Raw genomic sequence first — 243,793 nt, forward strand, 5'->3', positions numbered from 1 at the left:
TATATAATTTATATTTATTTTTTTTTAATTTATATTGAATTTATATTAATATTTTATTTATTTTATATTGTAATTTGAGTATATATTTTTTTTATATAATTTAGTTGTATTTATTGAACTTTGATATTGTATAAAAAATTTATTCAAATAAATACATAACTTATAGCAGCATTACATATATACGTATTCAATTTTTTATGATTTAGAATATATTTAAGTATAATAATATTAATAATATTAATAATATTATATTACAATTTTTATTAATTTTATGCGAAAACTTTATATAAATTAAATAAAAAATCTTAATATTTTGTTGTGTAGTATTTCTCGTTTATTGTAATTATAAATTTTCACACAATAACATTGATTAAACAATTAATTTATTAATTATAAATAATATTTAATGTAATATATGTTATAATTATATAACTGACATATATATTTTTATATAATTTTATATATAATTTTTTTAATCTTTATATAATATAAAATAAATAATATTATTTTATTTACTGGAAAATTGATTAAATTTTAAAAATTAAACGGTCATAGAAAAAAAATTATGTTTTGATCTATAGGAAATATAATATTAAAATTGTAAAAAGAACAGTTAAATAATAAATTCAAAATTAATTAATACAGATCATTTTAAACCGCTGCATTTATGATTTCAATGATCCAATTTTAGTTCTCAGACTCTGCATCATAGTTTGGTGGTTAAAAGTCCATCCCAACTTTTCAGCATAAGAAGTCACATACGCTATATTAAAAATTTTTTTTTTTATATTTCGTCTGGTATGTTAAAATTATATTTTAATTTTTTCAAAGTGTTCATAAAGTGTTGAACTAATTATTATTAAAATAATTACGTTCAAACTTAATTACCAATGAGGGTTTGTCTTCCACTCAAACTCAAAGCAGGACTTTTCTCCTTGCTTCCTTTCCCTTTTCCATTCACAGGACCACCATTTCACGTGCATTCTTTTAATGCATCTTTGTTGAAAATTAATTCTAATAAGGCTCGAGCGAATACATTCGTTGATGTTGCAGATTTTTTTGCACATTCCAATGCCACTTTATCGACGTAAATATTGCTGTCCTTTATTAGTTCCACAGTCTATTATTCAAATATTATAATCGATTATAATTTTGATTAAATTCAAAAATTGATTAAATTGATTAAATTAAAATCTTATCAAAAATATATAAAATATATACCTTTTCATTTTTATTATTGTATTTTAAAGTCCAGTTTTCGTCCATATCTTTATCATTTTTCTTGATGCTGTTGAATGGGGAAGATGGTCCTGCATCATCCATAATTCTCTTTTTATCAATTTTATTTTTCATGATTAAGGTTGAAGATCTATGACTAATGTTGTTTGATTTTAATTTTTTATCAGTAACATAATCAGTATCATCTTCGCTTTCATCCTCATCTTTATCTTTATCTTCATCCTCATCATCAATAAAGTACGAATTATCATTGTTATCAATGTCATCATAATCAACGAGTTTTGTAGAAATTTTCATTATTTTGGAATTATTTTCTTCATTTTCTTCTTCGAAATTTCTTTTTAAATTTTTAAAAGGGACTTCAATTTTTTTCTCAACCTCAGCCTTCTTTTTAATTTTTTCATTTTTATTTGCAAATAATTGCTCTAACTCCTTTTTAAAAATTAAATTTAATATAAATTTTGTAAAACAGAAATTTTGTTAATTAAATTAATTAATTGCGATTTTTAATTAATTATACTTTTTAAAATTACCATTCGAATATTAATTAAATATATAAATTAAGAACAATTTTTAGTTAATCAATTAATTAATTATAATGTATATATTTCAGTTTAATTGAAGTTTTATTTTTTCAAACTTACAATACTAGCTTGAATTAATTCATCCAAATGTTTCTGTCCTTCAATCGTTAATAATTTAAATTTTTCCAATAACTTTGTTTCTTCAGTTATTGTAACGTTGGGAATGATAGAAACATTTTGTTGTAATTTATTAATAAATTTGATTTCCGACGCAATGTGTTTTTCCTCCATTTTCGCAGCTCTTTTTCTTGCTTCCTGCAATATTATTTATTGTTTTTTATTTTATTTTTTATCATTAAAAATGTATTTAGCCTATTACCATCTTTTTATTTACAAGTGTAAAAATAATTCATTAAAAGTCAATATAGAGAAAATGTGCAATAAATGTTCTTTTTACCTTCTTTGCATGAATTGATTCTTTGTCTTTATCGGTGGACATTTTATTCTTTATCTTAATATTTTGCATCTCTGGTTTTTTTGTCGAATTTATTTTTGAAGTTTCTCCAGTTTTGCTTTTATATTCGCGAGCTGAAGTAAAATTTTTCGCTAACGAAAGAAGCATCTCTTCATCATCTTCAATTATGAAATTCATTATAATATTACTTTTAATATACTATTAATTTTATGATAAAGTTAATTTATAAATTTAATTTAAATTTGTAAAATATACCATAAAGAGTTTAAAAAAAGATTTTTTAAAAAAAACATCTCTTAACATAAAGAGTTTAAAGTTTTTGCTTTAAAAATAATTTGGAGTAATAAATGTATAAACATAACATTTGATATTTAAATGTTTAAAATAACGATATTTTACAAAATTTTAATTTTCTTTAACTTTATATTATGATTGATTTATTTATGAAAAATTTAACTTGAATTAAATTAAAATATGTTTGAATTTATTTTTTTTAAGAAAAAAATTCTATTATATTGTTTAAATCATTATACCAGAAATTTCTATAATCTTTCCTCTGTAGGGTTTTTCCGATCCTTGAATTTTATACATAAACCAAACTGTGGAACCACATTCCAATTTGACTTTTCCGTTGTATACTATATCTTCTTCATATACTACACAGAACGAATTATCTTCTTCACATTTTATTAAATATTGGTTTTCTTCTTTCTCCATTTTAATTGAATTTGATGAATTTGATCCGTTTGATTTTTTTAAAAGTGCAACTATAACTGTTTAAAACGGTTGCTATGTAAATATAGATCAATGACTATTTTTTATAGTTTGAAGTTTGAAAGAATGACTTTCACGATTATCTTTTGTTTCTCAGCAGAAAAATAAAATCAGAACTAGAAATTTGGTTATGATTTTGTTGTGATATTTATATATACAATGTCCAAGAACATTATAATTAATAATAATTCGCAACGTGGTTTACGGGGAAGATACAAACGCTACTTACGAGATACTGATGATGAGGATGAGGTAAAGATTATATTATTCAAACATTTATTATTAAAATAATCTTATTAAAAAATACGTTTTTATTACTTTAGATGATTTTTATTTTTATGTAAAATGCTATAAAAGAACAGTTTTATTAATATTATAATAATATTATTATAGTATTTAATATAATAATATATTATAATATTATACATTAAGAAAAACTTAACATAAATTAAAAGAACAAATCAATTGATAATTATGTATTATTTTATTTATTCAAGTTGTCTGCCTTGACAATTTTTTTTACTTAAAATGTAATATTTTTTTGTTCAAATGAATATTAAAGAATAAAACGCTAAACCTAAAAATTTAATAAATTAATTTTAGGACAGAGTAGTCCCTTATTCTACGCAAATGCGGTGGAAACGTAGGGTATTAAATAAAAATTCTGAATCTGAGGAAGAGATTCTTATCTCAGCTAATACAGGATATAATAATGAAACGAATGAAGCTTATGAAAACAATGAAATAATTAATGAAAAATCTGATTCTGAAGAAGAAAAAAATATTGATTATTCAAAAAGTACTAACGAGGAAAATAGAGACTCTACTATTGAAACGGAAGACATTTTAGAAAACGTTGTAGTAAATATATTTTGCTAAATAAGTAGTTTTTTATAGTTTCAATATAATATTTAAATTTATTATTATATTAAATTATTTTCTAAATTCTAAACTCTTTATTACCATTTGAAATAATTATATAAATATATAATAATTAATAATAATTTATTATATATAAATAAACAAATAATTATTTTATGTGTCATAATTTTTACAATATACAATAATATAAATATAAATATATAAAATACAATAATTTTATAATTTATTTACTAGGTTGATTTATCAGAAGAATCTAGTCATAATTTATTATACAATGAATGTGAAAAATATTTAACGGATGAAGAATCGTGTTATGAATATGACTCAGAAGGAAGTATAGTTCATACTCCAAGAAATCAATGTGAAAGTAACTTTTCCTGGTTAAATAGAATTTTAAATGAAGGGTCCAAATTGTCATCTGGTATTGCCGTTTGCAAAACTCTTGAGCTTTTTGTAGAAAACAAGTTTACTAAAAAAGGATTAGAAGAATTGTTAAAATTTGTGAATTTTATATTACCTCAGCCTAACAATTTTCCTAAAAACATGTTCATCTTGGATAAGTTTTTGAGTGAAGTCATTCCATCTCATAAAAGGCCTATAATTAAGCATAGGTATTGCGAATATTGTTGGTTTTATATAGGTGAATGGATGACTTCACGTGACATTAATCAGTGTCCAAACTGTGATAGCATTGACATTAATGGTTTATATCACATTGATTACGATTTAAAGTCAATGCTTCTAGATGCATTTGAAAGGCGTCAATTGTATTTATTAATAGACGAACATGATAAAAAATTAGCCGATAATAATGGTTGTATATATGACATTAGTTTAGGTACACAATTTCAAAAACTAAAATTTAATGCAATTCCCAATAAATATGATGTTTGTTTATTATGGAATACGGATGGTGTGCCAATTTCAAAAAGTTCTAAAAGTCAAATATGGCCAATTCAAGTTCAAATTGTAAATATTCCGCATAAATACAGGCGTAGTTTTCAATTTGTTTGTTCAATGTACTATAGCACTGAAACCAAACCAGTGAATATGAATACATTTTTAATGCCATTTGCTAATTACCTAAAAAACTTATATCAAACAGGAATAGATTGGTATAAAACTTCAAGTAGTGAGATGATTAACAGTAAAGTAATCGCTCCCATAGGAACATTAGATGCTCCTGCTCGAGCAGCAGCAGCTAATCATATGCAATACAATGGGAGATTCGGTTGTCTTTACTGCAATCATCCAGGAGAATCTTGTACAATTGGAAAAGGTCACAACTTTGTCTTCCCTCCACTTGGTATTACATTACCAGTCAAAAGTAAACAAAATATGTTATTTGAAGCTGCTAAAGCTACATTCAATAATTTAGAGCATGAAAATGGAGTTAAGGGATTTTCTATTCTTTCAACATTACCACATTTTAACATGGCTTTAGGACTCCCACCAGACTATATGCATTGTCTTTATGGAGTTATTGATATGCAGTTAGATTTATTTTTTGACTCCGCGAATAGTAAAGAGCAGTATTTTATTAACAAAGAAAATCAAAAAGAAATTAGTAAGTTTTTATTGAATATAAATCCTCCTGATTATATAAAGCGAATTCCTCGATCATTAGAACATAGAAAATATTGGAAAGCGACAGAAAAAATAGACTTTTTATTATTTTACTCTCCAATTGTACTGAAGGATAAATTACGTAAAAAGTATTATGAACATTATTTGACATTCGTTTTTGCTATTCATATTTTATTATCACATAAAATAAGTAAAAATCAATTGAATTTAGCAGAAAAATTACTTGTATTTTTTGCTTCTAAAGTTGAAGAACTATATGGTACACGCAAGTGTTCATTTAACATACACCAATTACTTCATTTGGTGTATTTTGTAAACTGTTGGGGCCCTATGAGTGATTGGTCTACTTTTCCTTTTGAAGATGGTAACCGATACATTAAAAATTTAATTCATGGGACAAACAAAATAGACATGGAAATTGCAAATTCGATTAAATACGTTAATGCCTATGAAATTTTAAAAAGCACATTAGAGCTTCAAACAAAAGATTGTCAAGTTATTACTCCTCTTGGAGCTCCAAATAATCATCTTTTATGTGAAAACGATATTCTGATCTTAAATAATTTTGATATTGATATTAACAATGTTACAATATATGCTAGAATTCTATTTATTGGCGAAATTTTTACTTCTGAAATTTACGAAAGACAAGTCAGACGTAATAATTTTAATATTATAACAAAAAATAAAGTAATGTGTATAATAAAATTTTTCATTTCCATAGAAAATAAATTATTTGTTGTTTTGAGGCAGTTTGTTAGAAACGAGTCAAACAACGAGAAAATCATTCACAAAAGTTTGAATTTAGATTTCTCTAATTATATTACTCCGATTAGGGAAACATATTGCATCAAAATAATAGATTGTAATGATATTGACAAAAAGATTCTAAGGGTAGAAAATTATATATGCTTCATGTCAAAAGGTACAGATCGACGATAAATAATTTTTAACATTTATGTACATATTTGTATTGTAAAATATAAAAATATTGTTAATATATTAATTAATATATTAATATATTATAAGAGAATATATCAGACCTAAATTAAAATTAAAAAAATATATACATATATATGTAATGCTGATAACTTTTATTTGAATACATTTTTTATACAATTTCCAAGTTAAATAAATAGGAACAATATTATATAAAAAATATATATACTCAAATTACAATATAAAATAAATAAAGTATTAATATAAATTTAATATAAATTTAATAAAAAATAAATATAAATTATATATAAAAAACATATTTAAATTATATATAAATTTTATTTAATATTACCACATGGGATTCTAAAGCAAAAAGTGAGTCACAAATTTAAATTAGTAAACATTTTTACTAATTCAGATTTAGAGAGAAAATTCAATTACTTTTAAAAAATTTTATCTAAAATTAGTTGATAAATTATTTTCAATTCTGTAAAATTTAATTATTGTCTGAAAATTAACAAAATCATTTGAAATTTAATTATTTCTAAAAATTTCAACTTTAACTATTCAAAATTATTATTATTTTTAAAAAAATTTTATTTAAAAATCTGTAAAACTTTTTTTTTTTAAAAAAAATCGACTTTTTTTAAATATAAATCGACTAAAAGGACTTTTTTTTGCTTTTAAGTCGATCCGAGGTCTGTAAAATAAAAATTCAACGTTTTAAGAATTTAATCAAAATAAAAATTCGTCTAGAAAAGAATTCGTTCTAATGTTCTTTAACTGTAAAATAAAAATTCTATTAAATGACTTTTCTGTTTATAATGAAAATTCGAGCAAATAATAATTTTGACAAATTCAAATTCGATGAAATAACAAGTCTGTAAAATTTAAATTCAATTAAGTAACATTTCTGTAAAACTGAATTTCTGTTAAATAATAATTCAAAGAAATGAAAATTCAATTTAATGTAAATTCTAGGTAATGAAATTTTGTCAAATAAAAATTGGTAACAAATTAATTTTAGACAAAAACAATTAATTGAATTTTTTATCATAAAATTTGTATGTTAAGGGGAGGGACCGGTTTTTTTCACGATTCTGAATAATCAATTGTATGAATTTTGAAAAATTTCAAATTTTTTCAAAAGAATGAAATTTTTGAAAAATAGGAATAAATTGTAAAATAGTTAAAAATTACTTTGTTTAATTTTTCATATTGGAATATAATTTCAGGTTCTGAAAAAATGTAAAAAAAAAAATTGTTAACCCTTAAACAATGTCAATTTTTATGAGTCTAAATTTTGATAGAATGAAATTTCACTTGTTCCTCACTTTAATATTCAATAAGAGAAAGTTGAAAAATCTTTTTAAAACATTTTGAAAAAAATTAAAAATTTATTTAATTAGAAATTGTAAAATTTTTTTTCTTAAGGTCACATATCCATTGTGTATCGAGGAGAAGACACGAGAAAATTTATCAAAAACCCTAAATGAATTGGGTTTAAATGAAGGCGATGAAATATATGTAGCCGATGTTACAACTCCCAATACAGTTGTTTTTAAATTAAAATTTTTCACCACCGACATTGAAATGACCTAGCGATTAATAATTTATCATTAAGATTTTGTAAAAAAAAAAAAAGAATTACAATTAAGTTTTGAGATTAAAATTTACATTAATGATGATAATAATAGTATTTAAATATAATGGTAAAATTAATAATTTAAATATTAATAACCTAATATTGTGTAGAAAGTAATTTAAAAAAAAAATTAAATAAAATTAATATTTAAATATGAGGCAAAATTTCTGAAGTAATCCTCTAATGTTCATTTTTTCCAAAATGTCGAAAACTTTTATTTATATATAAAATAATGTTACGAATAACAATAAAAATAAAAGAGAACGTGAATATTTTAAGAAGCGTTTAATTAAATTACATGAATTATTAAATAATTTCATTATATTTATTGAGAAATTTGTTTAATAAATAAATTGGAAATTTTTTTTTTAAGTACTAAGACTTGAAATTAACAAAACAATTTCACATCTCTCTGTTCTTTTATGAGAATAGTGAAAGATGTAAAAAATATTTTTAAATCTAATATTTCAGAAACCAAGCAAAATATCTTCGCTAAATTTTAATAGCAAATAAATTATGTTAATAAAAAATATCTCACAAAATCTCCAATTTTTTTTTATTATCCTGAAAAAAGTTTGCAACCCTCAAAAGATTGGAAAATTTTTTATATTCAATATTTTTAAACTGATAATAAAATGTTTTTTCAATTTATCATATCTCTGTTAAGAGTTTCTTCGAAAGTCATTATTACTTTAAAAACAATTCTAATTGAAATGTGCGATAATACTTTTGATATTTATGTTGTGTTTAGAGTTTTGTTAATGTGAAACGAGACTTTTGTCACTTACGTGACGAAATAAATAAATGAAATAAGTATTTACAAAAGTAATTACTTATTTCACTTGTATTAAAATCTCATTTTCAAATGATATCCCATTAAAATGCCTTCCTTGTTTGTGGTATTACCCCCGCTAATTATTCAAATACTATATTTGTCTACGCCCAATATTTTTGATTTCTCCCACTTTCTGAATTTTCGACAATATAAAATCGATTTTCGAAAGTATCTTCCAAAACAGTCTAAGTTTAACTGTCGCTTAGAATACTTGACAAAGAAAAATCGTTCTGCAAACATTTAATTAGTGACAACAATTGTATTTCAACATTTACAAGTCTTCATCAATATGTCTCCAATCTTTACTATTTCATTACTTTTGGCCATTGCTGCAGTTCGTAAGTATTTTTTGTTACACTATGATTATTTTTATATTCATAAAAAATTGTTAAATTTTTTTTTAAACATGTATAATACAATTTTTTTCATTAAATAATTTATTAAACTATCTTTTGCTGATAAATAAATTTTCTTTGAAATATCGTTTCTATCTATTAGTAGAAGAAGAAATAATTTAAATAATTATAAGTGAGAAATGTAAAAGAAAAAAATATTTATTTGTTTTTTTTTTTAATATTGTATAGATAATTAAAATGAAATTTAATTTTAATTATAGATTCTATTCCGTGTGGACCCAATGAAATTTATAATAACTGTGGATCTATATGTCGCAAAACATGTCTCAGTATAAATGATAATCGGAAGTGTCTGCATGACAAGGTAAATTCTTTAAATATAAAAACAATAATTATTGAACAGTAATTATATATAATTAAATTTCCATTTTTCAAATTTCAGTCCTCTTTTGGACTACGGGGATGTATTTCAATAAATAAATAAATTCAATTTCAATTTCTAGCAATACTAAAATACATTGTACTTTAATGGATTTATTTATTTATTTTTTTTTTGAAAATTATGTTTAAACCTTACATTTGATTTTATTTACAGATGTGTCATCCTGGCTGTGAATGCAAAGCAGGATATGTAAGGGACCTTAAGTTCAACAGATGTGTTTTACCTCATCAATGCCCAAGAACAGGTAAATTACAAAATATAAGTAAAAAACATAATAAATATAAATAATTACACAGCCACACAAAAAAAAAATATTTTGATCTGAGGGTCTGACTATGCCTACTTTATGTTTTTTGGGTCGCTGAATCTGAATTCGAGGTCCGTTTTACCCCATCAGATCAGGATTTTGAGATAACCTCAAAAAACCAATATGGCGGACACTTTTTCGAAAAATTCATCGGAATCGCCTGAAACTCTTTATTCGGGGGTTTTTGGGGTCGCTGATAACGAATCTGATGTCCATGGCAGATACATTTAAGGAATTTGTTAAGATGCCATCTTGAATTTTTGAAAACTGACACCCGAGTAACGAGTTTCAGGCGATTCCGATGAATTTTTCGAAAAAGTGTCCGCCATATTGGTTTTTTGAGGTTATCTCAAAATCCTGATCTGATGGGGTAAAACGAACCTCGAATTCGGATTCAGCGACCCAAAAAACATAAAGTAGGTATAGCACGGTTGGCCTGAACTAAATTTTATTCAAACTTTCAGTAACTCTAAATTTTTTTGTTGATTCTGAATTTATATTTTTTTAGCATTATTTTAAGACAAAAAAGAAAAAATCGGCGGAGGGCTTTTTGAAATATACCATTTTAAAAAAAAAAATTTTTTTACTAAAAACTAAGTTACAGATTTATTTGAGTTGACTCGTTTTGTTTGTATTTTTTTTAAGCAGTCTAATAAATGTTAAGGTATTTAAAGGATAAGTAGGATTTCATATCTGCAAAAGGTTTTTAATTTGGCAAACAATGTACCGTTGACAAAAAAATATTTTATCGAACTAAATATTTGAAATATAATTTGTAATAAATCTGTAATAAAAATTACAATATTTTTTATACACATTTTAACGATTTATAAATGAAGTTAAATTTTAAAAATGTTTATGCAAAATATATAAACATGTAGCTTCAGATGTGCAGTGTGTCAGTATAATAGTTCGCACATCTAAAGCTACATGTTTATATATTTTGCATAAACATTTTTAAAATTTAACTTCATTTATAAATCTTTAAAATGTGTATAAAAAATATTGTAATTTTTATTACAGATTTATTACAAATTATATTTCAAATATTTAGTTCGATAAAATATTTTTTGTCAACGGTACATTGTTTGTCAAATTAAAAACCTTTTGCAGCTATGAAATCCTACTTATCCTTTAAATACCTTAACATTTATTAGACTGCTTAAAAAAAATACAAACAAAACGAGTCAACTCAAATAAATCTGTAACTTAGTTTTTAGTAAAAAATTTTTTTTTTTAAAATGGTATATTTCAAAAAGCCCTCCGCCGAATTTTTTCTTTTTTGTCTTAAAATAATGCTAAAAAAATATAAATTCAGAATCAACAAAAAAATTTAGAGTTACTGAAAGTTTGAATAAAATTTAGTTCAGGCCAACCGTGATAGACACACAGAAAAAAACTGAACTCAGAATGATGCGTGTAGGCGGCTCATTTTGATGTGCAACAAAAATGAACCAGGTTGGTGGCGCCACTGTCTATGTCGTTTAGCATTGGCTCATTTTGATTTGCATCAAAAATGAGACAAGGTTTTTTCTGTGCAGACCCCCAGATCAAAACTTTTTTTTTGTGTGGCTGTATAGATATTTAAAATGAAATTTAATTTTAATTACAGCACCCCAACAGCTATTTAATCAATTTCAATGTGGACCCAAGGAAATTTTTACACAGTGTGGATCTTCAAGTGCTTGTCGCAAAACATGTCTCAATATAAATGATAATCGGCCCTGTCCGAGTGTCATGGTAAATTCTTTAAATATAAAAACAATCATTATTGAACAGTAATTAAATATAATTAAATTTCCATTTTTCAAATTTCAGTCCTCTTTTGGACTACGGGGATATATTTCAATAAATAAATAAATTCAATTTCAATTATTTCTAGCAATACTAAAATACATTGTACTTTAATGGATTTATTTATTTTTTTTTTTGAAAATTATGTTTAAACCTTACATTTGATTTTATTTACAGTCATGTCGTCCTACCTGTGAATGCATAAATGGATATATAATGGACCTTGAGTCCAACAGATGTATTTTACCTCAGCAATGCCCAAGAAGAGTAATGCCAGTATATCGCAGTTAAAAAAATTATTTAGGAAATAATAAAGTAGGGCAATAATAAAATTTAAAAAAATATGCATAGAATGTTTAATTTTTAACTCGCCACCTCACCCCACCAATACACTTTTCAAAAAAACGTAAATATGTTCATGAAAACTTAATAAATTTCCAAAATCTAATGATATTCGCTTTTAGCAATGAATTCCACGTCAGATTATACTCACAATAAACTATTTTCAAAAAAAAAAAATTGAAATTTAATTATTATTCAGCTTAAACAGCAGTTACTTTTCAAATAAACGAAACTCTAAACACAACATAAATAGAAAAATTTATCATATATATTTCAATAATTAGAATTGTTTTTAAAGTTTGTCAATATTTTGAAATTAATATTGACTTTCGAAGAAATTATAATTGACATAATGATAAATTTCCCTATTTGATAGAAACAGAGAGGAATAATTGAGAGTAAGCACGTAAGGGGCCATTCATAAATTACGTTGCGCTTGAAGGGGAGGGGGGGGGTCAAGAATTTGCAACATTCAATAGAACAAATGGCGCTAATGTATGCAAAATCTGCAACATGATGGAAGAGGGGAGTCGAAAAGGGGCGATGTCCAAGTTAGCCCCGTGAGGGGAAGCACTATACCCCCACTCTACCGGCCGGGCCATAAACACGGAGCTCGAGGGACGCATGCACCGCGGGGGGCCTAAGCAGTGTTCTCGGGCCTAATGAAATTTTCTATTTATGGCCCCTAATGAGTTTTTCATGAAAATTATAAAATTTTTTAATATTAACAATTTTTAATTTTTTTTAACATATTCACATTCCTCATAATTTCACGATTACGAGCATATGTTGTCCCAATTAAAAATGTTAATATTTAAAATGTTTATAATTTTTATTGAATTATGTCGCTTGAATCCCCCAGTATCGATCTAGTCATGATACCGAATAAATTTTTTAATAAAAATTAAATCTTTTCAAATATCAACATTTTTACCTCTCATTTTTTTGCGATTCAGACATAATTTTTTTTTTAAATGTTGAAATTTAAAAAGTCCTAAGCCTGGAAAAATTGTGATTAAAAAAAAATTAAAACTTTTTAAATTTCAACATTTAAAAAAAAAAATATGTCTGAATCGCAAAAAAATGAGGGGTAAAAATGTTGATATTTGAAAAGATTTAATTTTTATTAAAAAATTTATTCGGTATCATGACTAGATCGATACTGGGGGATTCAAGCGACATAATTCAATAAAAATTATAAACATTTTAAATATTAACATTTTTAATTGGGACAACATATGCTCGTAATCGTGAAATTATGAGGAATGTGAATATGTTAAAAAAAATTAAAAATTGTTAATATTAAAAAATTTTATAATTTTCATGAAAAACTCATTAGGGGCCATAAATAGAAAATTTCATTAGGCCCGAGAACGGGCGATGTCCAAGTTAGCCCCCTGAGGGGAAGCACTATACCCCCACTCTACCGGCCGGGCCATAAACACGGGGGCGATCATCTATTGCGTCCTGTAAGGGGAAGTTGCATACCCCCACTCTACGTGCCGGGCCGGGCCATAAACACGGAGCTCGAGGGACGCATGCACCGCGGGGGGCCTGAGCGACGTTCTCGGGCCTAATGACATTTTCTATTTATGACCCTTAATGAGTTTTTCCAAAAAAATAAAAAATTTTAAATATTAACAATTTTTAATTTTTTTTAACATATTCTTATTCCTCGTAATTTCACGATTACGAGCATATGTTGTTCGAATTAAAAATGTTAATATTTATAATGTTTATAATTTTTATTGAATTTTCTTAAGAGTACATTTAGTTCAGATTCATAACCGGCAAAACCCAAAGAACAGGCAATTCGCGAATTTCATGGTCTTCGGATTTTGCCGGTAAAAATATCGGCTTGCAAGTCAAGTATTTATCAAAAACCGATACAATATACACTGAGAAAAAAGGTTTGAGCTGACAACCAAATATTTCATTCAATATATGTGCAACTAAAATTTTTTGGTTGACACAACTAAACTTTAGTTGACAACAACCAAAGTTTGGTTGAGACTACCAAATTCTTTTTCATTTTCTTATTTAGTCGTTTGAAACAAACTTTGGTTGTTGTCAACTAAAGTTTAGTTGTGTCAACCAAAAAATTTTAGTTGCACATATATTGAATGAAATATTTGGTTGTCAGCTCAAACCTTTTTTCTCAGTGTATATTGTATCGGTTTTTGATAAATACTTGACTTGCAAGCCGATATTTTTACCGGCAAAATCCGAAGACCATGAAATTCGCGAATTGCCTGTTCTTTGGGTTTTGCCGGTTATGAATCTGAACTAAATGTACTCTTAAGAAAATTCAATAAAAATTATAAACATTATAAATATTAACATTTTTAATTCGAACAACATATGCTCGTAATCGTGAAATTACGAGGAATAAGAATATGTTAAAAAAAATTAAAAATTGTTAATATTTAAAAATTTTTTATTTTTTTGGAAAAACTCATTAAGGGCCATAAATAGAAAATGTCATTAGGCCCGAGAACGTCGCTCAGGCCCCCCGCGGTGCATGCGTCCCTCGAGCTCCGTGTTTGTGGCCCGGCCCGGCACGTAGAGTGGGGGTATGCAACTTCCCCTTACAGGACGCAATCGATGATCGCCCACACTGCCACCGTGTTTAGGGCCCGGCAGGTAGAGTGGGGGTATGCAACTTCCCCTTAGAGGACGCAATCGATGACAAAACGAATATATAAAGGTCTTGAAAGAACTGAGAACTTCAGTGTCTTTTGGCTCTTTAAGACGACAATTGCCCATTTTTAGAAAAGTAAAACAGCAACTCTTTTTTGGAAAAATTGTGATTTTTGATCATGGCATCTGTTAAATGTTTTGTGCTTTTCTTCACCCTTCTACTTGTTGCTCACTCTTTTGCTCGTCCAGGTAATTTACATGTGTAATACAATGTTTTCCTATAGTGTAAAACACACTCTAGAAAATGATCATAATTTTATTTTTTCTTATATTTTATATAATATATATGATGAAGACAAAATCAATTTACAGAATTAACAAATTCAGATTTAATTTATGAAATGATTATTTTGTTTGAATATTACAATTTGATTATAAAGAAAAATTTTATTATTTCGATATTAAAAATTAATTGTTCTTTAATTAGGTAGTCGCAGAAACGGGTGTACCTCAAGACTATGTTGCATTGGATGCGAAACGGAGAGTGAAGGTAATCATTTTTTTTAAATATCACATGTACCATTTTCCTCAAAACCTTCATTAAAATTTCAAATCATCATATTTGATGATCAAACATTTTTTCCCTAGATATATTTTCTTTACAATTTTATTCGAATTGCAATTTTTTTGTACGTTTAAAAAAAGACTCTATTCAACATTTCAACTCAAACTAAAATATTTTAACCCGATTAAATTTCCGTTATTTACAGACAACAATTTTATTTTGTCAATATCTGAGATTAATTAAAATTCGAAAAATTTGAAACTTATATCGTTTATAATTATTTACTTAAGTATTTTATCAGAAAAATTTGCTTTGAACAATATAAATTATAATTGATGCAAAGTTGAATCATTTGAAATTTTAATTAAATTTTACAATGAATTTTAGTTTGGATCTATTAAATTTTGAATTGATTAAGATTTAATTAAATTGAAATGTGTCCTAAAAATTTGAAGAGATTTAAATTTGTGTAAATTGGATTTTGGATTGATTGAATTGATAGCTGATCGATTACAATGTTAATAGCAATAAATGCCTTAACTAATTTAAATATAGATTTATTGAAATTTGGTTTAAATAATTTATAAATTAATGAAAAATTTTGAATAATGCAAGCATTGGTGAATTGAATCATTTATAGAAAACAAAAAAATCTGTCAATTTTCTGCTCTCCAAAGTAATAATTATATTTTTAAGGAATGTCAAGGAATATTAACATTTTTTTAACATTCCTGAGCTTAAAACAATGTTCTTAAATTGTACATTTTATTATTTTTTAAATATTGCATCCGTGAATTAACCAAAGCCTGAGAAAGGTGAAAAAATTAAGAAATTATCAAAATAGGTGACAAAATTTTAATGATTAAAAAAAGGTGAATAGATGATAAAGTATTATTCCTTTTAGAATCAAAAATTGTTAAAAAATTTTACGTTTTCAAAAAGTATATTGCCTTTTTCTGTAAATATAAATGTTCAATTTATCAAGTTTCCTTGACAACAAAAATTTTCCCTGTCTTACGGCTATCTTGATTTTCTTGATATAGTGTTTTTTTTGAAAACGAACGCAAACGTCAGAATTCATTTCGAAATCAATATTCAATATTCTTGGTGTTACTTATGATCTTATTTTATTTCAATGTAGGTGGAAACACTGGAGGAAATGGAAGCAATGGAGGAAGTGGAAACAATGTGGGAAATGGAAACAACATAAACTATATAAACAAAGGAGGAAGTAGTAACAATGTTGACAATGGAAATGTTGGAGGAAATAAAAACCAAATTGGAGGACATATTGTTTCGAATATCCAAGGAAGAAAAGGAAATGGAGAAAATGGAATATATGGAAGTGAAAGCAATAATAATTGTTAAAGTCGATCATTTTGGGAATTCAATATTAATAAAATTTGATAGCATTTTATGATATTATATTATTTTTGTTTTGCTTATAAGTTTTTCCTTACTAATAATAGAGAAAAATGTTGAGAATGTTTTTTACGCAAAATATGCAAATATTGCTCTAATTTGTTATTGTAAATATCTCGAAAAATATTAATAATTTCAAATTCAAAATTTGTACACTTATTTAGCACCACTATCATTAAAATTTACTGAATTTTAAGAAAAATCCGAGACATGACAACGTATTCTCATATGAAATGCCTCACCTCTTATCGTTTTGCTTCTTCGTGGAGGAAGCTTTGTAGTCCTTTCGTTTATAAAAATTTTCAAAGTGGCGGAAACAAATTTTTTTTATATAGAAACATGTTATATGAGATCCTGATCAATTGTCCGGATGTATGTGTGTGTGTGTGTGTGGGTCCCTTTTTTGTTTTGACGATAACTTTAACAGGTTTTAATGGATTTAGATAAAATTTGGTAGGCTCATTTATCATATTAATATCTCAAATCTGACCAAAGGATTTTAAAAAATACAAAAAAAAAAATTTTTATCGTCTTTTTTTCAAAATTTTTTTTTTAATCGAAAAAATTTTTAAATAGAAAAATTTAAGGTAATATATAATAAAATTGTATTCCTTACGTCAAGACAAATCGATTGTTATATATAAAGTATAGTTTTAATTTAAATTTAAAGAATTAATGAATATTAAAAAATCAAAAATTCACATTTTGGCTATAAAATTTTGTGATTATTTAAATTTAAGTTTATAGATGAAATAATTTTATTCCTTAAATGAAAACGAATAGATTGGTATATATAAAATTTACATTTGAGGTAAATTTAATAAATTAATGAATGTTAAAAAATACACATTTTAGCTGAAAATTTTTATATTTATTTAAATTCTAGTTTAAATATAAAAAATAATTGTGTTCCTTGCATTAAAACGAATCGATATAATTGTAAATAATTATAAATTATATATTATTTTTCATTAATATTTAGAAATTTCGGTTAAAATATGAATTTTTGATTTTTTAACTTCTATTAATTTTTTAAATTTAACTCAATTGTATACTCAAATGTTTATATTATTATATTATTTTTGTATGTATATTTCAATGTTAATGCTTTCTCCACGAGAAAGCAAAATTTTTTTGCTGATCGTAAAGAGGAAGCAAAATGTTCATATAATGAACATCTGAATTTACATCTTTTTTTAAATAATTTTATTGTAAAATTACAGTACAAGACTTATTTCGTTAAGTTTTATATTGTTTAAACTTTAAATAATATTTTTAATTAATTTCACTCTTCCGCTAAGTAACCCCGGTCTCCCCTAATAATCGATTAATTGATTATTATCAAATAAATATTTATTTGAATCAAATAATTTTTATTTGTGATGATTAAATTTTATTGGTTTTAAATACAAAATTAATGGTTCAAATAAAGTTTATTTAATTCAAATAAAAATTATTTGGTTTTCAGTGTAATCTTTAGCATAGGCATCATAGAAAAAATAATCTTTTCATTATCAATAAATTTTTACATATAAAAGTTGTGATTTCGTATTTCTACTGTTCAAAAAATGTAAGTCATTGTGAGATATAGAAGTGTTAACGATGACGTTACAGGATTGCAGTATTATGAAACACTGTTGCATTTTTAGAACTATTTAATTGCAACTAGGTGTATAAAGACCTGTTACAGACAGCGTATTTTCCAGTCTGCAGTTAACTATCAAACAAGATGGATCGTTGGATTAATAAAGTTGCAGTAATAACTGGTGTCAGTTCAGGAATTGGTGAAGCTCTAGTTAAAGATTTGGTGAAAAAAAATGTCAACGTTGTGGGATTGGCAAGAAGAGTTGATAAAATGGAAAAAATTAAAAATCATTTAAAAAACGAAAAAGGTGCTTTCTATCCAATAAAATGTGATGTCACCAAGGAGGATGATATTCTTAAAGTTTTTCAGTGGATTGAAAAAAATTTTAAATCTGTCGATATTCTCATTAATAATGCTGGCATAATGTTTCCAGATTTATGCATTGGTAAATAGTAAAATTTGATTTGCTTAAAAATTAAAAATAATAATTTTTTTCTTAAAATTTTTTAAATTAAAAATTGTAATATTTATTAAAAATAAAAAACCTTTGAATTTTTTTTTTAAATAAATAAATGTTAGTTTCTTCACAAGCATAAAAAGGAAAATTTTTTGTATAAGTAACAAATATTAAAATATGAATGATTACAAAGTTTATGATCAACGATTAAATAAATGAAAAATATAATAAAATTTTTTGTCTATACGAATTATTTTCATTTAAAAATTGTTAATTGAGAAACGTTACTTTAAAAAAAAAAAAAAATTATAAAAATTTGCATAGAAAAATTTTTTTGTCTTTAAATTGTTGATTGTGAACTTCACTGACATGATAAAGTTGGTAATGAAATAAATAAGAAAATGAATAATTTTCATGCAAGTAAAATTACTATTTTCAGAAAATTCAACGGAAAATTTGACAAAAGTTATGGATGTTAATTTAATTGGTCCTACTATTTTCATAAGGGAAGCTGTGAGAATTATGAGAGCAAATAACACAGCCGGTCATATTATTAATATTAACAGGTAATATTTATTGTTAATATTACAAATTCTTCACAACACTGACACACATACACAATTTTATAATTGTAATTAATAAAACAATTATTAAGTCTTATTCAAGTGTAGTGAATATTTAATCCAATAAAATATATAAATAATTTAATAATTATTCGTTAATTAATTATTATTTGTTATTTAATAATTATTTGATTAAATAAATCATTTTTAGTACGGTAAATAAAAAATTGTAGAAAATTGATTTTTTACATCAAATAAAAGAAAATTTTATTATATTTTAGTGTTATGGGACAAAATGTTGGATTCTATGAAAATACATCAGGAGCTATGTACAGTCCGAGTAAATTTGCCTTCAAGGCCTTGAGTCAAGTCGTTGAATTAGAACTTCAACACGTGAAAAGTCCCACAAAAGTCACTGTAAGTTTATTGTAAAAAATTTACAATAAAAATATTTTTGCAATTTTATAAACAAATTTTAATTATAATGTGAATTAGTTAAAATATTAATTGTTAATTTTTTTTTGGTAAGACTATTTTCCCTGGCTTGGTAAAAACGGAAATGGCACCAGAAGCAGCACTGCAAATTATGCCTTACGTTGATGCTGAAGATATTTGCGATGGCATTATTTATGCTTTATCCACACCTCCACATGTTCAGGTAAAACAAATTATTTAATTGCTACAATTGTTTTTAAGTTATTTTTCTTTTTGTAATTATAAATTGTAATTATGAATTACATAATAATAATAACAATTAAAAATCATAATTTTTTGAACAATAATAAATTATCTTTTTCAGATCAAAGAAATTACTATTACTCCACTTCCTGGTTATCAACGTAAATAAATTTTAAAATTACTTTCAATGCTTATTTTTTTGTATTTATAGATTTAATGATATAATGGAAATGAGTCGTCATAATCCATGATATGTATATAGTCACGAATAAAGTGATTTAAGATCTTAATTTTAAAATACAAAATACTTGTTATTTTTATATATAAAATCGTGAATAGCATAAACATTTGTCCAGAATTATTTAAGATGCAACATTTTTGAGTAATTTCTGAAACGTGACACTGAAAACTGAAAAAATTTATTTTTTTGTTAGACTTTATATTAAAACAAAAATTATCCAAAACATATTCACAATTTTATTGTGAGTCAGTCCATAAAAAACTTTTACTTTCCACGTACAAGCTTAGCGATTTTGAAATGACTTGCTTTAAATTTCAATCTATAGAGAACAAAAATTTCAGCAAAAAACATTAAAATTGAAAATGAATAGCCAACAAGAAGAATGATAAACATTTGTCTCAATATTTGTTGTGATTCTTTGCTTTTATCAAAACAGCGAAAATTTTCTTCGTCACTTTTGCCTAATGTCTTCTCGTAGGGAGATTTCCATTTTTTAGTAATGCCAGACTGAATCAATCTTTGTAGTACAGTGTTAATTCTGTTGACATAAGGAGATCTTGGAGCCAACACTGTTTGACTTATACCTCGATAAAGATAATCATTCTCCAAAATTTTTACTTTAGGAACATGACACTTGTCATTGATATTTCCTAATAAAAATTTAGCATGAAACGAAGGTGCTAAACAGACAATATTTTTCTTCTTTACTAATTGTTGTAAACATTTTGCATATGGTCTATGAACTTTTATAGCTTTATGTAATAAATTCATTATACTGGGTGAGCTAACCTTTCTCAATACATTAATAAAATTAATATGTATTTCAGTGTCTAGATCTGATGATAATACATCGTCGAGTGTTTCTAAGGAATAGATTGTTTTCCTCTGTAAACCAACATCAGTAAACGCTGTATAAATCATTGAAGAATATAAAGTGCATGTGACTATCAGGAAAATGAAAATAGTTTTTTCTGGTAACTTATGCGGTTCACGCGGTATTGACGATCCTAGAATGATTTGAATCAAATATGTTATCTTTAGATCCTCAGTTTCAATATGTGCGATTCGCAACCACATCCAAATCACTATTGGTAAGCTGATAACGCCAAATAAATTCAAAATTTTCCAATAATCGCTCAATATATAGAACTCTTTTTTGAAAATAGGTACAACTAGACATACATCGGGTTTTGTAATTCCTATACTCCATTCAAATATCTTGTCACCACAACTTGACAATCTCTGAACCTCTATTGAAGTAAAATCCGATTCTTTACTTATCAAGCTGTGATATGCACCAGAGCTTTTGTATTTATTTTCACAATTCAAATAGCCCCAATTGTCATAATATTTAGTTACTAGTCGAAAATTCATTAATTCTGATAAAGTTTTAAATTTTGTCCATCCCAATCCTGAAAATTCTCGATGACCTGTTTGATTTATTGTTACAAAAATTTCAGGATGATAAACAGTAACAATTGCTGTCAGATTGTAGCTGTGAAGATTTTGAGTTTTATCAGGAAACCATTTAACTTTTAATGAAAATTTTTTTGACCATGTAGAATTCGTATGTGGATTGTGATAATAAAGACGAATTCGTTGAGATTCTTTAGCGAGTTTTAAATTTCTCTGTCGAGTGTACGTTGAAACTATTGTAGCATCCAAAAAGTCATGAGACCACATTTCACGAAGTAAGCTGTCGTAATTTATCAAAGTTGTTTGTGACGAGAAAATTATTAGAATTTTTGGACGAGATCGATTTGTATTTAGATTATTTACAAGGCTGAATGGTTTTTTGAGTGAAGTAAAATTTTTACCATCAGCAATTATAATAAAAAGTACTTCTTGAGGATCGTTGATAATCAATTTTGAAAACAAATCATCTGCTACCAATTGTAAATTGATAATTATATTTGGAAATCGAGATGTTATTTCAAACAAATCGTCATGAATGGAAAGTTCATTGGTTTTATTATTGTCACTTAGGATAATCACTTGATTAACTTTGGCATCTTTTTGGATATAATTTGTCAAATGTTGCAACCAATTGATACCATAACACAATTCGTTATGAAGTAAGAGATAAATTAGTATTTTAGCAATCATTGTTGTGATGTACATGATAATAATTTTTTGAAAATTTTTATTGTAATGGAAACTTATATGTTTCAGTGAAAAAACAACATCAACAACTAAAAGACCAAATTCAGACTAACTCGAAAAATTATAAGGAATGTTTTTTATTCTTTCTGAATCATATTTTTACACTAATTTACTGTAATTATTTTCCTTTCTATTTTGCATTTTATCAACATACAGATCTTTTGACTTGATTTCAAAAGAATATTCAACAATATTACTTTCCTATTTTTTCTAAAACATTTTTGTTTTATGCTAAGTAACTGAAAGTAATTTTCTTTTTTTTTCTTATTTATTTTATCCATATGAATATGAGGCATTTTCTGTGTAATGTACTGAGTTAAAAAAATTTATTTCTCGAAAAAAAGTGAAACTTGGGGAAATTGTTGTCCTACCTGATAGTAAAATATCCCCAAAAACATTTTTGACTTTTTTTTGAAACTTTGGGTAAGATAGAGGGGGGGTCAATTTTATCCCTCACTGTAAAAAAAGTCAGTGTTATTTTACATCGTATTACGATGGAAATTTTGTGCACACGTTAAACCTGTGGATTTACATGTAGCGTGTTAAGGGAATTTATATGCAGCGTGTAATCTAACACAACCTATATGTTTTTTCACATTTTCAAATATAAACATCGGCAAACCATTAGTTGAATTACACACTGCATGTTTATTCCATGTGGCGTGTTATTCTCCCTTGGCCATGTAATTAAGGTTTTTCATATTCATATTCACTTCGGCCATTCACACTAAGTATGTTATCTCTGGCGTTCGTTTGTTTTTCAAGTGGTTTTTCTGATTTTGTTTTGCCAGACTCAAACACAAAAGTACTGCAGAGACTATTAAGTTTAGCTTTAAATGTTTAATTATATTGTATTGTAATATTTTTATAAAAAAAGTTCTGTATGAAAATTTTTAAAGAAAAGTTGCGAGAATTACGAATTTCAATATTTAAAAACATTTTAAATAATAATTTAGTTCAAAAGAAAAAAATATTCGATCGATTTATCAGATTTTGTTTCCTTTAATTATAATATAATTATTGTTAAGAAAAAAGAGAAAAAAAAATTACAAGCAAATGCTATAAATACATTTGCAGGTTTATATTACATGCATAAGTTGAATTACATGCTGCATGTTTTTCCAAAAATATATATTCACCTTGAAAAACATGCAGTGTGTAATTCGACAGATGGTATTCTGATGGTTATATTTGAGGGATGTGAAAAAACATATAGGTTGTGTTAGATTACACGCTGCATGTCAATCCACAGGTTTAACGTGTGCACAAAATTTCCATCGTAATACGATGTAAAATAACACTGACTTTTTTTACAGTGCTGACTCCAGATTAAACGACAGTTACTTGGTTATGCCATGTTTGCAATATAACCTAGAAAACTATACATATCAAGGCAGTGGAAAGGTCCTTGCCAGTTTGTCCACAAGTATGGCATTCCTTAGAGCAACTCGGTCTTGCCATTATTTTATGACAGAACCTCAAAATAAAAAATCATTTTTAACACCAAATAAAACTATAATAAAATTAAATTTCCATGCAAAATATTTTATCAAGTAATAATTATTTAATAATAATATTATTACACATTCAAAATTTAAATATTTTAATACGCAGACAAAAAAGTAAACAATCATATGAATTACCCTGAATTATCTAAAGTATTATTATCATGAATTATTTTGATGTAATATGAAGACACCAAATTTTTTAGTTGTTTCCCCCTCGATAATTTTAATGGTTTAAGAAAAAGTAAAATTAATTTCAAAAAATTTTAAAATAATTTTACAAAAGCTTTTATGAGGTTGTTTTAATTAATATTAGATTTAATAACTGTGGGAAAAATTTCCTCAGCAATGAAAATATGAAATAAATTTTTAAATTTAATAGATTGGAATGACTTGTTGAAGGATGCTTCACAATGAAGTATACAAGATATTATCCTATTTATATTGTTAGTTACATTTTTTTTTGGAAATGAATCCTGGGAATATAACAAGAAAGTAATTACTTTGATGGATTGATAAAGTACTTTTTTGCGTTGATGATTTTAATTCTAAAATATAATTTTAAAAACTTTAAATGAAGTATTAAATATTGAAGAATTTTTTTAATAAATCAAATAAATTTCAACTTCATTACTTGGAAGCTTTTAAGGTCATTGGGAAGGAAAATGATATCAAATTTTCAAAATATAAAATGACAAGGTAGAATTTTTAAAAATTAATATAATATAAAAAATATGTACCTACCAATTTTAATGAAAAACACGAAGAAGTTGCTGGTACGTACAGGTAAAATTCCAGAACAAAAATATATTTAAAACAGAAGTTTAAGCTCGAGCTTAAGAAATAAAGACATTTTAGTAGAGCCCTAAAAATATTATTAGGGTTCTAGTAAGTTACTTTGATACTCCCCTCCTATATTGAATGTCTAGTGCTTAATTTTTATTCGGGTTCTCCGACCGTAGTACGGCTATCGTCTAGTTTCAATTTTCACACAGAAATCAAATCACTAAAATTTTAAGAATAAATTAAAATTTTTATTTTGTAAATAAGAATCAAAAAATTTTAATGTCGCAATTAATATTAAAATAAATATAATTTTATTGTAGAATATCTTATTGTTTCTCCCTCAAAGAGACAATGAAGACTGAACAATATTGGTCTTGATGGGAATGAGTTAAAATCATTTAATATGCAAATTAAGGGTTTTTTTACTGTACATACATTGAAAGTTCTTTGAGACGATTGAATTTTTCATAAGTTATGTGTAAAGTTTTATCCAAGTAAGCCTGCGCAATTTCTTCTATGGTAAAAGACACATTTCTTTTAACTTCTACTTTCTGTAATCATATCTTTAAAAACAATTATAAAATGTCTAAAATACCGGGTAATATTTTATAAAATATCTTATTATTACTATTATTATTATAAATAATAAATTAATTGACTCAGTCAGTACTTCTGTAATAAATTATAATAGAAATTTTGTAGTAAAATTTTATTCAAAATTATTCACAAAAATAGTAAAAATAAATAATTGATAAAATATTTATACATGTTTCTTTATAATTTTCCAGTTGTTAATGAGGCTTTTATAGTTTGGTGGAATCGAGTGAATTTGAGAATAGTCGGTGCATGGCCAGAACCTAACGATAAATATGAACGTTTATCGAAATTTTTATCAATATTAACTGGAATTAATATGATTTTTTTTAATATAATACCACAAACTGCATTTCTTTTTGAAATTTGGCCCAATTTTGAATTAATAAATGAAAGTTTGACATTAGCTAATTTTCCAATAATAATGGTATTCATAAAATTAATTGTAATTTGTAATAGAAGAAAAGGTATTTTTTTTACAAATTATTTCATATGTTAAGCAAAAAATTGTTAAAAATTAAAAAAATTGTTTTTTTTTCATTTAGATTTGGAAAATTTAATAGCTTCCATTTATGAAGATTGGAATCGTGCTAAAAATGAATTTGAATGGAGATTGATGAGAAATGATGCACATATTGCAAAAATTATTACTTTGTATTGTTTTACTGTGACAATGTCAGCAACTGCATTACAATTACTTGGACAATTAATTATAAATTGTCGACGTCAAAAAGAAAATAGAGAATTATTTTATCTCGCATATTTTCCATATGACGTTTTAAAAAGTCCTGCATATGAATTAACATGTTTTTTTCAATGTTGTGGAGTTTGTTTCTCCTCATGTCTCTATAGTGGACTTATAAGTTTTTGTGCCATGCTCATTTTACATGTACATAGCCAATTTTCAATTTTAGAGCATAATCTTGAATCGCTAATTAATTCAAATAATTTTCATAGTCCGAATGATTTTTTATTGAAATTAAAAATAATTGTCATAGAACATGAACATCTTAATAGGTAAATAAGTAAATATATACATTATAGTAGTTCCTTGTGGGCACAGCAATGTTTAAAAGATGTCTTTTTTGTCCGCAGACTTTATTGAATGATTTTTTATCAACGTTTTTAATTTCATTCGTGAAATTTGTTTAATTCATAAAAGAGGAGTACATAACACATTTTTTTGTCAGACGTTTGTCATTATTTTACACATGTTATTAATAATCCATTATAATTTGATAAACTACACAGTTTTACACATCAATTTTCTATAATTTTAATGGTTTAAAAAAAAATTAAAATTAATTTTAATGAATTATGAAATTTTTTTTATGACATTGTTTTAATAAATATTCAATAACTATAGCAACAATTTAATCAACAATAAAAATATGAAATAAGTTTTGAAATTTAATAGATTGAAGTGGCTTGTTGAAGGATGTTTCACGCTCCCCTATTATTTATAAACGTTCGTTAAGGCCAGGTCCAAGTGAGGCAGCGCCATCTACATTGATACTAAAATTTTGGAAAATTTTCAACAGCCTTTTCTTGAAAACAAGATGGTAAAATGCTTTTTTCTTTATGGATAATTGATTATTGGCAAGATATACACCAGCTAAAACTTTTTTTGAGTTAAAATAATAAAAAAAATTTCATGTCAATAAATTAAATATGAGCACTTTTTTCACAAAAACTGTAACAGTACTTTCTCAGAAATTACAATCAAAAATGCAATTTCCATTTGGAAAATTAATAAACGCTAAAAAATACACGACCTAAGATTTACCAATCACGAAAATAAGAAAAAAAAATTTTATTAAATATTTAACATATTGATACTGCTTTACTGATTGTGACAGCCCTTTGGTAGATTATGTATTTCAGGTGGTTAGCAACAGCGCCAATCTCCTCCTTTCGGCAAAACTGCGAAACGTCTGGTGACATATATAACCTGCCAAACGGCTGTCATAATGAGTAAAATATGTTATGTTAAAATACTTTTTTTTGTTATTTTCGTGATTGGCAAATCTTAGGTCGTGTATTTTTTAGCGTTTATTAATTTTCCAAATGGAAATTGAATTTTTGATTGTAATTTCTGAGAAAGTACTGTTACAGTTTTTGTGAAAAAAGTGCTCATATTTAATTTATTGACATGAAATTTTTTTTATTATTTTAACTCAAAAAAAGTTTTAGCTGGTGTATATCTTGCCAATAATCAATTATCCATAAAGGAAAAAGCATTTTACCATCTTGTTTTCAAGAAAAGGCTGTTGAAAATTTTCCAAAATTTTAGTTTCAATGTAGATGACGCTGCCTCACTTGGACCTGGCCTTAATTTCATTTTATGAATAATTGTCTGTTTGTCAAAAAGACGTCTTTTACTAATATCCAAAGGACGTCCACAAAAAGACATCTTCTGAACGTTTTTTTGAACAAGTGTGCCTACAGAGAATTAACTTTTTTTTTTATTTTTATTGAAGCTTAAAAAACGGGTTTTTAAAGGTTTGCTTCAGTAATTGAGGATATTTTTAATCAAGTGCTTCTTGTGGAAATGATAATGTATTCATTGCAATTATCAATGCAATTTTATCATGTAATGGTTAGTAACATACGATAGAGGATCCTTTTTTTTAATTCTACGGTCTAATTTAATTTTTAATGACTGATGCAATATTTATTTATTTTTTGGTGATTTATTTATTAATTAAGTCAATTTAAATAAGTTCACCAATAAATAAATAAGTTCCCTACCGATTTTTCTAATTTTAGAGTTTCTTAAAAATGAAATTTCTAAAATACGAATTTCTAATCAAAATTTCCTAATACAACATTTCTAAAGTTATTAAATTTTCCTAATTTCCTAATCTTGTTTATCGGATTGCCTTAAATTGTTATATTGTTATAAATTATTATATTTTTAGATTATCAACCAAACAAGAAGTATTACACCCTATGAAATATTCTTCTGGCTGGCTTATGTCTTTACTATTTTAGCAAATCTCTATGTTATATGCTATCTGGGAGAAAAGATGAAAATTGCAGTAAGTTTTATTAATAAAATGTTATAATAAAATAATTATTTTACATATTGTTGATCGAGAATATAAACATTTTTCATCTCAAAAATAGCTATATATAGTTAATTTTAATTTTTAGGCATTAAAATTGCAATTTAGTGTTTATAGGAGTAAATGGTATAATTTATCGACATTGGAAGCTAAAAATTTAATAATGCTATTTTTAAGAACGGAAATTCCTTTACAAATAACAGCTGGAAAATTTTGGGTATTCTCTTATGAGACATTTGCAATGGTTTGTATTGAATTTAATAATAGTGGATTAAAATAATATTAAATAATTTAACAATTACAGAGGGCAGTAATTTTTTTCAGATAATTAAGAAATCAGTGGCTTTTCTGTCAGTATTATTAACAATGCAACAAAAAATTGGAGCATAGAGTAATTAAACCATATACATATAATGTGCATTTTTATAAGGACTGCATAATTTGTTTATACACACAACACATGAGGAATAAAATCATATAAATAATTTATTACAGAAGAAATAATATAAATATAATATATAATATATGTAACATAAATAAATAATTAATATTAATTAATAAAATTATTATGAAATATATTTACGGCAATTAATTATTTTAACTAATTTTTTTTGCAAAAACTTTGTTATAGTATTTATTAGTATATATTTGAAAAATTTTACAAAATTTTTTTAAGGAAAAATAATTACAATACAATGTTAAAACCCTACACGTAAAATTATACACCGTCAAACTCTTCACAATTTATTTTTTAAATTGTATAATGTTAAACTCTATACAAATTTATTTTATAATGAAAAATTAATTATGTTAAGTTCAACACAGTTAAATTCCATATCGTTAAACTCTACGTAAATTTATTTTGTAATAAATAATTAATTGTATTAAATTCTACATAGTTAAATTCCACACCGTTAAAATCTACACAAAATTATTTTGTAATAAAAAATTAATTTTATTGAATTTTATACATTTAAATTGTACACCGTTAAACTCTTCCCTGACATATTTTATATGAATAAAATTTTTGTTTAACAAAATGAAGAATTTAACGGTATGCAATTTAACTGTGTAGAATTTAATAAAAAAATTTTTTTATTATAAATTTAGATTGTCAGAGTTTAATTGCGTGCAATTTAATTTTGTAGAGTTTAAGAAATTTTATTTTCAATTATGAAATAATTTTTTGAATAGTTTAACGGCGTGCAATTTAGCTGTGTCAAATTTAATAAAAATAAATTTATATTATAATTATAAGAATCGTCAAATTGATCAAGGATTAATTGATTCATATAAGAATTTTTTGATGTGACAACGTCTTATTCCGAGGTCTAGGGAGCCAGTTAGAAAAATTGGCGTTTATATCGCCGGCCAGAATTCGAAAACTGTAAGTCATATTTTCAAGATTTTTGAGTTATTCGATTACTTTCGATCTAATCTCGATGCCAAACTTATTTTTGGCAAATTTGGAAATTAAATTTTTTATAGTTTTCTATGTGACCGACCGGTTAAAGATTTAACATGTTAGTATACAGCGCCACTGCTGACAGTATCCACTATACCATAATTATAGTATATGTGGCTCATTTCATTTAAATTGTCATATTCAGCTTCCAGAAAAGTTGAGTTGGAAAATTTTGATTTTAAGGTTGAAACTAATTTTTTATACAGTTTAACACGTTAAATTAACAAAATAAATAGTGGTCACAAAATTAAAGTCATATATTTCTTATGGCAGACGGTTTTTTTTTTGTTAGAAATCGTCATATCTTATAAAAATTTTTTTCTGTCAATTTTTGATAAAATAATAATACTAAATATAATTTCACTTGACTGGTGATAAATATACCGAAGTTTTTGTGGTCGCTGAATTCGAATTTGATGACAGATGAACCCAAAAATCTTAAATACGATGAAATCAAATTTTTTTGAAAGCTCTGTTTGGAACTTTATTAGGCCTATAAGTGATTTTTAACTGGACTGCGAAGGGGTTAGTCTCATTCGAAAGAGAATCCAAAAATACATTAAATTCCATACCGATATAAAATTCAAAAAATTTTCTAACCATTTTCAAGGCGTTACACTGTTGACAGAAATTCAATTACGAAAGTGTTTCGGCTTTTTCTGCCTCCATGACAAACGAGCAGATTTATACTTACATCGTTTTCGTTTTTTTCACACACTTCCTTATTGTGTTCTGCTGCTTATGCGATGGGAAAGAAATTTTTTTGCTTATAAGGTAATTTAAATAGCAGGTAAAAGTAGGAAATTCTGCCGGCAAAACGTAAAAATACAAAAGTGAGGGACACGTGATTTTCATTTTCTGGAAATTGTATAAAATAAAGTTTAATTACCAACACTTAATTTTCCTTAAATATAGAACTAATACTTCAAGAAACATTTTTTTAATCTGGATTAAACACTATATTTTCGACATTTCATTCATTTGAACATTTTGAAAATGTCTCCGGGGACGCATTACACTTATGACATTTTGCCTGCTTTTTGTTCTGCCAATATTATGAAAATTACTTTTATGTCCTTGTAAGTAGAAAAATTATTGAAAATTATTGCTTTTTACTATATAAAGAAATTAATTTCAAGTAAGGTTATATCAAATATTTTATTTTGGCAAGGGACACGAATATGACAATTTAAATGAAATGAGCCATGTATAATAGTCAAAATAAACATGGCTGCCGAAGCTGTCACTTTGTTTTGTTTTCGTATCATTATTCGACGAAAAAAATGTGGAGCGATCCGCGATGTAGTGTGGTGTTGGCCTGTGTACATAGTATAGTCACAGTATTGCCAATTGCTGAAATTTTGCACCGGAATAATATCAAAACATAACCTCAATCATGGATGTATTCTGTTCAAGAATTGTTATAATTAACTGATCCACAACAATTCTTGAACAGAGTAAATCCCTAATTGAGGTTATGTTTTGATATTATTCCGTTGCAAAATTTCAATAATTGGTAATAATGTGGCATTACGTTTTGAATATTTATAAATTTAATTGTTTGGAAATTATTGTCAATTTATTCTAATTTTATGAACTGAAAAAAAATTTATTTGATTCAAATAATCGGTTACTTGATCATTATCGAATAAATATTTATTTGTATCAAATAATTATTATTTGAGTCAATGAAATGGTATTTATTTCAAATACAAAAATTATTAGTTCAAGTACAATTTATTTAATTCAAATAAAAATTATTTGGTTCAAGTAAATATTTATTTGATAATAGTCAAGCAACCGATTATTTGAATCAAATTAATTTTTTTTCAGTGTGTTCATGTACAAAATAAATACTAAATAATAATCTTATAAAATATATTTTAATTAATTAAAAAAGTCGTTGTCACGATCAAAATTCTCCGTCCGTGTTTTTGAACCAACAATAATCTATAGAAAAGATATTATAAGTTATTTAGGTTTAGGTAATATTTTTAATCAAAAATTAAAATGAATTATTATTTATATTTATTTAAAAACGTAATTTTGGACATAATAGTATACAGACGTGAAACTTTCTGAAACTAGTCAATTTCGTTCAATTGGTAAATTGATGAATTATTAAAGGACTACAATAAGAAGGTGGAGTGCTTGTTTGAAAAGAGCATGCGTCGAACATCGATAAAGAAATCTTCCCTCGTGAAAGGGTTTAAACGATTCCAGTAGTTAATGATACTCTTAGATTGTAATAACACCAATGGACGGTGATGAAGGTACATTAGATACATTTTTTTAAAAAAAAATGATAATTTTTATTTAGATAATTAAAATAAATAAGTTTTCAATTAATTTTTTTTTTTTTTGCGAAAATTGGTTACAATCAATCAATAATTTATTTAATAAATTTTCTTCATTATAATTTATTGTATAATAATTAATTTAATTTGAATATAAACAAGCTGCGAATCATTGCACGAGTATTTGTAAGATTAGTTTGAAAATTATTGGAATATGGCCCGACGAAAAATCAGAAGGATTTTTAACATTTTGCCGTGTTGTTATTATTTTTATATGTATAACTTTTTTTATAATTTTATCGCAAACAATGAAATTAATTATGATTTGGGGAGACATTGAAATAATGTCTGAAATCCTTTGTAAAGTTGAGCTTCCATCTATAATTATTCTTCTCATGATTTATGTCATCCAGAAAAATAAATCAGGTAAGAGAATTTTTAATTCTTTGTAAATGAAAAATTTATTTTCACTTTCTTAGTAGTTTTTAAAAAGATTTATTATTATTTTTTTTTTAATCATTGAAGAATTACAGCCTATTGTGGCATCAATAAATGAAGATTGGAATAATTCCAAGTCAAAAGAAGAAAGAATGATAATGTTAAAAATGTCATATTCAGCGAGAAAAATATCTTTAATTTGTCTACTATTGTCGCAGGGTACATTTAATTTTCATACGGCCGGTGAAATTTATTATAATATTATTGATAAATCCAATATTTTTAATGATAATTATACTCGTCGCTTATATATTCTTTCTCATTTTCCTTATGAAACAAATTTTACACCAATTTTTGAAATAACATGGTTTACGCAATGTTTAACAACTTTTCTTGCAACTGTTACTTATGCTGGGGTTCACGGATTTTTTGGAATTTTAATAATTCACTTATGTGGACAATTTGCCGTATTAAAATATCGTTTGATTAATGTTGTTGACGAAATTGTCAGTGGAAATTGTAAGAAACAATTTCAAGATGAATTTGCAATAATTGTTAAAAGACATCAGCAATTGAACAGGTATGAGGATATATTTATGATGACAAATAATTGTGACATTATAACTCCAAGGTATTATTTTTAGTTATAAAATATTTTCTTAGTAAACCAATATAAATAGTTTTAAATATATTATTTTTTTTATAACATTTTGAATTACATCAATTTTTCATATTATTTGCAATATTGTAGATTTGTCGTTATAATTGAGGACACATTTAATATGTTACTTTTAGTTGAAATTCTTATTAGCACTATTGAATTTTGCCTGCAAGCATTTCAACTTAGTCTCGTACGTATTAATTTTTTTTGTTTTATTTTTTTCATGTAACTGTTAGAAAAAATACTATTTTTTAACAATTGTAAGATATTTTTTCTCTTAAAAATTATTTCTCTTCTTTTCCTGTCGTGACTAAAGTTTCGGATTGATGTTAAAAAAATGGTTTATATTTACTTAAAATAATGTCACACACTTTTAATATTTTTTAATTATTTAATAGATAATTGGGAAAAGTAAAGCAGAATTTCCTCTAATTCCATTAGCAGTTATGATCATATATATTGCTTACATGTTGGCAGTATTTTATGTTTATTGTTCTGTTGGCGAACAACTAAAACATCATGTAAATATATATAGGCATCCTTTAATTATGATATATGGGTAAAATATTTAAATAAAATTAAATTAGCATTTCATATGATTCTTATGAAAAAATTATCTAAAAAATTTGATATACAAAAATTAAAGTATTTGCAAATTAAATAATTAATAAAATTCATTTTTTTTTTAAAGTAATTATTTTTTATAAATAATAGAGTTCCGAAATGGCATATGCAGTTTATAGCTGTAAATGGTATTATTTGCAATCGTCGGATGGAAAAAATTTATTATTTTTAATGCAGAGAGCCCAGAAACCATGTTTCTTAACTGCAGGAAAATTTTTTTCTATTTCTTTAGAAACTTTTAACAAGGTTTGTATGTTTTTTTTTCCACAAATCACATTTCTTTAATATCATATACTTAATAAAATAAATTTTTACTTTTGAAAATATAGTTGTTTGTATTATTCAGCTCATAGCTCATCCTGAATTTATCAGATAATTTTTGTTTTAGAATATGATTGAAACTTAAAATTCACTTTTTAAAATAAGATAATTATTTTACAATTTATATTAAAAAAAGGTAGAAATTTATATATATCATTAGATTTATTTTAATTATTTATCAAATAACGTAGCTTAAACTTATTTCAGATTCTAAAGACTTCACTTGGTTATTTATCTGTACTGTTAACATTATAATAAAAGTAAAAAGATTTTATTCTTATATATATGTAACCATACACTGTTTTTTAAACATGATTTATAAATTATTTAGTTACCTTAAGAGTATGTAGGAACCTCCCACGTGACCTAGTATGGGAAAATGTGTTTTGGTAGTATACATTTCACTCTAAAATAAGAAAAGATTTTTGTCTAAAATTTTGAGGGATGATAGATTAGGGTACCTACAAAGAATCTTGCTGTTCTCCGAAAAATACATAATTTTGAGTTAAATTATTAAAAAATGGAGTTTAAAAAGTGGCATTTTTAAACGAAAATGAAACAAAGATGACTAATTTTTGAACCCATTGAATTGATGATTACGATAGTAACGTGCAGGAACTGTTTATCCCAGATGATTTTGAAAAACTCTCCGTAACTTGTTAGTTCCTTGGAAAGAAGAACGAAGCATTTCGGTCTACGTTTCACTTCGGATAGTTGATATAGAAAATCAAATTGGAAATCAATTTCAGGATTCGTGAGAATGAATAGCGAAATCCTAGGATTGTAAATCCTGAAATCCAATTTTGTAGGCTTTTTCCTAGCAGATTTTTCAAAATTTATCCCTCGAACTGGAATGTTGTTTGTTAGTTTCAAAATTAATTCGTTAATTGTTGGATCAGATGTTACTTCTTTGTTGTCAATTAAAAAAATTACCTGGTTAATGTTCAGATCGGATTTCATAGTTCTAACAAAACCGTTTATCCATTTAGTATTTCCATTTCCAGTTTTTACATAGTTGAGAATTATTAATCCTACACTGAACAGCAATTTTGTTAACATCGAAGACGTCAGTATTAAATTTATCATTTTCGCACGGCTTTTTTAAAATTTTTATTTAAAACATTCAACATTTTGCTTTAGCATTCGGAAATAGAGTGACAAAAAAAATGCTATGTCGACAACAATATATTTCTGACAGCAAGATAATGATATTTTTTGTTCGTAGTTCGGAAATTTATTGAAAATCACATACAAGGTAGGGTCAGTCGGGGTAAATCCGAACGGGGGGTAAATCCGAACGCTAATTATTTCAGCTTAATTAAAATTTTTAAAAATAAGTTCGATATGAGAATTTTTACCTCAGATCCTCTTGTTATCCCATTTTTTGTTTGTTAATTAGCAACAGCATAAACAAAGATAACAAGTATTGCAAAAAAGATTGAAAATCAAAGATGACACTCTTTCAGTATTTTGTCTCGTATTTGAAGAAAAAGAAGCTAAAAATTCATTTTATTATTTATAATTGTTTGTTATGAATACTAGAACAGAAACTATATTTGATTTTTGCCTTCTGTAAAATTTTATTAATAATATCAGACCGTTCGTATTTACCCAAGAAAATTGGAAAACTGGGGTAAATCCGAACGGTATTTTTAATAAATTTTTTTTACATCAGAGCCACACAAAATTGTTTTTATTTCATTACACTATTATTTTAACATTATAAAAGTACATAGAAAAAAGTTTTTCTTTCTATACGTATCCTCGTTAGTAATTAATGAGCAGAAACTTAATCTCTGTTCTCTCGAAGGAGTGTTTCAATTTTTTTGCCAAATGGTTTGTTGAAAAAAGTTTTTCAGGATCTTAATAAAATTTGGTATTCTATGGTTTTTGGGGTCGCTAATACCCAATTTGAAGTCAGTTTTTCAAAATTCAAAATGGCGGACGAGAATTAAAAAATTCATTGGATTCGCTCGAAAATTGTTACTCGGGGGGTTTCAGGGTTAGCAAATTTGGTCATTTTTAAAAATAAGTTTTAGGAAAGTTCGCCATTTTGAATTTAAAAAATTTCCCTTTTATTTTTGTATTTACATTCAATCACTCCAAAATACTTTCTGTACCAAGTTTTGCAAAAATCCGTTATGATTTGATAAAGTTATTGAAGGTTTTAATTGTGTAATGCATTTTAATTTTTAACCTGTTTGATTTTTGTATTTATATATGATGCATTATTACATAATAGGTTTATTATCGTATTTTTTTTGAGTTTTTATATAAGTTTAACAATTGCAATACTTTAAATTTATTTTCCCTAAGATTTTTCTGAAATACAGTGGCGTTCGTATTTACCCCCATATTTTAGGAAAGTTGCAAAGTATCGAGGTAAATACGAACGCTAAGTTTCCTGCGATTGTAATTTATCAAAAATTTTTTCTACCCCATAAAATTGTTCTATGCAAGTAAAGTAACAACTTCATGCACCAGAATACCGGAAGTATTTTTTTTTTAAAGAAAAAACTTATGTTATTGTTTAAACTTACTAAAAGCGTTCGGATTTACCCCGGTTGACCCTACAAATTTTTTTTTTTTTTTTTTTAGAAAATTAGAACTCCCCAGCACAAAGTTAAAAGAAAAAAAATAATTGAGTAAGTATATACAGAAAATTCTTCAAAGTAATAATATCGAGTGAACATTTTGAATTATATTGATTTGAAATTATTTATCGGCCTTGACATTTACCTGGTATGTACAATTTTGAAGCCATCGTTTATTAAAATTGAAAGAATGGATGATTTCCACTGTCTTTGGTATATACGTTTTTAAAATGAAAACCCTAAGCCCATCTTTCGTTCGATTATTTATCTTAATTTTTGTTCAAGCTCCAATGTAGTATTAATTCAACAATAAAAGCAAAAACGGAGCAAATGTATCCGATGATAGGAAAAAGTAGTATTTGATATATCACTAAGTTAAATTTAGGTGCTTCAGAATCGCAAGATTCACCAATTTGAGTAAAAGCAACATTGTGTGCTGTATAAGATTTCATCCACTTTATTGGAATACCAAAATCAATTAATCTCTGAATTATTTGATCAAAGCGTTTCTTGTAAGGAGTACCTGCTCCAAGTAACATACCTGATGAAGACGATAAAAATTCCTTCAGAATGTATTTTGTAACTGGTTGTCCGCATTTATCTCTTTTGTTTTGTAGAATCGATTCCACAGCGCCAATATCTACAATGCACGCCACATTTTTATATTTCAACATTTGTTCAACGCATTCAACATCTGTATAAAAGTCCACAGATTTTTGCAGAATTTTTTGTAAAACAACATCATCAATATCCTTATGCTGGTGAAAAGTGAAACGATGACATTTAACGTTTAAGTCAGAATTAAGAACGTCTTCTAAATTTTCATATCTAAAAGAGGATGTTGTTTTCAATTGAACGTCTGTCATAAATGAAACAATTTCCGAGGAGAACGTGAAGCAACCGAACAAAAACACAGCAAAGATTATTCTTTCTGCTGTTCTTGTTGGCTCTTGTGGAACCGTGGATCCAAATACTACTCGTAAAAGATAATCGATTTTCCATTTTTCTGATTGAAAGCCCAAAATTCTTGAAACAATCCAAACGAAGAGGGGCAAAAGTATCACCATCAATGCTTTTGTCACTTGCCTATGAATTTCTACAATCCCCTCATCTTTTTTTACAACAGGGACAACCATACCATATTGTTGCTTTTTTAAACCTTTACTAAATTCAATATTTTTTCCATCGCAAAATCCGATAGTTGTTTCGGCTCCTATGAATTGAATTTTGTTCCTAAATAGTGCCAGAAAAGTTCCTGAGCTTTCTGTCATTGAACAAGATACATTTCCCCAATTCGATACAGATGATTTCACAAGTGAGAAATTCATTATTTCTTCCAAAGTTTTCAGTTTCTTAATTCCTAATCCATAATAGGATATTTCTCCATGTGGACCTTTTAGTTCAAATATATCCGGTGGATATTTTATTAAGCTTACGACCAATGGATAGCCGTATAGATTTTGAGTTTTGTCAGGAAACCAAATAGTTTTAGAAGATGCGAATTCTTTGGATATTATTCCCGAGAAAGGATTGTAACGAATGACCGTTTGTTTGAGATTTTTGGAACCAATTTTTGAACCCATTGAATTGATGGTTAAAATAGTAACATCCAGGAACTGTTTAGCCCAGAGGATTTTGAAAAACTCTCTATAACTTGTTAGTTCCTTGGAATGAAGAACCAAGCATTTTGGTCGACGTTTCGCTTCGGATAGTTGATTTAGAAAATCAAATTGGAAATCAATTTCAGGATTCGTGATAATGAATAGCGAAATCCTAGGATTGTAAATCTTGAAATCCAATTTTGTAGGCTTTTTCCTAGCAGATTTTTCAAAATTTATCCCTCGAACTGGAATGTTGTTTGTTAGTTTCAAAATTAATTCGTTAATTATTGGATCAGATGTGATTTCTTTATTGTCAATTAAAAAAATTACCTGATTAATGTTTAGATCGGATTTAACATTCTTGACAAAACTTTCTATCCATTTCGTATTTCCGCATCCGGTTTCCATAATGTTTAGGATTATTAATCCTACACTGACGATCAACTTTGTTAACATTTTTATATATTGATGATCTGGTATTGATGAAATTAATTCCAATGGCTAACTTTTTTAAACTGAATGATCTATTTTATAATAAATGTACATTTTACGATTTCTAAAGAGTGGATTTTTTTCCGATTCAGTACTACTCCCGACCGATTCAAAACAAGTGAATAGATTTTTATTTCCTAGTTGACACTAGTCTGCGGAAAAACGAAATAAATTTTTCTACACTGAGAGAAGTCCGGGAACTAAGACGGACTAAGAACGCCTGTGCCAGTCTTGACTGGGACTTTTCGTTGTTCCTATGCAACGTCCCGAAGCGCGGGACTACTTCCAGTTTTTGCCACCAGTTTATCATAACAAAAAAACTAATTTTAGCAAAGTTTAAATTTTATTTAATTAATTCTATTTATTTTAATTTTATTTCTATTCTATTTCTATTAATTTTTATTGGTTAAGGGTACTTATCCCCTTAACATAACCTCAAACTAAAAAATAATTTCTAAAAGAACTAAAAATATATTTAAATTTGATTTTACCCAATTTTGAAAGGTTTAGTTGTACAATTTTCAGAAAAAATTATTTTAAGTTAAAATTTGTTACTAAATAATAATTAATTAACTTTTTGTGTTTTTTCTTAAAAGTTTACCTACGAATCGTAATTTTTATCCAACTTTAATAAACAAAAGCTTATTTTACTCTCTGAAAGAATCTCTCCAACTTTGTTCGTTGAATTTAATTGAAAATATTTTGTTCAAAAGTTATTAAAAAAATAAAGAATTGTTTATTTATAAATTTTGAACAAAATTTTGTTACCTAAATTTAACGAACAGAATTGTAAAGAATCTTTCAATGTAAAATGAGCTATTTTTTATAAAAATTGGTTAAAAATTGCAATTTGTAGGTAATTTTTAAGAAAATCCACAAAAAGTGAATTAACTATTATTATTTAATAACAAATTTTAACTAAAAATAATTTTTTTCTGAAAATTGTACAACTGGATCCTCTAAAATTGAGCAAAATTAATTTTTAATATATTTTTAATTTAAAGAAAAACTATTTTTAATTTTGAGGTTATGTTGCGGGGATAAGCATCCCTAATAAGTTATTCCTAATCCCTACTCGAAAAAGAATCCGCTTTTTATTTATTTTTAGTATTATTTTAAGACGTAATTGATATCCGCAATTCGGAACACATCTTTTCCCGCAAATGCGGGAGCAATGTTCAACAGCACAGTCGGGGCGTCTCAGCACCCGATTACGAAACAACTCTAGCGCGACAACCAGAGTAGCTCAGAACGACGTCTAGCGGAAGATCTTAGTTCCCGGACTTCTCTCAGTGTATCTTCGGAACTATTTAATTTCAAAAATTCTTTTTGAAAAAGTACAAAAGATTTACATATTCGTTATTTAAATTATAATTTAAAAAATCAACATTTTGCTTTAACTTTGTTAAAGGTAGAGTGAATAAAATAATGCTATGTCAACTGTATGTATGAGAATTTCAAGGCATCGATATATGTTTGTTTGTAGTTTAAAAATTGTGTACAAATTGCACGATTGTCAGAAAATTATAAACTCTGTCTTGTGAAAAAAAAAAATAATAATTGAGAAAATATATGCTGAAAGTTTTTTTCAAAATAAAAATGAATTTGATTCTACATATTAAATAATAGTAATTTTAAAGTATTGATTGTCCTTGACATTTACTTTGGTTTATAAAAACTAAAAGTAAGGATATTTCGTTCTTTGAATTTTTTATTGAAACACATTTTTTTTCATTAAAATATACGATTACTGTTAAAGACAGAAGTTAATTATTAATAAAAGAAAATAAAATAGACAATTTGACGAGACAATAATAAAGTTAGAAATAATACTAATTTTTATTATTAACAATTCCGTTTATTTGGAAAGCGTAAATTGCTCTTCGCTAACAAAGTTAGATTAAGGTAGTGGACTGTCACTTAGAATATTATTTATTCAATAAACCCGGATAGACGGTATTTAAGTGAAAATGATCAAAAAGCGAGATATAATATAGACATCAAAAAGGTGATTGAGTAAATAGAAACGTAATTATCACAACAAAAGAAATCTGTTTTATTCATTCAACCCCCAAAGTATTTACATTTAATTCCCCAATTGGTTTTTAATAAATTGATTACAATTAAAGCAACATTTACTTTAAACTATACTTGATTGAAAATCAAGTCTCACAAAAATCACTTATTACAAGCAAAACAAAGAGATCAAATAAAAGGCAATTTTCATCAATAAGAAAATAATTTATGTGTTTGAACTAAGTGTAATAGTGTTGGTTTTTCGTTTATAGATTCTGTGTGTTACAATTAATACTTGAAGATTAAAAACAACTCACCAAAGAATGATAAAATAAATGTTACAGAAAAGTATCAAATTACTTTTCCAACGATTGGGAATTTGACATTCGTATTTTATATGTGATTCCCCGGACAGCACCGAAACTTCCTTGAACCTTGACTGAACCTCGCTTGACGAGGTTCGTGAACTTAAGTCGCGAGGTCCAAACATAAATACAGTTATATTTATTAGTAGTTACATAAAAATTAAATTTTTAAAGGTTTTTTTGAGAGTCTGCAGGCACATTTCATGTGCTAATAAAAAATTAAAATTAAATGCAAATTTTATTAAAACGAGTTTTCAGAATTTTTTTTGGCAGAAATCCTAGTAAATATTCTCAACAATAATTTTATTGAGCCAAAAAAAATTCATTCAAAAGAATTTTCTGAGTAAATCATTACGAAAATGCATTTTTTTTGTCTATAGTACAAATTTTGCAATAAACAAAATTTTCTTTTTAAGTAGGTAAATCGTTCATTTATTTGAGTTTTTGTTTCACCACACATTGTAGACAACATTTCTATTTGAAAATATTTCTTGTCAAAAGAGTTAAACACTATTTGTAATTTAATGTAATAATAATTTATTACTAATAAATATAACTGTATTTATGATTGTCTATTAATTTCTGTTTTATTTACGCTTTCCCATGTCATAGAAAATGCAATTATCAATAGTTTTTTTTAAATTCATTTGCTTTCTTTTTATTTTTCCGTATTTATGCTCCTTCTAAATTTCCAGAATATTTAACGATTACATTTAACAAATCTTGAATTTTTAATTTCCTTAAATATCCCCTCACAATATGCCAAGAATCTTTAATTTTAATATTTAACAGAAATTCAAATCCAATATTCAGCCAACCTCTGTGACTGACCTTTATTATGCGCGGACATTAAAACATCAACTCAACCTCGTTTGGACCTTGCGACTCAAGTTCCCGAACCTCGTCAAGCGAGGTTCAGTCAAGGTTCAGGGAAGTTTCGGTGCTGTCCGGGTGGTATAATTTATGGACATTGGAAGCTAAAAATTTAATAATGCTATTTTTAAGAACGGAAATTCCTTTACAAATAACAGCTGGAAAATTTTGGGTATTCTCTTATGAGACATTTGCAATGGTTTGTATTGAATTTAATAATAGTGGATTAAAATTATATTAAATAATTTAACAATTACAGAGGGCAGTAATTTTTTTCAGATAATTAAGAAATTAGTGGCTTTTCTGTCAGTATTATTAAAAATGCAACAAAAAATTGGAGCGTAGAGTAATTAAACCATATACATATAATGTGCATTTTTATAAGTACTGCATAATTTGTTTATACACACAACATATGAGGAATAAAATCATATAAATAATTTATTATAGAAGAAATAATATAAATATAATATATAATATATGTAACATAAATAAATAATAAATATTAATTAATAAAATTATTATGAAATATATTTACGCCAATTAATTATTTTAACTAATTAGAATTATTTATGAGTGAGTAATTAACGTGGGTGCGGTGCAAATACTACACATTTAAGGGGAGGTTCAAGCAACGTCAGTGTATGCGCCGCCATGTTTGTTTTCATTTACGTTTAAAAATGCCACTTTTTAAACTTCATTTTTTAATAATTTAACTCAAAATTATGTATTTTTCGAAGAACAGCGAGATTCTTTGTACCCTAATATGTATCATCCCTCAAAATTTTAGACAAAAATCTTTTCTCATTTTAGAGAGAAATGTATACTACCAAAACACATTTTTCTATACTTCCATACCCTTAATGCATACACAAAGCAGATTAGAATTTAAATTAAAAAAATTTGTTAAACAATTGTTAAATTATAAACACAAAATTATCTGTTTTCAATTAAATAAATAAGAAGAAAATAATTACCTCCATAAAACCGCTACTCTAATTTAATATATTGTAACAAATTATCAATAGAAATAATAATTCACAAAAGAAATACTAATGTTGGACATTAAATTAGTAAATTAAATAATAATTTATTTATTTTGATTTAATAAATTAAATAATTTAATTTAAATATAATTAAACTAATTATATTAATTAATACAATACATATAAAGCGGTAGGTTAACTTGGGCAGTCAATTCAGGCAGAATTCAGAGTAATTAATTATTAAATTGTAATTAATTTATTTTGATTAATTGGTAAACTAATTAATATATGTAATTAAAATGTAATTATTGTCAATAAATTGAATTAATTATTTAACGTGTTAATTGAATTTAATCATTGTCCAACTATTGGATACGTCATATATATTTATAAGCCTTGGACGACAATTTTAAAGGAATCGTTTTATATATTTTTACTCGTACAATTAATAAATTTTATTCTGCCTAAAAGATAACTATCTAAAGAGTATCTGAAATTTTTTTTTGTTTAATTTGAGGGCTATTTTAATTTCTTTTCGCTACTGTCCATCTACTGGTTCCAATTTTTTGCTTTGTTCAGGTACTAGTGCTTTTACCTTAATAAATTACTTTTTAAAAAACAATATCGAACTTTAATGTCGGTACAAAAGTAAAGATATTTGCTTTTGAATGATTTTCACTTTTCAACATTTTTAAGAAAAATGCAGTCATCTTATCTACGTTATTAGAAAAATACAAATATGAGACAAAGACCAGATTATGTGGAATATGAAACTGATAATGAAGCGTGAAAAAAAACTTGCAAAAAATTTTTTTACTGAATTATTTACAAAAATTTTTGTAGTTTTTTTTGTTTTTTTGCTCCATTAGCAGTCAGGTACTGATCGTCATAAGCTATTTTGTCAGAGGCTGCCAATTGAGTACTACTTACTTTTTTTTGTAATTTTTTTCGACGGAGGAAAATATTTTATGATAATAATTAAAGCATTGTTTTAAATAACTTTTGGATAATAATAGCTTTGTAGATCTAAATAACTCTCAGAATAATTGTACAGCTGGGTTCCAGGATAGCTTTATTTCCCCAAAATCTAGATGAACTTTCATAATAATTTGATGTATCCTTTAACGCTGCCACAAATTAGGCTGTTGCTGTAAAAAAAATAAACATTTTTTTTTGTCAAGTTAAAATCTATTTTCTCACGTGACAAGAATGTAAGAAATTAGATTTTATCACATACACTTTCAACGTTTAAAGTTGTGAATTTCTTACAAGAAATAAAATTGTTATAAAATTTTCTTACTGATATCAAATTCTTCGTGAACAATTTTCCTATAGTTCCCGCGGAAGCAATTACTGTCTTTAAAAGTCAGGCACAAACATACGATAAAGTTTGCGAAGACTATACAGAAAAAGTTACAATGTATGTAGCATTTGGACAGTTCGGTCTTCATCAAGTCGATATATACATTCTTGGCGAATAAAGTATATAAAGACAGATTTAAAAATTAACAAATCCTTAAGCCATAAATTGGAAAGATTAAATGCAGAAGAAAAATTAAAACTTAAATGTTTTATATCACTTAAGAAATATTTAACATATACATATATTTTTCACTATTATGAAATTTAAGTAAAATGAATATAAAATTGTCTCAAAGAATATAAAAATATAATTTTGCAGAATAGTGCGTATTTCTGCTTCAAGGGGATAATGAAGACTGAAGAATATTGGTCTCAATGGGAACGAGTTAAAATCATTTAATATGCAAATTAAGAGTTTTTTCCTGTACATACATCGGAAGTTCTCTGAGACGATTGAATTTTTCATAAGTTATGTGAAAAGTTTTATCCGAGTAAGCCTGCGCAATTTTTTTTTTCTATTTTAAAGTAGACGCATTTCTTCCAACTTCTACTTTCAGCAATCACATCTTTATAAACTTTAAAATGACTAACAAGTCGGGTAATATTTCATAAACTACATTATTATTATTATAATATATAATAAATTCTCTAAATACTAATTTAATGGAAATTTTTAAGTATATACCAAAATATTTTATTTAAACGAAACAAAATTTATTTCAATTCAAAAAATATTTATTTAGCCCTAAGAAAAATAAGCAAAATTGGATTAAAATAATAAGCGTTGCAGCTTATTTTAATACCTTATAATTTTTTGTGCAATTATTTTTAAAACTTTTCCAGTTAATGATGAGGCTTTTATAGTTTGGTGGAATCGAATGAATTTGAGAATAGTCGGTGCATGGCCAGAACCTAACGACAAATATGAACGTTTATCAAAATTTTTATCAATAATAACTGGAATTAATTTAATATTTTTTATTATAATACCACAAACTGTATTTCTTTATGAAATATGGCCCAATTTTGAATTAATAAACGAAAGTTTGACATTGGCTAATTTTCCTGTAACAATGGTATTACTAAAGTTAATTGTAGTTCGCAATAGAAGAAAAGGTATATACTTTAAAAATTATATAATAAAAGATAAAAAAAAAAATTGATCAAAGTAAAAAAATAAATTTTTATTTAAAAATTTTCCTAATTCTTATTTAGATTTGAAAATATTAATAGCGTCAATTTATGAAGATTGGAATCGCGCTAAAAGTGAATTTGAATGGAAATTAATGAGAAATGATGCTCAAATTGCAAAAATTATTGCTCTATATTGCTTTACTGTGACAATGTCAGCAACTGCATTACGTTTTCTTGGGAAAATAATTGTAAACAGTCGACGAGAAGTAGAAAATCGAGAATTATTTTACCTTGCACATTTTCCCTATGACGTTTTAAAAAGTCCTGCATATGAATTAACTTGTTTTTTTCAATCATCTGCAGTTACTTTATCATCATGCCTTTTCTGCGCAATGATTAGTTTTTGTTCTATGCTCATTTTACATGTACATAGTCAATTTTCCATTTTGGAGTATAATCTTGAATCGCTTATTAATTCAAATAATTTTTCTAATTCTAAAGATTTTTTATTAAAATTGAAAATAATTGTCATAGAACATGATCATCTTAACAGGTAAATAAAGGCCATTTTAATAAAAAAATTCCGCCATATTGGATCCGACATTTTGAATTTTAAAGAAATAAATTTAAAAAAAAATTATGTTTAAGGTTTGCATCAGTAATTGAAGATATTTTTAATCAAGTTCTTCTTGTGGAGATGATAATGTATTCGTTGCAATTATCAATGCAATTTTATCACTTAATGGTATAATATAATATTGATATTTAATTCTTGTTAGAATAATATTAATAATTAATTTCTTTAGATTCTCAACAAAACAGGAAATATTACTCCTTTTGAAGCCTTCTTTTGGATGTCTTATGTATTTGTCATTTTAGCAAACCTATACGTTGTATGCTATCTTGGAGAAAAGCTCAAATTTGCAGTAAGTATTGTAATGAATTAATATATTTTACTTATAATATTTTTATATTAATTAAATTAAAATCTAACATTGAAAATTAAAATAATTTTTAATATTTGTTGTTGATCGAAAATCTTTCTTTATTCTTCTAAAAAATGAATGTAATTATATCTCTTTTTAATTGCAGGCTTTAAAATTGCAATTTAGTGTTTATAGAAGTAAATGGTATAATTTAACAACATTGGAAGCTAAAAATTTATTAATGCTATTTTTAAGAACAGAAATTCCATTACAAATAACTGCTGGAAAATTTTGTATATTCTCTTACGAAACATTTGCTATGGTTCATATTTTTTTATAACAATGAAGTAAAAAAAATTAAATTTAACATTTAAAAAAATTGATAATTTTTTTTCAGGTAATTAAAAAATCAGTGGCTATTATGTCAGTATTTTTAACAATGCAACAAAAAATAGACACATAGTTTTTTTTAAATATTGTGCATTTTTATAAGGTAAAACTCCCTATTGTTTGACCAATTTCACTTATTATGGGACAATAAGCTTGGAAAAAAATATATTGTAATACAAGTAAATTAGAAAATATTTTATTTGTTAAAAGACACATTTTAATTCACACATATAAATTTAGTTAGTTTTGAATTTATTGAAATTGAAAAAAAAATTTAATTACGCTTAGTATCAATTGTTATTTTGTATTGTATTCGAATTTTAATTACTTTAATACAATTAAATTTACCTAGCAATCACATATTGTTAAAGAGAAAAAAAAAATAAATAAAAAGTAAATTCCCATGAATATTAAGTTTTTTTTGATAATTCACCATAATAATTAATTTCATTAAATTGATATTGTGACATTTTCCGGGAGATGTCTCTCATTGGTGGTCATATGTCGAAACCATGAAGTAGTATAAGGAGTACTCACTGCTGTTAAGAGTATGTGGGAACCTCCCACGTGACCTAGTATGGGAAAATGTGTTTTGGTAATATACATTTCACTCTAAAATGAAAAAAGATTTTTGTCTAAAATTTTGAGGGATAATAAATTTGGGTTCAAGGAATCTCGCTGTTCTCCGAAAAATACATAATTTTGTGTTAAATTATTAAAAAATGAAGTTTAAAAAGTGGCATTTTTAAACGAAAATAAAAACAAAGATGGCGGCGCATACACAAATGTTGCTTGAGTGTGTCAGTGCACCAGTAAACAGCGCCAATTCAAGCGAGGGGCCGCTGAATGAACTATGATATAATACATTATTTTACTATTTATTGCTTTATTTTTATTATTTTTGCGTTAAGTTATGGTAAATGGGTAGAACAGCAAGATTCCTTGTACCAAACAAAATCATTTCGCCAAAATTTTAACCCGAAATCATTTTTTATTTCAGAGAAAGTTTCAAACCACAAAAAAACGTCCTTTGCCCACATACCCTTAAGCATATAGCTCCCCTGTAGAAGAATTAAATCCGAAATTACATATCTCCGATTATGACGCCTCTATTGGAAAAGCGGTGTACTTAGGAGTTTTTACAATATGGCTGCGCCTAGTGACAGCTGTTCTCATATAGTAAACAGTGTAAAGTGATATATTATAATAATTTTAGAAAAAGTGTAAAGAAAGAAAAAAGTTATACACAAAAAGTGTAAATAAAACAGAAATTATTTGAAAAAAAATTTGGTGAAAATATAAAGAAAATTTTCTATAGAAAATAATAATAATAGACATATAAATAATTTTTTTTAATTGTAGTCGTATATATTTCATACGAAATTTCTTAAATTTTGTTTGTCATTTATAGGTTATATTTCACATACCCCTTTGAGGTACACCCTTTTACAAACCAGTGGCTTATTTTTTCACTTTTTTTTATTTCGAATTATGCGAAATGAACCGGCATCAAGAACATTTTAAAGATTTCAAAAACGACGCTAACTGACAGTTACACACAGACACTTATATATCAATCTACCACGTGACCTGTAATTCCTCGCTTTCCCGCTAGGGTTGTTAGTATCGTCGATATGTAAATGCTTTCATTAAATCCGGCAAAGCTAGGGCAGAATTTTCAGAAACGGCCAATAGAGTGAGTGCTCCTTATACTACTTCATGGTCGAAATTTATATTTATCAGGATTTTTTTTAACCTCAAAAAACATGTTTTTGGATTTTATGTAGCATATTAATTTTTTTTTAACTATAAGATTAATGGATTTACGTATAGTTTAATATCTAGATGTTTTTAGGTTTGAAGAACAGGAATATGAAGTTAATAATTAACATAATAAATTAATTATATGTAAATTAAAATCCATAAAGTTTTACCATAATTATAAGAATTTAAATATGACAATGTAATTTAAAACGTTTTACCAAAGTGACAAGCCAATCAAATAATTTTAATTTTTTTACTGAGACAGCTCATGAATAATACCCCGTAGAAGTGTTAAAGTACTCAGCATATCATTAAAATAATTTTCAATACAAATTTGTGTTTCTTGTCTGGAAAAACACCTGATAACATTGTGTATAGATAAATTGTATTAATATTTTTCTAGATAAGTTTTAAATATTCTCTTGTAATTATATATTTATTAATCTAAAAATTTTAAGATATTTAAGAGGCAATACAAAAAATATTCTACTTTTTAACTCATTCTTTGAATCAGAACATTTTCATGAATATAATTTTTAACGTAAATGACATTTCATTTTAAACATCAGGTATGTTATAATAATATATTAAAATAAAAATATTTTCAAATAATATAATAAATGATTAATAATAATGCTAAATCTTTTTTATAATTTATTTTACTAACAGATTTTTAACAGCAGTATTAAAATAAAATACTGTATTTGATTATCAAAAACGAAAGATACAAATTTCCAAAATGGAGAATGCATTTTTTCCATCAGATCCGTTAGCAACTGTACAGTTTATATCAGTAATCAATTACTTAAATATATTAAGTGATTTTTTATATACTGAAAATTATTTGACAGAAGTTCATCAAAATAAACAAATACCCATTGTTAATGCACTTTATGAATATTTAGAAGAGAATCGTGATAATGTTTCTGAAAAAGTGAAATTAATTCGAAAACTGCTACAAGGTAGTGATTTATATGGAGAACGAGATAATGAAAATTTTGATATAATTTTTGTTAATACAATGTTTGATTATATCATAAGTTCCCTTGTATTTGCCAAATATGGAAATAGTTATGGATTTTTGGCAGAAATAATTCGCAAAACGGAAAATTTAAAATTTGATTATGTATTAACGATGATTAGAGAAACACTTGAAAATACAACATTTAAAAATGAATATGGTTCTAATTCGAAACTTACTCCTTTATCAGTAAATAGAATATATAACGATATAATAATGCCTCTTTTTCCTCAACCTAATACCAATATCAGTATATTGTCTTTGGATTATATTTTTGCACAAGCTGGTTCAATATATCTTCGTCTTGGAAAAATAAGTGATGTTTATTATCCCGATAATGAAAATTATACTTATAAATATTTTCAGCAGAATAATTATTATTTATTTGATGAATATTTAGCAGTAGGGCACATTATAAAATATTTATTATATCAAAAGAAAATTGATTCTTTTACTTTACATGCATTTGCACTTCCAGCATTGCTCTATTATATATCAACTGAAAAAAAAGTAGTTACTGATGATAAAACTATAACAAATGTGATATTTCAACCACAACATTGGGAAAAGGCTTGCTCTAATCTTTTTCAATATTTAGACAATTCTTTTGACAAAATCAAAAATCAATTAACAATGGACTATACATTAAAAATTCATTTAGCATTCTCGAATTTTCAAAATTTTGCTGCAATGGCAGAATTAATATTAGATTCAGAATGCCAATTTTTGAGTAAGGAATATCGCGAAACAAGAATTTCTGTTTATATTCAAAATGCTGAAAATTTTGAATGTCAACGTGGCTTTGTGCTACGAAACTTAAATGATTTATATGAGGAACAAATTTATAATATTAGCGAGATATATGGAAAATATGATTTAGAAATAACTCAACAATCTTTTAGAGATTCTTTAATAGATGATCTTCATGGTGTAGTAGTAACACTATTATTTACCAACGATCAAATAGTATTAGATGATCATTTAAATAATAGTTCACAGCAATTATCCTACGATTTACTTGAATTTTATTCTCCTCAGAATGAAACATTTGACTATTATGCTTTAATACGAGAAAATTACACTGTTACAATAATTAAAGAATCTGATAATCCTGAAATTTTTCGACAGAAAATTAATTTTTCTATAAAAAAATTAATACATTCCGGACATCGTATAATTTTAAAGTATGCAAATGAAAGTACCAATAAACTTACTGAAGAACTAATGAAATATAAGAAAAAACGATTTAAATCCCATTTAGTTTCTTTGAATGATAAAAGTCATTGGTGGAAAGAATTTGGTTTATCATTGATGCCATTCTATTCTTGTTTAAACAACATCACAGAACATCAGTTTATCAAAAATAATACATGTGAAAAAAATATTATTAAATTTATCAATAAATTTTCAAATGTATCATTACATTTAATACAAAAAAATACACAATCTCTTCTTTCATCATTGGGTACAACTATTAAAACAATATTCTTAAAAGAAACAATTAGTAAAATAGTAGATGTAAACAACGATTCTAATCTATTGCCACAAAATGATACACCTATGGATGAAGTTTATGATAAATTTTCCCTAAACATGGAGGAACCATCATTTAAATCTTTTTGTCGTACACAAAATGGTATGATACTAGTGGTAAGAATTATTAATGATTTAGAAAAGAATATAAATTACAATTTTACATCTGTCAAGGATATATTGAATAAAATGCAATTATTAAAATTTACTTATACTAAACAAATTCAAATGATGGTTAATGGAAAGAAAGAACAGTTTTTAGTAAATAGTTTAAATGATAACACTGGTTATGGTTACAAGTTTATAATTATTCGTACATCTAATAATACACAAGAAATTGCACAATTAAGAACTGGATATGAATTTAAAGATGAAATATTAATAATACCAATAATGCAAAATTTATCATTAAATAATGTTAAAACGTATATGAAATTAAATAACACAATTGAATCTAAACCTTATTTCATCTATGAAATTAATAATCAACTTCGACGGAAATCAACACGAGTACTATTTTCTGGTATACCGATATATTATATTGATAATGATAAATGTAATACTGAGGAATATTTAGAAAAAACAGAACACTTTGGTGATTGTCTGAGAGAATGGCGTTTTAAAATTAAAATTATTAATTACGAAGAGGAAACAGTAAAGTCATTAAGAAAACAGGGAATTCTTAAAAGAAGACATTTTTCATTTGAAGCAAAGATACGCGTTATATTGAAATATTATACATTTTTAAATGATTCATCAATATACTACTTTATCGAAAATTTGTCTAAAGATTTAAGTTTTGAAAAAAATGATTGGAGTATTAAGAATATAATTGATAAATCAGGTTATTTAAAAAAATTAATGTACGATATACGTTTGGAAAAGAGTAATAAGGTGTTATTGTATGATGGTGAAAGAAGAATTAATTCCATTTACACTTACAGAGAGAGATGTAAAATTGAAAAAGGAACATCTTTAGAAAATATAATTAATGATTACAATGATCAGAAGGCGTGTTATTCGGTGACATTTGAAGATTACTATGCAATAAGAAATTTTGCCACAACAGGTGATAGAAGAATTACTGCTGACATAAGTGAAGCAAAACAGATGAAAATTGCCCTCTATAATTTGGCAGTAAGACAATTTGAAGATTTAAGCGAGGAATTTGAATTTAGATTATTTCGTGTCGATACTAAACATCTAGAATTTATCGCCAAAGAATTGTACGTAGGTAAACGAATTGTTTTGCAAAAATTTACTTCAACATCAGCTAGAGAAGAATCTGTAATGAGATTTTACTCATATCCATCGTCTGGATTTAAAAATATTTTGTATGAATACAATTTTATAGGACCTTATTTTAGAGCAGAAATCGAGATGAAGGTCGAACAATTTGAAGTTCTTTGGGAAAAAAAGAATATTCTTTTACCTGGCAGTGTATTTACAATAAGTCAAATTAAAAATGTGACAATTAGTGGAATGGGTAATGTTTTAAAAGTACTACTAACATCTACATTTGATAGTATTAATGAAAAGTATGAATGGTATAAAAATATCATGAACGAAATTAAACGAATTAAAACTATAAATTAAGAGTTTATTATTAATAATAATTGATTAATCAGATATTAATAATTTTTTTACGTGAATGTTATAAAAGTATCATAAGAAAAATAACACGTGTCATGTTATTATATAAATAAAAAAAAAAATTAAACTTGGTAAATTTGTATAAATAAATATAAACACAAGTTGATAAATTATGTTAATTTCATTTCATGTTGTGTATTTTTTTTTTTTTTTTATTAATATTCAGGTGTGTAAATATATGCCTTATATATGAAGTATTCTCTAAGAAAAAAGCCAACTAAACTTTGAAATTGAAAAACAAAAAATTCTATTTTAACTTTACTGACTATTTTATTAGTTAATTTTTTATTTTTAAATTAAATTTGTCCTTTTTTTGAAAGTGGATAAAATTATTTAATACAATAATACTAATTATCGTCTCTTAGAGAAATGAATCTCAAAAACTACCCTTTCATAATTGGGTTTTTTACCTTATAAGGACAATGATTTAATGATAAAATGCTATTCCTTTAAATTTATATCAATTCATTGACTTCTACTTCATCTGCGTTTAGCCAAAAAAAAAAATTTTTTTTATACACATTCAATGCTATAAGAGCTGCAATTTTTTTTCTAATACAAAGCTTAATGATACGTAAAAGAAGTTAATCGAATATCGTTTTTACAAGAAAAAAGTTCTAAACTTTTTTTTCACTAGTCAATATGCTATAATTAGGATAATTTTTTTTATCTCCACTAATATCGATGTTCTGTATAAGTAAATTTTTATTTCATGAGAACATTAATTTTCAAACTTAATAATATTCTTTATAATATTTACTAGATATATTGTATATGTGTGTGTGTAAAAATTATAAAATTTCAAAATAAATTAACTAATAGATTATTATTATTATTAAATTCAATACTTTCATAATTATATTTGAAAATATGTCTACGTTGATAAAAAAATTCTTTTTCAAAATTTATATCTCAAAAATTTTGACACTTATAAAAAAAATTAATATAAATGCACATATTAATATTTGTGGACAACTTAATTTATTTATTTATTTAATTACAGACAATTAAATTATGAAAATAGAAAATTAAAAATCAAAATTTCTTAATTTTTTAATAACTAAAATTTATAATATTTTTTAAAATTTTCTATAGTAAAAATTATAATGATTTCTTAAAGGCTTAAGAAATTTGTTGAATTTTAAATGTGTTAAAAAAAAATTTTGAAAAAATAGAATCACTTAGGTATGTTTCCTTTTATATTTACGTAAGAAATGATCTGTAAGAAAACAATTTTATTATTCTATTTCATGAATTATTGTTAGAAAAAATAATATTTTTCTTACAAATCTAAAAATTTTTCTTTAAGATTATTTTTCTTTCATCTACAATGAATCGTGATTTTTTAAAAATATTTATTCTTTTTCTGGAGTACTATTTAACAGCATTTAGGTCCACAATGTTAAATTTGCCGGCAATTTTACTTTTAGAAAATTAAATGGACTCTACAATCACATTATGTTAATATTTTTTGATGAAAACGAAAGTTTGGAGAATTCATATATAAAAATTGTTCTTGCTCCTTGACTGGATACAACAATGATCCTCACAAAAATTTAAAAATAATGTCACAATGTTTTTAATATTTTTCAAATTGTTTGTAGATCGCTGAAAAAAAAGAAAGAAGTGTTTTTTTAAATTTGTCCATTTCAAATCACTTTTTACCATAGAGTTGTCAAAAAATCTGCAAAAGAATATAAAATTGTTGTAAATATTTTTTTAATTATTATTTTTGTTATATGAGAAAAAATTCTGATTCTATAATGTAATTTTTTGTGAAATAAAAAAAAATTGTTTTTATAAAATACCAAACGCTTAAATTAATAATTTTGATTAAAAATTAAAATAGTGACTTTTATACGTCTGAAATCAAATATTGATTGATTTTTGAAAATAAACAAAAAAAAAGAAACAAATAAAAATATCAAAAAAAAAAAAATTTTTGCAAAAAAAAAAATTACAAAATTGTAAAAAATTAATTTTTTCATATACAATTATAAGTGAGTATAAAATTTCAATATGAAGTAACTCTGTAGATAATTTATTATAAAAAGAAGGCAAAAACTAATAGATTATAAAATTTTGACATTTCCGACGAATTTTGTGGTTTATTACGTCGCTAACTTAATATACAATGTGAATATTTTTTTTTCATTTAAAGTTTTAATAAAATTACACCATTGTTAAGTATATTTTACGTCAATAATTTTAATTAAAAACTAAATCTTAAAAATGGAAAAAAGAGACTATTCTCTTATGAAGAACAGTTGCAGACTGATTATATTGACCAATGTAAAGAAAAAGGAGTTTAACTTATTTAATATGCTGAGTAAGTTTTTTTTTTTTTATAAATGTTCATTAGGTTTTTTTTGCCCAGAACTTATAAGAACAGAACTTTTATAAAATTAAATTTTTAATAACTAAAGAGAATCGTTTTATCCCACCATTATAAGCCTGCGCAATTTTCTCAAATACTGTTAAGGATAAAGACGTACATTGTAATAATATCGAAATGACCTCTAAAAATGGTAAATTAACTATAAATTTTATTTTAAATTAATATTAATTATCCAATTTTGTTGAATATTAAAAAAAAAATTTCTATAATAAAAATAAAGCAAAAAAATTATTAGAAATAAAACAATTTTTTTTTTCAAAATTTTTTCTAGTTAATGAGGAAAATTTCTCGATCACTTGGAATCGAATTCAATTAAGCATAATTGGAGCTTGGCCACGAATTGATGACAAAGATGGAAGAATTTCAAATTTTATTTCATTTTTAGCTGCAATGAATGTTTTATTATTTATTACATTGCCACAGACTGCATTTGTATTTGAAATTTGGCCAGATCTTAATCTAATTTCTGAAAGTTTGTCATTAGCAAATTTTCCCGTCACTATTGGAGTTTTGAAATTATTTGCAATTTGCAATAATAGACAAGGTATTTTCAGCAATATTGTAATATAATTATTTTCAAGTTATGTAATTTTTATCCATATTTAGTTTATTTTTTTTTTTAAATTTAATTTACAATTCAACTGTATAAAGAAAAACTTTTCAAATAAAAAATAATGTTAATAAAATAAATTTTTGAAAATTAAAAAAAAAAATTATTTAAATTTTGTTTTTATTGTTCAATTACAGCATTGAGGGAATTAATTGTATCAATTTATGATGACTGGAACTGTGAAAAAAGTGAATTTAATAGAAAAATAATGAAGTCGAATGCTAATGTTTCCTTAATTATTACATTATATTGTGTACTTGGCACGATGTCTGCGGTTCTATTATTTTTAATTTCAGAAGTTTATTTTAATTTAAGTGGAATATATCCAGTTCGACAATGGCTCTATCTTTCATATTTTCCTTTTCATACAACAGAAAGTCCAACTTATGAACTTATTATTTTATTTCAATTTACTGGTGGTTTTTGTTCAGGCCTTATTTACGGTGGAATAATTAGCTTTTGTGGAATGCTCATTTTACATTTACATGGTCAATTTGAAATATTACAATTTACCATTGAAGAATTCATTAATACTCATGAATTTCAAACTCTCGCCGAATATCGATCTAAACTTAAAATTTTTGTCATTCAACATGAACATCTTAACAGGTTAGAAAAAGTGATTTTTATTTTTACAATAAAAGAAAAAAATTTTTTTTTATTTTACTCAAATTATTCAAAAGGAAATTTATAAAAAAAAATAATACTGTCAACCGAGGATATTATGGTAGGAAAATTAGTTAAAATATTAATATATTATTTAAATAACTATTTAAATGAAATAAATTTTTTAATTTTCTATATAAAATAGTTAATTTATAAAAAGAGCCTGTCACTAGAGAAATATGTTTCTTAAGGCCAGGTCCAAGTGAGGCAGCGCCATCTACATAGAAACTAAAATTTTGGAAAATTTTCAACAGTCTTTTCTTGAAAACAAGATGGTAAAATGCTTTTTCATTAGATGAACTTTTTATGTGGTTTAATTTTGTAATTAAAGAATTTTAGGCCATTTCCATCACCACAAATATTTAGTTTATTTTATACATAAACAACGTTTCGGCAGCTGCCGCTACCCTCATCAGGTTTACAAAATTTTTTTTTTTTTTATATTACACTGAAAATTAATTTTTAATAATTTAGTTTTGTATAAAGTGTTTGTATTGTATCTAGAAAAAGTTAGTACTTACGTAATTGAATTTTTTTAAAATGTAAATGAGAAAAAAGAGGTTAATTTTGACATCTCTCTATTCATTATTTTTATGTCGAATTTCTATTGAGAATAGTATTTTATTTTTAAAAGAAAAGTTTTATAAAAGTAAAAAGTATTTTTTTTCCTTTCTTGAGTCATTTTTTAATAAAAAGAATTAAAATTATAAAAGATAAATGAGGATGGTTATTACCATCTTTATATAGCAGACACTTGCTGCATTACATTTTTAGATTTGAAAACTATAGAGTGTTTAGATGCTTATATTGTAGGATACTGTATTAATTCACGTTATTTAAAAAACCTTGATAGATATTGCCTAATTTTTCTATATCTGTTTTGAAATTTATTGAATTTTTTTCTTTTGCTATATATATCATCCTCTAGGAATTTTCTTTTATGATAGTTTGGTTCTGTGTTCAAAATTGTTACTTTATTAAAGTCAAAATTATGTTTATTTTCGGAAGCGTGTGTAGCTAAGGCTGTATTTGTTTTTTTTATTTTTAACATCTCTAGTGTGTTCTCTTATTCTAGTTTGCAAATATCTTAATGATTCTCCAATGTATATATTATTACAGTTAAGACAGGGTATTTTATATATGGTGTTAATTTGTTGTTTTTTTCTACTTTATCTTTTGTTGAATATAAAATATTTTTTTGTATTGTATTTTCAATTGATTGGACTATTCTTATATTAAATTTATTGAAAATGTTATAAAAGACATTCTCAAGATCTTTAATATATGGTAGTGAAATAGTTGTGATATTTTCTTTGTTAGGTGGAGTATAATTTTTATTATTATTTATTAAATAATTGTATCTTTCTTTAATTTTTTGCTGTAATATGTTAATTGGAGAACCATTTTTTAAAAGTATGTTAACATAACATATTTTACTCATTATGACAGCCGTTTGGCAGGTTATATATGTCACCAGACGTTTCGCAGATTTGCCAAAAGGAGGAGATTGGCGCTGTTGCTAACCACCTGAAATACATAATCTACCAAAGGGCTGTCACAATGAGAAAAGCAGTATCAATATGTTAAATATTTAAAAAAAATTTTTTTTGTTATTTTCGTGATTGGTAAATCTTAGGTCGTGTATTTTTTAGCGTTTATTAATTTTCCAAATGGAAATTGCATTTTTGATTGTAATTTCTGAGAAAGTACTGTTACAGTTTTTGTGAAAAAAGTGCTCATATTTAATTTATTGACATGAAATTTTTTTTATTATTTTAACTCAAAAAAAGTTTTAGCTGGTGTATATCTTGCCAATAATCAATTATCCATAAAGGAAAAAGCATTTTACCTTCTTGTTTTCAAGAAAAGGTTGTTGAAAATTTTCCAAAATTTTAGTTTCAATGTAGATGGCGCTGCCACCTCACTTGGACCTGGCCTTAAAGTATTTAGTCTACTCGTGTTGTGGACATACTTCTAGATTTTGTGTAACTTTTATTAGAAAATTTTTTTCTATTTTTTTATTAATTATGTGTGCAATCAAAGTTTGTACCATTTTAATGAAACAAAATTTTTTCTTCTTTATAACTTTTTTTTTTATTTCTCAAAGCGAATTTACTAATAACATTTCCTTCAAATTTATAAATAATAATTTAATAACAAAAGAAGAAATTAATTTACGAATTGATTATTGAAAATAAATAATTTTTTTCAGATTTGCAATTACAATCGAGGAGACGTTCAACAAAGTATTGCTGCTAGAATTGCTTGTTTTCACTGCTCAATTATGTCTACAAGGTTATTTATTCTTGGTGGGGAATTGAAAAAAATAAATTTCAATACAAAATTTAACTAGTTTTTCTTATTTTTTAATCATAATTATTAAAGTCAAATTATCGATTTCAGACGATATTTAGAAGCAGAAGAATAAGTTGTTTTGAATATATTTTTTGGTTGGCATTTGTTTTTACAATTTTGTCAAATTTGTTTGTAATATGTTTTTTGGGAGAGAAGTTAGAAAATACCGTAAGTATTTTAATATAATTTAAGCAAGTTTAAATTTTTATTTTGCAAATTTTCCTATGAGAAAAGTTTTTTTCTAAACCAAAAAAAATTAAATTTACTTTTGATTTTCATTTCTTTTTGGTTAAAAATAATTTAAACTCGAATTCAATTTTTAGCATTGCATGGGATTCTGAAACTTACACTAATTTCTCTATAATTTTGAAAAAATTAAAAAAACAACAGTAAAGAAATAAAATTTTACAAAAGCAATAAAAATTTGTTTTCATTTATATTTAATTTATAATAATTTTGATTTTAGAGCGTTAAATTGCAAGGATCAATTCAAAAGAGCAAATGGTATAACTTAACAGCAACTGAATCTATTGATTTAATGATGTTGGTATTTAGAACAAATAATCCACTAAAAATCACAGCTGGAAAATTTTGTTCTTTTTCTTTTGAAACTTTCATGGCTGTACGTAATAAATTGAGTTTAAATAGGTAACGAGATAATAATAATTAATTTTTTTTTATATCAATAATATATTTTTTACTATTTTTCAGATAATAAAAAAATCGTTCGCATTCATGTCAGTCTTATTAACCACGAATCAAAATGTAGCATAAAAAAAACATAGTAACATGTTTTTACTTAAATATAATTACAGTTTTGTAATTTAATTTTTAACAAATTATTATTCAACTTTTTTATATTGAAAAGTATAAATAGATATTTATTTATTTCTTATATAAAATATAGAGATATTTTGTTTCTGTTAAGATAATTTTAAAAAAATTTTAAAACAATTTATATTTTTATAGATTTCTTGCATTAACTTTTTCTTTAAATTTCTAATGTAATTTTTTTTATTCTGTAATTTATATGTTTCTTCGTATTAAACAAATTTTTAAAATCTTTTTCATCAAATTTTAAAAATTAATTTACACCATTTTTTTGTGTTTCAAATAATTATTTGAGAGATTTAACAATTTAATTAAAAGTATCACAAAATCGTCCAAAATACCAAGGATCCTTATCTTAAAAATTTTCTAAATTTAAAAGATTGTGTGAATCCATATAAAAACGAGATTGAAAAACAAATAGTAGGAAAGTAATATAATAACAGTCACGACTTTGTGCTCTCTGCATGCTTTCGCCATCTGACGGCAGCAGGGCGTAATAAACCTGTCATTATATTACTTTCCTACTTTTCGTTTTGTAATCACGTTTTTGTATAAATTCGCACAATTTTTTTGGATTTAGGAAATTTATAAAATAAGGTATTTTAAAATCAATATTTATCATTTTCGTGTTCAGTGCCATTTTTATAGGGCAATAATTAAATGTCTCTCTTTGGCAAAGAATTTCAGAGACTGTTAGACAATCTTAATTATATTTTAAAGAAAATTAAAAACAAAAAAGAAAATACAAAAAATAATATAAAATACGAATCTAATTTAAGAAACACATATATACTTAGACATAATATAGTTGAAAGTAATATTTTATTAATTAATTTCTAATGGATAATAAATCACATTTTCAATAAAGTTGAATTAGCGAGAAAATGAGATGAAATTATTCATATAGAGGAGAAAAACAGACTGTTATTTTTTGCAAAAAAAAAATATTGAAGACTGATATTATTATCAAGTTTTATGCAAAAAAAAAAACTAAATGTTTTAAAAAAATACAAAAATAAGATAAAGCATTTTTTTAAATTCTATAATCATTAATTATTTTTTATTTAATTATTCACTGCCTATAGTCTATTTAAATTTTGATGTACAACTTAAAAATGTTTTTTGTATTGGGATGTCCGCTAGGGGCGTGGCTTAGCATTTTATCCTACGTTCAGTAGTACCATTTTTCACCACTATGTCTGAAAGTTACTCTGATTGGTTTAAACTGGACAAAAATTGCCAAACTTCCTACTTTCAAGGGTTAAAAATTTTTCCAACAGAGAGCGCTTCACAGTAACGGACATCCCAATATTTCTTAATAAAACTTTGAAGATAGCATTTTTTATTAATTTTATTTGAATATTTTATGTTTCTATCAATAAGGTTGTAAATTATTTACTTATTTATTTAACGTCTACAGACACAAAAATAATTTGTGCCATTAATGTGTATGACCGCTTTAGCAGCATTAAAAAAAATGACTGTAATAGAATTGGGATCTGACATGGGGGCGGGGCCTAAAGCAATATGGCGTAAATTGGGTAACACTTTTAGTGAATTTACATGGGAATAACATGGGATGCATGTTTAAAAATCGTTTTTAAAATCGTTTAAAAAATATTGCTTAATTTAATAAATGTATAAGTGAATTTTTTTAATACAAAATTACTATTTACATTCCTATTTACAAACATGAATAAAAATATAAAAGAAATCTTATTTTTATACAAATTATTTTCTCAAATCCAGCGATACTTGTGCAAGAAAAGTATTGTATTTTCCTTTATATTTCATGTAATTATATGAAAATTTATAAATGTATGTATTTCATTTTTCATTGTAAAAGTCTGTTAACAAGAATTGAAAAAAAAATTTATTTATCCGTTTTTACAGTGATAAATTAACTTTCAAAATGTTCACATGCACGGGTAATATGAAAGATTATATAACCTCCAAATTTTAAAATCTTAAACTTACATGGCAAAATGTAATCACTTCTTTTGAAATGCAGAGAACATACTCTCATAGAAGGCTTTATACTGTTTATTTTTAAAGCATTTTTCCAGGCCTTTAATTGATCGACTTTTTCAAAATTATCGAACGTATTTTTCACATCCACTACTCGTTGTTTTGGTTTCGGAAATTTATGGAAAATTACGCTTAAATTTTCCGCTACAGTACTGCCACAGCCTCTCACAGAACACTTAATTCTGCAGGAAGATTTCTCACGCGGTAAAAATGTAGCTTCATTCATAATGATAAAATAATTAACAATGATAGCGGAACTACAATTGCAAGTGACACAAACAGTTATCCAAAACTAGTTACATTTTTCAACACCAGATGGCATGTGTACGAATGTCAGATCCCAATATGTCACAATGACTATTCTAAAGTTTTTGGGGTCGCTAAATCTGTATTATTGATCAAAATTCAAAAATTCAAATTGGCGACCGAAAAAAATTTAATTTTAATGGCGGCTTCAGAATTCCTTAAAGGACAAATAAGACAAGTTTTATTTCCTTAAATAAATATGTAGCATTAATAACTTTCGCTTTTCATTGATATTGTCTGATAATTTCTATCAGTGAAACGCGATAGTTACGCACAATGAAATATATAATATCATCAACAAGTGATTACTTTGATGGATTGATAAAGTATCTCAAGGAGGATTTCAAATTGCATCAGGTAGTGTTAATTTTTGACGATCAACAAATCAAAAAAGATCCAATCATCGCTTGAGGGAAAGATTCAGCCGATTCAGCTTAACTTTGAAAAAAATGCCTTTTCGTGCAAGCGGTGAGAAAATAATAAAAGATTTCAAAATAATTAATGTTTACAATTAATGCTTTTATTTACATCAAGGGGACATTACAATAATTTTTTTTCGAAAAATCGAAATTTTTTTTTTCATTTTTAGCTAGTATAACTATTTAATAACACGGAAAAATTAGTCTAAAGTATTTCCAAGATCTAGAACTGATATAAATTGAGTAGCAACATGCAACAATTCACCAAGCGCGCGAACGCACACGTTTATACCGGTCGGCTACTTGACTTGCATTAGATTAATTGAAAATGCACGGAGAGAAAAATTAGGTGAAAACTGCTTTGTTTCAAGTCGTTGGTCCAATTTTATTAAACAAGGCATTTGTAACTGGAGAGCACGGTAGATTTGACTTGGCGATCAAGTTAGGGCTATAATGTTCTCAAATAATACCGACAGACGGTTTGACCAATCAGTTTTGCTTGGCAGCGTGGCGCTATTCACACACGCGCTTGTGAAGTAACTTTTTCCTGCATTGGAAGTTACTGTTGATTTTATATTGTTTTTTTTTCGTATTGTTCATATTATTCAAAAGTTATTTTATTGACAAAAGTATTAAAATGGATGAGTTCGTCCAAAATATTTTAAGAGAGTAGAAATTGGAAACTTTCATGGAAAGATTTAATCGTAAGTATTGCACACTTAAACCTAACCTATAAATTAAAAAAAATTAATATTTTTCTTTCGACCATTTTTTGCGTACATATAAATATGTAATATTAATTGTTTAATTATTTAAGGAAGCGTTTATATATTTTTATTATCCGAAATAGTTTTTCATAAATATGTCTTTTTATAGAAGCAGGTATAGATGAAGATGTTTTTAGACATATGATTAACGACAATTTAATCGACGAACTTTTTGAAAAATTAGAGTGTGGTTTTAAAAAAAAATTTAAAAAGAAATTTGAAGAATGGCGAAATTCGGTCGTTGGAGAAGAAAATGACAATACAAAAGTTGTACAGCAGAAAGTTACAAATAATGAAAACTTTTCTGCTGAATCTAATAATTCGCAAAGTTCAAATCAAGTTCAAATATCACTTTCTAATTCGATTTCGTTTGATGCATTGGGATTAAGTGAAGAATTAGATTTTAATAACGATTTAATCAGTTATATGCGTAGGTTTTTTGGAATTCATTTTTATTTTTATTTTAAGGGTACTTAAAATATTTAATTTTATTATTATTTTATATTTTATTTTTAATGTGATTATCATTTATTTTATTTGCTTTATTTTCTAAAAATTTATATTAATTTTTATTTTAAGGATACTCAACATAACTTCAAACTAAAAAGTTTTTTTTACAACAAAATAAAACTAAAGAAAATTGATGTTATCAAACTTTGCAATATTCATTTGTACAATTTAAAAAAAATTGTCAACAAAAATTTGTCGTTAAATGATAATTATTCTACATTTTATACCTTGTATTTCAAGTTGATGTAAAATTTCAATTTTTATCCAGTTTTTAGAAAAATAGCTTATTTTGCAAAAATTTTGAAAAAATTGATAAACTAATAAAATTGTTATATTTTTTAAACAAAAAATTATTCAACAAAAACTCAAAATCAGAATTGTGGGAAAACTTTAAAAAATGATCTACTGTTTAAAAACATTGAATAAAAATTACAATTCTTACATAACTTTTAAGAAAAAACACAAAATGTTCTATAATTATTATTTGACTATTTAGAATCAAAACATTTTATTTCAAAATTGTATAACTAAATCATTTAAAATTTAGTGAAGTGAATATCAAATATATTTTTAGTTTTGTGACAAATTATTTTTTAGTTTGAGGTTACATTACGGGACTAAGCATCCTTGAGAGACAGTTATGTAATTCTCATGTTCATTTCATTATACATGATTTTTTTATTTCATTTCGTGTTTGAATTCTTTGTTTAAATTATGACAGCTGAACTGAGAAAAAGCGTTAAAGATTTATTAAGCTGTACGACCCAAGGCAAGCTTATTACTCAAATTTTCGAAAAGGATACTATCATCGATACTCGATTAATATGTAATTTAATAATAAATTACGAATTTGATTTCACTCGGTCTTATAGGTAAATATCAACAGATTGTTCGAAGGTGTAACAAAATAATTTTATAAAATATTCAATATAGTGAAATAAAAAGGGCCATTTAGAAATTTTAGGGATCCTCTTATAAGATTTTTAATTTATTGCATACAAATTATTTTCAAAAATAAAATTTTATTTTAACAGAATAACCAAGGAAAGGTTTGTGCAGCTATCAAATGAATTAGGTGCAATCTTTACAAGTGAAAATCGGAAAGCTGACGAAATAGCTCAAATCTTTTATTACCCGTTCACAAGAAGTACAAAAACTCGAAAAGCAATAAATTGTGGTGGGGCTTTATATGATAAATATCTCAATTATAGACAAAAATTAATTGCGTATGGCCTTGCAAAGAAGAACGATTGTGACCAAGGAAGTGTGTATACATGATTATAACTTCAATTCATAATGTTTTGATCGCTTATTGCCACAATTTACTGCAGATCTTAATTTGAGATCTGCAGTAAACTGTGTGTATAACATTTATTGATATTTTATTTATTATATTAATAATTTTTTAAGCAATTTCACCCTTATCTGAAGAAGAAATTATAATTAAATGGTTACAAGAAAATGATGAACCACAAGATGAAGTAATTAAAAAATGGAGAGAGTCATTTCCGTACAGAGATCGATGCAAGAATGTTCTAAATTACTTTGCCGCTTTCAAATGTTTATGTTCTTCTTTTGGATACATATTAGTAAAGTTTTTTTTAACCTTTATTTTTTATTACAAATATCTTTGTTTAATTCTTTCTATTAAAAATTAACTTATTGCAGCTGGAGCAAGACTTTGATGCAACATATCCGACGTCAATTGATAATTTGGAAAAAGAATGGGAAACCTTAGCTCCACTGATAGTTTCTATTACTAAAGAAAAAAAAGGCTAAATGCCATCGACAAACAATTAATTGAAGCAGGTAATATTAATTTTTGACTAGTATATGTATTGAAGAATCAATTTGGACATTGTATTATTTCAGGGAAAACAAATGTTGTTGCTCTTCTCTGTCTTCCTAGACTTTTGGGAATTCTAGTTCGAAAAAGAAAAAATTGTGATTCATATTTTGGTAACTCGATACAAGACGTGACAGACTCTTTTCTTCTTATCACCAAGGTAATTTATGACTTATATGTTCTTATTGAATATTTAAATTTCTTTAAATGAAAGTGTTTTTTTGAAAATAATTTTAGACCCATAATTTCATCGAAATTTTTAATATATGTGATTATTTCGAGTTACAATTATTTAACAACTTTTATAGTCAAAAGAAGAACTAATTGATTTCAAAAATAAACGAGAGGAACTTAGCACAGCGACGGGAAATAAAATTTTGCCTTACTTAGCTTTTGTCGGAGATATAGAAAAAGAAGGAGAAGTGGAATCCGAAAATGAGATTGCACAAAATTCTAGTACCGAAATTTTCGTTGTCATTAACAATATTGATTACAAGATGAAATCAAACCAAATTATTAAAGCTGTTTCTGCTTGCTTCAAATGTATGCTTTCATTAAATTTGGAATTTCCATGTGAATGCAAACATATCTGGACATTTTTTCAGAAATATATATACCAAGTGGAATTGAATAATTTAAAGCCATATACTTCTGTTAACAAACTGATTGAAGATATAAATGCATTAAAAGAAAAAAATAATTCTACAAATCTTGTAAATTAAGAAAAATTTGATCATTTGAAATTCTAAAAGTATAAAGTTTTCATTTTTGTTATAAAAATCGGTTTCAAGTTATAATCTGCGATATTAAAAAGGAAGCATAAAATGTTAACAAATACGTGTATTATGTCAAGTTATTTTGCAATGTAAGCAATCCTAATAAAATATTTGTTTTGTAATTTTTAATAAAGTATTTTTAAACCTATTTCAAATTAATTTCAAAAACGTGTTTATAAACAAATTTATTTTTTTTAACAGTTAAAGTACTCTTTGTTTCAATGAATTCAAGTAAATAATTTATTTAAATTTTTTAATGAAATTAATAAACTGCGTATATTTAACACATATGCACTACTTTTTCAAAAGCAACATATATTATATGATACGTACATCGTAATTAAACGTTTTTATCTTTTTTATTGTTATTGTTTTTTTATTATTCAAGCAATGAACCATAAAAAAATAATTTCTCATTTACTCTGAGTATATATAACAAACAAATTTATTTACGAAAAATATGAATTTGCACTAAAACAAATTAGAGTCTATGTACTGTCATATGACCGCTTGTATTCTTTTGGTTTCAGATATTTATTTTTCTTGATACATCTGTAAAAATTGGACGTCATTTTCTACATCGTATTAGCAATCTTGAGTCTGCCTTATAATCGATTTTTATTTTATAATTTTATGCTGAATTCAAAATGTCTTTAATCGTCGATTTAGAATTTGAAATGTTACTATTAACATTAAAACTGTATAATAATCCCGCTTTACCACGAAACGTTGTTCAAATTTTTGTCGATAGCATAATAAATTTTACAAACGTTACGTTTAGAAGATATGTTAATCAACAAATGAATTTAGCTTCAAGTAAAATTGATAAACAAATTCTTTATCAAATTCAATCTACTTTCGACACTTCAAAAGAAATTTTTGATAAATTTGCAACAGAGCATCATCGATTTTCAATGTATCAAGAAAAGGGACTTATGATACAACCTATAGAATGCGAAATAGCGTCTCGATTCACTAATAAAGTTGTAAATAACGTACTCACAATGGAAAAAGAAAAAGTTGTTATGCAATATATTCCATTAAAATGGACTTTAAAATTACTTTTAGAATTACCAGGGATGTTTCATCTGTTAAAAAGTTACATGAAGGATTTAGAAGACGACTCGGAGATCACTTGTAACTTTATACAAGGAAAACTTTGGAAAAAAATGAGTAAAAAATTCGAAAAGGGTAAATTTTTCATACCTCTCTTTTTCTACTACGATGAATTTGAAACAGGAAACCCACTCGGTTCTCATGCTGGAAATCAAAAATTAGGAGGAGCATATTGTCAAATACCATGCCTTCCACCCCATATTACAGCAAAATTGAAGAGCATTTTATTAACATCTTTGTTTCATGCAAGCGATCGAAAAACATATGGGAATAAAGTATTTGATAAACCTATTTCTGAATTAAATGAATTGAATGATAAAGGTCTCGAAATAATTGTCAACAATGAAAAAATCAAAGTTTTTTTTCAATTGTGTCTGGTTCTCGGTGATAATCAAGGATTGAATGACATATTAGGTCATGTTTGTGGTTTTAATTCAGGACATCCCTGCCGCATATGTCATGCCCCCATTGAAAAAATTCAAACTTTAACTGCACAAGATGAAAAATTATTAAGAACAATTAAATCTTATGACGAAGACTGTGCTTTGAAAAATCCATCTATTACTGGAATTGTTGAACCCTGTACATTTAATCGAGTAATAGGTTTTCACAATGTCCTTTGTATGATTTTAGACATAATGCACGATATCCTTGAAGGCACTGCTAATTACACAATGGTGAATATTCTCAATGATTTAATTTACAAGGAAAAATGTTTTTCATTGGATACTTTAAATAAAAGAATAGAATGCTTTGAGTACAGTACTCTCGAAATGTCGAATAAAATACCGATTATTAAAAAAGAACATATTCAAATAAAGAAGAAATTAAAAATGTCAGCCTCCGAAATGCTTTGTTTTGTGAGATATTTTTCTTTAATTGTTGGAGACAGGGTAAAGGGAACTAATCCTGTTTGGAATTTATACATTTTGCTTCGTAAAATTGTAGCCATAGTCACTTCACCGCGGTTTGTAAAAGGACATATATGTCAATTAGATATATTAATTCCACAGTTTCTTTCTTCGTATAAATCGCTGTACGGTCTGTTAAAATACAAATTTCACAACATGACTCATCTTTCACCCGTATTGATTAATAATGGACCTGCAGTTCATTATTGGGCTATGAGGTTCGAATCCAAACACAGGCAACATAAACTAACGGCAGTCAACACAAGCAGCAAAATAAATATTTTAAAAACTATATGTCTTAAAAGCCAATTGCAACTGGCGTATTTAAAAGCATCGGGTAAAAGTTTGATAGATGATGAAGCAGGTTATCAGAAACAGGAAAATCTTGACGAACGAAGTAGAAGAATGTATTTTCCAAGTAGTAATTCTAATGAAAAAATCTTTACAACAAAACATGCGCAAACAAAAGGTGTAAATTACCAAGTACATATGGTTTTTGTTATCGAAATGGGAGAAAATGATTTGCTGGAGTTCGGAAAAGTTGAAGAAATATTTATAAAGGAAGATGGCATTTATTTACTTATTCTTCCTTTAATTTCTGTAGCTTTCGATCAACATTTTTATGCATATAATGTTGAAGCACGTAATATATTAAGATTAAAGAAAGCTTCTGAATTACCAGATATTCATCCTTGTTTATTAGTCTAAAATGATAATCGTTTATTTGTAGCGACGAGGTACATTTTATAAAAATTAGAATTTTATTGATCGGAAAAATGTTTATGTTAACATTTCACTAATGTAATTTGACAATAAATTATTAAAAAATTGTGCATTTTTTATTGATTTAAAAATCGCCTATTCCATTTTTTTATTTATATCACACTAGTTTACTTACTAATAAAAACAATTTAACTGTATAAATGCATTGAATATTGATAAAAAAGAAACTGCCAACTGGAGCTATTATGGTAAAAAACCAGCAATTTTTCTATTCTATGCCTCACTAAAATTTTAAAATTTATCGAATGATTGATTCAACTATATTAAGTTATATTGTGAACATCTTCCACAAGATATTGTGCAAGTTTTATTATAAAAAAAAATATTTTTCACTTAAGTTCTTTAAACTATGAGTTCAAATAACAAACTTTTCGCGCTTGGGGCTATTATGGTATATTCATTTTTCATTCATAAAATAGAAAAAACATTTTTTTCTTAGAATAAAAAAATAAATAAATAAAAAATACATTTTTCTAAATTGATAAATAATAATTATTATATTAATAGAATATTATATTTATTAATTTTTTCTAGGTTAGGTTTGATTTTTAAAAAAATTTCAAATATTAACATTTTTTTGATGATTTAAAGGAAATAATAAGGTCCACAATATAGTTTTTAAGCAATTATGAATCCAAAGGTTTTTTAAATTAACTGAAAAATTATGTAAAAATAAAAAGAAACACTTTTTGAAGTTATGTTGTGTGTTAAATATTTAAATATTTTACAAATAAATAAATTGGTATAATTTTTTTCTTGAATTCGCTATTGATATTAACATATTGATATTACTTGTTACACATATAACCTCAACTGTTTAAATGAATGGAAATATCACTTTTTAATGGCACATTAATACTATTTGGGACCGCACGGTCAAAACTACCGTGCGACCAACGTTGCTTTAACTGTAGGCATCGTTACTTGAGTCACTCAAGTAGTTTCAACTTAAGTCTACAGTCCACACAACCTAATTTTTCTCTCCGTGTGATCTTTTAGAACCCAAAGAAGGATCTATGTATGGAGCCGGTAAGAATCACTTTTTTGTTTAATTTCTACTTAAAATAAATAAATATTTCTCATTCTCGTTTACACGATAGCCAAAATAGTAGGGGAATAGTGTCAGGGTTGGACACTTGACTTTTTTTAAATAAGAAAACTAGCGCCACCTGTGTGCGTACGTGACGAATCTTCTAGTAGTGTAACCTTACTTTTTGTGGCATTACATTTTTGGAGAATCAAAAGTAGCGTCTCCTGTGACTTCGGTGCAATCGAAGAGACAAAAAAAGTTTTGTTTGACTTGTGAATAAACCTAAAAAATGTGTAAAAAAGCAAGAATTCGGCAAGGTAAGCTTATTGAATGTATTGTGAGGTACATAATTTAAGAAGAAAAAAAGTGAAAAATCGATTCGCGACACATGTCTGGTTATGGTTAGCACAATTCGAAAATGATGCTTCTAGTTAGGGTTGAAAACCCATATTAATTATGAATTTGACACAATTTATAAATAAATTTTATTTTATTGATATTTCAGTGCAAAATTGTGCCAAAGATATTAGAAAAATAATACTTAAATTGTATAAATTTTGTTCATCATTTCATTGAGTTATTTGGAACAATAAAGCGTTATTTTTTGTAATTTGAGTTCATTCCTTTTTTAAACCCATGAAGCTTTACAATTTGTAAACAATAAGTAAAGATAAACATGAAAAAATAAGAATAAAAAACATTACAAATGTTATTTTATGTTTTTACCAATAATGCGTTTCGATTTTCAAAAAGTGTCCAACCCTGACTGAAAAGTCCAACCCTGACTAGATTTTTTTTTAATGTTTATAACTTTTTTAATTTTGGACCAATCAATTTACGGTCCACAGCAAAAATGTTCCTCTTTTGTAGATCTTTCCATCCATATACCACAATTGACTGAATTTATCTAAACAAAATATTTATAAACAAAAAACCAAAACTGTGTCCAACCCTGACACTATTCCCCTATGGATTAAGAAAAATGTTGGTTTTTTCATTTTAGATTAACTGTTCCAGAGAAAAAGTGTAACAAACTTTTAAAATGTACCACTTTCGGCAGCCATTTTTTATTAGATTGTTTTAAAAGAAATTGTTTTCGACTCTTTAAAATGTATATTTTATCATAAAATAATTGTAACTAATAAATATTTTTTTTTACTATAAAAAAAAACTTTGAAAAAAACTTCAAAATCACCGTAATCTCCCCTTTAAAATACCTTAAATAAAAGAAACTTTAAGTCACATATAAAAAGATTACCAAATTCGTTAAAAAATTATTTTAATAATATTTTTTTAACAAATTTAGTAATATTTTAATTTATGATTTAAAGTTTCTTTTATTTAAGGTATTTTTAATGTGAATAAACGCATTAATTTGAAGATTATATAATTGTTGTGGATTCATATATAAATATTCTTCGCAGGTTTTCTAGAAAAATAATTTATAGATTGAGCTAAAATTTTATGGAGAACTCAAAAATAATATAAGGATTCGTTTTTATGTACTAGAGTATGTTATTATTTTATCAAAAAATTTAAACTTAAAAAATTGCACGTTTGTGGCAATGATTAAGGGAATGTGCAAATTAAAGAAATTGTCACTTAGATATATGTTTCCTTTTATATTCACGTGAGCAATGATCTGTAACAAAACAATTATTAACAATTTTATTATTTTATTTCATGAATTATTGTTGTCCTACGTGAAAAAGTTCCCATGGGAGTCACTCCCGGGAGAAAATTCCGGATAATTTGTATTTATTATCAAAAAAGGTCTATAAGTATTTCCTGGTGTCTAGGTCAATTTTGGTCAATTTCTATGAGGAAATTAACCTAAGTGTTAACAAAGATGGAAAACCATCCATTTCCATTTCCACATTTTTATATTCATTGCCACTTTCACTTCCAATTTTTCTAATTCTCATTCCCACTTCTTCTAATTTTCATTTCTACTTCCATTAGAATGAGAATCCGGAATTTTCTCCCTGACGACTCCCGGGAACTTTTTCACGTGGGGTTATAAAAAATAATATTTTTCAATTACATTTTACCATAGAATTGTCAAAAAAAATCTGCAAAAACGTATAATTTTATTGTAAATTTTTTTTATATCTTATTTTTGTTATATGAAAAAAATTCTGATTCTAATGTAATTTTTTTGTAAAATGAAGAAAAATTGTTTATATTTAATATACTGAGCGATCAATTTAATGATTTTGAATATCGATCGATTTTTGAAAATAAACAAAAAAGCAATAAAAAAATGAAATTTTCACACAAAAAAAAAACACAAAAAACTGTAGAAATGGTAAAAAATAAATTTTTTCATTTAAAATTATATGGAATATAAAATTTCAATATGAAGTAATTTTGTATGTAATTTGTTTGTAAAAGAATGTAAAAACTGTGTTAAAAAATATTATAAAATTTTGACATTTCCGATGAATTTTGTGATTTATTACGTCGCTAACTTAATGTACAATGTGAATTTTTTTTGCAATTAAATATTTAATAAAATTACACATATATTATTAAGTATATTTTACGTCAATAATTTCAATTAAAAACTAAATCTTGAAAATGGAAAAAAGAGACTATTCTCTTAGGAAGAACAGTTACAGACTGATTTTATTGACCAATGTAAAGAAAAAAAGAGTTCAACTTATTTAATATGCTGAGAAAGCTTTTTTTATAATTGTTTATTAATTTTTTTTTTTTTGCCGAGAACTTATAAGGACAGAACTTTTATAAGATTAAACTTTTAATAACTGAAGTGAATCGTTTCATCACACTATATTAAGCATGCGCTATTTCCTCAAATACTGTAAAGGATAAAGACGTACATCAAAATAATATCAAAATGACATCTGAAAATGGTAAATTAACTATAAAGTTTATTTTAAATTAATATTAATTACCTAACAACTAAGAGAAAATAAAATGTTTTGTTGATTAATTGAAAACATTTTTTTTTAAATAAAAATAAAGCAAAAAAAAAAAAAATTATTAGAAATTTTCAATTTTTTTCTACTTTTTTCAAAAATTATTCTAGATAATAAGAAAAGTATTGCGATCACTTGGAATCGAATTCAATTGAGTATAATTAGAGTTTGGCTACGACCTAATGACAAAGATAAAAGAGTTTTAAATTCTATTTCATTATTTGTAGCTGTATTATTATTTATTTTATTGCCATAGATTGAATTTGTATTTCAAGTTGATATTAATCTTATTTCGAAAAGTTAGCAAATTTTCTTGTCACTGTTGGAGTACTGAAATTTATAAAATTAACAATTTAAAATACAATTTGTTTAAACAAATTGCATTTTTTATTAATATTTTATATAATATATATATCAAAAGTACATAGGGTAAGTGTACTAATTACGGCGAGTGCACCAATTACGGCGCGTTCATAAAAAATAACTATTATTACTATTATATTTAATATAACTGTTGCCAAATGATTAAAAAAATTATTTCAATCTTTTTTTGATACAAATACTTATAAAGATGTACATTTAAACAATTATTAATTTAATTATTTGAGATCAAATTTTTTTCCGCGCCGCAATTGAAACATTTTTAAGATTTCCATTGGCTTCAATTTCGGCGGGCAAAGTATCTTCAAAATACACGTAATTTTGGTCATTGAAACTGATACAAACTCGCCGCAATAGAAAATTACGGTATTAGTTTTAATTTCTCATATTTGTTTAAATAATCGATTTTTATAGAGTTAAAATTTTTTTTTAATATCTAAATAACATAAGCTTTAAGTTTAATAAGTCTTAAATTGAGTATATACAATAGAAATGTCGAATTTTCTATTTTAAAGGTGTTTTGACTCGAATCTCGCCGCAATTAGTGCATTTACCCTATTCTAATCTTTGTTCAATTTTAAATTTTATTAAAATCGGTTCAGACAATTTCAAGATATTAAATTATTTCTAAAGCGTTGGAAAAAAGTTTAATTGTTTATAACTTTTAAAAAAATTAGAATTTCGACAAATTGTTTGCAGGTTATATTATTGAAATCATGGACTATCAAAAAATATAGGTATCACTTTTTTTCTAACTCAGAAAATTATCTACATCTTTAAGGAAACACCCTCCCTGCATAGTTAGTCAAAACAACAACCATTTAAGTTTTCATTCAAACCCTTCAGTACTAACGCAATGCTTTCCCTACTGAAAATCCCTGTATAAGATCTTGTACAATTTCCTGTACAGGATCAGCAACTGAACTTGTACAAGTTCTGACCAGTTCCTGTACAGGAAAATGTATACGAATTTGGAACAAGTTCATGTGTGAGATCTTGTACAAGATCTGGTGCAAGATCTTGTACAAGAAAGATACTTGTACAAGAAAATGTACATGATCTTGTACAATTTCATGTATAAGTACTTGTACATGAACACGTTTATGTTCTTGCACATGTATAGTTGTAAATTTTTTTTTTTAATAAAATTTGAGATTTTGATAATTTTTAACCTCTAAGATTCGTAACTCATGCATGCTAAAAACTATTGCGCAGCTGTAAAGGTTAAAGTAAACTATTGCGCAGCCTTTGAAGTTTTTAATTTTTAGTAAAGAAAAACACGAATTAACATGTGCAAGAACGTGTACATTTTCTTGTACAAGTATCTTTCTTGTACAAGATCTGGTGCAAGATCTTGTACAAGATCTCACACATGAACTTGTTCCAAATTCGTATGCATTTTCCTGTACAGGAACTGGTCAGAACTTGTACAAGTTCAGTTGCTGAACCTGTACAGGAAATTGTACAAGATCTTGTACAGGGATTTTTAGTTGGGTTGGCAACATTGTATTTGTTTTTCCCCCGTTTTGCTTCGTGTCGTCTGCAAATGTTTTGATTATCATGTAAGAATTAAATTTATTGGAAGAGAATTCTGTGAAATCATCAAAAAATTATTATATTGGAAGGGTAAAAAAGTTATCCAAAAAGTTTATAAGAACCGCTGTAGGCTTCAGGAGGAGCGGAGGGAAAAAACCTTTGTGGTGTTTATGGAATTAGGAATAATGAAGAATCTAACCTCAAAAATGACAACAGTGGACAGAGTGTAGGCAAATACTCTTGCAAATAATATATAAAAAAATATATAAATAAATACTCAAAATACTCTTGCAGTGAAACCTCGAAAACATCCTCTGAATCCTGGTTATTGAATTAATTTTTCTAAAGCACAATTATTTTTGCTGTGTACCCGAATTGAAATGAAATAAAAATAATAAATTTAACTTTGTACGACAATACGGGGAAAAAAAAGAAACAACCACTGTTCAAGCAAATTCAAATACATTTCTTGCACTACAGATAATATGACTGCTGACATAGTGAAAGGCAACAATATAATATAACTTTGGAAATATAAGCCTTATCTTTCATAGTTCTTCATTTAAAGTAACTTTTCTTACGACTTCAATCTTTAGAAATTGATGCTCTTGTGTCAGTGCTAAAAAAAATAGTTTTCATATAGTAATTAAAATTAAATATTAAAATTAATTTAATTCATTAAAATTATTAATACCTTGTCTATTTCTACATAGTGTAAAAAATACAAGTACTGCATTTGTAGTTTCGAAAATTGTATAATATAATAAACGTTCAATCTGGACAAATTTTATATAGAAAACTGGTTTCATGGTTGTTGATATAAATTTTAGGACATTTGATCCAACTAAGAATGATAAAAAATTGGAAATCCTTGTATCCTGATCATCAGCATGTGACCATGTTTCAATTATTCTTTTGTTAATTTGGTTCCAAATCAGTATAAAATTTTTCTTTCGATCATCAAAATGTATGTTAGGAATTCAATTTATGAAACAGAAAAATAGTTATTTATAAAAATGACAAATTAATAAAAAACTATTTTAAAAAATAGTACCTACGAGGCTGTTTTCATTGCAGAGAATAAACGAAGCTGCATAAAATCGCGTCTGCACAGAACACACGAAAAAGAAGATATTATAGGTCGGTATTCATAGTCGATACTCATTTCTTAAGCAGCGACTTAAGCTGACACCTAGATTCATAGTCGTGCATTGTGGATTGACTTAAGTCGCAACTTAAGCATTTGCTTAAAGAAGTAAATGCTTTGATTTTGAGATGCATAGTCCCATCTTAAGAGCATTTGAACCTTCGTGACGTCACAAATCATGGCGCATGACACGCAAACTTTTCAGGTATGTGAAAAGCACAATTTTGAATATTTTTTAAAAAAACCTTTTGGAAAATGTTCAGAATAACATAGACTCTGTCTGTCATGTGCGGAAAATTCAAAATTTTGCGTTTAAAACGTTTTTTAAACAATGTTAAGGTCACAAATCATGGCGCATGACACGCAAACTTCTCAGGTATGTGAAAAACACAATTTTGAATATTTTTTAAAAAAACCTTTTGGAAAATGTTCAGAGAAACATAGACTATGTCTGTTATGTGAGAAAAATTCAAAATTTTGCGTATAAAACGTTTTTTAAACAATGTTTAAGTTAGTTGTCACAAGTAAGGAAAAATACACGAATTGCTTATATGTAGGCATTGTTTAAAAAACGTTTTAAACGCAAAATTTTGAATTTTTCGCACATAACAGATAGAGTCTATGTTATTCTGAATATTTTCCAAAAGGTTTTTTTAAAAAATATTCAAAATTGTGTTTTTCACATACCTGAGAAGTTTGCGTGTCATGCGCCATGATTTGTGACCTTAACATTGTTTAAAAAACGTTTTAAACGCAAAATTTTGAATTTTCCGCACATAACAGACAGAGTCTATGTTATTCTGAACATTTTCCAAAAGGTTTTTTTAAAAAATATTCAAAATTGTGCTTTTCACATACCTGAGAAGTTTGCGTGTCATGCGCCATGATTTGTGACGTCACGAAGGTTCAAATGCTCTTAAGAATGCCAAGTATTCATAGTCAAATAGGATTTTCTTATTTGACATTACCGGTGAACTTATTTGAACGAATTGAGGTTATGATTTAAAGTCAACGTTTTAGTTGACTTAAGCAATAACTTATTAGTGTATTTATAGTGAAAAAAGTGTTAACAATGGATATAATGCATTATTTAAGAGACATTGAGGATGATATTGATAATGAAGATGGTCCAAACAATATAAGACGTGCAAAATGATACATTCGAGATGCGGAAAATCCTTTTGAAATAGATGAGTGAGAGTTTCAGAGACGTTATCGTTTTCACTCTACGCAGCCTCCTTAGCTTTCAAGGAACAATCGCTTTTGCGATTTTCAATAACATGGGAAAACCTTTTGATAGTTTGCAGGAAAAGTTTTCTTTCCGTATTGGTGTAATGCTTTTTAGACATTTTATTACTACAAAAAGTTTCATTAATTAGTATTAAAATTTAGTATTATTTATAATAATTTAATTATTTATTGTTTACAAATTTTATATTCCATTATATTTTTATTTTAATATATAATTTAAGGGTGTGAGAGTAGCAGATTTATTTCTACAAGAAAAAAGAATTTATGTATGAAAGTAGTTATTTTATGTTTATAAACAATTAAAATTTTTTAGCGTACAGCACTTTTTTAAAAACGAGAGTATATAAGATAAGATATAAAAAAAATTACCAGTCTTTTTAATTTGAAAAAGAAAAAATAAATTGTGTTCTACAAATTGTACGCCTAATTTTAAAAATATTAATGTTAATATATTAATCATTATTTTGAATATTTCACTATTATGTATCATTATTTATCAAATTTTAAATATATTTCATTTGTTGATTATTAAAAATTTTTACTTTTAAACAACATTAAATATATTCACAGGTTCATATTTTTGAATTTTGTTTTATTACTGTTTTTTATTACAAACATTTAATAAGAAAAATATTTTACAAATTTACTTTTTTCAAATGATTAAACAAAAAAATTTTATAAATAACATTAAAAACGCTGAAACGAAAAACTCAAATTGAATACAACGCAAGTATAAATATTCCTTGGCGCATTGAGGCGAATTTTCAAAACCATTTCTTATTGGTGGATTCAAGAGAATACTGACGGAAAAAGCCGATCGTTCAATAAGATCATCATAAGCATTTGCTTGGTCAAGAAATTCTTAAGCTGCATTTCCTTAACCAAGCAATTGCTTATTTTTGACTATGAATATATATGGTCTTAAGCTCGACTCATTCGAATAAGACCGTCTTGATCAAGCAACTCTTAAGTCCTTGCTTAATTCGGAACTATGAATACCGCCCATAAAACGCATTTTTGAGTATTCTGTGCATATGCGAATTTAACCTACAAATTTATCCAGCTTAATTTATACATTCCCTACTTTACCCATGGAGAATAGACTACAGGAGACCAATGAAGTGTATAAAAAAACGGTTAATTTTCGTCGAAAGTTGTTAGCTCATCCGAAACTTCTCTCGCGCCGCGTTGAAAACAGATAGATACCATAAGTTCTAAAATTCACATGTGCTTCTTGGTTAACAGCATACATCGTGATATATATGGTTTTCCGGCAGAAGCACATTTTTTCTGTGAAATATATAAAATAAAATAAATAAATAATGTATGAGGTAAGTTTAAAATTCACCAAAGTGGAAATTTTTTAGTTCAAAATAAGGAATTTAAAATTTTTTTATATATTATGATCTAACACCACAATATTTTATTGTAATGCAGTTTTTCTCATTCATATAAAATTGATTAAAAATTTTAAAGAAACAAAAAAAAATTTATTTTTTAAAAATAATGTGCTTCCACATACATCAATACTTATAAACTATGTTACAAGGTAAGATCATACTAAGTTTTAATGTCTTTAATTTATGAAACCATTTAAAAATAAACTAATTTATATAAAAAATAAAAAAAAACATCTTGTTTCTTATAATTAAAAAAAATATATCACAAACAAATGATAGAATTATGTTCCTTACTGTTAAAAACTATGTAATTTACAGAAAATAAAATAGTATTAAAGAGGACCCAAACCAAGGGTCGAAACGTCTAACAAAAAAACATCTAGTTTCATTTGTATTACATTAAGGACCCTAAAAAACCACAAAACATTCCATTCAGCAATAATGAAATATATTTTATTATTTAAAATTTAATATAAGTTACCGTTATTATTTAAATTATGATTAAAATTTTTGCGAGTTTATAAGGTTCGTTAATTTTTGAAATATTATTTAATATTGTATTTATTATATTATTCAATTTAATTAATTATTTAATTAAAGTTGTGTCAAAAATCTTTTTTTTTAACTAAATTTATTCTGAGAAATAAAAAACAAAAATGTGTATTACATTACGATAATTTCTTACGTAACTTTAATATTAATAAAACTTTAATTTAATATTTATTAGTTCCTTAAATGCTTAGGCGAAATATGTTTTCTACAAAGAAACATAAGTACACATACATTTCACGTAAGTCAAATATCAATTACTTTAAAGTTGAATAAAAATATACCTAAATTCAGGTTATGTTTTCCAAAACAATATGATAGCAACAGATCAAAACAGATATTTCTTGACATGCGTACGTTGATGGTATCTATCTTTTTTTTCGCCACCTATGGGCAAGCTGAGTACTTGTCTTACCTTACGACGAATCTTGGCATCATTTTAGTGAAATAAATGCATGGGAGATTGGTCTCCTGTAATCTATTCTCCATGACTTTACCCTTCGTAATGCAAACAACCTCTCACGGTGAGCTTCGTTTAGGTTCAACCTAAACTGCATGACCCTTCTCAGGTTTTTCTTTATATCAGTTCGGTGATGCCTCACGATCATTTTAAGACGAAAATTAAAATAATCGTTGGAGGGAAACTCAAATTATATTGATTTTTAAATTTTTTTCCTAGGTTATTGAAGATATTTTCACTAAAATACCGTTTGGTAAAATACTTATTGCTTCAAAAGCTACAATTTAACATAAAAATAGATTATATATAATAATTATACCATTTTGATACATAGAATTAAGAAAATGTTTAAAAATAGTCGAAAAAACTGAAATTTTTCTAATTTTTTAAACTTTACTCCTTTATTTAACGTTATTTCAATAAAGTCATGTAGAAGTGAATTAAAGTACATAAAATTTCCTGTAAATTAAAAAAAAACTCTTCTATCTATTACCGTTACAAAAATATGGTCATTTGAATTTTAAATTTAATGGATAAATAGTTAAAATTTAACATTAGGTCTAGATTATTTGGTAAAATTGTTTTCGCAGAACTTCATCTCAATTCCATATTATAATACGTATAAGAAGGTTTAATCTTGAACAGTTTCAAATTGAAAAAACTGATTTATCTCACTTACATCGAAAGTTACATTGGTTTAAAGAATGTCTATTTCTATAAGAGAGATTTGAGTAGTTTTTAAAAATTCCTTTATTTTGAAAAATTACTTTTTTTTGAAAATATTTACTTTTTAAAAAAGTAAATATTTTAAATATGATTATGTTGCATTTTTCAAAATAAACGGATTTTTAAAAACTACTCAAATCTCTCTTATAGAAATAGACATTCTTTAAACCAATGTAACTTTCGATGTAAGTGAGATAAATCAGTTTTTTCAATTTGAAACTGTTCAAGATTAAACCTTCTTATACGTATTATATTATGGAATTGAGATGAAGTTCTGCGAAAACAATTTTACCAAATAATCTAGACCTAATGTTAAATTTTAACTATTTATCAATTAAATTTAAAATTCAAATGACCATATTTTTGTAACGGTAATAGATAAAAGAGTTTTTTTTAATGTACAGGAAAATTTATGTACTTTAATTTACTTCTACATGACTTTATTGAAATAACGTTAAATAAAGGAGTAAAGTTTAAAAAATTAGAAAAATTTCAGTTAAAAAAAAAATTTTTAAATCAATATAATTTGAGTTTCCCTCCAACGATTATTTTAATTTTCGTCTTAAAATGATCGTGAGGCATCACCGAACTGATATAAAAAAAAACCTGAGAAGGGTCATGCAGTTTAGGTTGAACCTAAACGAAGCTCACCGTGCTCTACATTGATAAAGATTTGTTTTATAAATTCCACTTTGATATCGCTAAAACTCGGCGGTATTGAATAAGCCAAGCTAGAGCATAATTCAATTCTTTGAAAAACTATTCATGCTCATTATCATTTTTGTTTACAAAATTTAAAAAAATTTCTTTTTGATGCTTCTCATACGCGCGTTTGGCAGTATGAGCACCCAAGAATTTTTCAGTTTAGTTAAAACGGCTTCATATTGCTACGAGGCTGTTGTCAAATTCAAAGTGTGGAATTTGTCAACTCAAATTTTTTTTCCGCCATCGTTGCCATTTTTGTAGCGTTTAACAAATGGAATTTCCCACTAATCACATTAGTGATTACAAGTTTTAATTTAAAAAGAACTATTTGCAAATAGCTCCCACAAAGCACCGATAATTCCCTAAAGCTTCATTGAATAATTTTAGGTTACCTTGGGAAAGTTCCATCTCCACGTTCAGAAAAGATGGTATAAATCTTAAAATGTCCGCATGTGAGCAAATGTTTAAGGCGAAACTTGGCTGAATATGTAAATTATATTTTCGTTGAAGGTTCAAAATGAAAGTAGACTGAATATGTAAATTACATTTTCGTTGAAGGTTCAAAACATTTATATAAAATATACATTTTTATTTTATTATTTTTATTTATTTTATCCCTTTTTATATGTAAAGACTATTATTTAAACAGTAATTAAATTTATTTAAAAAAAATACACCAGCTAAAACTTTTTTTGAGTTAAAATAATAAAAAAAAATTCATGTCAATAAATTAAATATGAGCACTTTTTTCACAAAAACTGTAACAGTACTTTCTCAGAAATTACAATCAAAAATGCAATTTCCATTTGGAAAATTAATAAACGCTAAAAAATATACGACCTAAGATTTACCAATCACGAAAAAAACAAAAAAAAAATTTTATTAAATATTTAACATATTGATACTGCTTTACTGATTGTGACAGCCCTTTGGTAGATTATGTATTTCAGGTGGTTAGCAACAGCGCCAATCTCCTCCTTTCGGCAAATCTGCGAAACGTCTGGTGACATATATAACCTGCCAAACGGCTGTCATAATGAGTAAAATATGTTATGTTAAAATACTTTTTTTTCTTATTTTCGTGATTGGTAAATCTTAGGTCGTATATTTTTTAGCGTTTATTAATTTTCCAAATGGAAATTGCATTTTTGATTGTAATTTCTGAGAAAGTACTGTTACAGTTTTTGTGAAAAAAGTGCTCATATTTAATTTATTGACATGAAATTTTTTTAATTATTTTAACTGAAAAAAAGTTTTAGCTGGTGTATATCTTGCCAATAATCAATTATCCATAAAGGAAAAAGCATTTTACCATCTTGTTTTTAAGAAAAGGCTGTTGAAAATTTTCCAAAATTTTAGTATCAATGTAGATGGCGCTGCCTCACTTGAACCTGGCACATGCGAACATTTTAAGATTTAAACCATCTTTTCTGATATAGGGTTGTGAGTCGTGAAACGTTTCATTGAAAGATTGAAACTTTCATTTGAAAGTTTCAGTCTTTCATGGACGAAAATTTCATTAGTTTCATGAAACATTGGAGAACCAATAGTAAGCCTTCATGTGCACATGCGCAATAACGTAATAAATATTTTAGGTTAGGTAAAAAAATAAACTTGTGAAAAATTAATTATAATAATAAAATGTTTTACATTTTATTATTATATCATAATTTTGCCTATGTTTCGAACTGAAACCAGTTCATCTTCTGGGCTAAAAATTTAAACAAAATATCACATTAAATAATTTTTCAATCAAAACAATTTAAATGTAATAAATATCTGTTTTAATTTTCGAGTAATCGTTTGTATGCTATTTTTATGTATTATGATTATCGAGAGAGATATTTATTATATTTATTTAAACTGTTTTGATTGAAAAATTATTTAATGTCGTATTTTGTATGAAATGTTTATAGCTTTGAAAATGAACAGATTCCAGTTCGAAACGGAGACAAAATTCTAATATAGGGTAAATGCACTAATTGCGGCGAGATTCGAGTCAAAACACCTTTGAAATAGAAAATTCGACATTTCTATTGTATAAACTCAATTTAAGACTTATTAAACTTAAAGCTTATGTTATTAAGATATTAAAAAAAAATTTTAACTCTATAAAAATCGATTATTTAAACAAATATGAGGAATTAAAACTAATACCGTAATTTTCTATTGCGGCGAGTTTGTATCAGTTTCGGTGTATCAATTTCGGTGACCAAAATTGCGTGTATTTTGAAGATACTTTGCCCGCCGAAATTGAAGCCAATGGAAATCTTAAAAATGTTTCAATTGCGGCGCGGAAAAAAATTTGATCTCAAATAATTAAATTAATAATTGTTTAAATGTGCATCTTTATAAGTATTTGTATTAAAAAAAGATTGAAATAATTTTTTTTAATCATTTGGCAACAGTTATATTAAATAGAATAGTAATAATAGTTATTTTTTATGAACGCGCCGTTATTGGTGCACTCGCCGTAATTAGTACACTTACCCTAGTAATAAATCAAATATGACCAAAAAATCCGTTTTAAAACATTATTATTTCCAGTCGTTAAATTAATTAATATTATTATTAATGATTTATTATATATAATTTAAATATTCCCGCCTCTTTCTTTGAAACTTTGAAACGTTTCATGAAGCATTGAAACTTTCATGAAACTTTCATTCAACGAAAATTTCATGAAACTTTACAACCCTATTTCTGAACGCGGAGATGGAACTTTCCCAAGGTAACCTAAAAACATTCAGTGAAGCTTCAGGGAATTATCAGTGCTGTGTGGGAGTATTACTTAAATGAAAAAATGAATCTACATAGATTTAATTATATTTGGTAACCAGAACAAGTACGCCATTAACATTTTTTTAATAAAAATGAATAAAAATCGCTATAGTTCGTTCTTAGTAGAAAAGAATTTTTAATTTAATTTATTTAGTTTTGTTTAAATTTCCGATATAAAAATGTTTTTAAGAAATTTTAAATTATTTAAATACTTACAGTATTTGCTGATTTCTCATCCAAAAAACATAGTAGTAACATCTTTGACATTATAGTAGAAACAAAATTCAACCACCAAAGATATTCATATATACTAATTTTTGTATTTTTAAAAGACATCTGAAATCGATAATTTGTTTATCACAATTATAATTAGAGCAACTAGTAATAATATTACAAATTTTTATTAAATTTCTCACCAAAAATAGAAAAAATTGAACACATAATTCATAAGATAATTGAAGCACTTTTTGATGAAATACATTGTTGAACGTCTTCTGAATTAAAATTGCATATCTGTTAAAAAATTTTTTTACTTCAGTCTAAATAAATAATTAAAAATTAATTTCTTCTTTCGTTATATTTTTTAACACACATCCATACCATAAATGAAAATTTTGATTGGATATGTCTTATCGCAAATATTCAGATTTCAAACCTTTTAAGATTTTCATGTTGAACGACAAATATTTTAAGTTCAGGCTGATATTCTACGTGAGATTGAAATTGATGACTATTTATTAAATCTTGAATGTTATATTGTAAAAAATTAATCAATCCACTGTAAATAATTTGAGAGATAACACGTTTTGTAAATTGAAATAAAATAATAAATTTATAACTTGAAGTTTCTGATGTATTATAAGGAATAGTTGAATGATAGAAAAATTGTCGAAGTTCATCAAGAAAAGTACAATATAGTATGATGATTATGGAAAGTTGAGCATTAGACGTCGTAATATTTTTATTAAATTCACTTATTTTATGATTCCAGTTTTCATAAATTGATACAATTAATTCCTTCAATGCTGTAATTAAATATATAAAAAAAGACTTTTTTTCGTAGAATTTGTTATATTTACGCATTTTATTAAAATATGAAATAATTAAATAATAATTTTCTTTAAATAAATTAAAAATTCTCTTTATTTTCATTTTAATTTTCCAAAAGTTATCTTTAATAATTAGCAACTATTATATTGGACAATAAATTTAAAAAATTTCTGAAATAGGGAATTGTCACGTTTATTTTTTGAAAATAAAATAATATTTTCAAAATTAAAATTTTAATTCTTTCACAGCCAGGATTATGATGTCAGTGTTTCAAAAATCAAAATGGCGGATCCAATATGGTGCTCGAAGAAATTTTAAATCCGTTTATATTTGCTTTAAACTTGTTACTCTTAGGGTTTTCATTGTTGTGGATTACAAATCTGATATTAAAGTTGTAATTAATGATCCCGAAAACTCCCGAATAACAACTTTTAAACAATTTGGAACGATTAAAAAAAAGCCGCCATATTGGATCCGACATTTTGAATTTTTAAAAATTAACTAACTAAACTAATAAAATCGTGAGCAGGGATTCATAAACTGCAAGTAACTTCTTTAACCTGAATAAAAATTTCTTCAGAACTACTTTAAATTAAAGGTTAATTACTTTTTTAAAAGTATTTTAAGTGATTTCAATAAATATTTAGATTTTGTTTCTAAACAATAGTAAGTTTTGGACAGAATCTAATATTGATATATTTGCAAACAAAGTTTAATATTGTAAATTATTCTTACAGGAATTATCTTTGTCTATTTTTGCAAAGTGCAAATATTTTCCACACTCTAAAAGATGTGGGAAAATTTATTAATACTAAATTTTCGGCAGCAGCATTAACATCTGGCAAACTTTGAAATAAAAATTTTGCCTCTGTCAGTGTAAAAATTAAGAAAAAATTTATTTTTGCTAAAAATAAGATAAAATTTCAAATTTTTTTTTTTTTTATTGAACTAGAAGAAAATTGAAAAATAGATATGGGCAAATCCACGAATTTTTTAACTTTTGTGATTCTCGAATCGAACACTTAAGAGCATTTGAACCTTCGTGACGTCACAAATCATGGCGCATGACACGCAAACTTCTCAGGTATGTGAAAAGCACAATTTTGAATATTTTTTAAAAAAACCTTTTGGAAAATGTTCAGAATAACATAGACTCTGTCTGTTATGTGCGGAAAATTCAAAATTTTGCGTTTAAAACGTTTTTTAAACAATGTTAAGGTCACAAATCATGGCGCATTACACGCAAACTTCTCAGGTATGTGAAAAACACAATTTTGAATATTTTTTAAAAAAACCTTTTGGAAAATGTTCAGAGAAACATAGACTATGTCTGTTATGTGCGAAAAATTCAAAATTTTGCGTATAAAACGTTTTTTAAACAATGTTTAAGTTGGTTGTCACAAGTAAGGAAAAATACACGAATTGCTTATATGTAGGCATTGTTTAAAAAACGTTTTAAACGCAAAATTTTGAATTTTTCGCACATAACAGACAGAGTCTGTGTTATTCGGAATATTTTCCAAAAGGTTTTTTTTAAAAAATATTCAAAATTGTGTTTTTCACATACCTGAGAAGTTTGCGTGTCATGCGCCATGATTTGTGACCTTAACCCTTTAAGGACCAAATGTACAAAAATTTTACCTGAATTTTGGCAATTTTTTTAACTAACAAAACGCATTAAGAAAAAATTCGCAATATACATTTCTTATGGTCCATGAACCGCTCTTTCAGATGGTGCATCTGAAAAAACCGTAAATTGAAAATTAAACAAATTACAGATAATTGTTTATAAAAAAACACGAATTTTCAAGGTTTTTTTTTTACTTTAGAATTTTTTTGGACCATGTACCATTTTAGAATATCTTCGCCAGGTACAAATAACGCGTCAAAAATGTTCGCCCTTTGACATGGTGGCATAGATTTTAATAAAAAACTAAATGTCAAAAAAATATTGTTAATTAAAGTTGACATTTTAATAACAAAAAGGCAGCTATTGTCAAACAATTTAAAAACTCATCGGATCCTCTCGAAAATTGTTACTCGGGGGTTTTCGGGCTCGCTGATTACGAATCTGAAGTCGATTTTCAAAAATTCAAAATGGCGGATCCAATATGGCGGACGTCAAAATGAAAAACTCATCGGATTCACTCGAAAATTGTTACTCAGGGGTTTTCGGGGTCGCTGATTACGAATCTGAAGTCGATTTTCAAAAATTCAAAATGGCGGATCCAATATGGCGGACGTCAAAATGAAAAACTCATCGGATTCACTCGAAAATTGTTACACGGGGGTTTTCGGTGTCGCTGATTACGAATCTGAAGTCGTTTTTCGAAAATTCAAAATGGCGGATCCAATATGGCGGATGTCAAAACAAAAAACTCATCGGATTCACTCGAAAATCGTTACTCGGGGGTTTTCGGGGTCGCTGAGTACGAATTTGAAGTCAGATTTTCAAAATTTTTATAATTCAAAATGGCGGATCAAATATGGTGGACGAAAAATTAAAAATTCATTGGATTCACTCGAAAATCGTTACTCGGGGGTTTTTGGGGTCGCTGATTACGAATCTGAAGTCGTTTTTCGAAAATTCAAAATGGCGGATCCAATGTGGCTGTAAAATGTTCAAGAATTCATCGCAGACGATTGAATTATTTGTATTTAGTTATTTTTTATTATTTTTTATTTAGTTAATTTTTTTTTAATTTTTTGATTCCCAAAGGGTGTGCTGCAGTTTTCTGAAAAGATTGACTATATTTTTATAAGTTTAAAGAATATTTACTACGTTCTTCAGCCGTCAAATTGTCTAAACGTTATCCGACTCTCACCGCGTGGAGGTAAACGTAGATTGGAGAGCCTTTTTTTAATTTTTTTTTAGATTTTTTAATTTTTTAGATTTTTTTTAGATTTTTTATTTTAAAAATTTTTTTTTATATTTTTTGATTTTTTAGATTTTTTTTAGATATTTTAATTTTTTAAAAATTTTTAAAAATTGTTTTTTATATATTATTGTCTTTTTTCATTGCAGTCTTTCATTGCTTAGTCTTTGACATTTATTTATTATGCGTTGAAGAAAAGCATTCTTTGCAAAAGTAACCTGTGCACAATTTGCAATATAGAAATGTTCTGATCTCGCAGGTGTCTTGAGAACAATACTTTCTTTTTTGAGTTGTTTCCAGCGAATGGTTTTTGAAATCATCTGATTTTTTTGTTGACAAATAATGTTTGGCAATACTTAGTGCGAAATCTTTCACTGACATTTTTTTTTCTTCTTTGACAACAGCATTCCTTAATAATATAGCATTTGTAAGAGAAGATTGAATCATTCTCAAAAACACTGGCCAGGTCCACCTCTTACTTCGAAAAGTTGGTAACGCTTTACTACAATATTGGTCTTGTAGGTCAACACCTCCCATATATTTATTGTAGTCTTTAAAGGCCTTGGGCATTTTGAAATTGTCCCTAGCTTTTTTTTCTTTAGAATAGCGTTCCACGTCTTTCATTGGTTGAACTCCAGCTGCTGTTGAAAGCAAAGAAACTTCTTTGGAATCCATGATAGCGATGTAGTTTAAACCACTATTTTCTTCGTGCTTAACTATAAATTCACCTCTGGAAGCATTTTTATTTAAAGAAAATTTTTCTTTCACTCGATCTTTTCTAACAACTCCAGTTGCTTTCAAACCGCATTTTTTTAAATGGACAAGCAAATCGGGATTTGTGAAGTAATTATCAAAATAAATGTGATATTCACCTAGCTTCTTTCTGGTAGTTGTTAAAAGCAATTTTTCAGTCATGTTTAAAATCACGCGACTTCCCAAAGCACATTTCGATAATATACCTTCATTGTTTTTCGAATTTTTTCCACAATAAATATCAGATTCGAACAGAAACCCATCGGCACCACACAGTGCCCACATTTTGACGCCGAAACGCACTGGCTTATTACGAATGAATTGCTTAAATTTCAAACGACCATAAAACTTGATCATCATTTCGTCTGCTGAAATCGCTGTTTGAAAAAAACCAAAGCGCTTTATATTAGTTTTAAACAATTCAAAAATTTTTCGTACTCTCCATGCTGGGTCACTTGAATTTTCATCATCCTTTTTCGAGAATTTTAAATTAGTTTTGATTTTTAAAAATCGATTTCGGCTCATAGCTGACTTGACAACGGTACATTCTAAAAAAGGATCCGTTGACCAATAATCTTTTTCAGCTGTTCGTTTATTAAATATTGTTAAAATAATTATGGCGATGAAAGTTTCTAACTCTTGTAATGAAATCTCTAAACCATTTTCGAAAGATGCTTCTATAATATATTCCTTCATTGAAAGTGAAAAAAACATGTCGAAAATTTCAACAGGCGTACTGTTACGAATTGTATTTTTATCTTTATCAGTCAAAAGATATTCATTCAATAACTTATCATTGTATCGCTTTTCGCCGTCAACCCAACTATACTCATGATCTTTTTCTAAATACTTCTGATTTTCAGTATAATTTTCAAAAACTTCTCTGTATGCCTTGTTATTGGTACAGAAAATTTCTTCACCTTCATAATCATCATTTTGACTTTTATAATCATCATTTTCATATTCAGAATCATCTTCAGCATCTGAGGTGTTTGAATTAGGCAGTATAGCGATATCAATTGTTTCGTCATTTTCAAATAATTCTGTACGTGCCACTTCAGATGCTGAATAAGTAGATTGAGCCGATTTTCGACGAGGCATGCTACTCACTTCCAAGGAGAAAAAAGTATTTATATTGTAAAAGTTATACAAACCTGCTGTGACGGTCGAAAATAAATTTCGTAATACAAAAAATTTACACTACTACAAGGTACTTATAATATTTGATGTCCGTGTTTCTTGTGAGAAAGTCATCCATCTATCGGAGCTTTTGGGAATTAATTTTGGCGGGTTATTTCAAATGCAGTTGTACACTTTCATATAATTTCTTTGATTTTCGGCTGCTAATAATAATAAAGCTAAAATATTATATATCAAAAATAGAGAAAAAATATAAAAAATTATAAAATTTAGAAAATTTTTATCGGATATTCTGAAAATCGACATCAGATTCGTAATCAGCGACCCCGAAAACCCCCGAGTAACAATTTTCGAGTGAATCCGATGAGTTTTTCATTTTGACGTCCGCCATATTGGATCCGCCATTTTGAATTTTTGAAAATCGACTTCAGATTCGTAATCAGCGAGCCCGAAAACCCCCGAGTAACAATTTTCGAGAGGATCCGATGAGTTTTTAAATTGTTTGACAATAGCTGCCTTTTTGTTATTAAAATGTCAACTTTAATTAACAATATTTTTTTGACATTTAGTTTTTTATTAAAATCTATGCCACCATGTCAAAGGGCGAACATTTTTGACGCGTTATTTGTACCTGGCGAAGATATTCTAAAATGGTACATGGTCCAAAAAAATTCTAAAGTAAAAAAAAACCTTGAAAATTCGTGTTTTTTTATAAACAATTATCTGTAATTTGTTTAATTTTCAATTTACGGTTTTTTCAGATGCACCATCTGAAAGAGCGGTTCATGGACCATAAGAAATGTATATTGCGAATTTTTTCTTAATGCGTTTTGTTAGTTAAAAAAATTGCCAAAATTCAGGTAAAATTTTTGTACATTTGGTCCTTAAAGGGTTAACATTGTTTAAAAAACGTTTTAAACGCAAAATTTTCAATTTTCCGCACATAACAGACAGAGTCTATGTTATTCTGAACATTTTCCAAAAGGTTTTTTTAAAAAATATTCAAAATTGTGCTTTTCACATACCTGAGAAGTTTGCGTGTCATGCGCCATGATTTGTGACGTCACGAAGGTTCAAATGCTCTTAAAACTTTGGGTATCATTTTTTTTTTGCTAAATTATATACAAAGGAACATTTATGTATAGTATTAGAACAAAATATTTATTTGACAATTAGTTTTATAAGTTAAAAAGTGAAAAAATGCTTAAATTTCATTTGAATTTCTTGAAAAAGTTTATATTCTTAACGTTTTTATTTTTTCGGCGTGTAAAATATCACTTCTACTATGGAAATATCAAACAGACATATTTTGTCAAAAAATTTTCATTATGCCATTAGTGTGCCACCACTAAAACTAAAAATACGAAGGTTTGATTGAGTGATAGCACTTTTTAAAAAAATTCAATTGAACGTCTTCTTATGAAAATATCTATTACGGCGTTGGAAAATAATAAAAGTTCAATGCATTTCTTAAAAGGTGATGAAAAAACATAACTTTTAAGACCTTCTTCAATGATGTGCCTCTAATTGTATTCCTGTGGCAACAATTTAAAGAAGATAATAAAAATCGTGATTTCATTTAAATTTATACATTTTTGAAAGGCACAACTGCATTTTTGCTTTAAACAGGTCAATCTATGGTGTAATCGAAACATTTTCATACATATATTTGAACACAAAAACGCCGCTTAAGGATTTTGAGTGAAATAAATTTTATTAAGTTAAGAATATGCTCAAAACACTTTTTTGGAGTCTTTACCACCTCTTTTTTCAAAATCCTGACGTGCTAAGCAAATTTGGGTGCCAGAATCGTGTTCAGAGGACGAAAATACATTGGAAAGCACTCCGATATCAAAAATAAAAAAAGTTGAATTTTTCAATTTTATATGTAATTTATTAACATTAAAGAGTTTAAAGAGTTAAACATTGACCGCGTGAGCTAAAAATGAATCACGCATATGAATTTGTAGTGCTAAAATGTACTTAAACATTGTATACAAAGTGACATCAATGTGCCTGCAAATGAAAAAAAGAAAATTTTTTTTCTTGAAAGTTAAAAGTTTCGTGGATTTGCCAATATAGAGTTATAAATTTATTTTCAACAAACGTTTTTCTCTTTATTTTTACATTTTTAAAATAATAAAAAAAAATGTTAATTCTCTTAGTTGTTAATTAATTTACAATAATAATTTTAGAATAATTACCATTTTCAGATGTCATTTCGATATTATAATGATGAACTGCTTTATCCATTACAGCATTTAAGGAAATTGCGCAGGCTTCTATGGTGGGATGAAACTCTTCACTTTAGTATTTAAAATCTTAATTTTATAAAAGTTTAAAAAGTTTGAAGTTTAAGTTTAGTTAAAGTTTAAGTTCTAGACAAAAAGAACTAATAGCCATTTATGAAAAAAAAATTTTTACTCAGAATAAGAACTAATAGTCATTTATGAAAAAAAAACTTTTACTCAGAATATTAAATAAGTTGAACTCTTTTTCATTATTGAGAAAGAAAAAAAGTTTTCAATTTTGTTGAGTCACGTTTAAAAAACTTTTTTCTCTTTTTCATTATATTGGTCAATAATCAGTCATCAACTGCTTGTCATTAGGGAGAGTAGTCTTTCTTTTTAATTATCTTCCACAAGATTCAGTTTTTAAATTGCAATCAGTGTCGTCAAATATTTTTTAAAATTAAATGTAAAATTGTCAAATATGTTTTAAAAAAAAATAATTTTCTTTGACTATATTTCGTCGATATAACAATAAAAAATTTATATTAATTAACATTTTTTTCTTTAGTGAAAAAAAAAATTTTTTAAATAAAGTCAAAATTTTTTAAACAGATCACCTAAAATTTAGAAATAAAATAATTAATTTTTAACGAAAAATTATTTTTTTGATTCTTAATAATCAAAATAAGTTTTTTTGAAATTATAAGATAAAAAAAATTTGTTGTTAAATCGTTTAATTTGTTATTAATAGTAGTCAAAAATGATTAATGTTAATTCTTTTTAAATTAATTAACATTAAATCCTGTAAAAAATTTTAAAAATTGTATTTTCTACTGCACTTATATTTTTTAATATTAAATATAGATCATCTGTTTAAGAAATTATGAGTCAATAATATTTATTCATGTTTTAAAAAACGATTCTTTGATTACAATTTTTTTATTATACAAAAACCTTCTAATACAAAAAACTTTTTTTGAATCCAAAATAATACAAAAAAAAAATTTCAAATTTGTAAATCAAGTCAGAGAAAATAAGCTTTTCTCAACAAAAAAGTTTTTTTCAATGAAATTTGTAATAAGCTTATTTTTTTTTTGCAGATATTTGGATAATTCTGTGGTAAAAAGTGATTTAAAAATTAATAAACTTGCATAAAATTTTGGAATTCACTTGAAAATCTTTACAATTTAAAGCAGTAAGTTTAAAATTATAAAACAAATGCTTTTTATTTATACTGTAAGTGATTGCATAAAAAATAGAAAATGGTTTGTTGTACAAAAATGATTAAATAGTGAACGGAAAATTAGTCACTAATTTTCTTCAAATTAGATAGAGATTAGGAAAATATTTCAATAAAAATATTAGGATTTAAGGTATTTCATATATTTCGTACGATTTTAAAATTAATCAAAATAGACAAATTTTAAGTTATTAATTTGAATAAAAAACCACTAGACAATTTTAACGAAACTTGTCGTAATATAAAACAAAAATTACTGTCAAGTACAATATAAAGTTAGTGGATTGAAAGTTTGAAGATTGTGAAAATAATAGATTTTGGAAATAGTTTACTTTGGAAAAATAATAGGTTAAGAAAAGTATACTATGGGAAAATAATATAGAATGTGGATTTTAACGATTGAGAAATATGTACCCTAACAATTCATATCGTTACAAAAAATTGTAATATTAAAGACAAATTCATTGAGATTATTCCGTGAGTTTCATATTTTCCTGTCGAGTATACGTTAAAACTACCGTAGCATTCAAAAAGTCATACAACCACATTACACGAAATAAATTGTCGTAATTTTTGAAAGTTGTTTGTTTCAAGAAAAATATTAGAATTTTCGGATGAAATCGATTTTGTTTTAAATTTCTTACATGGCTGAATGATTTCTTAAGCGAAGTAAAATTCTGATCGTCAGCAATTATAATAAAAATCACTTCTTGAAGATCGTTGATGATTAATTTTGAATACAGATCATCAGCATCAAATTGAAAATTGATAATTGTATTTGGAAATCGAGATGTTATTTCAAACAAATCGTCATGTATGGAAATTTCTTTGGGTTTATTATTGTCTCTTGTGATTATAACTTGATTAACTTTAGCATCTTTTTGAATATAATTTGTCAAATTTTGCAACCAATTGATACCATAACAAAACTCGTTTTGAACTAAGAGATAAATTAGAGTTTTAAAAATCATTGTTTTCGTGTACATAAAAACAATTTTTTGAAAAGTTTTATTGTAATGGAAACTTGTTTTAGAGAAAGAATAACATAACAACAAAAAAATCTAATTCATACTAACATGAAACTTTCTGATTTGATTTTAAAAAAATATTTACCAATAAGTTTTTTTATTTTTTCTATAATATATATTGCACTTTATGCCAAGTAACTGAAAGTAATTTTCTATCACTTTTTTCTTCATTTTAAACATAGATATAAATCTTTTTTTTAAAAAAAGAATATTGATTATACTGCCGACCTGATTTTTAAAACATACTTTCTACCTTTTTGCATCATTTCGAGAAATTTGACAAAACGCGTTTGCATCTGTACTTAATTATATTTTTAAAAATATAACAATGCCTCTTGATTAATTTAAGTATATAGGTAAAATTTTATTATTTAAAAAAAAAGTTGCAATCTTTAATTGCAAATATGCAAAACTGTTAATATAATTTTTAATTAAGTGCAAAATCGATGTGAATCATTATTAAAAACCATTTCCACGTACCCAAGCAAAAATTTACAACCGGCACAGTGTTGCGCCAGTTCTGACAATTACTGGCAAAATACTGACCTCCAATATTGAACCAATACTGGTATATGTTTGGGATGATAACGTTTATTAGTGTCAGGGTTGGACACAGTTTTGGTTTTTTGTTTATAAATATTTTGTTTAGATAAATTCAGTCAATTGTGTTATATGGGTGGAAAGATCTACAAAAGAGGAACACCTTTGCTGTGGACCGTAAATTGATTGGTCAAAAATTAAAAAAGGTATAAACATTTAAAAAAAAAATCTAGTCAGGGTTGGACACTTTTTGAAAATCGAAACGCATTATTGGTAAAAACGTAAAATAACATTTGTAATGTTTTTTATTCTTATTTTTTCATGTTTATCTTTACTTATTGTTAATAAATTGTAAAGCTTCATGGGTTTAAAAAAGGAATGAACTCAAATTATAAAAAATAACGCTTTATTGTTCCAAATAACTCAATGAAATGATGAACAAAATTTATACAATTTAAGTATTATTTTTCTAATATCTTTGGCACAATTTTGCACTGAAATATCAATAAAAAAAAATTTATTTATAAATTGTGTCAAATTCATAATTAATATGGGTGTCCAACCCTAACTAGAAGCATCATTTTCGAATTGTGCTAACCATAACTAGACATGTGTCGCGATTCGATTTTTCACTTTTTTTCTTCTTAAATTATGTACCCCACAATACATTCAATAAGCTTACCTTGCCGAATTCTTGCTTTCTTTACACATTTTTTAGGTTTATTCACAAGTCAAACAAAACTTTTTTTGTCTCTTCGATTGCACCGAAGTCACAGGAGACGCTACTTTTGATTCTCCAAAAATGTAATGCCACAAAAAGTTAGGTTACACTACTAGAAGATTCGTCACGTACGCACACAGGTGGCGCTAGTGTTCTTATTAAAAAAAAGCCAAGTGTCCAACCCTGACACTATTCCCCTATTTATTTGTATTTCTTTAAATTACCGAAATTGAATGAAATTATTGGTTAAAATAGAGTTTATTTGATTCAAATATATTTTTTCAGTGTAAGAAAAATAATTTGAGAACTTTATTAATTATGTATTTTTTTTAATAAAAAGTTTTAATATTAAATTTAAATTTCATAATTTTATTAACGAACGCGTTGCAGTAATCGAAAAGAAGTATTAAAATAATTTAAAAAATATATGTATGTAAATTTAATTTCTAACCAACAAAAAAATACACAATTTTCACGTCTATGAAGTTGGCGTCAACGCTCAACGTCGAAAATTATTTTTCACGGGATTAAAAATAACAAATCATTTTTAAAAAAGTTTTGGGTTCACATAATACCTTAAAAAGTATTTCCTAAGGCATTACATATGTGACAGTCCCCGAGAGAAGGGACCTTAGCTCACCAAAACGAATTTCACAGGGCAAGCGTTTGAAGAAGAAGCAGAAACGCGGAAATCGAAGAGTGGGGCGGAACTTCTGAAAAGTTCCCCCACCACACTAACACAACGTTGTGTTTCTGTATACGTGAGCTTCGTCTACTTCGTGTATCTTCGGGTCTCAGTCAGCACGAACCGAGCGAAGCTCACGTACGCGAGAGTATAGTTGTGTAAGTAAAGTAGTGGGGCTGATTTCTTGAGTGCCACAATCCGCCTCGAAATGCGCTTGACATACCCATCTTCAAAATGTTATTGTGTCAAAAGCAATTATCCTAATCAGTTTTTGACTTTTGCATGTGAAAAAGCAATTCAAAATCTATCATTTACCATATAAAACTCAATATTGACCTCTGGTGAGCTAAGGTCCCTTCTCTCGGGGACTGTCACATATTTGGACCGAAAATCTTTTAAAAAAACAATAATTTGACATTTTTGGTCATGTGAAAAATAATTTTTGGCGCTGAACGTCAACGCCAACTTCATGGAGGTCAATTTTTATAATTTTTCTGGATACTGGGATTCGGTATTGAATTAATACTGACCAAATAGGTGGTTTGCCATTACTGTCTCAATAATACTGGCACAGTATTGGAAAATACTGGCATGCCTGTATTGGCACAGTACAGAATTTAATCCATATCAGTACTGAACCCATACTGGTAAGCCAACTGTCGGCAAGCCAGTATTGGTGCATGATTGCGCCTATTGTCAATATCGGCGTTTGACAGACATTTTTGCTTGGGTAAATGTGTTTTTCTGTTAGGTTTACAGCTCATTTATGCTAGACTGCCCTAATAAAAAATTCACTATCTATACGAACATTTACAATTAGAAAATTTATGCTTAAATTTTTAAAACTTTCTATTCTATGTAATACTAAAAATTTTATTAAATCGTATATGAAATTCTTGTTATGCAATTGATGACATGACGCTCACACACATTAAGGCCAGGTCCAAGTGAGGCAGCGCCATCTACATTGATACTAAAAATTTGGAAAATTTTCAACACCCTGGCGGATTGGAAAAACCGAGTTGTAACCGAATTGGGTTACAATTCGATTACGTTTCGGTTCATTGTGAAATATTATCGTTAATCGACGAAATATGTAGTAAATAACTATTAGGAATGATTAATATACATTAAGAGAGCTTATTTATGCAATAATAATAATAAATTAAGATATAATTAATTAATAATAAGTGTTTTAAGTGTACAGTGCATACAGTTGTTGAATTACCATATATATGTATATTACCAACAGCGGCAGCTGTGATACGCGCATTAAACCCTAGATGGCGTTAAGGATGACTTTGTGAATGAATTTCTAAAATTAAGCCCTTGAGTGTCAAATGTATAAGTAAATATATAAGTTTTAAAAAAATAGATCAATTTATTAAAACAACTTTTTTGATTTGTACAAATATAAAAAAAAAATTTTATAACGAACAAAAATTTTTTTAATGAGAAAAAGTTTTTTTTGTGTCAAAGGAACAGCTGACTCGACTTGGACCTGGCCTTAAGGGCTTAATTTTAGAAATTTATTCACAAAGTCATCCTTAACGCCATCTAGGGTTTAATGCGCGTATCACAGCTGCCGCTGATGGTAATATACATATATATGGTAATTCAACAACTGTATGCACTGTACACTTAAAACACTTCTTATTAATTAATTATATCTTAATTTATTATTATTATTGCATAAATAAGCTCTCTAAATGTATATTAACCATTCCTAATAGTTATTTACTACATATTTCGTCAATTAACGGTAATATTTTACAATGAACCGAAACGTAACCGAATCGTAACCCAATTCAGTTACAACTCGGTTTTTCCAATCCGCCAGGGCAGCCTTTTCCTGAAAACAAGAAGGTAAAATGTTTTTTCATTTATGGATAATTGATTATTGGCAAGATATACACCAGCTAAAACTTTTTCTGAGTTAAAATAATAAAAAAAATTTCATGTCAATAAATTAAATATGAGCACTTTTTTCACAAAAACTGTAATAGTACTTTCTCAGAAATTACAATCAAAAATGCAATTTCCATTTGGAAAATTAATAAACGCTAAAAAATACACGACCTAAGATTTACCAATCACGAAAATAACAAAAAAAAAGTATTTTAACATAACATATTTTACTCATTATGACAGCCGTTTGGCAGGTTATATATGTCACCAGACGTTTCGCAGACTTGCCGAAAAGAGGAGATTGGCGCTGTTGCTAACCACATGAAATACATAATCTACCAAAGGGCTGTCACAATCAGTAAAGCAGTATCAATATGTTAAATATTTAATAACATTTTTTTTGTTATTTTCGTGATTGGTAAATCTTAGGTCGTGTATTTTTTAGCGTTTATTAATTTTCCAAATGGAAATTGCATTTTTGAATGTGATTTCTGAGAAAGTACTGTTACAGTTTTTGTGAAAAATGTGCTCATATTTAATTTATTGACATGAAATTTTTTTTATTATTTTAACTCAGAAAAAGTTATAGCTGGTGTATATATTGCCAATAATCAATTATCTATAAAGGAAAAAACATTTTACCTTCTTGTTTTCAAGAAAAGGCTGTTGAAAATTTTCCAAAATTTTAGTTTCAATGTAGATGACGCTGCCTCACTTGGACCTGGCCTTAACTGAATTATTAAATTATTAACTGTATTTTATTAAATTTCTTCTTCTTTCTTCTTATTAAATTTGTTATTTATTAATAATTACATAAAATTCAAAATAAGACTGCATTTATAGAAATTTTTATTTTTTTTTTTGCAAATTTTTTTATGAAAATGGAAATTAATGTCACCGATTTTTTGTCTTTTTGGTAATAAATAGTTATTTGTGTGTTATAAGTAAATTCTAAAAATTCACAAAAAATTTTGTATTGAATTAAAGTGGTATTCATCAGCTCTCAAATCATCATCAATAATCAGAAGGTTAAAAAAATCTTTGACATCAACTTCCGTATTCGGATATAATATAGACATTTACAATATTGCAAAAATTTTATATAATTACAATCAATTAAATGCAATTTATTTTAGCTAATACTGCCGCAGCACATCAACACTATAGTAGATTGAAAAAAATTTTATTTTGACTTCAGAGAGAAGAAAATTGAATGAAATAAAATTCATGATAAAACCATCACGTGCGCAGGTTTCACATTTAACTTTAACAAAGCTGGTAACTCTAATGACTTGTCATTAAGGTCTGATATATTTTTCTTTATTCTTTTTCATTTACACAGAAATAGAATCGCTCAATATTTCTTTGTTTAGAACATTGTTTATTACAATCTTTCTGTAACTTTATATTCAAAAAATTTAAATTTAACTAAAACACTGTATTACATATTGTCTCTTGATATATTTCTTTATTCGATTATTATTGTTATTTTTAATAATATTATTTATTTTTAATCAATAAAAATAGGCTCCAAATTATTCTAAGTGCATATGTAATAAACTGAAAAGAATGATAATTAAGAAATAAATAGAAGAATCAACTGATTATTTATTGTTTTCATTAAGAAAAAAAAAATGGAAGGTGGTAAAAAAGGTATGTATACCAAAAATGAAAATGGAGTTGCATTTTACCATGATTTTTTTTTAGAATAGTATAATAATATGTGTTATTATACATCCAGAAAAAAGATTTCTTTGAAAGAAAGAAATTGTTTTTTACGATAAACAAATTTTGAAGTGTTTTGAATCAAAGAAATTTTTTCTATGAATAATTTTTTTAACCTAAAGATAAATTTCTTTGAATGAAAGAAATATTTCTTTGCACCAACAAAAAATAAGTAAAGAAATAATTTCTTTAAATCAAAGAAATTTATCTTTGACCCTATAAAAATACACATATTTCTTTGCTTCAAAGAAACGTTCTTTGAAACAAAGAACCTTTTTTCTGGGTGTAGATTTTAAAACTTTGTTGTCTTACTGATTTTTATTCCAAAGATAACAATCATAACCTAAAATTTGTTGTTTCTTATCTACCATTCTTTATAGCGCGTCATAAATAAATAATAAATTGAAAATAATTCAAACACTTGAAATTTATTATTATACTTTGTCCTACTGGAAGGACACTTGTCAAGCTTTAAAAATTTCTGACTGTTTTTAATGTTAAATTGTATTTTTTTTTTTTTGTAGAGTTCGATTTTTTGTTTAGATTCTGTCGTTATAGTCTGTCATGGTTTGGGGCGTGGCCAGAGCAAAAAAATAAACTAAAATCAACAATCTCGATTATGATTCCTAATATATTTATGTCAAGTGTTATTATTATACCACAAGGAATTAGGATGTATCAAGTTCGACATGATATCGATCTATTGAGTCAAATTATTTCTACTGTAGAATTACCAGTTGCCCTCGCTATGTCAAAAATGAACGTATTTTATTTTAATAGAAAAAGTTTGTACCGTTTAAATAAAAATCAATGATATTATGAGAAAATATAGTCTCAATATTTTGACTATGCATCGTAATATTGAGACAATATTACCTCAAAAAAAAATAAAAATTTTCCATAATATATATGGTCAATTTCACATGAAATTTACCTATGATTTTCTAAATTCAGATAAATATATATTTTTCTATTCGTTACAGAAAAAATGTTTTACATAATTTTTACATTTTTTTACACCAGATTTCTAAAAAACCATATAACTCAAAATTTGTAGAAAATATTTTTCTGTAAAGAACGAAAAAAAAATATTAATCTAAATTTAAAAGGTCATATAGGTAAATATCACGTGGAATCTCCCATTATATATGAGAACTCACAGGTGAAATAATCAAAGGGTAAATAATAGTATATATTGTGGACCAAGTACCGAAAGAAGCTATTTTCCGACAAGTGCAAAATTTGCTGCTCCGAGCAAAGCGAGGGCAGCAATTTACACGAAGTCGGAAAATGTTCTTATAGTGCACACAGTACTTTGTGCAACACCAATTTAAAGAAAATGCTTTTTATTAAGTGAATAACAAGCTACAATTAATGTTTATATTTATAATAAAAAATATTTATTAAAATTCATAAAATATGTAATAATTTCTATATATATATAATTAGTTTTGTACACAAATTCAACTGCCAATAGCGAGTAAAAGTCAAAGTTCCACAAAAATAAAGTCATTACGCTCGATGCTGCCAGCTTACATACTTGTAAGCATCCTTCAACGTACTTTTCTGCACTAGTGCGGCAAAGTAATGTTTTGCGCCTAATTTACAAGCATGTAAAGTAATGCTTTTCTTTAAGGTGTTGCACAAAAATTCTTTTCAATCGCGCTAAAAGTTGGATAATAATTTGTAGTCATATTAGTTGATAATATGTCGTAAATTTTGTTTTAAATTTGAACCAATATTTACAGTACAGGAGGGAGTGGAAGTTTAAGAGTAGCGTTTTCCTTAATAATTTTTTCTTCTCAAATATTAAAAAATTTTTTACTAATATCAGTTTTTACAGCTTTTTTGATGCTGTACAGGGTTAAGACAATTTAACTAAAAAATTTAACTACAAAATTTTAGAAGCATTATCTAGTAGTAGGGGAGAGTGGGGCAAAACCGGGTACCTTTTTGGAATTCTCGGTTTACAAAGAATCTATCAAATAAATTAGTTCAAATCTCGTTGAAAATTCTTCCTTGAACACTAGAGAATGAGAAAATAAGGTCGATTACATGAAAAAAATTTTTTGATCAATTTAAACCAGGTTTTTCAAAAAAAAATGCAAAGTACCCGGTTTTGCCCCGATGGTGGGACAAAACCGGGTACTATCAAGAAAATATATAAATCATCCCAACCGAAAATTTCAGTATTATACCAGAGTTGACTACTCACAGTAAACTTGGTTGTATCTTTTTCTATTGCAACGTTTTGATGCACAAAAGTTATATCAAAAAGAAATCGTTTTGTGTATCATTTTTAGAAATGATACACGAAACGGTCTCATTTTTTTATGCAAAAAATTTAATAAATTTATATCAATCATGGCCAAATTGAATCCACTCAAAATTAAACGAATTTTTTTCAGATATTTTGGTAATAGTAAAATTGCGGAGACCATTTCACTATTTAATTTGAAAATGAAAATAACAGAAAATCAAAGACAATGTGCAATTCGATAATTTAAAAGTGACAGCTTATAAACATAACCTAAAATGCATGAGAAAAAAATTGTCGATAAAATCAATATAGCCGAGCTTTTTAGAAGGTAGATGGCAGTTTTGCTTTTTATAAAAACGATTCAGAAAAAATTTAAAGCAAGAAAATAGATAAGTGCTGCCATCTACCTTCTAAAAAGCTCGGCTATATTGATTTTATCGACAAATTTTTTCTCATGCATTTTAGGTTATGTTTATAAGCTGTCACTTTTTAATTATCGAATTGCACATTGTCTTTGATTTTCTGTTATTTTCATTTTCAAATTAAATAGTGAAATGGTCTCCGCAATTGTACTATTACCAAAATATCTGAAAAAAATTCGTTTAATTTTAAGTCGATTCAATTCGGCCATGATTGATATAAATTGATTAAATTTTTTGCATCAAAAAATGAGACCGTTTCGTGTATCATTTCTAAAAATGATACACAAAACGATCTCTTTTTGATATAACTTATGTGCATCAAAACGTTGCAAAGATTTGATGCAATTTTTGGTCTCAATTTGATACTTTTAGGAAAACTGTGAGTTGACTACTGGCGTAGTACTGGTTCACTATTGGCTGCCGAGGCTGGGATGTCTATACTGAACCAGTACTGGTATTTTCATTGTATCCGTACTGGTGCAGTACCACCCTCCCAGTACTGGCAAACCAGTACTGAGCCGATATTGAGCCAGTACTGGCTCAAATAGATTTTCATTTTGATTAATACTAGTTTACAAAAAGTTCTAGAGTGAACTCGATGAATATTTTTGTTTAAATATTTTGTTCATTAAAATTTTTTCAACTTGATTTTATTTTTCAAAATTAAAATGTACCTTATTTTGCTTTTCTGTGGGTAAAATTATTTAAACAAAAAGTTTCCTGAGACCAAGTTAATTTGTAAACTAATTTTGTTTTATGTAATTAAATTGAATTCAAAATGTTAATTTATTTACATTTGTTATAATAATTAATAAATTAAAGTGAATAATAAAATAATTAAATAGTTAATTGCATAATTATATACATTATAATTATTTTATAAACATTTTTTATTTTTACTGAACTGTTTTTATATATTATAAAAACTTTGGTTTTATAATAAACATATTTTTATATTTATTTTTTGATTTTTTAAAATAATAATTTGCAATATATATTACACCGTCCGACACGATTTTTTACACACGAAAAAATCAATGATTTTCAGAAACTAGGACCAAAAAAAAGATACCCGTGTCTGGTCGTTTTGCTAGATCAGGTCATTTTTTGCTTTTAGGGGTAAAAACAACCCTTAAATGAAAGGTGATAGGAAATCTTGTACAAATTAATAATTTTTTATGAAACCTGGTATCTCGGGGTTTTCCGGGTCGCTGATTACGAATCTGATGTTATATTTTCAAAATTCAAAATGGCGGATACAATATGGCGGTCGAAATTTATAAAAATTCACCAATTTATTTAAAAGTTGTTACTTAGGGGTTTTTGGGGTCGCTGATAACGAATATGATAAATTTCGACCGCCATATTGGATCCGCCATTTTGAATTTTCAAAATCTGACATCATATTTGTCATCAGCGACCCCAAAAACCTTCAAGTAAAAAGTTTCAAGTGAATTCGATGAACTTTTATAAATTTCGACCGCCATATTGGATCCGCCATTTTGAATTTTGAAAATCTGACATCAGATCCGTAATCAGCGACCCGGAAAACCCCGAGATACCAGACACGGTTATCTTTTTTTTTTATCCTAGTTTCTGAAAATCATTGATTTTTTCGTGTGTGAAAAAAAAGTTGAATTTTGTCGGACGGTGTTATAAGAAAGAATAAAAATTCTTAATGTTTTCGATTTTATATAATAAAATATTAATTAGTTAGTTGACTAATTTAATTAATGTTTAATTTGTGTTGGGTTACTAAAAATTTCAGACACTTTTTCCTAAGTATACCAAAAAATTATTACCTGGAGTGAAACTTATCTCTGTTACAGTTAAAGCTTTATTTTCGTATACAATAAATTACAAAATTACCAGTACTCGGCGAGTGCTGAATCAATAGTGGTTATCAATACTGGTTCCAACTCTGGTAGCCAATACTGGTAAAATGTTATCATCCCAAAGTTACGCCAACTCTGACGCCAATACTACGGGTGTCAGTACTGCGCCAGTACTGTGCCATTAGTAAATTTTTGATTGGGATGGAATATTCTTTAACTTTTTGTTCAATTATTATTATATATCACTTAAATTATAGAAAATAATTAATATTCAATAAATTTAATCAAAATATATTATATTAATAATGAATAACAGCAGTTAAATCTTTTAAAACGAAATTTTTCATATTTTTATTAATTTTTTATCGTTTATTTATCGATATGGTAAATAATTAATATATCGAAAGTTGAACATCGATTTCGAAACATATTACATGTCGTTTCTTTTGAGATAAAATTAAAATATTTATAGTGTAATGCATTTAAATATATCCGATTTTGACCCACCGTTTGGTACCCGGTTTTGCCCCGCACTGCATTTTTTAACAAAATGTAAAATTCTCAGCTTATTGTTAATAATTTAACAATTACTTTTAATGAAAATTACTCGTAAATAAATGCTGAAAAAAATGTTATACTTCCCGAAACGAATGTATCGACGCAAAAAGTATTATAAGTGATTTACTTTCGATAAAAAATGGATTTTCTTTTGACCTAAAATTTTAAAGTTGCATAAAATATATATAATAAATAAATTTTTATATAGTGCTTATATAATTAAAATGATGTTAGTTGTAATATAAAAGATATATGTAATGGGTGACACAAATGGAAATACCTATCATGGAAAACAGGGGGTACCCGGTTTGACCCGCCTACCAGGTTTTGCCCCACTCTTCCCAACATCAAGTTTTATCAAAATCTGTTTGTTTATTCGATTATCGATAGAACCTTCTTAAACCTGTAGCGCGATTGAAAAAAATTTTTTTCCCCTTTGATCACTTCACCTGAGATTCCCCGTATATGTTCTAATTTTTATAACAATTTACTTTTCCTTTTTTTTTTAGACATTACGCTTCTCTATGACCACATGGCTAAATATTGGGAAAACCATAAAAGTAATATAGAATTAGAAATAATGAGAAAAAAAGGTGTCATGGGTTTAAGAATGGCATATATATGTTTGGGCATGGGACATGCAACCATGGTCGCTCGTTTCACTCAATGTGTATTTGAAAATTTATCTAGTTGGAGTAGTCCAGAGCGCTACTGTAATTATTCATTATTTGTTGACGCCTATTATCCATTTACTTGGAATTATACTCCGCGTTTTGAATCAGTAGCCTGGACTCAAATAACGGCTATATATTTTGCAATGGTTGCCTATTCTGGTAGTGACAGTTATTATAGTCAAACTGTTTTTCATCTTTGTGCAGAATATAATATTCTACGCGTAAAACTCACGGATCTTGTCAATAATTATAAAGTTTCAAATATTAGTAATAATGAATTCTATAAAACACTTGGCTACATCGTTGAAAATCACGTAGAAATAAATATGTAGGTTCTTATATTATATTTTTACATTATTCTACATTGATAGTGCTGTGTGGCAGAATATTTTTAATCACATTTATAAAAGCATAAGACACACTCTGAAGCTTACAAAAAAAAAAAAATATATATATATTCTTTGTTTAAGAGAATTCCTCTTATTTTGTTGCAAATCGTAATCTCGATGTTGGCGACTGAGAACATAATTGTGACATCAGTTTTCATACGTGTGATTACACAGAAAATTAAAAGGTATTAAAATAAGCTGCAACGCTTATTATTTTAATCCAATTTTGCTTATTTTAATTCCAAAATGGATTGAAATAAGCAAAATTGGATTAAAATAATAAGCGTTGCAGCTTATTTTAATGCCTTTTAATTTTCTGTGTATGTTCATAATGTTAATTTTGTCGGGAACTTTACTCTCAAAATATTAAATGCATTGATCTTAAATTTTATGGAGTTGTCTCACATATCCCAGTGAACAAAAAACCATGTTCGTTCCAAAAAAGTTTTTAGAACGTTTTATGTCATCCAAAATATGTTCTAGAATATTATTCGAACATCCATGTTCTTAAAATTTTTAAGAACATTATTTGTCGGACATCAAACGTTTTTAAAACGAACATCGTTTTTAGCACACAGGGAGTCAAATTGCTATCAAAAAATAAATTTGAATGCGACTTTAAATTGAAATAAAAAATTAAATTTTAATTTAACGTCTATGTTAAATAAAACAATGAATTTGTTGAATTAAATTTGACATTGAAGTTAAAATGAATTTGATTTTGACGTCAAATCAAATTACATAATCGACATCCTGGGATATGATGAGGAAAGGCTGCTATCAGCGAAAATTATATATATTGTTGAATTAATTATTATAATATACTTTGGATATTTTTAGAAAATTCGAGATTAAGTTTAACGTCATATTGTTATGTATTTTATAATAATTTATAATAAAAATATCTTATTTTATGGATATAACATCCTTTTTTTTATCATATGTTGAATATTTTAACAAAATTTAAAAAAAAAATTTAAATCAATTCAAGTGTTTAAAAGTAAAGTTCCCGAAAAAATTAACATTGTTTACCTAATAATCAGAAGCTGTTAATATGTATATCCTTTTTAAAAGGAGAGAAATATTCTTTAACCAAGAATATTATTTTAATAAGAGGCAACTTTCTTTAGATGAAGCTAAGGGCACGAGACTGTTAGGTCACGTGATCAAAAATAATAATGTTTATGGGGCATTCCACAGGAGATTTTCATTGAAAATTTTTTTTTCCCCGAAACATTTTTTTTTTCGAAATCTATATGAAAAATAAGGATATACGTATTTTTTTATTTTTTATTTAATAAAAATGAAGGAAGTTATGATTTTTTGAAATTTAACGTCCACGATGGAAGTGTGTTTTTGGGACATTTTTTAATCTATTGTACTAATAAATTAAAAATTGTGCTATATTTTGTTCATTTTTTCTTAAATTTTTCAAATATCTGCTCAAAAATAACGTACGTATAAGAGAAGCAACAAAAAAGTTGAAATTAAACTTAAAAAGTGAGTTTTCTCAAAAGAGACACTTTCGATTTTTAATTTTTTTTTTTTTTGCATTACAATCTCTGGTGACTGAAGAATTTTTTCCCCTATCATCGAAAGTGGTACTTTTAGTTTTTAAATTACTACTTTTAATATTCTTAGTACGGCTCACAGAATTTAAGCAATTATTTTACAAATATAACCTTTTTCTATTATTATTCATTTGTTTTTTTTTTTTAATTTTCATAAAAACATACTAAAAATCGTTGCCTCGAGCTTAAAAATTGTAAATAGTAACTTAAAAACTAAAAGTACCATTTTTGCAGATAGGGGAAAAAATTCTTCAGCCACCAGAGATTGTAATGCAAAAAAACAATTAAAAATCGAAAGTGTCTCTTTTGAGAAAACTCACTTTTTAAGTTTAATTTCAACTTTTTTGTTGTTTCTCTTATAGGTACGTTATTTTTGAGCAGATATTTGAAAAATTTAAGAAAAAATGAACAAAATATAGCATAATTTTTAATTTATTAGTACAATAGATTAAAAAATGTCCCAAAAACACACTTCCATCGTTGACGTTAAATTTCAAAAAATCATAACTTCCTTCATTTTTATTAAATAAAAAAATTAAAAAATACGTATATCCTTATTTTTCATATAGATTTCGAAAAAAAAATGTTTCGGGGAAAAAAAAATTTTCAATGAAAATCTCCCGTGGAATGCCCCTTATACTATTTTAAACTTCATAAAGTAATTTCAGCTTAATCGATTAAGTATTTTGTAGGAAAATTAGAACAACGAAGAATATAGAGAGTACATTTACATGTTGAATCATGTGACCATATAACAGAAACATGCCCTTAAGTCTGATAAGGACGTATACTGTTCTGCGTCAAATCGCACCATTTATAATTTACTTGTGATTATTAAAATGCCATTAGGTCTACTATTTATAAACCACTTTAATTTTTTAAGCTTTTAAAATATTGTGAAATAACAAATAATAATTATTATTATTACCAGACATAAATAACTAATGCTAGACTTATTATATTTGATTCAAAATTGCTTGTGATTTTTGTGTCTTTATCACATCATATTTCCGTTTCTATTTATCAAAAAAAGCTTGAGTATAAAAATTGACGCCATTTCCCTAGTATTTTCCTGGTAAGACGGTTTTCTTTAAAAAAGTATTGGAATTATTCAATTTCTATCAATTTCTCTTCTGTATACAATTTTTTTAATTCCTCAACAAAGGTATGGAAAAAATAAAATTTTAATTCCTCTCTATAACACCTATAACTGAAACATAACTTTGATTTCGCCTTGATTAATATAATTTAATTGTTCTTAACAATAAACTATGTGGAAAAAAAAGGAAATTCAAAAGGATTTAATTCTTAAGTTGATATGATGGTGCAATGAAATTTTCTAATACTTTTTAATACAAGTCTTCTTACCGGGTGCTCCGGCACTATCTCAAAATTATCTAGGTAGAAATATTGTCGTACTGGACTCTGTAAAAAAATTTTTTTTGCAATTTTTCATTTCTTGAAATGGTAGTAAAGATAAATTATCATCAATGTATTGTGGCTAATAAGTGGTAACGTAAATACCATGCGTCTGCAAGATCCTGGGTACAAATTCTTGATGCGTATAAAAATTTTCAGTCTCAGATTTGAGTGTTTTATGTACAGTAATTGCTAATTAATCATACATAAGTATTAAAAATGCAGTAGTAAAAATACAAATGAATTACTCAAAGCGCGTTATATTTTTAATCAGTAACTTTTCAGATTTTTTGATCAGTCAATGTCTAGCATCTAGAAAAACTGTTAAGTGACTGTCCAGTACCGAGTTGAAATTTCTACCTGGGTAGTTCTGTACAATAGATAACATTTAATTAATAATTTTATTATATTATACCAATACTAATGAAAAATATTTAGTTGTATCGAACACTTAGAAAGCGCTTTCTGTGCGGTGTTTCTAATCCAATTGGTTTCTTTAACTGTTCAATTTTGTTTGCAGGGATTTATGCTTGTTTTGATAAGTATATATTTTTTTTTGTCAGGGTCATCATCAGAAATATAATAATTAATTGCAAATGGTTTTCAAATTAATTGACAACTCGGCGAAATTAAAGTATTTTTAAAGAGAAATTAAAGTATCAATGAATTTTGAAAATTATCAAAATTACCCGTGTGGAAAAGTCGACTGGGCCCCAATCTGGGCCAGACTGGGTTTCCCAATGTCCAAAGTGGGCAACCCAGACAACGCCCAAACTGGGCGCGTAACGCTGATCCCAAAGATTTCCCAAGGTTGGGAAATCCCAGCTGGGGTCAGATTGAGTTATTCCATTTTTATTTATAATTGTTAATTAATCATTATATAAATAATTTAACAACAAAAGAGTAAATTAAATGAATAAATATAATTTCCTTTAAAATGAAATTGTATTAAAGATGACGACTAACAAACAATGTATATAGTAAAAAAAGTAAAAAAAATATTTATATAATTTAAAAATTAAATAATAGTGTATATATTAGATTTTCAAGTTTTGGTACAACTTATAAATGAAAATCTAGAAATAACGCAAACCTATGAAATAAAGAAAACTGCACACGAGGGGAATCGAACCTACGACCTACGGACTTATAGATTAACGCTCTAACCACTATGCTAATGACGCGTATACCTGCAGACAAGTTTTAATTTCTCAATATCAAAGATGTGAAAAATATGATTTGGTTAGACAATAAATTAAAATATAATCACTTACTTAATTTCATTTATTTTAATTTAACATTTTTACAAGTAATAATTTGGATTAATAAGTACCAAAGTATAGTTGTCGTTGAAGTCAAAATTTTGTTTAAATAATTTATTAAATTAGAAAATTATGTTCAATTGAGGACCCCGATTCTATAAGGAGACTTACGCTTAGGGCAGCTGCTTTGCGACCAGTCAGGTGGTTCAAGAATGGAAAGAAATAAAATTCAAATTTTTTAAAAACGCTATCCTGTAGGAAATGAAAATCCGCACCTATTTTCCCTTTGAGATTTTTTTATAAAACGAATATTAAAATTAATAGAGGTAAAAAAGTAGAAAATTTTTTTACGATAATTTAATGAACTTTTAAAACATAACTCGTCGTAATTTTGCCAAATATTAATGGATTTTTTTGAAATTTGATTTTTTTATTCAGTTTATACTACTAAAGACAACAATCATAAAAAAAATCAAGAAAATTGTTATTATTTAATATGAAATAATAATAAAGTTTTAATTTTGAAAATATGTGTTTTTCAACCTTCTACTGAAAATGTTATCGAGGGAATTTTCATTCTGGAAAAACTTCTCGCGACAAAGTTTTTTCTTACATATTAAAGAAGTTTTTCCAAAAGTTTGGAATTAATTCTATAAAAAATAAAGAAGTTACAAGAAAAATAGTGAAAAACTATTTTTCCTTATACTGCAGCAGTAACCATGACACCTCACGGCTTAGTTTCTTCAGGGGCGTTCTAATTATATAATTCGCCCTACACTCGAACATCAAAAAATAATTATTTATTTGTTATAAAAAATATATTTTTTAAATTAAATAATAAATTATTATTTCATGTTGTATAAGAAAATTATTATTTTTCCTATTCAAAATGTATAAATACTGATTTCAAATATAATTATAATTCTTTATATGTATTTTGGATATATTTTTGTTTATTTAACAGAAATAGAATACAAAAATATTTCATTATTAGTAAAATCAAAAATTTGTATGCCAAATTATTTAGCATGATCAAGTGTAGGGCGAATTATATAATAAGAACGCCCCTGAAGAAACTAAGCCGTGAGGTATCATGGCTACTGCTGCAGTATAAGGAAAAATAGTTTTTCACTATTTTCCTTATAACTTCTTTATTTTTTATAGAATTAATTTCAAACTTTTAGAAAAACTTCTTTACTATGTAAGGAAAAACTTTGTCGCGACAAGTTTTTCAAAAATGAAAATTCCCTCGATAACATTTTCAGTAGAAGGTTGAAAAACACATATTTTCAAAATTAAAACTTTATTATTATTTCATATTAAATAATAACAATTTTCTTGATTTTTTGTATGATTGTCGTCTTTAGTAGTATAAACTGAATAAAAAAAATCAAATTTCAAAAAAATCCATTAATATTTGGCAAAATTACGACGAGTAATGTTTTAAAAGTTCATTAAATTATCGTAAAAAAATTTTCTACTTTTTTACCTCTATTAATTTTAATATTTGTTTTATAAAAAAAATCTCAAAGGAAAAAAGGTGCGGATTTTCATTTCCTACAGGATAGCGTTTTTAAAAAATTTGAATTTTATTTTTTTCCATTTTTGAACCACCTGACTGGTTGCAAAGCAGCTGCCTCAAGCGTAAGTCTCCTTATAGAATCGGGATCCTCAATTATTATTAATAAATTGAATAAAAATAGGAAATAAATGATTGAGAGTGGGAAAGCCCAAACTCAAAAAACGACTAAGTTATTATTATTAATTAGCTTAGTTCAATAAATTAAAAACTAAGAACTTGACATGCATTTTATTTATTCAGGGAATGTATTATTTAAGCATTAATATAATTAACTAAAGTTTTCAATTTCCTTATTTTTCCTTAAATGTGAATTTTGCCCATATTGGCTTTTGGAAAAATCTCCAAACGGGCCTATAAATTAAATATAAATATAATTAACTAGTTTTATTATTTCTCATTTTTTCTCAAGTTTTTTATTTATTTATAACAGAATATTAAATAAAATTTCAGTTTGGGAATACTTTGGGAAATCCCAGTTGGGGCCAGGTTGGGTTGACCCAAACTTTGCCCAAGTACAATGAAAGACAAACATTTTTTTCAGCTTTTCACAGTTGCGCTTTTTTGTATATTTCTTCAGCATATTATTTAAATAATAATTTAATTAACTTAATTCTTTTATTTCTTCATTTTTCAAACTTTGGGAAGCCAAGTTGGGCCCAGATTGGCGCCCAGTCTCACTTTGGGCGACTTTGGGAAGATTTCCACACGGGTATAAAAGTAAAGCCATATTAATTTCTTTTTTAAAGAAAGGTGTGCATATAATTTTGTCAAGTTGCAGATTAATATCAAAAATCACTTGCAAATTATGGTATTTCTTTATGTATTCGTAATCATTTTTAAAAAATACAGCTCTTATTTTTAATATATATTATTCTAAAATTAATTCAAATTTGATTAATTTAAAAAATAAAATTTGAATTTTATAGTTGTTTCATTTGTATTTTTAGTATTTAACGGAGGGGCATAATTCGATAATAATAGATGTCATGTTTATAATATGTTTTCTTATATATATGGTTGGCAATTTTTATATTTACTGTTATTTGGGTGAACAGCTTCAAATGGAAGTAAGTAATTTTAATATAATTATATTCCCTCATATAGAGGAATTATTTTAGTTTATTTTTCTCATTATAATTTTGATATATGAAAATGTGGAAAAGAGTGAGAGCATATAAGTGATAAGAATATGCAGGGTGGTCGCAAAATTTTATTTTCAAAATTCCAAATACTAAAAATAAGTCAATTGGTATTATTTTTTAAAATAATATTAAAATATTTTGAACACTTTTCCTTTTCGTGCAACGTGGGTGAAATTGGATGTGAAAAATTTAAAAGAAAAATAATAGCAGCATCTTAATCAGCAATTTATTTGCAACAATATACATTTCCTACAATTATAAATTGTTAATTATAAATGAACATTTTCTTCAGAGTTTTGCTTTTGCACAAACGGCTTTTGATTGTGAGTGGTACAATTTGCCACCTTCAAAAATGAGATCTATGGTTTTCTTAATAATGAGTGGTCGTAAACCAACGGAACTGACAGCTGGTAAATTTTGTGTTCTCAATTTGATTCTGTTTGCCAGCGTAAGTTTTCTATTATTTTCTCATACTATAAAAATAATAAATTTAGTTAATTTTACTTAACATTTCTATGGATTAGCCGACAAAGTCATTTGTAAAATTGAATTCTGTAAAATTTAGTTACTATTAGAGGAGAGACTCTAGAAATGTTTTCAATTTAAAGATATATTAATATCATATGACAAATTTTGAAATATATTAAATATTTCTAGCCTCAGTCCCATGACGGCGCGAATGCAGAATGCAAAGCAAAAAATCATGAGAGTGAAAAGGATAGCGATATCTTTCTATCTCTTCTGCACTCATGGTTTTTTACTTTGCATTTTGCATTTGCGCCGTCATGGGACTGCACCCATACACGGAAAAGTTTTTGGTAGTTCCTCTCTATCAACAATGGTGGCGCCAAGCTCCTAGGCATGAAATATAGAGCCAGCACCATTTTGGATCTACTGCTTTCCTTCGAGGGTGTTCTGAACTCCCACAGGTAAAAAATATTTTCTTCTGATAGGATAGAAATTTAGGTACAGATACGTCAGCTCTCCCAAATCTTTTCCGTGTAATAACGACATTTTACAGAATACAGTTTTATAAATGGCTGTATTAGCTCTAGTCCAGAAAAGTTTTATAATGTTATATTTTTATTTGGTATGTTTTATAATCGAAAAAAATATTTATCTTTTTTTGTTATTTCAGATTATAAAAACATCTATGGGATATCTGTCTTTTTTGGTAACTATGAGAGCAGCATAATTAGAAAAATGTTTGGTATTATCAATAAAAATTTTGTTGTTCTACTAAAATTTGTACTTGATATAGAAGCAACAAAACCGTTTAGTTGACCCGAAGAAAGTTTTCATTAACCTTTAAACTGCTAGGTGCTAAAAAAAATTTACGCTTAGTGCTTTTAGTTTAGTTACTTTTTTGTTTTTCTGATGATCTTAAGGTGGTATTACAGTTTTTAAGCAGTAAAAAATGCGTTCAAACTAAATTTTTTTTCTCGTTAATTACTTTATTTTAAGGGTTCATACCACTTTGTCAACTTCAAAAAATCGATTTTTTTTACGGATTTCGAAAGAAGGACATTCCAGGAATGTTGTGTAAAAATTGCAGAAAGATCTGAGCAGTGTAAATATATTTTTTACGATTTTATTTGAGAGCGTACATTGGCGCGCCTGTTACTCATACGAAACTTTAAATTCGTTTTTCTCAAAACAACATTTTTCCATACCGCGGGATGTTTTTCTCGGAAACTACTGGACCGATTCTCAAAATTTTTTTTACGAAAATCTTCGTCACATAAGTGGGTATCGCCGGAACTAGAATTATGAAAAAATATTCATTTTTACTATTTTTTTAAACCCTAAAACTGCCAAAAAAAACCTTAATTTTCGAAAAAAAAATTTTAAATTGCCGCCATTTTGTTATTTTTGCATGAAAATAAAAAATTCTAGTTCGGGCGATAGGTGCAGTCCTACTGAAGATAAATCAACTTGAATTTTGTGTTTTAGATTTTTCTAACCTGAGAAATCAATCCCGCAGCTGGCATCGGTATTTTTAGCAGGTCTAAAATTATTGTTAAATTATATATAAACAAATAATATTTTTTGAATAAAATGAGGTTTTTTATAAAGTTAAAGAGTGTATTTATTAAACTAAAAAAAAATGTAGATCAATATAATCCTTAGGAATCGTAAAAAAAATTATAGAAATTAGCTTCATTTTCAAGCGTGTAAAGTGGTATGAACCCTTAAGGAAAGAAACCTTTTGTAAAATATTAAAAACGAATAGTTCTTCAAGAAAAAATAAAAAAAATTTTTTATTGGATCTCTCTGGTCACCCGAGGGCACTGAAAACATGGTCAAAAAAAAAAAAATTTGGTCAATCGGCGGACAAGCTGCAGCCTCTCAGGGGCATCGGATTTAAAAAAAAAGTATTTTGAACCTGAGACATGTGGTTAAAAAAAAATTAAAAATCATCGTTTCGAGAAAAACGCGTTTAAACTTTTAACTCCCAAATGTACAAATTTTCATCAAAGTTTGGCGCAATATTTTCGCAATTAAACTACGTATGTAAAAAAAATTCTACAATTGACATTTCTTATGTGCCGAAAATCGCTCTTTCGAATGGCACATAAGAAAATTTTGTAAATTTTTATCTAAACAAATTGTACTTGTTTTTTAAAATAAAAAACGCAAAACTAGCGCTGTGCGCATAAATATTACATTTTGTTATGTATAACTTTTTTATTTTGTCGAATTTTGATTTAATATTTTGAGATTATATTTCCAAGATGATTTTGAACAGGAAAATGCAAAAAAAAAAAAAAACGATCTTTTTGACGGTATAAACTGCAATACTACCTTAAATGATGTAATGACAACTGTCGTTTATATTTTTTATTTTTTTTACATTAAAAAGTCTATTTCATTATTTTATTTATAAATAATTGAAGTATTTACATGATGTTTACATGTTGACAGAATCACGAAAACGTTAAAACAAAAATTATAGGTTATGATGACTGACAAAACTAGTTGCGCACGAAGATGCGCAGAAGTTACTAATACAAGAATTTATTACGGCTAATGTTGGTATCACAGACCACTATATACAACATTTTCATTGATATTATATGTCATAAAATATGAATAGCTACTGAAAAGCTGAAGTTTCTATTGTTATTTAAAAAAAAAAGTAATAAACGAAAAATGTTTAGATAGCGGTCTGAGAGACCGCCATGGCAGTCTAAAGGTTAAATCAGTTTTATCTTTCAAATCAATTTTTTTGATTAGCAAAATTTTTTTGTTTTTTAATAACCTAATTGTTTGGATGTCTGCACAAATAGTGCTTAAAAAAATAATTTTATCATTACATATTAATTATGAGTAAGAATTTAATTTGTTTTTAGTACAATTTTCAAGTTTTGTTTTGATTGTTGTTTTATTCAATATTATACCATATTATAATTTTATAATTCGATAAAATGTACAACAATACTATATTTAATTTATCATTATAAATAACTACCTACATGTAGGGGGGAAGCGAGTAAAACGGCTATGATAAAAAAAATTGGAAATTTTAATGTAAAGATAAATTTTTATGGGGCGTTAAAGAGAGTGAGTCACTTTTTGATTTTTGAGGTTATGAGAGAGATTTACAAGAGAATGCAATTCTTATGTATACACAAAGGTATAGTTGTTAATGTTGAACTGCTTAATGATTTCTTTTTTTTCGACAAGAATAAATAACATTGCTATTTTTATAATAATGAAACATTTTCAAAAAGTTGCGCCGTTTTACTCGCCTCTCCCCTAATTGAAAATCAGCGTGTTAAAATCAAAGATTTTTTTTTATTATATATAGTGTGTGAAAAAATTTGTAACGCTACACTTTTTTTGAAAGCTTATGTTATTTTTCTTGTTATCTCAATGCATTGACAATTTTTATTGTCTTGTCAATCTTTTAATTCACTTTTCTAATATTTTCTTATAATTTTTATTTTTTTCATTGTAATATAAAAATAATGTATTAATATCTATAACTTTCTTTATAGCTTTCTCGGAGATTTTAATAGTTCTAAAAAAGTTTAATTGTATTAGACAAATAAATTAGCAAATTAAACAATTGTCTTTTTAATAATAATAATTATTATTTTATTTTATTAATTATTATTTCTTGAAAATAAAAAAATGTATAGCTTATGATTTTCTAATAAATATTTTTTTCATATTTTTTATACTGAATATACGTTTTTCATAATTTCGGGATAAATTAAATTTCCCACAAATGAAAAAATTTGTTTATATAACAAATTTGCTAAATCGTTACTCTAAATTTAAAAAAAAAACTTTACACAATTAATATTTATAATTAATGTTTTCTTCATTCGATTTGACAAAAATCATTAAAAAAATTCATTCAAAACAGATAAAATATTCACGAGAAATTAATAGTAGTGGAAATAAATTGTTTGCTATTTTTGTATCTACATGCTTCAGCTTTTCCAAATAATGATTATAATTATCAAAATGTATTTAAAATAGATTATTAGCATATAAATTTTTTTTTTAATAATTACTATTATTAATATTGAAAGAATTTTGCATAATTAATTTACCTTTTCAATTTTAACTTCAAATCTATAATATTATAATTATTTGAAAAAATATAATTTATTTAATGATAAACAATATAAATATATATCACAATAAGGAAGACTGATATTCACTGAAATGCAATCAGCTACTGTTGTTAGGAACGTAAAATTTTCTCTGATTTATTATATATTCAAAAGAGCATGCGTCTCACGATTCCCGAATCTTTTTCTATATGATCGTTTTTGTCATTGCTGGTGATAGCTAGCTTTGCGTGTGTTCGAAATGGATAGTATAGAAGGTAAATTAATTATGCATATGTTAAAAGATATTTAAAAAATTCAAGTACAATAATAATAATAATAATAATAATAATAATAATGTAAAAATTAATATCAATATTTCATAAATTAATATTTAAATTTAATTATTTTATAATATTGGGTCAGAATTTCTCAAACGGATCAACTAAAATTTTGATGTGCTTTTTTTTAAATGTATATTAGTTTTACAGGGATTAATTTTTTTTAAGTTAGTTAAAAAAAAATTATGAAAAAAAAACAAAAAAATTGCGTGTTTTGTACTTAAAAATTATTCATTATAGTTATTTAAATTTTAATATTATGACTTAAAAATTTAAGGTTATACTCTTGATGTGCCAGGTCCAAGTGAGGCAGCGCCATCTACATTGATACTAAAATTTTGGAAAATTTTCAACAGCCTTTTCTTGAAAACAAGATGGTAAAATGCTTTTCCTTTATGGATAATTGATTATTGGCAAGATATACACCAGCTAAAACTTTTTTTGAGTTAAAATAATAAAAAAAATTTCATGTCAATAAATTAAATATGAGCACTTTTTTCACAAAAACTGTAACAGTACTTTCTCAGAAATTACAATCAAAAATGCAATTTCCATTTGGAAAATTAATAAACGCTAAAAAATACACGACCTAAGATTTACCAATCACGAAAATAACAAAAAAAAAATTTATTAAATATTTAACATATTGATACTGCTTTACTGATTGTGACAGCCCTTTGGTAGATTATGTATTTCAGGTGGTTAGCAACAGCGCCAATCTCCTCCTTTCGGCAAAACTGCGAAACGTCTGGTGACATATATAACCTGCCAAACGGCTGTCATAATGAGTAAAATATGTTATGTTAAAATACTTTTTTTTGTTATTTTCGTGATTGGTAAATCTTAGGTCGTGTATTTTTTAGCGTTTATTAATTTTCCAAATGGAAATTGCATTTTTGATTGTAATTTCTGAGAAAGTACTGTTACAGTTTTTGTGAAAAAAGTGCTCATATTTAATTTATTGATATGAAATTTTTTTTATTATTTTAACTGAAAAAAAGTTTTAGCTGGTGTATATCTTTCCAATAATCAATTATCCATAAAGGAAAAAGCATTTTACCTTCTTGTTTTCAAGAAAAGGCTGTTGAAAATTTTCCAAAATTTTAGTTTCAATGTAGATGGCGCTGCCTCACTTGGACCTGGCTTTAAGGAAAAAATTATACATAATCTTATTTTAATCAAAGTATGAGTAAAGAAAACAATTTAAACTTCAAAATTAAATTTTTTTGAACTTATGTTATCCATTTGAGAAATTCTCAACTTATTAATATTTCAATTTTAAATAAATTACTTTTAAAAAGGAAACATGTATTTTAATGGTTGATAAATCTTTAATAAAAAATTGTTTTTGCTAGAAAATAATTACAACATTGTACATTATGTATACCGTTAACCGGGATTTTTATGGTGCAAAAATTGAAAACTAACATTGTACCATAATAATTTCGGTATGACGATAGTTAAAAAGACTCGATGATTAAAATTCAAAAACAAAGAGTTGTAAAAATCTAGGAAATTTTTCTTTTTTTATAAATTTGGTTACTAAAATTATTTTAAATTATAAATGTTATTTAATCATACCATTATAATTAACAGCTTTCAATCATATTATTAAAATTAGTAAAATAAATCTTCAATTGCTTGGTATCTGGCCAAATCCATATAAGTCGGAGAATTTACTGACATATTGCCATGTAGTTCTTGTTATTATTCTCATTTTCATCTTTGTAAATATTCCTCAGACGACAAAATTATTAATGGTACGCAACGATTTGGACAAAATGATTGAAATTCTTTGTACTGCTGATATTTCTGTTGCTGTTGCAATAATGATGATTTTTGTTCTATGGCGAAATAAAGAAAGTATGTTTTATTAAAAATTATTTTTAGTTTAATTATAGTAAAATATCTATTTTTATAGATTTCAAATTTAATTTTAATCAGTTGAATGTGATTTTAGATTAGATTTTAAAAAATTCATAATTGATAAATCTAATATTTTAAATATTATTATATAACAATCTGTATACAGAAATTGATCCATTTTGTTTTTTTTTTCAAATGGGACTTTAGTCAGGGTCTAGACAGTTTTTCCTGTTTGAAAAAAAAATGTAAATAAAGTCTCAACATTCGAGAAGCAGTGTTAGGTAAAAGATTTGTAAGTTGGCTATGTGGTCAGAGTACACGGTTCTCGTCCCAAGGGTCCTGGGTTCGATCCCCCGTACGTGGGAGATTTTTAAAAATTATTCTTAAGTGTTTTATATATACTATATATGTAATAATCTTATGTAGAATATAAATTAGAAATAAAACCCTGTAAAAACTATCATTTATTTAAAATAAAAGTAATCTCTCAAAATAGGTCCATTTAAAGGAAAACTGACAAGGCCCTGATAAGTTTTTCTCTAAAGTAGGGTATTGATCTGGATCAACATAATAGGATCCGCCATTTTGAATTTTGATAATCTGTTATTAAATTTGTATTTAGACACTTATTTCTTACATAATAAATATATTATAGTATTAAGAGTGCCGAACGGTTTCTGAAATTATTTGTCAAGGAGATCGCCCTATAAAAATGGCACTGAACGTAAAAATGATAAACATTGATTTTAAAATACCTTTTTCTCGAAACACGGACATTTTTTAAAAAAATTTGCTAAAACACCAAGGATGCTTATCTTATAAATTTCCTAAATTCGAAAGATTGTGCTAATCAATACAAAAACGCGATTGAAAAACGAAAAGTAGGAAAGTAATATAATGACAGCTGCGACTTTGTACTATCTGCATGCTTCTGCCATCTGACGGCGGCAAGACGTAATGAACCTCTCATTACACTACTTTCCTACTTTTCGTTTTGCAATCGCATTTTTGTATGGATTCGCACAATTTTTCGGATTTAGAAAATTTATAAGATAAGGATCCTTGGTGTTTTTACAGATTTTGTAAAAAGTGTTCGTGATTCGAGAAAAAAAATATTTTAAAATCAATGTTTATCATTTTCACGTTCAGTGTCGTTTTTATAGAGCGATAATAAATGGTTTCTCTCCTTTTCAAAGAATTTCAAAGACCGTTTGACACACTTAAACTGTTTTTTTTTTACTAATTTTTTTATAATCAAATCTAGAATTAAATCAATCGAATATTTCTAACGATATATGTGAAATTTTTAATATAATTTAGCATTGAGACCTCTAGTTACTGTAATAATACAAGATTGGATGAAACCAAAATCAAAAGAAGAACACAATATAATGGTGAAAATGGCACAAACATCAAGGAGAATATCAATTATTTGTCTTTTATTATCACAAGGAACTTTTCATGTTAAATTAATACAAGAATTATTTTCAAATATCAACCATAAATTAAATGGCAATCATAATGAAACTCGATTATTAGTTGAATCATATTTCCCCTATAATATGATAAATACACCAAATTTTGAAATTACATGGTGTATACAATGGTTCGCGTTATTTTTAGCAACATGTGCTTATTCAGGAATAGATTCATTTTTTGCTGTACTTGTAATGCATATTTCTGGTCAATTTGCAGCTTTACAATTGCGAATAATTAATTCTGTAAATGTTAAAAATTTTAAAGTAAATTTTAAAAATATTATTCACAAACATGTGACATTATATAGGTAAATATTTATTTTGATTATTTTTTTAATTACATACTAAATTACTAATTACATGAAATTTTATTAAATTTAAAATTATATTATAGTTCTTTTTTAGTTTTACAATAAGAATTGTTTTTTTTTTGTTCTTATTGAGTATATAATAATTAAATATCTCAAACAGCATATATGTATAATATTTCTATTTACTGTTAAAGACATATCGAGATAATCGAAGATTCTTTTAATATAATGTTTCTTGCTCAAATGCTCGCTTGCTCTATTCAGTTTTGTCTTCAAGGATATCAATTGATTAGTGTATGTGAAAAAAATTAATTAATTTTTAATTATTATTATAGTCTCTCTTTAAAAATTTAAAAAAAAATTAAAATTTTTTATAAATGAATACAAAAAATGTAACACGTGACATTAAAATTTACATTATATTTATAAAAAAAATTAATATCTTTATCGAAATGAAAAATTGTATTTATATTTATTACCCTCACAGCACTGGATATTTAAGGATATCCCTGGGATATCATATGGATATCCATTTGCTTTCGGCGATTTGGATATCCTAGGACATCTCCAGGATATCCAAACCGCCGGAATCATATAGATATCCCTAGAATGTCCCAGGGATATCCTTAAATATCCGGTGCTGTCAGGGTTATTACTAAATAAAATTTTAGATTGTAAATGACTCGAAACATGAACGACCAATCGCTAATCTTTTATTCATGGCAATATTTTTAATTTATATGATGGGACATTTTTATATTTACTGTTATCTTGCTGAGCAATTACGGTTTCAAGTAAGAGAAATCTTTTATTATAAAAATCTACTATTAAACTAAAAAAAATAAAACATTTAAAATAAAATAATTAAATATTTCATTCTAACAATATTCCCTAACAGCAACGGACATGTCAGAATATCCTATGGACGTCCTATCTATATCATATGGTTATCCTTGAAACATCCTACGGATATCCTACTTTCTAGATACGGATAGGACATCCGTAGGATATCTTGAATATCCGGATGATGTTAACACGATAAATTTATAAAAGAAAAAATTAAATTAATTTCGTAGACTACCGAAGTTGCAAATTCAGCTTATAAATGTGAGTGGTTTAGCTTAGAATCAATTCAAGCCAAAAACATTTTATTCCTAATGAAACGAGCTAAAAAACCTGGAGTTATTTCAGCAGGAAAATTTTGCTTTCTTTCATTAGAAATTTTCAATAAGGTAAATTTTCCGAAAAATTTTAATATATCTACTTTTTTACTTTTTATATAATAATAATAATAATAAAAGTTGTTTGAATTTTGTTTGTCCTAATGGCTTAACAAAATTAGGCCAAAAAAAAAATTCAAATATCTTTTAATAATACCTAATAATAATGTTTTTTGATATTTATAGATAATGAAAAACTCAATGGGATATTTATCAGTACTTTTGGCTATGAAAAGAAAACAAAATGTATAAAAATAAAGATTCTTTACTTAAATAATTTTATTTTAAAACTTGATTTAATTTTTTATCTCTTCTTCAAAATATATAAAAAACTACTTTCTATCTAAATAGAAATTGTTAGTCGATCTTAACTATCGACGAGTTTTTAAAATTTGTGTACATATTATATAAAGAGGGATGCAATTGAGGATCTTAATTAAGTAACTCGACCGACGCTCAGACGAACGCTCTAATGTCAGTTGGGTAGCAGTGAGCCGCCTATAAGCTGTCACTACTACTTGACTGGTTTTTTGAGCGTTCGTCCGAGCGTCGGTCGAGTTATTTGATCAGGACTCTCAATTGTGTATAATTTTATTTTGACTTCAACTTAGATATTCATTTAAATTTTTCCATAAAAAAACATTTAGTGAAAATAAAATTACGTAATAGCATGCATAACAGTTTTTTTACAAGAATCTCTACTAAGTATCCAACATTTAATGACATAATATGCTGCAAATGGAGTCATTAAACATATTATCTATCAAATTGACATGATAATCGACTGCGTGTATGATTAATTTTTATAATGTGCTCTACTAATAAATAAAAAGTTTATTTAACTGCCAGTTCGTTGTCTATTTAACTTTTTCCAAATTCCTATATCTCCATATCAAACATCAGGTGCAAGCTAATTTAAAGTTTATCAAGACTACAGACATGAAGCAAGTAAAAAAGAGATTGATACTTCAAATTGTTAAAATTACAATTTCATATTTAATCATTATCTGCCAGTATAAAATTAATTTAATCAAGAACACTAATTTTGGTCAGTAATCTAGATCACTAATCTAGATCACTAATCTAAATCACTAATCTAAATCACTAATCTAAATCACTAAACTAAATCACTAAACTAAATCACTAAACTAAATCACTAAACTAAATCACTAATCTAAATCACTAATCTAAATCACTAATCTAAATCACTAATCTAAATCACTAATCTAAATCACTAATCTAATAGTAGGAGATCCCACTGCAAGATTTCTACACTCATCTCTTTCATGGATGAAATTGATTTGAAATGAAAGATTTTTTTATCCTGTTTCCGAAACGCATAGGGTGCCTAACCTTTTATGGTCCATTTTTTTGATACAATAAAAATTTCTGTGAAAATTTGTTGAAATGTTTCACTCATAAGTTTTATGGATGAAACTTGTATTAATGGAAAGAACATGAAAAAAATAAGAAATAAATGATAGGTTGCCTCATTTCCAATGATCTCGTTTCCTGGCAGCCACTTGAAAATTTCCCACTTTCTGTTGAAATATTTCATTCATAACTTTTATGAAAAAATTTACCACCAATGTAAAGATTGATCATTTTTCTACACGATAAGAGTAGGTTGCCTAAAAGAATATGGTCCAGAAAATTAGTTGCCACATATTAAAATTGAAAAATTTATTCGAAAGTTGAGAAGAAATTGCGCAAAATATATACGTAAAACAGGTGACAAAAGACGAACGTATCATAAATTGTTGATACGTAGAGGTTATTTGATATTAAAAATTTGTCAGAAGATAATGAATAATGCAAAATGAACGTATATAATACTCAAATAAAAAACAAATTGTTTTTCAATAATAAAAAAGCAAAACTGTTTATAATTAAAGAATCATATTAAATTGCGATAATAAAATCCATATATTGTCGTTTGTAATTATTTTAAAAAGTCTTGCATATTACTAAATGCAAAGACATATTAAATTTATAATTATTAAATTTTATTTAAAAGTGGTAATTGCTGATTAATATTTTCGGTAATCATTTCATGAATTGTCAACGAATTATTTTATTATTTATATACGTCAAAGAAACAAAACAACAGCGTTCGTGTCATCTAGTTGCGCGGTTTTTCTCACCTTTCAAATAAATTTTTTAATTTTTAATATGTGGCAACTAATTTTCTGGACCATATTCTTTTAGGCAACCTACTCTTATCGTGTAGAAAAATGATCAATCTTTACATTGGTGGTGGATTTTTTTATAAAAGTTATAAATGAAATATTTCAACAGAAAGTGGGAAATTTTTAAGTGGCTGCCAGGAAACGAGACCATTGGAAATGAGGCAACCTATCATTTATTTCTTATTTTTTTCATGTTCTTTCCATTAATACAAGTTTCATCCATAAAACTTATGAGTGAAACATTTCAACAAATTTTCACAGAAATTTTTATTGTATCAAAAAAATGGACCATAAAAGGTTAGGCACCCTATGCGTTTCGGAAACAGGATAAAAAAATCTTTCATTTCAAATCAATTTCATCCATAAAAGAGATGAGTGTAGAAATCTTGCAGTGGGATCTTAGACTATAAATCACTAATCTAAATCACTAAAAAAGTTTCAACTTAGAAATTGCGAACAAAAAATGTATGGAAAACTTTTTGCTTGGCACGACTACTCACTTGTTAAGTAACGTGCATGAAATGAACTGTCATCTCTACAGCTTTGTTTATAATTTATTTAAATATACATTAACCTCTTATAATTTAATAATAATATCGCATTTGTATTGTTAGTAATATTTTCAATTTTTATATTCATTTTTTTCCAAGATTTTGTTATATATGGTTATCATGGTGCAAATCGTCAAAAAAATTTTTATAAAAATTACGGATTGGTAGGTTAAAAATATTAAATATTAATATAAAAAAGTATTTTTATATAATACTTTAGGAGAATGAAAAGCTTACAAAATATATTATCGGTACTTTTTTCAAATATCTAATCCAAAATTACACGAACTTTTGTAAATTATTATAAAATTACTTTCAAACGCTTTGGCGTATCTGTCGAGCTCACAACGATTTAACAGTTGTTGAACCTACATCGTATCGCACATGTCAAAACCGATTGCAAGGTTAAAATAAATTTTAGATTTTTTGAAAAATTTCTTAAATTTAAATTTACTTAATCGTTGTAGCAAATTTATCTCGTTGCGTTAATTTTTTGAGTTATTTTATTTATGGGAAGTTGACAAGTTTAATTAAAAAAATCTGGACGATTTTAAGTCTTTTATTCTATATAGTATATACATAAAAAAGAAAATATTGAAATCCGCAAGGTAGGATCTGGTCTTCCATGTATATAAAAATCTTCGATTTAGCGAACGTTAATTAAAATTAATTAAGGAAAATAATTATTATTTAAAGAATTTTTGAGCCTAAGACAGATAAAACATTTTCTGTTATGGTATAATTTTTATAGCAGTAGTAAAATTTAGGTTCAGTCAGACAGTAAGTGATGTAAAATAGAACAGAGCATTTCTGGATTGTTCAAATTCTGGTACCAGTGGTAAAAAAATAATTCTTGAATAAACTAGATATTTTCAAATTCTTGTAATTTATAGGTATTATTAGTAAAAGTGAGTTTGGGGAGATAATGAATAAAAATTATTTAGTTTAATTCTAAATGAATTTAAGTTTTATAATTGGGTCAGAATTCGTGAAATCAGCAGAGAAAATAAAAAATATTTTTTTTTAAATCGAAATATAGAAAAAACAGTTCTATTAGACCACAGAAATGTTTCTACCAAGCGAAATTTTTTTTTTTACAGAAGTTATTGCAAATCAATTTTTTTTTTGTCATTTTTTAAACAAATGTTTGTTTCTCGTAAACGAATGGACCGATTTCAATAAATCAAACGGCTACACAAAGGAGAGAAAGTAGACTTTCGTTTAAAATTATAAATTTAAAAAAACAAAATAATTTTTTCATAATTTATTAATAAATTATTTATAAACAATTAAATTTTTTTTATGTTCTGCGCCTTTTAAAAATTCGAAAAAAATCCTAAAATACTCTTAAAACTCTAAGGATTCGAAATCCGTTGAGAAAATTTATGTGCAGTTATTATTTTAATAGTAATGATAAAAATTGTGTTGCGCGGCATAGCGAGACAGATTGGATTTGATGGCTACGAGCTAGAATAATCACGTGACATTGCAACCAATCATGCGCAGTTGCTTCCAGTTCCGGGTCCGCCGGTCAGGTGTTGTCGAATTTTAAGTATAGGTTGCATTTTCGCTAAGCATGGTCGAAAAATTTGTTGAATTTTTTCTTCAAAATATTTAGTATTTTCCAAAAAAAATAATGTAAGTATTCATTATTTGATTTATATTAGAATATGTATCTTTATTTTACCTTTTTAACCTAATTTAATATTTTACTTGAACTTGAAATTGTAATTATTATGATCCTTTCTGACTTAACCTCAATTTTCGTTTATAAACAGCGTGGTCAAATAGTATTTAATGATTAATTTTAAATAGGTATATATTTATTTTGGCTATAATTTTTTGAAATTTACTTTTTTAAAAGAAACTAAAAATTAGAAAAAAATACTGCTGTTGTTTTCTTGTATGTTTTTTGATATTAGGAAAATATGTATGTTTTTCAAAGAAAATTTCTTTGATTCAAACAAATTTTCTTTGAATGAAAGAAATTTGTGCATTAAGTAAAAAAAAAAAAATTCTAACATTGATATAGGGTCAAAGAAAAATTTATTTGAATTAAATAACTTTATTTGAAACGATTTTTTTTGCATCCAAGATAATTTCTTTGAAACAAATAAATTTTCTTTGTATAAAAGAAAAATTTGTCAAAGGAACTGATTGCATTGAATCAAAGAACTCTTTTTCTCGGTGTAGGAGATGATTTTTTTATATTTAATTTTTTTTTAATTCACTACACAGTAAACTTGGTTGTATCTTTTTCTATTGCAACGTTTTGATGCACATAAGTTATATCAAAAAGAGATCGTTTTGTGTATCATTTTTAGAAATGATACACGAAACGGTCTCATTTTTTGATGCAAAAAATTTAATCAATTTATATGAATCATGGCCGAATTGAATCGACTCAAAATTGAACGAATTTTTTTCAGATATTTTGGTAATAGTACAATTGCGGAGACCATTTCACTATTTAATTTGAAAATGAAAATAACAGAAAATCAAAGACAATGTGCAATTCGATAATTAAAAAGTGACAGCTTATAAACATAACCTAAAATGCATGAGAAAAAATTTGTCGATAAAATCAATATAGCCGAGCTTTTTAGAAGGTAGATGGCAGTTTTGCTTTTTATAAAAACGATTCAGAAAAAATTTAAAGAAAGAAAATAGATGAGTGCTGCCATCTACCTTCTAAAAAGCTCGGCTATATTGATTTTATCGACAAATTTTTTCTCATGCATTTTAGGTTATGTTTATAATCTGTCACTTTTTAATTATCGAATTGCACATTGTCTTTGATTTTCTGTTATTTTCATTTTCAAATTAAATAGTGAAATAGTCTCCGCAATTAAACTATTACGAAAATAACTGAAAAAAATTCGTTTAATTTTGAGTCGATTCAATTCCGCCATGATTGATATAAATTGATTAAATTTTTTGCATCAAAAAATGAGACCGTTTCGAGTATCATTTCTAAAAATGATACACAAAACGATCTCTTTTTGATATAAATTATGTGCATCAAAACGTTGCAATAGAAAAAGATACAACCAAGTTTACTGTGTATAGCATGAACAATAACAAAACGAAAAATCGGAAAATAAAATCTGGATACGCTGATAAAGAAGTAAATAATTAAATTTTTATTAAATTATTTATTAATATTTTTATTAAATTAAAGTAGTAAATTCAATTAGACTTATTGAAATTGCGCGCGCCAAAAGATACGAGTGAGCATCTCGACAACGCTCTATGCCGCGCAACACAATTTTTATCATTACTATTAAAATAATAACTGCACATAAATTTTCTCAACGGATTTCGAATCCTTAGAGTTTTAAGAGTATTTTAGGATTTTTTTCGAATTTTTAAAAGGCGCAGAACATAAAAAAAATTTAATTGTTTATAAATAATTTATAAAAAAATTATGAAAATTTTTTTTTTTAATATTTATAATTTTAAACGGAAGTCTATTTCCTCCCCTTTGTGTAGCCGTTTGATTTATTGAAATCAGTCCATTCGTTTACGAGAAACAAGCATTTGTTTAAAAAATGACAAAAAAAATCATTTTGCAATAACTTCTGTAAAAAAAATAATTTTTTTTTCACTTGGTAGAAACATTTCTGTGGTCTAATAGAACTGTTTTTTCTATATTTCAATTTAAAAAAAATATTTTTTTTTTTCTCTGCTGATTTCACGAATTCTGACCCAATTATTATTTTCCACTTTAATTGTAAGATATTTTTCAATATTTATTATTATAAATTAAATTAGGAATTATTCAATTATAAGTGATTATTATTATACTAATTATGATTGTGAAGATGCTTACGTTTTTAAATTTAATAACGATCATGCGAAATGTCTGGCATATTTCAATGATTCCATTTGGAAACAATACTTAAACGCTTTATATTTTGTTTTAAAAATTAACATCTTTTTATGTTAGTAATATTTTTCTTTTCGAAAAAGATTTCTCAAGTTTTTTTTCAAATGAAATGAAATAAATTAAAATAAATAAATAAAAAAAAAAATTTTACTTGTTTCTTTCAATATCTTCCTCAAAGAAACAATTGTTAGTAAGTAAGAGCTTAAATCTCTGAGAATGCACCTTTTGACAAAAGAGCATGCGTAGTAGGACAAAAAGTCTATCGATAGGGTTACATTTAGGCAGCTCAGTTATTGTTATAAAAAAAAAACGTTACATCGCGTGTACCTTCAATGGATGGCAAAAAAGGTGCGCAAAAAAATTAAGCCTTCACAAAATATTCGCAAGAGAATAAAGCAAAAATTCTAGTGATTTATTACGGTCAAGTTCTAATCGTTTTATAATAAAAATATTTATAAATGTTTTTAAATAATTTATTTTTTATATTTAAATTTTTTTAATTTATATTTTTATTTATTTATGTAATTTATGTTTAGATGTAAAAGTTTTTTTATTTATTTTCAAGAAACATTTTTATAATTTTCTTATAAATTCAGCAAGTTAAATTAAAATTTAAAAAAACACAAGGCAAAACAAATTTAATTAATTATTATTTAATTTTTAAATGTCAGCTGAATATTATTCGATGCGAATTTGTAAATTAAGTTTACGAATCATTGGAATTTGGCCAGAAGAATGTGATCACAATAAAGATTATATCGACAAATATCGGGCAATTGGAATTTTTATTCTTGTAATTCTGTTCATAAATGTGTCTCAAACATTAAAACTTTTTATGGTATTGAACGAAATAGCATTGTTTTCTGAAGTTCTTTGTAAAATTAATCTTCCAGTTCTTGTCGTTCTTCTTATGATTGTTATTTTCATAAGAAAAAAAGAAGGTATAGAATTTTTAATTTTAAATAAAATTATAATTTAAAACAAAAATTTTACCAATTAAAACAATGTAATTGCACTGTATTTATATAAAACTATATAAAATTTTAATTTTTGAATTTGACAATTTAATTTTATTACTCGAATATTTAAAAACAAAAATTATAAAATGTGTAAATAATTTTAAAAAATCAAAATAAATAAAAATTTATAAATAAAATAATTTTTGTATAATTAATTCTAATTTTATGAAAGAGTTAAAGTCTCTTGTAGTCGCGATAAGTGATGATTGGAATAATAAAAAAACAGAAGAAGAAAGATTAATAATGTGGAATATGGCACGATTGGCTAGAAAAATATCGATATTTTGTACATTTTTGTCACAAGGCACAGTTGTTGGTCATACATTGTCGGAGATTTCAATTTTAATAAACGATAGATTTCAATCACCATCAGGCAATTTTACTTATCGTTCATATTTAATTTCTTATTTTCCATATGATACAAAAAGTAGTCCTATATTCGAATTAACATGGCTTAGTCAATTTTTAGCAACATTTCTTTCAACAATCACTTATTCTGGTGTTCATAGTTTTTTTGCTGTACTTGTTATGCATCTTTGTGGACAATTTAATATTTTAAAAATTCAAATAACAGCGACTATTAACAAAATTACTCATGAAAGAAGAATAAATGACTTTCAAAAAATTTATCGTCAAATTATTCAGAGACATCAATTTTTAAATAGGTATTGTTTTTAATTTATTTAACGTTAAATTTTTAACTAACTGACATATGAAAAAAATTATTAATAAAATATTATAAAAATTACAAAAATAATTATATTAATTTTATTCTCAATTTAAATTTATTTATATTATTTTTATAAATCTATTTATTTAATATTCTGTAGGTATTGTCGTCGAGTAATCATAAATTAAAATAAAAAATTTTGTTATGTTTCGTTTATTTTTTAAGAAAAAATTTTTGTCTATTAAAAATATTTCAAATTGTTGAACACGAATATGACGTCACATTTGTTTCATCAAGTGAGGATTTTTTTCTAACCTCAAAAAAACATTTCAGATTTTATGTAACATAATTTTTTTTTGAAAAATTGGTTGGATTCATTTAAAACTTGTTCCTTGGCGGTTTTTAGGGTCGCTGATTACGAATATAAAGTCAAATTTTCAAAATTCAAAATGGCGGATCCAATATGGCGGACAAATTAAAAATTTTTTTTTTACTTTCACGTAACTTGGTATCTAGGGGTTTTTGGAGTCGCTGATTACAAATCTAAAGTCAGATTTTGAAAATTCAAAAAAAAAATTTTGCCATATTGGGTCTGCCATTTTGAATTTTTAAAATCTGACTTCAGATTTGTAATCAGCGACTCCGAAAATCCTTAGATACCAAGTTACATGTTTTTTGAGGTTAGAAAAAAATCCTCACCTAATGGAGCAAATTTGTCCTCAGATTCGTGTTCATCGCACCAAAATACATGCGGAGGTAGGGTACTCGGGTTAGTCGCACGTATACTTTATTTTTTTTATGGGACTGTGTAATTTTTGACAATTATCTAAAATTATTCTTTATTAAAGGTGTGTCGATATAACCGAGGATTCATTTAATGTGTTATTTTTAGCAGAAATTTTTGCATGCTGCATTCAATTTTGTCTTCAGGGTTTTCAACTAGTTATTGTATGTTTTAATAATTGGACATCTTTTAAAATAAATATATTATTGTATGGCTTAAAATAAAAATATTTTTTCTATAAATTTATTTTTTAACTTTTATGTAAAAGATTACAATTTTTATATTCTAATTTTGTAATGAAAAGTTTTAAAATATAAATATTTTTATATTTGATCATTTAAAGAACTAAAAATTATAACTATTACTCTTATAGATGACAAGAGGAAATGATGAAAAATTACCAATTGATTCGATGATTGTGATGATAATGTTTCTTATATATTTATTGACATTTTTATTTATATATTGCTATTTGGCTGAACAACTTCGACGGCAGGTGATTCATTGAAACAATTTTTTCTGTTGAATATAAGAAAATCATTAGGTTTTTGTATATTGACGCAAAGTGATAAATTATTTATTCAAACTTTAATTTAAATAAAAAAATATTTTTTCTAACACACGCACCGAAAGTACACCATATTTCTTACCTGTAAAGGGGGAGAAAAGTATGTCTTTCCCGGCGAGCGGGAGGGAAAGTTACTTTCCCGTCACTGACAGGGAGGAATAGTATATTGTGCATCAAGGGAAGAAAGTTGTTCTGTTACGAGTGAAGTTAGCTGCCCGAGGCCTCGGCGCGCGCCGAGGCCAAGGGCGGCATAATTTCACGAGTCAAACAGAACAATTCTTCCCGTGATACACACGATATTTTTCATCACAGATGAGTGAATATGCTTACTTTCCGAAGGTGTAGAGTAAGAAGAAAGGGCTGTTAGCAAGGGGTGGTAAATAAATATCAACAAATATAATCCACAAATATGAAAAGATACGCAGATCGTCACAGAACTACTGACAAGCAGACAAACAGAATGAATGACGGGGGGGTTCGGGGGGGCTTGCCCCCCCGACGGGGTCTAGGGGCGAAGCCCCGGTCGGGGGTCCGGAGGGCGAAGCCCCCTGACCACAACGAAACGGAGCTCAAAAGATTAATTACTTTGCTAATTATAAATAAACTTTCTTACAATTTAAAAAACACGCTGTTGCGAATAGCCAAGCGTGCGAATTTTTTGGGGGGCGAAGCCCCCCTGAACGAAATCGCGTACATGACGGGAAATAATTTATTATAGATTTTAACATTTTCTGAGAATGAACAAAATTTTTCTTAGTTATAATTTATTAATTTTACATATTTATTATAATTTGAATTAAAAATGATATATTTGAACCTGAATATTTAAACATTAATTTTTGGATAAGTTTAAAATTTAATTCTTTTTTTGGACATCGGGAATCGTAAAAGTGCCAACCGATCCAATATTAATGTTGTAAATCGTTTGGTTTACAAATTTTTTTGTTGGGGAATTGAGATTCTCTTCTGGCTTTGAATCCTTCGATGTTGATGCGTTACCATCATCGCTTGCGGAAGATTTGCAATTCCTCTGCTTGGAATTGGAATTTATGCCTTGCATAATTTCTCGTGATCGCTTTCTCTTGTTACCGATGGAATCATCGATATAACCTTGAGCAACTTGATCCGACTTCTAACCACCGTGATTTTTTATGGAGAGCATATCGGCTCCACGTTCGGCAAGCATTGTCGTTGACGATCTTCGGAAACTGTGCCCAGTGTACGACTCAGGTTCTTCTAAACCTAAGTAACGAGCAATTTTTTGCGGCATATGGCCAATCTTATTTTTGCCAATAACCTGCTGAGTACACCGGCCTTTCTGATAATTTAGAAAGAATCTAGAGGTTTTCACATCCTTTGGTCGCAGATCCATATATTTTTTTACGAGCTGATAATCCTCAGATTCAATAACAAATGATCTTGGACGATGTGTTTTCGTATCCGGTATTTTTATTAAAAATGAAGATCCAATGTCTTTTACGTCATCTACGATAAGATTGCAAAGCTCTCCACCTCTGCATGCTCCATATACACCAATGATCAAAACGACCTAAATGCAAAAAAGATAATTAATTTCTTAATTTACGCATTTTCAACCCGTTGACATAACAAGTTACAGAAACAAGTATTTCAAATCAAAATTATGTTTATTGGATTAATAAAAATCAGTACTTCATTTAAAAGTTAAACAAAAAAATAAAAAATTTTTTCACATATTTTTTAAACAAAATATTATTGAACAAAAACCAAGAAACATAATATTAAAGATTATACTTGTACTATGTAATAAAACGAGATTTTAGTTTGAGATTATGTTATGGTGTTAAATCTCCTTAATTATATATTTATAGATTTTATTTATATACAATTAATGTAATGTAAGTTTACTTACTTTTATGTCTAAATATTCTGTGTCATCAGCTTCCTTCAAAAATTGTTCAATTTGATCAGACGTCAAAACTTCACTTTTTTTGGGATTGTAACCTGTATTTTTTTTCTTCAAAAATGCTAATAGTTGTTTGTAGTTTTTGATGTCAATATTTTTTTTGTTATTAATCGTCGTTTTAAGCATTGAGTAAATTGACCGAAGTGTGCTAGGCTTGTATTTCTCTCCCAATTGGTGAAAATATGAGAGTAAATCTGCTTCCGCAAATGATTGCGTTCCTTGTTTTTCTTGCCACGTTACAAATGTGTCATAGGTCGCTTCATATTTTACTCGCGACTTGTCAGGAAGCGATTCTTGAATCGCAAGATTCGATTCTTCAATCAAGTGAATCGGAATTTCACCGTCCGTCATAATTGCACTCTTTTGTTTACATACACGACATATGAAAATGAAATGGCTGATTGTACTGATCATACCACCCTGAACGTAGCTGCATTTAACAAGTTGATGAGAGGTTAAGTAATGTATTCTGTTAGATGGCGCCACTTATTACTAACAATCACCTGTTTTATAGGGAAGAAAGTTTTTTCTTCCCTGTCCCTAGGGAGAAAAGTGAAATAAAACGATCTGTGCGCATGCGCGAAAATTGTTTTCTGCCTCTTGGGTTGCTAAAAGACACTTTCTTCTTGCTCTACAGCTTCAGAAAGTAAGCCAATTCATACATGTGTGATGAAAAAGTACTTTCCCTCCATGTGACGTCACTAGCAGGGAGGGAATGTAACTTTCCCTCCCTGTGACGTCACTAGCAGGGAGGGAATGTTACTAATTGCTCAAATTTTTCATTAAATATTAATAAGTAAATTAAACAAAGGTATTGATCAGATTTTAATTAATTCAATGTAATTATTTAAATTAATAGTTATAATTTAAACCAAAAACATAATTTAATCTCAATGTAGTCGACTTACTATAAAAGTTATATTTTTCGCTAAAATTTAATAATAAAATTCCGTTTTTAGAAAAATTAACATTCTTTATTTTTAATCTATGTACTTTCGGTATGTGTGTTAGAAAAAATAGTATGTGAAACTCGGGAGGAAAATGATTTCCATTTTCATTTTTCTCCCTAGATGCACAATATACTATTTCAATCTAAATTGAAGCTAAATAAGAGCTTTTTTCAAGAACACATTTTGTTTGACACAAATAAAAATTTTATTTTCGCAACAGTCAATGGATCCCGCACTTTTTTCTTCAATGAAATAAAATTTATTTGAAAAAAATTATATTTATTAAACTCTGAGAAAAATATTTTTATTCTTTTGATACAAGTTATAATTTATATAGAACGCGCTCTGAAGAAAGGTATCTTAGAAACATCAAATTTTAGGTTATGTTTATGATAGTTTTACTTTATTTAAAAGTTCCTTTATATAATAACATGTAAAATCAGTTCAATGAGTTTTTTTGTGAATTTCTAAAGAGTCTGTATCAGTAAATTGGTCCCTTTCTTTAAAACGCTTTCAATATATTAATAAAATTAAATAATTTAGAGTGCAGAAATAGCATACGCAGCTTACAGTAGCAAATGGTATGATTTATCATCAAAGGAAGCTAATAATTTGTTACTATTAATGCAAAGAGGTGGAATACCAAGTACTTTAACAGCAGGGAAATTTTGCACTCTTTCATTGCAACTCTTCAATAGGGTACTTTTCTTACTAAAACATAATTTTTCGACAAATTAAAAATAAACGATTAAAACTACATTAATAATTCTATTTATATGAATTATATATTTATCAATTTATAATAATTAATTATAATTAAAAAATTTAATTTTATTCAAACATTTTTTTTTTAGATTTTAAAAACTTCAGCAGGATATTTTTCAATGCTTTTAACAATAACAAGAGACAATGTAAGCAAATAAAAAAAAATCTTTAATTGTTTTACAAAATAATTAATTAGAATGGCAGTTTTTTTACAAAATAAAAATATCAAAATATTTTTTAAAATTATTATTTACATTTTTCTTTTAAGTTTAAAAGATACAAAATGAAATACGTAGGTATTAATAATAGGTAATAATAATAAAAAAAAATTAAAAAAAGAATTACAAATTTTTTAATTTTGCACAAATTTATAATAAAGTTTTCCGTAAAGTGACATTTAATTGATATTTTAGGGCAATTTTTTAACAATATAAAAATGAAAATAATTACATCAATTTTACAATTATTCGAATATAAAGATATTTTTTATAAATATAAATTTGCTATTTTCTTTTCCTTTATGGGGAAATTTCACGTAAAATCATCAATGCGCAAAAGAAGTCAACAAAAATTTATTTTCAAAAATGCATTTTAGCAATCGAAAGGGACGTCAAAAAAAAAACTAATAACGAAAACTATTGAAGAAAATTGTATTACATTATTAAAAAAAAGTATTATAAAATTTTTACCTCCTACCCCATAGAAAATATTAATTCAAATGGGATAATTTTTTTTACGAAAAATTACCATCGAATAAAATTACAAAATAACCCAAATTTTAGATTAAAGAAAATTGTTTTTTCACTTTGATAACTTCATCTAAAATCCCTCTTTACAATATAATTAAATATTTTCTATATGATATTTTTGACGACAGATTTTTGTAAAATATTTTATTAATTGTATATTATGTATTTAAAATAAGACTATTAATTCCGATCAGGAGTAACTGAGAACAAAGAAAGAAGTGAAGCTCATTCTCACCCGCAAAAGCATCATTGCGCATGCTTTTTTCTAACTTTGTAAATGACAACTTTAACTTTTGTAGAAGGCTTATATATATTAAATCAATTTGGTTTCTCGACAATTACTTAACTTTATAAAATGAACTTATTTTCTCGTCTCGCAACTATTATTTTACAAAGTATCATTATAAACTTTAACGCATCTCTTGCCCAGAAAGTTACATACATACAGTTAACAAACAAAAAAATAATCAATAATTTTTTTTTATATATATAAATAAAAACAAATTTTTTTATTTTATTAAATTTATTATATTAAAAAAGATTAAATAAAAATTAAAAGTAATAAATCGATGACCAAAAATTAACAATAAAAAAATTGTCAAATTTTTTAATTGCTCAATTGTTTTTCAAAGGTTTTTTTTTTTTTTTTAGTTGCAAGTTTTTGAAATTATTCGTTGAAAATAATTTCATATAAATATAATGGATGGTAAACGTGGTAGGTGTGATAAATTTATTTATTTAATATCATAAAAATATTGTGTAAATATTTTCTGAAAATATGTTAATAACTGTATTTGTGACGCGCTCTGAAGAAAGGGAACTAAGAAGAAAAAAGTTATAGGTTATGTTGGGATGCATTACAATTTTTACAATTTTTCGAATTGACATTTAACAGAATTTCTTTATAAACGAATTTTTACTGAAACTTATTTTTTAGAAACAAAATTTTTGTTTGGCAGAATTTTTATTTTATATAAATTTTTTTAACCAAATTTTTATTTACAAATTCTAATTTAACCAAATATTAATCTAGAATTCTCATTTAACAGAATTTTAATTGATTCAAATTTTTAAATGCCACAATTTCCTATTCATTGAAACTTCATTTGTCCGAAATTTCAAATGACCGAACAAACAATCGACAGTAAAATTTAGGCGCGATTTTTAAAATTGACCAATCATAAATTATCAAGAAAATCGTGATTGGTCAATTTTAAAAATTGCGCCTAAATTTTACTGTCAATTGTTTATTCGGTCATTTGCAATTTCGGACAAATGAAGATTCGCCGTTTTAAAAATTCTACCAAATTACAATTCGTGTAAAGAAATTCGAACAAATAAATTAAGATTCGATGAATTGTAAATTCTGTCATTCAAAAATTGGGTTCCTAAAAAATCTGTTAATTAAAAATTCGTTTACAAAAAAATTCTTTAAAATGTTAATTCGAAAAATTATAATTAATCTTTTTGATTTCATTACATTCAAAAAAGGATTATTTAATCAAATTAAAACTATCATAAAAACATAACCTATAATTCTTTTGCTTTCCAGCTCCCTTTCTGCAGAGATCGTTATATTTGTAATTTTTTTTTTCTTTTAAAATAGGTCTTGAATTTTACATGAAATATTCTTATAATAGTTTGGTATTAATTGGCCTTTGGCCCATTTCAAGTTGTAAATATAAACAAATTGTAAATTTTCAATCTATATTTTCGTTTTTATTTTTAACATTCAGTCTTGTTATTCCACAAGGCTTACGTTTGATTCAAGTTTGGGGAGATTTAGATCTAACTAGCAATGTACTTTGTACTGCCGAATTACCTTATTTGGTTGCACTAACAAAGATGATTGTTCTTTTTTTCAATAAAAAACGTATGTATATCGTTATTTACTGTTTTAGAATATTTAATTTAACATTTGATTTTTTTAAAATTATTTTTATGGGTACTAAAATATTTACAATTTGCATCTAGATGAAAACAAAATAAAAATTCCTTTGAATCTTTATACATCTAAACAATTTTTATTTAATTTTAAACTATTTATAGTGTTTATAGTAATTAATTTTTTTCATTAATTAGAAATGTCAATTCTTTATGAAAATTTTATTGATGATTGGGAACGTAAAAAAAGTAATGAAGAATTAGATATAATGAATAATTCAGGTCAAGATGGTAAAAAAATTTCACTTCTATGTATTTTTCTTGGACAAATAACACCTGTGGCACGTTTAATTCAAATTATATTTGAAAATTTAAACAATTGGAATAATCATGATGATGATTTTAAAAATTATACATTATATATTGATGCATATTTTCCATTTGAATGGAATTATTCACCAGTTTTTGAGCTAACATGCTCTATGGAATATATTGGCACATTAATGGCAGCACTTGCCTATTCTGGAACTGATGGCTTATTTAGTGAAATTGCTTTTCATCTAACAGGACAATATCATATTTTACGTCTTAAACTTTTAAATATTGTTAATAAAATGAATGAAAATACATTATTCATTGACATTGATGATGGTTTTAGCTATATTGTTAATAACCATGAGCGTATTAATAGGTTTATACCAGATTTTGTTTTTAATTCAACTTTTATTTTTCATTGTTTATTAATTTTAATTTTTATATTCTTTATTAAAGACTAATTAAATAGTAATTAATATATAATTTTTGTCACACTGTCACAGTTGTATCGAAATTGTGGAAGAGACTTTTTATTTTATGTCCTTGGTACAATTGCTTGCATGCAGTATTCAATTTTGTGTTCAATGCTACTTACTTGTTTTGGTAAGTTACCTTAAATTTACTCTCGTAAAGAGTGTTCATTACGTCCTGCCGCCGTCAGATGGCAGAGGCATGCAGGGAGCACACAGTAGCACAGTGTGACCAGGCCGCATATAGACTTGACTTGTTAGTGTGCGGTTGGAAACATGGTGGGGGTCAAGTTTATCTGCGGCCTGGTCACACTGCAGTCGCAACTTTTATTATTTTACTTTCCTATTTCCAATTTTGCAATCGTGTTTTTGCATGGATTCTAAAAATCATTCGGATTTACGAAATTTATAAAATAAAAATTCTTGGTACGTTGGCCGATTTTATAAAAAAGTGTCCGTGTTTCGAGAAAAAAGTATTTTAAAATCAATGTTTATCATTTTCACGTTCAGTGCCGTTTTTATAACGACGTGTCTATTTGGCCCGTCGACGGGCTAAATAAGCTACTTTTTTTAAATGGCCCGTCACCCCACTTGTATATAATGAAACAGATTTTTGGTCCTTCAGAGGATAATCAAAAGCGGGCCAAATAAAAACTGGTAGATAATTTGGCCCGTCACCCTATATTTAAATTATTTAATTTCAGTTGACAGATTAAAATCGACAAATAAAAACAAATGGTAAGTAGAATGTATTTATCTGCGTTCATTAACTGTTTTTTTACATTTTAAGGAGTATAAAAATATTTTTTTGCATTTTACCATTTAACCTCAAAATATAGTACACATAGGCATAGGTGTGTAAGAATTAATTCATTGTTCAATTGTACTTTGATTAAATTTTGTTTTCTTGTTATAAGTTAGAGTGTGATGGGAAAATCAAGTGTTGGTATCTGAGTATTCGCGCGATTTGTCATTCACGAGTTTCGACAAAAGTCGGATAATTTCGGGGAAAAGGCGCCAAAGGGAACGATGAGGCGTGGGCACCGCTGGACAAGAAGAAAGTCGCATTATGGGGGGGTCGCGTTCTGTGAATTAATAAAATAGATTTCCGCACACGATTTGTCCTCACTTTTCCGGTCTGGTTGATAGAAGTTGCGCCACGTCTTTGCGAGTCGCCGACTGCCCAAAGGTATTAAGGATAATTATGCAAATTTAAATTCAATTGAATATTTTCTAATTATAAAATTCAGTGTCAACATTTTGTTCTTGATTATTTTTATATATATTTCATGGTTTTATTTTTGGTTATTAATAAAAAGAGTGGCGCATTCTCAACGTGGAAAAAGGGATCTGAGGACGGTGCGTGTGCGGATGTCTCAGGACGTGAGGTCTACAAGGTGTTAGTTAATATAAATATTCTGCGGAGGTTTGGGCCCTATGACGACGCGGATATTTATAATAATTGGAATATCATTGGATTCTGAATTTATTGTGCACACTGACGAACGAGTCCAGCGGTGCCAACACACCATCGACGAGGCTATTATCCGGTGCCACACCGTTATCCCCCACGACGACAACTATCACCGACTGGATAAGTCTTTGATTTGAATTTTATTATTTTATTATTTCCATTTATATTGAGATATTTAATACTTTTATGCTCTCAATATCATTTTTCTAATGTTCTCATCTTTTATATTCTCTACTATATGTTTTTGGATCTCAGATATTTTCTCATTTTATCACCTCAAATGTCTTTGTGATTGAACTCTCGAATTGTGAATGTATTTTAAGTCGAAGTATGATAGAGTGAATGTCTCGCGTGTATAAATTTTTAGATTAAGAAATTAAATTTGTAAAATTGAATTTATTGACTCTGATTTATTGAATATATTGTTGATCATTATTTTGTTGTATTGAATTTGTGTCGTGTACCTGATTTTATTTATGAATTAGAATATTCAAATTACTCGTTAATGACTTCTTTTAATATAAAATTTTGTTTTAACGTTCTTTCGATAGTTTTAAAAATATAAAATTTTATTACAGGTGCTACCTCAGGGACGTATAAGACATCCACTACTTGTTTATCGTTAATATTAATTGTGAACGCAACTTATGCATGACATTTTAAATCTTTTTGACATGTATAGCATTTCCATTGATTAGAATCTTTTTTTATAGCAGATAATTGCTCTACAGCGAGCCATGCTTCTTCAGTTAAGTAGGATTTTATGACAGCCAAATTAACATCATCATCTACTATAACTTGTGTTATTAATTCGGGTTTCACTTCTATGGCTGATTCTTCGATTTTGTGGCCCTTCAATGCTTTCTCCACTTTTTCCTCGTCAACAAAGAAGTTTAAAATTTTTTTAATTTTAAAATCTAACGATTTTTTAATAAACGGTATCGTTCTTTCTTTTCTTTCAGTTTTGGCTTTTGTTTTGGGAAGACCCATAGGCGTCGTTGTCAAAGACTTTTTTGGTCTACCCCGCATTTTTTGTTTTAACGGCATTTGAATATTTTGAATAATATCCATATTATTTTGCTCATTTTTGTTTTCTACTTGATCTAAAGCGTTTTTATCAATAATTTTACAATTACCATCAAATACAAGTTGCATTTTAGATGCGATCACTTCTTCTGATGATAGGAGATCTTCAGCAGTTAAAGTAAAACTATTTGAGAGTAGGTTCTCTTCTGCTGGAAGAATATCTGAAGCTTCTTCAGAGAAAAAATCTCCTGAGTAAATATTGTTTGCTGTAAAATCATCATCTACATACTCATTTATCTCGTCTTCTGTAGTCACATTTTCTCCTTCGTCTTCAATTAGAACTTCTTCCGTAGATGATTTTTGTTTACTTTCTTTTCCTATTACAGGTGTTAAATCAACCGGTATATTTAATGCTAGTCGTCGTTTAATCTACACATAAATAATAATTTTATAAAAAATATATTACTTTTTTTTAATTTCTCTTTTTAAGTTATTTTTTAATTATTATTTGTTATTTATATTAATATATACACATAAAAGTTATAGTTAAATTAAAAAAATTGTTAAATTTGTTATTAAAATAATGTTTCTTACTTCTGCTAATACTCCAATCATTGCATAGAATTTAGGTGTTGATAGTTCTGAAAGGAAAGGATTAATTTCAAGTAATTCTGTTTTTCCTATTTTTAATTTTTGGCCTTGACTTAAACTTTTCTTTTTAGCCCCATTGTTTTTTATAGAAGAAACATTGACACTGCTCTCTTCGTTGATCTGACTTTCAACGTTCTTAAAAATTCGTTGATTTTTTATATAATATTTTTGTGTCCACCGTTCCAAACATAAATGTGGATCCGCACAAGGTAGAGATAAATATTCCCTTACTGCAAAAATATGCCTAAAAACGATAAATAGTATATTTAGTAAAGATTATTTTGACGTCTAATTCGTAGAAGTACATAGTGTTAAATAGGGTAACAACACTAATTAACGATGGTACTCAATGCTGTTTTTCATAATTTGTAAAATAAATTATAATTTGCAATTATATAAATTTTAATACCTGCAAGGAAGTCCCATAGACAAATGGTTATCACAATTGCATTTATTTTCATTTGCTTTTCGAGAATTATTGCCAGTCTCTCGATTTAAAAAAAACAATCCTGTTTCAGGATCAATTCCTGAAATTTTATAATTCGACTTTTCGTTCAATTCTTGTTGCACAAATTTAAAAGCGTATTCGGTTAAATGTTTGTTAAAAAATTCTTCTGGACTTCCAACTGCGAATGGAATAGCTTTTCTCTTTAAACAAGAGTAGGCAGCTACTACGTCGTGCTCTGTAAATCGAGTAGAAATTAATATAAAAAAATCTACAACAAATCGTTCCAAACTGATAAACCTTGAAACTATTGTTTTGATTTTTCCATTTATAGATTCAAGTCTATTATTTGTTGTGTTTAAGAAGGTCGTGTTTAAAAAATTGCTGCCGAAACTCCATTTTGAATTAATCTTCTGCTGAAGTCTTTTTGGCCGTTGGTAACGCCTAATTTCTCAGTTGTAATTTCCCTGTTAAATGTTCGTTGAGTGTGAAATAAACAAATTAAAACTTTTGCTTCAGAAAAACTTTGTTTAATTATGTCGCGTTCAGTCATATCCTTATCCGCCATAACGGTTCGGATCTTTAAAGAGTCCATAACCCACTGGACATTTTCTTTTGACTCATGCATTAAAATGCACCCTGTCACGATTTCTGTTTGGCCTTGTGAATTTTCAACTATAATTAGATATAGTGGTGCTCTCAAATTTAGTAGTTTATAAGTGGCATCTATGCCAACAAACTCTGGAAAAGCTTCCATTGCTTGTTGCATTTGTTGGGTGACAAATAATACGCCTTCAAACACGTTATCCTTCATCAAAACATGACAATCAGCTCCTGAAATTGAAAAACCAGTTATTAAAACATTGTTTGCAACTTTGCTGTCATCGTAACGCTTAATAGAGTTTTGTACTACACGGAAAAATCTAGAAATAGCTGACAATTGAGAAAAACAAGAGAAATAGACAGTAAATGAAATATAATTGTGGAACTAAGGAAAAAAATGAAATAGTTTTCACATGTGCATAAATAAGATATAAATTAAGATATGAAAAATTGATGATATAGGTAATAAATGACAAAACATTTGTAAAATTCTAATTAATACACCTTTATCTTATTTTAGGTTTGAACTATTCAATTCATCATTTAAGTATTTAAAAAAAAATATTAGAAAAACACATTTGAAGAAGATAACAAAAATAAAAAAGTATAATTTTTTTATTGCAAAAAATCAAGTTTTTTTTTATCAAATGTGCGTTGTGAATAAATAAATGTTCTATTGAACTAACCATAATCATCTTGAAGCAAGCGAATCGTTTCGCTTAAGTTATTTTCTTCTCCACTGCGAGCAACTATATAAGACAAATCTTTTGCTAATATTTTTTTGTAAATAATAAATAAAATAATAATAAAATTTTATATTACGGCCTTCTTACTGGGTATATGTATAATAATTGATTAGTTATACTTTGAATATTTCATGGTTGTGTGATAAATTTATACTTTTTATGTATAAAGAATCACCATCATCATTAGCTACGACACTGAAACCGGCCGGACATTGTAATTGAAAAGTTCTAAAACAATAAGAAAATTTTAAATGACAAATGGTACAAATGTTTATATGAAGGAGGATTGTCCTACAATCCGATTACAATGCGATTTTCTAATCATTTGTATGACTGATGAATTTGATATAAATAAATGAATAAGATGAATGAAGAAAAAATTGATGATTTAGACAAAATGTTATATAAAATATTATAAAATACTTTACTTTGAATTACGTTGACCAGTGGCTGATGATTTTCTTCCATCTCTGCCTCCATGCTTGCAAGCATATTTAATGCTATAATATTTAATTCCTTCCTTTAGTTCTTTTTCTCTATTTAGTTTCTCACCTCTCGCTTTTGTAAGGCAATTTCTTATTTTAAATATAGTGCAAGTATCATTTTGATACTGCTCTATTTTTTGCTTAAGCTGTTCATAGCTGCTAAACGTATCGTTGACATTCAGGCTACATGGATTTTGTGTTTCAACCTGTGAATCACTCTGTACGGCTAAAATATAAATTTTTTTAAAAACTTTATTCTCGATTTATAATATATATACCTATATAATAATAATAATAATAATAATAATAATAATAATAACAATAACAACAATAATATAAAACATTATTGATTTATTATATTTGTACACAATGTGTGTAAAATTGTATTAAATATAAATTTCATTCGCCTTTCAATAACATCAATTAACTGAATCAAATAAATTGCCAACTTTATACGATGCACAATATTTTTTCAAATATTGACAGAAAATAATTTAACAAATTAATATACTTTGAATTAAATTTATATGCAGTAAATTAAACTGATGCTTATATATGTTGTCCAGTATTGCTTTGGTATTGTATAAAGTTTATGAAATTGTCAAAGTAATACATTTTTTTTATAATTTATTCCTACAAACTAACATTCGTACTTACGAGATTCTCCTCCGCTTGCACTATCATCACTCACCTTTTATGTTTAACAATATTCAAAAATAAAACTTTTATCTATGCACTACACGATCAACCATCACCATACGTGTGTAAAACAAAAATCGTGTATCGCCTCGTCTGCGCCACCAAATTTGAAAGCATTATACACGACCTCTATAGAGTGATAATATTACTTAAGTGGCGCGCACTTTAAAATGAATTAAATCTAAGCATACTTTTGCATATTCTTATTTCTTTAATTAATTCACAATACAATAATTAATTATTAATAATTAATTAATTGTTATAAATTTTTTCCATTAATTAATAAATTAATTAATCAAATTTTAAAGTAGATACTTTATTAAAATTTATTATAATAATTTAATTGAATTTGCAATAAAAAGTAAATTTTAAAAATATACAAAAAATTATTATTCGTATTACTGATGTAATATTATATTTTTATTATATTATATAATATTGATTATAAAATTGCCGCTACTGGGATCTGACATGGGGGCGGGGCCTAAAGCAATATGGCGTAAATTGGGTAACACTTTTAGTGAATTTACATGGGAATAACATGGGATGCAGAAAATGTTCATTTCTATGGACAGTATTTGCGTATGGGCAGGTACAAATCCTGCTCAACGAAAATTTATTGAAGGTGAACGCGTTTTGCAAGGCGGGCACATTATAAAGTGTGGTGTAAATCGTGTAATTTTGGTTTTGGTTTCGGAAATTTATGGAAAATTACGCTTAAATTTTTCGCTACAGTACTGCCACAGCCTCTCACAGAACACTTAATTCTGCAGGAAGATTTCTCACGCGGTCAAAATGTAGCTTCATTCATAATGATAAAATAATTAACAATGACAGCGGAACTACAATTGCAAGTGACACAAACAGTTATCCAAAACTAGTTACATTTTTCAACACCAGATGGCATGTGTACGAATGTCAGATCCCAACAGAAAAGTCATACATAAGTTGCGTTCACAATTAATATTAACGACGATAAGCAAGTAGTGGATGTCTTATACGTCCCTGAGGTAGCACTTATGCCTATGTGTACTATATTTTGAGGTTAAATGCACTGAGAAAAGTTAAACACAGATTTCGTACTAAACACACGTTCAGATACTGTACCTAACCTTTCGAGCAACATCGGTTCTAAATTGTATCGCAGCTGCGCTTTTTGGTGGACAGATACTGTACTAAATCGTTTGTTCCACAAGTTAGATCAGAATCAGTACTCAATTGGCGCTGCTGGTGTTCAATTTTAGTATTGCGTCGGCACATGATTGAGGTACAATATCTGTCCCTCAAAAAATGCAGATGTTGCGTTAAACTTCTCTCAGTGTGGTAAAATGCAAAAAAATATTTTTATACTCCTTAAAATGTAAAAAAAACAGTTAATGAACGCAGATAAATACATTCTACTTACCATTTGTTTTTATTTGTCGATTTTAATCTGTCAACTGAAATTAAATAATTTAAATATAGGGTGACGGGCCAAATTATCTACCATAGAGATATAAGAATAGAGTGCGCAAGCCTGTACAATTTCCATGTTACGCTGCGACAAACCAATAGAAGAAGACAGATGCAACTAGTGGGCCCTGCCTTCCTTCTTGTCTTACTAACTCTAAAACATCAGTGAAACAAGGATGGGAAAGGGGCCTACAAATCGCATCTGTTTCTTTCTGTCCAACGCATATAATCTGTCGTTTTTTCGAGCCTCTTGCGCACTCTATTCTTATATCTCTATGTTATCTACCAGTTTTTATTTGGCCCGCTTTTGATTATCCTCTGAAGGACCAAAAATCTGTTTCATTATATAGAAGTGGGGTGACGGGCCATTTAAAAAAAGTAGCTTATTTGGCCCATCGACGGGCCAAATAGACACGTCGTCGTTTTATAAGGCGATTTCGAGATTAAAATATGGAAATACTACATAAATCAAATTTACCAAAAATTTAAAAATAGCATATTTATAATATTGTTTTGAAATATTTTCAGTGTATAGCAGATGCGGTTTTATTTGACATACTATTCATAGTGGTATTTCTTACATACATGATCGCCAACTTCTATGTATATTGTTATCTTGCAGAAAGATTGCAAGATGAAGTGAGATTATTATAATTCTTCAATTCTATTAACCGATTTGTATATACACATTTAAAATTTTTTTTTTTTTAAATGATCTTTAATTATTAATCTATGATAATATATGTATAATAAATAGAGGCACGTTGTCAAAATGTCCTACTGCGATTTCGTAAATAAGATCACTAGCACCGCCAATGTGCAAATATGGCGAAGCTTCTATAATGTAGCATTTTTGTATCATTATATATTTAGAGTGTCAAAAAGAACGAAAAAAAGTTGTATAAAGCTTATAAAAAGCAAAAAAAAAATTTTTTTTTAAATCATCGTAATATTAATGACAATAATAACAATAATGCGCTTTTATTTTCGCAGCTATGGGCCAATAGTTGGTTTCCATTGTTCCCACTCACAACTTGTTATAATTCTCGTCAACTACCGCACCCTGCTCTAGTGAAAAATTTAGTGAATTTATAGTAACTTTTACTTTTAACAATAGTCAATAAATTTTCACTAAAACACAGCTTCGGATTGAAACACTGGTCGCCATGTTTTTCATTCCCTAGTTAGTATTGGTTGCATAGTGGTTTTAATCAGGGTTGGGAAAGTAAACTACCTGAAGTAATCTACGTGGTTCTTTATATTTAGATGTAAAAGATGTTTCTATTATCATTATAATAATGATTAATAAATTAGAAAAATTAAATTAATACATTTAATTATTTCATTCAAATTAATTATGTAACTATTAACTTTCTTAATTTAATATATAATAATTATTATTATATTACTATATTTTTCTAATATTAATTATGATAAAATGTTTTAAAATTAAAATTATTGACAATTAATTATTTAATTTATTGTTCAATATATTTCAATATCATTAAATTATTTGAATTCTCCCGCCACTTATTAAAAAGACGGAAATGAACAATATGGTGTTTCGGGTCTTCTAATAAAATTGTGAAACACAATCGCCCATCCAGTTATATATACAGAGAAAAAACCTGAACTCAAAATGAGTAGCGTACGTTACTCATTTTGACGTGCAGCAAAAATGAGTCAGGTTGGTGGCGCCACTTTCTATGTCGTTTAGCATTGATTCATTTTGAATTGCACCAAAAATGAGACTAGTTTTTATCTGTGTAGAGATCAGTGTAATCATCTTACGATGTTTAAAAAAAAATGTTTCTTACATAAGACTTTTTCAAAAATTCATTTCAAATAATCAAATTCTTTTTTAAACAAATATGTTATAAACTGAAAAAATCAAAAAATAGAATAATCCTGACGACGTTCCTCTATATCAATTGTAAAACAAAATATAATTTTAAATTATAAATTAATTCTTTTTTCAGAGTTTTTCTTTTGCAGAAACTGCATATGCATGCGAGTGGTATAATTTGCCTCCAAAAAAAATGAAATATTTTTTACTTTTAATACAGCGCGGTAGAAAACCAGTGGATTTAACGGCGGGAAAGTTTTGTATTCTCAATTTAATTCTATTCGCTAGTGTAAGAATTTTTTTTTTTCACTATAAACACAATTTTTATCTACTACATAAATATGTATAAAAAAAATTAATTAAAAATTTCAATAAACTTGTACTGAAACAGAAATACCAAACATATAAAAATTATAGTTCATTATAATATTGTAATTATAATAAAAATTGAATTTATAGATTATCAAAACTTCAATGGGATATCTATCGGTTCTATTAACAATGAGACAGACACATAAATAATTCAAGATTGTTAACAGTATATATTAAAATGTAGTAAAATGAAAATTCCTTGTATTTTATAAAATGGCAAATAAATTGTTGAATATGTAAAGATTACCTATTTTTATTAACAATTTAAATTAATATTTTACCACTAATAATTGCGAAATAATGAAAATAATAATAATAATTTTTATTTTACGAAGAAAATGGAAAATCTGCATAACCCTTGGTATCTAAGACAGATATCAGGATCCCGTGCTCCGTGTTTTTGTGAGAATGATCGCTCTTGTTCTGATTAAATGTAATATTAATTTTTCAAAAATAATTGTAAATAAATATCACTGATCGCACTCTTCTAAATATTTATTTATTGAAATTGAGATTAAATTAAATTTATCCACAACATTTTTAGGGGGGGGGGTACACCAGTTGTAACTTTTGAAAAATCGATTATTTTTTTGCATTTTCTTAAACTATATATATATGTTTTTAGAAGTGTGTCTGTAAATTTTTATGCAGATCCGGTGAAAAATAAATGAGATTTATTATTTTTAATCTCAGATCACTGTCGGATTCCTTTAAAATGTAAAAGAAGCACAAGTTATATTGTCATTTTATTCTGTTATCTTTTTGTATCTTTTGCAAATTTTATTACAAAATTAATTCACCAATTTTACTCTATTTATTTATGTAGAAGTTTGTGCCTTTAAAGAAAAATTGAAGATAAGTATCAATAAATTAAAATTGCCTATTTTATAATAATTTAAAACTTAAAAATTTATTTCTTTTTCCTTTAGATTTCTTTCAATTAGACGATTTCAATTTTAATTATATTGCGAGAGGATAAAAACATTTTTAATCAAATAAATTATTTTCGAAAGAAAAATGAAAAAAAAACAAATCCTCTAAAAAGTATATTAATTTAATTGCATTATATTTTAGTTGAAATAATCGCAACACAACTGTTATATAAAATAAAAAAGATTTTTTTATAAAATAAAGAGAATTATATTCTAGATTTAAAAAGTCTGAGGGAAGACAATGAAATGAAACTGAAATTCTTAATAAGAGAATCATGTGCGCAGGCTCATATTCAACTTTAACAAAGTACGAGTAACTCTAATGACTGCGGTCATTAACTAACTTTGTAAAATGCAAAACTCTGGTATATTTAAAACTTTCTTCTTTTTTATTTCCACAGAAATATAGATTCGTTCAGTATTACTCTGTTTAGAAATATTGTTTATCACTAAACTTTAACTTCCATACTTACAAATGTATATCCATATACTTCCATGTTGTTACGTACATACTATTTAAATTTTACTGAATTAAATATTATTTCTTAATATTATTTCCTTTTTTGTCCTATTATTGATATTAGTAATTATTTTTCTTTCAATCAATAAATATTGATTCCAAATTTATTTCATGGGAATATAAAATAAATTTTAAAAAATTACATATATATATATATATATATATATATGACGCTAACAAAAAAATTAAAAAAGATTAACTGATAAGATTGCTTTGAATAAAAATGGATGGTGAAAAAGGTGTGTATACAAGAATTCGAAATACGTTCGAGAAACGTATTTTTATGTACGTTCCTTAAAAATTTGACAAAAGATATCGGTAGATCGTTTCAAAAATGTTTCAAACTCGTCTCCATTGACTATACATATGTGTTAAGGAGGTTCTATGGATAATCGAATAAACAAACAGATTTCGATAATACTTGGTGTACTACTAAATAATGCTTCTAAAATTATGTAGTTAAATTTTTGAGACCTGTAGGTTCTTGAGAAAAAAATTATATTCGTTTTCTTTTTTCACTGTATTTAAAAAAGGACAATAGGTACCTGTGAGAGTTCAAATTAATTAATTTATAAATTTTTTTTTATTTTTTATGATACAGCGAGCAAAACTTTCAATGTCTGGCAACACGGTATTCCGCGCGTCAAAGTTTTGAGGTTAGAATATACTCAAGCGCGCGTTATTTAAAAAAAACATACAATACTTGAAATAATTGAAGTATATAAATAAGATAAATTATGGAAAATAATACATGTAATATTATATTTAATTATTAATTTATTATATTATATTAATACTTAATTAATATGTATTAATATTACAAATTTTTAATCCTATAATAATAATAATAATAATAATAATAATTTTTTTTTTTTTAAGGGTTATGGTAAAAATACAGAATTATACATTTACAATGTCCATATAAAAAACATCCCTTCACTCTTCGCCTCGCATGACTCCCGGAACCGCTTTCGCATTACTTCAGGTGTCGTGGTTATCGGCGTCTTTTGGTCGTGCCTCGACTCTGCCTATTTTTTTGCCTACTTGGCTTCCCTCATTTTCTCCTTATTTCTTCATTCTTCTTTTTTTTTTTTTTTTTTAGTCAATGATGTTTTGTTATTTTTTGAAAGTTATTCCTTTTTCGTCGAAGTATTTTTTCTACTTACTCTGCAATAAGATCCCATGTTTCTTTTGTTCTTAGCATATGCTGCACTACTGTATCTGGATTAAAATTTCCGATTATTTTTTCTATTGCTTGCCTTTCTTCCTTCCACTTTTCACATACAAAGAATGTATGTTCAGCATTATCTATCTGGCAGTTTCAATAGATGCATTGATTATTTGGAACCTTACGCATTCTACAGAGATATTTATTGAAAAGACCATGATTTGTCAGGAATTGAGTCAAATAAAAATTTACCTCTCCGTGTTTCCGGTTAGTCCACAAGGGAATTTCTTTTAATACACGTGCGGTCCACCTGCCCCTTGATTCGTTGTCCCATCGATCTTGCCATTTTTCCATTGTACGTTCTCTAGCTATTTTTTTCGCCTTTTCTTTACCATGAACAGACTTCATTTCATAGACGAATTTTCGTTCCTGAGCGATTCAATCTATGGATATAATACCTGCTATCACCATTACTACTGGTTCTGACACTGTCCTATAAGCGCAGGTTACGCGCAAAGCACCTGTTTTATGAACTCCCGCAATGCGTTTTCGATATTTTTCATACTTTAAACTTTCTGCGTAGTTTTCGCTTCCATAGAGCATGATAGATTCTGCTGTGCGTTGTATAAGGCGTCTTTTACTAGGAGTAGGGCCGTCAATATTTGTCATTAGTCTTCCCAGAGATGTAGTGACTTCAGCTGCTTTCTCTGCTGCTCTTCTTATATGCTCCCAGAAAGTCATTTTAGTGTCGACCATCACTCCAACATATTTAACAGCCTTCTTTATCGGGATCTCAGTTTCTCTCATTCTCATAGACATAGGGAATTCTATTCTCTTTTTCGTCAATAGAACTATTTCTGTCTTGGACAGGGCCAGTTCCAATCCATGCTTATCCATCCATGAGTGAATCCTTCGCATAACTTGATTAAGACGCATTTGTGCGTGCTCTATGTTCTTTTCAATAATCACTGCTGCAACATCATCTGCATATCCAACAAGAAAGGACCCTTCTGGCATACTTATTCGTAGGATACCGTCGTAAGATATGTTCCAGACATCCGCTCCAAGGACTGATCCCTGAGCTACCCCGGCTGTGAGTTCCTTTTTCCTCTGTCCGTCTTAATAATAATAATAATAATATAAGCAGTGTTGCCAGACTTTCTAATTTACAAAGTGAATCAAATCAGAAAAAAATTGGTTATTGTTTTGACTAGTTGAGTCAAGCAATAGAACTTTCTTAAGACCAGGTCCAAGTGAGGCAGCGCCATCTACATTGAAACTAAAATTTTGGAAAATTTTCAACAGCCTTTTCTTGAAAACAAGAAGGTAAAATGCTTTTTCCTTTATGGATAATTGATTATTGGCAAGACATACACCAGCTAAAACTTTTTTTGAGTTAAAATAATAAAAAAAATTTCATGTCAATAAATTAAATATGAGCACTTTTTTCACAAAAACTGTAACAGTACTTTCTCAGAAATTACAATCAAAAATGCAATTTCCATTTGGAAAATTAGTAAACGCTAAAAAATACACGACCTAAGATTTACCAATCACGAAAATAACAAAAAAAAAGTATTTTAACATAACATATTTTACTCATTATGACAGCTGTTTGGCAGGTTATATATGTCACCAGACGTTTCGCAGTTTTTCCGAACGAGGAGATTGGCGCTGTTGCTAACCACCTGAAATACATAATCTACCAAAGGGCTGTCACAATCAGTAAAGCAGTATCAATATGTTAAATATTTAATAAATTTTTTTTTGTTATTTTCGTGATTGGTAAATCTTAGATCGTGTATTTTTTAGCGTTTATTAATTTTCCAAATGGAAATTGCATTTTTGATTGTAATTTCTGAGAAAGTACTGTTACAGTTTTTGTGAAAAAAGTGCTCATATTTAATTTATTGACATGAAATTTTTTTTATTATTTTAACTCAAAAAACGTTTTAGCTGGTGTATATCTTGCCAATAATCAATTATCCATAAAGGAAAAAGAATTTTACCTTCTTGTTTTCAAGAAAAGGCTGTTGAAAATTTTCCAAAATTTTAGTTTCAATGTAGATGGCGCTGCCTCACTTGAACCTGGCCTTAAGGACGTAAATAAATTATTTTTGAGATATCCTAAACCGTTTAGTCTCTGGCCAATTGATATACAACTTAAAAAGTGAGTTAACATCTTTTGGACACGCAACAATAATTTTTTTTAGAAATTAAAATTCTCTCAAGTACTTATATAAAAAAAAGTTTTAAAAATGTTAAAATTTCGAAAAACGGTTTAAATTTTTTTCTATTAAATATTTTTTAAATTGAAATCTAAAAAAAAAATTCTAAACTTAGAAATTAAATGTTTAATCTTCTTTTTTAATAAATGTTATCTGATTCCCGTAATACAAATTTAAAAAAAATGTAATTTCGTACAAATTTTTAATTCTTAGTAAGAACTAAGAAATTAATTTTTTTTAACATTTAAAACATTTATACTGATTATAAAGTTCACGTAAATTAAGGAGTCGAACTATTAGTTCCTCAACATAAGTTGCTTAGCATAGTGGTTAAACGTTGGCTTGTAACGCTAAGGGTCCCAAGTTCGAATCCTACCCCAGGAATAAATATTTTAATTTGTAAATTCAGTGCTATTGTTAAGCAATTTGAAAAATTATATGCAAATTTGAATATCCAATAAATAAAATGAAATAATTTCAATTAAAAAAGCTATAGCAGACATTGTACATGAAAATTTTTGGAACGTTTTGGAACTTATTTAGATTTAAAGAGTGTATTTTTGAAAATAATTTATTTCATTCTAAAGTTTTAGATTTTTTTTCATTTCATACTTGTTTTTTTTCTATAGCCTTTGAGGATTTGATGAAGTACTCTCGTATGTGTCTAAAAACGTTTGGAGCTTGGCCATCGCAAACAAATAAAACATTATCAAATGTCTTGTTTTTTATCAGTTTTATGATTTTAATGTTTACAATTATCATACCACAAGGTATAAAGTTGATTCAAGTTCGAGACAATCTCCGTCTAATAACTCAAATTGTTTGTGCTGCAGAATTGCCATTTTTGGTCGCTGTGATAAAAATGTGCATACTATATTATAATAAAGAAAGTTTGTATCATTTAAATATTATATCAATATGCGACAGGAAAAACCTGATATCAATTTAAGTAGAGTATGATACTCAGTTTGAAACGCATAAAAAAATAATTATAATTCAAAATTATTCTGCAAATGATGCTGACTTAAAAATCTAAATTTCCGGTCAGGATCATTTTAAATATAATTTGAAATTGGTCACTTACTCAATTCGATGACAAACTTAAAATGAATTGTAACAAAAAATGAGTCCAAGTTTTTTCTGTCTGATATTGTCAATATATTGAACTTTCCCACTTGGAAAGATTCCCCGGAAAGTGCCCCCTGGAGGTTCTATCAGAATTCCGCCGGAACTTCCAACGTAATTCCGTCGGAAACGGAACGTAATTCTAACGGAATTCCGATGGATTTAAGACTCTAAAAATTATGAAAAAAATTAATAGGAATTCCGTCAGAACTCCGTCGGAGTCCCATCGGAAATTCTTTGGAACTCCAATGGAATTCCGACGGAATTACGTTGGAAGTTCCGGCGGAATTCTGATAGAACCTCCAGGGGGCACTTTCCGGGGAATCTTTCCAAGTGGATTGCACAACAATATTGAGATAGTAATATTACTTCAGATATTTATGTGTACTTATTCTCCTAACATTAATTACAATTCTTTTATCAGCAATAAAGATTCTTTATGGCTACATAATTGATAATTGGAAAACAAATAGAAGTAATGATGAAATAAAAATAATGATGAAAGAGGGTTATAGGGGTAAAAAAATTGCAATTTTTTGTATGTCAATGGGATTTGCGACCATGATTGCTCGTTTGATTCAATGGATATTTGAAAATTTAAGTAATTGGCATAATCCAGATCACTTCAAAAATTATACATTATATATTGAAGCATATTTTCCATATAATTGGAACTATAGTCCAATTTTTGAATTAAGTTGTATTATTGAATTTGTTGGCACATATTTATCAATTGTTGTCTATACTGGTACTGATGGTTTCTTCAGTCAAATTGTTTTACATCTTTCTGGAGAATATATTATTTTAGGTTTAAAACTCATGGACATTATCAATACAAAAGTTGGTTATGAGTTTGATGAAAAATTGGGCCACATCATTGATGTACACGATCATATTAACAGGTTGTTAAATTTTGTTTTTATATTATATTTTACAAATAATTGTGACCTTAACTAAAAAGGGCATACTGAAGACATGAAATTAACAATAATACACTAAAATTGGTGAAAACGATATGAAATTAATTTTACTTTGATTTTGAATCCATAATATCAAATGGTTTTTTCATTTCACTCTATTCTAATTAATTCCACAAAAAATTTATTAACACTTTGGCATATCACTGCTTTTTTCCATCATGTTTTAGACTGCTCCACAAAAACTCATCTCAATTCATTTAATGTTTTACGATAAAAATGTCTGTTAAAAAAATTAAGATTACAATAATCACTTGACTTACAATTAGCAATTATATATTTTGTTAAGTAGAAAATATATTATATCATACAAAAACTAATGGAAAATATTTAGTTGTATCGGAATCTTAGAAAGTACATATAATTTGATGATTCTGGTACAATTACTCGGTTGCAGTATTCAATTTTGTATGCAGGGTTTTCTTTTTGTATTGGTAGGTATATATTTCTATCTTTATAAAAAAAAGTAACTATTTCATATTTTCTCTAAATTAATTAAATTCTAAATTCTATTTTGAATTTTAATTACTGTATTTTTATTTTAAGTATGTAACAGATAAAAATTCGAGTTCCGTGATATTAGATGTACTTTTTATAGTAGTATATCTTATGTATATGATTGGAGATTTCTATGTGTATTGTTATTTGGGTGAACAGCTTCAGATACAAGTAAATAATTTCAATCTAACATTTTGTTGTAAAAACAATTTGCATTGTATAGTGAAAAAAGTATTTATTGGGTTTTAATCAGTAATTTATTTTTTTTTATTCTATCCTTTAGACTAAAAAGATAATTTTTTGCATGTTTTTTTCTTTTTGTAATGTTTGTATTTTTTTTAGAGTTTTGCATTCGCACAAACAGCTTATGATTGTGAGTGGTACAATCTACCTCCTAAGAAAGCAAAATGTCTTCTTTTGCTCATGCAGAGTGGACATAAACCCGTACAAGTAACAGCGGGAAAATTTTGCGTTCTCAATTTAATTTTGTTTCAAAACGTAAGTTTTTAATTTTCATCCTTTGTTAAAAATAACAACATCTTGTAAACAATTTAGTGGAATCACTCAAACATTTCGTTATATTTTAATTACAACATGGTGTAAATTCACAGTAAAAACCTGGGCACAAAATGATCCAGCCAGCAGGAGCATTTTGATCCGCAGCAAAAATAAGTCAAGTAGGTTGCGCCACATTCTATGTCTTTTAGTATTGGTTAATTTTTGCTGCGGATCAAAATCAGCCCAGGTTTTTACTTTGTTTACCTGGCTAAATTAACGACGTGCCCCCTTCAGTGACTCTGCGCATAGGGGAAGTGAGTGTTTCTCAGTTAAATGCTTCTCGCTTTAAATCATCGTTAATATAAAAAGTAAATTATTCTTCTTATAACAACAATTAAATCATATGTTAAATTTAAAAGATTTAATATGTTTCAGAAAATTTTGTGAATTTGAATTAAGTGATTATTTATTTTAACCAATTATTAACTATTATAATAAATTAACTGTATTCATACCGATTTATTTTTGTATTTAAAACAAATAACATTTTCTTCTATCAAGTAACATTAACTTAATAGAATAATTTCATTTTAAAATTTAAATGTAAAAATAAAAATAATTTATGTCGAAATGTAATATTTTTTCTGAAATTTAAAACTATTCATTTTTAAATACAGTAAAATGAAAATTTCGTAAAATCATAAATAAATAACGCTATTTTTATTAAAAGCCACCTATACATATATTTTTAAAACGCCTACCTAATATATTATTTATTACTGTTTGTATATGTATATAAAATTAATTTATGAAAAATACATGTTTAAAAAAGAAAATTTATTATTAGCAATAAATTAAAACAAATGTTCTTTTAACCAATAATAATTAATTCCATTAAAAAAATTTATCAATTAATACTTGATTAAATGTCAAATTTAATTGAATTAAATATTCCCAAAATTTTCTGAAACATATTAAATCCATTAAATTTAACATATGATTTAATTGTTGTCATAAGAATAATAATTTATTTATTATATTAAAGATGATTTAAAGCGAGAAGCATTTTACTGAGAAACACTCACTTCCCCTACGCGCAGAGTCACTGGAGGGGGCACGTCGCGTCGTGTTGGTTCTCCAAAAGGTTTAAGTGTGGAACGCGCATAACAGGACATTATGGTTTTGGTGCCTCCGTTGCCTTAGCGTCCTTTCTTTCTGAAGGTCCTCTTTCTGCCCTCCGCCACCTTTGGACTACTTAAGCTTCTTTCATGCTTTTTCGTCCCCTTAACAATGCGTGTAGTCTTCGATTTTAATCAAAAGGTAAACCTTTTTAGTTACTCTATCAGCTATCATTTTCGTGTAGCTGATGATTTTCTTGCGAAGCTTACTCAAAACGCCAGCATAAGATCTTCCTTGATGGATTTGGATGACCATCGTTGATCTTTTGTTGCCTTCTTCTTCTTGACAGGATGTTGTGGTTCCGGTGCCTTCATTTCGTACTTTTTTTTAAAGGTGCTTCCTCCTTTTTCTTCTTTGGCCCTCCGTTATAACTCTAGAGTTTGTTTGTCACCAACTGTAAATACAGTATACACTTCGAATGCCTGTCGTTGGCATCTGTTTCTTAATGTTTAGTCTTTGCCTTCTCGATAATGGCTTTAAGGGTTTTCAACCCGTTCTTTATCGCAAGGTTAACGTTTTCTGAACTTTCAACATTTTCAGGACCTCTTTCTCCATTCTGGTCAGAATTTCTGCCTCCTCTCCTCTCAAATTAGCGCAGCTTTACTGCACTTCGCTGATCGCCTCCGTGTCTATCTTTGATTATACCAAGCTGACAGAACTAACGCTACTACTTACACTAAAGATGCTAGGTGTTCTGCCTCATTTTCTTCCCTTATCGCCGTTGACGACGATTTCAAGTACCGCAAGACATGTGTCACCCCACAAATAATCTTGTTCCTTAGATGTCCTTTAATGAAAAGTCTTGCCACCGCGACAAGATATGTCAAGAATATAAACGATTCTTGACAGTGGATATTCATTGGCGTGTGGTTTTTTTTATATATAACAGGTTTGGTACTCCCAAACGTGAATTTTACAGGGCAAGCAATTAAAGTAACAGCAGAAACGTGAAACTTGAGTAGTGAGGAGAAGTTTGTGAAAAATTTGCTAGACATAATATCAATTTTTGACTTTTGCATGTGAAAGTGCAACGCAAAATCTGTCGATTGGCATTAAAAACTTAAAAAAAATTGTAAGGTACCTTTTGTTGTGAAGTGTCACATTAACTTGATCAACCCAAAGATAAAGAAAAATTTGTTTCATTTAAACTAAACAATTTGACGTACAAAATTTTATTTAATTTTAAAATTGAACTTATATAACATGAAAATATTTATAGGTGATTTAACTAATTTGTTTTCTGAGTAAGCACTTTTCAGTACTTAATACAACTTTAAAAAATTACCAATAACGACAAAGAAGCAAATAAATTTTCTGCTCAATTTAAATTTATTTAATTTTAGATTATCAAAACATCAATGGGTTATTTATCATTTTTGGTGACAATGACGATAAGAAAAAAATGAATCTTCTTCTTTGGCATTTCATATCATTGAAACATCAATGGATTTATTTGTCAATTTTTTGATAGCAACGTGAATAAGCATTTAGTATAAAAAGTGTAATATTGTAAAAATAAATAAAAAATGTTCACTACTACTGGATAAGAAATTGAAAATAAAAATGAAGTATGAGAAATGAATATATGTAAATTTATATTTTTGCAAAATGAAGTTATTTTTAACATAATTAATATTATTTATTAAGTAGTTCTATATCATAATACACGAAATCATTTTGCTAATGAAACTTTTTGAAATAATTATTGTCAAATAATTTCCAGGTAGGAAAGAATGTAATTTTATAGATACGCGAGATAAAAGATTAATATTTAAAATACAAAATTTTCTCTTGCATCTTAATTATGTAAATAAAAATTGTGCAATCTTTAATTTATTGTAGTTGCGAAATAAAAATAAAATAAATAGAAACTTATTTTAAAATTTACTTTTCTACAGTTATTAATACTTTTTTAATTTAATCAATTATATTATAATTATTAATTTTGAAACAAATAAATAAATTTCATCGTCTTTTAAATTTTCATTATTGTCAAATAATTATCTGAAATGAATAATTATTGTTTTACATTTAGATTTCTTAAAATTAAGCGATTTCAATTTTTATTACATCAAGGATAAAATTTTTGAACAAATAAATTTTCAAAAAGAAATATTTAAAAAAAATAAAATATATATTGCAAAATTTATTTATTTGCATTATGTTTTAACTAAAACTATCTTAATACAACAGTAGTGGGATTACGAATAGCGCTAGTCGCTATGTAGCGCTTTTCGCTATTTAGGGTTAAAAACTTACATATTTTTAGTCAAATTTGTTCTAAATGATGTCCAAAATAAAATAGCGTTGACAGTTTTTTCAAAACTTAAACTGCAAGATCGTAATTCCAAAGAGAATATAAACATAACCCTACTGGATAAGACCTTTGACATAGAATTCATGTCAATTTCCTAAAAGGTTTTATCTACGTAGCAAACAAATACTACACGAAGGTGGAAACAATTCTCTAACTTCATGTTTGCCAACTGTTAGTTTCAAATAAAATAATTAACTAGTGACGAAATAAATTATACTTTAATATTGCAAATAACCTATTAATTTAATAAATAACAACTTTAAAAATAAATTATCTAGTTTAATGTTAAAATAATTTATAAAGGAAATAAATTTTTTTTATTTAATTTAATAAATAAAAATTAAGAAAATTAATCTTATTGCAAGAATTTAACATAATAATTGCATGAGATTTAAAATTAGGATATTCTTTACCAGCCTAAATTTAAAAATTGATAAATTTTTTTAATTAAATTGATTTAAATTTGCATTTCATGAAAAACTCTTTAACTCACAAAAAATGCCCTATACATTTTTTTAGTGAAACCTTGCGTGAGAACAAAAATTCTATTTCCGAGGTTATATCTTCAAAATTTTTTAAATTAAATTTTTTCCCTATTTTAGACAATGTCTAATAGAAACTTTTAATCCTATGAAAAAGATAATAAATATAAATGCAATAAATATTTAATTATTAATATAAAAAAGAAAAGTAAATAATTTATTATTATTGGATAAAGTTGAATTATTTTCTTGACATTTTGTAAGGATAGAAATTTAAAATAAATGTTTTCTTTATTTCTTTATTATTCTTATGTTTTATTTAGTTTATCTTTATAATTATTAATTATAAAAAAATTTAAGGTTAAAATTCAGAAATAAAAGTGTTAATATAATAATATTAATAATTATCGTTGCCTCAAATTGCCTTTTTTATAACTTTTGAGATTGTTACACTTGAAAAATTTGTTAGGCTTTTAGATATTTCTTTTAATTGCTTCATTTCTTCATCGTGGGAAATCCTTATGAATTTGATACATTCTTGATTTTAAAAAAAATTGTTAAATTATAAAATAAAGCAAATATGAGAAAAAAAATACACAGAAAAACAATTGTACCAACCTAAATCTATCAAAATGATACCATTTTTTTTAGTCACCCGATAGCAAGAAAATTTTTTAAAGTGAATGTAGCTTTGAATCGCTACGTAGCGAAATCTTCGTAGCGCTGTCGCTATTTGTAATCCCACTCCTGAATATCTAATTAAATCCCCCTAAAATCTTTGAAAAAATCATTTAATTTTTTGATCCTACGAAGAAAAATGATTTTTGATCCTGAGCGTCGAAGCCATCTTCATGGAGGTGAATTTTGATCAAATATAATTCCAGCACGTCATTCTCGTAAATAAAGATTAGTACACTTGTTTCTCTGGGTAAATAAAATAAATATAATTAAAAAAAATATAGATTCTAGGTTTGAAGTCTAAGATAAGACAATGGAATGATATTAAAATTCATAATGAAAGTTTCACATGCGCAGGTTCACATTTAACTTTAATAAAGCACATTACTCTAATGACATGTCATTAACAATTCCCTTAATATTTCTTTGTTTAGAATATTGTTCCTCACAATATTTCAATCTCCACATCTAGTACGTACTATTCAAATTTTACTTATTAAATATTTTCTTTTGATATATAATTTTATTCCTATATATTATGGATTCTTTAAAAATTATTTATATTTAATTAATAAAAATTGAATTTAATTTATTCCATGTGGTACTATGTTTTAAATAAAATAAATAAATAAATAGAAAGATTAACTGATTATTGCTTTAGATAAAAATGAATGGTGAAAATGGTGTGTATAAAAAAAGTGTTTCACTTTTAGTTAATAATATTATTATTATTTTCTTTATTATTTTTCAATGTTTCATTGAGGGGACATATCCAGCCAAGAGAGAACAAAAATATTTATTTATAATAACAGTGTCTTATTCTTCTTTTTTGTATTTTTAATAATTTTAAACTTAAGAGAAATTATTTGTTTCAAATGGATTGAAAAAAGTAATTTAATTAATTATTTAATTAATTTGTCACCAACAGAATTGAATTGTTTAATTATTTTTTTATTTAATTAATTAAATTTAAAACTATTTCCCAACGTATTAGGACAGTTTTATTATTTAATATTTGTTTCTAGCCTTGGAGGTTTTGACGAAATTTTCTCGTATAAGTCTATCATGGTTTGGAGCATGGCCATCTCATAAAAATAAATTATTATCAAAAATCTTGTTCTTCGTCAGTATCATAATCATGATTTTTAGTGTTGTCATACCACAAGGCATCAAGTTAATTCAAGTTCGAAATAATCTCGACCTTATAACACAAATTGTTTCTACTGCAGAATTACCATATTTGGTAGCATTAACAAAAATGAGCGTACTATATTATAATAAAGAAAGTTTGTATTATTTAAAAGTAACAGCACATAAATATTTTTTTATTTTGCACTTAAATATTGTGATAATACTATATTTTTAAAAAAATATTCTATTTTGTATAAAATTATTTAATTTTTGTTTCATTAGAAATGACAATTCTCTATCACTACATGATTAATCATTGGGAAAAAAATAAAACTAATGAAGAAATAGAAATAATGATAAAAAACGGTGACAAGGGTAAAAAAATTGCACTTTTATGTATGTTCTTGGGACATGCAACTATGATAGCTCGTTTAATTCAATGGATATTTGAAAATTTAAATGATTGGAATAATCAACATCATTTCAAAAATTATACATTATATGTTGAAGCTTATTATCCATTTGTTTGGAATTATAGTCCAGTTTTTGAAGTAACATGTATTATTGAATACTTTGGTACATTTCTTGCAACGGTAGCCTATACTGGTACAGATGGTTTCTTCAGTCAAATTGTTTTACATCTTTCTGGAGAATATCATATTTTACGTTTACAACTCTTAAGGCTCGTCAATAATTTCAAAATTACAAAAATTGATTATGAATTTGATAAAAAATTTAGCCACATTATTAATGTTCACGATCATTTAAACAGGTTTATAAATTATATTTTCATATTATTTATTTATTTAAGTCAAATTATAATTATAGTAGGACGTAGACTTATTCTACGTCGATTCGCATCATGTATAATTAACTTATGATTATCAAAAAGTCATTAGTCGACAATTAATGAACTATTTGAATTTAATGTTACTGGATATTAAAAAAAGAATTCTTTTATTTTGCATTATTTTAATTTTCAATTATTATTTCTTATCTTAATCAATTTGAAAATTAGACTATTGCAATTACTGTATATTTATTAACCTCTAGAAAGCCATTAATATTTACCTCCAAGAATCATAAGCTTTCTATTGTGCTCCAATTGTCGAGGGAATAAGATAATGCTTTGTCATTTCTTATCTCAAAGGAGAATAAGATATGTCAATAATTAGAAATTTAAAATCAGAAATTTAAAATAGTGGATTTAAGAAAAGTTTGATTTACATGAAACTTGGTATCCCTAGGAGTTAGGGCTAAATCAATCAAATAAAAGGATAACTTTTGATACCACTTTATAGACTTTCGGACTGTTGCTATCAAGGACAATTGTCTGTGTTAATGTTCTCGATATCATGTTCTTCTCTACCATTAGAACATTCATTATTTTGAAAATTGTAGTTCTGACACTCGGTTAGGCTTAAAGTCATCTAAGAGGAAAAAGATTATTTTGAAAATGTAAATATTTCAAAATTTGCAAATGTTGATTCCTGATCATCACTTCTTTGAAAATTGGAGTTGACATTAAAGGATCAGTACTCCAATAATCTTCCAAATTTCCTTTTTGAACTTGTCCCATTAAAATTGAGATGGCGTAAACTTTTCGTAATTCTTCAACAGTACGAGGTATTCAATTCTTCCATTTTGAAATGATGAGGTTCAAGATTTTGAGCATGACAGCGAATTGATTCCGTTACAATTATTTAAAAAAGAGGTATGTCAAAAAATCAGTCAAAATTATCAATCAATTTATTAACACTCAGAGGAATATTTTCGGAAATCTTTGATGTGATATTTAATCATTTTATTATAATTAAAATAATGATTATACATATTTAAAAAAATTAGGCCTATATCTAGGGTTTCGTGGCTTTTTAAATTCAGATCAAAAGTTATTTGTATATAATAAATAATTTATAATTACATTATTTGTGAATTGCTATGGTTGCTATGGTAATGGTTGCTATGGGAACGGTTACTATGGAAACAGTTGCCATGGAAACGGTTGCCATTGTAATGGTTGCTATGGTAATGGTTTCTATGGATACGATTGCCATGGAAACTATACGAGTGTACGACGAACGGACGGACGGACGCCAAAGCGAAACTATCAGGTTTTCGGCCCTGGGCCATGAAACCCTAAAAAGGTAATTTTCTCAAAAAGTGAAATAAAAACCTTGACAATTGGAGTACATTCGGTAATTGGTGCTTCTACTCTAGATTTTGTTTTGGTTATTATATCTAAAGGTTAATTTATTACAATAAAAAATATTTGATTAGGAGTTGTATTTTACTATATATCAAAACTAATAGAAAATATTTAGTTGTATAGCAATATTGGAGAATACTTTTTATTTGATGTTCCTGGTCCAATTACTAGCTTGCAGTATTCAATTTTGTTTGCAGGGATTTATGCTTGTTTTGGTAAGTATATTTTTATATCCATAATATATCTTCTTATATACATAAAAATTCTACATTAATTTAATTATAAACTTGTATTTGAATTATGATTGTTTTCCCATTTTCAGTATGTAACAGAAAGAAAATCCAGTTCAATGTTATTATCTATCCTTTTTATAATAATATTTCTTGTTTATATGATTGGAAATTTTTACGTATATTGTTATTTGGGAGAACAACTTCAGATGGAAGTGAGTAATTTTAAAGACATTATAATTCAGTTTCTATATTTTATTATAATTTTCTGCGATAAATGTGAAATGATTTTACTAATTTTATACTTCTGTGCCTCTGTCATTAACAGTATGTGATTATTAGGTTCCTAATATTAATTTTGTTGGTCAGTTTTTGTTAAAATAATGAATAGATTAAAGTGAGATTTTGTGAAAAAGGACTATGGTGCTTAGTGGCAGATGAGTTACTAAAAGGAACTCAATAGTCCAATTTATTGTAGGCAATATTAAGCTGATGATTTCATAATTATCTTAAGAGGATTCTCGGTTGAGACGCTTCTAGAACTAATAGAAAGGGCCCTAGGGATCGTTAAGAGGTGGTGCGATCGGACTAGACTTTCTGTCAATCCATAAAAAACGGATATCGTTATATACACTAGAAAATACAAGGTTCCTAAATTAAAGAAACTATTATTTTATGGAAAGGAAATTTCTTTTTCTGACTCGGTGAAGTATCTGGGGGTATATCTGAATAAAAAGCAAAGTTGAAAGAGCCTATCCTTTTCGCAGGGATAGAAAAATACCTCTTACGACATAGAATTCCTTGTTATGCCTTCTTATTTACCCACAAAATAAATGATGTCTAGAGTGGAAGAAAAGTCAGCCCAATGAAATGGCAAAGTAGTTAGTTGCAGTCGTATTGACTCCGATAACACTTCAAAAGGAGTTAGCGTGGACAAGACTCGTGTACATTCAGCAGGGACCACGTGGAGGTTCTGCTTTCACACTAAAGTCTCAGTCTGCCTTTGTTGCACAAAAACATAAATTCATCATGATTTTTCATTATAATTGTATGTAAATACAAGTAATGTATTTTAGAAATAATAATAGAAAGTGGTAATTTTAGTAATTGATGCAAAACTCGAGTAGATTTTAAACATTCTTTGACGCTGGGTCACACCGGGTGGCTCCCGGTAGCGCGAAGGTTACGAGTTTTTAGAATCAATCGCATGTTTCAATATGCATCCTAAAAATCCCGAGTGGGTTCAATAGTGATGTCCCAACTGGCAATGGTAAAGGATGGTGTCCTCGGCACATGTGCTGCTTGTCTTGACCTGAAGTAGTTCCGAATTTTTCAAAAATCACTACTTCCAATTGGTCATTACGTTTTGTGTGGTGCATTTAGTTGTATTTTGTAAACGGTAACGACATAGGTACTCGTACCTGAGTCTAATGGTACGACGGGAAGCATCTGGTGCCTTTTAGAGCCTGGGGTCTCCGCCAGGCGTTGGGCATGGATTCGTAGTGGCAAGGGTTGCAGTCTACATCGCTTTAGGCTAGATTCAATTGTTCGGGGTGAACTCGTTTTTTTATACTCGGTGTGTGAGTTGCACTAACTCAATGTGGGCGGCAAACCTGCAGAGTTTCCATCGGATTGGGAAGGTTTCTCTTTTTACCAAAAGGAACAATCGTGACTTAGGCCGATCGCATTGCCGATTGGAAGGTGACTGGAAGAAATTCTCTGTCATCGGTGCTGGCCGCGCACTAACTCTCGTCTCTATGTCCCATGGGAGATCATGTAACTATACAGAATGCGCTTATCGTCGAGCTCAAGGCCGACTGGGATGCCTGGGTCCTTAAGGACTATAACTCCCGATCTTAAAATAAGCATATCTACCCTCTAACGAAAGAACTACCGGCATGTTGAAACGGCGGCGATTTAGCAAGCCGCCTTGCTACCGATGCACCATGGGGAAAGAGGAGGGAAAAATTGCCATTGTAAAGTCCTTAAGGACCAAAACGGCGAAGAAGACCGGTTGCTCTTCCAGGAGCAGACGGTTAGCATTGATTCCCTTCGCCCGTGCAAGTAGAACTTGAGCGGAAGAAGGTAATCAAAGTAACCAGCGGGGACCTCGTGGAGGTTCCGTCTCCGAGCTAAGCTCCACCCACCGATGGTCTGGTAGGTTACACACACTCATTCACACACACACACTCATACAATAGGGTGCCCAATGAAATGACGGAACGGTTAGTAACATTCATCTTGGACCCGATAACACCCCAACAGGAGTGGGCGTGAGTTAGCGAGGACAAGAATCCTGCACTTCCAACTGGGACCACGTGGAACATCCGCTCCCAGATCGAAGTGTCAGACCGCAGTCTTAAACCACAACTAGTCTCACCCTGCCTCCGGACGAGGAGGCGTACTGCGTTCAAATTTCCCTCTTTAGTCGCCTCGTACGACACGCGATGGGATACGGGAAGACAAATTCTCCGGCCGGACTTCCACAGCCACATTGCACGGGGAGGGTCCCATTTCACATGGTGAACACCTGGCAGGCGTAGTGCGTTCATACATCATCGGTAATGTCCCATCTTAGCGTCTCCGTCGAAGCCGTACTTAGCTAGATGGCTAGAGGAGTTCTATACTACCTTTTGGATCTAAAGAAGAACAATAAAATTATAATGGGAGCTAAAACCGAATATGGTTCTCCGGCTATACCAAATAGTACTCAAACCCAGATTTTTGCAGGCGGTAGTTGTTTGGTGGATTAGAAGCCAGTTGATAACGGCGAAAAAGAAACTGGAACTACAGGCAATGGTTTTTTGGAGGAACCACAGAAGCTGTGAAAACCACGCCAACTGTAGCGTTAGAATTCATTTTAGTAAAAGATCCTCTACATATCTTTGCAGTAAAGAAAGCTGCTCTTACTATAGAGTACAGGTGGTATGCACTCCAGAATCCATAATTAATATCCACGAAATTAGTAAGAGGCAGGACAGAATGATCAAAAGAGTGAAATTCAAGCTTCAAAATCATTACTAAATAAAATTATTTTTAGCAATAATTCATCATTATACAGCAATTTTTCTTTTTTCAGAGTTTTGCTTTCGCACAAACGGCTTACGATTGTGAATGGTATCACTTGCCTCCACAAAAAGTAAAAGGTTTGCTTCTTCTAATGCAATCTGGTCACAAACCAGTGGCAATAACAGCTGGTAAATTTTGTGTTCTGAATTTGATTTTGTTTGGCAGCGTAAGTTGTATTTCATATTTTCAAACTTATATTTTTAAATTTATTAATTGTGAATTCGTTATAACTAAAAGGAAACCTCAAAAATAGTTTATTATTGTTACTACAGATCATGAAAACATCTATGGGATATTTATCTTGTTTGATAACTATGAGACAAACAAGTAAATACTAATTTATAATTGTACAATTTTCGAATGTTATATAGAAAACGTTATTATTTTATTTTTAATAACATTGTACTACAATTTGATAATCCAGAAAATTTACATCTACACTATAATTAATTGTAAGTCAAAAGAGAAACGCATGTATTTCATATACGGAATAATAAAAATAATGACATTTCAATATTGATAACGTACAGTTTGATGTTACTTATTCCTATGTTTTATTTCTATCTCAATAATATTCTATTTTTTCACAAAATTACCTTTTTATTCTGATGAGTAATTTTAAAATTGTTTATTTTATATAAATATTCCTTCGAATTTTTTTTTAATTATTTTAAGTTGTACATCAGTGTAGGAACATAGTAGATAAAAATTCAGATTTCTCTTTATTGGATACATTTTTTTATGTAAAGGATTGCCATCTTTTCTGTATAACACAACACCTTCAACTGGAAGCAATAGATAAATATTTCTTAAAATAATTTAGATGTTGGAAATAATATGTATTTAACAAAAATTATATATATAATGTACATTTTATAAATTATATTAAAGTTTGTATCTGATATATTGATAAATGCATTATGTTTTAGTTGAAAGTGCATCGCAATAATACAACTGTGTTAAAGCAGAATTTTACAAAGTATAAAGAGAAATATGTTGTAGGTTTGAAATCTAAGGGAAAACAATTGAATGAAACTAAAATTCATGACAAAGGTATCATGTGCGCAGGCTCACATTTAACTTTAACAAAGTATGTAACTAATGACTTGTCATTAACTAACTTTGTTAAATGCAAACTCTCATGTACTTTTCTTTATTCTTTTTTATTTTCGCAGAAATAAATTTAATCAATATTCCTTTGTTTAGAATATTGCTCATCACAGTATTTCTATCTCCATATTCTCCACATATACTATTTAAATTTTATTAAATTACAAGTACTAAGTATTAGGGTGTTAATTATTTTGCAAAAATCCCTGACGAAAGTTTCGTATTAATTTTCAATCAGTTGTAATGAATATTATTCCGAGACATTCCTCGAAATTTATTTTCCAAACAATTAGTTTCTAAATTTTAATGTAACTCTATAAAATATTCTGTACGAACCAATTAGTTTCATTCTGAAACTAAATTTTAATTCTTTTCAATCCTGTCTTTTATTCTTTCCGAATCAATTCGTTTGGATTTAAAACTAAATTTTAATTTTAAATCCGGTTATTTTTTATTTCTAATTAATCTGTTTCATATCAAATGGAATTTTTTTGAAATGAAATAACAGGATTTAAAAGCATTAAAATTTATTATCGGAATGAAACTAATTGATTTGGGAAGAAAAAATAATAGAATAGAAATGAATTAAAATTCAGCTTTAGAATCAAACGGATTGATTCAGAAAGAATATTTTGTTGAGTTCGAATTCGGATGAAGATTAATTGGATTTGAAACAAATTTTGAAATGCCTCGGAATAATACTTATTAAAACTGTTTGAACATTAATTAGAAACTTTTGACAGGGATTACATTATTACTATTTGATTGGGTCTTAATGTTTCAAATAATAATTATATTTGAATTGATTTTAAAAAAATATATCAAAAAACCTAAAACCAAAGAAATTCCATTATTTGCAAAATAAGGCACCCATTGATAAAAAAAATTTATTTAATAATATTAGTTACTACATTATTATTCTATGTGAAAAATTAAAATATTAACTACTTATTCCTAAAGTTAACAATGACTAATGAAAGTGGTGTGTATACAAAAATGAAAAGATATTGTAAAATTTTTTATTTTTTCTTCTTCATCTTATATTGCTTTTTTTTAGCCTTTGAAGATTTGATGAAATACTCTCGTATATGTCTTTCAATGTCTGGAGCATGGCCATCGAATAAAAATAAAAAATTATCAAAAATGTTGTTCTTGATCAATATTACAATTATAACAATTTGTGTACTCATACCACAAAGCATTAAATTGATTACAGTTCGTGATAATTTTGACCTCCTGACACAAACTCTTTCTACTGCTGAATTACCGTATTTGGTTGTTTTAACAAAAATGATCGTACTTTATTACAATAAAAAAAGTTTGTATTGTTTAAAAAAAAATGATCTTTTAATAATTTTTTTAATTTTTCATTTTGTAAATGTCTGAATTTAAATTGCGACCCAATTTTTTTAAATTTTACACTGTACGTGCAAAAATTTAAATGTGGTCAATTAATTTTTATAAAATAATGTCAAACAGATTTTTACATTAGCCGCGTTATTTTAATAGAGTCAAAAAGGGTATAGGGGATTAATAATTCAAAAATTACTCCTGCAACTATTTAATTCAAATTGGCATCATATATTGGTACCCCCATGAATAAAAAATTCTGCAACTATGAACCCTTAATACGCATTTTTGGGGGAGTTATGGAGGGGAAAGGAAAATCAAAAAACATATTTTTCTCGAAAATGTTGCGCGACGATGGTTTTCGTTAAATTAATCAAAAACTACATTTTTTTAAAATCTGAAAAAATATGTTAAAGAGGACATTATAAGGTATCTTTAACAAAAATTAGAGTGGTCACTTTAAAAAATAATCCCCAAAAAAAGTATCAATTATACAGAATTTTTTATTCATAGGAGTACTTTAAAATATGCAAATTTGAATTAAATAGCTACGGAGGCACTTTTTGAATGCTTAATCCCCTATACCTAACCTTTTTGAACTGGGATACCAAAAACAGACTTCTAAAACATGAAATACTTTTATAACACTAGTTTACAAAAATTTTGATCTGCGTCATTTCACTGTCATTTCTCATGTAAAATTTGCTCCTGAATCTCAATATGAAGTCAGAGATAGTTAAGAAAGTAGAACAGTTTTCGAGATATATAGCTAAATTTCAGTTTTTTGAGTTTCAAAAAAAAGTGCGTTCACTAATTTACAAATATCTCCGAATGCAGTTGACTGATTTCAATTTTCTTTGCAGAAAATTAAAGGTAATTTAATTTCCAATAAAAAAGAATTTATAATATTTTTTATTCAAATTGACGGTTTAGGAAATATTTACTAATTTGTCTAGAATTACACATTATTTTTAACAAATTTTTCGAAAATAATTGACTTTTCTTGTAAATTGCGTAATAAAAAACGTAATTACTTCCGGTTTTTTTTCATGGACGTTAAAGTATAATCTCGTAGGAAGAAAATAAGCCATTGCAGATCAAAATTGAACAAAAAATATTGAAGATATAGACACTTTAGTAAAAATACAGAAAATGACTTTTTATCGAATTTTATGATTTATTATCCAATGTGGCGGACAAATTTTGAAAAAATCGATCGGATTTGCTTGAAACTCTCTACTCGGGTGTTTTTGGGGTCTCTGAAAATGAATCCGGAGTCAGTTTTTCAAAATTCAAAATGGCGGGTGCAACATGGCGGATAAATATTTAAAATCACTGGAAACTACTAACTTTAGACGAATATATTAAGTTTTTTCAAAAGTTTTCCGCCATATTGGATCCGCCATTTTGAATTTTGAAAAACTGACGTCGGATTCGTAATCAGCGACCCCGAAAACCCCCAAGTAAAACATTTTACAAGGATCAATAAAAGGTATCGGTTAAATTAATAATTAGTAATTTGTTTATATAATTTGTTTATAACAAATTACGTGTGTTCTACTAGAACATAATTTTACAAATCCCAAATCTGTAGGAGTACTTTAAGTGGCTAATAATAAAAAATATTTCGATTTTGTTGTGATATTCATACGTTTCACAGGAAAAAGGTACTTTTTATTTGTTTATTTATATTAATATAATTATATATACAAAATATAAATTAAAGATTGGGGTTTAGCAATATCTTAAAAATTTAGTGAGGATTATTTGAAGTCAAGAAATTACGTTTTTTATTATGCAATTTACAAGAAACGTCAATTATTTTCGAAAAATTTGTTAAAAATAATATGTAATTCTAGACAAATTAGTAAATATCTTCTAAACCGTTGGAAATTAAATCACCTTTAATTTTCTGCAAAGAAAATTGAAATCAGTCAACTGCATTCGGAGATATGAGAAATGACAGTGAAATGACGCAGATCAAAATTTTTTTTATTTTGTAAACTAGTGTACCTGATTAGTTATACAATTTGAAAAATTAATTCCTAGTATGTTTTTATACCATTTGGCTGTAATAAATTATGTTTAAAAGTTTTTTAAAGTAAATATTATATATTTTAATGTACATACATATATGTAATTTAATTTATATAACATTAATAACATTTTTTTTATTAGATATGACGACTCTCTACAACTACATGGTTGATCATTGGAAAAAAAATAGAAGTAATAAAGAATTAAAGATAATGATGGAAAATGGTGAGAAGGGTAAAAAATTTGCTATTTTTTGTATATTCTTGGGACATGCAGCGGTAGTTTCACGTTTGATTCAATGGACATTTGAAAATTTAAATAATTGGAATAATCAAAATCACTACAAAAATTTTACATTATATGTGGAAGCTTATTATCCGTATACATGGAATTATAGTCCAATTTTTGAATTAACTGTCGTTGTTGAATTGGTTGCTTTATATTTGGGAATGATTGCTTATACTAGTACTGACGGTTATTTCTGTCAAATTGTTTTTCATCTTTCTGGAGAATATCTTGTTTTAGGATTAGAACTCATAGACATTGTCAATACTTTTAATGTTGAAAAAGTTGATTATGAATTTGATAAAAAATTTCGTCGCATCGTTGATGTTCATGACCATATAAGAAGGTTTTTACATTTTTTTTTTTTATACACTGATTAAAAACATTAAGAATTTAACTTTTTTTTTACAAGTACATTGAAATAATATAATAAAATGTAAATAAAAATAAGTAAACAATTATTTAGAATATAACGTTTATGGGCAGTTAATCCACCTTTTAATAAAATGTCATATATAGAGTTATCTAGGAGGATAAATTTATCGGAAGGTTTAACTGTACAGAAAATGTACAAAGCATTAAGTCACGTCATTCGGAAAGAGAAATTATTACTTTTGACGAAAAATATATAAACACTAATACTTTTAAATTTACCATGCGTCAAATTTAGCAATCTAACCTCACTTTTGCGCTTATAACTGACAGTTAAATTCGTTATTTGTCACTTCATCTGGCTGATAAGTAACTTTCAGATGAGTCACAATTTATCTGTCAGTTAACGAAGTGCTAATTAGCGCTATTCGGAGGTGGATCAACACGAAATTATTCTATCCCACAGATAAACTTTTCCGTAACTCTTAACTGGAGGTGGATCAACTGGCCCATTAAATGTGTCCTGACGTGGTGAAAGGGACCTTATGGTACAATAGCAAATTGTACTTTTGAATGTTCATAATAAAAAATGAATTAAACAAAATAATTTCTAGTTTTTGGAAATGAAAGAGCAACTCAAATAATTTGACTTCCAAAAATTAGAAATTATTTTGTTCAATTCATTTTTTATTATGAACATTTAAAGTACAATTTGCAATTGGACCATAAGATCCCTTTCACCGCGTCAGGACACATATAAATTATATATGTATAACTAATAAAAAAAAATTTAGTTGTATCGCAATCCTAGAGAGCACTTTCTATTTGATGTTTCTGGTCCAATTGATCGCTAACAGTATCGAATTTTGTGTGCAGGGTTTTCTTCTTGTTTTGGTAAGTATCATTAAAAAAAATATATATATATATATATATATACACTGGAATCTCCGAAGAGTGTACGGCATTAGTCTTAGACCCATGGAGTAGTATAAAGAGACCGAACGACCATGTTAAATCTGCGTTAAAAGTGGACCAAATTTTGGTAACCGCTTAGTGTCATGAAAATACGTAATATGGAACACTAGCGCCACTGATTGTGTTAAACTCATCTGGACAGTCAGCCATTGTAAAAGTTTTAAAAATAAGGAGCAATGTATTTTTGGGTTATGTTCAACGTACTTCCAATTTTTCCCACTGTTTACATACTTCCTACGAGAGCGCTTGTGTTCCATTACGTATTTTCATGACACTAAGCGGTTACCAAAATTTGGTCCACTTTCAATGTACGTCGTTCGGTCTCCTTATACTACTCTATGCTTAGACCGCTCTACGGAAAAATGTCCTTGACGCCACCTGACGTCGAATACTGTAAACACTCAGGGCCGTACAATTAATAACTACTGCTTTTAGCAGAATATATTTTACATATATATTATTATAAATATTAATAAATTTTGTTTTTATAATAAAGTACTGTTAGTTGTCATTTTATAATTAATATTTTTTTCAAAATTAAGTAATTAATAAGCCAATAAAACTGCTTGCAGAGTAACGGTACACACAAAAAAGCAGACACTCCTGCTTTCTCACTCTTTACCACACCGCGCTGATAGTTTGTTCGCTCACGGTAATACCGCTCTTAGAAGATTCCATTGTATCTATTTTTATTGTAAATTCTAAATTAATTCATTTTTAATTTCTAAATTGAAATTTAGTTATTGTTTTTGTATTTTCAGTATGTAAACGACAAAAATCCGACTTCAATGTTAATAGATGTCCTTTTTATAATAGTATTTCTCATATGTATGATTGGAAATTTTTATGTGTATTGTTATTTGGGTGAACAGCTTCAGATGCAAGTAAATAATTTCAGCAACAATTTACCCTGCATATACATAGGGGAGACTGGGGCAAACCGGACAGGTGTTAGTTTCTCAGAATTGGTCAAATTTTAAAATATGTCAATTATAAATTTGAAAAGACTATAATAAGAATAACTTATTTCTTCAGTTTGACATTTTTTAATTGTGTTTATGCAATTTTATAAACAAAAGTTTGTTTTTTCGCTTCCGCTAGAAATTTTTACAGATCTGTTCATAAACAATTTGTGAGAAAATCGTGTAATATTTATTAAAATTGTTTTTTAGGTTTAAAAGGTGCATGCCTCAGTTAAATTTATCGGTTTATAATTTAATGATTTTACTAAGCATTTTTTTTTATACAGATCTTAATTGTCAAAATGAGCCTGTGGGGCAAATCGGCCTATGTCTGTTTCCCTTGTAACAGAAATTCACGAAGATTACCTATCAACTAAAAAATTCGTGCACGCTTTCGTGAATCTTTGTCCACTTTACGGAGATTTAAACAGTACATTTTAAGGTACATGTGTCACGGTGCGCCAGAAGGAGGTTTAAATAAAAATGAATTGGCACTTAAAAATTCTTTTTGATTATGGTTCTAAGATAAATAAAAAACTTTTCTCAATAGGTTTTAAAATCAGCTTACGTGCCCAATTTAAAACAAATTGAGATTTAAATATTTAAAAATATTGTTTTATGAGGAACCAGAATTTATTTAATGTATACTTATATGCGTATAGATAATAGATGTTTTAGATTTGGGTTCATATAAATTTATTAACAATGAAGTTATTTTCTTGTTTCGTTTTTATATTTATGCACATTAAGAGTGTCGAACGGTATCTGAAATTCTTTGGCAAGAAGAGAGCTTTAATTATCGCTCTGAACGTGAAATAGTATTGATTTTAAAATACTTTTTTCTCGAAACACGAACACTTTTAACAAAATCAGCCAAAATCCTCATCTTATAAATTTCCTAAATCCAAAAGACGGTACGAATTCATAGAAAAACATGGTTGCAAAACAAAAAGTAGAAAAGTAATCTAATAACAGCTGCGACTTTGTGCGCCCTGCATGCTGCTGCCATCTGACGGCGGCAGGAGGTAATGTACCTGTCATTATATTACTTTTCGTTTTGCAATCGTGTTTCTGTATGGATTCGTATAATCTTTAGGATTTATGAAATTTATATAAGATAAGGATCTCTAGCTGCTTTTGTAAAAAGTGTCTGTCTTTCGAGAAGAAAGTATTTTAAAATTAATGTTTACCATTTTCACGTTTAGTGCCGTTTTTATAGAGCGATAATTAAAGGTCTCTTCTTGCCAAAAAATTTCAGAGACCATTAGACTCTCTTAAATAAATTTTGTCACTCTTAAAATCGTTCTTTTAACATTATAATTTAATTTTTTAAAATTGGACACAAACACTACAGCAATATAATTATTTATATGTAAAATTGAAAATAAGTAATTATTTTATCATTTATTACAGTATTTATTAGATTAAATAAATTGTGATTCCCCATAAAACACTGTTTTTATATAAAAACTCAATTTTATTTTAATCGGGCACGTAAACTGATTTTAAAAACTATTGAGAAATGTTTGTTATTCATCTAAGAATCATAATAATCAAGAAGAATTTTTAAGTGCCAATTCATTTTTATTTAAACCACCTTCTGGCGCACCGTGGTGTCTCTAGAAAAAAGTTGCGCAATTAGATGACCTTTTCAACAAGCTATTATAAACGGTTTTCCATTAGTTTCTTTAGTTACTAGAGCCTTACAACTGTTAACATGGCCGGTTTGACCCAGTCTCTCCTATAGTTAAAAAACAGAACAATATTTGTATAAGTCGAATTTTTTTTAGAGTTTTATGTTTGCTGAAAGAGCTTATGATTGTCTGTGGTACCAGTTGCCGCCTCAGAAAGCAAAATATTTACTTCTTCTAATGCAGTCTGGACATAAACCAGTGGCAATAACAGCTGGTAAATTTTGCGTTCTCAATTTTGTTTTGTTTCACAATGTAAGTTACAAATATATTATTTTCGTAAATCTTCATAGTAAATTTTTTAAAGTTAAATATTCTTTGTATCATTATTTAGAGTTATTGAACATTTAATTATTACATACTTTCTGTTTTTATAATTATAATGTTTTTGATTATTCTAAAAATAAAGTTGAATTAAGAACAACTGTTATTAATTGAATTAAATGAAATATATTCTGAAAGAAACTAAGGATTAATTTATAAAATAAGCGCACATAAATAGAAAATATAAAAATTTATCGATAAATTTTTCTTTAACATTTTAGATCATTAAAACATCAATGGGTTATTTGTCGTTTTTGATAACAACGAGACAAAGCAATAAGAAGTAAAAAATTGTAAAAATAAATCAAAAATGCTCTCTACTAAAAAAGGACCATGAAAAATGATTAAATACATTTTGTAAAATAAAGTTTTTCGAATATTAATTTCAATAACATTGTGAAACTAGAAATGTTGTTATTATTTTGAATTAAATATTTTAACATTCAATGTTATTTAGTAAGTAGTTCTATATCATAAAACACAAAATAATTTTGAATAATAAACTTTTCTTTGCAATCGACTTCTAAATTTATTTAAATATATTTACATCATGCAAAATGCATTATTTATATGATCAATTATTAATTGTATACACAAAAAGTGTCACTAAAATAAATGAAAAATTTATTCTAACATTAATTTGAATATTTAATAAATTTTTTTAATTTACCTAATTATTTTAAAATTATTATTATTATATAATTATGAAATTGACAATTATTTATTAAAATACACGCACATGATAAGTAAATTTTTCGGATGAACCACTGCACCTCCCAATTTTTGAGATGTCCATCATCAACATTTTTTGAAATGGCTATATTTTTTTGTAAATTATTTTTTCGAAAATCCGCGATAATAGAAAATTAGGATTTTACATTTAGTTGGGAGTAAAACACTAAACTCATTGAAAATTAATTTTTTGGCACTTTTGTGGGTAACAATAGAAACGTGAGCCACTCCACCCAGCCTAAGCCTATCAATTATTTAAGTTTTACGGTTGGTGGATTAGAAAACAAAAAAAACATTAACAGTGACGCGTACACGATATTAGAGACTTTTTCTTCAAAGTGTTAGATATTTGTTAATTAAAAAATATATTTTATGTTTTTCATAAAATTACCTTCTTCTTACGATGAGTGATTTTGAAAGTTCTAAATGCCAATTCCTTAAAATATTCCTTTAAATTTGTTTTAATTATTTTAAATCGTACATCGCAGACTTCAGGATAGAAATTCTGATTTCACTTTATTGGATACTATTTTCTAAACATTATTTTCTTGCCTACAAAGGATTGGCAATTTTTTTTTGCAGAACAGCTTCAGCTAAAAAAAATAGACAAATATTTATTACATATTACAAGTTATATTTAAATTTAACAAAAATGTTATCCAATGTAGTAAAAAAAAATTATAATTTATGTTAATAATTTTATCTGACGTATACATTATGTTTTAGTTGAAACACAATTGTGTTAAATCAAAATTCTACAAAGTAAAAAAAAATATGTTCAAGGTTTGAAATCTGAGAGAAGACAATGAAATGAAACTAAAATTCATGATAAAAGCATCATGTGCGCAGGCTCACATTTAACTTTAACAAAGTACGAGTAACTCTAATGACTCATCATTAACTAACTTTGTTAAATGCAAACTCTCATGTACTTTTCTTTATTCTTTTTTTTATATTTCCAGAGAACTAAATTCGCTCAATACTTTCTTTGTTTAGAATATTGTTTATTGCAATATTTCTACATCCATATTTTTTACATACTAATTAAATTTTTTTTTAAATCACTGTTACATATTTTATTTTGCTACATTAAACATTTTTCTATTAATATGTCATTGATATAATAATAATAATTATTGTTGACTTTTAATCAATGAAAAATAGTTTTGATTTATTCCATTTAAATGCAATATAGAACTAAAAAGAATTACATATGATTCTAACAATGAAATAAAAAAGAATTGATTATTTTTTAAAATAACAATGAAGGGTGAAAATGGTGTGTTTACAAAAGTGAATGAAGTGTTGAATTTTTTGAGTTTATTTCTTTCATAAGCTGGAAAAAATTATTGCATAGCTTTGTAATTTAATTTTATTCTACAATTTTTAACTACTACTCTCATGTCAAATTTATTTTTTAGCCTTACATGTTTTGACAACATACACTCGCTTAAGTCTTGCATGGTTTGGAGTATGGCCATCTCATACAAATAAAACATTATCAACAGTGTTATTTTTTATCAGTATCACAATCATAACATTGACTGTTGTCATACCACAAGGCATTAAATTAATCCAAGTTCGAGATAATTTTGACCACATGACCCACATTATTTCAGTTGCAGAAATACCATATTTGATTGCATTGACAAAAATGAGCGTACTTTTTTATAAAAAAGAAAGTTTGTATCTTTTTCTTTTAATGAATGTTAAGAAAGAACCCTCCCTGCATTAATAGTCAAAACAACAATCATTTAAGGTTTCATTTGAACCAATCAGTACTAACGCAACAACGCTTGGCAACATTGTATTTGTTTCTCCTCCATTTTATACTTCCTATCGTCTGCAAATGTTTTGATTATCATGTTGGAATTAAATTTATTAGAAGAAAATTCTGTGAAACCATCAAAAAATTATTATTGGAAGTATAAAAAAGTTAGCCTAGCCAAAAAGTTTTTAAGAACACAAGCGCTTTCGTGGGAAGTACAGTCGAATCTCCCATAAGAATAACCACTACCTAGAATAAAAACATTCGATTCATGTTTAAAAGAATTTTCTTTTAATTTAATTGAATTTTGTTTTTTTAATTTAATTTAATTATTAAATAATTGTTTCACTGATGTAGCTGCATCATTTACGAATATTAATTCCTTAATAATATTTCCAATTAACTCAAATAATATTTTATCATGAATAAAATTCCGTCCATGATTTATAAAATTAATAAAAGTAGTTAAAAGAATAATACAAGTATGTACCGACAATGTTTTTCACAGTCAACTAAACTTATATTAAATTAAATATTCAAACATTTCTAATAACTCATTTACTTCACAAGACTTCAAACATATATTTTGAAATTGACCGCCATGCGCAATAGGTCACTGCGCAACTATTTCTCCTTACGCGGCAATTCTCTCATAAGTTAACCCCCCCACCAGAATTAACTTATGGGAGATTCGACTGTATGTAAACAGTGGCAAAAATTGGAAATACGTTGAACATAACACAAAAATACATTGCTATCCTTATTTTCATTACTTTTACAATGGGTGACTGTCCAGCTGAGTTTGACACAATCAGTGGCGCTAGTGTTCCATTCCGTATTTTTTGAGGTTTAGTAGGTACCCCAAAAAGTGGTCCACTTTTAGCGCAGATTTAACATGGTCGTTCGGTCTCCTTATACTACTCCATGTGAAAACATTATCGAAACAATAAGTTTTGTGAAAATTGCAATTCGACTTTGTCTTTAACAGACATTGCTAATGAAAAAAGGTTTGGTTTGGCGTCTGTCTTTAGCGTAATGATACGATCATGAAGTAGTATAAGGAGCATCCACTCTATAGGCCGTTTTTGAAAATTCTTTCCCAGCCTTTCCAGATTTAATAGAAGTTTACTATGTTTACTTGCATATCCCCGATACTAACAACCCTAGCGGAAAAGCGTAGAATTACAGGTCACGTGGTACATTGTTAAATAAGTGTTTGTATATAACTGTCAGTTGGCCTTTTTTTAAATGTGTTTGATGCGAGTTAATTTTGTGTAATTATAAATAAAAAAAGTGAAAAATGAGGCTGCTAAATTGATCAATGAATCAGCATTAACATAGGCAACTTTACTTGATACAAATTATTTTGTATGTATTTGAGAATGTTAACAAAATACTTGCTGAACTTGTCACTATATTTTGTTTATTTACATGTAAATATAACCTAAAAATAAAAAAAAATTAAGAAATTTCGCTTGAAATATATACGACTACAATGAAAAAAAATTAATTATATTTTTATTATTTTTTTTATTTTTATATAACTTACAACAAATTATTGCAATTCCTTTATTATTTCATTATGAAACATAATTGAAAACAAATATTTTAAAAATCTCAATTATATATTCGTATATAAATAAGCAAAAACCTACCAATTTTTAAATATATTTTCAAAAAATTTATGTTTTATTTAAAATTTTGGTGTGTAACTTTTTTCTTTCTTTTCAAGTCAAGTCAAATAGTTTTATTGAGATCAAAAATTTTTACACTTTTTCTAAAATTATTATTATATACCTTTACAATATTTACTATTGAGAACAGCTGTCACTAGGCGCAGCCATATTTTGAAAACTTCTAAGTACACCGCTTTTCCGCTAGAGGCGTCATAATCGGAGATATGAAATTTCGGATTTATTCTCATGCAGGGGACTTATATGCTTAACAAGTAGTGAGTGCTCCTTATACTACTTCATGGATACGATTTATATTACTTGAGAAATTTCAAATTTCGCTCTTCTTGTATACCCTAACCTTCAAGAAGCAACGTTGCCACGCGTTGTACTTAGTAATTGCTGATTAATAAAAAAAGATGTTTTTTTATACAAAATAATTAATTTTAAGTCTCATAGGTGAGGTCTGATAATTTTTTTGGAAATTATTTAAACACCAGTTATTTAACTTTAACTTTAAAAAGTTATATTAATACCTGTTTGTCATATTTCTTACAATTAAATTTTAAAGATGATGAAAATGCAATCTCTTTCAATTTGAATCAGTGAAATTTCATTGGTGAAATAGCTAGAAGTCGGTTACTGAATCATTTAGTGAAATTTTCACTGAAAATTAGTCATATATCACTGATATCCAGTGAAAATTAGTGATATATTGTGAGATATTAAAAATTCTACAATGGCGAGGGCAAAGTCAAAATCAGAAAAGTTACTAAATTCTCAAAATTCAAAATATTTTCAAATTTCAAAAAAAAAATTCAAAATTGTAAAATTTTTAATAATCGCGATCTCTGCCAAATAGAGAATATTTGCGACCACCTTCGGAACAATATTTTAGTTTTATAATGATTTTAAACGGATAAATTTTGGGCGCCAGGTTAATAAATAAACCGTTTCAGCAACAAAATCAAATTCAAAATATTCATTGTTCTAAGGGACCGAGACTACCAAGTTAATCCCAAAGTAACAATAAATAGATTATTATTCTAAGGACCGAGACTACCAAGTTAATCCATTAGCAATAATAAATTAAAATTAATTCAAATATTTAGGGAAAATGGCCAGTATGACCCAAAATTCAAATTAATCAAAAATATCAAAATTTACCAAAATAACAAAATCAACAAAATTTTCGGAAATCATTACATGAAAATCATCGCTACTTAAATATTGTTTACCGGTCAAAATCAAAAAAAGTTTTACATCACGCTAGCTCCTTAAATTCAGGAACATTTGGGCGAAGGTTTCCAATGAGAGTGTTTCGGCAAATTTAATACACAATAAAATCCATTATGACAATAAAATATATTCAAAATTCATCCTAACTAAATTTAACAAAATGAGAAAATCATTCCTTGTTCTAATTATCTTAAATAAAATAATCAATAATTGGTCCGTCACATAATATAAATTAATCGATAAAAAAATCGTACACATAAAAAATTGACAAAAACTCTAAAAATGGCTCCATCGACAATATAAAATAATAAATACGCTAAATAATTTAATTAGGCCTTCTCGACTCATAGTTGATACGCAATAAAAAAAACTTAAAATTTTCCTACACTAAATAATTTCACTTGACTTTAAGGGAAAGCGCGACATTTTGATTTGACTGATACACACAGGGAAAATCAATGAAACGACACTCGGCAAAGGAATCAATGACGAATTTGATCAAGTTCGGAAATCACAAAATATATAAAATAACACGATAAAATAATCAAGAAAAATAAGAAGAAATGAACATCATTATAATAATATTTGAAATTTACGCAATTATATTAATAAGAGAAAAATATACGCGAGCAAAGAAAATTCAACCATGCGGTCGACAGTGGCGTCATTTCAAATAGAATATAGAATACACACTCTTATACATAAAATCAAAATTAATATAATCAAAACATAAAGAGTGTATATTCTTTAGAGAAATGTGTCGACTCACCGAATATTCCAAGAGTTAAGGCAGCTTCCGTGACTTGATTTACTCTAATTGGACACTTTTTACACAAAAAAAATATATATAATTTTTGTCTATATGACGGGTCGAGAGGCGAAACGAGCGAAGTCAAGCGTGTGTGTCTAACCACGTTTTTCGGCAAGGTGCCGGTTGCAGCGTAGTTCCTAATCTAACCTAAACTGACCTAGTAGCGCGCGCCATTAGTTCGAGACAGCGCCGTGGCGGCAAAATATTTTCAAATTCAAAATATGTTAATTAGTAATAATTTACAAATAAATTATTTCTTTCAATAATATCTCTAGAATAATCAATAAAATTAACTAAAATAAATCAAATATCAATAAATCTTGAAAATTAACAAAATTAATCGTATAGTAAAATATATCAATAATTCAAGTTTAAACGCGGAAATGTCAAAATTAATAATAATACGCAATAATACAATTTGATTTTAATGTAATTTAAGGTTCAACGCAAATGGCAAAATTCTAAATTTTTAGTTGTTTATCGAAATAGAATTTAAAAGAAAACTTGAGCGATTTTACAAAACTTGGTTGACTCTGGAACTCATCTTTGGTTAATAACATAAATATTGGGTCATTGGCGTTGTCGTCCAGTTAATTGGCAACCAAGGCGATATTGCGAGTTGGTATCGAGGCTTTCGATAAATGATTAGTTGGCTTAGTGGTGCCAGCGAGTGGGTTGGAACATCCAACGACAAAATTGGTGGCAGCAGCCAAAAGTGGAGTGACATCTTTCAATAGTGTGCAAAGAAAACAACAGCATCGGTTCCAAAAACGGTTAAAGTGCAGATGGCGATCAGAACAGCCAAATAAAATTGAAGTGGCATCCAAAACGGCCAAGAAGTGTGTGTGGACAGCAAAACGGTTAAAGAGAGCATTTTTTGTAAGTGTGCTCCAAGCATCAAACTTTGCAGTGGTGAGACGTCATCTACCAAACGAGTAAAAGTGGTGTCGAACAGCCAAAATAATACAGCAAACAGTCAAAATAATGCAGCAAACAGTCAAAATGATGCAGCAAACAGCCAAAATAGTACATGGGTGGATCTCGAACGTCCAAATGACCAATATGTTTTCTCCTTGTAGTTTCATGTAGAATACAGTGTAGTCCATGAATCGCTCAGCGCAATACATAAAAAAAATTCAAGAACAGTAAACAAAAAAAAATCAAATAAATTTCTATCTATCGATTGTCGAGTCGTGGAGCAGAGATTTCTCGCGTAAGTGTCCAAAAGGAGGGTTTCAAGTTTATTTTCGCAGAATTTAATAAATAAATCTCAGACAATTTCAACTCGGGTGTGACGTGTCGAAATTGTCACGTCACAATATATGACTGATTTTCACTGAAAATTTCACTAAATGATTCAGTAACCGACTTCTATCTATTTCACCAGTGAAATTCCACTGATTCAACCTCCACAGCACCGAAACTTTCCTAAAGTTTTCCTAAAGATTTATTTGAAATTTTCGGAATATTTAATTGCAGTGTTAATGAAAATTGTGTCAAGATTTAAATCTTCCACTTAAATAAATGTTTAGCGCGAAACTTTCCAGAACATTTATTTAATCGGGACATTTAAATCTTTACACAATTTTCAGTAAACATTGCAATTAAATATTCCGAACATTTCAAATAAATCTTTAGGAAATCTTTAGGAAAGTTTCAGTTCTGTGGGGGAAATTAAGAGAGTTCTCCCATAAGATACCATGTTAAATGTGAAAAAATAAAATTGTTTATAATATTTATCATAGACAACCTCGACCTCTATAAATTTAACTATATCTTTTTTAAACAAACATCTACCAGTGTGCTAAGTTTTATCAAAAACTGTCTTTCAATTCCAAAATCGAGGGTTATTTCTTAATAAGGAAATTTCTTATTATTTAGGATAAATATTTTGAATTTTACAGTGCAATATTAATCCTAAGAGCATCCAAATGTTTAGGAAACGAACGTCCTATAGGGATACCATTTTGTCCGGGTAAATTAGGATATTCCTAGGCTTTTCGTGGACGTCTATGGACAACCCTGGCACATGTTAGGGAAATCCTAATTTCCTTGAACCAAATGATATCCCTAGGATGTCTAAAAAATATTCTGTAATATCCGTTGCTGTGAGGAAACATAATACTATTTTAAAAGATATTCTAATAATAGATATAATGTTCGAATTTGTACGAATATAATTTATTTATAACAATAATTATTTTTTATTTATTAGAAATGACGATTCTCTATAACAACATAGTTAATCATTGGAAAGAAACAAGAAGTAATGAAGAAATAAAGATAATGATGAAAAAGGGTGACGAGGGTAAAAAAATTGCACTCTTATGTATGTTCTTGGGACATGCAGCAATGATTGCGCGTCTTATACAATGCATATTTGAAAATTTAAGTAATTGGAGTAGTTCAGATCACTACAAAAATTATACTTTATTTGTTGAAGGCTATTATCCATTTACTTGGAATTATAGTCCAGTTTTTGAAATAACTTACATTATTCAATTATTTGGTTTATATTTAGGAATGGTTGCCTACTCTGGCACTGACGCTTTTTTTAGTCAAATTGTTTTACATCTTTCTGGGGAATATCTTATTTTAAGTATAAAACTTACAGACATTGTCAATACTTTTAAAATTACAAAAGTTGATTATAAATTCGATAAAAAATTTGGCCACATTGTTGATCTTCACGACCATATAAACAGGTTCTTTAATTGTGTTCTTATATTATTTTACATAATTGTAGAATTTATACACTAAGAATGTTTGACTATAAACCAGCTTAATCACTTAATACGACTCAAAATAATTGTCAGCTCATACTCTGTCAAATAAAAAGTGGCTCTTATGTTCTTGGGGTCGCTGATAATGAATCTGAAGTCAGATTTTTAAAATTCAAAATGGCAGATACAATATGGCAGACACATTTTTAAAAATTCAAAAGATTCGCTTGAAACTTGTTACTAGTGGTTTTTTTGGATTGCTGATTACAAATCTGAAGTTACATTTTCAAAATTCAAAATGGCGCATCCAATATGGTGGATATATTTTTAAAAATTCAATGAAATCGCTTGAAAATTGTTACTTGAGGGTTTTTCTAAAGAGTCCTAGGCCAATTGACATAAAATATAAATATATTAAAATTTAAAAAAGTTTATATTGTTAAATTTTTGTTTATTTTTCACAAATGAGCCTCGAAAAAATAAAAAAAATTTCATTCTACTTCCCAGTATTGTAAAAATTAATTTTTTTATAATATAATATATAAGTAGGAATTATATTATGATGAAAAACTAATAAAAATATATTTAGTTGTATCACAATTTTAGAAAACACTTTCTATTTAATGTTTCTGGTTCAATTGATTGGTTGCAGTATACAATTTTGTATGCAAGGTTTTCTACTTGTATTAGTAGGTATCATTAAAAATTTGTTTCAATAAAAATATCATCTCTTTTAATGCAAATTAATTAAATTCAATTATCATTTCTAATAAGAATTATAGTTACTTTTTTTTGTATTTTCAGTATATAAATGGAAAAAATTCCACTTCGATGTTAATAGATGTCATTTTTATATTAGTATTTCTTACATATATGATTGGAAATTTTTATGTATACTGCTATTTGGGAGAACAGCTACAGATACAAGTAAATAATTTCCACGTAAAATTTTGTTAAATAATAAAAATTTGCATTTTTTAAAAAAACAGAACAATATTTTGGCTGTTGAATTGCAAATAGAATTGAAATTATTTAGCTTAATTTTACAGGAGAAAAATTTGTTGGTTCCCAATAAATAATTTATTTATTTTTTTAACAATTACTTTTTCTATACCATTATTTGATAAAAAAAATTGTGGGTTTTTTTTGCATTTTTTTATTTATAATCTTGAATTTTTTCAGAGTTTTGCATTTGCTCAGAGAGCTTATGATTGTGTGTGGTACCACTTGCCTCCTCAGAAAGCAAAATGTTTGCTTCTCCTAATGCAATCTGGTCACAAACCAGTACCAATAACAGCTGGTAAATTTTGCGTTCTCAATTTACTTCTGTTTCGAAGTGTAAGTTATATTATTTTTTTCTCAAATTGCCATATAAATGTACTGAATTTCAATCAGATATATTTATAACAGTAGTTTGATTATAATCCTATAAAATACACTAAAAAAAATTTATTTTAATCAAATACTCGATTACTTAACAATTATCAAATAAATATTTATTTGTATCAAATACGCAGAAATTATTGGTTCAAATACAATTTATATAAAAATTTTTTGGTTCAAGTAAATATTTATTTGATAATAGTCAAATAAATCGAGTATTTGAATCAAATAAATTATTTTTTCACTCTAAAGTTGAACTAAAATGAAAACAATTTTGCCTAATTTTAGAGTTGAACTTAGAATAACCAAATATTTGGTTGATTCAAGTAAATTGTTTTCTCCGTCATTTTTTTTCTTATTTCATAATATAAATTAAAAATATTCTCAATTAAAGTAATAATCAATAAATCTTTTCTTTCGTATTTCAGATAATTAAAACATCTATGGGTTATTTGTCATTTTTGATAACAACAAGGCAAAGCAGTAAATAAGAAAATTAGTAAAAATAAAGTGTTTTAAAATGTCATTTAATTGATGGAATAGTAAAATTATAGAAAATTATAAGAAAATAAAAAACAAAAATATTTTCTCCATTTATTTTTCTTATAAAAAGTTTATTGTTTAAATATTTTTCTTGATTATTAGTACAGAGGAATACTAACTTGTAAAATAGAATCAATTATGTAATGTATTCTCTTCTTTTCTGTCTTTAATTGTACTAGTGTTTTTGTTATTAATTTTTGAAAACTTTTTTATATTTTTTACAATGCAGTGAATTAATTTTTTAATTTAAATATTTTCTACTACAAACGAGGAATTATGAAAACATTAAATCAAAATTAAAAAATTAAAAATAGAAGGAAAAAATTAAATTGGAATTACTTTTAAGAATATTTCAATACTTATATTTAATATTATTTTATAAAAAAAAGTTTTTTTAACCAAAGTATGAAGAAATTAATCGCTAATGAGTGATATGAATATGCTAATTCGTTGAGCACAATGTTAATACACTGAGAAAAATGTTTAGTAAGACTAACCAAAATTTGGTTGGGCCAACAAAAAAATTTTGTTGGTATTTGAGCAACCAAACTATTTGTTTGAGTCAACCAAAAAATTCAGTTGAGTGTTTTTTGTTAGGTCAACAAAAATGTTTGGTTGATTAAACAAACAGTTTTTTTTGTAAAATTAAAAATTTTATTCTACCTTATTTCTTTTCTTTTTTTATTCATTTCATTATTTATTTATTATCAATTTAACATTGAATTTATATTTATCCAATTGAAATATTTAAGGACTTTGAAAAATCTTATCTCCGCCTGGGATCGAACCTCTGTTTTAAAACTGAGAGATCGGGAGCTCTGACCACTGGACTACCCATCCTTGTGAGAGATTTAAACTAACTGTTCTCTTAAGCTATGAGCTGAGAGCGAATCGAATTATTATTTAGTTGTCGCAACCAAATTTTGGTTAGGACAATTAAATATTTATTGCATTTTATTAAATATTAAATTAATAATGTTATATTGCATAAAATATTTTATACACAAAATAACCAAGTAAACAATTTTTATATACATATTTAATACTTTTAAATATGTTCTTAAAAATTCATACTTCTATTTTTAGGTTTGTAGGTAATTAATAATAAACATAAAATTATAATTTTTTTTCTAAATTGTACATTACGTAAAAATTTAATATTTTCTTAACATATTGAAAAACATTTGAACATCTTTGAGTACACATATTACTAAAAATTTATTTATAACAAATATAGCTATGTAAACAATCTTTAAAATATTTAATATTTGTTTTGTGTATAAAATATTTTATGCAATATAACTTTATTAATTTAATATTTAATAATGATAAATTAATTATCAAGTGAAATTAATTATTAATTTAATTAAATTAATATTAAACTTCCAAAAAACTACTTTATATAGAAATAAACAAATGCCTCACTGGAAATTATCTCAACTGTAAACTTTCCTGCAGACTTTTTGTCACCGAATGTAAGAAAACCTGATTTCCGACAGGTCTCTATATTTATATTAAAAATTTAATAAGAAATTAGTGATTTTTTAATTTTTCACTATATTGTCGTCTTCAGTGGACCCAAGAGCGTGTGTATACTAATTTTTAATCAAATCCGTTAATAATTGTAAAAGATACGATGATTTATGTTTTAAAACTTAATGAAATTTGTGAATCAAGATTTTTTAGTTTTTTGGATTTATTATTTAAAATATTCGTTTTTCTAAAAAATGTTAAAGGAAAAAAAGATGCGCCTATTTATTTCTTACAAGGTAGTACTTTTCAAAAATCAAAATTTTGAATTTGAATTTTCTTACTCATTTTGTAGGTTTGACTGGCTTGAGAGCGTACAGCCGAGCGTAGCGCGAGTTATTATATCCAGGTGCTCAATTCTTGGCAGTAAATCTATTAGATCGTCAGGATGTTATAAAAATTTAATGGAAATAGCTAAAACTAATGAAGCATATCATTATTATGCTTTAGTACCGTAAAATGGGGTAAAGTCGGCGTTAAATATTGTATTTCATTTATTAATTTACATTAATTCTAACTACATTTTTAATAAAACTCGGATTTCTTCTGGAAAAAAAGTAATAGTTAAACTTTAAAATGATTTAAAGCGCCGGCCGACTTTACCCCCAAACGCCGACTTTACCCCATTTTACGGTACCAAAGTCTTTGGAAAAATCAATAGAATTATCAAATAATTAGAAAATTTTAAATGTCCTAATAATTATTAGCTTGTTGATTTTAGTTTGAATCGTAGCCCGAAAATCCACGATTTAATTTAATAAATTGGCAAATCTTGTATCTCGTAGGAATGGCACTTGGAATGGGTATGCCCAATGAGCCAAATTATTTAACCCAAAGAATACTTTTTGGTGCAATGATGTGGTCATGTTTTTTCTTTTCGTCAGAAATATATTCAACTTTTACAAGCGTTAGCTTACCAATCGTGTCAACTACTGTAATGGAGAGTCTTGATGAATTCTATGCTTCAAATCTCATTTTATTTATTTCCCCCAAACCTGTATGATTTAGTAAAATAAACTGGTGCATTCGATGCAAAAATTTCGAGAAATTTTTATAAAAAATCTTGTAATGATTCTGTTCTTGGTGGGAAATGCATTAAGTTGTTGTTAAGGGAGAAAAATGTAACACACATGCTGAATAGTAATCTTGAAGAATTATCAGAAGGAGATGAGAAAATGAAGAGGTGTATTGAGAATAAATTAGGAAACAAAAGAGTAAAATAAAAATATAACTTGCATACTAAATAGTGATCGAGAAATATTGATAATTAGAGATACAAAACGGAAGTACAAGAAGGCAACAATTAAGGCGATCAAGGAAATTGTCTATTTGCGATTTAGGACTGTTTTTTTTAGTATGGATCTTCTTATATGTTGCATCTTTCGAAGATCTTTATATGAAATTATCAGAAGCTGAAATTTTGCTGAAATGGCACAATCAATTTTTGAATGCCGAGGGTAATGATAAAACGGATTTGTTTGAAGTAGTTCCTTCAGATAATTGATAATTATGATCTTTCTAATTGAATTTTTCAGATGTCCCAATTTTTGAGATGTTCAAAAACAATTATGTTTTTGAAATGGCTATATTGTTTTGTAAATTACTGTTTCGAAAATCCGCCATAATAGAAAGTTTAGGTTTTAGATTTACTAGAGAGTGTAACACTAAACTTTAATGTAAATTATAATCATTAGAAAAATAAATTCATTTCAATATTACAAAACACGTATTGTTTGATATTACTTATTCCATTATTTGCTATAGATACTTATATTAATTATATTCTATTTTTTCATAAAATTACCTTCTTCTTACGGTGAGTGCTTTTTAAAGTTCTAAATGCCAATTCCTTAATTCCTTTAAATTTGTTTTAATTATTTTAAATCGTACATCGCAGACTTCAGGATAGAAATTCTGATTTCACTTTATTGGATACCATTTTCTAAACATTATTTTCTTGCCTACAAAGGATTGGCAATTTTTTTTTTTGCAGAACAGTTTCAGCTAAAAAAAATAGACAAATATTTATTACATATTACAAGTTATATTTAAATTTAACAAAAATGTTATCCAATGTAGTAAAAAAAAATTATAATTTATGTTAATAATTTTATCTGACGTATACATTATGTTTTAGTTGAAACACAATTGTGTTAAATCAAAATTCTATAAAGTAAAAAAAAAATATGTTCAAGGTTTGAAATCTGAGAGAAGACAATGAAATGAAACTAAAATTCATGATAAAAGCATCATGTGCGCAGGCTCACATTTAACTTTAACAAAGTACGTAACTCTAATGACTCATCATTAACTAACTTTGTTAAATGCAAACTCTCATGTACTTTTCTTTATTCTTTTTTTTTAAATTTCCCGAGAAATAGATTCGCTCATTATTTTCTTTGTTTAGAATATTGTTCATTGCAATATCAATGAAAAGTAGTTTTGATTTATTACATTTAAATGGAATATAAAACTAAAAAGAATTACTTATGATTCTAACAATGAAATAAAAAAGAATTGATTATTGTTTAAAATAATAATGAAGGGTGAAAATGGTGTGTATACAATTGAGTGAATGAAGTGTCGAATTTTTTGATTTTATTTCTTTTATAAGCTAGGCGCACCGATTATGGGATAATTAGTGTTAAGCTGTTGAGAATTAATTAATTTTTAATGTGAAACATAAAATAAAAATTTAACATATTAAAAAAATTTAACATAGTTCATATATAAGTTTCATTGAATTTACCATCGAACCAAAACCCTAACAGTATCCGAATATTCAGGATGTGCTATCGACGTTATTAACCATCGTAATGATCAATCGAAAACTTTGTGGGCAAGGTTTAATCAAGGAAAAATGGAATATTTAATTTCTTCTGTACATCTAGCTTTCATTAACTCACCATATATTTATCGGTGCGAGTATATTCCGAGGACAATGACTGTCATCATCCTAAGAATCATCCTAAGATGCCCACGGACGTCTCTGAAACATTATACGGATATCCTATTTTCCCCGAACCAAACGATATCTCTATAACGTTGATAGAATATTCTGAAATATCCGTTGCTGTGAGGGAATGTTTCAATTTTATTTTGAAAAAAATTGATTGTAACTACGTTTTTCCAACCTTTTTTTAATGTAAAAAATTCGACATTTGTGTGAAAGTGATTCAAAAATTCAAAATAATTGCATAGCTCTGTAATTTAATTTTATTCTACAATTTTTAACTACTACTCTCATGTCAAATTTTATTTTTTAGCCTTACATGTTTTGACAACATACACTCGCTTAAGTCTTGCATGGTTTGGAGTATGGCCATCACATACAAATAAAACATTATCAACAGTGTTATTTTTTATCAGTATCACAATCATAACATTAACTGTTGTCATACCACAAGGCATTAAATTTATCCAAGTTAGAGATAGTTTTGACCACATGACCCACATTATTTCAGTTGCAGAAATACCATATTTAATTGCATTGACAAAAATGAGCGTACTTTTTTATAAAAAAGAAAGTTTGTATCTTTTTTTGTTTTTTAAATTAATGATATCTTTAGGAAATGTAACCTTAATGTTAAGTATAAATATTTTAACTTTTACAGCGTCCGAATATTCAGGAAACGTCTCGTAGAATCTTAATTTTGCAGAATGAAAATTAGAAAGAATATATTAATTTTGCAGAATATTTATTTGTTCAAATATTAATATTCCATTAAGGGGGGAAACCACATTACGACGTTGTTTTTTAGCCGTTTTTCGGGATTTTTTCAAAAAGGGATAAAATTTTTTAAATGAAATGCAAGAATGACATTATATTGCACATATATATTTATCTGTGTTTCACAATTTTTTTAAGCATTTTTATTAAAAACATTCCAAGTTAGCACCCATTAAACCTGTAGCTGTGCCGTCTGAGTTTATGATTGCTGTGCAAGGTGGAGTCTACAAATTTGATCTAAAAGCAAAAAATGAAGATTATTCACATTTTATTATTAATTAAACTAACTTTTAAGTGAAAATATTGAAAATTGAAAAATTGAGACTACTTTTAAGTTAATGTTTGATTTTTGGCATATTTTTTTGCGTCTTTGAGATTAAAAAAGAAGGTAGGGGAATAGTGTCAGGGTTAAACACAGTTTTGGTTTTTTGTTTATAAATATTTTGTTTAGATAAATTCAGTCAATTGTGGTATATGGGTGGAAAGATCTACAAAAGAGGAACACTTTTGCTGTGGACCGTAAATTGATTGGTCCAAAATTAAAAAAGTTATAAACATTTTAAAAAAAAAAAAATGTAGTCAGGGTTGGACTTTTCAGTCAGGGTTGGACACTTTTTGAAAATCGAAACGCATTATTGGTAAAAAACTAAAATAGCATTTGTAATGTTTTTTATTCTTATTTTTTCATGTTTATCTTTACTTATTGTTCACAAATTGTAAAGCTTCATGGGTTTAAAAAAGGAATTAACTCAAATTACAAAAAATAACGCTTTATTGTTCCAAATAACTCAATGAAATGATGAACAAAATTTATACAATTTAAGTATTATTTTTCTAATATCTTTGGCACAATTTTGCACTGAAATATCAATAAAATAAAATTTATTTATAAATTGTGTCAAATTCATAATTAATATGGGTGTCCAACCCTAACTGTATAAAGTGTCCAACCCTAACTAGAAGCATCATTTTCGAATTGTGCTAACCATAACCAGACATGTGTCGCGATTCGATTTTTCACTTTTTTTCTTCTTAAATTATGTAAGTATCGAAAATTTAAAAATAATGATAAGAAAAAAACCATTTAAAGTGCATACACTTTTATCTGCTATTCCTGCACCATACATTAGTCCTTCCTCTTCTTCATATGTCAAATCATAAATTCACAAAGGGACTTTCTCAGTGACGCCGTTACCAACCTGCTTCGCTACTCGGAGCAAGCTTCATTCATTGTGTTACGTCCCAAATAGAGAAATAACTAACGAAATAATATTTTATTTTATTTATGGCCGCTCGGTGATTCAATGAATTCCTGTTTCATTTACAGAGCAGAAGGCTCTGAACTAAGGGTAGAGGAAAGAAAGAGAATAGTGATTAATTTTATAATTAGGTTACAATTTATTTAGACAAGTATTTTTAGTTACAACAATTCGTTCTTATGAGAGAGAGGGAATCTCGAACCAACCAATCCAGGAAATAGAGAGTTCAGCATTCAACTGAAATAAGGAATGCAAGGGTTACTACCAATATACAACAAGTTCAGAAAAGTTAGGAGTGAGAATATAAAACACTGACCTTAAAATTCAGTAGTAGGTGTGTTGAAAGAAAATGGACCACTACTGTGTCCTTTGCTGTCACAGGAAAAGAGCTGGTACTAGCGTGAGTTTATGACGTCCGGAAGGTTGACGGGCCCAGGTATAACCGCAGGTCCGGAGTTCTATTAGGCGTGATGAAACTCCCAATAATGAGTCTCTTCCAAATAAAGGAAGAATGCATAATTGTCCAATGTAATGAGAAGTAAAGATCCTCGTTTAATGTAGAGGGTTTTGGCACTTGATTTTCACTTTCGTATAAGAAAATTATGCACTTGAACTATAAGACGTTGACTGGTACCAAGAATGAGGTTGATGTTATACGTGTGAAGATGATTTCAAAAAAACCCTTATTTTGGAAGCCAAAGTTGAGTCCTTCTCTCTCAGTTGAATGTAAAAAAGGCGGGTGTGAACTATTCTAATACAAGATAGAAAGAGTACGACTACGGTTATTCGCAGCTGTCAAAGAGTGTTTATGGTCTTCTAATGTGGTGACACCACAGGGGTTCGTCACATAGGAAAATTAGAAAGAGAGCATTTATTACATCGTCTAATTTTAGCACATAGGGAAAATTAGAAAGAGAGCATTTTGTTTCGTGGGGGTGTGAGCTCTTCTAGTGTCATAAAAGATTTCTCGCTTCTATTTGTATGTTTTTAGAAATACAGTATATAGACGTAGAAGGATACAAAACGCAGGGGTCTTTTATATATAAAAGAAAGATGTTTAGTTGCGCGACAAAAGGGCGGAAATTTAACATTTAAGAGATTATTATTTAGATGCGTAACAAAAACACGGGTGTTTGTTGCAAGAAAAAAATGCAACTCGGTATAGATTTAAGAATTCTTATAATATGAATATTAAAGTTACGGTGACGTGACAATTGCCTGTAGCACAGAAAGGACAAATCACAATTTTCTTTACAATTTCTGATTGCTCAAATTTAAAGTTGCCAAAGAATTATTTCTGGCAAATTGATTTTCGACCATTTTCATTTTCTAAAATAATAACATTCAAACAAATAAACATTCCGCAAAATTAATTTTTTTTCTAATTTTGTTTCTGCAAAATTAATATTGTACAGAATAAAATACTATTAAATCATAATTCTAAAAAATTTATTTTAGAGCTTATTCATGCGTCCCGAATAATTTAAATAAAAATAATTATTTTTCTTTTATTAGAAATGACGATTCTGTATAATAATATAGTTGACAATTGGAAAGAAACAAGAAGTAATGATGAAATAAAGATAATGATGAAAAAAGGTGACAAGGGTAAAAAAATTGCAATCTTATGTATGTTCTTGGGACATGCAACAGTGTTCGCACGTTTTATTCAATGGATATTTGAAAATCTAAGTAATTGGAGAAGTTCAGAGTACTTCAAAAATACTACTTTATTTGTTGAAGGCTATTATCCATTTACTTGGAATTATAGTCCAGTTTTTCAAATAACTTATATTATTCAATTATTTGGTATATATTTAGGAATGGTTGCCTACTCTGGCACTGACGCTTTTTTCAGTCAAATTGTTTTACATCTTTCTGGGGAATATCTTATTTTAAGTATAAAACTCACAGATATTGTAAAAACTTTTAAAATTACAAAAGTTGATTATAAATTTGATAAAAAATTTGGCAACATTGTTGATCTTCACGACCATATAAACAGGTTCTTAAATTGTGTTCTTATATTATTTTACGTAATTGTGAAATTTATATATGTCTTACGGTTAACGTGCTTTTTGGTAACAATATAAATACCGTCGTTGTCCCAGTAGCTGTCCATTTTTTACGATTCGGGAGTCCCTCAAGGATCAGTGCTTGGTCCTTTATTATTTTTGCTTTTTACAAATGGAGGAATGTTCTCAAATACTCTAAACATATGTATTTTGTGGATGATCTACAAATTTATATTCACTCTAGTCTGGATGATTTAAAGAATAACCTTGACTTAATGAATGAAGATGTGAAATCAGTATTAGATTGGGCAACAACAAATATTCTTAAGGCCAGGTCCTAGTGAGGCAGCGCCATCTACATTGATACTAAAATTTTGGAAAATTTTCAACAGCCTTTTCTTGAAAACAAGATGGTAAAATGCTTTTTCCTTTATGGATAATTGATTATTGGCAAGTTATACAACAGCTAAAACTTTTTTTGAGTTAAAATAATAAAAAAAATTTTATGTCAATAAATTAAATATGAGCACTTTTTTCACAAAAACTGTAACAGTACTTTCTCAGGAATTACAATCAAAAATGCAATTTCCATTTGGAAAATTAATAAACGCTAAAAAATACACGACCTAAGATTTACCAATCACGAAAATAACAAACAGAAATTTTATTAAACATTTAACATATTGATACTGCTTTACTAATTGTGACAGCCCTTTGGTAGATTATGTATTTCAGGTGGTTAGCAACAGCGCCAGTCTCCTCCTTTCGGCAAATCTGCGAAACGTCTGGTGACATATATAACCTGCCAAACGGCTGTCATAATGAGTAAAATATGTTATGTTAAAATACTTTTTTTTTGTTATTTTCGTGATTGGTAAATCTTAGGTCGTGTATTTTTTAGCGTTTATTAATTTTCCAAATGGAAATTGCATTTTTGATTGTAATTTCTGAGAAAGTACTGTTACAGTTTTTGTGAAAAAGTGCTCATATTTAATTTATTGACATGAAATTTTTTTCATTATTTTAACTCAAAAAAAGTTTTAGCTGGTGTATTTCTTGCCAATAATCAATTATCCATAAAGGAAAAAGCATTTTACCATCTTGTTTTCAAGAAAAGGCTGTTGAAAATTTTCCAAAATTTTAGTATCAATGTGGATGGCGCTGCCTCACTTGGACCTGGCCTTAAAATAAATTTGGATAAAACTTATTCTATGATAATTGTATTAACTTGGTACACAAATAATATCAAACTTGATAGTTACTCGTCGATTAGGATTGATGATATCACTATTCTTTTTGTTGATTCAGTTCGAAATTTGGGCATTATTTTTGGACCAACTCTTTCTTGGGACAAGCATGTTGGTAAAACTTGTAAGAGTGTTTATGCGACATTATCACAATATTTAAAATAAATAAAAAAGCCTTAACTGTTGATATTAAAATAAAACTTGTAACTTCGTTAATTTTTTTTTATTTTGACTACTGCTGTGTTGTGTATAATGATGTAACTGATGTATTAAATAACAAACTTGAGAAACTTCTTAATACATGCATAAGGTTTATATTTGGTTTAAAACAAGATGAACATGCAACACCATATTAGGGATGGCTAGTTAAGGTTGGGATGGCTTAGTGTTAGCAATAGAAGACTTTGGTTTGTTAGTTGTCTTACACATGTAATCTTAAATACAAAAAAAACCCTTGTATTTGTATGAGAAATTTATTTTTAGAGAAGATGTTATCTCAAGAGTTGTGAGATATCCTAATTTACTTAGGCACCAGCATGTAGAACTAAACAAAATATAAAGGTTCATTTGTTGTAACTGCAATTAATCTGTGGAACTCTCTTCCTGGCTCTATTACTACTATTGAAAATCCAAAAATTTTCAAGATTAAGTTGTACAAATATTTGTTTTTATTGAATGAGTAGAATCTCTTTAATCAGCGTCTGGTCACTGTTAATTTGTTTTAATTGTGTGCTTAATTTGTTATATCGATAAATTTTTACTGTTACTGTTTAAAATTGAATGAATACTATTTTATGTAACTTTCATATATATACATTGTTTATTTTATTACAAACTGTATTTAATTTGTTGTTCTCATGGCTTGCCTGGGACAAAATAAAGAAATTGAAATTGAAAACATCTCGTATAATAATTTAAATTATTAAATGTTAACTTGAAAATTAAAGTGGACGGAAACTAGGACAACCACGGTAATCTGTCATTTAGGGAAGAAATTATGTACATCTACCAAGAAAATTGGCGATAATAATAATAAATAAAAAATAAATAAATAATTTTTGATATAATTAATTAAATAATATAATTTTAATAAGGAAGTAGAAGTATAATATTCAATGTAAATAGAAATTATATATTATGATGAAAAACTAATAAAAATATATTTAGTTGCATCGCAATCCTAGAGAGCACTTTCTATTTAATGTTTCTGGTTCAATTGATCGGTTGCAGTATACAATTTTGTATGCATGGTTTTCTTATTGTTTTAGTAGGTATCATTAAAAATTTATTTTTATAAAAATATCTTCTCTTCTATTACAAATTAATTGAATTTAATTATTATCATTTCAAATTAGAATTTTAGTAATTATTTTTTCTTTCTTTCAGTATATAAATGGAAAAACTTCCTCTTCGATGTTAATTGATATCTCTTTTATATTAGTATATCTCACATATATCATGGGAAATCTTTATGTATACTGTTATTTGGGAGAACAGCTTCAGATAAAAGTAAATAATTTCTACCTAAAAATGTACATTTTATAAAGAAAACAGAACAATGTTTTAGCTGTTCAATAAAATTGCAAAATCAATTGAAATTATTTAGCTTAATTTTACAGGAGAAAAATTTGTTGGTTCCCAATAAATAATTTATTTATTTTTTTAACAATTTCTTTTTCTATACCATTATTTGATATAAAAATTATGGGTTTTTTTTTGCATTTTTTTATTTATAATATTGAATTTTTTCAGAGTTTTGCATTTGCTCAGACAGCTTATAATTGTGTGTGGTACCACTTGCCTCCTCAGAAAGCAAAATGTTTGCTTCTTCTAATGCAATCTGGTAACAGACCTGTGCCAATAACAGCTGGTAAATTTTGCGTTCTCAATTTACTTATGTTTCGAAGCGTAAGTTATATTATTATTTTCTCAAATTGTCATATAGATTTACTGAATTTTAATCAGTTATAATTATAACAGTAGTTTAATTAATTCTATAAAATAAAGTTGAATTAAAATCAAACAAATTTTGCCTAATTTTGGGGTTGAACTGAAACGGACAAATATATTTGATTAATTCAATTAAATTGTTTTCTTTTTGAAGTTATGTTAAATCATAATATAAATTCAAAAAAATCTCAATTATATTTAATAAAAAAATAAATAAATCTTTTCTTTCGTATTTCAGATAATTAAAACATCTATGGGTTATTTGTCATTTTTGATAACAACAAGGCAAAGCAGTAAATAATAATAAAAGTGTTTCAAAATGCCATTTAATTGGTAAAATAGTAAAATTATAGAAAATTATAAGAAAATAAAAACCAAAAATATTTTCTCCATTTATTTTTTTTATAAAAAGTTGTTGTTCAAATATTTTCCTTGATTATTAGTAAAGAGTAATAATAACTTGTAAAATAGAATCAATTATGTTACCCTCATAAGGGATCATTCACATACCTGTAATGAAAGCTTCAATTATATCTTTTTTTTTAAGTTTATAATAATTTCAATTAATTGCGTATTATGTTTTATTTAATACTGACGTAGAAGAAATGCTTATGAATAAGATTTTCATAAAATAAAGAGTTAATATTGTTCTTACGTTTAAAATCTGAGAGAAGATAATGCAATGAAACTAAAATTCATGATAAAAGCATTAAATGCGCATGCTCACATTTAACTTTTACAAAGTACTTAACTTTAATGACTCGTCATTAACTAAACTTTAGAAAATAGAAGAAATGATATACTTTTCTTTTTTTTCTTTTTTATTTCTACGCAGAAATGGATTCGTTCAATATTTCCTTTTTTTAAATAGTTTTTATAACAATAATTCCATCTCTATATTCTATTTAAATTTTTTTCTTTTTTTAATATATTTCTTTATTTGTTATCATTAATGTTACATCAATCAATATAAATATTTCAATCAATAAAAATTGTTTGTGATTTATTTCATATTGTAATTTTAATTAAAATGTAATAAACTAAAAAAAATTACATGATCTGATTATTGTTTGAGATCACAATGAATGACAAAAATGGTATGTATAATATAGAAGTGTGAAAATAGTGTAGAATTTTTATACTTTCTCAATCTGAAACAACGATAAGTTATATCACTCTTTTTACAATCTGTTAAATTTCACTGATTTTATTAGCACATGAACACTAATTGGATATATATGGAGCGTTTCATGCCAAACCAACATATCGATGACTTTGACATCTTCGATTTAGCTCAAATTTATTTACCATTTTGTACCATCCAAAAAAGAGCATCATGATTTATTTGAAATTTTTTCAATCAAGTCGTTTATGAGATATGAAATTTTCAAAATTCGAGAATTTTAATGATTTTTTATTTTTGAATGCTCATATAACTTCCTTAAAAATGCATCAATTTTAAATGTTTTTTTTTTCAAAATGTGTAATTTTAACCCATTAAGGACCAAATGTACGAAATTTGTCCATGAAGTTTGACTCTTGTTTTTTATGATAAAAGGTAAAAAGAAAAATTTTGCAAAACACATTTCTTATAGTTTAAGAATCGCTTTTTCAAATTCCGTAATGATAATCAACGTATGTTTATAAATAAAAAAAATTACAGGCAGTTTTTAAATAAAAAACATGAGTTTTTTAGTTTTCTTTTTTTTATTTGCGTCAGAATTCGTGAAATAAGCACAGAAAATAAAAAATATTTTTTTATAATCGAAATATAGAAAAAACAGTTCTATTAGACCACAGAAATGTTTCTACCAAGCGAAAAAAATTTTTTTTTTACAAAAGTTATTGCAAAATGATTTTTTTTTGTCATTTTTTAAACAAATGCTTGTGTCTCGTAAACGAATAGACCGATTTCAATAAATAAACACAAATGGGAGAAAATACATTTACATTTGAAATTTTTAAAAAATTGATTTTTCCTTGGTGGTGGTATTTCTGAACAATTATCTCGCAAATTTAGTCTTTCCAAAATTTTTCCAGAATTTATTTGAGTGTAGTTCAGCATCCGCTGGACCAATCAAAAAGTGCGCCATACATTTATTGTTCGAAATTTTTCCTTATTTCATTAGTGGTATTCCTGAACGATTATCTCGAAAATTTAATTTTTCGAGAATTTATTTGAGTGTAGCTCAGCATCCGCTGGACCAATCGAAAAGTGCGCCATACATTATTTGTTCGAAACTTTTTGACTATTTTTTTGTTGGTATTCCCGAGCGATTATCTCTGAAATTTAATTTTTTGAAAAATTTTCCAAAATGTTTTTTAGTGTAGCTCAGCATCCGCTGGACCAATCGAAAAGTGCGCCATACATTTTTTGTTCGAAACTTTTTCCTTATTTTATTGGTGGTATTCCGGAGCAATTATCTCGATAATTTAATTTTTTGAAAACTTTTCCAAAATGTTTTTTAGTGTAGCTCAGCATCCGCTGGACCAATCGAAAAGTGCGCCATACATTTTTTGTTCAGAACTTTTTGACTATTTTTTTGGTGGTGTTCCCGAGCGATTATCTCTGAAATTTAATTTTTTGAAAAATTTTCCAAAATGTTTTTTACACTGAGAAAACTGTTTGATATCATCTACTGAAGTTTGGTTCTCCAAACCAAATTTTTTATTTGATATATGTGCAACTAATCCGTTTGGTTCGGGCTACTAAATTTTTTCGTTGAATCATTTTGTTCGGTCTACCAAATTTTTTGTTTTGCACAACTAACTTATTGTTTTTAAGCAAACAAAAAATTTAGTTAAATGAAAAAATATTTTTCTTTTCTTAACCAAATTATTTTTTGGCTCACACTTATATTTTTTATTTTTCACTTAATTTTATCACTTTTGTTATCCTCTTTTATTCTTTTCGCTTTATATTACCTACCACCCTATGTCTACTTAAATTAATTTCTATTGCGGAAAAACCTAACACTGCTGGGGATCGAACCCTCAGACTACGCAACGCAAATCAAGAACGCTGACCACTACACTAAGAATCCTAGTGACAATGTGAGTGTAAATTATTTTCATAAAGTATACAGGCTGGAGAAAAACTTCCGTTCTTTTAACAAGCTTTATTCTCTCTGTTCGATATGCATCACTACACACACTTTTTTACCGAATTTCTGAAACACATAAAAATCCCGAAAACACTTGAATAAAACTGGACGACACGAAGAGCGAAGCATGGTTAACGTGTGACATATTTACGAGAACAGCGCATGCGCAATTGAGCATTCAGACGGTTTGGTTTGGAGAACCAAATTATTCAGTTAACAGACGCAAAAGCTTGAACGAAATTTTTGGTACAGCCAACTAAATTTCTCGATTGATTGCTTCTTTCGTTACTGTTATGTCAACTAAATTTTTGTAATCTTAACTAAAAGTGCTCCACCAAATTATTTTGTTAACATTACATTATTATTTTTCTCAGTGTAGTGTAGGTCAGCATCCGCTGGACCAATCGAAAAGTGCGCCATACATTTTTTGTTCGAAACTTTTTGACTATTTTTTTGGTGGTATTCCCGAGCGATTATCTCTAAAATTTAATTTTTTGAAAAATTTTCCAAAATGTTTTTTAGTGTAGCTCAGCATCCGCTGGACCAATCGAAAAGTGCGCCATACATTTTTTGTTCGAAACTTTTTCCTTATTTTATTGGTGGTATTCCGGAGCGATTATCTCGATAATTTAATTTTTTGAAAAATTTTCCAAAATGTTTTTTAGTGTAGCTCAGCATCCGCTGGACCAATCGAAAAGTGCGCCATACATTTTTTGTTCGAAACTTTTTCCTTATTTTATTGGTGGTATTCCGGAGCAATTATCTCGATAATTTAATTTTTTGAAAACTTTTCCAAAATGTTTTTTAGTGTAGCTCAGCATCCGCTGGACCAATCGAAAAGTGCGCCATACATTTTTTGTTCGAAACTTTTTCCTTATTTTATTGATGGTATTCCGGAGCGATTATCTCGATAATTTAATTTTTTGAAAAATTTTCCAAAATGTTTTTTAGTGTAGCTCAGCATCCGCTGGACCAATCGAAAAGTGCGCCATACATTTTTTGTTCGAAACTTTTTCCTTATTTTATTGGTGGTATTCCCGAGCGATTATCTCTAAAATTTAATTTTTTGAAAAATTTTCCAAAATGTTTTTTAGTGTAGTTCAGCATCCGCTGGACCAATCAAAAAGTGCGACATACACTTTTTGTTCGAAACTTTTTGACTATTTTTGCATGAATGGCTCCATTTCGTGGAGCATTCGCATAATGCAATCTGCCAGGTTTGTAATCCTTTTAATATCGAAAAACAAAACATACAACAATACAACAGCAATATTTTGTATTTTACTTTTTATTCTGCACGAAGTTCAAATAAATTTCCCAATTAAATTTGAATATCAACTATATCACTTCTCGGTAACTTTATCAATTTCATTGGAAATTGACTTATGTTTTTCGATATTAAAAGGATTACAACATGGAGTAGTATAAGGAGACCGAACGACGTACATTGAAAGTGGACCAAATTTTGGTAACCGCTTAGTGTCATGAAAATACGTAATGGAACACAAGCGTTCTCGTGGGAAGTATGTAAACAATGAGAAAAATTAGAAGTACGTTGAACATAACCCAAAAATACATTTCTCCTTATTTTCAAAACTTTTACAATGGCTGATTGTCCAGCTGAGTTAAACACAATCAGTGGCGCTAGTGTTCCAAAATTTGGTCCACTTTAAACGCAGATTTAACATGATCGTTCGGTCTCCTTATACTACTCCATGGATTACAACAAGCATTAGGAGATAGCATTTTTATAAATTCTTTGTTAATTTATTTAATTTACTTTAGCCTTACACTTTATTGTAATTTTATAATGAAAAAAGTGATATTTCTGAAACGAACAAGATATTTTGTGAATATTCGAATGATATCCAATACCTAACCTCAAAAATCTTTCAAAATGTCAAAAGCACAGATTTACTTTGCAGTTTACTTTTTGATAGGAAGAGCATTTGTTTAAAAAATGACAAAAAAAAACATTTTGCAATAACTTCTGTATAAAAATTTTTTTTTCCTTAATAGAATCATTTCTGTGGTCTAATAGTAGCTGATTACAAATCTGAAGTCAGACTTTCAAAATTCAAAATGGCGGATCCAATATGGCGGACATTTTTAAAAAAATTATTGGTTTTCTCCGAACCCTCATGCCAAACATGGAGAGCATGCCACAGAAATAACGCTGGTAATTTGCGGGTAATTTAAACCAATGCTAATTCACATAGACGGTGGCGCCCTCAACTAGGATAAAATTTGTTGCAGTTAATTTTTATACCGATTTTGGGGTAAAAATTCTACTTTTTTTTTAATGTGGATGTTTTTTTTACTTAAGTCTGTCTCTCTTGCACTGATGGTGATGAATTTAGCATGATGGTTTGCTCGCAGTATTTTTACTTTTGTTACTTTAGAGTGGTCGTTCTCAATAATCTGATCTGATCATCTTTAGTAATCAGCAACCCCAAAAACCTCCGAGTAATAAATTTCAAGTAAATCCAATGAAATTTTAAAAAATTGTCCGCCATATTGGATCCGCCATTTTGAATTTTAAAAATCTCACTTCAGATTCGTATTCAACGATCCCAAAAAACCCCGAAAAAAAATTTCATAGTTTATTTTCGAAATATTTTTGGATTTCATGCGCCATTTTGAATAAAAAACTAAAATAAAAATACGAATGCATATGTTTAAAGTACAACTATCGGGAAATTTTGACTACGCCATTCAAAAGAGCGACCTTAAATCCACGTCAAAAAGTAGCACATTTGGGCGTTAAAGGGTTAATTTGGAATTGAAATATAAATTTATCAATAATAATTTACAAGTGTTAAAATTTTTTTTAATTTATTTATTTGAGATGCGCTATGAAGAAAGGTACCTAAGAAAAAAAAAATTTTTAGGTTATGTTTGTAATTTTTTGAATAAAAATCAGTGTGACATCAAAGTTGCCATCCTTGACAATCTAATCAGACCCTCATTAAAATTGTTACACAAATTGTATCAGAGAGTGTTGTATAATAATTTAATAAGTGAAATTTCACTTATTCAAATTTGATGAATATATTTTCTTCAATATTTTATTTTATTTAAAAATTTTTAACTATCTCTCATTTAAAAACTTTTTTTCCTTTAGCCATAGAGATTTTTACCAAATTCTCTCGTATAAGTCTATCATGGTTTGGAGCGTGGCCATTGCAAACAAATAAAATATTATCAAGATTCTTGTTTTTTATTAGTATTACATTTATGATATTAAGTATTCTAATACCACAAGGCATTAAGTTGATTCAAGTTAAGAATAATTTGGATCTTATAAGTCAAATTGTTTCTACTGTAGAATTACCATATGTTGTTGCATTGACAAAAATGAGCGTACTATATTACAGTAAAGAAAGTTTGTATCTTTTAAAAAAGAAAAATAATATCATATAAAATTATGTCATCAATATACTTTGAATTAATTTGAATTATTTTTTATTTTATTAGAAATAACAATCCTCTATGACTACATGATTGATCATTGGAAAAAAACAAGAAGTAATGATGAAATTAAGATAATGATGAAAAATGGTGACAAGGGTAAAAAAATTGCACTTTTATGTACATTTTTGGGACATGCAACAATGATCTCACGTTTAGTTCCATGGACATTTGAAAATTTTAATTGTTGGAATGATTCAGAGCACTTCAAAAATTATACATTATATGTTGAAGCATATTTTCCATATACTTGGAATTATAGTCCGGTTTTTGAATTAACTTGTTTTATTGAATTTGTTGGTATATATTTAGGAATGATTGCTTATACTGGTACTGACGGTTTTTTCAGTCAAATTGTTTTACATCTTTCTGGAGAATATCTTATTTTAAGTTTAAAACTCATTGATATTGTCAATACTTTTAAAGTTACGAAAATTGATTATGAATTTGATGAAAAATTTGGCCAAATAGTTGATGTTCACTATCATATAAATAGGTTCTTAAATTATATAAATTTTTTATTTTCTTCTATGCTGTGTATAGCTTAAAATTTTAAACCGGTCTTTTGGAGGAAATTTAAGCAAAATGTAATTTGTAATCAGTAAATTTTTGAATAATAGCAAAAATATTTTCCAGCTATGTGCAAAAATAAGATTACATTTTTTTTAGAAAAACAAATTATTTTTTTCTTTAAATTTACTCCATGTGTCCTTACATTAAAATAATATTACTCATTATATTAACAATAAAATTACACTTCTATCGGAAATACAAAACTTACATTGACTCTAGGCCTTGAAACCCTAAATAGTGAAATTGATTACTTTTACTTTTTGAAAGGTGATGAAATTAAAAAAAAAATGTAACCTAATTATAGAGGTTATGATAATATCTTTTTGAGGAAAAATGGAATATTTCTTTGTTCATTTTTGGATTATAAAAATGTAAAACTGGAAATTTTTCCTCAAGAGATTAAATTTTTTTTATATACAAGTATTTGACTGTATTTAAAAGTGAAATTTTTGTTTAATATACTAACAAATAAATATTTAGTTGTATCGCAATATTAGAAAATACATTCAACTTGATGTTTTTGGTTCAATTGATCGCTTGCAGTATCCAATTCTGTTTACAGGGATTTATGCTTGTTTTGGTATGTATATTTTTCTATGTTAAAAAAAACAAGTATTTCTCTTTAATGTAAATTCAAAATAAATTTAATTTAATTGTAAATTCATATTTGATTTTTAATTAAATGTCTTTATATTTTACAGTATGTAACAGAAAAAAATTCCACTCCTATGTTAGTAGATGTTCTTTTTATAATAGTATTTCTTATGTATATGATTGGAAATTTTTATGTATATTGTTATTTGGGTGAACAGCTACAGATGGAAGTAAATAATTTCAAACTAATATTTTGTCGTTAAAACAATTTATATTGTATGAGTGAAAAATAACAAATATTTTGTTGAAGTTTTAATAAACAACAATAGATTACAAATTTTTTTGTGTAATTTCACTACTGATAGGAAATCATTGGAAACATCTTAAAAACTTATTACTTTAATTAGTTTTTATAGTAAATTTCTAACGAGTCCAAATCGGTAGGGTCGTATAAAATTATTTTTAGCCTAATTTAAAGTCTCTGAAAAAATACAAAAATTTGTATACTTCAAAAAAGCTTAAAAAATTATAGTTCTCAAAATATCGAAAAACCGAAACAATTAAAAATTCACAATCTTTGAGAATTTAAGTATAAATATTTAGTCATTATAAAAATAATCATTCAATATTGTTATTTAAAGTGAATCAATTATAAAAGAAAAACACTGATTTATCCGTCCAATATCAATTTTTATATTATCAACAATAATTCAGCACAAAAATCGACCTGACGTCAGGAATTCAAGTATACAAATATAACAAAATAATAAACATACACACATTCAAATTCAATATAAACATATAAAGAAACCTTGTCTTTTAGAAAATATCAAATCATATAAATAGTTGCGATCAATGAAAAGATATAATAAAATTAAATATTCGTCAATTCGTCCAACGACTATCAAACACTCTCCATTCTTATGGTCATTCAATCAATTTGAGAAATAATGGTATAAATAATAAAAATAAATCTCTTGTACTCATCCAAATACATGATGAGATAACGGACGACATTTAGGGATCATTTTCCGGAAGATATATCCACGAATTAAACCATTCACTTGTCTAGAAGAACTCCTGGTAATGATTCCGGTTCCGGTTATCCAATTTATGTTCATTCCGTCACGAATTGTATTAATTTATCCATTTTTAGAATAAGACCCAAATGACACAAACGGCCACACTTTATTTAACAACAAAAATAACAAAAATCACCGATAAATAAAAATAATAGACATTTTATAAATTTAAGAAAGATATTTAAACAAAATTTACAATAACTACCTTTCCGTGTCCTCGGCCGGCACGTGGGAGCGTAGCCGTGGTTGAATCAATCGTTGACGAATTGCGAAAGTCAAGTAATTAATTATTGGCATTGATCTCATCGATACGACGATTCAACCTGCCAGTGCCCCCACCCCTGCCCAATTATTAGAGAACACAGAAATTAAAGTTAAATTTGATAAATACACGGGAGCCGAACCGGTCACATTATTCAGGAGCTCATCGACATTTCTCAAAAAGAGAACATCGCTTCAATATATACAACTAACAAATGCAAAATTACTTCTATTGAATCCGAAATTAATTCGGCCTGTGTAATCGCAGTAAATCTAGAATCTACATTCACTAGTTACGTTTGATCAAACTGACTTTGGATTAGACCTGCTTAATTCTGAATTCACTAGTTACACAAAATCGGGTAAATTTTGGATTTATTTCATCCACTTAACGTCTATACTCTCTAAATCTGAATCAGTAGAAATTTTACTAATTCAATCAGTACTTTTCATTTTAACTGAAGTTTCAGTTATTTTTTGAAATTTACTAATATAATTAGTGAATATGCAAGCAATAGAAAATAACTTATGTAAATCAGTAATTTGTATATAACATAACCTTTAAAATTAACTATTAAATCAGTAGATTTTGTGGCCGCTGCCATATATTTATATATTACTGATTCAATCAGTAATTGATATTTTACTAATTGAATCAGTAAATTTCTACTAATTGTCAGCTGCTCAATTCTCGCTATGGCAATTAGTAGATTTCTACTGCTAATCAGTGAAATATGACTGATTCAGATTTAGAGAGTAGGTTGCCTTTTTGAGGACACTTTCGTAATATTCATGGAATATCTTTAGAACGTCTTTTTAACATTATTTCAAGAACGTTCTGAAAAGGATGTTCAGTGGATGTCCGTACTCATTAGGGAACATTTTTTACATTTTTGTTATCATAATTCTCTGAACCTCTGAAAAAGATTAATCAGTTAAGCTTTTTTGATAAATAAATGAGTCATTTTCATTTTCAGCGACCCCAAATTAGACACACCCACATAGCACCGAAGATTTAATAAATATTTATTTTCAATGTTCGCAGTATTTAGAATAAAGGTTAACTTTAAATTGACTTTAAATAACGAAATTAATTTTAAAAATAAATTTGGGGGACCGAGGATCGAACACGGGTTTGACGAACGCAAACGCAATACCTAACCAACCGAGCTATACGAGCAACTATGATTGGAAAAAAAATCTTGCTCTTAAGCTACAAGTGATTTTATTGGTTTACGGAAAACGGCGAGATAATTTAAAACTGGATTTTTTGTTTTGATAATATATAACCAAACAAAAATTATCTTAACCATCGAAACAATTCGTGCCGTTTTCCAATAAAATAAATTTCCAACCAATAAAATCACTTGTAGCTTAAGAGCAAGATTTTTTTTCCAATCAAAGTTGCTCGTATAGCTCGGTTGGTTAGGTATTGCGTTTGCGTTCGTCGAACCCGTGTTCGATCCTCGGTCCCCCAAATTTATTTTCAAAATTAATTTCGTTATTTAAAGTCTCTAAAAAATTGCTTAATCTAGTACGAGTACTTAAATTTAAGAAATTATTTTTTTTTTCATTTTTGAAAACTAAAATTTCTTAAATCAATTTATTTATTAAAGTGATTCAAATTAAAGATATAATTATTTTAATTATATTATTATTATTAATACAATTAATACTTTATGATTAGATAATTTTAAAATCCATCTATCTGGGCGAACATTTAACGAATATTTTTTTCAAGCTTCATTCAAGGTTCGAGCTAAATCTTTAACGAATATTTAATTTCAATCTTCACTCAAGGTTCGCGCTAAACATTTGCTCAAGTGCGGAGATTTAGGAGATTTAAATATTTACAGAAGCTTTACTTAACCTTTATTCTAAATGTTGCGAGCATTGCAAATAAATATTTAATAAATATATTTATTAAATCTTCGGCGCTATGTGGGCAAGAGAAATAATTTTTTGACGTTGTACAATTTTTGTCTAAACTATTGTAATTTATTTATCTACACAAAAATTTATTTCTGTGTTATATTTCTTTTTTTGTTTTTTCACATTTTTTTCATTGGAATGTTGAATTTTTTCAGAGTTTTGCATTCGCACAGACAGCTTATGATTGTGTGTGGTACCACTTGCCTCCACAAAAAGCAAAATGTTTGCTTCTTCTAATGCAGTCTGGTCACAAACCAGTGTCAATAACAGCTGGTAAATTTTGCGTTCTTAATTTGCTTCTATTTCGAAATGTAAGTTATTTATTGTATTTTTTTTTAATTGTCATTTAAATTAAAATAAGTTAACTGTGAAAATTACTCAATAGATAATTATAAACAATACATATAAATCTTTTTATTCTTCGGCATTTCAGATTATTAAAACATCAATGGGCTATTTGTCATTTCTGATAACAACGAGACAAAGCAATAAATAAAAAATGTATTAAAATTAATTTTACACAATAAAATGTTTAATACCTTACTTTCTAAATAAATTATCAGTATCATTTTTAGTTGCATGAAAAATTGGAATTAGACTCAATGTTGTAGGAGTTTGCGGGAATCACTGATTTAAGAATCTGACATCAGATTTTCGAAATTCAAAATGACGGATACAATATATCAAAAAAATTAAGGGTTTTCGGCATCTCTGAATATAAATCCAATTAGCAATGTTTTAAAATTTGAAATGACGGATCCAACTTTTTTAAGATAATCGGATTCACTCTTTACACAGAGATTTTCAAGAAAATTCTATATAATTGTAACAGAATTAAAAAAAAATTATACCAACTTTTTTCAATGTTAATTTAAATTATTTTAATAAAATTATATATCAGAATAAAAAATTTTGTCAAATCATTTCGCATAGCCTTGTTATAAATTAAATTGATTTTTTTTCGATTACATTTTAAATCTGTAATATATTAGGGAAATATTAATGGATAAGATAGAATGAAGCAGTACGAAATTCTCAACGATTTTTGAGTGTCACAAAAATTTTATTGAAAGAGATATCGAAAAATGGTTAGTATGTCAAATAAAAAAATAATTAAGTCACTTTCAGAAGACTAACAGGTTAATTACAGACAACTGTTAAATTAATAATATTAATTACAAGGTGTAGTTTAATCAATTTTGATCTTTTTCAGGAACTTTGAGTTTTTGTAGCGAAACAATATTTAAGTCAATTTTAAAGGGGTTGGCTATATTTTTCGTGGAATCTTCACGTCAAAATAAATATAAATGTACTAAGTTTGAACATCCTCACAGAAAATTAAAAGGCATTAAAAGAAGCTGCAACACTTATATTTTTGTGACAGTTTGACACAAGTGAGTTGATTATATTTAAAAGATAATAATAATTATTTAATTAATATAATATTATTAATGTTCATATTAATTAATATAATAATAATTAATTAATTATTTTTTAAAATCTTTAAATTTTGATTTCTATAATATTCAATTTAAATCTTAAGTCTTTAAAAAATTTTATCAAATAACTATTTTTTATTATCCATGAAAAACAATATACATATATATATTTTAAAGTTTATATTCTTAATTAAATTGTTTCAAATTATTTATTAAATTAATTAAAATACATTATTAAACTTCCTTTATCTAATAAAATATTAATTTTATTTATATTAACATTTTTTTTAATTATAATTAGAAAAAAGTGTAATTAATAAATAAATACGATATATACTGAGATTGTTCAAATTTACTTATTTCCACAATATAATTCCAATTTCACAAATTAAATTAAATTTTTAGAAATTATTGATAGTTTATTTATTAAACTTTACCTATACTTTATTATTTATTTTTACAAGAAACAGTAAATTTAAATCGCGTAGAGCAGGTTATGTTTAGCATATTCACAACAAAGGCGGCCATTTTAACTTTTTGACAATTTTAACAGTTGGTGCTACTCTACAGTTAATAAGTCAACGCTACAAAACGGCTGTTTAGTAAATCCCACTGTAAAATTAGTTCGTCGAAAATCTACTGAACGGTATAGTCACCAGAAATGGCGCGACAGTCGCCATCACTGTCAATTTCTCTCCATGATATTTATTATATATAAATGAATGGTAATTTTTATGTATACTGTTATTTAAGAGAACAGCTTCAGATGGAAGTTAGTAATTAGATTGTATTTCAAATAATGTTTTTCTTAATGAACAATTTATTACTCTCTAAATCTGAATCAGTCATATTTTACTGATTAGCAGTAGAAATCTACTAATTGCTATAGCGAGAATTGAGCAACTGACAATTAGTAGAAATTTACTGATTCAATTAGTAAAATATCAATCAGTAATAGAAATATACGGCGTCAGCCGCAAAATCTACTGATTTAATAGTTAATTTTAAAGGTTATGTTATATACAAATTACTGATTTACATAAGTTATTTTCTATTGCTTGCATATTCATTAATTATATTAGTATATTTCAAAAAATAACTGAAACTTCAGTTAAAATGAAAAGTACTGATTGAATTAGTAAAATTTCTACTGATTCAGATTTAGAGAGTATATTATATATATAGAACAATGTTTCTACTTTTAACTGTTTATTATAAATAATCACTTTTTCAGAGTATTGCTTTTGCACAAACTGCTTATGAATGTGACTGGTACATCATCGTGTTAAAATGAAAGATTATTTTATTCTATTGACTGTTAATAATTTAGACTAAATATAATAATAATAATAATTAAAGAGTTTTATTTTATTAATACTATGTAATGCTATCACTTCTTCAATAAAAAAAATTAATGTAATAAGCAATCTAAATTGAGTTAAAATTTTTTTGCGTTTATTTCAATAAATTGTTATAAAGCTAATAGAGAGGAGATTTATCTTACGTAAGAATAGTATAGTGTAAGACACATTTGAAAGCAAAGTAATTATGTCGCCAGTAGTATAAATGAGTTTAAGTCAGACGGGATTCAGTTTACCGCAATACCAAATATATTTTCTACTTGATTTCTTCATTTTCGTTAATATAGCAGTAAAATTAAGCAGCATTCAATGGCATTATAAAAATATTACAGTTTATTTTCAAATATTCTTACCTCTATTCAACAGATATTTTTATAAAAATTTCCCTAGACAATTTGATTTTTTTTGCCCCCTATTTAATGTACTTCACATCTAAATTCATTGAAGACACAAAAGTAATGAAATAAAATTCAAAGAAACAAAATTAATGCGCATGCTTCGATCAATCTTTATAACAAGAAACAATTTTGCAATTGTAGTATGAATATTACAATAGTTAAATTATCCGTGATTCAATAACTTTTAACAACTATAATGATTATAATGGTTTGTCATTAAAAAACGCAACTTTGTTAAACTTTCAATTTCATGATAATAGATAAAAACTTTCCATTCATTATGACGTTATGAGTTAACTTAAACTTTACATTTTCATTAAATGGTTAATTAAATTAACCTAAATTAATAATTGAAGTATTTTTTTTTTATGTCAATGGCAATTTATCAAATTTTATCTATTATTGTTATGAATTTTACAAAAATCTATTGGGGTTAGATAAAAATTTATCTCTTATACTTTTATTTCAAGAATGATAATGTCATTTCACTTTTATAGAGAAAATTTGTAGATAAAAATGGACGGTGAATTTGGTATGTTATTTAGATTGTTTTATAAGTGGGGGAGAATAAATTAAAATTTATTGTAAAACAATTTTACTTATAAAATAAATGTAATAATATTATTTTTAAATTGTCTTGGTTAGACAAAAATTTTATTTTTCTACTGGAGTGGGATTACAAATAGCGACAGCGCTACGAAGATTTCGCTACGTAGCGATTCAAAGCTATACATACACTTTAAAAATTTTTCTTGCTATCGGGTGACTAAAAAAAATGGTATCATTTTGATAGATTTCGGTTGGTACAATTGTATTTCTGTGTATTTTTTTTCTCATATTTGCTTTATTTTATAATTTAACAATTTTTTTTTTAAATCAAGAATGTATCAAATTCATAAGGATTTCCCACGATGAAGAAATGAAGCAATTAAAAGAAATATCTAAAAGCCTGACAAATTTTTCAAGTGTAACAATTTCAAAAGTTATAAAAAAGGCAATTTGAGGCAACGATAATTATTAATATTATTATATTAACACTTTTATTTCTAAATTTTAACCTTAAATTTTTTTATAATTAATAATTATAAACTAAATAAAACATAAGAATAATAAAGAAATAAAGAAAACATTTATTTTAAATTTCTATCCTTACAAAATGTCAAGAAAATAATTCAACTTTATCCAATAATAATAAATTATTTACTTTTCTTTTTTATATTAATAATTAAATATTTATTGCATTTATATTTATTATCTTTTTCATAGGATTAAAAGTTTCTATTAGACATTGTCTAAAATGGGGAAAAAATTTAATTTAAAAAATAGAATTTTTGTTCTCACGCAAGGTTTCACTAAAAAAATGTATAGGGCATTTTTGTGAGTTAAAGAGTTTTTCAAGAAATGCAAATTTAAATCAATTTAATTAAAAAAATTTATCAATTTTTAAATTTACGCTGGTAAAGAATATCCTAATTTTAAATCTCATGCAATTATTATTTTAAATTCTTGCAATAAGATTAATTTTCTTAATTTTTATTTATTAAATTAAATTAAAAAAATTTATTTCCTTTATAAATTATTTTAACATTAAACTAGATAATTTATTTTTAAAGTTGTTATTTATTAAATTAATAGGTTATTTGCAATATTAAAGTATAATTTATTTCGTCACTAGTTAATTATTTTATTTGAAACTAACAGTTGGCAAACATGAAGTTAGAGAATTGTTTCCACCTTCGTGTAGTATTTGTTTGCTAAGTAGATAAAACCTTTTAGGAAATTGACATGAATTCTATGTCAAAGGTCTTATCCAGTAGGGTTATGTTTATATTCTCTTTGGAATTACGATCTTGCAGTTTAAGTTTTGAAAAAACTGTCAACGCTATTTGATTTTGGACATCATTTAGAACAAATTTGACTAAAAATATGTAAGTTTTTAACCCTAAATAGCGAAAAACGCTACATAACGACTAGCGCTATTCGTAATCCCACTACTGTCTGCTACATATCTAGTGATACCTAGAGAATTTTTGGGTATTTCAGTTTCTTTGACTTAAGTTTCACACCATGACAGCTTCGGCGAAAAATTTTTTTTTTTAATTTTCACGATTACTTTATAAACACTGCTCACGTGCAAGTTTAATAATTTTATAAATAATGAATTTTAATATAACTTATAAATTTATAAAAAAAAAACTATTTGACAAAATGAAATTGAAATTATTTCACCCCTTGATTTATAGATAAAATTAAAAAAAAACATTCTTCTACTGCAACTTGAGAACCTAACTTATTAATAGCTGATATGCTCAAATCTGTATATATGTTCGAAAGTTTGAAATACATTCAGAGTTCATTTTCAAAGATAGTTTATACTTCTTCTTCTTTATCTTCTTAATCTCATATTAAATATATATAATTTAGAGATTAATTTTTTTCCGTGTATTAAAGAATTCTTTTTTCCTCTTTTTTTTTTTTTACTTTCTTACAATAAATGTTTGAATACTTTTTAAAGCCTTGGAACTTCTTTCAAAATACGCTCGCATAAATCTTACAAAATTTGGAGCTTGGCCACGTCAAAAAAATAAAAAATTATCCAAATGTTTATTTTATGTTTGTCTATTTACTCTACTTTTTGGTGTTTTTCTTCCACAAACTTTTCAAGCGCTTCAAGTGTGGAAGAATTTTGAACTTTTAAGCAATGTCTTGTGCACTGCAGAACTCACAATTGTGATTGCCATAACAAAAATGATTGTACTTTTTTATAAGAAAAAAAGTATGTATTTTTATAAGATATAGATAAAATTTAAAAATTTTTTTATTTTATGTAAAATTTTACAAAATTAATATTCATTATATATTTGTTTCATTTTTTTCAGAAATTACCATTCTTTTTAACACTATGTTTGACCACTGGAATAAAAAGAAAAGTAAAGAAGAATTAAAAATTATGCAAGAAAGTGGTTATAAAGGAAAACAATTTTCGTTAATATGCATAATTTTGCCATATTCAACTGTTCACTGTCGTTTATTTCAGTGGATTATTGAAAATTTGAATAATTGGAATAATCCCGAATATTATAAAAATTATACGTTATTCGTTGAAGCTTATTTTCCATTTAAATGGAATTATAGTCCAGTTTTTGAATTCACTTGTTGTTTACAATACATTGCAGTAATGTGTGCAACATTTGCAAACAGTGGAGCAGACAGTTTTTTTAGTCAAATTATTTTCCATTTTATTGGACAATATCAAATTTTACGTTCAAGACTTGCAGATCTTATTAGAAATATAGAAAACAATATGCTTGAGGATGAGTTCAATGAAGAATTTAAAAATATTGTTTATATTCACCATCATATTAATAGGTGCGATTATGTTTAATATGTATATATTTACAAGTGTTACACATAGAAAAATATAAATATAAACTTTTATTGCAAATTCTCGCACAAAATAAAAATAAAAGTGTAAAAAAAAGTTGACACCCCGATACAACTAGGGGAAACATCTGCGCTAAAAGTGAGCCATTTTTCGGTACCTGCTAAACCTCAAAAAAATACGGAATGGAACACTAGCGCCACTGATTGTGTCTAATTTAGCTGGACAGTCAGCCATTGTAAAAGTTTAGAGTTTAGATCAATGTATTTTTGGGTTATGTTCAACGTACTTCCAATTTTTTCTACTGTTTACATACTTTCCACGAGAGCGCTTGTGTTCCATTCCGTATTTTCATGACACTAAGCGGGTACCAAAATTTGGTCCACTTTCAATGTACGTCGTTTGGTCTCCTTATACTACTCCATGGTTAAGACTTATGAGACCCCTAGGTTTGAGGTTATAGTCACCTAGTAAAAAAAGATTAATTAAGCTAGCCGTTTGGACGATAGAGCAGGTTTTCTGCTTAATTGGCTTAATAGCCAAAACGACATGTGGACAATTGGACTGTTTGTTTAATTGAGAAGTAAATATTCAAAATCTGATAAATCCATTTTTCAAAAAAATGGAGATAAACATAAATTTAATATTTTAAGGACCTCACAAATCTTCCTGTCGCTGTTAAATTTAAGAAAAAAAAATTTGTTAACAACGAATTTTCAATTCAAAAACTTTTGGACACTTTATCACAAGACCAAAAATGTCAAATTATTTTTTTTTAAATATTTTCGATCCAAACATGTAATGCCTTAAGAAATACTTTTTAAGGTATTATGTGAACCCAAAACTTTTTTAAAAATGATTTGTTATTTTTGGTCCCGTGAAAAATAATTTTCGACGCTCACGTCGACGCCAACTTCATAGACGTGAAAATTGTGTATTTTTGTTGGTTAGAAATTAAATTTACATACATATTTTTTTTAAATTATTTTAATACTTCTTTTCTATTACTGCAATACGTTCGTTAACGGAATTATGAAATTTAAATTTAATATTAAAACTTTTTAATAAATAAAAATACATAATTAATGAAGTTCTCAACACAGTTTTCCTAAAAGTATCAAATTGAGACCAAAAATTGCATCAAATCTTTGCAACGTTTTGATGCACATAAGTTATATCAAAAAGAGATCGTTTTGTGTATCATTTTTAGAAATGATACACGAAACGGTCTCATTTTTTGATGCAAAAAATTTAATCAATTTATATCAATCATGGCCGAATTGAATCGACTCAAAATTAAACGAATTTTTTTTCAGATATTTTGGTAATAGTACAATTGCGGAGACCATTTCACTATTTAATTTGAAAATGAAAATAACAGAAAATCAAAGACAATGTGCAATTCGATAATTAAAAAGTGACAGCTTATAAACATAACCTAAAATGCATGAGAAAAAATTTGTCGATAAAATCAATATAGCCGAGCTTTTTAGAAGGTAGATGGCAGCACTCATCTATTTTCTTTCTTTAAATTTTTTCTGAATCGTTTTTATAAAAAGCAAAACTGCCATCTACCTTCTAAAAAGCTCGGCTATATTGATTTTATCGACAAATTTTTTCTCATGCATTTTAGGTTATGTTTATAAGCTGTCACTTTTTAATTATCGAATTGCACATTGTCTTTGATTTTCTGTTATTTTCATTTTCAAATTAAATAGTGAAATGGTCTCCGCAATTATACTATTACCAAAATATCTGAAAAAAATTCGTTTAATTTTGAGTCGATTCAATTCGGCCATGATTGATATAAATTGATTAAATTTTTTGCATCAAAAAATGAGACCGTTTCGTGTATCATTTCTAAAAATGATACACAAAACGATCTCTTTTTGATATAACTTATGTGCATCAAAACGTTGCAATAGAAAAAGATACAACCATGTTTACTGTGAAATTATTTTTCTTACACTGAAAAAATATATTTGAATCAAATAAATTCTATTTCAACCAATAATTCCATTCAATTTCGGTAATTTAAAGAAATACAAATAAATATATATATTTTATAATATTTGAAGAAATTATTTGAATAATAAAATAAAGAGTAAAATGTTAATATAAAAAAATAACAATTTAAAAGTTATTATAATAATTTATAATTATTAATAGTTAATGCTATGAGCGCGTGCGCTTCGAGCGAAGAGTTAGTTCTTCGATCCAGTTGCTCAATTAATGTAAAAAGCAAATAGAACTCTGAATTTTGAATATCTACCAGTGCTGGCTTATTACTGGTTACTATAATTTTGCCCGTACTGGCAAAATACAGAATTACTGCTAAATTCCAGTATTGAACCAGTACTGAACAACAATACTAAGCCATTACTAATGACCAGTACTAATAAACGTTATCTTCTTAAACATATGCCAGTACTGGTTCAATATTGGCGGTCAGTATTTTGCCAGTACTGGCGCAACACTGCGCCGGTTGTAAATTTTTGCTTGGAATTAAGTCGTCTTTTCTTTTTCTAGACGCGAAAAACGTGAAGGATGATTTAGACAGAATACATTGAATAATTGAACAAACAGTTCAATTGTCCGGATATCGTTTTGTCTATTAAAAAGACGACCTGCTCTATCAACATTATTTAGGTCAAAATCCTAGGTAAAAAGGCGGACATAATAAAGTTACGTTTTTAAAAAAAATTGTTACCCACTTAGATAGATTCCCCGGCAAGTGACCCCTGGAGGTTCTATCAGAATTCCGCCGGAACTTCCAACGTAATTCCGTCAGAATTCCATCGGAGTTCCAAAGAATTTCCAATGGGATTCCGACGGAATTAGGACTCTAAAAATTTTGAAAAAAAAATTAATCGGAATTCCGTCAGAATTCCGTAGGAATCCCATCGGAAATTCTTTGGAACTCCGATGGAATTCTGACGGAATTACGTTGGAAGTTCCGGCGGAATTCTGATAGAACCTCCAGGGGGTACTTTCCGGGGAATCTTTCCAAGTGTGTATTTAAACTAACAATATAATTTATTTTCAAAACAGTTGCATTGAAATGTTAGAAAGCTGCTTTTATTTGACGTTTTTAGTACAACTACTAGCATGTTCCTTTCAATTTTGTTTGCAGGCCTACTTTTTTGTTTTGGTAAGTAAATTCGTAAGATACTTAGACATTTAAGATTAAAAGTCAAAAAAGTCATCTAAAGACACAAAAAAAGACGTCCTAAAGACACCCTGTAAAAGAGAAAGAATTGGACAATAGTGGTTTTCGAACTGTACCGGAGTGTCTTGAATTAGAGGAAAGCAAATTGATGAATAGAACCGATTTCTGAATTCGGAAATTGTATTGGTCCAATTCGTAAAATTTTTTAAGCGTAAAAATAAAGAAAATTAATCTGTACAGGGCACGAAAAACTAATGGGTTTCATAGTTTCTCGAATTGGAATCACGTCACATTTTTATTTAATATTGACAAAATCAATTGACAAACAGTATTTTTCACCTTCATTGGTAAGCATTATCACATTTCATTGCTTTTTAGTTCCCTGTACAGCTTAAGTTTCTTTATTTTCACCCTTAAAAAGTTTTAAAAATTGAACCAATACAATTTCCGAATTCAAAAATCGGTTATAATAAGGTTATAAGGTTTTTAAGGTTACCGTGTAAGCCTACAGTAAACTTGAGGTCATCTTAAAACTTCCGCCATTACAATAAGCTTACACAGTAAAGCTAAGGTATGCTTACACAGTAAGATCGTGGTAAGTTTACACGGTAAGTTTGTTGTAAGCTTCCCGTAAGGTTACTGTAAACATAGAATGTTATTAATAAATAAATTTTATAAATATTTATGCGCAGTAGTTTTCTATGGCACATACGACTGCGCAGTAAACTTTATTCAACAAACCCTGGGGTTCATAAAGTACTTTACTTTACGGGAAGCTTACAACAATCTTGCCGTGTAAGCTTACCATGTAAACTTACCACGACCTTACTGTGTAAGCTTACCTTAGCTTTACTGTGTAAACTTACAGTAATGGCGAAAGTTTTAAGATGACCTCAAGTTTACTGTAGGCTTACACGGTAACCATAGAAAATCCTACAGATATCCTTACAGTAACCTCACAGCAAGAAGCCGTGCTATATGGGATGTATTAATGACGTCTTTCACCAAAGTCCAAAGGATGTCTACAAAAAACATCCTTAGGACGTCTTATGAGCAAATGTGTCCACTGGGGTTAGCTCTGTTAAAAACAATTTTTTTTATTAAATTTTATTTTTGCTTTTTTTTATTTTTTTTTTTTTGCTTTTCTAGCACTTATTTAGAATTAATAGATTTCAAAAGTAAATTTTTCAGATTTTAACAGAAGATAATTCAAATTCAGTGTTACCAGCTATCATGTTTATAGTGGTTTATTTTATATACCAAACAACAACTTTTTACATATTTTGCCATTTGGCAGAAATGTTACAAATGGAAGTAAGAATTTATTATTTATTATAAATTCAAAAATTACATTTAAAAATGTGATGAAATTTCTGTTATGGGAGCGTTCACAAATTACGTAACGTTTTTTTTTTAATTTTGACCCCCCCCCTCCCCATGTAACACGTTATTGCATACATTAGCGCCATTTTTTCTGCTGTCCGTAACAAAGTGCTTGACCCCCCCTCCCCCAAATAATGTTACGTAATTTTTGAACGCTCCCTATGCAGTAATTTTTATTTGAAGGGTAGAATGACAAAAGGGGTCAAGCGCCAATTTTTCGAAATTGAGGTTTTTTTTATAAAAAAAACAAGTAATAATTTCGAAAAATTAGCGCTTGACCTCTTTTGTTATTCTATTACTCATTTATCAAAAAATAATTAAAAGAGTCCTCGTGTCACATAATATTTTTATTAGCACGATACAATACGTGTGATTTTAGAGACATCACTTAGGTTAAACTAATGTCAGCTGATAAGTTACTGGCACCACAATTCAGTGATTATCTGTACGGCTTGATACGGTTTTGCAAGGATTTGCCCTATTTAGGGATGAACTTGACAGGGCCATGAGAGTTTTCCTGGGAATTACCCTATATTTTGTGACAAAAATAACAATCAGTGAAAAATATACTACAGGCTTATAATCAGTTGTAATGAGTAATTGATTATATCAGTAAGCAACAAAAACTTGTAACAAAACAAAAACAGAAGAATGCACAATTCTAGCCTGACAAATAATAATCCCAAAGTCGACCCAACTTCAAATATATGTAGTAACACCAACACTAAACAAAAAAATTAAATATGGAATTAATTATACAATTAACACATTATTTATTACTGGATTACCTATTATTATTTAACGCAATCGCTTACATAAATTTTAAAAAATATTTAACGCTCGCTGGGATCGAACCCCCTAACCTAACACGCTAACCATTACGCCAACTTAACGTGAGAAAATAAATACAAAATTCATTTGATAAGTTGCGACTGAGGAAAATGAAGACTTGAGCAGCAGAACAATAAAGAAACAATAATTATATATAAATTATAATTTATTTAACATAAGTCAATATTTTCATTTTTTTATTTTATTAAAACTTGGTAACATAATTTTTCTTATTATCTAAAATATAGATAATATAGTAAAAAAAGACAAATAAATTTTAGTTTTTGTAAAGAAAAAATCACTTATTTCTTTTGAGTTGTTGATAAAATTCTTAGATTAAAATTGTTAAATTTTTTTTTAAAAATTAATTTTTCTTTAATTTTTTAAAAAATTAATAATTTTAATAAATAAATTATTTTAATTAATTAAATAATTAAAAATTCATAAATATTATTATTAAATAATTATTACTTGATAAAATATTTTGCATGGAAATTTAATTTTATTATAGTTTTATTTGGTGTTAAAAATGACTTTTTATTTTGAGGTTATGTCATAAAACCATGGCAAGACCGAGTTGCTCTAAGGAATGCCATACTTATGTGGACAAACTGGCAAGGGCCTTTCCACTGCCTTGATATGTAGTTTTCTAGGTTATATTGCAAACATGACATAACCAAGTAACTGTCGTTTAATCTGGGAAATGCCAAACTTGTGAAAAAACTGGTAAGGGCCATGAGAGAGCCTTACTTAAAGTAGAACTAAGTAGGGAAATTTCTGCACAGGATTGTATAGTGACCAATAAGAATAATGGTGAATAATAGTAGTACATGATCTAATTTCCTAGGGTTGCGGCACAAGGCCCACATCACCTCTATTGTGGAGTTTAGTAGCAGATGAGTTAATAGTAGAACTCAATAGCGAGGGATTTTATACGCAAACCTATGCGAATGAATTCCTGCTTATTGTAAGAGGTCTCTCGTTAGATACACTCTTAGAGTTAACAGAGAGTGCATTAGGAATCGTCAAAAGATGGTGAGAACGGACTGGCCTCTCTGTTAATCTAAACAAGACATGTATTGTTATCTTCACCAGGAAATACAAGGTTCCCATTGCAAGGAAACCTGTATTTTATGGAAGAGAAGTGACTTTTTCGATTCAGTTAAATATCTAGGAGTGATTCTGGACAAGAAACTGATCTGGAGAGAGCACTTAGAGTATCAATGTAGTAGATTTTACCACAACCTTTTGAGTTTGCAGAAGGGCAATTGAATCATCTTCGGGTCTAAAACCGGATATGGTTCAATGGCTCTATTGTATGAATCTGTTGCCAAGGTTTTTGCATGCATCAGTTGTTTGGTGGATTAGAAGCCAGTTGAAAACGGTGAAAATGAAGCTTGAACAACTACAGGCAATGGTGTTTAGAGGGATTACTGGCGCAATGAGCACCACGGCAACTTTTGCGTTGGGTTTCTTGCTGGCAGAAGAAATTTTTTAACATTTTAACGATCAAGAAAGATGCTCTCACTATTAGCAGACATGAGAGAGAGAGAGAGTAGGCAGAGACTACTGTAGGTAGACAGGCCAAGATTCTATTGGGATTAAAACTCAACAGGGGCTTTTCCGAATCCCTTCTAAAACTCAACAAGATCAGAGTTAGAGCAGTGGTTAGGTTGCTCACAGGACATGGCCTCTTAAACTATCATCAGAACAAAATAGGTAGAAATGTCTCATCTAGGTAGAAATTGTATGATGCAGAAGAGGAATCTTCGACCTCTATTGTGGATCTTAGTAGTAGATGAGTTATTAGTAGAACTCAATAGCGAGGGATTTTATACGCAAAGCTATGCGGATGACTTCCTGATTATTGTAAGAGGTCCAGCTTATGCTGCAGTGAGACATCAATTCTGGGGTCATGCCTTTGTAGACCCAGATTGGATTCGCAACCTCTCGGTATAAGAGTTACTGGACTTTTGGAATAGGACAGGACTCTAGGGAGGGAGACTGGGTTAGAGCTTGCCAGGATTAGGTGCAATGGGTCTTGCGACTTAAGTGCCAACACTCGTACTAGGGGACTTCGGTATAAGCTCATTTGAAATTAGATTAGAATAGTAGTACACTAATTTTTCCATTTATCACAAATTTAGAATAAGTGATATATACTAATGAATTATAATTAGAGATTGATTATACTTTTCATATAGTAACAATTCCTAGTGCAATACATCATGGCTTGAAGACGCAGGCCATTAATGAAATTATGTTTAGGTTTGAGTTCAGAGTAAATATGTCTTTAAAGTATCATTATTCGTCTCTAAAATCACACCCAGGTGACAGTGTGCTAAAAAAAATGTTATAACAGTAATAAATAATGCAATAATAAACCTGTTTGTAGAGTTTTTATTTTGCGCAAACTGCATATGAATGCAAATGGTATAATTTGCCTCCTCACAAATCGAAATGTCTTCTTCTTTTAATGCAAAGTGGTCACAAGCCGGTATCAATAACAGCTGGAAAATTTTGTGTCCTCAACTTTATGCTTTTTGGAAGTGTGAGTATCTAAATATTAAAAAGATTTAATAAATAACTATTAATTAATAAGCAAGGAATTGTAATTTCAGATTATTAAAACGTCTATGGGATATCTATCTTTTTTAATAACAATGAAGAAAAATAACAAATAACACTGCATTTTTGAAGAAAATATGAATAAATGTTGTATATTCTGTATATCTTTTTCTGTATACTATGTACACATAATAAATGTTTTATTTGCAATTGTTAAGATTATTAAACACTCAATTATAACATAAAATTGTAGTAGGATTTCTTTTTCCTAATGTTGCAATTAAAATTCTAACACAAAATTGTTAAATTATGACAAATATTTAATTTTTCTTTGTGTAAAACAGTAAAATTCATTATAAATAAAAGATAAATTATTTATATATTTAAATTAAAATTAAAAAAACAAAACTTTTCACAAATACCAACAACAATCTCACAAAAAAAGTATCCATTTCCTACATCAAGATTTTCAATGAAATTACATTGAACAAACTAAAAGATTTCTAAAAAATGGAATACATTGCAAAAATTCAATTATTTTTTTTAATCACATTTTTTAAATTTTATCTTTATATATATAGAATCAAAAGAAACATTACATACGAAATCTCAGAAGAGACAAACGAAGAAAAATAAAAATCGAAAGAAAACAATCATTGCGCACGCTTGAAACTATAATAAGACAATAAGATATAATTTCTTAATGAATATATATGATAAATGGTTAAATTGTTATTTGTAATAAAATATCCATAACTACCTCAATGATACAAAATGACTCTCGTCATTAGCTAACTTTAATAGAAATATAAACTTTTTTTTTTATTCCTTGCCAATTTTCCTAAAAGTAGATGTCTATAATACTTTTCCCTTTAGTATTATTTTACTTACGGTTATTATTTTCCAATTTTTTATAATGTCACGTGAAGCATTTTAAAATTTTACTGCATCATTGCTTAATGTTTTTACATATTTTCTAATAAATATAATTATCAGTTTTTTTTAATGCCATATGTATCAAAAAATTTGTTTTTTTATAACAAGTGCAAGAAATCAACATAATTCAAAAAACAGTTTCATTAGCACTTATTAATTATCTACATTTAGGAAAACAATGGATGGCGAATATTGTAAGTGAAGATATAACTTGTGTGTTCTACAATAATAACAATAAATAACAATAAATAATAATTAAAGCATTGGAAATTCTGACAAAATACACTCGATTTAGTCTAACAGCTTTTGGTGCATGGCCAGGTCAAAAAAATGAAAAATTATGCAAAGGATTGTTTATTATTTGCTTTTTATGTGTAATTTTTTGTCTTTTTCTACCTCAAACTATTAAAATGCTTCAAGTTTGGAATAATTTTGATCTTTTATCAAATATCCTTTGCACAGCGGAATTAACATTTTTTATTGCTATAACAAAAATGGTCGTACTTTTTGTCAGTAAAAATAGTAGGTATATTCTTAAAATTGAGTATATACAAAAAAAAAGAAATTAACCATCAACAATTTAGTTATTTTATTTTTTAGAAATGTCAATAATTTATAATCATATGATCCATCATTGGAAGAAAAATAAAAATAAAAATGAATTAAATATAATGCTGGAAAATCGTCAAAGGGGAAAGTTTTTTGCATTGACATGCATTATTTTGGCATATTCAACAGTTCATGGACGATTTTTTCAATGGATAATTGAAAATTTAAATAATTGGAAAAATCCTGAATACTATAAAAATTATACACTATTTGTTGAAGCATATTTTCCATTTAAATGGAATTATACTCCAATTTTTGAATTAACATGCTTTATAGAATACTTTGCAATAATTTGTTCAACATTATCTAATTGTGGAACGGATTGTTTCTTTAGTCAAATTACTTTTCATTTTGTTGGACAATATCAAATTCTACGTTTAAAATTTACTGACCTCATCAAAAATAATGAGAACAATACATCAAAATCGGAGTTTAATAAAAAATTTAAACATATTATATGTATTCATAATCATATAATAAGGTTATTTTTTATTACATACCTATAAATATAAATGTATATATGTTATTTATTTTTTCATTGAATATATCGAGCTTCATTGTTTTTCACTATTGACAGAGTCATATTAATTAGAAATTAAAAGCAGACTGCACCTGGAACAAAATTTCTTTGTAGTAAAATTCGATTTTTTTAAATAAAAAAAAATGTCTGGTAAAAAAAATTTATTTAATAAAAAACCAACATTTTTGTATTTAACCCCTTCGCAGTCTAGCAGAAAAATCGTTTGTGGGCCCAAAACGGTACAAAAAAAATAATTTCCGAAAAAACTATATCATATTAAAAATTTTCGGGGTCGCTGAATCCAAATTTGAGGTCAGATTTTAAAAAATTCAAAATGGCGAACCCAATATGGTGGAAAAAATTTCAAATTGGTTTGATTTATTCAAAATTCGATACTCGAGAGTTTTTGGGGTCCCTGAATCCAAATTTGAGGTCAAATGGAAAAAATTCAAAATAGCGAACCAATATGGCGGAAAATTTTTAAATTGTCCTCGTTCATCACTCTGGGTTCGGCAAACAGTGGAATTAAAAAGTCTTACATTTGAATAATTTTAAAATATCAAGTTTCAAGCGAATTTTGGTAAATTTTTAAAATATTTAGTCGGCATGCTGGATCAGACATTTTGAATTTTTCAAAAACTACATAAAATTTAGATTCAGCGATCCCAAAAATCCCCGAGTACCGAAATAAATTGAACGAATTGAATAAATTTTAAAATTTTCCGCCATATTGGGACCACAATTTTCAATTTTTTAAATCTGTCCTCAAATTACGTTTCAACGACCTCGAGATCAATTTTAAAATTTCCCACCATATTGGTTCGCCATATTGCGTCCGCCATTTTGAATTTTGTAAATCTGACATCAAAATTTGATTCAGCGACAAATCGAATTATGCCATCATAGTGTCTACTTCAAAAAGAAGATTCCTTAATTATAGATAAATAGATAAAACAAATAGATAAATGAAGGTAAATAAAAATTTTTTTCAACAGCTGTATTGAAATATTAGAAAGCTGCTTTAATTTGATGTTTCTGATACAACTACTTTGTTGTTCATTTCAATTTTGTTTGCAAGCCTACTTCTTTATTTTGGTATGTAAACAGTTTTTCGTACGTCTGATGATTTTCCACGGTGCGCCAGAAGGTGGTTTAAATAAAAATGAATTGTCACTTAAAAATTCTTTTTGATTATGATTCTTAGATGAATAAAAAACATTTCTCAATAGTTTTTAAAATCAGTTTACGTGTCCGATTTAAATAAAATTGAGTCTTTATATAAAAACAGTGTTTTATGGGGAATCAGAATTTATTTAATCTAATAAATACTGTAATAAATGATAAAATAATTACTTATTTTCAATTTTACATATAAATAATTATATTGCTGTAGTGTTTGTGTCCGATTTTAAAAAATTAAATTATAATATTAAAAGAACGATTTTAAGAGTGACAAAATTTATTTAAGAGAGTCGAATGGTCTCTGAAATGTTTTGGCAAGAAGAGACCTTTAATTATCGCTTTATAAAAACGGCACTAAACATGAAAATGATAAATATTGATTTTAAAATACTTTCTTCTCGAAAGACAGACACTTTTTACAAAAGCAGCAAGAGATCGTTATTTTATATAAATTTCCTAAATCCGAAAGATTATACGAATCCATACAAAAACACGATTGCAAAACGAAAAGTAATATAATGACAGGTTCATTACCTCCTGCCGCCGTCAGATGGCAGCAGCATGCAGGGCGCACAAAGTTGCAGCTGTTATTAGATTACTTTTCTACTTTTTGTTTTGCAACCATGTTTTTCTATGGATTCGTACAGTCTTTTGGATTTAGGAAATTTTTATGATGAGGATTTTGGCTGATTTTGTTAAAAGTGTTCGTGTTTCGAGAAAAAAGTATTTTAAAATCAATACTATTTCACGTTCAGAGCAATAATTAAAGCACTCTTCTTGCCAAAGAATTTCAGATACCGTTCGACACTCTTAATGCATAAATATAAAAACGAAACAAGAAAATAACTTCATTGTTAATAAATTTATATGAACCCAAATCTAAAACATCTATTATCTATAAGCATATAAGTATACATTAAATAAATTCTGGTTCCTCATAAAATACTATTTTTAAATATTTAAAACTCAATTTGTTTTAAATTGGGCACGTAAGCTAATTTTAAAACCTATTGAGAAAAGTTTTTTATTCATCTTAGAACCATAATCAAAAAGAATTTTTAAGTGCAATTATTTAAACCTCCTTCTGGCGCACCGTGTTGCTTATTTATTTCCGTCCACTAAACACTTTATATTCAATTGTTAAGCAATCACTGAAAAAAAAGTTCTGGTTAAAGTTACTAGATGCGTTTGGTTAAAAAATTTCTAGTTATTTTAACAAGAAAATATAGTTAAAAAGACTAAACAGTTCTAGTTAAATAAGTATGGTTAAATTATTCTGGTTAAAATAATTCTGGTTAAAAACGCGCGTTCGCGGACACTGCATAGCGTCTGTTGTTCTTTTTCGAATAGTTTATCGTGCGGATCGCAAGAATGGATGAAAAAGTTAACCAAGCTCTGGAAAATTGGGGTTTGGGAGAATTAAAAGATCTGTTTAAAGGTTGGTTAATTAATTTTATAATATAAGTGAAAAAATTGTTGACGAACGGCAAACCCGTTCGTGTGGAAAATAGTTTGAAGGTTATGTTGAAAACGTGCTCGACACGTTTTATCAGAATTTTAGTTCTGAATAATCATATTTAAATAAACATTATTAAGAGAATTGCAGTGTAAAGATGTTATTATTTGATTGCATTTATATGTACATAATACAAATTTTTTTAATACATATTTTATAATATAATATAATAATAATAAATTTAATTAATTCTCGGATTAACTAGAATTTCTGGTAAGATCAACCAGAAATTTTTTTACCAAAAATTTTTAACTAGAAAAATTCTAGTAAGATTAACTTGAAATTCTAGTAAGATTAACTTGAAATTCTGGTAAAATTAACCAGAATTTTTTAACCAAATTTTCTAGTACTTTTAACCAGAAAAAGTAGTAAGGGTATATATAACTTTTTATTCTGGTTAGATTAACCAGAATTCTGGTTATTTTAACCAGACTTTTTTTTCAGTGATACTTTAATTTCTTAACAAAATTTTTTCAGTTTGTAACAGATGACAATCCAAAATCAATGTTACCATCTATTTTGTTCATATTGATATTTTTTATGTTCCAAGCAGGAAGTTTTTACATTTATTGTTATTGTGCAGAAATGTTACAAATAGAGGTAAGAATATTATTAAAAAATATTTAAAAACCTTTTTTTTGAGTTTAATATATATTTGTATATAGAGTTTAGCGTTCGCAGATACGGTATATGAATCAGAATGGTTTAATTTACCTCATCAAGAAGCAAAATATTTTTTTCTTTTAATGCTTAGAGGACATAAACCAGTGGCAATAACAGCTGGAAAATTTTGTGTACTCAATTTTATGATGTTTGGAAAAGTGAGTTGTAACATTTTTTTTTAAAAAAAATTACCAAAATATTTAATTATATTTTTTCATTAAATAATACATAATAACTGTTTTATATTGAAATTTTAGATTATCAAAACATCTATGGGATATTTGTCATTTTTAATAACAATGAAAAAATAAATAACTCCAGTGTATTTAATTTATTGATATTTAAAGTTGAGGAAATATACACACTAAGAAATTTAAAAAATAGATTTTTATTTTCTTTTTTTTAAACTAAAACTTTACAGAAATTTTCTCTCTAAGTTTCTAATCATAATATTAAGCCCCGCAGGTTTGATCCGCTTAACGTTCAAAAATTTTTTGCTTACAGCATGAATAAAAAGTGACGTATTTTATTTTAATTTATCAATAGAGGACTTATTTCAGGGATCCGTTAAACTAGAATATTTCATATGTTAACTTTTTGAAATGAAAAATAATTCAATCTATTAAAATTCAAATACAAATGAAAAGTAAAAAAGAACATATATAGTTTTCATTTTAATATACAAATTAAATATCTTACCGAGTAAATATAAAGATAATAAAGATTCGATATTGTTAAAAATTCGTTCTCAATTTGGCAAATATCCAAAAAATTCTTCTTTATGTAGAATTTTGCAAAATATCTATACAAAATAATAATCGTTAGTTTTTTCTACGTTATTTTTATAAAAAAAAAATCAAGAGACGTGTATAATGTGTTTTACATATGAAATCTCGACGAAAACAAACGATGAGAAAAAAAAATTCAGTGAAAAATGACTATTGCGCATGCTTCAAACTAAGTAAAATGACATAATTGTACAATTGGAATCATTAACTTATTGTTAGAGTAACTACAACAATGATATCATAAAATGATTTGTCATTAACTTAATTTGATAATGGTAAATACTTTTTAATTCTTTTTGTAATGTCATAAAAAATAGTTAGGTACATTTAAGTATTCTTCTTTATAGTATATATTTCTAATACGTAAACTGTTTCCAACTCCCTGTTTAATATTCTTAAAATTTTCTTTATCGTTACTTTGGGGTTATTATAGTTTTATAATATTTTAATGAATATTATTATTTTTTTTTTTATTTTACATTTAAGAAAATCTCATTGATATTTAATCAAAGTGTGGGAATTATTATTTAACAGAAAAAAACAACGAGGCTTATAAAAAATTAATAAAACAACAAAAAATGGAGGGTAATAAAAATTATTTATTTATTCTTATCAGAAGGTTGTTTATATAATTAACTTTTTACTTTCACATCCGCACGGATTCTAATTTTAACTCGTATTTCACTTTCTCATCCACTTCCTCTGATTCTAATTTTTACCCTCACTTTCATTCTCATTTTTACTGATTTTAATATTTAAGGTCTCAATTTCATTTTTACTTTCACTAAATTCTAATAAGTGGAAATAAAAGTGAAATAATGAGACTGAAAAATAAGAATCAGTGGAAGTAGAAGTAGAATTAGAAGTGAGAATTAAATAATCGATCCCTAGATTAGATTCATTGATAAAGAATAGAAAATAATCGTATTTTCTTTTTTTAATTAATTTCTGATTATCTTTAAAGATAACTATTTGAAAGATATTACAAGATCATCACAAATAACTCTTGGATGCTTTGGAGCGTGCCCTACTCAAAAAAATGAAAAAATATCAAGAGGCATATTTATTATTAGTTTATTATGTGTACTTTTTGGTGTATTTATTCCTCAAGGTTGTAGAATATTTCAAGTTTGGAAAAATTTGGATCATCTGACCAACGTTTTATGTGCAGCAGAATTACCGTTCTTAGTTGCATTAATAAAAATGATTGTAGTTTATCATAATAAACAAAGTTCGTATGAAATTTTGTGGAATTTATATGTAAAATCAAAGTCAACATATTAGTATAAAACAAAAATTCATTGGAACACAATCTTACATTCTCATTTTGAATTTATAAATATTGTAACTAGTTTGAATTATTTCACAGAAAAAAAAGTGGGTAAAAAGTTGTAAAGATAGAGGATAAAAGTCGTCAGGATACAGGGTAAAGGATAAATTTGTGATGGATAAAAATGTTACTAAAATATTACTAGAAAAATGGATGTCATATTTGAGTAAACTGTCTAATTTTAATAAAAATATTAGTAATTTAACACTTAACTTATTAAATCCACAAATTTTATATAAATAAGTAATTGCACGTGGAAATATTTTGCCTATAATTATTGTCTATTAATAAAAATATCTTTGACTAATATAACTGACAGCTGACGACAGTGCGTAAATAATCAGAACTGGGAAATTACAACTCAACGTCTGTATTGTTGCACGAAAGCAGAGTTAAGTAGAAACTGAATTTTTTGTGCATATTAGGCTGTGTCAGTTCATCGAGATATTTCGAGTTCAAGATATGACGTCAGAGGCCTGGAGAGACAACAAACAGACGACACAATGTTATTCTTACGGAGAAGAAAATTTGTTTCCACTTTCATCAATTTTATTCATACTTTGAACATGGAAAACGCTTGTTGACATCTAATAAAATTAAAATGTGTGTTGATAATTAATTTTGTTATATATTTGATTCAATTGCATTTATAGATTCTCTGAATTCGTGATAAAATATAAATTTTGAGGTTAGGGGTGTTTGTTTACTAACTTGAAATCTTTTACTGCTGCGGTAATTCTCACTTAAAATATATATTTTATATCTTTTTTAATAACATGCATACTGGATATTGTTTAATAATGTTAAAATGTAAAATGTGATTAGTAAACAAACTTTTCTAACCTCAATATTTATATTTTATCACGAATTCAGAGAATCTATTAATGCAAATGATTTAAATATATAACAAAATTAATTATCAACATTTTAATTTTATTATATGTCAACAAGCGTTTTCCGTGTTTAAAGTATGAATAAAATTGATGAAAGTGGAAACAAATTTTCTTCTCCGTAAGAATAACATTGTGTCGTCTGTTTGTTGTCTCTCCAGGCCTCTGACGTCATATCTTGAACTCGAAATATCTCGATGAACTGACACAGCCTAATATGCACAAAAAATTCAGTTTCTACCCAACTCTGCTTTCGTGCAACAATACAGACGTTGAGTTGTAATTTCCCAGTTCTGATTATTTACGTACTGTCGTCAGCTGTCAGTTGTATTAGTCAAAGATATTTTTATTAATAGACAATAATTATAGGCAAAATATTTCCACGTGCAATTACTTATTTATATAAAATTTGTGGATTTAATAAGTTAAGTGTAAAATTACTAATATTTTTATTAAAATTAGACAGTTTACTCAAATATGACATCCATTTTTCTAGTAATATTTTAGTAACATTTTTATCCATCACAAATTTATCCTTTACCCTGTATCCTAACGACTTTTATCCTCTATCTTTACAACTTTTTACCCACCTTTTTTTCTGTGTTTAGACACTGAGTTTTTACTATACGGAATATAATTCCTTATTATATTATTTCAGAAATGTCGACACTTTATGATTATATGTTGGACGACTGGAACAGTAAGAAAAGTAATGAAGAATTAGAAATAATGATTAAGAGTGGTCAAGAAGGAAAAAAATTTTCACATATATGCATTATTATGGGTCAAGTATCCATGAGCGCTCGTTTATTTCAATGGACTATGGAGAATATGCCTAATTGGAATAGTCCAGAAAAATTCAAAAATTTTACATTGTTTGCTGATGCATATTTTCCATTTCAATGGAACTATAGTCCAACTTTTGAAATTATATGTTGTTTTGAATTTATTGGAACGCTTTTTGCGACACTTGCTTATTCTGGAACTGACAGTTACTTTAGTCAAATATCTTTTCACTATACCGCACAATATCACATCTTACGTTTGAGGCTGATGTATCTCATCAATAATTGTGACAACACAAAATTTAAGTCTGAATATAATGAAGAGTTTAACAATATCATCAACGTTCACTATCACATTAATAGGTCATTTATTTAACACAGTTAAACGTTAAATGTCATGAGTAGTTTTACCTGTAGGATTTATTTTAATTCTTAACCCATTAAATCCGGAAAATTTAGTATGAAATTCAAGGTAAGAATTTAAATCTCAAATTTGAATAATTGTACATGAAAGGATTATTTTTGTTTGATATTTATTTTGTTTCTTCAAAATGGATATAAAAACTACTCATGGCGTTATTCTGTGAATATATTTTTGATACCATCGTTGTATTAATTTATTTTTTCCCTTTGAAAAATATTAAGTAATTATTCCTATTTGACGGTTTCAAATTTTTATTTTTTTTACATATTTCGAAAGTAATCACACGTGACTTCGAAAGTAGCCTTCATTATCCCTTTAAGGAAGAATCCTCTCTGCATAGTTCAAAATAACAACCATTTAAGTAGTCATTTGATCCAATCAGTACAAACGCAACGCTTGGCAACACTGTATTTGATTCTCTTCCGTTTTGCTTCGTGTCGTCTGCAAATGTTTTGATTATCATGTTGTTATTAAATTTAATAGAAGAAAATTCTGTGAAACCATAAAAAAATAGTATTAGAAGGGTAAAAAAGTTATCCCAAAAGTTTATGCTATATATGCTAAGATTGTTGGTTAAGAATGAAATATTGTCTCAAACATATAAAAAATGATGAAATATATAGTTAAATGATTAAAACAAAAAGATTTATGTTTTTTATGACGATCATTGTTAAATAAGTATTAAAAACAAATGTTTTTATTAATTTCAATGTAGGTACTACAGTATATTATAAACATTTGTCGATAAAATTAATATAGCCGCGCTTTTTATAAGGTAGGTGGCAGCACCCTTTTTTTTATTCCTTTAATTATTCCAGTAATTCTTATATAAAAAGCAAATATTTGTAAAACTGAAATATTGGTCAAAAAATAGTACTATTTTATAAGTCTAAAAAAAATTTGTAATTTTTTGACTTCATCAACATAATCATTCCGGCATAGCACCAAAGTCTTAACCCAGAAGTTGTCTACAAAAAATATATAGCGCACTTCGTGATTGGTCCAGCGGATGCTGAACTACTCTCAAAAATATTTTGAAAATTTTTTCAAAAATTAAATTTGCGAAATAATCGTTCAAGAATAACACTAATAAAATAGTCAAAAAGTATCAAACAAAAATATATGGCGCACTTTTTAATTGGTCCAGCGGATGCTGAGCTACACTCAAAAAAAATTCCGAAAAATTTTCAAAAAATTAAATTTTCGAGATAATCGCTCCGGAATACCACCAATAAAATAAGGAAAAAGTTTCGAACAAAAAATGTATGGCGCACTTTTCGATTGGTCCAGCGGATGCTGAGCTACACTAAAAAACATTTTGGAAACTACATTTTTTTAACCTATATCTACCAGTGTGCCAACTTTTATCAAAAACTGTCTGTCAATTCCCAAAACCGAGGATTCTTCCTTAAATTTTATTTGTCAAATAGAAATAACTCCTTAAAAAAACATTTCAATGCGGATAATAATTATCCAGAGGAATTAATTAATTATCCATAATTATACAAACAATGCTTCAATATTGCAAAAATTGTTAGACAATATTGAAGTAATAGTTGGACATTGAACAATATATTGTCTTTCGTTTAATATAGTTGCATTCAAATAATAGAAAGCACGTTCCATTTGACGTTTCTTGTTCAACTACTTGCTTGTACAATTCAATTTTGTTTGCTAGGTTACTTTTTTATTCTGGTAAGTAAATTTGTATGTCATGTATAAATTATTTCTACATATTTCGTTGATTTCAATCCTCATTATCACTACACACTATAATGCAATTTTGAGATTTCGTTTTGTATGGATTAAAATTTGTTTTACGTTGTGAAACGGTATGTGGATCACAAAAACTCTATAAATACAAAAAGTAAAATTATTTTTTTTTCAGTATATAACTCATGAAAATCGTAGTTCATTATTACCAGCTATCCTTTTTGTGGTGGTATTTTCCTTGTACATAATTGGAAACTTCTACATCTATTGCTATTTAGCCGAAATGTTACAAATGGAAGTAAGACATTGAAAGAATTTATAAAATCCTGTTGATTTAAAACCATGTTTTTTTGTCTAAATAATATAAATTTAATGTATCTCTATAAGTAGACTGAAATGTTTATTTATTACATTTAAATAATTATTAATTTATTTCATTAAATGGTATGTATGTTAAATACACTCAGAAAAAAGATATGTTTGAACCAAATGTACCATTTTTTTATATTTACCCAATTTTTTGGTTAGTTCAAACAAAATTTGTTTAATTCAAATAAATATTTATTTGATTTAAATAACTGTTTGGTTTATTTTAATAAATTTTTTGAAGAAAGAAAAAATTTGATTTTGCTAAATAAACGTTTGGTTTATGCAACCAAATGTTTGGTTAACTGTATTTAAATGCATTTATTTTGTTGATTTATAACCAAAATTTGGTTGCTTCAAACGAATTTTTTTCTGAGTGTACAGAAATTAGATGTTTGCACCTTAACTTTATTTGATTAAATTAATACACTGTGTTAAAAAAAAAATATGACTTCAAAAAATTCTTATCGGACCTAGTAGAGTTTGTAGAGCATAAAAAACTGAAAAGAATGGTGTATATTTAATTGCTTATACACAATTCTTTTCAGTTTTCTATGCTCTACAAACTCTACTAGGTCCGATAAGAAGTTTTTGAAGTCATATTTTTTTGTAAAACAGTAATATTATCCGAATCAAATAAATTTTTTTAATGTACATATATGAAACATATTACAAGAATAAAATTATTTTTAGAGTTATGCATTCGCAAATACAGCATACGAAAGTAAATGGTTTAATTTACCATCGCAAAAAGCAAATTGTTTACTCTTACTTATGCAAAGTGGCAATAAACCTGTAGAAATAACAGCTGGAAAATTTGTCGTTTTTAACTTTGCACTATTTGGAAGCGTGAGTTATTATTAAACTGCCTTTCTGGTATATAGAAACAAATTTTATAAAAGCAGCAAAATTAAAACTTAATTTTTTTATTAAGAATAAAGAAATTAAAATTTTCTTCCAATAACTTAATTTTTATCAATGTTTCAATTAAAGGGGCATATCCAGTCTTGAAAAAAAAAACAAAAATTCAAGCTAATATAATACAGTAATAATTACAATAATTTCATTATTACTATTTAATTTCAGCTTATTAAAACTTCTTTGGGATATTTATCATTTTTAATAACTATGAGGAAGAATAACTTATAACCACTTCTACAGAATGGAGAAAAATGGTATAACAGCCTTAACAAATGTGCTTGAGATAAAATTTATTTCTTGTATTTGGTAATAAATGTTGCTAATTTTTAGATACAATTTGGAAAAATTATTTTGAACTAAAAAAAAAAATTAGTAGTAATTTTAAATTAAGTAAAAACTGTATAATTCAATTTAAATACTTATTGTACATATTTCTATCATAATCATGTTTATCTAGCATCTAAAAAATTCATTTATATAAGCATTTATTAATTATACACGCACGAGATGAAACTGAAATAAATAAAAGTTTATTCTGCAATTGAATTTATTATTGAATTAACTAGGATAATCAGCGATTAATCTCAGTGGGCCAGCACACATCCAAAAGCGGCCAAAAATCCACTTTAGAATTAAAAAATTTTGAATCTAATACTGAATTAAAATCACTCTATATTGTAAAAAATAAAGCACATTCAACATCGGAAAATTTTTTTTAATGCACTTGCTATTGTTTGTTAGTTGGGTGAAAATTTTCCAACTGGGCCACCTAAAACTGACTTTTCAAATTTAAAATATTTTTTTTCATAATCTATTGCAATTTTGAACTGCAACAAAAATGAACCTCTAGAAACTCATTTTGAACTTCAGGCAAAAAGCATCAAAATGAACTAGATCCGATTCATTTTGAGTTCAAGTTAAAATGACAATTATAGTCAATTAAGAAGCACGTTATCATAAAACCATTAATCAAAATCATTGTTTTCAATGAACAAACAGATTACACTTGAAAAAACTTTGTTTCTTAAATCCGATTCATTGAATTTATAGAAAACAAAATAAATTATTTTTAGGTTAGAAACTTCTGAATTGACAGAAATAAATACCAACCATGCAACACGAAACATGAAATTTAACGGCGCCACTGTCTAAAAACCAAAGATAATGGCGCCAGATTTAAACATGAAACTATAACCAAAAATAAAGTGTTATTCATTATAATAATGTAATGATTGTTATAACATATATTAATAATATATATTTATAATTATATAATGTATTATAATATATATAATATACTATAATTATATAATTGTAAAATATTATTATCTCTCGTATAAGATTAATATTATTAATATTAAATAAATATTAATATAATTAATGTAATATATATATATATACAAATCACCTAAAATTTTTGTTTAATTAATTCGAAAAATAACTCGGGGGTTTTTGGGGTCGCTGATTGAAAGTGGATCCGCTATTTTGAATTTCAGAAAACTAATGACAGATTCGTAATCAGCGACCCTAAAAACCCCGGAGTAACAGTTTTCAAGCAAATCGTTTCAATTTAAAAAAAAGTCCACCATATTAGATCCGCCATTTTGAATTTCGGAAAACTAATGACAGATTAACAAATAAGTATATTTGCGAATAAAAGAATTGTTAATAAATAAACAAATATTAATTGTTAATAAATAATCACATTTTATTATACATATTATAAACATGGGAATAAATTGTTAAGAATTGAAAATTCCCAATACTTTTTAATACCTGTGATCAAATTTGACCTCTAATAAATCAATAGTTGCTAAGCCACAAAGAAATATAAACACGTAACAAAAGTTTCGTCTACAATAAAATTTGATGTAGTAAATGTTGTACAATTCCAAAACAATAATATACCAAAGAAGTAAGTAAAGTACCAGAAATTAAAAAAGGATGATTGTCAATTTTAACATATAGAAATCATCCTCTCATTTCGTATTATTCTCTAGTCCCCTGATTCAGATTTTAAATTATCCTCAAGCAATCTATTCCCATTTTACAAGCCTACATAGATAAATATAAAGAGATTTTACAAAAATTATTGACACTCATCTTTTCTTGCAAAAAACTACGGAAGTCTTATTTTTTCAACGATTCTTAGTAATCAAAATTTATTTTTGGTCTTTAAAAATGCAAAAACACAGTAAGAAAATTTCAAAAAAAAAATTGCTTCTGTATACATTTTGTAATAATCAATTCTTTTCATAAATTTTGATTGTAATGAAAATTTTTTTTATTGAAACAGATAATGAAGTTACAAATTATTTTCCTGCTTTTCAACGTTGTGGCAGAATTTGAAATTAGCCAAAAGAATTATGTGACTAGATCTGAAATTGTACAAGAGAAACAAGAAAGTCGAACGAAATGGTCTCAAAACGTTATAAAGAAAATTAAAAAAGAATCAAAAATTTACCAAATCATGTTGATAGCCAAATGTGAAAATTTGATGCATAACAAAATAATTCAAGATCTACAAGAAAATCTGCCAACCTTGTATTTCAATGACACCTATTTGAAACGAGAAATACAACATCTTGAAAAAAGGAATTCTTTGAGAAATCCTCGAGGTACAACTTTGTTCCTTGTTGTCGAATCTCCAGAACAAGATAATACACAGTGGACAGAAGAAATTATGGCATTTATTACACACTTGTCAACCGTTCATAGTCGACCGAAGTGTTTTATTCTGCACTTTTTGGATTCTAATAAAACCTCGAATTACTCAAAGTTTTTGCAAAAAATGTGGCAAGATTTATTCCTAGACGTCACTATTCTTGATGTTATTAAAGAACGAGCAACGATTCATCATTTGAATCCATATGTTTCCTACAAATCAAAACACTTTACCAGTAAAACATCATTATTCCCTGACAAACTTCGAAATCTAAATGAACATTCATTAAAAATTGGAATTTTTAATCGACCTCCGTTTATAAAAATGAAACGAAATTCGACAAATTTTCCTGTTGATGTTGTTGGTCCAGATGCAGAAATTGGAAACTTTTTTGCTAAAATGTTGAATTATCAACAAATATTCGTACCATCGAATGAGGATGATTTTGGTAATTTTGATTGCAATGTAGATAAATTAGGTGGTTTTTTTTCTGAAATTCAACAAAATAAAATTCAATTCATTAGTGTATCGTCAGCAACAATCAGAAATGTATGCAATAAGGAATCTTTGGAGAATACAATTTTTTCTCTAGATCACTTTGTCGCAATAATTCCCACATTAAAGTCAAAGAATTTGTCCATTATGGTCGGAAACACCTTTTACTATTCAATTCTATTAACTGTTTTGATTATAATAACCAGCTGGATAATTGTAAATACTCTCAAGTTTGAGAAAACAATTTGGAATTGGACGATTGTTATTCAAATTGTATTTGGAATTACAGCAATGTATCAACCGATAAAATTAAAGGAACGTATCATTTTCGGATGCTTCTTGATAATTAATTTTTATTATTCTTTAAACATCTTAACCTCGTTGACGGATTTTAATTATCGTATGGAAGTGGAAAAAGAGATAAATACCCTAAATGATTTAATCAAAAGCGGCCTTCAATTTGGTTCTGAATTAGTTAAAATAATGGTATTACCCGGTGTCTTTAATCAACAGGATTTCACAGACTGGCTGAAAAATGCTCGAGCATTCACATATGAGGAATGTGTTGAATTTCTTTTAAATTACAAGAATGTAACTTGTATTATGGAATTGTCACACGCTGAATGGCACGCTGGATTTTACAGGAAACAAAATCTCGTGAAATTCATTCCAGAATTTATTCTTTCTGTAGGATATGGATTTATTTTGGAACCTGGATCTCCGTATGTTGAAAAATTTCAACAAATTCACAGATCATTAACGGAATTTGTATTATTGAAAAAATGGCAAATGAAGAAGGTACAGAATGCAACGAAGTACAATCAATTAATTACCATAACAGAGGAGAAATTAAAGGGGTTGGATGAAAGTAATGATGAATGGAAAGTAAATTCATTGCTAATTGGAATACTAATTACTGGTTTTTCCGCATCGATTCTTTCATTTGTTGTTGAACTGGTCATTGATAAATGGAAGCGTAGACAGAAATGTAAAAAAATCATTGCATCTAAACCAACAAAGTGATTTACATTATTGGATTTTTTCGATAGAATATTAAATGAAAACCTTAAAACAAACATAACGGATTTTTAGTGGTATACGAATTCTTTCAAATATTAATGGATTTACATAAAATTTAGTATAAACTTCATGCTACCCTAGATAACAAGTTTTATGTAAATCCTTTAAAGTTTGCAAAAATTCGTATACCATCAAAAATTCAATGTTTTTTGAGATTAGGAAAAAATCCTGACGTGATGGAGCAAAACGGACATTAGAGAAGTGTTTGGCGGCACAAAATACGTAAGGGGTAGGATAGTATCATTCCTAAAACCCGATCATACTTTGCAATACTTTTTTTTATTGATTATTTATAACATAGTTTAGTTACGCTGGAAAATTTTTTCATTAAAACGAATATCTTCCTTTCATCAAACTTGACCTCTGATCAATCAATAGATCAAAAAACATTTTTTGTAATTGCCGTTACTAAGCTACCAGAAAACAAATACACAACAAATGAAAAAATCAAAATATAACTCAATGTAGTAAAGTTTTTGCAATAGACAGTAAGGATTTATTTTTTTTATTTAAGACAGTCAAAGGTAAATGTAAAAGAAATGCAAAAAATTAAAAAAAGCATTACTGTCTATTCAAAACCATACAAATTTATTCTATATTATTTAATTTGAAAGTGTAAATTATTCTGAAAAAACATTTATTATTATTTTTGCATTGTTCTGTATACAACAGTAGTGTTTGAAAAAAAGGAAAATAAAAATTACAAATAACAAAACATTGATTCATTTTAAATTTTGTCTTGTAAATTAATTAATTTGAAAAAATTTTATTTGAAACATTTTCTTTTAAAGAGAATGAAAATGAAGAACATTATATTTTTTCCTCTCTACATCGCTATTACGTTCTTTGAAATAAGTAAAAAGAATTATGTGACTAATTGTGAACTAATACAACAGAAAGAAAGGAGTCGAACGAAATG

General features: G+C 26.9%; 16 protein-coding genes and 1 long non-coding RNA gene across 17 annotated transcripts; 15 read left to right on the top strand and 2 right to left on the bottom strand.

Annotated features, from left to right (window-relative positions):
- The first annotated feature begins 9,057 nt into the window (after nt 1–9,057).
- Nucleotides 9,058–12,143, top strand: LOC127283683 (alpha-tectorin-like). Its single transcript, XM_051308702.1, has 5 exons — nt 9,058–9,238; nt 9,517–9,620; nt 9,852–9,942; nt 11,618–11,745; nt 11,977–12,143. Exons 1-5 carry the CDS (start codon nt 9,190–9,192, stop codon nt 12,088–12,090), a joined length of 486 nt encoding a protein of 161 aa, XP_051164659.1. The 5' UTR covers nt 9,058–9,189; the 3' UTR covers nt 12,091–12,143.
- A 2,631-nt stretch (nt 12,144–14,774) lies between these two features.
- Nucleotides 14,775–16,846, top strand: LOC127283686 (N66 matrix protein-like). Its single transcript, XM_051308710.1, has 3 exons — nt 14,775–15,030; nt 15,269–15,331; nt 16,488–16,846. Exons 1-3 carry the CDS (start codon nt 14,961–14,963, stop codon nt 16,712–16,714), a joined length of 360 nt encoding a protein of 119 aa, XP_051164667.1. The 5' UTR covers nt 14,775–14,960; the 3' UTR covers nt 16,715–16,846.
- A 1,610-nt stretch (nt 16,847–18,456) lies between these two features.
- On the top strand, nt 18,457–20,348 carry LOC127283679 (farnesol dehydrogenase-like). The gene is made up of 5 exons (XM_051308697.1): nt 18,457–18,798; nt 19,250–19,376; nt 19,655–19,790; nt 19,903–20,031; nt 20,173–20,348. Exons 1-5 carry the CDS (start codon nt 18,498–18,500, stop codon nt 20,218–20,220), a joined length of 741 nt encoding a protein of 246 aa, XP_051164654.1. The 5' UTR covers nt 18,457–18,497; the 3' UTR covers nt 20,221–20,348.
- Nucleotides 20,349–24,710: 4,362 nt separating this feature from the next.
- On the top strand, nt 24,711–28,900 carry LOC127283659 (odorant receptor 4-like). Its single transcript, XM_051308666.1, has 7 exons — nt 24,711–25,344; nt 25,535–25,807; nt 25,886–26,357; nt 27,843–27,939; nt 28,262–28,381; nt 28,497–28,652; nt 28,733–28,900. Exons 1-7 carry the CDS (start codon nt 25,263–25,265, stop codon nt 28,796–28,798), a joined length of 1,266 nt encoding a protein of 421 aa, XP_051164623.1. The 5' UTR covers nt 24,711–25,262; the 3' UTR covers nt 28,799–28,900.
- Nucleotides 28,901–32,038: 3,138 nt separating this feature from the next.
- LOC127283666 (odorant receptor 13a-like) lies at nt 32,039–34,136 on the top strand (the record flags this gene model as incomplete). The annotated part of the gene is made up of 6 exons (XM_051308677.1): nt 32,039–32,146; nt 32,333–32,596; nt 32,696–33,188; nt 33,360–33,459; nt 33,668–33,790; nt 33,984–34,136. Coding segments are annotated over exons 1-6 (1,149 nt in total), but the record flags the coding sequence as incomplete, so codon positions are not given.
- An 11,217-nt stretch (nt 34,137–45,353) lies between these two features.
- On the top strand, nt 45,354–47,093 carry LOC127283667 (odorant receptor 67c-like). Its single transcript, XM_051308678.1, has 6 exons — nt 45,354–45,619; nt 45,719–46,190; nt 46,286–46,382; nt 46,444–46,563; nt 46,730–46,885; nt 46,961–47,093. Exons 1-6 carry the CDS (start codon nt 45,382–45,384, stop codon nt 47,024–47,026), a joined length of 1,149 nt encoding a protein of 382 aa, XP_051164635.1. The 5' UTR covers nt 45,354–45,381; the 3' UTR covers nt 47,027–47,093.
- Nucleotides 47,094–49,181: 2,088 nt separating this feature from the next.
- LOC127283640 (uncharacterized) lies at nt 49,182–52,986 on the top strand. Its single transcript, XM_051308641.1, has 2 exons — nt 49,182–49,286; nt 49,387–52,986. Exon 2 carries the CDS (start codon nt 49,457–49,459, stop codon nt 52,865–52,867), a length of 3,411 nt encoding a protein of 1,136 aa, XP_051164598.1. The 5' UTR covers nt 49,182–49,286; nt 49,387–49,456; the 3' UTR covers nt 52,868–52,986.
- Nucleotides 52,987–55,403: 2,417 nt separating this feature from the next.
- On the top strand, nt 55,404–59,742 carry LOC127283664 (odorant receptor 4-like). Its single transcript, XM_051308672.1, has 7 exons — nt 55,404–55,452; nt 55,594–55,866; nt 56,070–56,541; nt 58,811–58,907; nt 59,002–59,121; nt 59,420–59,575; nt 59,665–59,742. Exons 1-7 carry the CDS (start codon nt 55,437–55,439, stop codon nt 59,725–59,727), a joined length of 1,197 nt encoding a protein of 398 aa, XP_051164629.1. The 5' UTR covers nt 55,404–55,436; the 3' UTR covers nt 59,728–59,742.
- Nucleotides 59,743–64,471: 4,729 nt separating this feature from the next.
- LOC127283691 (uncharacterized) lies at nt 64,472–66,436 on the top strand. The gene is made up of 5 exons (XR_007843384.1): nt 64,472–65,078; nt 65,225–65,403; nt 65,483–65,623; nt 65,687–65,820; nt 65,969–66,436. It is a non-coding gene; the product is annotated as an uncharacterized LOC127283691 (long non-coding RNA).
- A 16,636-nt stretch (nt 66,437–83,072) lies between these two features.
- On the bottom strand, nt 83,073–92,327 carry LOC127283810 (uncharacterized). The gene is made up of 4 exons (XM_051308904.1): nt 92,178–92,327; nt 84,810–85,179; nt 84,571–84,667; nt 83,073–83,084 (listed from the first exon to the last, which is right to left on the bottom strand). The coding sequence occupies exons 1-4, from the start codon at nt 92,224–92,226 to the stop codon at nt 83,073–83,075; spliced, it is 528 nt and encodes a 175-aa protein (XP_051164861.1). The 5' UTR covers nt 92,227–92,327.
- A 7,559-nt stretch (nt 92,328–99,886) lies between these two features.
- Nucleotides 99,887–117,165, top strand: LOC127283811 (odorant receptor 4-like). The gene is made up of 8 exons (XM_051308905.1): nt 99,887–99,979; nt 100,576–100,836; nt 105,636–106,128; nt 109,618–109,721; nt 112,474–112,535; nt 112,971–113,090; nt 113,458–113,613; nt 114,304–117,165. Exons 1-8 carry the CDS (start codon nt 99,961–99,963, stop codon nt 114,358–114,360), a joined length of 1,272 nt encoding a protein of 423 aa, XP_051164862.1. The 5' UTR covers nt 99,887–99,960; the 3' UTR covers nt 114,361–117,165.
- Nucleotides 117,166–117,735: 570 nt separating this feature from the next.
- Nucleotides 117,736–160,188, top strand: LOC127283812 (uncharacterized). Its single transcript, XM_051308907.1, has 21 exons — nt 117,736–118,008; nt 119,668–119,934; nt 121,258–121,723; nt 121,921–122,020; nt 122,398–122,520; nt 122,803–122,958; nt 123,133–123,192; nt 129,884–129,923; nt 130,247–130,516; nt 130,767–131,259; nt 132,113–132,212; nt 132,422–132,544; nt 136,055–136,210; nt 136,366–136,422; nt 141,747–141,762; nt 154,971–155,231; nt 155,891–156,368; nt 156,778–156,877; nt 156,990–157,112; nt 157,284–157,439; nt 159,962–160,188. The coding sequence occupies exons 1-21, from the start codon at nt 117,993–117,995 to the stop codon at nt 160,022–160,024; spliced, it is 3,624 nt and encodes a 1,207-aa protein (XP_051164864.1). The 5' UTR covers nt 117,736–117,992; the 3' UTR covers nt 160,025–160,188.
- LOC127283675 (uncharacterized) lies at nt 133,749–135,040 on the bottom strand. The gene is made up of 2 exons (XM_051308693.1): nt 134,508–135,040; nt 133,749–134,165 (listed from the first exon to the last, which is right to left on the bottom strand). Exons 1-2 carry the CDS (start codon nt 134,973–134,975, stop codon nt 133,749–133,751), a joined length of 885 nt encoding a protein of 294 aa, XP_051164650.1. The 5' UTR covers nt 134,976–135,040.
- A 3,457-nt stretch (nt 160,189–163,645) lies between the features above and the next one.
- Nucleotides 163,646–169,072, top strand: LOC127283813 (uncharacterized). The gene is made up of 3 exons (XM_051308908.1): nt 163,646–163,912; nt 168,745–168,900; nt 169,007–169,072. The coding sequence occupies exons 1-3, from the start codon at nt 163,646–163,648 to the stop codon at nt 169,070–169,072; spliced, it is 489 nt and encodes a 162-aa protein (XP_051164865.1).
- An 879-nt stretch (nt 169,073–169,951) lies between these two features.
- LOC127283814 (uncharacterized) lies at nt 169,952–201,000 on the top strand. Its single transcript, XM_051308909.1, has 14 exons — nt 169,952–170,011; nt 170,805–170,826; nt 170,902–171,162; nt 173,373–173,862; nt 174,683–174,782; nt 175,604–175,813; nt 177,616–177,771; nt 178,062–178,080; nt 179,994–180,254; nt 186,279–186,768; nt 187,376–187,475; nt 187,591–187,713; nt 187,969–188,124; nt 200,682–201,000. The coding sequence occupies exons 2-14, from the start codon at nt 170,811–170,813 to the stop codon at nt 200,742–200,744; spliced, it is 2,445 nt and encodes an 814-aa protein (XP_051164866.1). The 5' UTR covers nt 169,952–170,011; nt 170,805–170,810; the 3' UTR covers nt 200,745–201,000.
- A 329-nt stretch (nt 201,001–201,329) lies between these two features.
- LOC127283815 (uncharacterized) lies at nt 201,330–226,168 on the top strand. Its single transcript, XM_051308910.1, has 13 exons — nt 201,330–201,540; nt 206,672–206,932; nt 207,025–207,514; nt 208,072–208,171; nt 208,293–208,415; nt 211,616–211,771; nt 211,894–211,954; nt 217,174–217,434; nt 217,538–218,027; nt 221,092–221,191; nt 222,401–222,523; nt 225,819–225,974; nt 226,045–226,168. Exons 1-13 carry the CDS (start codon nt 201,525–201,527, stop codon nt 226,105–226,107), a joined length of 2,400 nt encoding a protein of 799 aa, XP_051164867.1. The 5' UTR covers nt 201,330–201,524; the 3' UTR covers nt 226,108–226,168.
- An 8,477-nt stretch (nt 226,169–234,645) lies between these two features.
- On the top strand, nt 234,646–238,583 carry LOC127283816 (uncharacterized). Its single transcript, XM_051308911.1, has 2 exons — nt 234,646–235,553; nt 238,407–238,583. Exons 1-2 carry the CDS (start codon nt 235,086–235,088, stop codon nt 238,575–238,577), a joined length of 639 nt encoding a protein of 212 aa, XP_051164868.1. The 5' UTR covers nt 234,646–235,085; the 3' UTR covers nt 238,578–238,583.
- Nucleotides 238,584–243,793: the final 5,210 nt, after the last annotated feature.

This window comes from Leptopilina boulardi, unplaced genomic scaffold, assembly GCF_019393585.1.
Source record: "Leptopilina boulardi isolate dan_hultmark-lab unplaced genomic scaffold, ZJU_Lbou_2.1 LbouV2_310, whole genome shotgun sequence".
NCBI lineage: Eukaryota > Metazoa > Arthropoda > Insecta > Hymenoptera > Figitidae > Leptopilina > Leptopilina boulardi.

Bases quoted from the DNA above. Each gene is read 5' to 3' on its own strand.
- LOC127283814 (XM_051308909.1), top strand. The intron at 187,476-187,590 runs GTAGGTATCATT...TTGTATTTTCAG, and splicing joins AAGGTTTTCTACTTGTATTA to TATATAAATGGAAAAAATTC. The intron at 187,714-187,968 runs GTAAATAATTTC...GAATTTTTTCAG, and splicing joins GAGAACAGCTACAGATACAA to AGTTTTGCATTTGCTCAGAG.
- LOC127283686 (XM_051308710.1), top strand. From the start codon at position 14,961: ATGGCATCTGTTAAATGTTTTGTGCTTTTCTTCACCCTTCTACTTGTT. The intron at 15,031-15,268 runs GTAATTTACATG...TTCTTTAATTAG, and splicing joins TCACTCTTTTGCTCGTCCAG to GTAGTCGCAGAAACGGGTGT. The intron at 15,332-16,487 runs GTAATCATTTTT...ATTTCAATGTAG, and splicing joins ATGCGAAACGGAGAGTGAAG to GTGGAAACACTGGAGGAAAT.
- LOC127283640 (XM_051308641.1), top strand. From the start codon at position 49,457: ATGGAGAATGCATTTTTTCCATCAGATCCGTTAGCAACTGTACAGTTT.
- LOC127283667 (XM_051308678.1), top strand. From the start codon at position 45,382: ATGAATTTGAGAATAGTCGGTGCATGGCCAGAACCTAACGACAAATAT. The intron at 45,620-45,718 runs GTATATACTTTA...ATTCTTATTTAG, and splicing joins AGTTCGCAATAGAAGAAAAG to ATTTGAAAATATTAATAGCG. The intron at 46,191-46,285 runs GTAAATAAAGGC...ATTATGTTTAAG, and splicing joins GAACATGATCATCTTAACAG to GTTTGCATCAGTAATTGAAG.
- LOC127283810 (XM_051308904.1), bottom strand. From the start codon at position 92,226: ATGGATAAAGCAGTTCATCATTATAATATCGAAATGACATCTGAAAAT. The intron at 85,180-92,177 runs GTAATTATTCTA...ATTTAATTACAG, and splicing joins CGAAATGACATCTGAAAATG to CATTGAAGGAATTAATTGTA. The intron at 84,668-84,809 runs GTTTGAAATCTG...ATTTTTTAACAG, and splicing joins CAACATGAAAATCTTAAAAG to ATATGCAATTTTAATTCAGA.
- LOC127283679 (XM_051308697.1), top strand. From the start codon at position 18,498: ATGGATCGTTGGATTAATAAAGTTGCAGTAATAACTGGTGTCAGTTCA. The intron at 18,799-19,249 runs GTAAATAGTAAA...TACTATTTTCAG, and splicing joins GTTTCCAGATTTATGCATTG to AAAATTCAACGGAAAATTTG. The intron at 20,032-20,172 runs GTAAAACAAATT...TATCTTTTTCAG, and splicing joins CCACACCTCCACATGTTCAG to ATCAAAGAAATTACTATTAC.
- LOC127283812 (XM_051308907.1), top strand. The intron at 119,935-121,257 runs GTATGTTTTATT...AATATAATTTAG, and splicing joins TCTATGGCGAAATAAAGAAA to CATTGAGACCTCTAGTTACT. The intron at 156,369-156,777 runs GTTGTTAAATTT...GAAAATATTTAG, and splicing joins GTACACGATCATATTAACAG to TTGTATCGGAATCTTAGAAA.
- LOC127283816 (XM_051308911.1), top strand. From the start codon at position 235,086: ATGTCGACACTTTATGATTATATGTTGGACGACTGGAACAGTAAGAAA. The intron at 235,554-238,406 runs GTTCACTATCAC...AATTATTTTTAG, and splicing joins AGTTTAACAATATCATCAAC to AGTTATGCATTCGCAAATAC.
- LOC127283659 (XM_051308666.1), top strand. From the start codon at position 25,263: ATGGTAAAAGACACATTTCTTTTAACTTCTACTTTCTGTAATCATATC. The intron at 25,345-25,534 runs GTAATATTTTAT...ATAATTTTCCAG, and splicing joins TAAAATGTCTAAAATACCGG to TTGTTAATGAGGCTTTTATA. The intron at 28,653-28,732 runs GTTTGTATTGAA...AATTTTTTTCAG, and splicing joins CTTATGAGACATTTGCAATG to ATAATTAAGAAATCAGTGGC.
- LOC127283664 (XM_051308672.1), top strand. The intron at 56,542-58,810 runs GTTAGAAAAAGT...AATTTTTTTCAG, and splicing joins CAACATGAACATCTTAACAG to ATTTGCAATTACAATCGAGG. The intron at 58,908-59,001 runs GTGGGGAATTGA...TATCGATTTCAG, and splicing joins TACAAGGTTATTTATTCTTG to ACGATATTTAGAAGCAGAAG.
- LOC127283815 (XM_051308910.1), top strand. The intron at 222,524-225,818 runs GTAAGAATTTAT...ACCTGTTTGTAG, and splicing joins CAGAAATGTTACAAATGGAA to AGTTTTTATTTTGCGCAAAC. The intron at 225,975-226,044 runs GTGAGTATCTAA...TTGTAATTTCAG, and splicing joins ACTTTATGCTTTTTGGAAGT to ATTATTAAAACGTCTATGGG.
- LOC127283683 (XM_051308702.1), top strand. From the start codon at position 9,190: ATGTCTCCAATCTTTACTATTTCATTACTTTTGGCCATTGCTGCAGTT. The intron at 9,239-9,516 runs GTAAGTATTTTT...TTTTAATTATAG, and splicing joins TTTGGCCATTGCTGCAGTTC to ATTCTATTCCGTGTGGACCC. The intron at 11,746-11,976 runs GTAAATTCTTTA...TTTTATTTACAG, and splicing joins GGCCCTGTCCGAGTGTCATG to TCATGTCGTCCTACCTGTGA.
- LOC127283811 (XM_051308905.1), top strand. The intron at 112,536-112,970 runs GTACAATGAAAG...TTGTATTTTTAG, and splicing joins TTGACCCAAACTTTGCCCAA to TATTTAACGGAGGGGCATAA. The intron at 113,091-113,457 runs GTAAGTAATTTT...CATTTTCTTCAG, and splicing joins GTGAACAGCTTCAAATGGAA to AGTTTTGCTTTTGCACAAAC.
- LOC127283675 (XM_051308693.1), bottom strand. From the start codon at position 134,975: ATGATCAGTACAATCAGCCATTTCATTTTCATATGTCGTGTATGTAAA. The intron at 134,166-134,507 runs GTAAGTAAACTT...TTTTGCATTTAG, and splicing joins CAGAATATTTAGACATAAAA to GTCGTTTTGATCATTGGTGT.
- LOC127283813 (XM_051308908.1), top strand. From the start codon at position 163,646: ATGATAGCTCGTTTAATTCAATGGATATTTGAAAATTTAAATGATTGG. The intron at 163,913-168,744 runs GTCAATAATTTC...TTCTTTTTTCAG, and splicing joins GTTTACAACTCTTAAGGCTC to AGTTTTGCTTTCGCACAAAC. The intron at 168,901-169,006 runs GTAAGTTGTATT...TTGTTACTACAG, and splicing joins ATTTGATTTTGTTTGGCAGC to ATCATGAAAACATCTATGGG.